Source organism: Antennarius striatus, chromosome 5 (genome assembly GCF_040054535.1).
Source record: "Antennarius striatus isolate MH-2024 chromosome 5, ASM4005453v1, whole genome shotgun sequence".
In the NCBI taxonomy this organism is placed as follows: Eukaryota; Metazoa; Chordata; class Actinopteri; order Lophiiformes; family Antennariidae; genus Antennarius; species Antennarius striatus.
Genome location: NC_090780.1, coordinates 3,291,604 through 3,562,948, shown reverse-complemented (window position 1 = coordinate 3,562,948; position 271,345 = coordinate 3,291,604). Strand labels below are relative to the sequence as shown.

The following is a 271,345-nucleotide window of genomic DNA, read 5'->3' as shown; positions in this document are numbered from 1 at the left end:
TGTCAGAATAAACACCAGATGTTGCGCAGAGACAGATGTTTATGAGATCACCTTCTTGAGATTCATTTCCAAGTGTGTTTTATTACGATGTATTGTTTCAGTTCAAGTTATACGCAGTACTAATGAACCTTTGAACTCTAATGCTGGAGTACAGACTTGTTTTAAAATTAGGCTTTTAACATTTTGCAGAAACTGAGAAGTTTTTCAGAATAGTCTTTGCATTATTCCCCCCAGATGTTTAATTGTTGAATTTGTTCAGCTATTTTTCTTTCATATTCAATTAGTGTAATTGCTGAAACCACTTCTAATAGAGGATAAAGAGCGCAGTTGTAAGTGAAGCATGTAGTGTATGTGTGTGCATGTGTGTGTGTGTGTGTGTGTGTGTGTGTGTGTGTGTGCATGCATGTGTGTGTCTGTGTGTGTAGTGAATAGTGAATAATGTTTCAATTTGAATTGTTTGTGTCGTAAAGCACCACAAACTGGAGTGTAAAAAAAGTACATATGTGGCCCTAAGTGGATTTTTACTGATCTGTGCTCTTTCTTGTGATCTCACCCACAAGCAGATTTAACACATTACTTGATGGATTGCCTTTTATTTTATTATGTAATTGTTAAAAAAAAAGGGCTTTTCATTATGTTCGTATTCATGTCTCTAACAACCTCATACATATGGATCATGACAGGAACATATGAAAGCCAAAGCTTTTTACAATACAACAAAGATTAGGCTCTGGCTTTCATTATCGCTCTCAATGGTCATGGCCATGTTGTGAGAAGTTAGTCTTTTCCATTTTTGGCTAAAGCAGTAGGACTAGCTCTATTTTATAATCCTCAGACACTTGTCATCTATCAGATTTACCTTACGTGAATCCAAGTAGAACCCAGTTACACCAGTGGTCCGTGGCCTCCTATTGATCCGCTGCTGAACTCATCTGCTCCATCCCATTTCGTCACTGAGGCCAGACCGGTCTCTTCTGCTGTGTATCAAAACATTTTGACATCTTTACACATGGCCAGGAATGAAAGTAACAGAGCATGAATCCTTACTCACTCCTGTTTTTACATTTTTGTGTTCTTTTAACTGACAGCTAACATGTGATCAGTGTTTCCATCGTTCAGGTGTAGCTCCACATTTATGTGAGGTTTCCTTGAGGGAAAGTAATTTTTTTGTTTTTATTTTTGTTTTGTATCATATTATATCATGGTTTTGAATTCCCAATTTAACAATAACACACAATAAATTCTTGACCTTGACCTTGTGTTGCATTTTACTCAACACTATGAGCCTTTCTAACTCAGTAAATGTTGTTTCCTGAAGGCCAAGGAGGATATACCTTACATTATTGTGTAATTGTACATTCAATGTGATTTAATCATCCAGATGATAAAATCAGATAAGATAGATCTTTATTTTCATTGTTATGAAATAACAAAACTTTCTCTAGCAACTCATTTACACAGTGCATTGAATATAGAGAGTACAAATGAAAAATAGACAATATTTACAGGACACAATATATAGAGTAAGCAACATTGATGCACACACATTAGCGTAGTTTGGCATGGAAGGGGTGTCTGTCTTCCTATATAATTGGATGCAGGCCCTGCACAACGTAACTCTTTCTTATTAGGGTGGATAAGCTCTTCATCTTTGACTGAAGTTTTTGGTAGCTCCAGAGGAGAAATAATGGGGGATTTGTGGCAAAATGGAAGTGATCGTTCTCTTATTTCATCCTTTAGTCCGATTTTAATATGTACATTGTGTACATGTACACGGTTCAGCACCATTTTTAACTTGGACTTAAGCTAAAGCATTGTATTTACTATTTCTGTTCCGGGAACAAAAGGCCTTTTTGTTTTTTTTAAAGTGTTATACAGTTGAAACACTTACATCTGTAGTCCTGACCATCACAAAGGGGTCTGACCAGCCTATGGTGAAGGCAACAACAATGATATTCATCTGCTAGAGAAATAAGAAGAAAAATAAACAAAAGTCTTCCAAATCAGAGTAAGCTGTGGAGTGATGTGGTTTGAGCTACCAGCACCATGAATGGCATTTCAACGGGTGTCACAGTTTGTTTTGTCTTGTAAAGCAACACTACAACTCTCAATTTCTAAAGGAAGATAATGTGTGTGTTGTGGCAATCCACATGTGGTCCTCATCACCCACATCAGCTCAGAGCCAGCGTTTCAAAAGACAGCTGACTTCATGGAACTAAGCAGGAAGTAAGGGCTTAATCTGCATCCAACAAAACATTCAGACTGGATTTTTATGAAGACACAGTAGAACAAGATGCAGCACAGGTCAGCCAGTTCCACCTTCACTGGTGACCAATTATAACCTATTACACGTTATTCAGGATGGTGGGTCACAAGCACAAGTCTTGACAAACGGATATGAAACCCATGACCGAATACAGTTTAAGCATTATACAGGCTCTTTCATTTCCACTGGTTGTTCTGTGTGCAAAAATGTATATGTTTTAAGGTTTTTATTTTATTAATTTCCATGGGTCACCACAATTAGGTACCAGGAAGAGCATCAAATCAACAGCAAAGGAGAAAAAAGAAGTCAGATTTTCATCAACATGTGAATTCCATGAGAATTTTATCAAATCAAAATTACTGCTGTCTTTAATTAAAGCACTAAACTTATTGGAAGCTTGCTTCATCTTTAATATGATGTCATAATTTCTTTGTTTAATTTTATTTCTGATAATCATCTAAATCTGAAAAGTAACAAGTAACCAACACTGTTGAACCACTGTTTTGCGGTGACATATTTGTCCAATATTTGAAGGAGTAAAACTTTTCGCAGGATAAAGTGTAAGCCTCTAAATAGCATAAAGTACAGTGTTTGAGTGAAAGTATTCCCTCTTCATTCCATTGCACAACTGATTAGACTCAATCGCTCTTACTGGAAAAAATAATAATAGAGATTTTCTTTCAGAATAAAAAAAACTGCTGGGAAAAAACTTTTGGATGTGTCATAAACTTTAACTGTAGGAAATATCAAAGTTATTTGGAAACAGTTTTTGACAAGTAGAACAAATTTAGTCAGAAATGTGGAGCATTTTTCAAGACCGCAAGGTTTTGAACTTGAATTTGTTGATTTTTATAAGGACCGCCTTTTATATTGTGAGTGTGTTTGTCAAGAGATTCAGTTTGATTCATTGAACATATCTGGTTTGTTCTGGTTGGAGTTCAGACACCAGCACTGGTATCGCAGCCAGTGGTCCACCACTTGTTCTGAATAAAGAAACAAACCCATGAAAGGTAAAGAAGCACTTTTGTCATATTATCTCCAGCAAATTGAGCACCTGACCTAACAAGGGGTCCTGGGGATCTTTGCTCAGACCACCAGTCAAAACCAGCCTAAGTATGTGCCCTATGACCTCCAACCAGCGTAGCCTAGTTTAGCCTGGGGCCACCAAGCAGATAGCCTTTCAGGAAAAAGCTTCCCTTCTCTGGAACACAATGGCTGTGTTGTCTTTGATAGAAAGGGCCATTTCTGCATCACATTCAATATCTTATAGAAGACAAGAATCTAAAAAATGTCACCATCATTTTGTAATTTCACGTCAGACTGTTGGGAGTCTTTTCTATCCAGATAGTTGTAATGTCTCCAACCAGCAAAGTGATTTGTATTATTTCCACTTTTATATCTGATTTTTACATGTTGGCTTTCATTATAAATGTACAGGGCTGCCAAACACTTCACTCTAGAAGAGGTTGAGGTGCAGTCAATAGTACATCTGAGATGGCATGAGGGGGATACCATCAGATAAAAGTCATTCCTCGAGTCACAGTGGTCAGTAGATCTGATGTTATGAGTGGAGCAACAGTGAAACAGATAAAAGATTTGTAGCTAAGAGCTTGTTTACAAATGTACATTATATAAATGCAGAAATAGTTTTTCAATAAGTTAAATTTATTTTCATCAACAGCAGTTTTTAGGCAATGAGAGCTGAAATCAACCTGCATAATAGCTAACTGTCCAGGTGGGAAACTTGCACCAGGTAAGACTTCTCAAGCTTCTTAAATGGCATTTAACAACTTTTGACAATTAATGGTTATTAATCAATAAGTGACTGACAAACTGACCAGAAGATATTGTAGTGACAGCAATCAGGATAAGAGATTAGGGGACGATTCCAGTCGAGGGGTGAAGTGATGGTAGAGGAGTAATGTAAAAATGAAAAGAAACACCCCTTTTCTTTAATGGGTCAAAAGCATTTGTATATTCATCGGTTAACTACAACAAAAATTAAGGATTACGCAAATATGCATATAATTCAAATATTACAAATCTACTGCAGTAGCTGACTGACATATTCGAGTTTGACTGGCTGCATGTATTTGTTGAGGCTCCACCAGCTCCTTAAATGTGAACATGAATAGTTGGCGATCTGACAACAGTTCCTGTTCGTCCTGATCTGTTTCTGTTACCTGACAGGATTCACAGCACATCTGTGTTCACAGCTGGGCTGATGACGATCAAAAGACGCAGGGATTTAACTTCCTGATGCTGGAAGATGGAAGCTCCGAGGTGGGACGCTTAGCGCGTGTCACACAGGAGGGACACGAGAATCGGACTGAACAGACAGAAAGGTATAATGTCTTCATTTAAAGTCCTTTTACATTGATGTCATTCTGTTGTTCTGAGTGTGTGTATATATATATATATATGTGTGTGTGTGTGTGTGTGTGTGTGTGTGTGTTAGTGTGTGTGTGTGTGTGTGTGTGTGTGTGTGTGTGTGTGTGTGTGTGTGTGTGTGTGTGTGTGTGTATATATATATATATATATATTATATTTTAAAATGAACGCTCTATCTCACAGGCCTGCTTTAAATATTATATTAAAATCCACTTGCAGCACTGCAAGTCTGTAGACACTAAATGTGACTTTTAAGTTTTGTGACTTTTAACTTTCTTAAATATAACTTTCAGGCATCTGAGAGAAACTGCACACATTTTCACGTGGGAAACAACCAATTTTTTGATCTATTTAAAACCATTCCTGTTTGATATTTCACTTTGATTTTTAAAGATAACGAATGGAGTGCTGAAATGTTGGATGAGGACATGAAAGGTTTTTAAGTGGCTTATTTAGCTATTTAACTTTATTTCACTGGCATGATAAATGATAATAGTTAAAGACCCAAAAGGAACACATGGTAGAAGTGAGGCAAAAATATGCTAAATAATCTTTTTTTTGATAATTGGCCAAAAGAGAACCATCATCATCTGCCAGCTCCATGTGTCTGAACATACGTTCATACTGTAAAGTCTGTGTGTGAGTAATTTCAAGACAGTAATTGATGATGATTGAGATCTCCATTCCAGAAGATGTATGTGGGCCAAAATGGCCTTCTGCCACAAGGAGGTTTTGTGACGGAGTCTGCCAGCATCTAAAAGGCGCTATGTCTTCAGGTTGGCCCTCCACTCACGCCATGCAGTGTTGATTCACTGCCACTGACCAGCAGTTATGTGCTGTGTGTGAGTGTGTGTGTGTGTGTGTGTGTGTGTGTGTGTGTGTGTGTGTGTGTGTGTGTGTGTGCGTGCGTGCGTGTGTGTGTGTGTGTGTGTGTGTGTGTGTGATAGAATCAGGAGTCTGCCATCACACATACCAGGATTTCTCGACCATTGTTGCTCATTCAGATGGAATGTTTCTCTCTACCATACTTTAAAATCCCATAATAGTCTGGAGTATATTCTCCTATCGCTACTTTGTGCTTTGCATTTAAAAAAATCTCTTAAGAACAAATCACGTTTGTTCATTTCATCTGATGAAGGAATGACTTTCCTTGACATCCAGGACAACAAAATGCTGCTGAATCAAACATGTTAGTTTTATTTATACATTATATGACATTATTACATGATAATATCTGATTATGAAACCAATAAACCCTAAAATGTAACATTTTAATCTTTTACAAACTCTTATATTTCCTTTATAAACTACAATATTAGTCTGTCAGTGAAAAGTGTGGAAAGGAATATTGCAGGAGTCCAACGCTCTCAAAGATTGGTCTTTGAAATTATATATCATTGAGGGAGGCGGGACACAGTTTCTAGGGCTGATGGGGTTTGACTCCTGGGAGTCAAATATTATAGTATCGCCCCAAGGTATTGTGCTACCTCCCCTCTCATAAACACACACACACACACACACACACACACACACACACACACACACACACACACACACACACACACACACACACACACACACACACACACACACACACACACACACACACACACACACACACACACAGTATCAGGTGACCCTCCTCCGTTTGAGATGAAACTTTGAGATGAAACTTTACTTCTCTGCTTAGAACACATTGAGTGAAACACAGACGTGCGTTTTAGGACAGGAAACTCTTCTCTCTTGTGCTGCAGCTACAGACACTTGGATGAACAACGTTCATCCTGCAGGTTCAATGCCAACAGAATGTCTTTGATTCTGTCTTTTTTACTTGGAAGCTTCAAACACAAGCAAAAAGTAATATAACCAAAACAAAGTCAAATTGGACCTAATTTCTCTGAAGTGCACACATATTTGCTTGTCTAGTTTGTTTTTATCTGCCTGTTCCTCTCCTCAACCTTTTTTTTTTGTTTTGTTCATTGTTCTGTCTTGGCTCTTAGCAGAGACTGTAATTGTCTTTTTCTGCTTCTCTCAATTTGATAACATGTGTTAGGTTAATTAGAAAATAATCACCTCCTCTGTGACAGTTTTACATAGTTCACTTAGTTTTTTAAGCTCTTTCTATTACTTTCCCTGTCAGACTGGTTTCCAACGAAAGATGTTAAAAATGGTTTGAATTCAAAACTCTCAACTAATATCCAGCACCAACATACAACAGCAAAAATGGAGCAAAAAAGTAATGTAAGCATGTGGAACAAAGGGATCAAATTCATGATGAAAGTATGTTATAATGAGGGAGCTCAAATTTAGATTATTTGACATATCTGCATGTAGTTGTCTTGTGCATAAATGTATGGTGATGGTCTCAAAAGCGGTGTGATGGTACGGATGTCACTATAAATCTGATGATGACATGCTAATTATAACTGGAAGCCTTTTTTTTATGTCATAAATGCTGGAGGCACTCTTGTAGACAGTGGCTTCCTGTCCCCTGGGCCGCCTGCTTTATATCATTCTGATTGGTTGAGCTGTAATTCAGATTCATAAGTGCTATACGAGTGTGGCGTGCATGTCGGATTCTTCCTCGTGCAGTGACACGAGGTGTTTTGCATAGATTTTAATATATTACTCCTAGAACTGCTTCGTACTTTGAAAACTAATCTAACAAGTATTCATTTTCTCTTTGAACTATGTACAATTCTGTCAAAAAAAATCCTTCCTATGGGACTTTCTGAGGAGTGGAAATTAATTCTACTACATTAATCTATTGCTAAAATTAATTAACATCATTGCATGACAACTGATAGGTGTCCCCACTGCCGTTGTGCCATTTGAATTAAAGATTCAGCTGGAAATAGAACTGGTGGTGGTGGTGTTCTACATATAGTCAGTATTTATCAAAATAACTGTGATTTCTTCTATATACACTAATATCCTTATTCGGAACCGTTCCTTTCAATCACAACCCCTTTTGCAAGCTAAAATGTAAGTCTCCCTTAATCACCTGACCTGGTCTTGAACCAATTAGACCCAAGTGTAGCATGAAAACCAACACGCAAACACTCAGCAATCTGGACTCCAGATGTGTGTGATCTATATCTGTGACTGTCAACAGCGCCGTGCTCACACAGTCTGGTTTATAATGTGTTCTCAAATCAATATGCTGTGAATGATTTATTGGAAACCATTGACAACTAATAACTTATACTTAATTTATAGCATCCCAGCGGTCATAAACGAATGTGTGTTTTTCCACAGCATAATCTGCCAGATTATAAATAAAACTCCAATAGGTGCAGCCACGCAGTGAATATTGATCAAATGTTAAAATGACACATGTTCACAGCACAATTTTTTTCCCTCAGGGAGAATTTAACTAAAAACATTTAGCTTTGATGAACCAAACATGTCCTTGGCTTCTGGTGACCCCGACTCTGAGGTTGCAGTGAGTGAATGATTCTCACTCTAAACATCTGTAGACAAACCAGTGGGTCATTTGAAGGGTTAAGGACAACACAATTATTAAGGTGTAGCTGTCACTTTCAATCATCCGATCAGGTACCTGCGTCAGTGCCACCAGTGTTGAATATTGTCCAGATTGAAACAAGATGAATTAAAACAAACCTCCACAGTCTGATGGGAACACGAACAGGAAAATGTATCTGCTGCCCTCCTGTGGAGCCACGGTAGCACAGCTCACAGTTTAACCAATAATTTATTTATTTTTAAAAAAAAAGCTGTCATGATTATATTGTTATGATGTCGCATTGTGGTCTTTGTAGTTTATTTCTCATGGATGATGCAAAACAATGCTGTAAGAAAGAAATAACACAGTAAATAATAATAATAATAATAATTAAAAAAAATAAAATAAAAAATAAAAAAATAATAATAATAATAATAATAGACCAGAAGTAGTGATGCTTCTAATGATAATAAAGAAATAATCTGGTAAAATTACAGATGTGTAGCACATAGATTTGTAGCCCAATATAAGTGTGGCCCTCGTCCCTAATTGAACCTTTTTGATTGTTTACCTGCTGGTTTGGAATCATAAACTTTGATGAGTCTCTATTTCTCATTGACTGATCCCTAAAGCAGTTCCATTATCATCTTATTCTCTCATGCGTGTCTCTCATCTGCACCCTGGATGTGCTGTATAGCACAACACATTTTGTTTTGATGCCTATATCCTCAAAGGAGCAGCGACAGGGCAGGTATGCCTGTCCAAATGCTCATTAGAAGCATTAGCAAATTAATCCTCTTAGGGATTTCTTCACTATGCGAGACCAACAACAACAGATGCACACATCGACTAATGGAAAATTCTAAATTATTGGTTAATTAAGCTTTATTTGTGATGACCTACAGAAGTAGACAAAATGTCAATAGGAAGCATCAGCAGTGTGGCAGAGAGAATGAACCCCCTAAGGCACAACTGACTTCATCTCTGTGACAGTCCAAGACAGAAAAAGCATTTAAGTTTGACTGGATGTTGACATGCTATAGGATTGTCTCTGATCACAGTGGATGATTGTTCAGGAATTGACAAATGCTTTTCAGAAAACCACTTGAGAAAGAATTCTTTATTCATGCTCATCCATAAGATATTCCTGCATAATAATGACAACTATATATAGACAGCAATGCATCTTCCATGGTGCAGCGCCTGAGAAAAGTGTAACGCAGTGTGGGATGGAGTGTGTAGGAAGCTGTGTTGTAAACATAAACGCTGACAGATCCCTTTTTATTCTGTCAGTTTGTTGTGTTATTTTGTGAGCTGCTTAAACAGTGCGATAGTACACAGGTGATGAATATTATCCTAGTGGGAAGGTGCAGAGCTGTAAATTATATGCTCATTTTATGTAATCCCAAAGGATAAAAAATAAATATATTAATCACTTTAAAGTTTTAAAAAAAAATTGTAAGTCACTGTGATCAGACTTGTTCAGTCTTCAAAGCAAACTTTGTTCTCACACCTAACTGAACATGAACTTTCCTGTAATTTAATTTTAACAGCCTCTGAACGTGCAGTAATGTCACTTATGCAAAGATGCAAAGTGAAAAGTAGGTGTAATCCACTATGTGGAGCGTCAGCCTCATGTCGGAACTGCTCCAGCTATCACTCACACCCAGCGACACCAACAGACCACCTGTCTTGAAGACATTGAAGGGTATGTGTGTTAATACATAAATAGTGGTAAAAATAAAATTCAGTAGTAAAATAAAATTCAGGATTGGTAGACTGTATATACGGTTGCAGCACTAACACAAAAGGATGCAAATGCGTTCTCCAGCCCCCCTGTGATGAGTCTTGAATTCCAGGGGGGATGTACCAACCTTTCATCTTTTACAAGTAACCACCATTTGTCTTTACAAGTATTGTGTGACACATTTACGTAGTCAATCCATATAGTTAGTTAGAGCAGGAAATACCAAATACATAGTTAGATGAGTAGATCTGATAGAAAAAACACCATTCCATATAAGCAGCTTGATCTATTATCCGGAGTTCCCGCTTTGTGATTGCGACTGAGTGTCACCAGAGCAGAAACCCAAGATCTCGTATTCTGTATTCAACTCTGACCACTCTACAATAAACCATTTGTTTAAACTCTGAGGTAAGTTCTACTAATTTTTGGTATGTAGTAACTCTATGTACTCTAACAACATGATGATGTGCACGTCTTACTGATCTGCCCAAAACAAAAGGAGAAATTATTGTCGTTGGCCCATCACACCTCAGACATAAATTATTGAATGGGGTAGACCATACTTCCCACTCCCCAGACACCTCTTCCACCTCCTCCGGGGGGGATCCCAAGTCGTTACCAGGCCAGCCGAGAGATATAGTCCCTCCTACCTCTTCCCCGAGGTCTCCTCTCCATAGGACATGCGTCCTAGGAGGCATCCAAGCCACGTCAGCTGGCTCCGCTCGAGGTGGAGGAACAGCAGCTCTACTCCGAGCTCCTGCCTGGTGACTGAGCTCCTCACCCTATCTCTAAGGGTGCGCCCAGCCATTCATTGCAGCCGCTTGTATCTGGGATCTTGTCCTTTCGGTCATGACCCAGAGCTCATGACCATAGGTGAGAGTAGGAACGTAGATTGACAGGCAAATCGAGAGCTTCGTCTTGTGACTCAGCTCCTTCTTCACCACGACAGACCTAAACAACGACCACATCACTGCAGAAGCTGCACCGATCCGTCTGTCAATCTCACGTTCCATCCTTCCCTCGCTCATGAATGAGACCCCAAGATACTTAAACTCCTCACTTGGGGCAAAGACTCTCCACCGACCTGAAGAGGACACAACACTCTTCCCCAGTGGAGAACCATGGCCATGGATTTAGAGGTGCTGATCCTCATCCCGCTCACGTCACATTCAGCTGCAAACCGTCCCAGTGCACGCTGAAGGTCCAGATCTGATGGGGCCAACAGGACAACATCGTCTGCAAAAAGCAGAGATGAAATCCTTTGTTCCCCAAACCAGACTCCCTCAAAATAATGTAGAATAATTCATTTATAGATTTCTCACTTCCATGTTTGACATTGGTAACCGCTTGTTGTCAGGTTGCATTAATACATCTACTGTATAAAGACCCACCAGCTTCTCCAAAATGCTGAAGCTTGTGTACTGACTGGAAAAGACGCGGTATTTCTCCTGTTTTAATTTTAAATTCAGAATAGAGCTGAAGGATCTTCTGCTCACATACAAAGCACTAAATGACCAGACACTTGAAAATCTGAAGGAGGCTTTAGTGCCTTATCATCCACCTAGATTGCTGCACCTCCCAAAAAACAGATCTATCGATAGTTCCCAAGATTTCAAGAAGTTACCTGGGAGGTAAAGCCTTCAGCCATCAAGCCCTTTTTTTTTTCCTTTGGAACAACCTCTTAGTTCAAGTCTGTGGGGCAGAAATCCTCCATGTTACAGCTTAAATCTGTCCTTTTCGATAAAGCTCACAGTTAGTGCTGCTCAGGCCAGTCTACAGTTACACTCTGGACTAGACTGCTGGGCGTCTTATCATGACACACTGTCTCTACTCCTCTACCTACTTGTCCCTCTGCTTCTACTCTACCATACATGTACTTAAACTCTGTTTCAGTGTCAGTAACTTCAACCTGGGGAATTTCCTCCTCATAGTTCCTCCGCTTCACAGTTGTCCTACTTCCTGGTGTCATGTGTGTAACGGTTCCTTGACAGACCTGCCATCCATTAGAGATGTGAAAATGTGTACCTGGGTAACATCTAAAGGAACAAGTGGCAATAAATGCTGACCAGGATTACCATTTACTGTAGTTCCTGGGCTGTGCCTGTGTACCCCTCTTCAGTGAAGAGTTTACTGGTTCTAGACAGAGGAACCCCTTTTCTGTGGTTCACCCAGATGTTTCTTCACCCTGTTAAGGGTTTTATGTTTTTTGGTTTTTTTGCAGTTTGAAGATCAAAAGGGTCGAGGTGTTACTCTGTACAGATTGTACAAATAAAATCAGATTGATTGATTGATTGATTGATTGATTGATTGATTGGTTGATTCATTCATTCATTCATTCATTCATTCAGATCATTTCCAGGTCTGAACATCTCCTGAGATCCAAGTCTTGTCTGAAGTAAGTCTGACTTTGCTGGATTTTAGCATTTCATGCCGTCGCCTCCCTTCAGCTTTGGAACAAGGACTGTTCCTGGGATCTTTTGATCCGTCACCATATCAAGTTCACGTCTCACTATTGATTTGAAGTGAAGGCAGAAACAAAATACATCAGTGACAAAGATGCTCTTTTCTCCAACATTGTCTGACTGAATGATTCATTGGGTATAACTTTCTGGCACATTTGTTCTTCCTTCTTCGGTCAATGTTTAACCCTGAAAGGCCCTTTTAAGACAAGACCCACCTTTTTTATCTTTAACAACTAATTAATGGTTTAATTACAGAGATCAAGGAAGCAGCTTAAATGACCAGGTAATGTTGAACCCACAGACTATCGTTGCATTAACTCACTTTTTTGTGCAGGTTCTAGTTGCTTAAATTCTCTACACCAATATGACATATGACAAGTTCAGTTGTATCATGCTATTCAATATATGAGGTGATGTTACATCACACAGGAAATGTTAATTCTCTGATTTTTTTAAAATCTATCCTGACTTTACTTAACCATAAACTCAATGTTATAATGACACAAGCATATTTTTTTTTCGTCACAGAAAATTGCCTCCTGTCCTCCAGGGGACCCTCAGAAGAAGAAATATGCACTGATGTGTTAACCTTGCTGACTGGATCAGGTGGCTGTATAATCAACTGTGGCTGTCCTGAGTGGCCACATATTAAATCCTATGCTAAGTAGGCTAAAAGGAAAAACATATGTTGTCTGCATTACTGAATAACACTATTTTACAATGTTCCAGTTAATGGTCTGAAGCAATAACACACAGACAACTCCATATTTGTTTTGTGTGTTTTTTGCACTTTATTCATCTACTTCTCAAAGCAGATTGATATCACAATCACCAGAAGCCGGACACACAGTAGCCTGGCATCCTTGTGACAGGTCAGAATAATTTTATGCTCATGCCATCTGTGCATAGATTGTTCTCCTTTTCATAAATCATTGAGCTGAGGCAATTACACAGGCAGAAAGGAGTGAGATCTCCCCCTGTTGTGACAAGAGCAGCCGCAGCGTCCAATAACTCTTGTTTGTTTAGCGTGTTGTGCTGAGAGAACAAATGTGAGCGCTATCAAACACAACACATTTATCTAAGCGGATGTTTGTGAATAAACGTGTCACTTTGTGCTGTCTTCATAGTGTGCATGAATTACCATACATGTGTGAGTGCTGTGTAAGTGCTGCTCGCTTCAATAAATGAGCACAGCATGCCTCATATTTTATCACATTTGCACAAATATGTTTGGTCAAGATAACAAATCCTTAGCTTTTGTAATTTTCTGTGTTTGAGTGTTTGTATGTGGCTTCAAAAAAGTTTGAAATCTTTTCAAGTTGATCAGAAAATGTATTTGTTCAAGTTTTGTTACAGGATCTTGGCTGTGTTGGTCTGATTACATTATTTTGAAAATGTGTCAAAATGATGTTTAAAAAATTGCTTTTGAATAGTTTGTAATAGTTTGTGGCTTGGTAGCTCGCAGATCAGTCAGTCATTCATAATAAAATAATGCTAAATATTTGTGACACCATAATATGGTTCTTTAGCACCAGCAACAAAGGTGAATTTGAATTTGAAATTTTTTAAAAACTTACAAAGGTTTATTACCAATAAGCATAGCACAACACATGCAAATATGCATAACATAGAGGCAGATAATACTGATTAAAAATGGCTACAATAAAATAAAATAAAAAATACAGACGGACAGACAGACAAGACAGACCAACAGACAGATAAACTACGGAAAATTACAAAATCCAACTAATGGAGTAATTGAAAGTCTATACAAAAAAAAAGACACAGGATAACGAACCACCCTGCATGACTGATAAATGACTGGTAAAATCATGTATATAAAACACAAGAAACTCAAATATAATGCATAGCAAAAAAAAAACAGACCAAAGAAATGCAGTCAGATAAATAAGGAAGGAACATTGCCAAAAATGAAACATGCCCCAGCTTGACAATTTGCCCCTTCTTTAAGACAGGTCTGCCTCTTACTACGCCGTGGTCTGCATAGTACTTGTGATTATCTTGAGAAGCCATCAGTTGGGGAATGGAAGCGGTGCTGGCAGCTCCATTGCTACTGCCACTGTGCCGTGAATGAGAACATCATCATCTGGAAGCGAAGATGACTGCTTGGTCTGTTACAACAGACCTATTCCTCTTGCTGCTGATGTTGGCTGTGATTCCTCAATGCCTCAAAAGCAAAGCTCAATACTTTTTGTTGCCGGTCTACCCAGCCTTGTAGGGAGTGGGGCCTCACTGCAGTCCATCAGTTAACAGGGAGTTTGGTATGACTCCCAAAAATAAAATACTGTGGACTTTTTGTCGCGCTGTGAACAGTGGTGTTATTATAGGATATGAGAAGGGCTGGCAGCCAGCTGGGCCGGTCTATCCAGGGAACTTAGCAGTCTGCAAAGCAGTCTCTCTATTGGTCAAGATTCAGGGCATCCAAAAGTCTGGCTGTGGTGTTGACAGACTGGACTTTAGTGCAATAACAGCATTTCAGTCATCACAATGATATAGGGGAATCGATCACCTGAACAACCCAAGAAGAAGTAATTGACTCCAACAATTTCAAATGAATGAGAGATAGAACCTCTTTCCAGCCATGGCGCACGCGCGCGCGCACACACACACACACACACACACACACACACACACACACACACACACACACACACACACACACACACACATACACACACACACACACCTTGAGCAGGCCTGTGTCCACTCTTTATGTCCAAGGTAAGATCCCTCTCATTGGAACAGGTGACACATTTTGGGTTGCAGCTTCAATCCATGCTGGTGGAGCCAGCTGAACACCTCTACCAGGTGGAGCACAAGACTGTGGAAAATCAGAGGAGGACACAACCGCATCACCAAAATAAATCAGCAATGACTCATTAATATGTTTTCCCAAGCAGGTTTGCATCAGCAGTTGGAATGTGATTGGAGCATTGCCCAGACCAAGTGGCATTTGCTCAAACCCACAGAGGTCAAACGGGGTGCTCATGGCAATGTGCTCTCTATCGGAGGGGTCCATTTCCACCTGCCAATAGCTACTTGGAAGATCCAGTGTGGGATACTATTTCACAGGTTTGAGATAAGGTAAGCCCTTGTTATGGTCAAACCATTTATTCTGACAATTATTATAGCCGGGGAAGGTCAGGAAGAGTAGGAAAAGCATGGAAAGATGTCCTGAAAAATGTCAATTCCACAGTTCAGTACTCGTTTTAGTTAGAAAAAAACTGTTGTGCTGTTTCATAGGAGGGACAAATGGTGATGGTCAATGTGGTGAACTGGGCCTGCTTTGGGTTGGTGTCCTTCTCAACCTCCCAACCAGGCCACATGGACCACTGGCCCTCCTCTTAATGCAGTTCTGAGGGGAATTCAGAAGGAAAGTCTATAAAAAAATAAAACAATATAAAATCAGACATGCAGAAAGTAACATAAACTGACTGAAAAAACATTTTTAAAATCTATAGGTGTTTCACCTTGACACACTGTTCAAGGCTATAGATGCATATCTAAAGATAGCACAAGTGGCATGTCAGATTTTGGAGAAATCTCTTTGATGTATTGCAAAGATCTCTAAAATAATTCAAATAAATTCAGTGGTGCATTCATAACAATGGGAAATCTCTGATCTGCATATTTCATTCTCTTTAGTGAAGAAAGTTGTGTTTTAAGGGACAATAGAATTAAGCTGATACAGAATTTATCAAGTGTCAGATCTTCATCTGAAAGGTGAAATGCTGGTGCATGAATATTAGGGTAGAAATATGTTAGTCAGACAGATCTGTCTGTCTAACGGGGGCAGGAAGGGACAGACAGACAGATAGGTAGGTAGACAGATACATGCATAGATACAGTCAACAGTCATAGACAGACAGATAATATTTGATATGTGATACGTAAAGGATTTTTACTGGAGTTTTACAAGGGACATAAAACGGGTAAAGATCCAAGGTTCTCTATGACCCTTTTAACCTAATAACATACAGTACATTTCAAACATGCACATGTTTGCTACCAACCACTCCTCTAAATGGTGTGTATAGTATTTGGCTGAAGCAATTGTACCAGAATCAGTTGAAGTACCAAACATCTTTAAAAAGCCAATAAACAAAGACATCAACAGGATTTATGAGTCCAATCGGACCTCGCAATGCCTGTCAGCAGCAAACTGTTAGCGACCAACCAGTGACAACATGTACATGTGTAACACTGGAACACTGCTTTGTTACAAATATGCAGTCCATCTAAAGCCAAAAACATTGCATTCAACCAATGTGTTCGAAATTATAAGATGCCTGGAGGAAGAAAAACGGGTTTTACTGAACTCATTCTGGTCACATGTATAATGAGAACTCACACTTTGAAGTTAGTCCTAATAAAAAGTTACTGCTTTGTTTACCTTGTTTGGATTATATGAAAAAGATTGAATGTTCGTCCATTAACATTAAAACAAAACAGGGGGATCTCATTGTTGGGTTTGATTGGTTTGGTCTGATTATGGTAATAACCCCTTAAAATTACACGGCATGGATAATGGTATTACCCTACACTTGCCTGCTCAATGAACTTGCTGTGCAGCACATTTAGATGAAACACAGTGAACAGCACACAGAGCAGATGCTAATGGGTGTTTCAATACGGCACTATTATATCATTGTTTTAGGCAGGCATTAATACCAACTAATGCAGATTATTATGACTTTATTTGCACTACAAACACTCTCTCCACTGTCATTCATAATATGAGCTAACACCACATGGGTTTTCTGCTGGATCTCTTCCATCAGCCATGCACACGCTCTCTCATCATATCCACTGACCTGTTTCATTACCTCAGTGAGGCCTCACAGCACTATCAGTAAATATTTTAATACAAACTGGGAGTAGAAATGGGTCCTCTAACACAGCAGAGCTGTGAGGATGTTGCCACAATCACCATTAATATGTGGTTGTGGTTCCATATCAGTCAACCCCTGTGAGTGGGCTGGAAATGAGATGTATTTGTGTACTTTTTGGAAATACTGTAGTCAGTACGGACAAAAATCATTTGACATGATTGTTTTAGATTTTGTCAGTGACCCATCCTGTCCCACCTGTCTGTAGTTAGTATCTGGTTGATGTTTTTTCTGCTGCATTTATCTGAGGGAAAACCATCCAGCCTTCACACTTGATAATTAAACCTCTTTATTAAGAAGTGACTCCATTTGGCAGCAATAATCCTTTAATTTAACAGAAGTATATAACTTGAAGCCACTGTGTTCATCTTCGTTCAAGTGTGACTTCAACAAATTTTTGATGAGAATGAAACTGTTATTAATATGAAAGAGTTGTATTTTTTTGACAACGTGCCCTTTTACACACACAGTGTGCTGCAGGGACCAGAGAGGAGAGGGCTCCATGGAATATTGGTGATTCAGTGCGTAATGTGCTGACGCCGAGACGGTGAAACACAAGTTGCAAGTTCTTTGTGCGTGTGTGTGTGTGGGCGTGTGTGTGTGCAGAAAGATCGAGTGAAATCACATAAACGCGATTTTTATTTTTCCATGTATTTTTTTGAAAAACGATGTATGATTGAGAACAACTCAAAACTTCCTGTACATATTTATTCTATTCATATCCCTGTATTTTATTTTATTATGTGTTGTTTATATGTGCTGTTATTGTTTGTGGTAAGTCTTAGGGAATAGTACTTTCATATTTAGAGTAGTAATGGAATTTAAATGACCTCTAACGGTAATTTTAAATTGAATTTAATGAAAAACAATTTACAAATAATTCAGCTTATGAAAAACCTCTCAGTCAACTGAGTTTGTACACTATGTCGAGGACTCCCTGCATATATAGAGTGAAATTTTTTCCCCACTGAGGGATTAATAATGGAAATCTTCTTAATGAGACCCTGCCGGAGACTGCACACCAGCATATTTTTTTCTAATTTAATTTATTTATTTTAATTAAAAATTAAAATTTAATTTTGATTGTAAATCTACATTGCTAATGCATGGACCTATCATATGTGTGAAATCTGGGCATTGTCTCTATTCTGCTTGTGTGTCTGTCGGTGCATGAAAGCATGTGGGCGCATGCAAATTTGCATTGATGCACGTGAACATGTATGTGTGCCGTATGTTTTCGCATGGCGCTGGGATTCCTCCTGCCAGGAAATGAGAGCCAAATAAGCAGGGTATCTGTAATCCTGATTTGCATATCTTCACATGAGGGAGCGTGGTCAATAATGTGTTCCTGTGCGCGTGTACACATGTGGGGGTTCAGCTGTGTTTAGTGGGCAGCAGTGTGTGAAATTTAATCTCAGAGTTAATTTCACAACCTGGAATGCTGAGGAGGAAATTTCCAGTTGCATCACTGAGGCGCTGGAATCCCCCTCTTTTTCCACGGTTACCATGGTTACCACCAGCATGCCAAATCTGTGTCCACACTGATAGTTTTGCTTGGCCTTATAAAGCAAAATGTACGCAGTAACAACTGGACAGGGCTGATAGTGTATGTCTTCAGCTGATATATTAACTTTTTTTCCCAGTCCTTGTCCTCTTATTTGTATGTTGATACTTTATCTGTCCAGCTAAATCAGCTGGACTCTGCAGTTCACTGCACAGCAGGAATGGATTTTTAGTCAAGTAAAATATCCCAGCAAACAGTCTCGGCAACACAGGATGTAAGCCAAGTTCATCCTGAGGTCACTGATAATACCAAAGTACACACTAGTATGGCTGCAGAATTTATTATTTGGATGATCACTGTGTCATATGTAGTATTTTGTTTAATAAATCATCCCCAACGAGACATTCAAATCTGTTTATTTATCCATAAGCAGAGTAAAATCATCTGTAATTTAAAAGTTATTAATTGTTTCAATGAAGTACCGGAAACCTCGGTTTCCGATGTTTGTTCCTGAAGGCTGTTTGAATACCGATTTGTTTGAACTCCAAATACATTTTTCCCCATTACAAATAATGCAAATGGTCTTAATCCGTTCCAAGACGCTAGAAAACTACCTTTTTTCAAACATAATATGTTATTTCATAATGTCATTTATGTATCAAATTGTGTAGGAATGAAACATGTCAAAGAAATATAAAAGAAGGAAGCAAACACGAGAGAGAAAGAAAAAAACACATCAACGTAATCAGGTTAGCCTAAGGTACGAGTTACCGTCGTCTTTTGGACAGAAGTTTACGGTACCGTAACTCGTACCATCGGCAATGGAACGCAAATTAAGTGAAAAATTACTGAATACAGTAAAGCACATTACAATTAAAGCATAAGAACAATAAAGATAAGAATTTTTACCTTTGTGGTCGTTCGAGTTGGCGTTCGACTTCCAAATTTTGTTAGACTTCTAAGACAAAAAATTTTCCGAATTTTTTGGTCGATTTCTGATTTGTTCGATGTCCAAAGCGTTCGAAAACCAAGGTTTGCAAATAATTCATTTATAATTTATACTCTAATTAGCATATTTTAAAATCAGGTTCCATAAACTGTGTGTGTGAATTTAGATGTTGAGTAGGCAGTAGCTCAGTCCATCGTGGACCAAAAATCTGGTGTATCACTGATCACTCCCGAGGTGCCCTTGAGCAAGGCACTGAACCCCATAACCTGCTCCTGGGGCTCTGATACGTGGCTGCCCTTCACTCGACCAACCCAGCACACACACAGTGCACACTGTTATCATAACTAATCTTTCTGAAGGGGTCAGACTGCCTCCAGTGACTTTTCCCTGTGATACATATTTTCTAGCTAAATGGCAGTTTGACAGGGTTTTCCAATGCATCAACTGTATTTCCATCAATATGCATTTCCTGACAATGTCAGCGTTTAAACTAGCACAGGGGGTCATACCGCCTCGCATACTCTAAATAATTATCTCTAAAGTGACTGAAACACCAGCATTAGTGCGCAGACATGGATGAGATCACCCAGGGAGAATGAAATGCTCATCGAAGAGGTGACAACATCAAACCGCCAGATAAACGAGAGGTGAATCAGCAGCTGAGAAGAAATAAACATATGTCTGACGTTGTTTATTGTGATAAGCCCTCGTGTTCCTCTCCATCCTGGTGAATCCTCTTGCAGCCGGCTTCATTCCCAAATGAGTCGTTCTGCCATCTCTCGCTGTGATTTGGCAGTGAGATGCACACAGCACCAGTCAGGAGTTCCATTAGTCAGCCCATCTGCTCCTTAAAAACTGGTTCACACTTCAAAGATGCCTTTCTCGCTGGCTTGTGCAGGGAGGTGTGAGCCCGACAATTTACTGAAAATAATGCGGAAGGGGTGTTATTTCTGAGACGCGAGAAAAACGTTGAGAGAGGAACATCTGTTTCAATTTTTTTTTTCTTCATTTATTCAGTTTACTTCATACATTAATTGTTGATTACTCACAATAATTGTTTCATTTAAATAAATATATTCCCACTTAATACTGACACTTTCAGTCCTTGTATTCTGATTCTATTTTGACCTGTAAAAAATGATTCAATAATTGAGCTGTGATATTTTTTGACTCGGCTCTTCCTTCCCTCCATCAACAAAATATATACAACTCGGCTCAGGTCACAATCAACTAAAGAGACTTCATTTGAACCCAAGCCCATGCTTGTGATCTTTCTGCTCCTGGTCCAATGCTCTGGGGGGTCCTTCTGTGCAGCCCCACCAATCTAATACTGTGACAGCATGGCATCCAAGGGCCAGGGAGCTTGTACTCCCCAGGGATCTCTAATCCAGGAGGCTGGATCTTTTCCTCCTTCCTCCTTGCCAACGACCTTCACATTTCCCTGCAGGGATACCATTCGGAATAGCAATGACATATGAACCACATCGCATGCCCTGTTTGGGGCTATAATTCTTGACTTACGTGGTTTCGCCCCCAAAGGAATGTACACCTCTTCCCTGAAACGTACCTCAAACGCCAATTTGGACCTACCTTCAGTTGAGAGATAAAAAAATTTAATTTGATGCTGTCAGTATTGCTAAAGGTCAGATAATGTTAATCGGAAATATGTATTATTCACCTGTGGGGGTCGGATTTGTGTGAAAAGGTTTATTCTTTTGTTTTCTGTGCACATTTCACATAAAAAATTGATTCCCTTTGAAAATCCATGACATCTGGCCTGTATGTGTGTGTGTGTGTGCTGTGTGTGTGTGTGTGTGTGTGTGTGTGTGTGTGTGTGTGTGTGTGTGTGTGTGTGTGTGTGTGTGTGTGTGTGTGTGTGTGTACAGACATGATAACACACTATATGAGAACGGCATGTCTGTCTTTTGTGTTTGTTTTCTGAAATGCAGTAATAACACGAAGGAGCAGAAGTTGATTCTCGGTTTAATTCCCTCGACACCCCCAGTGTGTGCCACACTTATTTTAGGCATCACTGTGGCAGCAGCTGCTCACTTTTCCTTGGCGGTCAGAGTAACTGAAGCATGCAACGTGCAAAATTCCAAATCTTAGGATTAAGTGAACAAATATTTTTTTGTTTGTCAGTGATGCAGCATGACTTCTACCAAATGGCTTGGTGCAAAATACTGTAAAAGTGAATGATAAGAGCTCTTACTTTAATGACACCATGAGGATAACCTTTCGATGGTTCTTTGTTTTCTTGTTTGTTTGTTTGTTTGTTTGTTTGTTTTTGTTGAGTAAAATAAATCCACAATGCTTGGTTGGATTGCTGCTAAATTTGGTCACATTAAATTCCCCCAAGATAACACTATATTCAAATGATTCAAAATAAATAAATAAATAAATAAAAAAAATAAAAAATAAAAATAAAAAAAAATATATATATATATACATATATATATATATATATAATGTATGATTTTAATAAACTTAGGATATCGACAGAAGCAGGCAGGATGGAGAACAAAAGATGTTTGAAGTAAGTTTTAACATTATAGTCTAACAAAGGATAATCCAATGAGAATAATCCAAAGAGAGAGACTTCAAGGGAAACCAGATTGAATACACAAAATCAGGAACCAGCACAACAGTTTCAAAGGAGGAAATAAATAAAAACTGACAGCGGACAGTGTGAAAACATTGACTGCCGACACACAGAGAGATAACAACACAAGAAAACAAAAAGCAGACGCTAAGGAGAAGGTGAAGAGCAGACATGGGGGTACGGCACTGACAAATGAAGAGGTGGGAACAAAGGCAACACAGGTAAAGCGAAGCATGACGTAAGACACGCGTGTGGCAACAACAGACAAGGAACAGGTAATGAACAGACAGAGAGAGGACAGACACCTAAAAATATAGAAGACTATATGGGAACAGGAAGTGTAAAGAAAGAAAAGCATGACTTTCAAAATAAAACAATTGAAACAATTACATTTCTTAGCCTCTCCTTTAGTGTCATAATTAATTTCTGTCTTCAAATTGATGACCACATACCTACAGAACAAATAGCAGATCCATCATCCCTCACTTTGGTTTTCTGCAACCTTGCAGTTAATCTTTGTTGTTAAATGTAGTGAATTATTTACAGCTAAACCGCATCAAGTTAGCATCGTTACACTGGACATCCTATAATCCTCATATTAGGGCTGAGTTCATGGAATCACTCATATTTTGCGCGGGTTGTTTTCTATTTCGGGATCGTACGCCCTTAGCAAAGAAAGATGCTGCACGATGCTTCTCACCAACGTAGAAATGTTGTCTGACAGATTTAGATTGAAATCCTTCTGGACCTGCACGGCTTTATCTTCATTTGAGCTCATCCTGAGTTCTAGTCCAACTCTGTCAATATCTCGATTGTAATGCATGTGGTCACGTCGGCCATGTATGCCCTGATGGGATGAGGAAACAGCCTGGTTTGATACACTTTCCTCCAACCACCAACCATCATTTTTGGACAGAACTTCCAACACACATAAGAAACATTTGTAATTTTGCAAAATACAGCACATAATTTGTTGGAGACAGGTTTTTAAAAAAAAAAAAAAAAATCAATAGATTAATTAGTGAGCCCTTAACTGCCTTAGTTGATTAATTTAAATGCCTTTTTTAAAAATATATTTACAGACTATTTGCGAAATCAGAAATCAACAGTTATAGTGGTTATATAACCACTCATCAGCAACTACAAATCATGGATAGAGATTGATTAGGTCAAGAGATTGATTAGAATATTTATTAATTGCCGTGACTTGATTGGGCTGGTCAGACTGAAAAGAGAGATCAATAGATAACTTCTCACCAGGCTGCTTCAGAGTGTGGCAAGAAATGCGTTAGCACCATTAATGACCTTGGCCTTCACCTTGAGTCACGATAGCGATGTGTGTAATGATTCCACGCTGGCAGGGATCACGTCCAATGCATGACCAATCAATAGACACTGGTTTCTGTCTCTCTGCCTGCATTGATCGGCGTGTGTGTGCCTCTGAGCAAGGCCGAAAACAGATAAAATGTTGGCTCTTCATGACTCAAAGGGCAGACCATGCTTTGCCATAAAATGATGGAAATCAGCCATCTTCGCCCCGGCGTGATTTAAATCAGAGAAGAATGAGGAACACAAGTCAGGATTATTAAATCAAATGCTTTACCCTCACCCCAACTTGACCATATATACACAAAGTTGTTTGTAATGCCCCTTAAAATGGAACCTCATACCAGAGCTAATACATCATGTTAAACTTCCCAGACTGACAAAAAAATATCTATGTTTAGCTGCTTTCAGCTCCAGGGATTTGAATCCAACAGAATGTGGAAGAAAATGTTAATGGTGTAGAAAATAGACTGGGTGACCTTGTAAAATAAATTTTAAAAAAAACAACAAACTCTTGCATTTGAGAAAACATGAGAAATAGCACATAAAAGCTCGCGTGCATCTCGGTCAGCATTCAGGGAATGTCCTTTTTTGCTCATGTTTACCGAAACGGTAAATCACTTGTAGCGCAGCGGCTGTTAAAAAAATAGACACGATGTCGAGTCTGACACCTCAGGTCTCACGCCGATGCTATTTGCTCGGGGGGAATTTCATTAAAACAGCGGCATTGCTGAGATTTATCCCTCTCTATCTGTCTGTTAATCCCACAGAGGAATGTATGCATTCAGTCTCACAACAATGTAATCAGGAAAACGCTTTAGAGGGTACGATGCTCCGGTGTTCCAATCATTACTTGTAATGCCACAACCTTATATCATTGAGAGCAAATCAGACAAATGTTCCTCTGATTCTGAATCACATCTTGTGTTATCAGCGTGTGTTTACCATCACTACTTATGTGAGACATATAAAGAGACATAAATGTAATTCATTTCCTATCCTCTGTGTGAAAGCGGAGCATGTGTTCGATAAAAATGAGAAAACGGGAGTCCCTACAACCAAATCTTTAAAATGAATGTTGTCATTGAATCAGAGTGTCTCCAGCCCAGTGTGTAGGCTTTATAATAATAATCATTTCTGTATTTTTATAAATCTGATGCTTCTGTGGTTTTTTCGACACACATTACAAAAAGAACCAAGAGCAACAAGTCTCTGTTTCATCCTGATATATAACTTATCTTTCCTCTGCAGGAATATGAAAATAGTCTGATATTCTCTCCTGCACGAGTTGGACCGGAAATTACATAACTTCTTAGACTTTACTCCTATTCTCTTAACAAAAACATTTTATGTTTTGTTGCCATGGAGATTGCAACCCAGACAAAACTTCCCATGCTTGCTGAGATGCAGCCACTGGGGTGGTTGTTAATAGCAGCGTGACTTTTTCCCTGCAGAGGACTAACTTTCCAATGCTTATTTACATGCTATCACTGAAAGAGGCTGCTGTGGCTGTGTGTTGATGCTGATGGAGAAATGCAAGAAACTGTCATCACCTAAAAAAACCATAACCAGACAAGCAGGAAATAGATTAAGCTACATGTCTCCTTTTCTGCATGGTGCACAGAGAAGACGATCGATGCTTATAGTGAGGAGTCTCTCTTTAACCCCAAGATTACCATTCCCAGCATTTATTGTCATGCATTTAAATTACCGACCCTGACTTACTGACACACATTATTTTAAAAGCTATGTAATATGGATCCACTCATCACATAGATGCTCCTGCTCAGGTGTGGTCACAATGGATTAACCACATTTTTTGTCATCATTTTGTGCATTTTTATCACAATTTAACCACTGATAATTTAAATTTAGCACTTTAACATCATAGGGCCTGTTTGCCCTACAGGTCAGCATCCCAGAGCTCATGACGACCGTATCCCAAAACACATCATTCATACACACTTTAACGTCTTTTGTATTCTGCTGTCTTGTTTTTATGCCTTCATGCATAAAGAATTGCCTTTTAAGGACAAATAAAGCTGAAGTTGAGTTGAAATTTCCACTGTTGCCTCACGCCTTTCCTGATGCAATGATCCCCAGGTTCACAACCGGAAACTAGTGCAGCCTGGTTTGTGCGCAGCTGTGTTGATTTAAGTATAAAAATACCTGATGAAAATGTAAAGGAAATGACATCATTTCTTTTCCAACTTGTAAAAGACTGTAATCATAATGCACATTTATAGTTCTTCACAATGAGTCGAGAAAGATGATGAGCTGCACCTGCAGTATTTGAATAAGATAGCAGCGGCAGTGTGTCCTTTGTGTGTGTGTGTGTGTGTGTGTGTGTGTATGTGTGTGTGTGTGTGTATGTGTGTGTACTGCAGATGCAGATTGGAAGAGTGCTCCACATAACAGCTTATTCATTCTCAGTCAGTCTACATGTTGTTTTCTCGATTTATCGCTTCATCACGTGGAAGAAAGCCAAAAGATTTTTTATTTTTTTTATTTTAAAAGAAACAAAAGAAAGAAAGATAACATTATCGAAGCTGTAGTCAGTGAATGGATGATATCTGAGGTTGGAAAAGAAATAAAGTGATTACAAGTCCATTAATCAAGTAATTGTTTCATGTCTAATGTGAAACCTTATTCAGGTCAAGAGTCTTTGAGGTGGGGTGGAAGCCAGACATCAAGTGCTCCTTGTGTGTGTGTTAGCGCGTGTGTGTGATCATTTCCTGATTAAATTATTAGAGTGCGCCCCAAGGAACAATCCATTAGATTATGATGGGGTGGGGTTAGTAGGTGGGGGCGTACAAGATTTTTTCTTGTCTAATTTCATGAATAACACCCAAACATGACCAACATATTTCTGACAGGCCTCGCGTTCAGTGATGAGAAACCTTTTCTCAGGTCGTAGGATCAAACAGGGAGCTGGTATAGGGTCCTTCATGATGAAGGAGTGGAATAAGATTGGATTTCCTTCTGTCTTTGATATTTTTAAATCTATATAGTTTATTCCAAACGTTTATTATCTTTAAAACTCCAATATTTTTCATAAATCATGGTAATGTTTCAACATGTTCCATTCCTACATGTCCAATTGTTTCACAAGAGATGCAAACCAGTATTATGGGTCTGCTTTGAAGTAGACGTGTTGAATTAAATCACATTCACAATTTAAATAAATAACGTGTTCATTGTGCTTTAGAGCTGCATCCAACCTGAACTGATTAGTGCTGAGACCTGAGAGACTCCTCTGATGAATCCGAGCGGCGTGAATTACAAACAATCACCGGTTTGAATTTCCCTCGTTAATCACGGAGCGAACAAAAGGGCAACGTTTGTGTGTGTGTGTAAGTGTGTGTGTGTGTGTGTGTGTGTGTGTGTGTGTGTGTGTGTGTGTGTGTGTGTGTGTGTGTGTGTGTGTGTGTGTGTGTGTGTGTGTGTGTGTGTGTGTGTGTCTGTGCCTGGATAAGAGTTGGTATCAAGAACATCTTCAGATTGAACCCTGAACCCTGAAGGAGGAGCGCACGTTGATTTCAGAACCTCGGAGAGCAACAACACCTCAGTCACACAAACAATGGGGACTCATTCATTTTCTGTTTCATCGTTTTAGAACATCAGATATCCTGAGAATCACGACGCAACAACAGATTGTTCAGCTCAGCCCGAAAACAACAACAACAACAACAACAACAAAACCACACGAACGCATCAGATCAGCTTCATTTCCAGTGTCCGGAGACATTATTCCATCACAGCGTCATAGATGGAAGACTCACTGTCAGTCTTTATTTACTCCAAATAATGAAGGACTGATCTTTTGACAACATTCATGTCTTTATTCAGGGAATTTACATCCAAATAATCCAACTTGGATGAAACATGCATGGACCTGATTCGTTGATGTGTTGCGCGCTTGGATCAAACTGTGTCCATCAGTGATTAACTTGACACTAAGTGTGAAGTTCATTTCCGACCGGACGGGTTGTGGACGTATGTCCGACATATGCGCGCCGTGGGCGGTGTCAACTATTTTTTTTAAATTTATTTATTAAGGAGGAATCAGAGTGGAGCGCGGCGCTTCAGTGCGTGGATATACCCACAGAGGAGCGATGGTTAAACGACATGTGAGTGGCGTCGACTCCAGCTCTCCAAAGCGGTAGGCTTTGGCTTTGGAGGAGGCGTGGCGCGCACACACACACCGCCGCTCCAGACTCGACAACCACCTGTATGGATGAGTCCACATACAGTGTGAACCACTCGCCCTCGTCCACCAGACACAGGGGCAGCAACTCCACAGACATCCGGGGGTATGTGGACGCAGAGACGGGCGTCATGACGGTGGAAAACATGCTGGAGGAGTCCGCCGTGCTGTCGGCGCCTCACCTGTCGGTGGATCGATACGAGCGCAGCCGCCAAGGATGCTGCGAGAGGGTGGTGATCAACATTTCGGGTTTGCGCTTTGAAACGCAACTAAAAACTTTCAACCAGTTCCCAGACACGCTGCTGGGGGACCCCAGGAAAAGGATGCGCTTCTTTGACCCGCTGAGGAACGAGTACTTCTTTGACAGGAACAGACCCAGCTTCGATGCCATCCTTTACTACTACCAATCAGGGGGACGAATACGGAGACCTGTTAATGTTCCCATTGATATTTTCTCAGAGGAGATCAGGTTTTACCAACTCGGCGAAGAGGCGATGGAGAAATTCCGTGACGATGAAGGTTTTATCAAAGAAGAGGAGCGCGTATTACCCAAATGTGATTTCCAAAAGCAGGTTTGGCTTTTGTTTGAGTATCCTGAAAGCTCCGGGCCAGCAAGGGGGATAGCCATCGTTTCGGTGCTTGTCATATTGATTTCAATCGTTATTTTCTGTATGGAGACCCTCCCGGAATTCCGGGATGAGAGAGACCAAGCCACGGTGGCGCCCACTCTTGTCAATGGCACTGCGCCCCATGCGCAAAGCCCATTCACTGACCCGTTCTTCGTGATAGAGACTCTGTGTATCATATGGTTCTCATTCGAGTTGCTGGTGAGGTTTTTCGCCTGCCCCAGCAAAGCCTCCTTCTCCAAAAACATCATGAACATCATCGACATCGTCGCCATCATCCCTTACTTCATCACTTTAGGGACCGAGCTGGCGGAGAAGGAGACCAACAGCGGCCAACAGGCGATGTCTCTCGCCATCCTGAGGGTGATTAGACTGGTTAGAGTGTTTCGCATTTTTAAACTGTCACGACATTCTAAGGGACTTCAGATTTTGGGGCAGACCCTCAAGGCGAGCATGCGGGAGCTCGGATTACTCATCTTTTTCCTTTTCATTGGAGTTATTCTCTTCTCCAGCGCGGTTTACTTTGCAGAAGCGGACGATCCATCGTCCAGTTTCACCAGCATCCCAGATGCGTTTTGGTGGGCTGTGGTCACCATGACCACGGTGGGATACGGGGACATGCATCCCGTGACCATTGGTGGGAAAATAGTGGGGTCGCTGTGCGCAATAGCAGGGGTGCTGACCATTGCCTTACCCGTGCCAGTGATTGTTTCCAATTTTAATTATTTTTACCACAGGGAGACTGACGGAGAGGAGCAGCCTCACTACATGAATGTAGGGAGCTGTGAGCACCTCCCCTCAGAGGAGCTGATGAGGTCGTGTAGCTCCTCATCCCTCAGCAAGTCTGAGTACATGGTGACGGAGGAGGGCATCACCAGTGCGTTCAAGCCCCCCAACTTCACCACGGAGAACAACCAGAATTGCGTGAACATCAAGAAAATCTTCACGGACGTGTAAAACCGGATCATGTGTGAAGCATGACGGGAAAAAAAGTAGCTATAATATATTATTTTTATAGTCTTAACGTGTCGGTCCATATCTGTGGGTGAAGGTCTGCATAGATGTTCGTTTAAACAAGTCGTTTTTGTCTCATTCAAACAGACGAGAATTTGTGATTTTTACTTATTTCCAATGTAGATTTTTCCACCTCTAAGTATTTCTCAGAGATCCAGAAGTATTATTATAGAGCACTGGCAATGGAAGGTGTATTTATTTTGACACCAGTGTGTTGTCAGAAGGAAACAGTTCATCTCAAATCAGTGGCTTGTTGAAACAGTTTTGTTGTGTGTTGTGCCACATTACGCCTACATATCTAGATGTTAAAGCCAAAGCTGTTGGTGTTGATGGCTGGAATACACGTGTAGAGTATAATCTACTTTATTGCATCTATCCGCCAATCCTAGAAAAAAAAAGAAAGAAAAAAAACACGTCTTGTGCTTCGTGGAAAGAAGATTTTCCTTGTCCAGTACGGTAATTTATATAGACAGATGTCTGTTTATGTTTTATTTAATATCATAACCCTTCAAGATGTTAGACTCTGAGTCTTGTTCGGATTATTATTCGGGTAGTAACACACAGAGTGGTGTTGATATTGAGGCTTATCAAAAGTTATGAGTTGGAATTCTTGTAGAATTGTATTTTTTATTATGTCTATACATCCTATATTAAATAAATACAGATGAAGTGACGACGACTCGACATGTCCTTGTCAGCTGTGACTAAAGGTGCAGTCCACTATGTGTGACTCGCTGTGTTGTGTTGGAGCACATATGATGGGATGACGGGATGAAAACAGCGTGGATTTAGAGAGGAAGCACGTGCAGAGCATCCCGCTTCGTGCTCGCCCAGCCCGCCTTGTGAGGCAGTCTCCATGACGACGATGGTTTCCAGGGTAACCCCCTGTAATGTTTTTCCACAAAGACTTTCTGTGGTTCGTCATCACCTTTGTGTCTTTGGGGAGTAGAAAAGGGGGCAACATTGAACCAATGCTAGAACCCGAGTAGAATCTTAACCTGTTATCTGATTTTTTTTTTTTTTTTGGGGGGGGGGGGGGTTGACAAACCTCCTGATAGAAGAAATAGACTGCTTTGTCCCGCCTCCATCTAGCGCCACCAACAGGCGCCAGTGCATCAAAAATAAAACGAATGCTCTTGTTTAGGAGACATTGAAAAATTTTGGAACCTTTAAACCAGAAACTTGTTTATGATGATCTTGTTTTGGTAGTTTTTAAAAAAAAAAAGTAGGTTAATAGGTTATTTCAAGATCAACGCAGTGAGAGAAATTAGTTATTAACTTTAGAAAATGAAGATTTCTTTTTAAATCAGATGCTGAATAGGTCATAACCTCAGGTGATATTGAATCAAGCTCAGTAATAAATACCTGTCCAATCAGCTCTTCTCTTTTTTATATTCGTGCACCCCATAATTCAACTGCTCTGTTGCTGCTCATTCTCTGATTTGGCGTGCCAACAAGGTCTGATGTTTACTACCTTTCATTCCCTCCAGTAAACATTTGAATGTGTGCCTTTAGTATTAAACGGCTTACAGCTCAAGGGACACATAGAAAGATCCAAACTCAAAGGAGCCCACTGAGAATTAATCACAGGTCTGCACGTCTGGTTCATCCACGTATCATGATGGTTTAAAACATGAGTGAGAATTTCTCAGAATAACATGTTAACAAATATATTTTTTCATCATTATCATGATCTGTTGATTTCTTTGTCAATGATTATGAATTGCATCTTGAATTTCACAAAATAATGATTAATTCCTGCTATAATGTAAATTCTGTATCCAAAATCTAAAGATCAGTAGCACTATAGAAAAAAGTAATCATTGTGCAAATTTTGCTCTTTTTATTAAACAAAAAAAAAAATCAACACCAAAAAAGTAATACTGTAATCATAAAAAAGTAACAATAATAATAATAATAATAATAATAATAATAATAATAATAATTTTATCTTAAATTCTGTTAGTTGATGAAATAATTAATGTGCTGTCATCACCAGATCATTACCAGTATAAATTAAGATTGTAACCAGCAGTTTCTTACCTGACGTTGAGATGTTCTGCTGCTCAGCTGCAGACGGAGTGATTGTTATTTCTAATATTCTTTAGGCAGCTCAGTACTGCCACCAAGTGGACGAATCGAGTTACCACAACGTGATGGATGTTAAAATTCAACCAGTTCTGATTGCATTTAGTCCTTCTTGAAGACTTGTGTCACTCTATTGATTTTATTTCTAAGGGTTTTATATGATGTCAAACTGTTTCTAATATAATAAGATTCTCTGCTTCTTTGTTAACAACTTGAAAATACACCATAATTGTTTTATTAGCCTATTACTCAGTTATTTGTTGATAAAAACAACAAGTCCACCGCAGTAAATCATGCATTGTGATTGTTGAAGCTTCATGTCACCAGTTGTGCAATAAGGTCAAGATAACAGATTTTAACATGCTGTGTGCGTGGCTGTTGTTTTCAGAGGAGCTTCAGCAGCACAGCACCTCATGAATCCCTAATTCTACCAGTTAGTTTTTCAGAGCTCTCTGAGGTGTGACTGCTCTTCAGAAACTCAGTAAATAAATTCACGATGTAGAATCATACGCTCTACACTCATTTGAGCCTTTGAAGAGTGTAAAACATTCTGTAAAATAATGGTTTCTTAGGAGGTGTGAGAACAATTTGTCGTGGTGGGATTCATATTTTTATCTCCATTGAATGTGTATAATGTGTAATTTACGTCATAGGGTAAGGTTACCACTTTAATCCACACGTGTAGTCTGCTGACATTTCACAGGGCAAAACCTGTACCATTATACTTACTATTTTTACACACTGCCTTGTGGAATTGGCCCTGTACCTGTCTGGGATTTGTCATGCATTTTAGGAAACTACCGTGAATTCCACCCAGAGGCTTTTAGTCTGACCCATAATTCTTGTGTATCCCAGGAGGCAAAGGCAATTACAGGTTGAGAGCTGGAGTGCTAAAAAAAACCTCACTTTACTTACAAATTGCATGACGTTGAGGAGGCATAGAAATGGACATGGCAGCTGTTTAAAATTTGCTTTGCAGCATACATGGCTGTTACGGGGGTGGGGGGGGTTGCTGTTGCAGAATCACGTTAAAGCTCAAATAATCTCTCTGAAGTGACTAAAAAAATGTGTGGATTTATTTTCTACAAAAAGAGAAGAAACCCAATAAGATTCCTCCGCCTCCCTAAAACAAAGTGTTTACATGATCTTTAGATAGATAGATAGATAGATAGATAGATAGATAGATAGATAGATAGATAGATAGATAGATAGATAGATAGATAGATAGATAGATAGATAGATAGATAGATAGATAGATAGATAGATAGATAGATAGATAGATAGATAGATAGATAGATAGATAGATAGATAGATAGATAGATAGATAGATAGATAGATAGATAGATAAGGTCCAATGCTCATATCTGGTCTTGATGCAATGACTTGAATGTCAAACGTCAAGAAACCCACAGGTTTAGGAAGAAAAGAAGATTTGAGACGACTAAAGCTGACACACAATACGACCATAAACGTGATTGTGATCAGTGCAGCGCTGATGTGACGACTTGTCCTTGCTGAATTGTTTGGTTCCGCAGAGCGGGTAAGAACCACAGCGCTGTAACCAGAGCCCGGCTCCAGGTGCTCTGGCTCAGAACTGCTGAGTGGTTTTGTTCCCTCTGTCACCCCAACTGGAATTCAAGTCCTTCTTCCATGTATTTTTAACCAGGGGAAATGAAAACATGTCTGCAATTTATCCACTACTGTTAATCATCTCCTGCAGAGAACAACGGCAGCGCTTGAAGGAGACACCTGCGGTTCAGTCTTTTTCAGGTGTGTGGAGAGCTCAGAGTATAATGTGGCCTCACGGGGAGATCCGCATTGTTGTTACTGTATTTACATATTTAGAAGATAATATCATCTCTTTTTGTGGGTCACACCAGGATTAAAGGAAGCATGACATCTAAAACATGATTCTATATTTATTCAAGATGAAGGATTTTATATCACAGGTAGTCCTCACATTACAAACACGTTGGTTCCGTGAGGCTGTTTGAAAGCGGAATTATTCATAGGTCATTATTTACAAATTTTCCATCTATAATTGTCATTTGAGTTCATTTTAATGCCATTAGTACTCTAAATATGAAAGTACTATTCCTTAAGACTCACCAGAAACATTTACAGGACATAAAAACAACACATAATGAAATAAAATACTGTAGTGCCATAATGTAACTTTTACATCTCTGTCTCTGCTTGGTTTGCATTGTCTGCAGTAAGTCAGACCTGTTCCAGGCGCATGTTGGGAAATCCTCAGGACTGCCCCCTATCACCGGTTCTGTTCATAATCTTTGTGGACAGAATTTCTAGGTGCAGCCAGGATCCGGAGAGACTCCGGTTTGGGGACCAAAGGATTTCATCTCTGCTTTTTGCAGACGATGTTGTCCTGTTGAGAACACATCGAGACACCCCCCAGAGGAGCTGGAGGAGGTGTCTGGGGAGAGGGAAGTACGATATAAGCAGTTGAAGATGGATGGATGGATACTCTATTTTATTTCATTTAGTTTAAAACACTATTGGTGGAGTTAGTCACTAAACTCGACCAATAGTGAACAACAAATAGCAAAACATTCAGCTTTCAGCGCTAGCATCAGTAAATGTTTCCTGGCAGAAACCTAACCGGGCCAGCATTGGTTCCCTCATCATTTAGGTCCCACAGGGGGACAACCCTGTTAATAATTTAAAAATAAATATGATATAACAGGCAGGTTGTGCCAAAGTCCAAATGATGCATATGGTTCAAACTGGACTCACTACGTAATGGGTTTCTAGAAAACACTTTATTAAGTGTTATTAAGTGTTATTAAGCCAAAACGTATCTAATGGAAGGATCAATCATTGTTTACTAATGGCTTTCAATAAACAGTTATTTACTTGTCAGCCAGGGTGATCATGCTGGTTATTATACTTACATTAAGTTATCCTTAGTCATCCTTATGTAAAAACCAAAAGGCTTGTTTGTAATTACAAATATTTTTTTAAAAATCAACATTTATAAGTATATTTATTTTTTCATAATATTAATGTGTCACACTCCCCATTTAGGACTGTGTCTGACTATGTGTGTGTATGTGTGTGTGTGTGTGTGTGTGTGTGTGTGTGTGTGTGTGTGTGTGTGTGTGTGTGTGTGTGTGTGTGTGTGTGTGTGTGTGTGTGTGTGTGTAAGAGCATGCAAGAGTGTTGCATAGCTGCAAGCTAGTCACAGCTGGTCTGCCTGAATGCACATCATTGTGGATCCTGGTTGTTACTGCAGAGGCTGTTCTTACACTGATGGACCTCACGCACAAAACGCAAAATAACTAAAGCTGCAGAAAACTGCATTCAGCTCAGCTGCTGGTTCTTCTCTCACTCCACACAGACGTGAGTCTGCAACGCTAGGATGATCGGTTGAGGATGGGGGGGCGGGGGGGCTAGAGGAGACCCTGGGCATCCTCTTCCCCTCATGCTTCCTCGCTGCCGACATTCGCCGCATGAGAGGAGCGAGGCCTCGCAGCAGTGAACCAACAGGGGAACTGTCGACCGAGAGAAGTGCTGCCTGTCGTCTTTGAACTTTACATCAAGGTCATCTCAACTCATCAATGAAGAGAAGAGAGAAACCGGCGTCGGCGCGATTATTCACAGTGCTGCACACACGTCTTTCCAATCCGATGATATTTTCATGCGGTACAGTATTTGCCCTAAAACTGTGACTCCATGTGGCCTAATTCAGAAACCATAAGACCATATAGCCATTATTTCTCAAGGTGCCATTCATTCATCTGCTCTTTCAGAACATGTAATGGCACTCTGGGCGCTTATTCATAAAGTTCAGTCTTCTGCATCAAGAATCAGAGCTTTCAGTGAGACAGAGAAAAGCCCAGAAAGCATGTGAGCGAAAGCATATATCCCCCCCCCCACCTCCCCTCCCCAGAGGGAAGATATATTTAAAGCTGACAGTGGATCCAGTTTGTGTTTGTTTCTTTGTGTTTTTTTACACTTGTTCTTATCACCCATTCGTCTTTAAGTATTGCAGCTGACTGCAGGAAAATTATAAGTGCTTTGTCATCTCGCTCCAAATTTACCTGAAATATCCCAGTGACATCAGAGGTACTGTAGGAGTGATGTCATCAGCCAGCCTCCTCCTGCTACCAGTTAGAGATCTAGGCCAGACGACCAAGGAAGAGCAAAATTTTGCACAAATTCTCGGGTTCTTTTCTGGCATCTTAAAGCTGAACAACCTAGAATGTTTGATGTGGAAATTAAAGTTTCATCGTAACGTCATGTGATTCTGGAAGTTGTGCAGCTCTGGCTCATCAGCGCACCAGACTGACTGACACAGAAAGCTGAATGTTCTCTGACTCAATGATGATCAAAACCCGAAGGATTGCATCATGGCTGTGACACAGGGGCTGTCACTGCAAATCCAACAATCTGCAGCCCCACTGCCACACAGACATATCACACTTTTTACCCTCAAATGGTGAAACACAGGCCTTATGTTTGAACTGCTAAAGGAAATTATATCCCAAAACCAGATTTACATATTCAGGGAAGAGCAAAATGATGCTACAAGTCACTGCAGTGAGTAATCTATAAAAGTATTCCCCTCCGTTGACAGATTTGTGCATTTTAAAAGCCTGTCAAAGAGTCAAAGTCATTTTTTTTAGTTCTCTCCCTCCAAACAAAAGGGATCTTATTCCTCGTGTCACCTTGGTGTAATATATCCAGGTGTTCCTAAAGTAAGCACCTTGACTTGGATTTCACTCACACATACAGACACATTGTATGAAACAGCAGACGTGCAGTTCAGTATATCCTGCTATGACTCCCCGACCTTCAGTTTAACACGGGGACAGCTCGCTGAAGTGAATAAAGTGCTGACAGCCGAACAGTTAAGCGTGCAGCGTTGTGTCCGTGGCAACTTCTGACTTGCAGATCAGCAGCATTAGTCATCATAATGTAAAGTCACTTTTATAAATTCAACCTATAGCTTCTTCATATTTCAGGACAGCAGAGCACTAAAAACATCAGTGAGGCCCTCTAGCTGCTCGTGGGTAACTGTCGTCCTCTCCACTCATCCCATTGGGCTTCAATCTGACCATTCTTGTCTTTTCTTACCCCCCCGCCTTTGAACAATGGACTCACTTCCTCACACTTTTAGTTTTACCTCTCTGCCTTAGATGTCCTTTTGCCTCCAGGGGGCAATCAGAAGGCCACAAGCAGCTGCCCTGCTGTACATTCTTGTGTACTTAAGCCACTTGTTTTACTTCCACTCTCTTAGCCTGAGTTTTTAGTTATATATATAACGTGGTCTCTTTTTTCTCCCCTAAGCAGTGACAGTACAATGACTCATCTCCTACAACATTCAATAAATAAAGTTTCAGAAGAGCTGCGTTGAGGAAAAAGTTTAACATTGAGGTTTTAGGACATCAGATACCCTGATGAGAAAACAGGAATGAAACGTGAAATTATCAGAAATGTTTGTTAGTTTTTGTGGCAAATTATTTGAGGTGAGATTTAAAAAAAGTTAAGGAGAAGGGAGTTTTAGGGCTAAAGATTAAAACCACAAGAGGACGAGGATGATGATGATGATGATGATGATGATGATGATGATGATGATGATGATGATGATGATGATGACGGTGTTCAGGCAGGAGGCTGCCTTGTTCATGACCTTCATTAAAACAAGTCGCCAGATGTTTTCCACTTACAGAACGATACGGTTCAAGTTGGAACAGTTTTCCGCTCAGGATCTGAAAGAAAAGATGAAGGCTGGAAACTCAAAAGCTGGAGCTGCTCCGATCTCGAGCAGCTGGAAGAGTATATAAAAAAAGAAAACATATGTTGGCCGTAATACAGTCTATGGGATGAGATTCTGACCGTATGATTTTCACCCAGTGGGCTGATGGGTGTGCATGAGATAATTCACTAATGAACAATGATGCAGAGCAAAGTGTTGCATCATCATATATTTAAGCAGGACATCTCTGTTACTGTAACAACGCATCAGAGTGAAGACAACATGTGGAACAAAGCTCATCTCCTTCATCTCAGTGCGTTACATCGGTCAGAAAAAGAGGAAGAGGAGTCCTTCATCCTGTTGACTCATGGGAGAACCTAGACCTTCTTTTCGCAGGACTTTCTATACAATGTGTGTGTGTGTGTGTGTTGTGTGTGTGTGTGTGTGTGTGTGTGTGTGTGTGTGTGTGTGTGTGTGTGTGTGTGTGTGTGTGTGTGTGTGTGTGTGTGTTTAAAAACCTGTGGCTGCTGCAATGCAGCATCAAGAAGCAAGAATGTACAATTGAATTCAATTTTCCATGGAATTTTCCAGGGAGCGAGCTACACTGTCATCCTGATGAACATAATGAACATGATCAGAACTATTTCTCTATTTGGTTAATTTTACATGGATTTTGTCAAGTATTTAGTAATATTTTTGTAAATATTGTTAGAATCATCAAAACAAAGTTATCACACTGATGCCATGGCTGGATTAATCTGTTAGGGATGCCTCATTGCATTAAGGTAGCCCCTACCCACAATTCTCTGTACTATGTAGCGTCCTGTATGTAACGTGTTCCCTCCTCCAGCTAAGCTCACTTCAGATTTGCTGCAACCAAGACTCTTATTCTGGAACAACATGGGACTTCCTTTAAATCAAACCTGTGCAAATATTATGAAAACAGTGTCCCTGTATCAGCGAAGCTGGGGTTCAGCATGAACGCTACACATCATTAGAAATGCTGGTCATTTGTAAGTTTAAATCAGCAGATGTAAAGCTGGTAATATATGAAAGTGCACTGTAAAATTTGGTGCAATTTGGAGCTGAGACATGTCAAATGCTAATAAATTGTAAATGATAAAGCAAGTGCTGTGTACAGCAGCTGAAACTTAATTTATTAAATTTAATTCAATTCAATTCAATTCAATTTTTTATTTTATTTTAATTTATTTAATTTAACTTATATAATTTATGATGCAGATACTCTGGGAAAAAATCAGCATGACACCTGATATTCACATAAATCAAGCAGTGTTTTATTTTAACATGGGAAACCGTTTGGAACTTCACATTGCATTGGCGATAACCCAAAATGTCCTTAATGTTACATTAAAGAAGCTTCCGTTTGTCACTCTGTACAGTCAGGTTGTTCACACTGGTGCTCAGTGATTATATCCACAGTCCTCAAGTTCATTTCCTCTTCTCCTCGTTCAGGAGCCAAACCAACATCCGATGGAGACGAGCCCTGAAATCAATACCTCTTGAAAACAAATTCATCACTGATACCCTCATTGGCCGAGTTGCGGAACCCATTTTCACCTCCCCATATGATTGAAACACACGGATCATTTAGAGCTCTGGGACCCTTCACGTTTAATTAAAGCAAGCCGGATAATGCAAAGTGAACTGAGCTTTGGAGCCCGCATTAACGGTCTTTGTAACGGCCCCCGCCTCATAAATAATGACTCCGCTGTCATGAGGAACCTGGGAAAGCCATTAAGAGATAGTGAGAGGTATTCAAATGTGTGGCAGCAGGCAGGCAGACTGACAGAAGGGATGGGCCCCACACAAATCACCCCCCCCCCCCACAACAACAACCAAGTGATTCCTGCTGACCTTTGGCTTCTCCGAGGGTTATTTCTGGCCACCATGCTTCTATTCCCAGCAAAGGAACTGATATTGAGAGGAGAGGATTGATTATTGATCAGTTTGTTCTTTCTTCTGAACATAGCGAAGCACAAAGATGAGGTTTTGTTCTATTTCAGTCACCCACCTATCTATAATTAATAAGGTGTGTTGCCAGGAAAGGTTACCAATATAACAGCTGGGAGAAAAATAACAAGGCAGAAAGTGACTTTAGAAATTAGGTTGATGTTGTAATTTAATCTAAGAAAACTCATTATGATAAGAATGACAAAGTTGTTTGCTCACACATGTATTTGAGGTTGAATGTTTGCAGGACAATTTCATTTTACCTGCTTTAAGAACACATCTGGACACTCAACTGTCTGATTCTTGTAAAAGGGGACAAAATGAGTTTAATGTCATGGTTAATCTCCTAAATGTGGCCTTTGCAGTCAAAAGATGAAGCCACCTGAGCATCAGCAGTGGTTTTTTTTAGCAGATCCCTTTAAACTGCCCACACTGCAGATAAAGTCAGGACTGGTGGAGTCCAGTGCGCATGGAGACACCGTCGCTTCTCCATCTCCAGCGCGTCTCTTAGTATGCATGGCAGTGCCCGAATGCAGGTTTGCCTACGCTTTATAAACCAGCCCAGCTGCCACTGCTGGCTGCAGAATTATCACACCCAAAAAAAAAATCTTTCTCCCACGAAAAAAACAAAACCAAACCCTTAAACCTCTCAACACCTGCGGATTTACGCGCCCAATTAAAGACCGCTCTCTTTGCGCGTGGGATTCGAGCTGTGGGTAATTGCGTAATCTACGTAGGGAGACTCTCTCATGCATGTCGTCTCAAGTCAGCGTCTGAAGCCGCTGCTCTGCTCACCATGTAGGCAATTAGGAGACTCGGAACTGTCTTCGCGCACTTGACTGTTCCCGAGCAGATCAACGGATTCCTGGCGCGATGATGTTTTACGCGACGAACGCGTCACCGAATCAGAAATAAACATATTAATTATCAGAGGACATTTTCAGGTTGGTCGCATGCTGAAATGAAAAAAAAAAAGGGGATTCGTTTATACCAGGAGGCGTCTCACTGTTAAAGCCTGTTCATAAGATTATTTTTGAAGCTTTCAGCCTCCTTTGCGCTCCGCCTTTGCCTCTTCCTTTTACAGATGTTGTCTCTCTGATCAGGATCACGATCAGGATCAGGATCTGGATCTGGATCTTCTACCTTTGCGGCTGTCATGCAGGGCAACAGTAGAGGCGGATCATTCTGCTGATCCCAGCACCTTTGCTTATTGAGGGAAGCACCGCCACCTCCTCGAATCGGTTCCCTCCTCCCTTTTTGTCCATCGCCATCCCACGACAGCTTACCCGAAAGAAAGGAGTCGGGGAGGAGAGAGGGAGGACACACCCGCACACACTGTACTGTACCCGGTGAACGCGGCAAGGATGCTGTGGACAACATGAAGTGAAGACCATCAGCTTCCCCCAAATTGGACATTATTTCCCTCCCCCACCCCCACCCCTACCCCGGTGATTGGAGACCTGATCGCCGCAGCTGGTTTGTTCACCATCCCGGTGCGACTGTCCAGCAGGAGCATCACCTCACAGCACAGCTGAAAAACATGTCTGCAGGTATGTGTGTTATCAAGATAGAGCATCCTGCCCACAGTGATCTCCATTATGTGTGTTTTAAAGTCCTGCTATCGTTACACTCAATGTCTGATTTGTACTTTAATGGAAAATGTGAAGAGTGAGCCTACCGTTAGATATTTGTTGGTTTCATAAAGATTCCATTTGTTGTAACTGTGCTCCTGTGAGTGGAGATGATGCAGACAAGAGAAACTGTTTTTTTTCTCTCTCTCTTGGAACCTATTTCCTTCTATGGATAAATTATTTATAGATGTTTTTGAATATTTCACAGACAGGCACCATTTGAAGTCTAAAAATGCTCCAATAAAACTAAACAGAAGTCAATTAATGGGAAGCATTTGTTGAGTTAGTTTGGGTGCAGCGGTAACTCTGAAAACCCCCCCGTACATTTGTGTTTTTAGACTGCAGTGGTTTGCTATGATATCCTGTCTGTATGAATTTGGAGCCTGCTGCATTGCCATATTCATGCATGGCTTCACCGCAATAGGTAGTCCCATTTATGTCCGTGTATGCTGTCCATTGCAGCAGATAAGTGCCTTTTATGAGCTTCTGAGTGTTATTTATGCCTGTCAGCCCCTGAGTTTACCTGCATTGAAGTATTTAAATACGCAATATGGTTTGTTTGCATATTAATTGGCTCCAGTCAGGAGCAGGAGTGTCAGTGTCACATTTCATCAGCTGATTCATTTTTGCATTTTCATCAAATAACTTGAAACCATCAAATGTTATGAAACTCTGTGTGACCACATTTTCATCCTCTGCCCTGCATGCTAGGGCAGATTCTTGACATCTGTGGACTGATTGGCAGAACAATCGAATGCTGAATCATGTTTCAGGTTACCTGACCTTGTTGTCCGTCTGTGCTTTATCTGTCCTACATGTAGTCGGATCCTAGGTGACATCCTGTGGCCGTCAGGTCTGTACAGTGTTGAGCCCCCTCCCTCTTCTGGCCCCTGCCTGCAGTTATCCAGGCTGCAGGACCTGGACTCACTGAAAAGTGCAGGCGTCCTCCCCCTGCAGAATGACTGTTGCCACAGGCGACCCCTCTGACGAGGCAGCCGCGCACCCGGGGAACCCGCAGGACTACGACCCGGAGGCTGACCATGAGTGTTGTGAGAGGGTGGTCATCAACATCTCAGGACTGCGCTTTGAGACGCAACTTAAAACCCTCTCTCAGTTCCCAGAAACTCTGCTTGGCGACCCCAAAAAGAGGATGAGGTACTTCGACCCGTTGAGGAACGAGTACTTTTTCGACAGGAACAGACCCAGCTTTGATGCCATACTGTATTATTACCAATCTGGGGGGCGGCTAAGAAGGCCGGTCAATGTCACCCTTGATATTTTCTCAGAGGAAATTCGCTTCTATGAGCTGGGAGAGGAAGCCATCGAGATGTTCAGAGAAGATGAGGGTTTTATCAAGGAGGAGGAGCGGCCCCTTCCTGATAACGAGTTTCAAAGACAGGTGTGGCTACTGTTCGAGTACCCAGAGAGCTCCGGTCCTGCTAGGATTATCGCTATCATCTCTGTCATGGTCATCCTGATATCCATTGTCAGCTTCTGCCTCGAGACTCTCCCCATTTTCCGTAACGACGAAGACGATATGCACAAGTCTCACGCAAAAGTTTTTTCACCTGAGACCAACACCACGATCATCAGCTATACATCGACTTACTTCACCGACCCCTTCTTTATCCTGGAGACTCTTTGCATCATATGGTTCTCCTTTGAGTTTTTAGTGCGTTTTTTTGCTTGCCCTAGCAAAGCAGGCTTTTTTGGTAACATAATGAACATTATCGATATTGTCGCTATCATCCCTTACTTCATCACTCTTGGTACGGAGCTAGCAGACAGTCCGGAGGATGGTCAAGCAGGTCAGCAAGCCATGTCTTTAGCCATTCTCAGGGTCATCCGCTTAGTGCGAGTCTTTAGAATTTTCAAGCTCTCACGTCACTCTAAAGGGCTTCAGATTTTGGGTCAGACCCTGAAAGCTAGCATGAGAGAGCTAGGCCTGCTCATCTTCTTCCTGTTCATTGGGGTCATCCTTTTCTCAAGCGCTGTCTACTTCGCCGAGGCGGACGAGCCAGAATCCCAGTTTGAGAGCATCCCAGATGCGTTTTGGTGGGCCGTAGTGTCCATGACGACGGTCGGTTACGGTGACATGGTCCCAACTACGATTGGTGGCAAGATCGTGGGCTCCCTCTGTGCCATTGCCGGTGTGCTGACCATTGCCTTGCCTGTGCCTGTGATTGTGTCCAACTTCAACTATTTCTACCACCGTGAAACTGAGGGTGAGGAACAGGCGCAGTACCTGCAGGTCAACGTGGCCAAAGCCGATTCGGCCGAGGAGCTGAAGAAGAGCCGGAGCGGCTCCACCATCAGTAAGTCAGACTATATGGAGATCCAGGAGGCTGTGAACAACAGCAACGAGGACTTCCAAGAAGAGAACCTTAAGACGGCCAACTGCACACTGGCAAACACAAACTATGTCAACATCACCAAAATGCTCACAGACGTGTAGTCCTCTGCTGGTTTGCAGGAAATGTGGAGTTGAGCACCTGGATGGGAAAGCCGTACAACCTCCCACCTCACATGTCCTGGAAAAATCAAGGCAATAGAATTCAGGATGTTTAGTGTAGAGGGGGAAGGGGGGCATTACAAAGACCACTAGCTCACTCTGCTTATTGTGTGTTTACACTTTACTGCTTGCCCTTAAATCTCCTGACAACTATCAGGGTAAAATTTAAAACTTTGCATTTCTGCATGGAGTTGATATCATGTGGTTGTTGGAAAAAAAAGAAAAGAAAAAATAAGAGTTTCCCTTCTCACAACTGAGTAGTGATAAAAAAAAGTATAGCAGGGTGAAACTCAACAAGCAGAAAAAAAACTGAAATTATGGCTTTCGAGAAAAAAAAACCGAACGAACAAAACTACAAGCACAGACTTTGTTTTATTCCCTTTCCCTTGGCCCTCATTTCTCATGGCACACCGCTCTGCCATGCGCTTTACGAACAGCCCCACTTGTGCGTTACATATGCTGCTTCCAGGAGCCAATGAAACTAAACAGTCTTATGCTTCACCATTTAGAAATAAGAGGATGTGTGAGCATAAGGCAAAGCCAACCCCCGCGCTGCTATGCCCAGTGGGTGATTTGTGACGAGGTTGGTGGTTAAGTACATCGCTTTATTTCAAGGATGAATGACAGCCATCGGCTAAGCTTGTGGTTTGACACCTTCCTTTCCTAGCGGGTATCAGTATCTGATGAATGACTGACAATGGCCTTGACTTTTCACTGCTTTGGTCTTACATGTACTGTATGTATTGCAATGCGAGCTTCCCCCCTTGCATTCACCCAAAACTGGTCTTACAGCGGAGAGTTGAGGACAGCTTGAATGTTTATTCTTGTTTGGTTTGTTTTACACAGTTCTCTCTCTCTTACACAGACACACACACAAACACAAACACACAGAGTACTTATTCACATAGATCGGTAGGTTAACTTTGGCTTAACCGTTACCCGGTATGTAGGTAAGTTAGTAGTAAACATAGGTGGTAGATTATTGCATGATATTTTTATCTGAATGAGAATTTCCACGTTTCTTGACTGACTGCCACTTGCTACATCACACCACTGTATATTTATGTCTACACTGCCTTCTGTGGGAGTCCATACTTTTTTAAGGATGCTTGCAGGTTGCTAAACAAAAGAACTTAATTGTGTTAATTGTGTTTGTCTTAAGGGGTTATTGTAAGGCCAAATCTGAAACATACAGAATTTGGTGTCCTAGTGAATTCTAACATTCCATGTAGAATCATTGCTGTTAAACTTTAAATGTATCACAGGCAATCAGTCACACTCTAGTTTTGACCAATAATTCCAGTTGCAGATGTTATAGACTTGCAATAATTTTATTTTATTATTATTATTTTTTACAATTTTGGTACATAATCACATCCGCAAGATCAAAATAGTTACTTTTAAGGAATAATGCTTCCCTCAAACTGCCTTCTATCTGGGTTCACACTACTTTCCTACTGTTGCATGTCCTGAAAAACATTCCTAGAAGCATGCATTTTATTCTCAAAGAAGCAGCGTCATAGACTGAAAGAGCATAATGATTATAGTACAGTAGACAAATTACTTTCTTATACATATTTATATATAAAAAGTACAGTACACATATACTTTTATTGGAGAAAATAGCTATGTTTAAGAGAAAGCAAAAACCTTTCCACACACAAACTTATTTTAATCATGAAGATAATTGTCCTTAGCAGTGTTTTCTTGTTATTTTGTTTTCGGACCCCGACCAGAGAAACAAAACCAAAAAAAAAAGCCTGAAAGTGTGTTTTTTGAAATAATTCACTTCACTTGTGACTTTTCCAGAAACATCAAACGTGTTGATTTAAAACAGCAAAGCTTTACCTTCTGTGAAATGGTTGTTAAAAGAAAAGACGTTTTCATTCGGGTTAAATTGCTCGGATTTGAAATTTAAAGTGTTGTTGAGAGGATCTCATTACATCTTTAAAAGTTGGGATTAAATGTGGTTTAGATTCTGGTTTTGGGATTGTGTCCAGCTGAGATTCATCACAGTTTGCTCATCACTGCCAAGGTAACGGTAAAAGGTAGAAACATCAATATGGGATGTGATAATTAGCAGCAGTGTATCAGATACTGTCTAACCAAGGGACTGATGTGATTGCATGTCTGGGTTTCTTGCACTATCCTTCTTTTTTATGTTACAATCAAAATGGTGAAAAGGTTCATAAGCACTGTAAATCTGTCTTAGTTATTTATAAGGCTTCATCATGCTTACTAGTCCTCAACCTGCAAAAAAAGGCTATTTTTTTTGCAATGCCTACCAATATGTTGTCAGAATTCCTCAAGTAAATGTCTGGTATCATGCTTCTGACATCAACTCCAGACGCATGTCTATTTTCATGTACTATTAAAGTTTTTTTAATATCTTTTTTAATTTATTTTTTTTAGCAATAAACTGGAGCTGTTGTATTTGGGGTCTAAAGTAGCATAAATGTGGAGGTAGGGCCAGATTAAACCATTTTCAGCAATATTCCATAATCATTTTGATAGAGCTGTCACAGTGGAGAACAGATATTTTCTTTTCTTTCTTTTTTTAGACATAATTTACTTTTATACAACCTTGTTATCTGTTGAGTACTGATGTAGAGCTATGGAGGTTTTGTCTGTGTTTGGGTGTATGTATATACCCAAGAAAGAGAGCAAACTGCTGAATGTTGGACTGGCCCACTTGTATAGCTGCATTTATGGGACATCCTTTTGCATACATGCATATGTGGAAAAAAAAAACCCACAGTCTTACCAAAAATAATTGTCTATGTATGTAAATGCAGTGCATCATACTGTCTTCATTACATTTTCCGGACAGCTATTTCTGATAAATGCTGCAGGCACTGCAACATTTATCTACCATGTGTGAAATTAGGAACACTGCTGTACCTCAGCTGAATTCACTGTGGCAACTCGTACTGGAGTACATCTGTCCACCTGCAGATTTAATCTGTAGAAAAAATTTATTTCATGGCAACAAATTCAATTTGAATGATCTCGTATTGTTTTATAAGAAGCACTGCAACTTCGAAAAATGTCACAGCTCACCTGCTGAGGGATCCACCAGCAAAGTTAATCCAGGAGAACGGTGCCCCAGTGACGACGCTGAGAAATCTATGCACAGAATGATAATTGTCCGCTAGTTAAGAAAATTTAAGTCGTTTTCTTGTGTTTCATCCGACTCATTAACGTTGATCCCGCGAGCTGGCTTGGCTTTTGATGTGACCCTTTAAGAAGAAGACAAGTTGGCTTTATTCTGCTGCTACCCACTCAGTTATATGTAAATAAGAGCTTTCTGATCTTTAGGGATTGTTATCACTCCATGGTGTCAGTTCTTTAAGGGAAGGCTTAGGCTGCTATTAAAAAAAACAAAAACAGTTACACACACAAAGGACACACAATGATCAATATGCAATCTGTATGCATGTTTGTGTTAGAGGATGGAAGTTTTGTCTTTCATTTGACCCCAGCATCTGATAGTGTGGTATCTAATGCAACTATATCTACAGATGTTGACCCCCCACCCATTTACCCCACGTATCATAGAGGCCTGAAGACATTCATCAACACTGGTGCAGTGGACAATGGATTTTCTTTCTATGAAATGAAATGTGACAGAATAATGTAAATAAATTCTAATGGATGATTGAGTAAGATCCATGTATTATATCTTGTGTGTCATTACTGTATTAATTTGTTAAAAATGAGGATGATCACATCATGTTCTTTATTGTGGCAATATATTTATTTAGCAAATGATTTAAGGAGCTTATTTTAGATTAACAACACCTGTACTGATAAAGAATGCCATAAATCGACGCGAGGCCTCTTTGTTGTTATTCTTAGGACATCCAGTCTTTGTAGCCGTGAGCAGCGTAGAAGACATTTTCAAATGTCTCCTGGTATATTCAGTTTCTTCTCTCCATTTAAGAGCACAGTATATGGTCCCTGCAGTTTAAAAGAGAGAGCAGTGTGTTCTATTAATAGCATTTTGTGGTGATGGAGAGAGGAGGAGGAGGAGGAGGAAGAGGAGGAGAAAACGTGAGCTGAGGAGGAGACAAAGAAAAGGGTAGAAAGGAGCTGGCAGAGGAGGGGAAAAGCAAAGTGTTTCACGGTTAACTTTTGATGGTAGTACAAACCTGACTTCCATGAATCACAAGCCATAATGACACTCTTTAATTACTATATATCCTATAGAATAAATTGATTTATTTTTGATGGTTATTTCACCAAATTTATAAATTCTGCTTCTGCAGTTTGAGGTATTCCAACACGAGGTGTGACCCTCAGGCGGTGTGTTCTTCTGAATAACCTTTCATCACCTCTCACTCTCACACCTGCTGTTATTCTAAAGGCGGCTGACTTTGGTTTTCTGCTATCTTTAGTCCACCCTGCCCAGCGAGCTGAAACACTCGGGGGCCTCGGTGCTGTAGCTACATCTACAGCCGTAGTTGTTCGTCTTGCTTTCATCTGGAGATGCTGCGCTGCACCCTGCAGCTCTCTCTGCTGAATCCAGGGCAAACAGCGAGAGGCAGGTGGCAGGAACACGGGCCTGCTGCAGGTTGCCAGCGCTTTCCACAACATCGTCCCTGTTGTTAGGGAGAAGCGTGTGTGGGTGTGTGTTGTTTGTCACAGTGCTGTGCCCACAGGAGCAAGAACGAGCAGTTGTACATGCTTGAACTGTGCATACCGGCTTGTAATAAGGAGACAATCGCCATGGGATGTAGTGCTAATCCAGCAGGACTGTCCTGGCACCAGACCTCACCCAGTAAAGACAAGGAGTTTGGCTTCTTCCACTCATTAACTCCCTGTCCTCACCTGACATGTTCTACAGTAACAGAGTTGCTCTTCATCATATGGCAGCAGTGACACCGTTTTAGTGTTCAGACTCTAAATTGAGATTTGAATAATGGAGATGGTTATTCACCTTTACTTGTTATCTTGGGTTTTTTTTTGGGGGGGGGGGGGGGGGGGGTTAAGTGTGAAGGGGAGGAAGGTAAAGGCAGAAACAAAGCAGAAGGCAGGAGTGCCCTCTAGGGGTGATGCTGTGGAAATCGCAGCAAGAGATACAAGAAAGATTGAAATCAGTGATTGAGGAGATTTCCTGAGAGTACACATTACGTAACTGATGAGTGCTGATGGTTTTTTTGGGGGGGGTTTATTTGTTTTCCTTTCTACTTAGGGTTTTCAATCATATTATTTCTTACTTGGAACTTAAATTATCTTCTCCCTTTCAGATATTTATGAAATTCTGATTCCAATTTTCTGGAAAGCAGACATTGCTCTTTATACGTTCAGTGGGATTCTTTCAAAAGCACTTTTTTTCATCCCATATTTTTAGCAATTTCTATATTTATTTATGTGTTTTATTTTATTATTATTCACCAATACGTTATATGATAACAGCAATTCATAGGTAATATCTAGTAAATTTACAAAATAAATCTAATTACAATAACTGACTCCATTGCACTGGTCATAATTATTAATGAACACTGAAATAGGCCATATATTCTGTTATGTCAAATAATCCTGTGAGCAACATTAGATTAATTAAAGTTGTTTAAATAAAGAATATCAGAATGAAAAAACGTTGATGGGCCATAAGAACACACAGGTTCAGAATTTCATTATACTGCATTTCTGTTATCCTGCATTATTTTTATCTTAATATGAAAGAAAATACCTGACAAAAGACTGCTTAACATACAGAACATCACTTTGAAATATGATGCGGTTTCAATGTAAAGTGACATGCATTGGAAATGCCACCCAAGGCTTAATTACTTTGTACTGCTGCAGACGTTCTGTGTAGATTTTCATTGGTCTAATCAGTAACTGAGTCTTTTCTGGTGGAGAGATAAGTAACAGTAGTGTTGGGTTTCCAGATACAATAGAACACATGTCCACATCCCATCCGTCCAGAGTCATATGGAGGGTCAATACACTCGTACTGTGTGATGGCCACATGAGGTTTGAAAACAAACATACTCACCAGTGCACAAGTACACCCTCATCTAGCCATGTGTGTGTGACAAATAGGAATAAGGTCAGTAAACTGTATACGCTATCACATGGAGCAGTGAACCTGTTAAAGAAAAAATGATGGACAGATGCGCCTGAGCTCATGGGACACATGGAATCATTTGAAAAAAAAAAAACATATTAGTATGGAAAGTAGAGAAAATCCGCTTTATCACAATGACAGTGTGGGCTAAATAAAAACAAATGTCACAGAGGTCACAGGAAACCAGTGATTATCAGGCTATAGGTCTCACTAAGCTTTAAGGTGGTGTTTGTGCAGGACATGATGGCCCTCTTACCTGACATGGGGAGGGAGTGATCAGTGCTGGGAGTCATCTTGGTGGTAGAAGGGTATGTGATCTACATAATGGACATGTGTTGGCCATTCTGTGTCATCTGACACAATGATATACGAAGTGTAAATGAAGCTAGGGTCATGTTTAAGAGCCCTACAGCTGTCAGTACCCCACAGAGAGCATTTTAGTGTGGTGACATTTATGAATGAAAGACACCAGTGCTGAGGATGCTGGGCTTACGGTGTTCAAGGTTTTTTTTTTACAGGTTAATAATTTATTTCTTAATTGTAAATAGATGTAAACTATTACTAATACCCACTTTTTCCTCTGATGGTGTTTTATACCTGACAAATGAGCATCTCTTCTTCTTTTCACTCCATGAGCTGCATATATAAGACAAGATCAATCCCCATGATGCTAATGGGAAAATGTGTAGCTATGCATAAAGAGTGGAAAAGGGCTAGCTGGCGAACTGTACCAGATGGTGACAGATGATCCACAGTTTTGCACATTTCTGTTCTGACTGGTCAATATAATTAAAGATCAGAGGAGCTGATAGGAAGATATATTTAATGGTTGGAGATAGCTAAGCTAGCTGTTTCTTCCTTTACCATGAAATTATTTCAGATGTAGTCCTAATTTTATTTACCCCAGCATTTGTATTTGAAGTCAGGCCTGGCCAAATGAGGAACACCTAAATGTCCTTTAACTCACCACAGATCACGAACATACAGGAACATGACAGACGCTGTTTAATGGGAGTTTCTAACGGGTGCAAAAGACTGAAATCAACAAAGAAATCACTCCACTCTCCATTGCATTTAAATTTACTGATACTCATGTGATGACAAAATGTATATGCAGCGTTGTCGGTTACCCAAACATTGAATTCCCTAACATAGGAAATCCTAACATTGGTCCACCAGACCTTTGATTTCTCGTGGTAACTTGACATAGCATGAAAACTGCACCCTTGCTGCCGGCTACATCTGTTGGAGGCAATTTCCAACATGTCGACGAAGGAAAGAATGTCAGAGGCTTTAAATATCCTGTTTGAGTTAATATTTTATCATCATCGCAGGCCCAGGCTCTCTCTTCCTCTATTCCACTGCCAACCCAGATATTGTGCACACAACAAGAACAACAGATCCATGATGCCTCCATTCCTGCGCATTCTATTCTGACCTGTAAACCGCCTTTTACCTTTCCTCCTCCCTCTTATAACTCTCCTTCTGCTCGCTCTGCTACAAATAATTCACCTCTTTTAATGCTTATCGGTTTATTAATGTATGTTCCCAGTGATTTTATCACAGCTGCTATGAAACACCATTTTATCTGGATGATTAAAACGATAGGTATTCATTTAAGACCATTAAATCTTGGTGAAACACGGGGGACACTCATATGTGCTTAACAAGCAGTCCAACATAGACACTGTGTTCAGCAGCAGAAGGAAGGCAAGGGCTCTATGTTCTGGTGAATGTGTCCCCTTGCACTCATTCATTATGTATGCAGTGATCTCTCGATGACGAGAGGACTCTCGCCTTGAACAAAGCATCACCATTGGTGTGCAAATGATGCTGCTTGGGTTCCTATAAAGATAGATGGTGAGCTCTGCATGTGTTTGTTTAATGAAGTGTATCCAGGTCCTTGAATGACCGTACCAAAATAGCACTGCCAAAATACTCCATTACAACCAAAAGGTAAATTATTACATAAGTATGGGCAACAAACATAGATCATGTACAAATATACAAGTCTGAAATAAAACCCTGTGAGATAAGGAAGAGCCGATAGTACATTAGTACATACTGCAGACATCTTAAATACGACAAACCAGATAAAGGAAGCCTCTAAACCACAAAAAGTAACCTGTGACTATACAAATGTCGGCTCATGTAACAATTCTCTGAGTGGAATTGTTTGACTGCACAAAAAAAAGAGAAAAATAATGAACTTTAGTAAATGTACTGTATGTCAGAAAATTCCACCACTGAGTGTCTCAAATTCATTGTGGGCTGTCAGGGTAATCTACATGAGCTGCCCTAGAGAGCTTCCTGCCTTATAGAATTTGTCTGATCCTTTACAGCATGGATGTTATCTCTGTTGTGTCTGTCAGTCATTTAGAGATGAGTGAAGCCTGCTCACTAGTTCGATGAGGAAGATGGTAAAAGAAACCAAACAGAACAAAAATCAATAAAAGATACATCATTACAAAAGACCAAACTGAACAAATTCAGAAGACCCAAGGTGAATGCTTTAAGTTATCATCCATTCCTTTTAAGAACAACTTCCTTGCAAAAGCTCTAACAGCGTACAGTATACTTGCTGTTATTGTGCATGTCGTTGTAATTTATGGATGCTCTACATATTGTTTTTTAGATTCACTCATCTTCTTGATGAGGATGATCATCTTCCTTTTCGCTCCGTAGTGAAAGACGGATATCTTCCATCCATCCGTCCGTCCATCCAGCCATCCATCCATCCATCCATTTTCTATAAGACAATGCAGCTTCTTATCCACCTCTGCCGGAGCCTATCTCAGCTGGCCATGGGCAAATGGGGTACACCCCTGATGAGATGCCAGTTCATTGTGGGTCCACACGAAAGACAAACAACCACTAACGCTCTCACCTATGAACAATTTGATGTGACCAATTCACCTAAGCCGCATGTTTTTGGAGGTGGGAGGATTCCAGAGAACCCTGACAGAGAACTCACACAAGCACAGGGAGAACATACAAACTCTATTATCATCCATCCATCCATCCATCCATCCATCCATCCATCCATCCATCCATCCATCCATTCATCCATCTTCTTCCGCTTATCCTTAGTCAGGTCGCAGGGGCAGCAGCTTCAACAGGGTGCCCCAAACTTCCCTTTCTCCAGGCACATTCACCAGCACTAGCTGAGGGATCCCAAGGCGTTATCAGGCCAGTGTTGAGATATAATCCCTCCACCTGGTCCTGGGTCTATCCCGAGGTCTCCTCCCTGCTGGACATGCCAGGAACACCTCTGTGTTCGCCCCGGAGGCATCAGCACCAGATGCCCAAACCCCCTCAGCTGACTCTTTTTGAAGAAGCAGCGACTCGAGTCTGAGCCCCTCGTGAATAGCAATGTTTCTCACCCTATCATTAAGGGAGACACCAGCTATCCGCTTGAGAAAGCTCATTTCTGCCACTTGTATCAGTGATCTCGTTCTCTCAGTCATGACCCATTGCTTATGACCATAGGTGAGGGTAGAAATGAAGACTGAACTGAAGATGGAGAGCTTTGCCTCTCGGCTTAGCTCTATCTTTGTGGCAACAGTGCAGTAAAGGGACTTCCCAAATTCTCCGTCCAATTTCACGTTCCATTGTTCCCTCACTAGTGAGCAGGACCCCAGGATACTTAAACTCCTTCAGTTGTGGAAGGACTTCATTCCCCACACGGAGAAGGCAGTCCACCGGCTTCGTGCTAAGGACCATGGTCTCATATTTGGAGGTGCTAATCCTGATCTCCTCTGCTTCACACTCGGCTGCAAACTGGACCAGCAAGTACTGCAGGTCACAGGTCGATGACGCAAACAGGACCACATCATCTGCAAAAAGTAGCGATGTAACCTTAGCCCACCAAACTGTAAATCCTCCTCACCACAACTACGTCTCAATATCATGTCCATGATAATCACAAACATAAGTGATGACGAAGCTAACCCAACTCCCCACCAGGTGAAACAGCTCTGCTCCTCTCTTCACCCGAATGTCCAAAACACATGTTCGAGGGTCAGATGATACAATCACAAGATTGATCATGGACCTCCGACCCAGGGTGCTCTGGTACCAGGTACACTTATGAGCATCCTTGTGTTTGAATATGGTGTCAGTTATAGACAATCCATGACTAGCACAGAAGTCCAACGACATAACACCGCTCTTGTTTAGATCAGGGAGGCTATTCCTCCCAATCACGCCCTTCCAGGTGTCTCTCTCATTGCCAACTTGTGCATTGAAGTCCCCCAGGAGAACAATGGCGTCCCCTACAGGGATCCCGAGAAGGACCCTATTTAGGGATCCCAAGAAGGTCAAATACTATGAGCTGCCTATGGACTTTTCTCTCCCACAGCCTTAAGGCATAGGGAGGTGACCCTCTCATCCACCGGGGTAAACTCCAACACAGCGGCGCTCAGCCGGGGGGGCTTGTGAGTATCCCCGCACTGCCCTGCATCTCATGCCTGATGCAACTCCAGAGTAAAACAAGGTCCAACCCGTGTCCAGGAGTTTGGATCCAGAACCGAGGCTATGCGTGGAGGTAAGCCCCACCAGACCCACCTCCAGCATAAGCTCCAGCTCCTTCCCCGCCAGTGAGGTGACATTCCATGTCCCCAAAGCCAGCTTCTGCCGCCTGGGTCTGGTCCGTTGTTACCCCCTGTCATCACTGCCCCCCATATGACAGCGCACCTGACCGAATTGATCTGCCGCGTGGGTGGTGGGTCCACAGTGGAGGGAAAAATCCACGTTGCCTTTTCGGGCTGAGCCCAGCTGGGCCCCATGACAGACCTGGCCACCAGGCACTCACTGACAGGCCCTCCGTCCAATCCTGGCTCCAGATGTGTGGCCTGGGCTTTCTCCAGGCAGGGTCACTTTTTTCCCTTCTTTGTTTTCCATAGGGTCTTCTGAACCATTCTTTGGCCCTTCACCTGAGCCCTGTTTGCCTTGGGTGACCCTACCAGGAGTACAGGACTCCAGATAACATAGCTCTCAGGATCCTCAGGGCATACAAACCTCTCCACCACAATAAGGTGATGGTTCCTTGGAGAGGACTGTTAACATTAGCATTTAAAATTCTACTAACTAAATGAACAATATTAATATTCACATCAGTCATCTGACATACAGTCCAACATGCTCTCTTTCTTTTCCTGACTATTAGGTCTTTGCCAAGTCATGACAGAAATGCCCAACACTTTAGTTGCTAACGACTCTACTGTGTTCAACAACTAGTTGCTAACGGTGATTTCCTGCTATTTGGTGCTGGGCAGGTAGTGGACTGACAATTTATCCTGTTGCCACTGGAAACACAAACACAGAGCTGAAGAATAAAATTACAGAGTAGCTTTAAATGTAATGAAATGAAATATTTTCTGTGCTACCTGAGACTGGAGTACAGTAATAAAAAGGAGATTTCTATAAGGAAGTGAAGTTGGTTGTTAGTCAGGGAGGTTCCTGGGTGGCTTATATCAGGACAAGGATGGCAAGAGTTGTGAAGCCGGATTCATTCATTATTAATGTTTGATTAAAAAAGTGACACAGCATGCTCTCTGTGGTTAACTATGCCTTAATGTAATGGAGGAAATTATGGGTTACCAGATATAACTACCTGAAACTTTTCACACAAGAGAGTGAAATATAATTTTAGTTCAGTGGTTTCTTTGTAGGAATGTAGAACTACCATTAAACTGCTTTAGTGGGGGAAGACAACATTGCTATTGCAATCTAAAAAATTTATTAATGCACTATTTTCCTGAGGCAACAACCCATGCTGCCACAGCACAACAGCAATGGCCGACAACGTTTCACTGCATAAAGAGATACCCAGTCCTCAGAGTTGAATACCAGCCTGTCTTCTGTCACCTGTAACGTGGCAGCAGCAGGGCTTTACGGCTCCTTTGTGACTCACATGCCAGGGTATCTAATTCCTATAATACTATAAGGCAACCAGAAACCTCACAGGGATTAACACAAGGGTTTGGTGCAGGAATATTTTATGAACCGGGAAGAAATGATGTTCCGTGAGAGCATATCGGCAGCAGGGAAGTACATGTTGTGGGTATTAGAGCTGCACTCTAGTGATAAGACATTCATTGCCCTCATATGTGAAGAGACAGCATTATACAGGAGTTAGAGCCTCAGTTTTAATTATCTTTTGGAGAAATGAAACAATTGTTGTTTACTATGTGCATTGTTTAATGGGTATTGGATATTGACCTGCCAGTGTCATCAATCACGAATACCAAGTTATGTTAGACATTTAATGTTATTAGTTTGCCTTTCCTGTTCACATTTGTTAATTGTTGGTTGCTTAAAGGAGGCGATGTGTTAGAACACTAGCTTGGTCTTCCTTTTAAAATTCTATACCTTGGCTTAGATAAAAATCTGTAGCTCTAACACGCAAATCCTCAGAGTTAAGTGCTAATGCCAATGTATAATGATGTTTTGCAGCTGTAATGTTTAATATGTTCAGTTTGAGTTTAACATAGCATGATGCTCATACTATTGGTAGTAAAAATACTTGTGAGGTCGAGTTAGTTGAGTGCATATTTTCTGTTGGATAAATTAAATTTGACCTGTTGGAGGTGCTAGAGAACAAGTCTCACTAAAGGAGCTGCCAATATTTCCCCTACAGGTGACAAATACAGTTAATAAAGTTGACTTCATTTCATGACAATATGGTCAAAACTCCTTGTTGATAGAAATAATAAATATGTATGATCATTCCCAAAATTATCCATGCATCAATGCATAGACAGGTGGTACATGTCAAAGTATCATCCACAAGGATGGCAGGACTCCAGGTTTTCCTGCAAGACATTGTCCAAAGCATCAAACCGCTGGCTTGGCTTCTTCCCATAGTGCATCCTGGTGACACGGGTTCCCCAGATAAGCAACACACACCCGGTTATCCACATGATGTGAAAGAAAGAATGGTTCATTAGACCAGGCCACCTATTCCCCTGGTCTGTGGTCCAGGTCTGATGCGTACCACCCATTGGTGGCTCTTTTGGCAGTGGACACGAGTCTATGTCTATGACATACACATACATACACAAAGACCCTACATACTGTATGTTTGGACTTTTACTATTGAATCTCTCCTTATCCATTTGAACTCATTGGGGCACTGATACTAAAATCCTAAATCTAAAATATCATGTTTAAATATTCACCAATTAATCTTTGCTTGTTTGAAAGTCCTGTAGATTTTTTATTCCCCAAGAATAACTATAGCATGAAAAAGAATAAGTATTTGCTTCCAAAAAGCTGGAATTAATTGATGTGAATAGAGAGCAGCATAATAAATTGCTCATGTTGGTGCTATTCAGACTCATTGATTCGAGTGAAACAAGTTGTTGGTCAGAACATCTGTCTTGTTTATGGGGTATTTAACTGTAAATTCCCAGCCTTCTGTCAAGACACTGAAGAGATTTACAACCACTGCTTGAGACTCTGCCATGGGATCAACGTAACAGGATGCGTGAGGAAATACAGGGGCGTCTTTAGCAGTTGGACAACAAGGTATATTTAATTCAATGATTGTATTTTATATATATTCAGTGAAACAGTATTAAAAAAATCAGATTGATGCATTGATTGCTGCTGTAATTCCCTTATTAGTGAAGCCTGTGATGATAATTTGACTTCTGTGCATTATTTCACACGTGTTTGTGTTATGTCATCATTACAGGGGACTGTGAAACAACAATAGCAAAGATGTATCCAATGGATGTCACAGGTAACTGCTCACTCTTACTGTTCTATCACTAAAGGCGTCCATATGGGAACATACAGTATGTGTACCTCAGGAGGCTTTAGATGAGCTCTGACCGACAGTTGCATTCACCCACCCTCTCTGTTCGACAGTGAGCCACACTGATGTCAAAGTATGGTTTGTGTATTGGTATTCATCTTCAAAGGAATTATTCATCTCATTGCATGTGATTTGAAGGGATTTGCAGAGGTATATGAATACTTAGCGCCCATTGGCTGAGGAAGAATGTTCCTGTACTCCAGCAGCAGAGGATGCACGGAGACAAGGGATGAATGTTTACACAAATAAGGTGTTTTGTAATCAGTGAGCACGATCCAGTGTAAATGTTGTGGCTGCTATCTGATTGGTTTGTTGTCTCCTCCCCCTAACTTGCTGGGTCTATAGAGTTATTCAAGATTAGCATTTGTCTTTTGATTAGTAGGGCTGGAAACGATCCAGAAATTTCAATTAAGTCTGTAGTATTTGGTCCACACTGTTCATCTCTGAGGTTGATTCTCTTGGCTGAGCTGCTGTGTTGTATAATCTCCTTAGCTGAGTCCTCAGAGTCAGCGTAGCCATCTCTTTAAATTACAAACCCTCAAGCTCAAATAATGATGCCGAATCTTTTTAGTTCTTTGTAGTTGTTATAACAATAACAAAAACAACAACAACAACAACAACAACAATAATAATAATAATAATAATAATAATAATAATAATAATAATAATAACAATAACAATAACAATAATAATAATAACAATAACAATAATAATAATAATAATAATAATTTTTATCTATTTCTTTTTAAATGCCCCGGGGGTTAGATTACACCGTACTGATAATAAGATACTAACATATCCCAGATTCCACTTCCAGTCCTTTTTATAATGACAGGTGAAGCAGCGTTATAGAATAACTGCCTGGAGAAAGACGTGTACTTATTAGCAGAATTTTGTGACATCACAACTTGTCTCAACGGAAGTCCTGGTCCAGTGTGTAACTGACACCAGTGTCGTGTGACGGACTGAAACCTTCTGTACAAATAGATGAGAGGATTTCTTACAGTGAAAGTTTTTAACTTAAAAAGAAAAAAAAATACTCTGAAGAGATTTTTTATGGTGAAAAAGATATGAATTTATACCTTATCACATGTGTTAAAAGACGCTTTAAGGACATTTAATATGTGATTAGCTATGATGCAATAAGGTTACTTACACTCATTCCACTTTAATGAAGTATTTACAGTCTTCGTATTATGTTCAGTTGCACCTTGTTAAAAGACTTTAACGCGAGGGGGGGTTTCAGTCAGTCACATGAATTTGAATGTTACAGTAAAAAACATGGTGAGACAGAAACCAGTAATGACATGTAAAAGATATGCGTGTGCCGCTTCAGCTTCCTTTTGCAGTTTTATGTTGGAAAAAAAAAATCTCTGTGTGATTGAACATTTATGATACATTGCTATCAATATTTGTGGTGTGTTTTAGAACCTTGATTTAGCAAATTTAATTGTTTTCATGTTAAGTATTTTCATAGATCTATGTTTTGTTTTGTTATTATTTTTCAACCGAACCCAATAAATTAAGTCAAAGTAGCTGGATAATAAAGGGGAAATGAATGTAATGTAATTCAGGGAAAGATAAGGCTGATGACAAAGGAGAGGAGAAGACAGAGGACGTTTTCAGGCGGGACTGGGCTTATGGTCATACGCTGGGGTCAAGAGGGTAGATGGATAAATAATGGAGCTGGCACTAAAAGTCAGAAAGTGAGAAGACAGCACCATCAATATTTATTAAATAGCATATTACTGTATTTAAAACATTTTCAATCACTATAAAGAATTATTAAGAAAAAAAAATCTTCCAGTGGTCTCTAAACCTTTTAAACCTGATCGTGTTTGTCATGTGAGCTCACAAGTCAAGTGATGCCAAACTCCTGACGAGTGCAAACGTTGTACGTGTGCGAAGGCCATAACTCTGAATCCACTTGAACTTGTGGCACTCTGAGGTTTTTGATTACAAGCCACATAACATAATCTAACAGTGCGTTGTGAGCTGTGCGGGGGTTAGCTGTCATGCCCTTGTATCCTCCTGACCCAACCTTGCATGTTATTTGCAACAAGGAGAACCTCTGCCACAATATATAGGATTACTAGACTGGAATAACCAGCTGCCTTTACAACAGATATACGATTACCAGGCTGGAATATCTAATCTGAACCACCTTACATGCACTTTGAAATCCTGTCACCCCTAATGGATGAGCATATGGTCTTTTGAGATGGAATTACTCAGATCATGTGCCCAGGATGAATAGCCCATAGATTTGGTTACTTTCATCTCTAAAGACAGAGTTGAGGTGCTTGATCAAATAACTATAAACTCAAGTTAGATGAACACCTTAAACAATGCACTGATAGTAAGTCAAATATAATGACATCAACAGTTACTGTACATTTTGATCCAAGAGTTCTTTGATGTCATCTTCTCTAGATGAGCTTTAAAGGTGATGAATCAGTCGGTCAGTCTTACATTTGCAGCTTGTTCCTCTAATCAGTCAGAGCAGATTAGAGTCATAAGAGCGAACATTGTTTTATCATGAAGTATCTGGAAAAATTCTACGTATTATATATCTGTTTTATATTTTTGCGGACTTGCACACTCACATAAATCCAAACCATTCCAACAACATCCATGCACCACGAGCCTGTGTGAGCATTCACACTTACTGATGTACTTTTGATAAAGGAAGATATGGGATAAGACAAAATCCTAGGCTGTCGAGAAAGATGCTGTCTTTGGAAGTCGAGGTTCGACAATGTTGGTTGTTTACAATAAAGACTACAATTGCAGTGATCTAATTGAGTGATGTAGCCTGGAAGAAAATACATCCTGATGTTTTAAGCAAAATTCTGAAACTAAACATCAAAAAAGCTTTGCAGCTTTAAGAGCCATTTAAAATATTCCAGAATAATTAAATTCACTCCATTCTGCTCTTTCTACGTTGCTAGATTCTACAGATAACACAAGATCCTAAATTGATTTGAAAATACATCATTTACACCTGTTTTAAAGTCAGAAATCCCCTGACTGCAATCTGTAAGTTACAAATGCATGTCCTCTGAAGACAAGCTGGATGCTGGCACATGCACCACCAGAAAAAAAATACACACAGTTACTTGTAAAATGCATAAACTATGTTGTTAGATCCTTTTGCGGCCAATACAGAGCGTTCTCAGTTGTAACATTTGGGTAAGAAGTAACTCTGAGTTGTGTCACTGTTGTGTAACAGAGAAATTCACTTTTTAATCCCCTCTTTTTTAAGTTTAGACGCTAATTTCAGTACAGATAAAGTTTCTATAAATATTGGTGCCTTTGAGAAGTTGACCTTGCAGAAAATATTTCCCATATATTCATATCAGTGCCTGTCCAGGGATTGCAGTCACATGGCATCCCTCATCTCCCCATCTCCCTCATTTCATCTCTGTTGCATCACAGCTCTGGGTTCTGAGATATTGAAAGTTTATTCCAGTTAAAAGTTTCATTTACACTCTTTGCTCTGTTTTCTCTCTATTTTGATTGCTAATATTTTTTTTCCCTGCGTCCTCTCAGCTCCAGTTTATCGGAATATTGTACATGCACAGTATATGTTTGTGTCTCTCTGGTCTGAGTTGTTAGCTCATTGAGTTGCTGTGAATGCTTTGCCACATATTTCAGCTTTTCCCTCACATCAAAATGTCATTGAAGAGAATATATACATGCAAACATCTGATAGGAGAAATAATGGAGGATGTAGCAAAATAAAACTTCTTAAGCAATCTGAATAGTTCAGTGTTACGGTTCAAATTTGTATTCCCTCAACAAATGTTTGTATTCCTGTCAGGAACCCACGGTTCAAAGTCAAGCTTTGTAAAGGTGTACAAAAGGTGCTTGTCCCCGTGCAGTGTCAGCATAGTTCACATATAAGCACGCTGATGGAGGAACTGCTTTGTCAACATAGTTAACGGGTAAGGTGACAATGTCATCAGGGGAGGGCTGGACCCATGGGAGGAGGGATGGATGATGGATGGAGGGTTGCATAGAAGGACAGAGGCAGGGATGTTATCCATCTGGTTCACTGAGAGTCATCTTGAGAGAAGAGGCACTGCAGTGGCTGTAGTCCATCGCATGGTTTACCTTCCCTTTCCCATTTTTCTGACACAAATCGTTTCATAGGGGGTGTATTGATTGCTTAGCCATTCAGTCGGAATCATCTAGACTGTGACTGCCCCCTGGCTGTCCATCTTCCTGTCTCTACATCAAGTTCTATTATGAGGAGGGTTACAGGTCATGGATCAACAGACTGTATTCTCACTGACAAGCTCTGAAAATTTGCAGGATAAGAAAAAAATAAAAATGAAAAAGGTCCCTGTGATATATAGAATATGTCCAATTAGCTGAGTGATGTTTGCTTCTGCACATACACATACTGACATATGTCCCATGCTGTGTGTGCATGTCGAACTGACTATAAATCTCGCAAACAAAAGCTCATTCTCAGTAAGGCACAGTGCATGATGTTCCTGTGATGAAGCGTAATGAGGTGCCGGGAGGTGATGGTGTGTGATGATGGATAGGAAAGTCTCAAAACAGTTTTCTGTGACCTTGAAGCCATGTGCCTGCAGTGGTGCTGCTCGTGCCGCAATGTGACAGCGACCAGCAGATAGCCGGCTCCCTGGCTGCAGCAGGAAGATGAGGGAATAGCTTCTGATGTCAGACAACCGCTTCTTTATCAGGTAACATAATATTCAACCCGTGATGCCAAAATTGGCAGCCCTAGTGAAAAAGTAAGAGACAAACTTTGATTAAAGTTTTTTTGCTCCTGGAAAGAGTAAAGATTCCCTTTTAAATAAAGGAAATTCCCCACTTTGAATTTGTTTGTCACATTTTGTCAAAGCCAGGGAGTTAAGCAAAATCCTGCACAGCTGGACTAAAAAAAATATTTTCCACTCTTCAGCTGAAGGGTGGAAAAAAATGTTTCGATTTTCTCTCAAACAAATAAACCTCTCACAAATATATACTCTACTCCTCAAGTACCCCCAATAGGGTAATAATCATTAAAACGTATGCTAGTGTCTAGCATATGGTAAGAAAAAGAAAAAAATATTTTGTTAGCATTTGTAAAAAATTAAAATGTCAATAAAATGTAATAGAATAGTGATGTCAAGTGAACAATCACTTCTTGTCGCTGTTTATTACTAAGCTTGTAAAGGAGACGGAGCTGAAGCCTCTGGACAGATGTGTGCTGCTGCGCGTATTGAGAGCTATGAGCAGCGCTTTAACAAGGGAAGAATAGAATATAATCCCAAAGGTGAGGGGGGATTGGATGGTCCAGCATGTGGTTGCTTACTCTGCAGGAAAGAGAAGGGAAAGAGTGGGTCCCACTCTGCCTTTGCTACATCAAACAGTGATTGGCTCCTGAAGAGTAAATCTCCTATCAGAGAGCCACCTATGCCGTCCTCACTTATCCCACTGAAGGAAGAGCGAGCAGGGGAAAACAAAAGCCAAGTGACCCCCCCACATTCAAGATACAGTGAGTTTGCCTGCATGTGTGGACGTTTGCCATGTGTTTGTGCGTGCTTGCGTACGTCTGTGAGGGCATGTGGGTAACTCTGGCATCTCTGGTTTCGCTTAGGGTATTAAATTACCCAATGGTAGCTTTAATAGAGCTGGGACACTCTTGATTGTGAGTCTGAATGAGGGAGAGATTGAAAGGAGGAAGGGGATCTCAAGCAGAGCTGGAAAGCAGGGTACAGAGGGCACAAAAACTCCTGCAGATCCAGGGATACGGGTGAGTGTTCGAGATCTCTGCACGCCCTCGGAAATTATTTCTTAATTAGATGTTTGTGTGCATGTATGTCCCAGTCTGACAAGGGCAGCAATGCTAGTGAATCTGCTGTGTCTTATAGTGTACTGTAGTCACTGTAGTGTAGGTCAGTGTGAGCTGAGGCTAAGTTAGTTTGGTGGAAGATTTTAGTCCCTTAAGAGCAGCATTTAGAAACAATTAAAAGTGTTTAAGATGCAAAGGTGTAGATATAATACCTCCCCTCTGCTGTCTACATCTTCATCTCTTCTTTCTTTTTATTCGACACTCCCCCTTCCCCCCTTGCTGACACTGCACAATCAATATTTGGGGTTTTTTTGTTTTCTTTTTTTGCATAAGCCTTATCATGATGTCCTTACATAAGACGAATCAATCTTACATCAGAATGTTACATTATCAGCGATAATGCAAGTGAAAATAACACCAGGTAAGTCTCTCCGAGAGCACAGGGCCCTCGGTGTCAAGTACGCACAGACGCAGCAGCTTAAGAAGTGTGTGTCGGGATTTGGTTACCTGTCTGAGCCGGATAAATGTAACAATAAACAGTCTTGTCGAGAATCCAAATCAAACAAGACACAAGTTTGAAAATGGATAACTTTTAGTAATTCAAATAAATAAATGTGTTTCCAATGAAGAACTTTGAAACACTCGATCAGCAATAATGCTATACCCCCACACTATGTAAGCATTTTCACATACAAATTTGCGCAGTTTGTGTTTTCGTTTAGATGAGGGAGTGATTTGGGTGAAAAAGTAACTGTACAAGCACAGTATCAGATGGCAGGTTCACTGCTGATGTAAACAGGAGCTGACAGAAAAAATCTCTTTAGCAACAAAACTGCTTTGCACTGTAAGATAAAATATAACACAACTTTTCTTTTCTACCCCTCCTCTACAGATTACACAGAGGACTGCCTACAAAACCTGCCAACGCTTGCCTGAATGATTACCAGGGTGGAGGAAGCCCTGCTGGGAACATCAGTGTGGCACTGGCTGTGGTGTCCCTTCTGTCTCCTGCATTCAAACCGGGCTGAGAGAAGGAGCTGTGGCTAAAACAAAGGGATGGAGGTGCCACTGGTTAATTTTGAGAGCATGGACGAGGTTGGCATCAACCTGGGGGACCCGAGTGACTCTGGATACCCAACTTCCCCAACATCAGAGGAACCTGATCAGAATCTTTTAGTCCGCCGTCTGACTTCTCCTCACCTATCACCACATAGAGGACAACTTGGGCAACAGTCAGGTCAAGAAGGCTTGTCAGCATCCTCTCCCCTCACACTGACCACTAAAGCAAACTCCAGCTCTGGCAGCTTGATGTCAAATCTGAAGCTCCTGATCAACAGCGAGTCTCCCACTGACAGCGTATTCAGTAAGATGGCAAAGGACTGCTATGAGAATGAAGATTTGTTTGAAAAGCACTACACGGAAGATAAAGATGAGAAAATTATCATCAATGTTTCCGGTCTGATGTTTGAGACGCAGGTCAGCACTCTGAATAAATTTCCAGAGACACTACTCGGCGACCCCATGAAGAGGATAAGCTACTTTGATCCAATGAGGAACGAGTACTTCTTTGACAGAAATCGCCCATCTTTTGACGGTATCCTGTACTACTACCAGTCAGGAGGGAGAATCCGCAGACCAGCCAATGTTCCATTAGATGTTTTTGCTAATGAGATTGTTTTCTATGAGTTGGGCAATGAAGCAATGGAGCAGTTCCGTGAAGATGAAGGGTTCATCAAAGAGCCGGATGTCCTTTTGCCTACCAATGAGCTCCAACGACAATTCTGGCTTCTCTTTGAATATCCAGAAAGTTCCAGCGCAGCCAAATCTGTAGCTCTTGTTTCTGTGTTTGTCATTGTGATTTCCATCTTCATCTTCTGCCTAGAAACTCTGCCCGAGTTTAGGATAGAAGATGAACTTGTAACAACTTTAACCCAAATCATCAATGGGACCCAAGACAGTCCTGCCTCTCCTCCCTCCACTAAAGACATCATCGCCTATTTCACAGATCCCTTTTTCATAGTGGAGACTATTTGCATCATTTGGTTCTGCTTTGAAGTTGGTGTCCGTTTTGTGGTGTGCCCGAGCAAAAGTGACTTCTTCAACAACATCATGAATATCATTGACATAGTCTCCATTATTCCCTACTTTGTTACCCTGGGGACAGAGCTAGCGACGACTCCTGATGATGCAAATTCTGGTCAGAACATGTCCCTGGCAATCCTACGTATCATTCGTCTAGTTCGAGTTTTCAGAATTTTTAAACTCTCTCGGCACTCGAAAGGACTTCAGATCTTGGGACAGACCTTGAAGGCCAGCATGAGAGAACTTGGACTGCTCATCTTCTTCCTTTTTATAGGAGTCATCCTTTTCTCAAGTGCCATCTACTTTGCAGAAGTGGATGAACCCCAGACACAATTTGTCAGCATCCCTGACGGCTTCTGGTGGGCGGTGGTGACAATGACCACTGTAGGCTATGGAGATATGTGCCCCATCACAATGGGAGGCAAAATGGTTGGCACCCTCTGTGCTATTGCTGGCGTCCTGACCATTGCCTTGCCCGTACCCGTCATTGTCTCCAACTTTAACTATTTTTACCACCGTGAAACTGAGCAGGAGGAGAAACAGATCATGGATGCAGCAGCAGAAGCCGCTCAGAAAACATCTGCTGCTAACAAGTATGGAAGCACACCTTCACTAAGCAAAAGTAACAGCACCTGGCAAAATGAGAAAAACGGTATGCACTGATTGAGAAACATATACTGATTATAAAGGCATGAAAAAAAAACGGACAAATCAAAAATGCTGATGCACCAGATAATATCACTTTATCTTCCTCTGTTTTATACTCCAGACTTGGCAGTATTTCTTCATATTGTTACAGTATTAAAAGGTGCTTTCTTGCAAAGCAGCCTTTACAAAAAAGCCTGTTGGTTTGTGAATGTGTTTAAGTGCAATTAACACAACTCAGCAACAATCAGGATGGTTAACCTCAATGAGAAGAACAGAAGTGTACAAAATGAGGAAAAATGTGATGGTAAACTTGTGCAATAAATTTTTCTCCTTAGATTATAGCGACAGTACAAGACACCAAAATATGCTTAAAATCATAATAAGTAAGTTTTATGAGAAGTCTAAAGTGTTTCTAACAAATGCATAATTAAATTAGAATTACACTCGAAGCTAGAAATTCATTCCAGTTTTGTGTTTTTCTTCCATTCATCCTGTTCAGCAAAATCTAGATAGAACTTGGCATGGTTTTCAAGGTCAGGCAGAATGTGTCCAGTGAAAGGCTAGAGGACATCACTGCAGACATCGTCTTATCAGCAGATCTGAAGATGTGACTGCTCAAACTGCAGCACTTCTTCATCTGACGCAGCGTAACAATATACAGTATGTCTGATAAATAGCCGAGAGGTGAGCTCGCCTTTGATTTGTCTCACGGTAAGACAGTTTAATATAAATTAAAATGTGTAACGTTCACTTTATTATCGTGCATGCATGAGTGGCATGACTCATTCCCATCATTTAAAACTGTAAGTTTTATCTCAATAACTGTCATTCTTCTTATTTGGTATTTTCCTCATACGAAATCAGTTTGTTGAACTGCATTTCTTTTTCACACATCTGTTACCTGCTTTTGAGCGACACACCATTGTGTGTTGGCAGGGGAAAAAAAGTGTATTCAAATGTCAGCTAACATATAATGTTGTTATTAAATAGAAAGAACCCATAAGAAGACAAAACTTAACAATTTTCCACTCTTGCATTGGGACAATTGTCTATTTACTTTTGTCCTCTCATTTGTATTGCATGACACAGTGTGCCGAAATGAGGTTAAACTATTTCTATCACAAACTCAAATCTTTATCTATTTATTATTGCTAACTGTATCAAAATATTCTGTATTATGAAAGTTCTATTCTATCTGAAGGGGGAACTTAAAGGTTCAACTGAATCTGTGAAAAAAACCCCAAAAACAGTATTTGTTCCTCACCTGGAATCATGAAATAGTATTTATATATGCATGCCATATTCCAATCATTTAAAATAATCAAGCTTATGTAGAAATAGTGATGGAGGGGATGGATGGAACGATGCCTTTCTAATAATTTTAAAATATGCAATAATGACATAATGTGTGGGTGGAAAAGGAACATGTTGTGCTTTTGACCCATGGAATGAGCAATAAATGAAATTGATATCAAATGCAATAAGATAACATCAGTTAGCACTTTACTATGCTATGTCGCACTGAATATTTGAGGACCGTTGCTGTATGTGTCAACATTGTACAGTATACAGTGTCATACTTTGCTATGTTTATTTATCCTGTAAAGAGTGCCTTTCATTAAACATGTATCCTAACTGTGAGACGTTTCCTTCCTGTGATGTAACGATGACATCAGACATCAAGATTCTTTCCTGTTTTTGTTCCTTTATTCAGGGGATGGCGGTGATAATGTAGATGTGAGCATCACACCATAAGTAGGGAAAAACTTTGTTCAGGTTTTTTTTTTGCTTTGGAGTCACTGACTGTGGGAGCGGATGTTTCTGGCAAACTCTTTAAAAAATGAGTCGAATAATGTTTGGTTAAAAATAGATCACAAGCTGCAATGCAACTGACTCAAAACATTTAAAATACATTCAAAAGGACTTATTTAACTACATTAGTTGTGATCATGAATGTCAGTCTAAAAACAAACCGTTCTTTCTGTTGGCTCAACTTGGTGCTGGATGAAGATGTAGTGCTCTGAGCTTTACAACGTCCTTGATGGGGACAAACAGCGCAAAACTAGATATGCAGACCAAATTAATCATTTATGGGATTAAAGGCTGTTTCACTCAGTGCTTTCTTGTCTCACGCAGTCACATCAAGCAAACGTTCTCTGCCAGCCTGTTAAAATAATATCTGCTTTAGATGTGGGCACATTTTGTACACTTAATTTTTCTGAGTTGATTCTTCATCTACAACACAGGCTTTTAAAATCCTCTCCTGCTAAAACCTACTGTATGTATTTTTGCATTCTGCTCTGAGGCCTTTTTGCCTCTGTCGCTAGTTAATGGCTGGGTCAGTGGGCTGCCCTTTTTGCTCCACTGATCACTAATGGCACAGTGATATACCAACGATGAGGCCTGATAGTGTTTAACAGACAGGTTGCCTTGGCAAGGTCAAAAACAATCAGAGGTAGTCATTTATAATTCATCAGGTGTCCATGAGGAGATCATATTCATCCTGCTTTTGATAAAGATTTGCTAGACATTCACTTAAAGACCACCAGATCTTCACATTACTGTGACACAGCAGACTGACCTCAAACAAACCACCTTTACCCTCCAACTCAGTTACCAGCTGTGTCACACTCTAAAAGAAACAATGCACAGATCTCACAAGAGAGCCCAGTCAGTCTCATATCAGTAGATTGGGTTACTGTTTTGTCAGCATGTGTGTAAAATCCAATTTCAGACCTGTATGCACAGACAGCAACCTGTCCACTGCCGTTAAAACCTTTACAAAAGGGAAAGAAACCAGCATTTTTGTTTTTACTGCATCTCTCCAAAGTCCTGAGCCGGTGCACCCCTCCTCAGTCGACAGCTGAGGAGGTGTGGTACCAGGCTCCTGAAGGAGCCCCATATTGAAACCCAGGTTAGTGATCACCTAGTCGGCCCCTTAGCCCATTCTATTAAATGAAATGAAATGATGTTGTATTATATTATATCATATTATATTAAATCTATTATATTGCATTATATTTTATTAAATTATTATATATATATTATTAAATTATATATTTATAATTATTATATAATACATTTTATTTGACTGGTACTGTGGCACATTCACAGGTGACAACACTTCTGATCTAAATTTAAAAAAAAAAAAAATCTCTTGAGAAAAGCTCCAAATGTTGATCTAAAGATGTCCTGGGATAGGAAATAATTCTGCTTTTTATATCTTCATAAAACATGGTATTAACTGTAATACTGTCTTCTGTCTCTGAAATAGAAATAGAAATAGAAATAGAAAGCCTTTGTCACTATACATGCAGTAGTATAATGAGATTTTGAAACATACTCTGCTGACTTTGTATAATGAAAGATGACTTAGCAGTTGTGACATGTCCACAGTGATGCTAGGCAGCCTCCAGTTTTTGACCAGCAGGCTGGCAGAGCGCTCTGGGAGGTTTAGACCTTTAACCTTCAAGAATCGAATAGTTGAAGCTGATTCTGTCGCCGCAGAGCTTCACTGGTTAACCGCTGGGGCAGCAGCGCCCCCGTGTGGCTGCAGCCAGGACTTCAAACTCATCTGATACAACACTGGTGTTCGAACTTCTCTCACTGACAACAGCTGGTCCACTTTTTCACATAACATGAACACGGTCAGTCCACTGTAGTTAAACTACATCTGATGACTCAACATTCTTAAATAAAACAGAACAGCCTACATCACAACGGTCACTCATGGATAATTTTGATTGATCTGTTTGCAAAAAGCTTAACAGCACATTTTTCTAACAAAAAATTGTCAAACAGGTTAATCTCCTGAACAGGCTCTTAAATAAATGAATAGGTAATGATGTCGAACGAAAGAAGATAACCGTTTTTCTGAAGATCATATGTTTATTTCATGAATAATAAATGTACTTACAGGTTATATAAAAAAATACAGCAAGCACTAAAGGCAAATCGCTGGAAGGAGGACACAATACTTGATCGGTCTTGTGGATATAGAGGGATTATCACCTAAAATATTTCTATACAACATACTCCAGAAAGGAAGACAAAATATGTTCAGTGAATCGGCAAACAAAAATGTATGCTTTGGCAGATCCACTGGATACGACCCTGTATCCAAGGGACGCATAAATATTAGCTGAAAAATAAACTGTATGACTTACGGCAACGTCAAATGTCTCTCCAGTCAGCTAACATGTGGACCTGCATACACTATTTGCCTTTTGTTATTAGAAATCTATGGAAATAATGGACACCCTTGAGGATTATCAGTTGTATTGTATAGAAGGAAATTAGTTGCTACATGAAAGTCAAGGGGTCCATTCAGAGGATCATCAACTGTGTGTGTGAAGACTGAAAGCAGGGAATGGCCCAAATGCTCACAGTATCACTAAAGGCAGTATTAGTTAAAAAAAAAAAAAAAAAATTCTTTGCAAATGGCGCACAGTTACACGACCCAACACCATTTTGAAAATGAAGGCACCCCTTGTAGTTCACAACAACGCTGTGAATCTCTGGAGACAAATAAAAACCTTAACAAATGTCTCTTCTGGAAGGACATAAAATAGTAGATATGCTGCATCACACGTTTGCGTGAACATCGACTCGTCTTCAATATGTCGTAACTCCAGCAGCCTCGGCCCATTAAGTACTCTGCATCTCCTTGCCAACCCTGTAGCTGAGAATCTTGTTCCAGTCGATCTTGGTGCGGGTGATTGGGAGTTGTCTGCGTAAAGCTTTGAACGTGGTTCCTGACATGGTCTGATAGTTCTCACCGATAGCCACCTGAAAACACAGAGACAGGCGTCAGGGCATGACAACAGGACATTTTATGAAAAAACAAATGTGTGACAAATGGAAAAAAAATAGCTCTACACACAACAAGAATTGTTTTGTTTTTATTTTGAAGACCGATATCAATCAAGGGATGCTGCTGGTTTGTGGTGGAGAAACCCCTGAGCTGAACTAGACGTCAATCTAGCTAACAACTACTGACAGTCACTGAAAATTATTTCATTGCTTCACGATTGATCAGAAAACATAAAATAAGGTGGAACTTCCAGACACTTTTCACGGAAAGACAACATATTTTATAATTCACTTGCAAAGCTTGTATAAGCATTCAAACACTTGCTAGCCAAAATCACCATTTAATGCAGTTTTATGTTCACGCTTAAGTGTTCAAAATGCACTCTGGGAAGTTGGTATAAAGATGAACAACAATGTAACTCTAATTTGCTAATGGGTTATAAACATGTTGCTTCACCTTGAACTATGGCCTAACGTTCCTCTGGATTGTCACCACTGTTGTGTTTTCAGTACAGTATTTTTCACACTGTAAGGCGCACTAAATTATAAGGCCCACCTTCCACTCTTTTTTTTATATGTTCATACACGTGGGGCCTGTAGGCATGCATAGGAGAAGATGTTGGTAGAGCGGTGGCAGCTGCTTCATAGTGCGCCCAAAAAGCAATTCATTATTTGGGACGGTGCCTTGCTCAAATGCACCTTGGCAGTGCTCAGGACGTAAACTAGGATCTCTCTAAATACCAGTTCACACTCTAAATTTTTGGTCCACAGGTGGATCTTGAATCAGCAGTCCCCAGCCCAAGACCTAGTGGGCTGAGCAACTGCTTCCCCAAGGAGGAGGGAAACGCAGCGAAATAATAGAAACTACTGAATCACGACTGGAGGCATCGCCTTAGAGTCACACATACCTGGTATCCAAGCTCCTCTTTCTCAATAATTTTCACAAGGTCCTTTGCAGTCTGACTCTCATCCTGCAAAAAACATGTTGTTTGGTTAATTAAGTTAATGTAAGACAATAGAATGTGAATGAAATTAAACAGACTACAACTAAATGAAACTGCATAGTTTCAGGAAACACTATAGTTAAAATAGTACAAGCATTTAAAGTACTTACAGTCACTTTCAGTGTTTCATTTACATCTTTATGACTGACAAGCTGCACATTTCCATCCTCGTAATAATGAACCTGGATTGAAGAAAGGACATGAAGACTACTGTGAAACAAACTTCACAGCTTCACAGCTAAGATGATAATCATTTAATGAACCTGTATTTTCATGACGCCGACCAACTCTGTTGTAGGCTGTGAAATGCTGAACTTCCATTCAGAGCGGTAGCAACCATTCCTGGTAAAAGGAGAAGAAGAAAAAAATTACGGAACCAAACTCTCTCAGCCCCTCTAAATTCAACATAACCGTCAGGGTCAATTTGAAAAAAAAGTTTAAAATTAGATCAGTATACTCCATGAACATACCAGAAGTTTACAGGCTGAAATTGATGGCCCTCGATGCAAGCTATAATGGTTTGCTGGCCATCGATTATTTTCCCATAAACCTGAAGCAAATAAAAAAAATTAGTGGTGGAGTCGTAGTGTCCAATCCAGTACACTGTGTGCACAGTAGGGCGCAATTTTACAGTGCAAACTCCACTGGGGTAGTAGTCTTTGACGTAGGCTCTCAGGGCAGAATCACAGGCATCTCTCCATGGCCTGAGGGCTGCGTCCGTCTCGTGGGGCTGGGGGTCGCTGGCTTGCTTTCTTAGGTGGTCAAACTTGAAAGAGATATTGTTTTGAGGGTCAAAGAAACAGCCATTACCCAGGTCTCCATGCTCCGTTATCAGGACCTGCAGAAGAAAAAGATCATTATCATTACAATGTAAAATAATCGCTACATTTTATGGTGTTAAAAGTAGAAAGGAAGTTATGGAGAACAAGCTTGCCTGATCCTCATATCCATCTATTTTGGCAAGGATGAACTGATCCATATTGTACTGAGCAAAAGCACTATATAAAGAAAGTACACACAATCAGAATGTACATTCATAATATCTTAAACACTAACGGAGGTTGAAAAAAAAAAAAACCCACTGAGCTGTCCCCTCTTTGAGAAGACTGTCATTTTCAAGCAGTACTCGCACATCTGAAAAGAAGAATCAACACAAGAAAAGCTTTAACAAATCGCTTCCATACATATTAAAACGCAGGTGGTCAACCAAATATAAAACCAAACCAAATATTAAACTCACCATTGAAGACTTCATTGAATTCTCCAGGAGGAGCATGCATCAAAAAATCAGCTGCAATGCGGACCTAGAAATAAATGAAATAATTTGTCATGTAATGTAAAATCAAAAATAGAAGAAGGCATCCCATAATCACCAGTTAGTAGCTTATGGTGAGTTCTCTTGTTGCTTACAGGAACTCCAGAGAAGTAGAATAACAAAAGCCAAAATCTAATGTTTGATTTTTTTTTAAAATCAGGTTTTTGTTGCCATTTGATATAACATGATGTCTTTGAGAAGTGAAAAGTCTGCAAGTAATCACAGTTTATTAATGAGCAGTCTGCTAACGGTCTTGGCAACAGACTTGTTAGCTCTATTTGGCCACTCCTTAGATGGCAGGCGGTGTAGGTGTTCGCTGCCCATGGGCTTTTTTTAGACGCACGTATGCAAGTGTGAATATGCATCAAACTCACAAGTGAAGAGGTGAGGTATCTTTTCATCCCTCTTTTGTGATCTCGATTACTCCTAACCCATCCTGCATCATAGTGTAACTGGTACATTTTAGTGCAACTGTGCCAAAGATGACATCAGTCAAGATTATTTAGCCTCAGGCAGTGACCTACAGATGAGTTATGAAGCTGAAAGGGCAAAGGGGCAAAATAAATTTGAACCAATTTGAAATGTGCCACTGAATAGTCACTCCATCACAGCCCATGCATTCTCATAAGAGTTTAAAGTTGGTTTCTCCACAACACAATTCAAACATTTTGAGTTTCTATCTAACATTAAATAAAAGGAGTTAACCTGCACGTTTGTTGCATGAACAGCATTAAAATGATCACTGTAATGGTGTCTAGAGGTAATAAACGTGTGGCCACACCATCAGCTTCAGGAATGCAAAGCATTATTTTAAACATGTAGCAGCAGGAGGAAGAGGGGCAGCAGTCTTCATACTGCAGGAACACCCTCTCCCGTGAACCCACTGCAGTTTCAGGGGCGTTAGATCTAAACATAAACGGCTTCCAAATGTGGAAGACACAGAACGCTACACTATGCGTGGGTATTACGGGTGTCCATATTGTTAAACTACAGTGACGTCATTATCCTTATCGTGACTGTAAAAGCAGGAAGTAGCTCGACACCCTTCCATATAGCATTAGCTAACCGTTTCCTTATATTTAAAAGTGGTGTTTATGCTAAATCAGGCTTCAAACTCAGTAATACTCATCTATTAACAACAGGCAGGAGAGCCAGACATTAGTTAGCTAACACAACACTAGACAATGCATATTCATGCATGAATGATACGCAAAGCACTTAACTGTCAAATACAGCACTACTTTAACTTAGCTAGCTCCACCTAAAATGGAACGCACCGCAACTCACTCTACATTTTAAGAATCCCATGAAGCCCGGCTGAATTTCATGACCGCTGTTAAAGGTATTGAAACACCCATAACAAAGATTTTCAGGGTAAATAAATACCTTCTCGTCGTCGCCGATAGCGTCATTGTCTGCCATGTTGGTTCAACGAAGCGTTAACAAAGCTGTTCTCCGTGTTGCCAGGTATGCGTGGCCCCGCCCCGCCCCGCCCCTCGTTGAGACGAGCTCAGCCAGCAACAGCGAGTGACGTCACTTTAAATGTCTTCCGAACAGACTGAACGCGACGAATAAGTATCAACGAAATAATGTGGGTTATTGAATCACAAGAATATTATCTTATGAAGGTTTTGTTTTTCAAATGACTCATTGTCTGATATTGTGCAGTGACATGCGATACATGTTATATGTGTACCTGTCAAAATTAACCAAAGGAATGTCACGTAGCTTACATTTTCAGCATGCAATTGAAACTGCAAAACATCCCAACCTGGCAACCGTATTGCTTATTTCCGCTGCCATGCATGGACGCAGAGAAGGTTCGTCTGCAGTAGAAGAAATCTATTTAATAACCTCCTTCAGAAAATTGAATTTTACACTCAAGGTCTATATGTGTTTCACACGCATATATATATATATATATATATATATATATATATATATATATATATATATATATATATATATATATATATATATGTGTGTGTGTGTGTGTGTGTGTGTGTGTGTGTGTGTGTGTGTGTGTGTGTGTGTGTGTGTGTGTGTAAGAGGGACAAAGTGAGAGAGAGAGAGAGAGAGAGATGCTACAACTGGTCAATAGGGGGCGATATGTGTTTATGTGTTTACCATACGCAGTGGCTGAAGAAGTAGAAGATGACGTCACCAGACGCCGCAAATGAAGAAGCGAAGAAGAAGTGGCTTTGTGCGAAAGCGACGCTAGAGAACCGAGTGGAACGTAGTATTGAAAAACAATAAACGGATATAAAGCTCATATTCGGGGTGAGTTACACGTAGTTCTATTATTTAATATGTAACCCATTGTGAATCAAAACCATGCACTACAGTGTAGTGTCAGTAGCTCCGAAGATATCAGGCATTATTAGCTGCCGTAGAACTAGCTAGCTAACATGTCCGACGCAAATGCATCATACTGTCAAGTGTAGCCATTGAGAGGTACAGCCATGTTAGCTTAGCGTCTGCTTGTGTATGATTCTAGCTGCCCATGTTAATTTTTTTTTAATTAAATGCTTTCATAAGTCGTTACTGGTACGTTAGAAAGCCATTTGTAGCTGGACATGGCAGTACTTTGCCCGGCCGACAGCTACATGCTCCCCGGTGCAGCGAGGCGGTTGGTTAGGATAATCTGCTTCACCGTCCGTCCTGTTAGAGTTTCGCATCAAATATTGACAGTTGAAGTTTTGTTGCTGTATTTTGTGAGGTCGTTTTGCGCTATGAACAAGTGAGAACGCTATTATTAGTGTGGTGTCGAGACAATTCACCGGTAATCACCGGAGGTTTACGATAAAGAAACGCCTCAGCACTCAGTTGTGTTTACACTGATTGTCTGGAATCTGTCAATCAAGTTATTCAGTGAGCTTCTCAAATTCGCAAATGGATTTTTGTCTGTCTGAACTTAATGTGCTTAATGTGTAAACGCCTGTTTTAAATTTTGTCAAGTCGAGTGTTTTACGAGTATGAATGAAAGAATATGAGCTTTTAAATTTTCTGCCCAACCTTATAAATAATAGACAGAAATTAGTTGAGTGGGACATCATCCTTCATGCTTTTGGATACAGTTGTGGTGTTTTGAACATAGTAAAGATATCTTGGATTATACGAAGCGATCCATTTCTTCCCCTGGGTAACGTGGTTACCTTTTTTTGTCTTTCTTTCAGACACTTGGAAGTTTTGAATTCTGAAGACACAGAATCCAGGGTGACCAGTTTTCAGTTAAGGTATGCAAGAATGCCCTCCCTAAAAAATAAACGAACAAAAAACACTTTCAGCTGTAAATGTTATGTAGCTATTAAATAGTAGAGAGCAATTAGTATATTTTTTTCAGTAAAGAAATATTATTTGGAATAAAGGAGACTAATAACCATTTTGTATTTAAATATTTGCATTAAAAATACAGATATAAGTGTCAATTCTGAATTAAATGTGATACACAGTATATAACATCGCACACCCTTGGACTGGTATCAGCTGTATGTCTGCTCTACCGCTTTTATTTTTTTATTTGGCAAACCTTAAACACCATAATTTAATGGTAGGGGGACAACATAATGTAAATTATGCCAAAGCTCTGAGCCTTTGTGACAACCAGCTGCACCAGGGTTTATCTAACTCTAAAGAAAAAAGCAAATGAGAGCAAAGCTTATTATCAGGTAGAGCTGGCACCACTAAGTGTCTAAAGTTTATTTAAAATCTGATCAAGTGCTGTAATTACATTTAGTGTTGAGATAGTCATACTTCGTTTTTGTGTTTATATCCTTTTCTATTTCATACTTTCACTACATTTTTTGAGGTAAACCTTTACCTTGGAACATTTGACTGCTTCTTTTCCTGGATTATTTGTCAATTCAGTTTATTCAATGTTGCTAAGCCGTTGCTTATGATAATCAACTGTTTAGATTGTCGTGGGTGGGATACTGGGTGAAACCAGAGAGTGGTGGCTACTGACAACATTGGATAAAGTTTAAAAATATGTTAAAAAAAAATAAAAAAAAGATAAATCACAAGTTTAATAAAAATGTAACTTAATAGTGGAAAAAGTAAGTTATTGTACAGTAATACCTCTGTACTCGACCATAATCCGTTCTGAGGTGGTGGTTTAGCAACGATTTGTTCGACCACCGAAACCAATTTTCCCATAAGAAATAATGGAAAGTATTTTAATCCGTTCTTACCATTTAGAAAAATACCTAAAATATTATAAGAACGTGTATCTAAACAACAATGAATACGTAAATGTGCACAAGCAGTACATGATAAAGATAAAGCATTATAAACCATTTTGTATAATTTACTTCCGTTTCGGAGAGTGGTTGATGGCACTAGCGTCATCATGGAAGGGGAATCCCTTCCATGATGACGCTAGGTAACGCGCCTTCAGGGGTTTTCTCCCTTCTCTCTCTCTTCCGTGGAGGTGAATCTGGCTGGGCAGTAGCCTTCCTCTTTTCTTCAAGAAGGACCCTGTCCATTGTCATTTGCTTCTGCTTCAAGATAGTGGAAATGGTTGACTTTGCCATTTCGTACTGCGACGCGAGGTCGGACACTCGTACACCACTTTCATATTTTGCTATAATTTCCGTACGTCTTTGCGTACGTAATTTAAGTACGTGTTACTCCGCTGGCGGTCTGAGTCGAACTGACGCTTACCCGCTGGCCGAGGAGCGCGTTCGGGTCTACTCAGCTAGTTGAGTACCGAAAATCTGTTCGGGGTCCGATACATTTTCTACTTGAATTTTTTGGTCGAGCACCGATTTGGCCGAGTATAGAGGCGGTCGAGTACAGAGGTATCACTGTATTCCCTAATCATTGAGTCCAATTGTTGGTCAGTTTATAGTAAAAATGTCAAGTAACTGAAAATATCAATATCTTGACATTGTTATATTGTTACACCTAAAAACGTTGATTGACCTTGAAGACATTAATGGACATTGGTTTCTTTGAGCGAAATAAATCATTTGAATTTGTTTTTCAAGACAACTTGAAGCCCATGATGTTGTCTTTTTCTTCAAGATTGAGAAAAATTTTATGAAATACAGCCGACGGATTGCTTTTTTTTTTTACTAAAAACTGCTAAAAATTATCAGCTTCGTCTAGCATAAAGGGCCCCACACTGGATGGGCTGGGTGTTACAAAATGTCTAAAATGGAACATCTTGGACATTTGAATCTGACGGTTTCTCACTTCTTGCCCAGAATCTATTTTAAATGTGTTGGCAGTTTCAAAATATATGATTGTTTCAGAGTTGATGCTTCACACACTGCAGTGGGTATTTGTGCTGTTGATCTACTTTACGCTGTTCAGAGTTTTGTATTTTGTAAACTGACTTTCAACCCATTTTTAAAAAGAACCTCCTTTTTAGGAGTTTATGATGACACTGGTCCATTTTGCTATAAAATAAAGATGTACAGTGCGCCCTCATTCTTTGCAGTTAAAATGTTCCAGGAACCACATGTGATTGAGCAGTCCGAGATTGTGATCTTTTTTTCTTATTATTTACGGTAATTTAAACATTTATGACCCTAAACAACCTTCTATCTCTATTACCTTTTTACACACTCTTATTGACCTTTTAAAGCACTTTTGTGTCTCGCGAAAGTCCGAGACTGATGGAACTGAAGGCACTTCTGAATGCCATCAGCCAATGGAATGTATACGGTATCACGTGACTGCCTACTAAAAATCCGCAATGAGATGGAGTTGCAATCGTTGATGCGTGAAATCGCGATGGCGCACCGTATGCTTCTGTTTATGATGCAGTGAATTTGTCATGTAACAAATCCGCATTCACTGAGGGAAAAAAAAATCATTCAGTTTATATCAAGGGAAGTCGTTAGTTGTACCATTGGATTTAAGCTATCCTGTTTTATTTCACATGACACAACACCTGTTACAAGGTTTTGGCTTAAGTGGGCAGCTAACCAACAAATTATTAAAAGTGACTGCATCTTTATCAAATCAGTTAATTTGAATGCTTTCCTTATTGGATGTGCTTAAGAGGTAGCTTCGAAAAGTCTACCACGTGTTCAGTCATGTGACTGAATGACAGTGAATACCCTCATGTTTTACAAGTCCTGTTTGACTCTTTGATACATTATGGATAAAATCTTTCATGAGCACTTGACACAGAATTCATAGTCGCAATCATGCTAACTAGATTATGTAGGCCAGTATTACATCAATTAATTATGTCATCAAGTACTGTACTTATGATAATCCATCTTTTTTAGAAAATGGACTGAAGCATGAACTTTCTTTCTTGATAAATTACTGTTTTTTACTATTCATGCAAAAGACTTTTGGAGTTAATGCAGCACACAAAACCAAAACTTTATTCATGTTAAAAAAGCCTGCATTACCAGCATGTGCCAATTAATGACCATTGTCCTAAAAGTGTGTGTGTGTGTGTGTGTGTGTGTGTGTGTGTGTATAATATATGTAAGTATAATATATACACAAGCACATATACATACATGGAAATTGTTAATAGTAAGTGAGGTTTGAGTTAGGGGAATAAAGCTGGTTGGTTTGAAGTAATATAATCGGCAATATTTTGCCGTACCTGTTCTTCAAACGATGAGACTGGCACAGATTTATATACCTCGGTTGTAGGCTAGCAGTCTTTGTTTTTAAAACAAGAGTCTGGGTGATGCTTACTAGGAGTTAATTCAATCCAGACAGACACATATGGCAGTGATCATATGGGAAGTATTCATTTGTCAAAATTTTACGATTCGTTGAAACTTTTGGACCCACTGAACAACTTAAATGAAAGATCTGCAAGTGATGTTTGTGTATAATGAAGGCGGGTCGGTTCATCTGCGCGACTACATGAAATAACATTTGCGTGAAGAGAGAGAGCCCTTCTAAACCACAATGAATGAAACAAATTGTGGGTTAATTATGCAAGGCTTTCACGTTTCTACAAATGAAGAAAATGGAATACAATTCCATCGAATCTGATTTTCATTTCATTTGCATTTGCGTCTACATCAGCACCGAAGAAGCGCAGGAACCATTTAATCGAGTTTTCGGCAGGTTGTGCGATTCAGCCAGCGTTATTTATTTCATCTTTGAATTGGACACAACATTTCCATTGTCTGATTTTATGTGACATTGACCTGCAACTTTTGTTCTACTAAAACATTTTATTCCTCCAAGGAACTTGATTTCTCTTAACTCACTGACATGTTTCAGGACCGTGGACGACAATTTACAGTTCTTTTAGCCAAATTTTTTTTCAATCGCTGGAGGCATACGGCGAAAGAACCCAGTAACCTCGGATTGAATTATGTCTCGTCGAAGAAGCCGCAGCCCATCACCAGGGCGTTTTTCACGCACCTGCAGCAGTAGTGATCCAAGAGATTTGGAGAGAAGGATTTTTGTTGGGAATTTGCCGACCTCCGACATGGCAACAAAGGATTTGGAAGAACTGTTCAGCCCATATGGGAAGATAACTGGTTAGTAAATGCAATATAAGCTATAACTTTCCACTGTACGACAATAATTTGAAATAAGCAGGCCATCCATAAATGTCAGTTCATTTTTTCCAAACAACTTTGCAAAAAGTGAACTTAGATGATTTTTAGCATTTGTTTGATCAATGTCAGTCATGATTTGTCATGATGCTTACAATGTAAAGATGTACTGAATGATCATTTTGTAAAATGCGGAAATGGGTAGGTATCGAAAATATGATCATTTGTACCACTTAAAATGTTCCTCTTCCAGGCGTATCCATGTTTCGTGGGTTTGGATTTGTACAATTTGAGCGCATTGAAGAAGCCGAAGCTGCAAAGGCGGCCCAAAAAGGTCGAATCTATAAAGGTTATAAAATAGGTAAGCCTCATCCACAATACTGTAGGCCAAAAAAGGATAGGACTTCTGTTCGGTGTCGATCCTGACAATCCTTTCTTGTAAACTGGCAAAAAAGAAAAATAAGCAATGTTTTTGTAAGGATTAATTTATCAGTGCCTTTTTGTGAATAAAGCTCATCTGTGAAAGTTAGATGTCTTTTATCATTGAATTAAATGTAATTGTCGGCCAAAAATAAACTCTTTTCAATGCCATTCGTCATGACGTGATATGATGCCTCTTATGAATTAAATTCCTGTAATTGTAACAGATGCTGCAGACAACATTACAAATTTAAGTATGTGATTTGTCTCCATTAACCAAGAGAAGGTGAGATTAATGCTACTTATTTTCATCTAATCCTTTATTTTACTGGACATTTAATGAACATACAGTGGCTAAATTTCAACTTGAAGATGTAACTACTGTATATTGATTAATGCAAAAGGTGATTACCAGATTATCAGAAAGTATTTACTGGTTCCAGCTTTTTTAATGTAAGGATTTACTTTAACATTTGTAATCTTAAATGATGAGTCATTGTTGAGGGCTAATCTAAAAAAATATACAAATTCAATATATCATTTTGGTTCTCCGGAATGACAGATTTTCATACTTTGCGGACATTTCAAAGGCTAATTTGTCGGTCAGTCGTCTGAATTGTCAACAAATGAATCGAGAAGGAAAAGGATTTCTATTGAAAGCCCAGCTTCAAAATCGTATCACACCTTCAAGCTCTGTTTGCGTTCGTCTAATTTTGAAAGGAAAAAGAATTTCTTCAGTTCCTGTTTATCTTGAACTGGGTTTCACAAATTTGACAACATGATTTGCTGCATTTTGTCTCGTCCAGTTTGGATTTTCAAGCGTGGATATTGGAGCTCATTTTCATTTGGATCGCAATCGTGGAAGTGTTTTCGTGGCCACGCCTGCGTGAACGTTTGAGCTGATTTAAATGTCACTATTATGTTCAACGTTTGGATTGATTTATTTTCAGATGTAAATATGGCAGTGGAGCGACGGCAAGCTAAACCTCAATCCCAGCAGAGCCCTCCTCGAAGGTAAAGTAACGCAAAATGGGTGTGAGGAACTACTATCGTCTTTCAGGTGCCGGTTTAAACGATTAAAATATTTTCCTCAACTTTCATTTCCACCAGTGCTGAGGTATACTTGATGGAAACTGGTGTACTGGTAGATGGTTCTGTGTTTATGGGATAGTCAACATTTCACCCAAAATTAAAACTTGCGGAACTGTTGAAATAAAGAGAGAAGCCACTTGACTTCAATTTGGAGTGTTTTTTCTCAAAGACTATTCTCTTATGGCTTTTCAATGCTTGTGTTCTTTTCACTATTCTGTTGTGGATATCAACTTGTGTCTCATTTAATCCTAATAATACGTCCAGGTTTCCAGCTAAAGTACTGTAATGCTAATCCATGACACATAACTCATCAGGTGTGAACATTAATACTGGTGTCTTGGTAACTGCTATCGTAAAGCAGTTGAAACAGTACCCAGTGAAGGATTATAACAAAGCTAATATTGCTTGTACTGTTTCTTACCAAACCATGCCTGTGGGTTCCACCCTGAACCATAGTAGCTTTAAAAGAAAATCCTTCTGTAAAAGCATCTGCTGAGCTGCTGCTTTCTTTACATGTTACCACCAACTAATGATCAGTGGAATAATGTAAAAAAGATTTTAAAGTTTGCTCAGAAACTACATGCATCTTTTGTCGGGCAGCTTCATGACACTGTTGAACATGCTATGCTGTTCCCTCTTGCATTTTTAAGTGTCCCAAAGGTGAGTCATGTCTTATGCGAGACCTGCGGATCTATTTCTATCTCTTGACTAAATCTGAACAACAACAAAAGTCATGGTACAACAAAAATCATGGTATTCCATTGAGCTAAAATGTGCAAAATAAAGTAAAATGTTCAAAATGTTGTAGTTTGCGTCAATGGACCTCGAATGATCGATGAATCCTCGTCTCGTAATGCGCGCACGGATCACTGGAAAAGATCGTTGAAAGGACATGCAACGGAATCTCCTGGAATGAACTTGCTCCATTTCCTTTTGCGACTATAATAGCATCAATCATCGCTCTGCTTCAGTTGTGAAAATAAACTCCATTTATTCATCTCGTCTGAATTAAATGCAAACTGATTTTGTTGCATTTTATATACCAACTCTGGACCTGTCCTCACCAGTCATGGACGAAAGTTCCTGTCATTCTTTGTAGTGTTTGACAACTGGCCTTCCTTGTAATAATCCATACTACTCTTCTTAGGGCCCCGTACAGCGGCTATGGAGACGGCAAAGATCCTCGGCCTCGATCACGCTCACCTCTTTATGGGCGTGAGGGACGAGAGCCTCGGGAAGGACGCGAGTCTCGGGATGGTCGTGATGGACGAGAGCCTCGGGACGGCCGAGATGGGAGGGACCCGAGCAGAGAGCCGAGGCCCGGTCCTCATTCGCGTGACCCCGATTACCGTTACCGTAGCTCAGAGAGCAGAGACAAAGACTCCAGAGCTGATGCACGGGACTCAACATTCAGGTGACTGCTGACGTCAGTCATTATTTTGGTACCTAGATGCATTCACGTTGTCTGAGCCTGATTTTGTTTTCATACAGCAGAGATGACTTTGAAAGATATTACCGCGGTGGCGCTGAAGACTATTACAGGAGAAAGGATGAATCCTTCAGGGACGCTTACAGAGATCCATGGAATGGACGCCGTGAGCCAGAGGGTGCGTACTCTGTACTTAACCACCGTGTGTGTGCATTGAAATGTCTTTTTTTCTCATAGAAATACTGGATTTTCATGATTATTTAAATAGCAAGACCTTATGCACTTTTTTTTTTCCCCAGTGTTCATTAAGATTGAGTAACACTAGGTGTAATCTATACTGCAGATTACAATTTTCATTTTGCATCTTTAGTATTAAAGTTTTCCACAGTGGTGTAACTGAACACAGCAGGCCTAAAAATTGCACTAAACTCTATACATTATTACATTAATTAGTTCTGATTTTGGAGCTAGGTCTGATTTAGTGGCTGAAACTTGAATCAGGTATTGTTTTTTATTTTTTTATTTTTTTTTTCTAATTTTATTTTTATCTAATATCTAATCACTAGATGATCGTGTTCGACCAGAAGAGCGTCGGCGAAATGAGTTGTATCGTCAGTATTACGAAGAACTTCAGCGCCGTTATGATGCCGACCGTCCTGTTGATTGTTCTGTTATTGTAGTCAATAAGGCCCAGAAGTAAGTCCCGTCTTTGTTTACTAAATTAAACGAAGACCCAGGTCCATTACTGGCTACAAATATTTGATCGATGCTTGGAATGTTGTTTCATATCGCTCCTGTGTGTGTGTGTGTGCGTGTGTGTGTGTATACTTGTTTTTGACAAACAATAGTCGGGAGTATGCGGAGACGGTTGGGCGTAAAGTCCGTGATCTAGGTATGGTGGTGGATCTGATTTTCCTCAACACTGAAGTGTCACTAACCCAGGCTCTGGAGGATGTAGGCCGAGCTCGAACTCCCTTTGCCATCATCATCACCCAGCAGCACCAGGTCCACCGGTCCTGCACTGTGAACATCTTGTTTGGAACACCGCAAGGTAATTTAAAAAGACAGGGGATGTGGCTTTAAATAACTGAAATGCAAAGGGGACAGGATTTCACAGGTCTTTTTTTTATTCTCCTAGAGCATCGAAACATGCCAATGCAGGATGCCATGATGTTGGTTGCTCACAACTACGATGCCTACAAAGTTGAAAACCGTGAAAAAGAACGTGAAGAGATCGCCAGAAAGGCTGCTAAAATGGCGGATGATGTGCTGCTCAGAGAATCGGACAGAGAGAGTCACCCTATTTCTGTGCTCACGTCCATCACACTGCTGTCTGAAAACAGGTACAACGTCTGGTTTAATATCATAAAATCTGAGTAGTGAATGTAAGACAACGTTTCAGTTGCACTGTGGTTACCACTTACATATTGCATAAATGTGATTTTAAGTCTGACCACACACACTTTTTTTTTTTCCTGTGGGATCTCTGGATAGGTTCGTAACCCCAGATGAGTTAGATGGTCTCATTGCTTACCTGAAGGACAAAAGAGCCCGACTGCTACGAAGTACTGCAGAGCCTCTTTCAGGTATGGGTGAAATTGAAAGTACTTTCATCTTATTTATCACATTTATTTTTTAAATGTTACAACATCCAACACGTTGTTTTGGCCTGTGTTGACATGGCTGTATGTCCATTATTTTCTTAAAAAGAAATCTATAGAGTCTATTTCTGAATGGTTTAGTTATTTTCGTTGAAAAAAAATACAGTGCTTTCTTTTCAGAATATGGACATTTCTGTGACCCCAAACTTTTGAACGGTAGTGTACTTTTCCTGATCATCTATAATTTCCTACTCCTCTCTTCTCTCACTTTTGAAAACACTGAGGGCAACAATCCATCAGTGGCCTGTAGAGAGTAATCCACCTTTTTCTGACTGAGACCCTTGACTTGAAGGGGATTAATTCCCCAGTTGTGGGGACTACAAGTTCACCCACACATGTTGCCTGTCAACACAGGAACTCCAGCCTGGAACATACAGTAGAACCTGAATGAGTTATTATTCAGAACGGCCTGCTAGCTATTGTATCCAGAAGAAAATAGTATGAAATTATCAGAGATATTTACAGGGAGAAACAATTACAGCAACCAGAAATTCCTTCAGTGTATGTCTGGAAACGTGTTTTACTAACAGACTCATACCTGTCCTTAAATGTTCTTATATTGAAACATTGCTTTAGTTTTCTGTGCTGTGAAGCAGAATGTTTTTTCTGTAACTGAGGTTTTTGATCTACAGCTGCAGTCCATGTTCCGGCTCCTTCATCAGGACACCCTGACATTCCATCCTCAACCGCTGGACTTCCTCAGCCGTCCCATTCTACCCTCATGCCCCCACAGTCCAGCCACCTCAGCCTAGCGACTGGTTCAAGTGCCTCAGCCAACCCCAACCACCAGCAGGAGCTGCAGGCTAAAATCCTCAGCATGTTCAACAGTGGCTCTGGGTTGTCAGCCGCCTCTGGAGCGTCTACTGGTCCCCAGTCACAGGGCTACGGCTCTCTAGGCCTGTCTCCCGCCCAGAATCCGCCACGCCAACCCATGCCAGGCCCTCCTGCGGCAGGATCCCAGGGTTACGCCCCCACGCCGGGCCGCATGCCAGTCACGTTCGCACAAGGTGGTCAGAGAGCCCCCAGCTCGACCGCAGGAATCAATTTTGACAACCCGAGTGTACAGAAAGCTCTTGACACCCTCATCCAGAGTGGAACGTCTCTTAACCCCCTGGTGGGCGTGGGGGTGGGAGTTGGTGTGGGCACTGGTGCCTCTCAGCAGCCACCTCCCAGACCAGCCCCAGGTATGAACCAGGTCCCATCTATGTCCATGTATTCCCAACATTACTGAGGTGTAGTAGTGAATTATGAACGAGTAGTGAGCGATTCCTCTTGATGTGAGACTCACCGCTCCTTCCGTCACAGATGGCCACATCTGTACTTTGTGCAGTGAAGTTAGCAGCTCTGTATAGGTAGTCTGTAGGGATGTTTTGTAAATGATTTTACATTTTCGTTTAATTCCCATTGAGTTAACTTATATAGCTCCTCCAGATAGTTATTCAGAGTTTGTACATGTGAGTTTAAACGTGTGTGAATCACCACTGAATGAACTGTTTTGCTTCATCATCATGGACTCTTGTTTAAATGGATTCCTTTGGTATTTTCCTTCCACAAAACTGTGTTTTTGTTACATTTTTTTTTAAATTGTAACATTTCCATTTTGAAAATGAGACATTATTAAAAACTCACAACACATTTACTTTAATAAAATGGTATTGGTTTATTGCATTTTGTGCTGACAAATCTATAAAATGGAACGGGTATCGCCAGAAGCCATAGAGATATAAGCATTTGAAATGTAAGATAAAACTACTTTTGTCTCTTTTTAAATGTACCATGAAACACAATAGAGAATAATACAGTTTTTTTTATTTTAGAATATTTAACTTACACTGACACAAAAGAAACACCTCCACACTAACTGTATTTGATTTATTTACACGTTGCCCCCTCCCACCCCTGCCCCCAGCAGTTACAAGTGCACATGAACACACATACACACTCCCACAAAACTGAAGGAAACACTACTGCTTTACCATGAAACTAAGTACAGTATCAAGGAAGAGCAATGAACGTTCTGAATGAGGAAAATGAAAAAAAAACAAACTGGTACTGAAATCTGACATTTGTGTCTGTTTATGTGTATATATCATCTACATCAAGCATACATACAAAATGGTTCCCACAGCTCCAGTGAATTAAAACAAACCTCTGTATTTCTAGGTGTTAAATTCTGTATTTCCAAAGGCCTTAACCTCCTCAAACCCAGTAAAAATTTTACGTCAAATATTTTTAGGCCTGAAAAAGCAGTTCTGTTTGTTCTGTGGTGGCAAAAATAAAGTGCTCCTATTTTATTTGGAGCCATAAAAAAAGAACTAGGTACTCTATACAGTTTCAGCTGGAGGCCGAATGGTGTATAACCTCATGCACAATATACTCTGTGATATATAAACCAAATCCAATATGAGAATTGCTTCAGAAATGTGTATTTTCCTTGACCTTAGGTTTGATGTTTTCAGCCTTCGTTGTGTTAGCAAGAAATTTTATGAATTTCTTGCTAAGAAATTTTTTTTTAGTACTTTTTTAAAATCAAGTAGCTTGACTGGAAATCTTTAAAACACAATACAGAAGCAGTTATTGACTAGAAAAAAATAAATAGTTATATCCTCAGTTATGACCAGTCAGATACAACAACACTACTGTAATCAAATTATAGACTCACAGGAATCTCCAAATTTAGTTTGAACCCACTGAACCTTAAAGTTACCACTGCGACCCCAGCTCTCTGATTAGCATGAGTGAGGTGCAAGAAGAAGAGATTTTGCCACCTAACTGATAACTCCTACAGTTTATTCAGAAGATACGGGATTGGCTGGTTAGAATTCACTGGAGAACACACTTCATCACTACCATGTATGTTTTTAACTGAACTATACTTTGGTAATCAGTTTATATGGAGATAATATTTGACACAATGAGACGACCTTGTCAACAAACCCACCATAAAAATAGAATCTTGTACTATAATATTCATCTAGAATACAATGATTGGCCAGTCCTAAGGAAAGAAAAAAACATTCTACTAGAAAGAAAACTTTCTGATATAAAGAAAATGCTTTTATACCACAAACACCCAATATATTTTCAATACACCTTGTTCAGGGTAATTGCATGCATGCACTGAGTTACACAACATAACTGGAATGTAGCTCTGCTTGCACTACAATGATAGACTTCAGTTTGTCATCTGACTCCCAAAAAAATGACTTTGAAATCAACGAAAACAGCTCGTTTCACTTCTAGCATCTCCTGATGCGCCTGTGAAAATAATATCTTAGACTGTCCTCTTTTATGGGATTTGGTTTTTTTTTATTTTCTCTGTTGGTATCCTAATGGGACAACCTCCTCAACCCGGTAACAGATGTGTTTCAGAGCCCTTAATATCCATTTAAGGATGGAGACTGGGTAATGATCACCGGCAACTTTGTCTCATGCTACAGTTGTGCAGGCAAAGGATCTGATCTCAGTCCTGGATCAGTTGTGGGGAGAGGGGGCGTGCTGGTTTTTTTCCTCAGCTATCTTGTGCCATGCAAGCAGAGCCAGTACCAGTATTGGAAGCGCGAGTTTTATATTCTTTGATCATTTTTCAGAATTATACTGCAGTCACATTTAAAATACAGAGCTGGGTGCATTTAGTTGCTGGGATGGGGGAGACCAGAGATTTGGGTTGGATGGGGTGAAGAGGAGGGGAGTGAAGTGCTGCAGGGTGGATGAGAGGTTCTGGGAAGGCTCACTTCACAGATAAAAGTGACAAGCACTATAAATTTAACAGTTACTATTATTTTTTTCTCAAGAAGTTTGGCAAAACAAGGAAATAAAGTGATACATGCTAAATGTCCAAATTAATAGATGCAGATGCAATCAGCATAAGTCTCTCATTTAATGCAGTTCAAAACTGCATTAAATTGAACATTTTATCTGAGGTGACAGATCATTACAGCTGACTGTAATACACCCATACGCCACTAGAGGTCATTGTGGAACAAAATGTCAGGAGCAGGTTGGTGCTGTTGCATCCCCCCCCCCCTTCACAGACTAATCGCGTTACAGAAGCCTCTCAGTGTAAAGTGCTTTGCAGTCTCAGCCACATTTGGGATGAACACTGTAGATCTTTATTGTCCACAACACCTGGTAACAAACGTTTTGATGAAATAAGCGACTGCTGACATCTCTGACTGTTTTTAGAGAAGAAAAAAACAAAACGAAACAGATCTGTTGAAAAATGCAACCAAAGTGAGAACAATATTGCACATAATTTTACAAAACTCTAAGACTTTGTCCACAGTGATAGAACAGTGTACAACAAAAGACAACACAAGTAGATTAGAGTGTCTCTGACTTAGTGATATATATTTACAATGGTGGAATGACCAATTCTGTGGCCCATTCATTCGCAAACTCAAAATCTCTTATTACGATACATTAGACTACTTTAGCAAGATTGAAATATAACAAGTAACAATACAGTCAACTCATACTTTATCTTATTTTTTTGCAAAAGACTTGTTTTCAAGGTCGAGCCGTGAGTTGCCGACTTGGTGGCAACTTCTGAGTTCTCAAAATGAGAACGTCTGACAATTTTTTACCCTACAGAGTACCTTGAATATGTAAGTCATCACTATAGAAACCACTAAAACAAATATTGCCACATAGTACCATGCAAACAATTATAAAACATTTAGAATTGCGTAAATAAATTCATCTCCAATAGACTTCTCCAATAAACATTAGATGTCTTCACTTTTGAATAAATTTTAAAGGCTCAGTTGATGCAGGCAATGTAGTGGAGACAATCCCAAAACATGTTCTTCAAAAACCGATTTGAGCATGAAAGAACCTCTCGGAGTTAAGTATGACAAGCATATTAAAGAAAGTCTTAATCACTTGGCACCCTAAAATCTTTGAAAACTAGGAGCAGAGTGTTACAGGTGTCATATACTGTATAGGTGTAATAAAAACTTACAAACAGGTAAATATATTTGATAAATTTTGGCAATTCCTTTAGTTATAGTATATATTAATTATTTGTTATATTAAAATTGGTTCAATTTTTGCGAGGTTTTAATATTGCATCATGGTATTCAGGAACAGTTTATAGTAAAGCAGAAAGCTCACCCTGTCCAGAAGCCACAGGCTTCTCTTGTTTGACACACTACCACTGATATGTATATCTATACCCTTTCTCGCTTGATCTTTAATGTTGCTTTAATTATCAATATTTACAGTACAAATACTAGCAGCATTCACAACATATGGTCAGACATTCAAGCAACACTAAAAACATTTAATACTGTCTTTAAATAGTTCTAGAAACTAATTTGTTTTGATTACTTAAAGTGTATACTCTGTGTGTGTGTGTATATGTATATATATATATATATATATATATATATATATATATATATATATATATATGGATTTTATTTTTATATTCATATTTCTACTATGAGTGCAAATGACGAAAAAAACGTATTCTTCAAACAGAAACCAAATCATATAAATTGTCGACCGTCCCTGGTCAGAATAATAATTCTTCTTTTCTTAAGACTTACGAAATCTACATATACAAAATATATGAGTAAAAAAATAAATAACATGATCACATGGGTCCAGATTTTCAACTATTGCACTGTCCTTCCAAGATGCACTTTTTGAATCATAATGTGATTTTGCTCATGTAGGTCAGGGACACGTGGCTCAAATCTTAATCAATCTAGATGATATAAAAATCACACTGTCTACTGCATAGAATTCAGTCTCGACGACAAAGTTTGTTTCCTAGCTACAGAAGCCACTGTCCTCTATTTGTTTGGACTAGTCCCTATAAACAATCAATTAATAGACAATCAATATACCTTTAAGCAGGTCTGAACATTATTTTATCATCTATAGGGTGATGGTGACATTCTCACCATCACCTCAGTTTCCTTTTTTGTTCTCTCTAACTTTAAGTAATATAATTTGATATTTCTCTTTGAAAAATACTTTGATATGGCACATTTAATGTCCCTAAACTAGACAAAACGACAACATATCTTTGAGTGACAAAAAAAAATAAAAAATGACACATTCGATATGTGTTGCTTTTGCTCATTAACATAAATATGTCTTTGTTCTCTGGATGAAAAAATAAAATTTACTATTTCTTAATATGAATGAAACCGATGACTTCATCAGAGTTGTTGCACAGTGGCGGACAGTTCAGGTGCAGTGCTTGTCGAGGTTCCGCTGACATTTACTAAGTGGCAGGAGCCTATGCCTTCCAATAAATACATAAATTAATCGATCATTTTGTTTTGTTTTTTCAAAAAAACAGCTTTTTCCAGCTGTCCCTCTGAGCAAAGGAATGTTTTCTCTCCACAAGAAGCATTTTTAGTAGGATGTCACAAAAATACTACACTCATACTGAACAACGCGTCAGAGCTTTTACATTATTTACAGTGATCCACATGTGAGTAGAGGGTGCTGGCAATGATTATCTCCTTGGGTTGGCGGGGATTTGTACTGCATCACCATTCTGCTGTCACACCAGCCTTCTGCTAGGACTTTTCACAGTTTAATTACGTGTCACTGTCTACAGACTAAGCTAGCCTTGTATTTTTTTGGCACGAACAGTGGCTAGAAAGGATAAACAGCCACTAAGAGATGGGGTTGAAATGAGGAATGAGTAGAAAGACAGTGATGGCAGTAGACTGACAGGTGAAATAAGAACACAGTGTTAATGATGTCATGCTAAAACTTGATCCAGTTAAAGATAATACTGCATGTTTGATCCACGTGCTTTTCCAGTCTTCTTCAGACATCATTGTGAATTTCACAGTTCGTCATTCCTCACCGTGAGTAGCAGTGTCTTTTTTTCCCCTCGACAAGAAATTGCATCAAAGACTGACAAGCCGGAACGCCGTGGGAAGAACCTGATCCCGACGAGAGTGCTAAACAGACAGTCCTACATTGAGCTCATTTCAGCTCGCTCTTCTTTCTTCGGAGAAGAAGCTGCTGATATGTGAAAAAAAAAATCTGCAGATATTTAGACTAAAACGGACACTTGCATGCATGTTAACACCTCAGCTAATAATCCACACACACCACCACCACCTCCTCTTCAGACTCAAGTACAACAGTAAACTATAGACGGGCAAAGTAAAAACCTCTCAAACAAATCTAGATAGCGTCTAAAGTATCCTAGAGCCTACGACAATTCTAGCTACTTGCTCGAACAGAGGATGTGGTAGCGGGGTGTGGGCTGCTCACTGGGCTGCTGAGGATGGAGCTCAGGGAGAAGAGCAGAAGCTGAGCTGGGCTATTAATTGTGTGTGAAAGGACTATCGTACAGAAGTGAACGCAAGGGCGACGCGATGATGAAGCAGCGCTGATGAGAGAGAGGGAGTACAGGGGACGAAGGAGCAGGGATGAGGGAGGGGAAGGGCTTGAGGAGGGGACAGCTCTTTCAGGAGTAGATAGTGATGACCTCACGGCCACCTCCACGAACCAGGAGGACCCGGTTGAGACCCTCGGTGAGGACCTCCAGGAACTCCATGTCTGAGGGAGGAGGGTTAAAGAAACTACAGGAAGCACATACATAAAAATCTGTTAAACAGCGCTAGTTAACTTCATAGATCTTCTTGTTTGATCTGAATTTACAAGTGGTGGTTATGTGCCGGACTATTATCTGTCAAGAGCAGTCACTTCCTGTTATGTTCCAGAAATTGATGTGTGGATTTTATCTAGCTGCTATCCTATATTTCATTTTATTACGCTAAGCTAACCAAGCAGCTTCATGTTAAATTGACACATAAGAGTTTGTGTCATCTGTCAAAAAACATTGGAATCAAAATATTTCCCAAAATGTTGAACTGTTATCGAAATAAGATTTTCCCCATCAGGATAAATAACAGCAGTAAATAAAATCTCTTTGTTTTGTCTCTTCCATTTTTATTATGACTAGGAGCATTTGTCTGACTTTGCCACTGGCAATTGATGGAATGTTTACTCTCCTTTAAGCTCTGTTTTTGTCTCCATATCTTCATGACATATCTGTCATTTCCTGCCTGTTGGCTGATCGGTGCTGAAAAACTCAAATACAGTCAGATTATCAGATGTTTTTTTGCTGAGATCATATGAACGCTGTTGGAAAAGCTACAATTGATAGAGAAGAGTCCAAATGACATCTGCCTGATCTTGTGATCACTCCCTTCTAATTTTACACTGATTAGTGCAGGCTTAAAGAGCTTTGCAGCTCTTAGAAACAATTTCCAATATCAACATTCTATAAACATTACGTACTGTAATTAGATTTCGGGGAAAAAAATGCCTATTTTGCTGAAATTAAAAAGTTTAGAAGTATTACCTGCAAAGGTAATGAGGTCACAGTTTATGTACAAATCCTGATATTTCCTGATAACAAACCACATTCCTATTCTTATTTAATAAAGAGAGCAAATTAACTTAAACTGTGTAATGTTTTAAATATAATATTCAGGTTAAATGCGATTCAAGGGCTTATTTTTAAAAATTTAATTCCCAGAGCCTCTAACTTATAAATTCTACTAAGAAAAGAAAAGTGACGCCATCTTCATCTATTGTGACTCCTCTCAGTGAAATCGGCTGAAGGATACAGTTCTCGTCACCTGTCCTGTTCTTGGGTGGACCGGGCATGTTGAGGAGGACCAGCTTGGCCTCTGAGGACTTCTTCATGATGACTCCATTCAGTCGCATCGCTGTGTGCATACGCCGCACGTTGGACTGGTTCCTGAGGTAAAGACAAAACAACAGAAAAATTAACTCTCAATACTTTGCGCCGAACAGGGTGTGGACGTGCGAAGCGTACGTGATTGTGAGCTTGGAAGTAACAGATGCTCATTCACACACAAGTATTTCATCCTCATCTGCTCATGTGGTCAACTTGATGGGATGTTAATGGACTGAACGAGGTTTACACAGACCGCAGTACTTACAGGTTCTCCCACTCACTGCGGCATGGCGGGAAGAGAAACACATGGTTGTCAGAACTAAACTATGACCTCCTAATTTTTTTTGGGGTGATCCTCAATTAAAATAGAACTCATGGCGGACCAGTGCTGGTGCTATTTCATACAGAAAGAGGATTGACTGTGGGGAAACAGAGGGTTGGGGTTCAACAGGTACTCAAAGCACTCACGGCTTCATGTTGAAGATATCTTTGATGCCCTCTGGTGTGGCGGCGCCCGGTGGCTTGGCCGGCTCCCCGTCACACTTCTCTGTCCAGGTCATCTGGACCTGCTCCCCGGGGCTCTGGGCCGCCTCTGGAGGGGTAAGTGGTGTGGCTGGTGTTGCTGGGCTGGCTGGGGTGGTGTTGTCATGTATGAGTTGGACCTGGGAAGGAGGGGACACAGGGGAAGAGGCTGACTTTGACTACAAGATGAGAGGAGAAGAGGACAGATGTGGGTTTACACAGAGAGTCACGATTGAGGTGGAAATGTAGGAATGCAGGTAAAGTCACAGAGAGTCATGGTGTTTGAGAAAGAGAGAGAGGGAGGAGAGAGAAGTGTGATCAAGAAGATTTACATTTATTATTAGGCCTATTATGTGGTTTGTGGGCTGTGAGTGAGGCAAGAAAAAAACAAACTATTTTACATTACCTTAAAAAAGTCACAGTTAGAGCACACGGTGCGCTCAGTTCAACAGAAATCTACAGATGTGAGACTTTCTTCTGCACAACAACATAATCAAAAGATTTAACCTTTTCAGGCTAACTGTAGGAAGTTATTTCACTTAGCTGAGAAATAATCCAACACAACCACCCCCAAAATGTCACATGCTATTTCATTCTTTTAGTATTTTCAGTTTGAAAAACACATGGACATAGAATTTTGCTGAACTTCCAGGTACCTTTAGATGTTTTAACCTTGAGTCAGAGCAATGCTAGCGCTTCCTGTCTGTTTCTAGTCCTTATAGGCCGAGTATGGATTCTCACAAAATTACATTAAATTATAGAGCTGTTGTATTTATAATAAACCATTGTTGTTTTTACTATGTTGTTTTTGTTTTTTTGAGAGTTTTTTTACTTCCTGTTTGCTTAGTGTTTAATCACTTACATGTGAGGAAATGCACTTTGTACGTCAAACTGAATCGGTCAGTCTGCCCTACCTCCTCCTCAGGCTTCTCCTCTTTGGTGGCTGCTGGCTGGTCCTCGGTCACGCTAAGCTGGGTGGTCACAGCGGCCGGGTTCTTACGACGAATGGACCCACGGGACGAATCGGTGATACTCTGGATCTGCAAATTGAAAAAAAGATGGAGCAAAGGACGGAGGAGAACCTTAGGATACAGAAGCTTTTTATGCTCGATGAATCAGGCATTATCTGGAGGAGATTTGTCAATTTCCATATTTATCAAGATTTCGTCCCATTGTCACACAGAAAAGTAAAGAAGTCACTCCTGCTGCTGCAGTTCATGCTGACATAGAGGGTAAATTTGCTGCCACACTGCTTTAATTTAACCATAGATACACTTTTGTCCAGGGGGGCTTATGTGTCACGTCCAGTCGACTCAAGTCAAACTATTCCATGCTGAATCAGCTCGTCAGGTCACGTCAACTTTACGTGCGCAGCATTTCAAAACATCAAAATTTTGCCACAAATAAACATTCCTACCTCTCTTTCGCGCTCATTCTTGGTCAGGTTGATCTGTTTGAGCATCTCCGACCGTTGCTCCATCACCAGGGTTTTCTCGTAGGTGTAGGCTGAGATGTCGCTGTCATGCTGCGGAGAAAGAAACAAGCGATCATCGTCATTATTCATTGTTTCTTGTCCACAAGTGGTCACATTCCTGTAATACTGAGGAAACTCACCATTTCTACAACTTCCACCATGGCATCGATTCGGAGGTGATAGAGGAATGTGGTCAGGTCTTTCTTCATTTGGATGCTATTGTCGTCCATCTGGGCCACAGTGAAAATGCGCATCTTGCACTTTCTCCAGACCTGAGCGATGAAAGCACCAATAGTGATGTATTAATGCAGTATTGCTTCATTGATAACGCAGGTATCAGGTACCAAAACATTTTTGTGGAATGTTTCCTTCATCTGCAAGACCTGATTAAAAATCAAAATATCCCGACTTGATTTGATTTTACACTTAATTTTTCGGAGTGACAACATTTTCATATTACCTTGTGCTGGCGGAGGAGGAAGGGCAGGAGCATCAGCATGCCTCCATCGTGGACGATCCACCAGACGTCAATGTGACCCTCTGTGAAGCGCTCTCCATTGGATGGGAAGGCAGAGATATTCTTGGGTACCAGCAAAGCTAGGTGTGCTGCAGTGGTTTCTCTGACTAGCTCTGCAAAACACACAATGTTGATTGATTGATTGCATAAGGCCCATCCAAAGCGACTGGAGTTAAGGGGACTGCTGGTTTATTTGCTGTCCAGGTGACCCACCGATGAAGTTCCTCCAGGTCTGGTGCTCATCTCCTTGCTTCCAGTTTCGTGGCCAGGATACCAGCACAGCATTATGTTTCAGGCCTCCTAGCCCACTGGCCTGCAGGAGGTGGGATGTGGCATCGCGGAGGTTTGAGGACACAGTCACTTGACAGAAACCCTTCACCTTCTCAGTCTCCATCAGTTTACGGAGTGCCTAGGAAGAGGAGACAGAATAACGTCTATTGGGATGCAGAAAACCAGCAATGGAATCTCAGTACATGAAACATGGAGTCTTCTACTGCCTGCTCATACCGGAACTCAAAACCAACATGCAGTTTAGTTTCGGCTGGAGATCAACAAACTCTCCTAACCACTCCCTCCTCAGGACAGACAGAAATGTGACATTTAACACATTATTTAAACCTGAACACATATACCTCATCTCAAAGGCAGTCTCGGTAAGATAACATCAGATTGAGATCAACCAAAATGAACATTTCATTACAACTGGAGACTAAGCCAAGCCAACCCTTTCAACAGAGCGGTTTGGACCCCCACAAAAGACAATCACATCAATGATAGCATCAATCAACCCTGTGTTCTCTAGCATTGTGAACTAACGGAAGCCGCCTTGGAGGATCAAATTTTACTGTCTATTCACAGGACAGACAGACAGAGTTAACTTAAGACAATGTTCTTGAACTCGTGGATTCTTGGAGTTTTCAGAAACAACAGCCAAAGTAAGGAACAATTTGGGATGTGAAAGTGATATCTTTACATTTAAAAATGACAAATAGAAATGTTTTCATTAAATCGGTTTTATTCCTGAATCCACACTGCCATCTGCTGGTCTACAAATGATATGGCATCCTTTAGAAATTCATTCATTCCTTCATCTTAATTATACGCTTCTTCTACTATCACGGGTTGCGGGGTTGCTGGAGCCTATCCCAGCAGACGTGGGGTGTGAAGCAGGTGCACTCCGGGCACAATGTCGATGCACTTCGGAGCCACAGGAAGGACAGACACACACAAAAGCACAAACTCACACCTACGGACAATTTGAAGCCAGCCAGTTCACCTGAAGCACATGTTTTTTGAAAGTGGGAAGAAGCCGGAGAACCCGGGGTGAACCCAAGCAGACACGGGGAGAACATGCAAACTCTGCACAGAGTGGGACTCGGACCGGGAACTGCCTAGCTGTTCGGTGACAGAAATACCCACCGTGCCACGGTGCAGCCTTTCCATTAGAAATGTTGTTATAAAATAATGTCCTCTTCATTGTTCCTAATTTCAGAATGATACATTTTATTGCTTTGATATATTTATGTTTTACAGGTAGTCGTCGACTTACGACCGCGATTGGTCCCGACAGATCGGTCGTAATTCGACTTGGTCGTAAATCGACTCATAAGTAAAAATTCAATCCAGCATCGCTGGTGCTTGGCTGTGGGTCGTCCGGATCATCAGCTGGGGCAGCGCGTGGGTTGGTGGGAGCGGGAGATAATCTTTTCATAATCATTGTGAGCTTTGTCTGAATTGTTCGTTTCTTTTTCTCCTCATAAATTTCACGATATGGACGGAAAGCGTCGTTTGCCATCCGTTCAATCCTAGCAAATGTTTCTATGTTCTATGTCCATTTCTTCAGTGTGCACGGAGTTTATTTAACAGGGAAAAGCCTTCTGACAAGCCTTTGGTGGTGAACATTTTTTCCGTTTCCTCCTCTTCTTTCTCTGCTTCTCTTCTCTCTTCTTCTTCCACTCTTTCTTCTTCCAGCGCGATCAGTTCTTCATACAGCGCGATCATTCGTAAGTTCTCCAAGGAGAGGTTTTTTGCCAGTTTCACTATTTTCTCCCGAATCTGATCAAGTTCTTCGTCACTTTCAAATCCAGCAGAAGAGTTCACATAACGCTTGACAGCTTTTCCATACGCCATTCACACATTTCTCCGTCACAGCCTCCTAAGCAGCCCAGCCCATCAGTAGTGGGCTGGGCTATTGATCTCACAGTGTGACTGAACAGCGTGTGTGCGCCGTGGGGACTGGAGAGAGCGCGGGAGTCTCAGAGCGTGAGTACTGTGGCTGGAGGGAATGCCCGCGTTACCCGGACATTGTGGTCGTAAAGTCGGTCAGTCGTAAGTTGCATAGGTCGTAAGTCGACGACTACCTGTAATTGGTTTTGTGACCTAAATGTCCGTAATATAGAAACTCCCAGCCTATGCGTAACTAGGCTGTTCAATGTTACTCACTTACGTACTTAGACTTAGTTCCTCTCGTTCCTCCTGGAACATTGGGCAACGAGTCCCCTCCATTTGTGCCGGTCACTGGCAGCCCTTCTTGCTCCATGCCATCTTACTCCCATCTCTCTTAGGTCTTCCTTGGCTGTATGTTTCCACGTCTTCTTTGGTCGTCCTCTCTTCCTCCTCTCCCCTTCTGGCACCCAGTCCATTGCCACACTTGCCGGTCTTTCTCTTGGCAGTCGGAGTACGTGTCCAGCCATTCTCCTTCTACTGTCCGTGACTATGTCAGACAGAGGTGCTACCCCTGCCCTTCTCATCAGCTCTTCATGTGGTCTCTCCAAGAGATCCTCAGGACGTATCTGAGGCACCGTCTGGAAGACATCCAGCTTTTTGGGGATGTTGGCTGTCTTCATCCACATTTCACAGGCGTAGGTCACTGTAGGGATCATTACTGACATATAGAGGCGCAGCTTTGTGGACATACTGATATATTTTGATAAGCAGATGTTCCGGAGGTGTTGAAAGACTCCTATGGCTTTTCCGATTGTGGTCTGTACATCTTTTTCTGCGTCTCCGGTGTTTGAGATGTTGCTACCAAGATGCGTGAAGTTTTCAACGTATTCAGTGCCTTGTTTGCGTATGAGTGGTAGAAGGTGCAACGGTCATTTTCTTGATCATCTCTTGGCTTATACTAAGGTGGCTTTTTCCCCTTGCTCATGCAGATTGTTGGTCAATTCTTAGAGTGCAGCGTGGGCATGGCTAAGTAGAGCTAAGTCGTCTGCAAAGTCAAGATCTGCCAGTCTGTCCCCTCCCCACTTGATGCTGAGGTTTGCCTCGACGACAGACTTCCTCATCACAAAGTCTATCAATGATGAACAGTAAGGGTGACAGGATGCAGCCCTGTCTTACCCCGGTCACGATGTCAAAGTCGTCGGTTGTGCTGTTAGTGGTTCTCACTCGACAGGTGGAGTTGTGGTACAGGGATCTGTAGATGTTGATGGTATACCAGATAAGTGGAGGATCTGCCACTGGGATTCTCGGTGGATGCTATCAAAAGCTTTTTGAAATTGATGTAATTAGTTGATGACGGGTGTCTGGAGATCTTGGCACTGTTCTATGATGTTGCATAGAGTGAAGATCTGTTCTACGCAGGACCTTCCCTTTCGGAAACCAGCTTGCTCTTCCGTTAGGATGATATCTACCTCGTCTTTTAGGCGTTGGAGCAGCATACTGCAGAATACCTTGCCAGGGATAGACAGCAATGTGATGCCCTGCCAGTTGTTACAGTCTCCAAGGTGTCCCTTTTTGGCAGCGTCACAATAAACTCACACCTCCAGTCAGCAGGAACCTCTTCAGCATGCCAGATCAGGTTGAACAGGTGCGTGAGACTCTCCACGACCACCTCTTGACCGTGCTTCAGTAATTCAGCAGATACCTCATTGAGTCCTGGTGCCTTGCTGTTCTTGAGGCTCTTGATTGCTTTGGCAACCTCGGTACTGGTTATCTCTTCTGAGGAAACTATCAGAGTTGGAGCTGGTGTTTCCCGGTCAAAATTAAAGAGGATGGAAGGTGTCGGCTGGTTGAGAACCTCCCTGAAGTGCTCCACCCACCTTGCCTGCTGTTTCTCGTAATATAAGAGTGCCCTGCCATCCCTGCTCCTGATGGGTACCCCGTAGATGCTCCTGGAGCTGGTTAGTTCCCGCACAATTCTGTAGAGTGCTTTACTGTTGTTTTTCTCTGCTGCCTCTTGTGCCTCTCTAGCTTTCTCCTCCAACCACTTCCATCTGTCTCTCCTGTAGTTCTTTTTTACTTCCCGGTCCTGGCACCTGTACTCCTCGTCTTTCATCTTCCAACATTGGAGCCTCCTCTTCTTTTCTCATTTCATCTTTGCCATCTTCCTTTCATCAATCAATTCCCAAGTCTTTTCCATTATCTACCTCTCCTTGTTGGAGCCCCTTCTTCTGCCTACAACTGTTTCCACAGTCTCAGTGAGGGCATGGGAGAACAGACTTCACTGCTCCTCGATGGAAGGATGTTGTGGTACCTCATGCTTCTTCCTCAACTTGTCACGGTAGCTACTCAACACGTTGGTGTTCTTAAGCTTTTCCACCGCGCAGGGTCTCTTGGGCTGCACTTTTTTCACCTTTTTCAGCTTCAGCCTGATTTTTCCCACCACAAGAAAGTCATAGCATATGAGCATATATATGCACCCCTGTATGAGCGAACATCCAGCAGTGACGAACGACACCTTGTGTTTATGCAGATGTAGTCCAGCTCATTTTGGATTTCGCCCCCAGGTGAAACCCAGGTCATCTTGTGGATCAGCTTGTGCATGAAAAACGTGTTGCCAATGCTGAGAACGTTGGTGCCAGCTAGCATCAGCAGTCTCTCCTCGTTGTCTCAGGTGGAGCTTGCAGACCAATGTGGTCCCACTGTGGCAATGAGGCCAATTCTGTCACCATCCACTTTTGCATGTAGGTCTCCAATCAGCATCTTGGTGTCATAGCTGAGGATCTCATCCAGCACAGCCTGCAGCTGGCTGTAGAGGGCGTCCTTGTCCTCCTCTGAGGCGACTTCGGTTGGGGCATAGACCTATACGATGGTGACTTCGGTATGTCTAGTGCAGAGCCTCGCTGTGATGATGCGATCGTTCACCAGTTACCAGTTGTATGGTTGTGAAATAAGCTTGATGTTGAATTGTATAATTAACCATAATGCCTAAAGTTGTATCTAATACCATCAAAGTCCCATTTATTTACTAACTAGATATTAAAACTAAAGGTCACCAAACCTCCTTAAATCAGAATTATAAATTAAATTCCAATATTGTACCAGCATTAGAATGTAGGAATGCGGCCGAACAACAAGGTTTATAACTATATGCAATAGCTATCCTTCTTACCATTAAACCAACATCAATGGAATATTGTAGCAATCTGCACAATGAACTCTGATTTCAAACTTTGTTACATGTTTATAATATGTAACAAAGTTTGAAAGAAAGAAAGAAAAAGCAAACTTATAAGGAAAATTAAAATCAGCATTTAGAGATTACTTATATCATTAGGTACAGGGAGCGACAGAGGGATGATGGACCTGGATCTGCATGTCTGCCCCTCATCCATCCCTTTGAACTAGAGATATGTGAATCTGATCAGGCTTAGATCTCCCACCGATAGCATATCACATTTTGCCCCTGTCTCTCTCTAAAGCCACTGCTGGGCTGTCAGAGGGGATGCATAATTTTTAAATACTTTTCAGACTTGACTAACTTGAGATTTTGCTTACTTACACAAGGAACTGTGAAAAATGTCTAATGATTTTGAATAATTATAAAGAGTGCTCCCCTTAGTTTCTCTGAGGGTCTCTACCTGCTCTGCACGCTGCGATTGTTCGTAGTTCTCCAGGTAGATTCCCTCCAGAGCCGTCCCAACAATGGTTAGACCTTTGCCTGCCTTCAGCTGGTTGGTCAACGACAGCAGACGAGGCTGCTCCACATTTTGCTCTGCATCTGTGCTAACTAGTACCAGCAGCTGGGGTCTGGAGAAAGGGGAGAACAGAGAGGGAAGAAAGTTGAATCACAGGATGTTGTGAAAGAAGGAAAGAGCGGAGAAAGCCACTGAAGACCTGGAAGATAGACCATAAAAAACAGCGTGAGAGGTTCATGTGTTAATATGAATACAACACTTATTATTATCTGACCGCTGTAGTGAGGAGAATCTCATCAATTGAGAACATGACTGAGCACGTGCAGAGAAGTAGTTAAAATGTTAATAATGACCAGGATAAAGCAGCACAGTGTGCGTTTTGGTTTACCTCCAGTTCTTGGTGTGTGGGGGACCCTCCTCCAGTCGCATGAGGGCGTAACGGGCAGCGCTCAGAGACAGACCTCGTATCCCATCACCCCACTCTTTCTCCGCACTGTGACACAGAGAAAAGATGGTCGGTTTTTTTTTTCTTCTGTTAAAACATGAACGATAGTTTCACAGCTTCTTTTTAAATAAAAACAAGTGGCAGGGGTATTGTCAGCACTCCGGAACAAAATGCATTTGGATGACAGTCTGAAAAACTGCAATGTGATTAAGGCTTCACTGGTAAATATCAAGTTAACATGATGCCACTCACCACAGGGAATCACAGTCAGTTTGCTCTGTGTCACTTCACTATAAGCATGAATAGATTAACATGGAGGCCCCACATGGACCGGACAGGTAGAGGTGCCCGTCGGCACTGAGGTGCAGTTTGAAGCAACTCATTAGTCGTTTGATATTAAGTATCTATTTATTTTTTAAAAAAAGTATAAAATATACAAAAGATTTTCCTGCAAGACGTAAACGAGCATTGGTCTCATAAAAAGGTTGACACCCTTTTATGGTGTTAAATTATGAGAATATATGCAGGCAAAAAGGAAAGTTTGGGTTCTTTGTTTTGTTTATTTTCCTCTTTGCATTGCAGTAGCAAAATAGTGACGCTATTTTAATTAAAAGTGCCAATGTGGATCTGCTTTGGTGGATGATTTGAGCTGCAGTCTCTCAACATCTCCAGTGTGAAATGATGCTATGATGCTAAGTTTAGTTTGTAAACCAACAGCAGACAATTCAAGTCAATAATCTACAGTGGCAATAAAAGCAAGAAAATCAAACACAACGAGATGCAAAAGATGATAAAATTAATTATTGAACCAACATCCTGGAAACAGATACAAAACAATATGGTAAGAATTTTGGAAAGCAGCACCTGAGATATCAGAAACAAAACAACAAGTAAAGAGTCGTCTTCCTTGCAGAAACGATGTGAGTCTTCTTGACATCTTTATCCGTTAAATGACAAAATCACATCGCATAACCCATGAGAATGTATATTATCTAATGTTTCACAGTTTTCAACAGTACGCTAAAAAGTTAATTAAGAAATCAACACGTCCGGAAACAAAAACGTACATTTTCTTTTCAACACAAAAAATGATTAATGTGTGGTGTGAAAGAAGCAGAAAACTGTTGACATAAACATAAAATAAACACACATGCATACATGGCGCGCATGTGCGCGCGCACACACACACACACACACACACACACACACATGCACGCACACACACGCGCACGCACGCACGCACGCACGCACGCACACACCTGCAAAAGTCAAAGGCACCCATTGAATCCAATCTCTCCTGGGGTTGCGCTTCACTCACCCTGCAAACTCAATATACTTGTAGATAGAGCCGGCAATCACCATGGCAACTATGGCGTAGTACCAGGAACAGAGGAACATGAGAGTGAGACACAAGCTCATACCCAGAAAAGACAGAGTCCTGCAGCAGGAGGAGATAGAAACAAAGACATTCAGACTGAGGCCTGCTGAAAGGGACAGACGTTGATGCTGGTTCCCATGGTGACGGCTGCACTGACCAATGGTAGAACTTGAAGCGAGGTCTCCAGTTTGGAGTTCTCAGCAGCGTCTGGAGAGCACAGGCCAAGTTCACAAACATGTAGCACATGAGGAAAAACCTGCGGGACACACACACACACACACACACACACACACACACACACACACACACACACACACACACACACACACACACACACACACACACAGGTTCGGTTTTAATCTGTGATGCAGCAGTGACTTCATCCTGAACGTGTTGTCTCAGTATCCGTCACGTTCGCTGGCTTTTTGTCTGCTTTACTGGAGCAGAAAAGCGTCCTGCCCTTTTGTGTGATGAGCTAAATCCTCAGCCCATAAAATCTGGCATTTGCGCCGTTTAAGGAATAGCAGGGAACTGGCAACTGTGAAATTTCCCACTGCTGGCTCTTTGAAAAATACCAGTAAATTAGAGTTTGTTTGAGTTCTCACATGGACAGGATGGGGGCCACCGCATCCAGAGAAGCAATGAGGATGCCGCTCTCGCAGATACACGCCGTCAGCAGCAGGGACCATGTGGGCTCTCCGTTGGCCTTCCCGTGACCAAACACCTGTGGGAACAACACAAAAAACAACTTGAAAGGTGTGTCGGCGGGAAGTGCTTTTTTTTTTTTTGCCCCCATGATGTAAAATAATTACTGAGTAAACAAAACAAAGACTGACCCGAAGAGCAGGCACAATGCTATCCTTGGCGATAGCCTGCATGAGACGTGGGGCACCCGTCAGGCTCTGCAGCCCCGCCCCACAGGTGGAAAAGAAGGAGCCAATCACAATCACCCACGGTGACGGCCAAGCCAACGTGCCAATCACCAGATTCCCGTGGACGCCCTCTCCAAACCTTAAGATGAATGGAAAAAAGTTAGGTGTATTATTTATTGATGACGAAGTAAAGGCAGAATGAATCGCTCGTGACACAGAACTTACTTATCCCTGAGGATCACACCCTCGATGCAGGCACCAAACAGAAACACACTGGACATGTCTGCACAGTTACGTTCAGGAAAGTATTTCACTCCATTTGGTGGAAATTTGATTATCCGTCATGAATGTTCCTGAGACGAGACGTTTTCAGGACGTCATAAACCTTTCCTTTTGATGAACCACTTAATGATCTGATAAAGCCAAACTGCATTCGCTGAGATAGGACATCAGACAATGTTGTTCAAGATAATACCTCAGAAATCAATGACATTGTAACTGATACACTTCTCCTTTATTAACTTGAGATCGGTCAGGTAGCGCAGTGATGCGATTAGACGTCCTAATTACATTTGTTTGGACCCCCAAGCTGATTACTCAGATACATGGAAGACATCCAAGGTGGTTTCTGGAGTTAGAAACCTGATATTACATTATCTTTTAAGTGTGTGTGTAGCAGCTGAAGAATGTTGTATTTTAATTTTATTAATGAGGATTTAAAAGTATTTAAAAGTATGCGGGGAGTATTTCTAACTTCTCAGGTCTTTTCAGGACTCAGCAGAAAGTTCTAAAATTCATACACTTCCACTTATTTAATTTAATCTGAATGAATAAATTTAAGGTGATTTCTACAAGCGAAAACTTTTTTTTTGTCATTTGTCTATGCTGTGACTGCTGTCATCCTGCAGGGGGCGGTAGCAAAAGGACACAGACGGTGGATGTGGTGGTGATGGCAGCAATGGTTCCAATGGGAATGGACTTCTGAGCATCACGCAGGTCTCCAGAGCGGTTGGAGCCAGCCATGATTCCTGAACAGATAGTTGGGAAGCAAACCTTATCAAGGTCAGTGAATTTTACATTTACATGAAACACAGAAGAATATATGAAAAATATGAAACCCAAATTGACAAATATAACCAAATAATAGTCATCATACAGCAAAAAATAAAAATAAAAAAACAAGTGAGAAGAACTAGAGATTTTCACCTGTCACAGAGGGGAAGTAGATGCCGACAAGCAATGTGAAGAAGCTGGTGATGTCGGCCAACACGTAACGATTTGAGTTGGTGAGAGGGTCATCCGGGTCTTCCACCGACTCCATGTCTTGTTTGGCAATCAGATCCCCTTTCTCATAGTAGGTCCCAAACATATTGTCTGTGTTGATGGGACAATGGAGAACATGGGTCAAAACTTAATGGAGATAAAACCAGATTAAAGAAAGGACATCAACATTCCAGACTGCAAACCTTTATGTATATTTTTATGGGAAGTTGACAAAATTTTAAATTAACTAGAAACTTGTTCAGGCGCTCAAAAAATACAGATATATTCCAGAAAAAGTATTTAATAAGGATTTTCAAAACTAATTATGACTGGATTAACCTGGATCTGTAATGCAAGGATCAGCATTTAGCCTTGGTGTTACTGGAGGAAGGTGAGGTCATGTTAGCTCTGAGTTTCCTGCTGGGTTCTTTTGGTCCATGACCAACAAAGTTCTGGGCATGTCAGTCAGAAACCGTTCACTTATTCTGCTCTGTCCTGGTGAAACATGGTGATTTCCAGGGACACAGCTTGATGCATAATGGGTGTTTCCCAAAGACCAGTCTTTGCATTGCACAATACACATTTATTTATCACCTACCATTAGAGTTAAAGTTATTCATGAATTAATCAATTAGTCAAATAAAATTTAATTATTTTGTTCAATCATTTAAATAATTTTTCAAACAAAAACAAAAATATTTTACTACTTAAATTTTGTCTTTTTAAAAAAAATTTTTTTTGCACTCTATGAAACAGATGAACCAACCTGACAGGATTCCGCTCATGATCCCTGGGATACCCTGCACCTCTGTCACATTATTGTTTTCGAAGTACTTGTCACAGGTAGCGTTGAGGAGCGATGAGTCACAGAACATGCGCCACAGCTGAGTGGTGACCGTCCCGTTCGCCGTCTCAATGGTCTTGGCACAAACGTCAAACGTCTTCCACACCAAAGTACGGTTGCCCAAAATACACGCACTGGAGAGACGACAAGCACATTTCTTGAAGCATGTTGAAGTTGATGGTGTCAGAAAATAGTTTTGATGTCTTGATTTAATTTATTCCGTTCGTCAACTTAGCACTATAACAGCCCTACAAATGTACGTAGTAACAATTGTATGCTTCAATGTAATTTCTGAATACAAAATAAATATAAAACCACAAGTGAAAAAAGTTTTTTTTCTGATTTCTTACTTCAAAAACTAGATAGACTAGATATTCATTATCAATCATTATTAATCATTATGAAACTTTTTTTTCAGGTTAAAAGAAATCCAAAATTCCAGGTTACACATGTGCTAGATGTGTTATCAATTTTTATTTTTTTATATTTTTTGTTGGAGGAAGACAGAGCATTCACAGAGAACCCAACCAAACACACACACACACACACACACACACACACACACACACACACACACACACACACACACACACACACACACACACACACACACACACACACACACACACACACTGGACTGGATTCAGTCATTCAGGAAAAAAAAAAATCAATCTTGGGCACATTAAGCTCAGGTGAACATACATGGAAATCTTTGGACCTGCAAACAGCAGCAGCATGTGTTGTTGTGTCGTATGTTTTTGTTCATATAATTGTCTATAAAGGTTTCTGTGTTTGTATGACATGCGTTGTCTCTATGCTGACGATCAGATTCTCGATCGTCGCCACTTACGGGAACACGGGAGGATCGACGGCGGTCTTGATGACTCCGGCGTAGACGGCCAGGATGGAGAGAATGACACATCCCAGAAACACCAGGGCCAACTTGTTGACGTACTTCACACCAACGAACACCACTGTGGCCATGGAGGTCAACAGGATGGTCCCGTACACACGCATGTTGTTCAGCAGGGCGGCCTCCGCCTCAGCACCCTCCAGACCTTCCAGGGGGAAGATGGCCGCTTTTGGCACGATGTAGATCTGAAGGCAGAGGGTTGTTATTATTATTATTATTATTATTATTATTATTATTATTATTATTATTATTATTATTATTATTATTATTATTATTATTATTATTATTATTATTATTATTATTATTATTATTATTATTGATGGGTTTTTCGTGTTTTTTTTTAATATAAAACATCCAGGGAACATACAGGAACAGCTTTCTCATAAGAGTTCAATACGATCTCATTGTAGCTCTGGGCAGTCGTCATTTAGGGATAGTTACTCATCCACTTTGCCTCCTCACCTCTTCCAAGAATGTCTTGGGAATTTAAACCGGCAGATTTCAGGTCACAAATATTCTCTACCTCACTGTTTACCTGCTGACTCTACTACATTTCACTCTGGGTAGAAAAAAAACAAAAACTTAAACACGATAGAGGAAAGGTGAGGAAAGCATGGGGTGTGGACATTAATGGCGCTCTGCTAGCGCTTGAAGCCACTCGCATAATTCCCCTGTGCCGTTTTAATTCAGCTTCATTAAGGAACTCAAGCATGGTATTAACGTTTGAAATTAACTGCTTTTACTACGGACCAATCCAAGAATAGCCTCATCATATATAAAACGGTAAACCCATAATTAGCCCATCAGTATCTGTCAGCCGTTGTAGATGATTCACAGCGAAGCCGTTACGTAAACGCAGGGAATTCCTCTTTTTTTTTTTTTCTTGCCAATCATTTAAAATTCCACCCGAAACAGTTCTATTATTAAGAACAGGAAGTAAAGCTGACAAGAAAAAGCTGGTATTCTCGACTGAGCGCCGTCATTTTGGCCGGAGAAACTGATCGTTGCTAATAACGCCGTATCACCAGGCAAACAAAATCACTTTTTTTCTTCAGCGTTGAACTGATCATGCTTCCTAAAATAGCAGCATGAGTTTGTGTTCTTGGCTCGGCTGGAAGGATGAAACATATTCAAATCATTTTCTTTCCGGATCCGCTCCATAACAATTCTGCAGGGATTGTTATTTTACAATGAAAACTAAGCCAGCGTTGACCCAGAAGACAGAATTAACCTCCAGGAATGATCAAACTCTGCATATCCATGAGAGACAGAAACAGAATAACAGAAGGAGAATAAAACACACTCTGGTGTTTTGATAACAGGAGATGAAGGTGATTAGAGCTGTTTCAAGGAATGGTCGGCCGGTGTCTTGATCTCTCATTAATGCAGTATTTGCATAATTACCCAACAGTCCTTGCAGCATGGAAGAAGTGGGATAAAGGGTTAGAGGAGGAGGAGGAGGAGGAATGAAACTCAATGATGAAGGACACCCTCATTTTATCAACTGACTCCACAGAGTTTGAGAAAGAAAAATCGCTCCAGAGCAAAGCAAGGATGAACTGAAGGAGGAGAGTTCTATCTTCACAAAGGCAGGAAGTGATGTTGTGTTTCATTCTAGTAGAAGTCTTCAAGAATTATTTTCTTGTTTAGAATTTAAGAGAAACAAAATCTGACCTTGTCATCGTGTTTTCTGCGAAGCAAAATAGGTCAGAAAAGAATATTTGTATACACATAACAATAGTAGTAAGATCGATTAATTTAATATCAGTAGGAAACATTTTGAAAAACGTATTTTTGATATGTTATGACTTTTCTCTTCCTGTAATTTAAATTTTTAATTTCAGTTCGTCTGAGCTCATTGAATGGAAATGAGAGGAAAAGACGAACAGCTCCAGTGAAATGAAATGAAAATGCAAATGAAGTCTGCAGCAATCCGAATGTTGCAATTAATTACTTAATTAATCGATCCAAGTGAACCGTTCTTCCATTTCCTGTCTTTGCGATGGGCTAAAACTAACTAACAGCTCACAGTAGCTTCATATTAAAAGTCCAGACACGAGGACGATCGACTGGTCGTCCAACGACGCCGCACCCAACATTTTTTATCTAACCTAACTTTAACCACACTGTGCCTGAAGAGTGTTACTTATGTTAGTTATGTGGGGAGCTTCTGCAGGCGCCGCTGATATGAAATATCTATTAATGTGAAGCAACGTAGAGAAAATAAAAGACTAGAGGACATGATTTACAAAGAAAATGCTCCAGCACACGTCACATTGTCTGTCAGTGATGTCCGGTCAGTTTCCACATACACTCTAGACACCTCACTCTACCCATACCTATCTAGGCCTGTTTATTTATGCCTTTTTATTCCTATGTCTATTTATGCCTTTCTATTTGTATATTCTTGAGGGGTTATTTATTACTCTTTCTGTTTGGTGTTGGTACTACTTTCTATGTGCTGGTGCTACTTTCCGTGTGCTTTTTCTGTGTTCTTGTGTACTCACCGTACTGTGTGTAGTGCGACGGAGAAGTTAATTTCCCTGACGGAACCTCCTTAAGGGATCAATAAAGTTCTACTCCACTCTACTCTCACATCCCAACCCCATAGAGAAAACTACATCAGCACAAGACAAGTCCTAAATGGTTGGCTATTCCTCTGAGGACAGTGACCAGAGAAGAAGAACGGCAAGGGAAAAGCCATCCCATAATAAAATGTACTGCGCTCTGCATACAGAATTTCATACTGTGCAACATTATCACTTATTTCACATGTATTTTTAGATAATATATTATTATATAATTTCATTATGTAAGCAAATATAATGAAGCCTGTTGCCTTTTAGAATGGGAGCCAAACCAGAAAGATGATTCATTCTGACTATATTATTAGAACAATGTGGACAGTGCTGCCTTGAAGACAGTGTCTAACATTAATCATGGTGTTTTCTGGTAGAATAAAAAAGAAACCCTGGTCGTAACCTCTGCAGACACCAGTGGCTTGTTTTTTTGGCTGCCTCTGCACTGCTGCTTCCGTTTGGCTCCTTGCCTCATCACACTGAACTATGTTCAATATTGGCACCAGTTTTACTTGGACCACAGCAAAATATCCAAAAATCTTTTATCTGTTACAATTAATCAAGAGGTCATATTTGGTGGTGAATTTGCCGAAGTCAGACATCACCTTTCTCGATAAAGTAGCTTTAATGTTATCAACCAAATATATGATAGTAAAAGTGTGATTACAGAGTTAACTGCAGGGGAGGAACGGCTGTGATGAAGGATGTCATCCTCTACTAACCTGGCAAATCCAGCCCATCTTTTCCCTTTTGATGCCATGAGTTAATGAGCTTGAAAATTTTCAAGTAGACTGAACAAAAGAAGACACTTAACACTTCTCCTCTCATGTCACACGATGGAAACCCTACTCAGCGTACCATCAAATCATTCCAGTTGATAAATGATGGCAGCTGTTTGAGCAATTTTCGATTTCCACTAATTACTAACTAGAATAAATCTGTGGTAAGGAAAAGACTCTGCACCTGCAGAATATCAGAGGGATTCAGGTCTACAATGCCTGATTTGTGTATTTGCTATCCAGTCTTAGCAATCTGCCGGTCTCCAAAGTGTCCTGTGCTCTGGATTTCTGATTAAAGTCCTTGACCAAACACACAAGAGTCAATAGAGTTGGTGGGCTTGGTCTATTAATATTGTCCATGGTGTATATGTTGAAACAGACCCCTGTAATGATGTCAGTATAACATGGAGGGGATAGAGAGGATCTTTCTCACCAAGAGGAGTTCAATGGCCCCCAGGATGTACATGGCTCCAGCGAAGGTGGTCCCCAGATAGAAGCAGATCCCCACTGCTCCCCCGAACTCAGGCCCCAGGGAACGGGATATCATGTAGTAGGAGCCTCCAGCTACACAGACACAACAGTGTTAAAGGAAACAGAATGTTCGTATATTTGTAAAAATACACGAGCATGCCGTTCTAATGCAGTGGATGTAATTTAACTTCATGTACAACAGTGTGAGTTTCATTGGTTTGAAATCCAGCTATTTTTACTGTCCTTCATATATTTTCAGTGTCAGCTCATACACAAATTATTGTTTTTATTTTTATTTTTGGTGGAATCAGTGCTGCAGTGAGATACAACAAACCAAAGAAATGCTAAAAAAACCCCCAAAAAAAACCAAATTTGAAAAATTGCTAATCAACTGTCAGACTTGGATTTTTTTTTTGTGATAGATTAATAACATTTTAAGAATTTCTTGTGCTTCTTTTACCAGGGCTTTAGCAAACAGTATAAGTGAATATAAACAAATAGACTAATCACTACTTTGCAGCAGCATAAAGATTATCACCAGTTATAATTTATAAAAAAATTTAAATTTCCTAGTTTGGGATAAATAAAGTATATCTATCTATCTAATAGGGAAACATAATTGTCATACATTTTCACACTTCTCTGCCACCAAAAATTCATGTTCAGTTGTACATGTATTTGGCTGATATTTTATTTTCTGTAAATAACAGTGAGTGAAAGAGCAGCAGATCCCAGACTGCAGCTTTAAATGTTTCAGGGGACATCAAGCTGTGCTGGGTGGAACGCGCCAAAAGCAGTCAGCGAGGAGGGGAAACGTGGAAGCAGACAGACTCAAAACAGCAGTGACCACTGTCTGCTCACCCACCTGGCACGACTCCATTGGTAGCAATGGCACTCATCGAGATGGCAGTCAGCATGGTCTGAGGAGGGGGGTGGGGGGTGGGGAAGAAAACAGGAAATGAAATCACATTTATCCACGTCTACACACAGGCTGTGAATGCATGGGTGATGATGGTGAATTCCACACCTTTTAAAATTATTTTATTTATTCTTTTCTTAAATAAAATAAATTTGTTTCCATCGATAGATGTAACTTTTTTTTGTGTTTTTTTTAATCAAACAAGCGACAGGGTAAATATTCCTGCTAACAGCTCTCTGATGTTGATCTGTCAGCGGACACCCACGGAATGCAAACGGTTTGTGTCTTACTGTAGCTGGTGTGTTATTCACCAAATTAGCGCTAACTATTCTGGTTCCGTACCATCCTAGTTCGTCTCTTTCCCATTCGAAAGTTAGTGCTGCACAACGGGCCGCTAAGGCTCATGGGATTTTTGACAAAGTACGTCCTGTATGAAACAAACATGGCCTTCTGAATGGACTGCTTTAGAGACAAATGCAAAATAAAATTTATTCTAAAAAGGAAAGCAATGCTTGCAGCTGACTTTACACATGACACACATGTTGTTGTGTTGTACTGCCTGTTGTACTGCCTGTGTTGTACTGCCTGTGTTGTACAGCTTGTGTTGTACTGCCTGTTCTACTGCCTGTTGTACTGCCTGCTGACTGTGGGTCTGAGAGGACTTCCATTTCATCTGCGCTGTATGTTGTGCATATATTTTGACAATAAAGCTGACTTTGACTTTTGATTCTGACATGCTGGGATATGTCCCTTCAAATTCTTCTTTTCCTTTCAGCTTTTCCCTTCACGCGTCGCCAAAGTGAATCAAATGTGAAATGTCAATCAAATCAAATGTCCCTTCAAATAAACCAAAAAAAAAAGAAGATCGAACTCATGCAAAATCTTTATAATCCATCCAGTTTGTAGGAAAGATAATTCCCTGGAAATATAAAAGCTTTGACTAGATGTTGGAACTGAAGAAGGAATATGACTTGTGCTAATTGCTGGGCTTTATTTAAAAATTAATATCAATCCATTGAGCAGTTATTGAGACTGTTTGACCTGTACCAGAATGGACCAGCTGACCACCAACAATACATTTAACACATCTTTTATATGAGTCCACTCTTAAGTGTCAGAAAGACACTTTAAGAGGTTAATCTAACAAATGTCCTTCTTGTAAACTCCTTCCTACCACGTGACGGAGATTTCATCAGGATTTCTCGACAATGTTAATTCCTATAGCTGAGTGGTTGTTGATTAGATAAAGAAAAACACCACCAGGCTTGTCAACAGCTGCGATATTACATTAATGACGACTCCCATGTAATTCCAGCACTGAGTGGGAGAAACGCAGCAGAAGAAATGTGAGGGCTTTGCTGGATTGGAGAGCGTTAGCTGCACGCAAACGTGGGACAGCCTTCACTGGCCTGCAGCGGAGGAGAGGGATGAAGGCACTGAGTGGAAGACTGGGCAGGAGAATTAAAACAAGAGACGTAAAGACAGGGAAAGAGAGGCAGTTCAGAAGGATTAAGATTTCAATATTCCTTCAAATGCATGTTGAGTGCAGTTTGGTATTATCTGCAGATGAAAGAGAACAACGAAGACAAGAGGAGAAGAAGCGTATCAGCGGTATCTCCTGGAACCGTCTCTCTGTCTGAAGCCTCTGTGAATACTGCCTCTTGTTTTTCTGTCTGATTGATCGATCAATATGTCTGTCTGTCTATCTATTGTTGTGTATTATGTGCTCATTGCATTTATCACTGTGGAAAATGTAATACTGTTCACAACATGTCAACATCATGTCTGTCGTACTTCGGCAATTAAAAGGTACTCTTGACTTTGCAGAGAGCAGCAGTGTAAAGTAGATTACAGTTATATTCTAGAATCTTTAATTTGGCTAAACTCTTAACATACTGTAGTATTGTCATTGTTTTCTGTTGCAACTTTAATTTCCATAGAATCCTAATATTAAAACTTCACATTCACTTTTCTATAAAATATCTATATATTTTCACATGCCTCAATATATAACACCAAAAAGTGGCTGATGCATTAGTTTCAAAATGCTGCACGCTAAAATAGTGACATTTGTAAAGCTGCTCTGGTAAATCTGGTAAATTCAGTTTAGTTATTGACATCCTCAGCGTTGTGTTCTTTGCTTAAAAATCTCACATTCATGAATGGATTAACAACATTATTAGTTACGCCGATTTGTTTCCACATGTTATAATTCAGTGGTGCTGTGTTGTCCTTGGATTAATTCACAATTTTCTCTCATCGCCATTATCATTCATAGATGTATAAAAGAAAAATACAAACAGAGAAAGTGAGACGTGTGATGGGATTCCGGTGAATCCCAGCTGACGATGTCGGACTATCATTACATCAGTGTCTGTGAAGACGGTAATGTGGTTAGTGTCACCTGAGGGCCCGATGGACTGACGATCAGGAGTGAGGAACAAGTGGCGCTGGGCTCTTTTCCTCGCTCTAATCTGGTCGTAATGAGGCCGCAAACTCTTCTCCCACCACAGCAGATAAGACAGTAATTGTTAAAGTGTTTTATCTGATGAGGGGAGCAGTCATGCAGAGGTAGCTTGTCACGTACCGAGCGACTGAGTTCGCTGCACGGCAGAGCAGCAACCTCCAGATTTACAGGATTTAGATTACACGTTATACTTTATAAACTATTCTATATTGCAAAATTTTAGAAAACAAAATCTTGAAACATGTTTGGAAAGGAATCACATATTCTTCTTCCCCAAATCCTTGATAGATATTAACAAGTGTGATTATGCTTTGCTGTCTATGGTGTTGGAGGGTTGCGAAGTATTTTTTAATCCTTTCCAAAACCAAAAATCATAATCATAAAATCTTATTACACAAAGAGTTACTTCTAGTTTTATAGTTGTGATTAAACACATGCACTCTCAAATAATGTCCCCTGGAAGACCAGATCTTAGTGTCTCAGCCCATGGGAGAGCTCCTAAGATCAAAACTGTTATGGGATATGGAGGGGACTTTTAAGAGGATTAAGAGTTTCTTCAGCAGGAGGATAAAATGGCACCGGGACAAAGAGGCGGTAGCAATATTCCCCCAGCACTCAATGACGGTGAGTTAATGAAACACCACAGATTAGATTTTGCGGGGATGATGTCCGTGGCCGAGTGATGTGATCACACCTCCCACTGTACAATAACATTAACGCTGGGGATGAAAGTGATTAGAACGCTTTAGCATTCAGCAGCTTGAAAACACAACACAGTAAATCAAGGACTTCCCAGTTTTCAGTCACATGTTTCACTCTGTAATCAACGCTAACACAAAACAGCACATCTCGCACACATCCCCGGTGGACACACCCAGAGGTTCAGGCATGTTCCATGCACTACATTCTCCAATGGCACCTCTTTTATTATTATTAATTATTATTATTATTATTATTATTATTATTATTATTATTATTATTATTATTATTATTATTATTATTATTATTATTATTATTATTATTGTTATTATTATTGTTATTATTATTATTATTATTATTATTAATAATAATAATAATAATAATAATAATAATAAATAAAATAATTATTTAAAAAATAATGTAATAAACCAATATATATTGTCAGGCAACAGTTAAGATCTGTAAACACATTTAAAAGGTATGAATTATTCCTATTTATAGGAATAATTCATATCTGACTGAAGTACTATGGAATTCACATCCATACATCTATTTATTACTTATTATTATTATTATTTATTATATGTACTCCTCAGAATCAGTGCTCATTTCTGACATTTTATCTCCTTTTTCCATTGCAGTAAATTGGTCTTTTATTCGTCTTTAACAATAAGAGGTGATGACGCTGATACACATTTTATCCTCAGTTTTTATCACATTGTAATTTCTATGGCCAAGTCCGTGTATGTAAGTCTCTTTATTCAGATGAGTGCGGACCTTTAAACCAACACTTGTGAGGCTAATGATAATTACAGACTGTAGCTGGGTTCTGTAGCTTGAGCTGATTGATTCTGGTGATTTCTGATGACGATCAGTGATTGTTGACCAGAGGCGCCTGAAATTGTCTCAAATAGAGAACTTTTTAAAGGATTAGGAAGAATTTGAAGAGGTGAGTCTCCCATCATTAACAATATAAACTACACGTGTCGATCGGCAGACATAGAGACAATAACTTAGGAGGCTACATGGTTATTTCATTCATCCATAAGGTAAATTATCTCTCATAGCGGTCTCCCTATTTTTGTCTGAGTGATCAGCCGTAAACTTGAAAAAGCATGGATGTCCTCTCTGGTGAAGTCCTCTACATTCCTTATAACTCGTCACTTATCTTCTTCTACTTGCTTAAAGGAAACCACACATTTGTCACCTTTACTTTTGACAGTGTCCTACTTTTGTTACACACAACCCTCGCTGCAGACAGGGACATCCATGAATGCCATCAATCACCCGTTGTCACAAAAGTAGAGGATGTTTGACCGTCCTCAAAAATTTGAATGACTGTAAAGTTCGATTTGCTTTGCCATCATTAACAGTCAAATGAAAATCTAAAATAAAAAGGATATAAAAAAAAAAATTATTTCATATGTTGTCAAGGTCGGATGAGCAACAAACACAACATCCAACACCTGTTGACCTTCTGTGTGAACCAGGACCTGATTGGTGGACAGGCAGTGGAGGCAGGGCTGTTCTGGAGGATGTAGATCATCTTTTTTCCCACTGACCCACAGCCTGCAGCTACTATCACCTCACCACCAGGCAGTGCAGGTAACCTAAAACTGTGGCAGCTTGATAGAGTACGTGCTGCCTCTGGTTGTCCAGCACTACCTTCCTCTGTAAAGATGGAGCTACTGTCTGCACCTCCGGTCTCCTCACGTGCTGTGACCTCCAAGGACGCCGGTCGATTATTCTGCCTTTGCCATCCGTCCTGATTACGAGATCCAACAGCAGAAAAGCTTACATGAGACACAAAAAGAATGATTTTTCTTTTGAGGCGGTGTGACGGTAGGGAAACTCAAATACTCCTAAATCATCATGATTACGGGCCGAGCTTGAAAAATGTGTTTGATGAAGGAGCTAATTTAAATTTTTAGAAACAGTCTGCTTTGCTGATACCGTGACACTGACTGCAAAGGACATTTCTGCTGTTTTTTCTTTTCTTTTTTTTGCCAAAGCTACAGACAAACTGTGATTTGGCCTCTAGTAGACCTCTACATTTGAGCAGAAATTGGTTTTGACTAGAATGAAGTTTTTGTGCTGCCCTGAGAGCATGCTTCATTAGCATGCTTCATTACACAACTGCGGAACACTTTTATCGAGTACAGCTTCATCAGCTCGCAGCAGAAATTATATTTTTCGGTGCTCTGCTTATCACTTCAAATTGCTGCGGATGGTAGGAGGCGAATGGGGCCGGGTTAAAGGGAATGGAAGGTACCCCCTCATTTTCAGGCTGACATCAGGAGGATGAGGTGTGTCCAAATTAGACGTCGAGAAAGCAAAAGAGGAGAAAGAGAGGAAATCATGACAATGTAATGTTAAAAGAGTGGTGGGGAGAAATTGAGAAAGCGAAAAAGAGATGAGAGCAAAAAAAAATGAAGGAGATTAAAGCATCTTTAGCATTTAGATGAGTCACGACAGTGAGCCCATCACCCCTTCTCCCTAGCAGCATTTGGATTCAAAAACCTGGAAGTAATGAGGAGGGCCAAACGGCAGATGACTTTCCATCTCAAATATTCAACCTAATTTTGTCTCGGTGACAAGCCTGTATTCATTATCTGCCTAACACACACACACACACACACACACACACACACACACACACACACACACACACACACACACACACACACACACACACACACACACACACACACACACACACACACACACACACACACACACAAGCACGTCTACGAACATGCAGACTTTGAGAACGCAGTCTTAAAATGCTTATGTGTATAATTTCATGGGTAATGGTGCGGCGTGTCAGAGCTGTTCCACATGGAGACACGTTCTTCAAACGCTAATGAGTCTCACAGTTTTGTCAGCTTGTTAATGTTCTTCTAAAAAAAAGTTGCATGATGGAGACGCGGTAGCTTCGGATGGACATCGGCTGCTGCGATTGATCATCACATGAAAAGTGTTCTGTGTGGGATATCCTCTCATGAACACCATGTGTAAATAAAACATGGGATCAAGCTTTACGGTAGGTATGATCTCTGCGCTGCTCGAGCCCTGTGGATCGTGCTGCACATATGTATGTGTATGTAAACACACACACACACACACACACACACACACACACACACACACACACACACAAACACACACACATACGCACACTGTAATGCTGGCATCCACTGCAGGGCTGGGGTGGTTATGTGTTATGTAAGGAGCTTGAAAGGAGAGAGGTGGGGGTTTCTAACACACCGTTCGTGCCCAGGCTTATCGCCCCGAGGGCAATGAGCACAATGTGACTGATAAGAAATAAGTGTGTCTGTGTGTGTGTGTGTGTGTGTGTGTGTGTGTGTGTGTGTGTGTGTGTGTGTGTGTGTGTGTGTGTGTGTGTGTGTGTGAGCAAGATAGAAATGTTGAGAAAAAAAAGAAAGAAATGGGAACAGGATGTAGGTATAAATGATGTGTGAAGAAATCTGGGTGCATGTTCCAGAGAATAAGACATTCAGTATTTGCGTTTGCATGACTTTCTTGAGAACTGAAGCAGCTTTTGATGTTGGAAGATTTTTTCTTTAACACTTCACTTCTTTAATGCTATTTCTTTTTTAAGCTGAGCAGCATATATTTCATCTATTTAAATCTAATAACAATTATAGAGGAGTGACAGAGGAGATTTTTAATTTAGCTCACATACACCAGACGATTGCACACCTTTGTTTTAATGAAGAATCATTTTTCGAACCAAATGCCAATGTTTTAGTTAATTATTTATTTCCCATTTGCTTCTCAATTCAGTTCATTTGAAAACAGAAAAAAAAAAAAAAAAAAGGCCAACAGCCCTCCATCAGTATGTTTAAAAGCCCTCTTCACAGTGTCACCGAGAAACATGATTGGGAAGCATATTGCTCGCATGTCTGTGCAGACAAGTTTGCTATGGTTGGGATTTGAGGGGGTTGTTCTATAAATACACTCGGTGCTAGAGGAGAATCTAGGCTGCCAACATACAGTCCTGTGACACTGCAAACCAGAGAAGAGACACACGAACGGCTGATAGACCACACAGTTTGAATTAAAGCTGCCATGTGTTGGAACATAAACACTCCAATGCCTCCATTTCTCCTGGATGGATGTTAGACAGTCGGGGTGTGTGTGTGTGTTGAATATTATCTCCTGACAATCAAATGCATGAAACAAGTCAAACACGATCACTTTGTAACCGATCCCTGACAGCATCCGATCCTGAAGGACGCCGTCTTTTCTAGTTCGACTCTCAAGGCCACAGAGTTGTCAGTCCAGCGCAGAAGTCAGACTGACAGCTCCTCCACGCTGACGAACCAGGGAATATCACAGCATGACATCATAAATTTAAAAAATCTGAATACACTTGAATAATTTTTTTTTTTTTTTCCAATTAACAAAAATACACGTGGATTCAATTTTAAACAATGAGACAGATTCCAAAACAATCCGTTATCTCTAGAAGGTCTGTAGCCGTCATAGCTAATGCCATGTGACTGCAGCTAAAGCAACATCCCTCCACTAAAGGGCAACACGATCAATCCAGCTAAAACAACTTTCTGACATAATAAATCTTGTTCTAGGATTTGACATAATATAACACTGCAGTACACTGAAATACTTATTTCCCAAAGGTAACGGGATAATAATACGAATACAAATGAGATGATGGCTGTTCAGTCCTACATTACACCATAAATACTGACAGCAAAATAGACTCCAACAAATGATCCGTTCACTCCATGTTCAAATGTGGGTTTTTTTTATTACAATTCCAAGTTATTTTAATATATTGTGTTTGTTTGTTTTTTTGAGAATTATGGCCTCATTGGGAATGAATGGAATTGAGCCGTTATCGTGCTCGAGATTTGTAATGGGATTTGCTGACAGCAACACAAAATACAAAGAAAAAAACACTTTAACATGATTTACATTGTTTGGAATTATGTTTACTCTTTATACCTTATCATCACAACAAGCAGACAAACCTAGAAGTTAAATACAGTGTTTGGATCTTCACATAACAAAAAAGTCGAGAATTATTACTGAAATGTTGAACCTCATCCCAGGTAGAACTCAAGGTCACAAATGAACAGGAAAATGTAATCTACCCAATGTTAACCTGTCATTAAACCATTTACAGATAAATTAACAAAGAAGGAAAAGACTTTTCTTTTAAAAAATCACAGTTTTGAACAAATCATTTAAAACTGCACTGATTGATTGGAGCATTACCCACAATGCCCACAGACAGTATTATTATGCTACTATTATATATTAGACACTTCTAGAGATTACTATGGAGGATTTTTCTTTTTTTTAAAAATGCATAGATTAACTTGTGAACCACAAACTGCCATTTGGCTTGTCCCACTTTGTTGAAGATTTCGCTTTCTGACATTTACGACCTTTGACAATGATGTCTTAATCCAAAAAATTATTATTTTTACAAAATGCAACTGACAAATCCCGCAAATATATACGTATATATACACTACATATATATATGGTGAACTAAATTTGAATGATACACCACCTCAAATCCTCTCCTAATCTAATCCCAGCCGCTCCATTGCTTCTTCAATCTCCACTAACCTCAGTCCCTTTAATAACGTGGGATCTTTTACTGCTGCACACTTCATTACCTGTGCACTCTCTGCAGCCACGTCTGCTATAATATGTTTCTCTTCAGTTTAATGTCCCTCTTTAATGACATCCACACCCACACTGCTCTGCATAATTAAAAAAATCAAAAAAAATCATTGGTAACACACTCACTGTGGTGCAGCACATGGTGACGATGATAAAAGTTCCGATGACTCCTCCGATTCCCACCAACCAGGTCATCCTGAGGAAGAGGATGACTCCAAAGATGTTCTGGATACACGGCATGTAGACGCCCATCAGAGTGCCCAGCTGAGGTGCCTGGAGGATGAAGAGGATGAGGAGGAAGAACGTTGGTCAAACTGATTTCACCGAAAAATAAACTAATAATCATTATTTAAATGGCGTAGCTGTGATGATTTTGTTTTCCATTTGTTTGGTTTGAACTACGACTTTACGAGCCTCAAACACCAGATGTGCAGCACAGGCTGAACGACCCCTGCTTCACTTTGTCATGAATCAATGAAAAAGTCAACACCAACCATCCATGCTGGGAATCACAGTGTGCAAATTTGTGTGTCTCATTATTTCACAGAAGGTCACATCCAAAGACAACACAACAGACTGTTACGCTGCCACAAAGGCAACAAGACATTTATGACTGCATAGATTGTTGCTGCGTGAGGTATTGTGATAATGTGATCTGGTGCTTTGGGTGAGGAACGCCCATTATCGGCACTTTACTGCTTTTGTTCATTCTTGTTCAATGTTAATGTTTTTCTTTATGTAAGTATTAACTGGATGCTTTTATTTTAATGTTCCAGGCTACTGTCGCAGAGATCCGAAAAGATAAAAGATCTAAATATCTGCAAAACTGTACCTTTTGACTATTTCTTTTTTAAAACGTATTATTAATTTAAAGATTTCCCATCAGGCTTTTATGCAAATCCTTTGCTGATCCCCACAACAATAATTAGTTTGAGTCCAGGAAACAAAAGAGAAACTTTGAGATCAGGAGACAGCCAGGGGAGCAATCTGTTCAACGGGGGGTGGGGGTGGAATAATTTTATTTCTTTATGGGGCTTTTGATGTAGGTTTGTTATTGTGGGTTTTGGTGCAGTGCTGTCCCCGGTGTGGATCTGTGGACAGAGAGCTGATCGGTTCACCGTTGCTGAGGATGTGAATCCTTTCAAGGCCTTTGCATTGCAGGTAATTACTTGCAGAATGAATTTGCATTTGTCGTACTTCAGATAGATTTAGAGCAGAACTGTTTGCTGGTGGTTTCAGGGATGTTCTGTGTGTACTTGTTTGTATGCACCTATTGGATTATGTGCTGTACTTCTGTGTGTGTGTGTGTGTGTGTGTGTGTGTGTGTGTGTGCGTGTGTGTGTGTGTGTGTGTGTGTGTGTGTGTGTGTGTGTGTGTGTGTGTGTGTGTGTGTGTGTGTGTGTTAATCAAAGTGATGGTATACGTATTACACCTGAAGGACGTGTCACCTGACCTGGGCCATAATGGAGAAATATTCATTTCCTGCTCAAGGACAGTTTAGCCAATGAAGGGTAATTATGCTGACATTCAGCCGTGACCTATATTTATAAGTGTGAGCACACACACCTCAACTGTCACATCATTACATCACACACAACACACACCTCTTATAAACTCGCATACAGACAAACAGAATGAATAGAAACCTGATCAGCTGTAGTTTCTGTAAAGAGGCTGTTGCAAGAGAGGATTTGTGGAAAAAAAAAACCAGAAACATATTCTCATTATTAAATTACTGAATTTACAGAATCGACACGACACAAGATGGAGGACTTAAAAAAAACAAAAAACAACAACAACAACCTTGCACTGAGAAGCAACAGCAGATGCTGAATTCATAAAGCAGACATTTAATCAAATCATCCTGACAAGTGGCTGACATCTGATGAATAATAGTGTGTCTGCCGCTACAGTATGTGATTTATTTGAAGAGCATTAATAATGCACTGTTTGCAGAGATGAACAGAGGGAGCATGTGGATGGAGAAACAGGGGAAGGGAGAGCGAGTCCAAACAGGTCCTACAAATATAATTATCTTCTAATTTCCTTTAGATAAACAATGGCGTGAGAGCTCACACTCAGAGCTGTAATTAACAACCTTATCTCAGAGACGCGGTGGTGGAGAGAAGCAAAAGTGAGAAGTCGTGTTGTGTTGTGTACATATGTGATGCATGTAATCTGAATCACCTGTGATTTCAAGAACAAACAGCCTTATAATGTTTCCGATTTTTGATTGTAATCTACAATTACACATCAAACATATTGTGCATATTCATGAATCACTATCTTTTTACTAAGATTTTACTGCATTCTAATTTTTGATGACAAATAAAATTGCTAAAAAAAACCCACGTTGAATGCATTTCCTTAATCATAAAATTGTTATTTATCTTAAAACCATGTTTAAATTGTTTTAAGCCTCCCTGTTTCTCACTGACGAAGAACATTCTCCCATCATATTACTGTTGGGCTTATTTGGCATCATTTTCATGTCTACAATTTTCCTTATGGACCTTTTTTATAGTGATTTACTGTGAAAATAATTCTCTGTTCTAAAACCATAGGCATGAACTAAACTCTGATGTTAAATAATGTTTGATATGTTTGTTAAAACAATAGATTTAACCTGATGATCCTTCTTTTGCGCATGTGCTCCGATTTTTTTCAAACTGACACGAGACCCACCATCTTTAGTGTGTTCCACTAGTTAATCCTCACAGCAGTAACTCTCTCTCCTTGTGAGCCTCAATGCGCCTCAATCAAGGGTCCACATTATGGCCTCAGCGGGAGAACAAGCCTCATCTATCTCTGTCACCTCCTCCGTTATACGGCGATAAGGATTTGCACTGTTTTCCTGTTGTCTAAGATATGCAAATCAGATTGTGACTCACGTTGAGTGTGTCCTGCAGTGTGTCGGAGGGGATTTTTCATCATATGCTTGTCAAGGGATTTCAATATTTTATGATGCATGGAATTCCTTAATGGGATTCAGCCCTTAAAACAACATTTGTATTCAATCTTTGCTTTAAATGGAGAATTTCTGGCGTCATTAAAAGCTGGTAGCCCAAGAGATGTATCACTGTCACTGTTTCCTTCATCAATATTCACATTAGTGCAAGGTTGAAAGTTCAAGAAAACTTTAATTGTCCAAAAGCAATACATTTATAGAATCCATTTATTTAAAGAAATCAGTAAGAGCGAAATAAGAAGATTTTGTTTTGCACGTATTTACAGTAAGCAACTACAGCTCATAATCATCCAGTAGCAATGCTGTAATTAAAAAAACAAACTGATTTTCCCCTGACACAGCCTTCAGGGACTCGGTGTGTAACACACATTAGCAGTCTGGGGATGCAGGTAGAAAGGATATCATCAGCACTTTGTTGTGAGACCAGAAATGTCTGCTGCTGCTGCAGAAAACAGCTCTGGTCAGTCTGTAAATATAAGTAATTAAGTGAAGCAAAAAATAAATGTCTTAATATAGAATAACTGCGAGGAAAATGAGGAACTTCTAGTCATTTCAAAGCCATGATTGCATTATTTGAGCCATGAACTGTTTAAATTCACTGAATCTGCATGACTTTGTGGCTTTTGGACTAAAATAGGTAAAGACATGGTTTCATTCTATTAATTTCAAACAGAAAAATAAATTTCTGAAAAATAAACACAGTTTTCCTAAAGTGTATATTTTATCAAAAGTAGATAAGAAATAAAAAAATGTAAAAAACAAAACAAAACATGGCTTTGTGAAATCAAATGGCTCACTGAGATTCCACTGAGGACAAAGGAGATACCATCGAGGCAGAATAAGGAGAGAAGTTACAGTTCTGTAAAAAAAAGAGGGACATTTTCTCTTCTAATAATTTTTAAATGATAACAGATCACACTAAACATCTCTACCAGGGAGACTGTTAACCCTTCACAGACTACAAAATATCCACATAATGCCAAAGTACGATCGAGCAGCCCCATATGTCCGATGCTGTATGAATATCTGCAGCTCACAGCTGAGTTATAAATTATAATCCAGATTTGACAACAAGCGGGCTTTGAAACAGTATTTGTCTGCTAGAAAATCCTGGCTGTTACATAAGATGTACAGACGGAGACAATAGATACAGACGGGGGCTTACAGCGAGCCGGAGAACCTGAACATGATGAAAACACCTCAGTGGGTTTGAAAAACAACCGCAGGAACAAAAACATCTGGTGAGCAAATGCATGCTCCCAACGACTCCATAAATAGCCTCAAACAGATGGAACACTTGTGTACGCATCCAATCAATGATTCCGATTGGAACAAAAGGAGGGTTCTTTATTGGAAGGGATGCATTTTTCTATTTTCATTCATTTGGTGTTTCATTTGTTCATTTGTGGACAGGGATTGCGGTCTCGTCCAGCATCTGCTCTGAAAACACACACACACACAAACACACACACACACGCTCTGAATAAGTGTCTGTTCAATGGGCTGGGAGCTGGCAGAATGATGATTTCCCTGGAGAGCGAGCCACCGAGAGAAAAGGCAACACTGACTGCTGCAGAACCACAGGTAGGCCAGCGTGGCACCACTGAATTAGGAAGGAACAGCTGCCCCCCAAACTCCACCACCACTACCACCACCCCCTGGGAAGTGCACTCAACCCACTGAATGCATGGCTCAGGTGTGTTAGATGCACAACAGGACCTTTAGCAGCATCCACTCCAGATCCACTGCCGCCTGCTGCCCTACCACTTACCACTAGCCTCTCACCAGGCCGTCTCCCTCTCCAGCCTCCACATCCATCAGGAGCACTTTATTCACACGAAACACCAAACTCTGCTGCTGCACACATTATTATTATTTTTTTCCTGACATGCAAAATCTTGTGGTTCTGAAAGGAACTATTGTCCTCTTGACGCTGTGAATTTGCTTGTTGTTGTGATGCAGGATCTCTTTGGGTACGAAAATCATCTGCCTATCATGTGACAGACTTAAGCCAATCACAATCTGTGAATTTTGGATAAAAACACTTGTGAAAATCCTTAGAATAAATAATAATACATTCAGATGTGAGCACCATTATTCTAAAATGTTACTTTGTTTATGATAAATAAAATTATAACAATAATAAGACTCATTATTATTTTACTTATATATATATAAATGTTTTGCGCCATAAGAACAGCTACATGATTCATGAATTAACCATATAGGTCACAAAATAGGTCACAAAAACATTTAATTAGTAATTCACTAAGTTAGTCAGTGGGATTGAACAAAAATATATCATATTTGCCAAAGTATTATTTTGTCATAAACTCAATATCAAAATGCAAAATCAACAAAACTCTGCACCTCATTTCAACAATTTCTCTCAAAACAAATCATTTAAGCCACATGAAATGTACCAAACCTCATTCAACATTTAAATAGTGCCAAGCACATTTTATTTTTATTTATTTATTTTTATTTGTCTTCTTCACCATTTTTCCACTTCAACCCTCCGATGGATAGATGCTGAACTGCTGAGGTTAGCATAAGTTCTACTTTCTCCCTCATGGAGACCGGAGTTTGAGGAGGAAGAGAGGAAGTAAAAACAGCAAAGTGAAAATGACTCTATATCATTGGCAGCAAGGGACCCACAATGAAAGAGGACAGAGGGATACTTGGAGGAATGTGAGTAGAAACCTGCTTAGACTGGCAAAGTCCTGTTCACTTTTAAATCAATTCTTTTGGGCATTAATCTAGTAGTGGATCGGTGAGACGAAGAAAGGAGTGGAGAGGAGAGAAAAGGACACTAACTTTTCTGAAAGTGGTGACAGAGACAGAGGTGGAGAGGGGGAGGGAGGGAGAGGAGGATAATGACAGAGAGGGAAGCCAACTGGGAGCTTGTGACACCATCTCCATGCTCTGCTGGACAAACAAGAGCTGATAGGGCAAATGTGTTTCTGCTCAGGTGTGCTGAATTATTAAACAGACAGGAAGAGGAAAGGCCAGTGAACATCGGCCTCCCCGACCGGCTGTGGATGAACCAGTCACTCAGCGGTCAACGCCGCATGTGTGTGAAAGCGTTATCCACAAGTTATCTGTGAAATGCCATCGTGCTCGGCGGCGCTGAAGGTTCACCGGCTCCAAATAGCTCCGAACGTGTTTTTCCTAGAACATTCTACACAAAGCCTTGTGCGTTTCCGTTCACATTAATGGCTGCAGGACTCATCCGCTCTCATGCATGTGTGTGTTGCTGAACAGCAGCTATGCTTAATCATTTCCTCTCTGAGATTCAGGTCAGTGTTAACCCCGTTTGGATGAAAGCGGGTCAGGTGAGCTGGAGTCGTACGCTACGCTGCTAACACAACTATATATAACGCAGGAAAGAAGGCAAAAAATCTACTGAATTTCACAACTGTGTGTGTGTGTGTGTGTGTGTGTGTGTGTGTGTGTGTGTGTGTGTGTGTGTGTGTGTGTGTGTTTTTGACTGCACTGTTCATCTTGGATGAGAAATATGTGTTGTTGTTCAGTGTCACTGGGCCTGAATACATTAGATAATTAATCTATGAGTTGATGGGCAGAAATAAAACACAAATCAAGCGCTGTAAAATATTTCCAAATCTGCTGTTTTTAGCTTGTCAGACTTTGTCACATATGGCCACAAATTAAATCAATTTAATTTTTAAATTAAGACATCATGTTTGTAAAATAAACCTCATATTTCATGTTCAACACTGAATAAAACTGTCCACTACGCTCACAGCGCTGGTGTCTAAATGTGAAATTGCTGTTTAGATCTGCCGCGAGCTGACGTAATATTAGCATTTAATCAATATTAATCAGGGTACATCCTTGAGATGGCTGCATATGGGAAAACCGATTCAACGCTTCGGTCTGCTGAGGAAGGGAGGGAGGGAGAGAAGACACTGAGGTCAAAGATAAAATTAGGGATCATAAAACACAGTGAGGAGAAACAATAATTATGTGAGGGAACATTAGGCTGTTCTCGGCAAAAGCACTCAGATAATTAATGGAAAAACACAGACGCAGTATTTTAGAGAGCAACAGATGCATCAGTATGAGACATACAGTATCATCCAGTCCTTAGATGAGGAGAGTCATTGATTTGGATTCATGGTGATAAGAAGACGACCAACCTGAACATCATCTTCACATGGAAGATTAAAAAAAACAAAATTAGCAAAGATTATTCTTTTCTTTCTTTTTTTTAATTACAGGTATATATAGTTTCTGAGGTATGTTATGGAAAAAAAAAAAAAAGAAAAAAAGAAAAAGAAAAGAAATACCAGAGGGATAAAAGGTTCACTTATTTTATGAAATATCAACACAAAAAAAATGAAAAAACAGATATGTTCAAATTTTAGTGCAATATGGTGCCTCTTCTTTAAATACAATAGACTGAGCACCCACACACTTTAAGCTCTTACACTGTACATAAAATTACTGTTCAGATACTGTATATATTTTACATATTTAACTTTTTTCTTTGATTTTCTTATCTTATTTATCTGCAGCATTATGGGGAATCTCTCTCTCTCACACCATCTTTTCCTTTTAATTGGGTTAAGGATGCCCTTGTTATATTCAGTCAGGATGCCACGATTTAAAAAAGAACAGATCATGAGTTTTTGGAATATTTTGAGTTAAATTCAGTCGGTAAAAAAAAAAAAAAAAAAAAAAATCAACTGTAAATCTGTAACTCGTGGATTCAGAGAGGGAAAGTGAAGCCGAATCTCAGACAGGAAAACTGGTGTCCAGGGGGAGCATCAAAGATTCCATTTGAAGGTGAGAGACAAGAGGAAAACTTGTCTGAGTGTAACAGACGGGGTCAAAGCTCAAACAACAGCTGTCAAGCCGTCACCGCTCTGGCCACGCACAAAGTCTAAACTACATGTTCGGAGACTCTGAGTGTAAAACACATTAAGATTCCATCATTCTGCAGTAACAGCTTTCAGTGTTTTCATCACCATCATCCTCATTCTTCTGATTCCAGCTTCGCCTCCGACTAAAGCCGTCTTTCCCTCAGCATTAATAATATATCTGTCCGTTTGCCTATCAAAGGTGGAAGCAAAAATAAAGAATAAATAAACTGCTTCCTGTTGGCGTCTCAACATCCAACAACCGAGAAACACTAGAGGATGATGGGAAGGGATCTCTTTGGTGAGAGGCATCTAAGACGCAATCCAGAAATAGGAAAAGGGGATTTAGAATATCAACATAGAGTGATTGACGGATTCAAACCTGGTTGAAGAGTTTCTGATGTGAAAACAGAAATATTTATATATTTAAATATAATTTCTGAGCATTAACCTTTTTTCTCCTGTGAACAGATTTCCCTGAGTGCAATAAACTGCACGGCAGCAACCAATGCAAATCTACAAAATAATCCTTGAAGAAATTATTTAAGCTGTCACTTCAACAATATTATTTTCATGAAATCAGAAGCCTGTGCTTCATCTGACTGGAATTACAGAAACAGGAAAATTCCCTTCCAGCCCTACAGTATTCATGTAATATCACATATCACTAGGATGCTCTTTAAACACATTATAAAGTTTGCTTTAAGATTTTTTTTTTTTTTTTGCAATAAGATGAGCAGTTATACATATAAAGGTAAAAATAAGTAATAAAACAAAAATTCCTGCATATTTGAAAGCGTCACACGTGAAATTGAAAAATTCTTTCACCATGAGATGATACACATTTTGAAAAAAAAGAAAAAGATCCTGCTTGAAGCCATTATTTATATCAACGGTCACACATTATGGATTGCTAAGGTTGAAGAATTCCACAGTATCAATGATGCCTCTTAGCAGTATGCATACCATTATACGTATATAGTAGATAACATTCATTTGTACACTGCATTGTGTGCACTACATATTTAGAATGGTACCTTGACGGGCTTCTTGCGTGATGACTCAGCCTCATTGTTCTCTGCCTCCTCGTGCTCCTTGCTCCCCTGGGGCAGGTTGGAGTAGTTGGCCAGGCTGCTGAGGAGAGACGACACCATGGGGCTGGTGTCCATCTCCTCCTGCAGATGCACAAGCACAAGAAAAGAAAAATCTGGCTCAGCATCATCACCATGTTGTATTTTACAGAGTAATATACACAGAGAAGAGTTAAATTTCCTCCTGCTAATTTTGACCTCACTGGAAGCAGAGCTTGATTCCACAGAATGCAGAATATAACGCCTGATTGTGTGCATTAATGCATTAAGGTGTGTAGAGTAGGACCACACCTCAAACAGGGCCATGTTCTTGCCGTCATACTGCTGGCTCTTCTCTGCAGCTGCATCACTGCTGTTGATGAAGGGGCTGCACTCCTTGGGGTTAGTGTCACCTGGAAAACACAAATAGACCTGCATTTTAAATAAGCCCAACGTTAGTCAGGGATGACCTTCTCTGGCTCAAAAACAACCTTTTTTCAGCAACAACAAGACGGAGCAGGTTTTATTCATTTATTCTATGCTTGAAAAGGCACACAGACAGGAAGCTCAAAGGAGAGCGTAACAAATGGAGTGTGCATTTACAATGTGTCTGACGCTATATATATTAGAGAAGGACACGGAGCAACACCTTCAAATGATTTTTTCACTCTGCTCACAGATGACCTCACAGTTTTGTACATCAACACACAGAAATGATGAGAAACGGAAGCACACCAGCAGTGTGACATCATTACTGCACAAAATCCTCAAAATCAAAGAAGTCTTGGAGGAAAGACAGCATCAGTTTCTTTGGAGATTTACTGATCTGACGGCCGACAGGATCGCTGTCAAAATTACTGACTGAGGTTTGAAAATAGATGAAAAACACCTCGAGATGATCGATCGACTGACTGTTCTACTCATAGCATGTAAGCTAAATAAGAACAGAACGTGTTCTTGCTCTTTTCCCTTTTCCTGAGATGTCCGTCATGTTTGAATATCTTTAACTTCATTCCGTTTCTACTCGTCAGAATAGTATTGTTGTGATAGAATGTTAATTCAAACAAAAAAGCCATTATGTGACAGAAATTCACCTGTAGGTCGAAAAAAAAAGTGATAATAATTTTCCTAATTTCTCTGTCTGGCTTGTTTTCTGTTTAATAAATTGTCATTTAGTCTTGAATGATTAGAGTGATATAAGAGAGAAACATATTTTTCCCACACTGAATAATAAAAGATTGTGAATCAACTGATGAACTAATTTAAAGCTGTTTGAACTGTGTCATGAAAGAAGAATATAAACGTTGATCTGAACCAAAGCCTATGCAATCATCAAATTTGTCTGTTTGTTCTCATTCGTGTATGAACAGAATTATGACAGTAAAATATTAACATTTTATGCAGGACTGTGCTTCACAACCCTTGACAAAGATGAGAAAGCTTATATAAAATATTGATGCTTTAACACACAACCCCTCACATTCGCAAACAGTTCGAGAAAAGAAGCACAAGAATGTAACCGAGAGTCTGACTGGATTTTATGTCTTTGAAAGCAGAGATTGGATCCATTTTGGGGTGTAATTTTTTTATGAGCACGGCGAAGGAACTGAGAGTTTGCTTTACAAAATTAATGAAAATCATAATCACGGTTTTATTTGCACCTTCCCCTTTCAGCATCTCTTGAGGGAGACAGCAGATTGCCCTCCCTCTCGGTCCTGTCTTGGACTGAGCGCCATGAGACCGGGTTATTTATAGACGGTTTGCTGCAGCCATGTGCCATGACGTCTGGGCACCGCTAACAGCCAACCACTGTTCTACAGAGATAGACCAATAGGACCACTGAAAAAAGGGGCCACGCATATGATTTAGGGCAAGACGAGAGAATAAAAAGGCAGGTGAAATGCTGATAGGAAAAGAATGAGGATGGATCATAGAAGATGGAAGGATGTATGAAAGAGAAAAAGTGAAAAAGAGAGGGACCAGTTACAGAAAAGGCAGACAGACCTGAATCGGGAATGTGAGAGCGAGCAATGAGACATACTTGATGAAATATAAACGCGTCTTCCGTTGGACTTAAAGTTTGTCTTGCTTTGACCTGCAGGTTAAAACTCACTCAGCCGCTGAAAACCGGACTGGATTATCCCGTTGAGATTTCTCAGAACATGTAGATTATTTACATGTTTGCTTGGAACTGATTTTGCCTCTTTAGTACGTTTATAAAATATTTATTACAGTGCCAATTATTCAAAGCAGAGATAAATGTCAATGGCACAATTGGACATACATTGACAAAATTTGCTTTATACCCAAATGAACTGGAGTGGCAATCTCATTTTCAAACCATATGATTTAATACGATGTTGGTTGACCACTTGCGGCTGTTCTATGAAGGTTTGTTGTGAGGTCAGAGTCTCAGCTCCAATCATCCCAAAGGTGTTCTATCAGGTTGAAGTCAAGTCTCTGTGAAAGCCAGTCAAAGTTTCAACACCAAACTCACTCATCAATGTCTTTATGTAGTTGTGTTCTACATTGGTGCGAAGTCTTGTTGGAACAAGAAAGGACCATTTTCAAACACTTCCAATAAAGTTGTGAGCATGAAATTGTCCAAAATGTGTTGGTATGCTGAAGCATTAAGAGTTCCTTTCACTGGAACTGAGGGGACAAACCCAACTCCTAAGAAACCAACCCCACACCATAACCCCCCCTCCACCAAACTTTACACTTGGCACAATGCATCCAACACATTAGTGATGTAAGGCTTGGATACAGCTGCTCTGTCATAGCAGTCCATTCCATGAAGCTCTCTGTGCATCATTGAGCCAGTCTGAGGGCCACATCAATCAATAAATCAATCAACCTTTATTTATATAGCGCTTAATCACATTAGCAGAGAATTCAAAGTGCTTTAACAGACAGAGAAACCCAACAGGACCATCCAGAGGAAGCATAAGCGACAGCGGCAAAGAAAAACTCCTCCATTGAGGAAGAAATTCCCGACAGGACCAAGACTCTGGAGGATGATCATCTACCTTGACACATGAAGTTTGGAGTTAGTAGCGAGAGAGACTCATCCTTTCACAAATATCAGTAGTCTGCATAGCAGGTGCTTGATTATACGTATATACTCCTGCCACCAGGAACTGATTGGAACACCTTAATTCAATGATTTAGATAGCTGTGCAAATACAATACTAACGTAATTTATGTTACTCTTTATGTGTTATGTTCTGTATTTATTTATATTTGAATTAATCAATCAATAAATAAATAAAACACTGAAACCTCTTCGTACTATATTATATTCGTATCGTATTTGTCTTGAGCAGCTGTCCTTATTCACGACTGTGTAAACTTTTCATGAGCTAAAGAACTCAAGTCAATAAATTGCTGACAGGCATGAAACGGACTTACTTCTGTATGTGGTTTCTGGTAATCAATGAACATACACTGTTTGGACTGCTGAACAAAACACCTCTGGAAAGTGTAGCTGCTGGTCTGGAATCAATTCACAGGTCAATCCATACTGAAAACAAATATTTCACTGCTTTTTTACTGTCCAGATATTCGGTAAACCAGAGGGAACAATCTTTGAACCCAAACCAGGTAAAACTGGTTTTTGAAACTGGGAACCATTGGTAACATGACCTGATCAGCATCATCAGTTATCTGAATAAAGTCAGATACACTTTAAGGAATTCATTATTCACGACAAACACTCAAACAGTTAACTCGATGTGATGAAAGCGGTACAGCAGACGTTATAAAGGCCATACTGCACTGATGCTAATGCCAACTAATTCAATGTTAATAGATAGCAGATGAATGTGTAACAATAACGGGGGGCTCCTCACATATAAATACTGGGTAACACTTTATTTTAAGGTACACCTATTCACCATTAATTAGTTGCTTATTAACATGCAAATTAGTAACATATTGGCTCTTAATTAGTCATTATTAAGTACTAATTAATGCCTTGTTCTGCATGGCCTTATTAAACAACCAGTAAGCGGTTTAATAAATGAGGTATTTGTACTTGTGCTGTCTTTGTTATTCTACCACTGAATGAGAGGGAACCTACTGTATAGATAGATCCATTTTTCAAAGATGTAACCCATCACTTGTTTATTGCAGTAGTTATGTGCTATAACATATTAACTAATTGTGAAAAGGAGGCAACTTTAGATTAGGGAACATGTGTTGGTTAATAAGTTTTCAACTATTAGTGAATTAGTAATGATCAAGATGTCACTTTAGTATGGGGAACATATTCTAAGTAACAAAAACTTAATTTAGAGTTATTTGGACACTTAATATTTGTAATTTTGTGTTTTGTTATGTTCATTAAGTGGTATTAAGGGAGAATAACTATTGTTGGGGTACTACCACCTTATTAAGTCCATACTAAGCAAAGCATATTGAGATCGTAATTCATATACAACAAATTCCTTACTTAATACTAATAAGCAAGAATTCTGAGGTTATTGAGGGAAGACTGTTAGTTAATGGCTTACTGGTTGTGTAATAAGGCCATGCAGAACAAGGCATTAATAAGTTCTTAATAATGAGTTATTAAGAGCCAATATGTTACTAATTTGCATGTTAATAAGCTACTAATTAATGGTGAATAGGTTTATCTTAAAATAAAGTGTTACCAAATACGGTACTATTTATGTACTTTTACATTTTCCTTATTATTCATTACTGGTGGGAATATATGACTTGGTTACAATGATTCTGACATCTTGCATAATAATCTGGTGTAGTCTTTTTTAATATAAGTTTTCTTTGTCTTTTTATTGTAACAGTGCTGAATTGATGTCATCCACTGTTTAACAAAAGCCCTACGGTGACCTTTACCAGCTATGTGGAACTACAGCAAACATTATTTGTGTTAAATGACTCAAGTGTCTGATATCTAAATTCACTATTTGCAATAGATATTTACATCCTGTCTGTAGTGTTCAAACACACACCAACATTCTCTGAAACACACAACTTAAAGGTCAAAGGGATAAATACACATGCATACACACAAGTTGTATACCTCTTCAAATACAACTGCTCTATCCCATGTCCTCTATCCCACATCCACTTATCTCCACAGCCCACTTGTCCTCATTGTCTAATAAGTTAAACTCAATCACCAAGTCAATGATTGATATCCTCTTTTGGATAAATGACGGCACCTAAAAGACTTCCGCTCCAACCGCATCCCCAAGCAGCTTATCCTCCTTCAATCTGATGGAATCCATCCAACAATGGCTCTCGTTATCAAAAACTCTCCCTATCTATGGTCAGAATCCAGAGCTTTACAGCTCACAGCGTGCAAACCTCCTCCAAATCCTCCACTAAACAAAAACACTGTAGCAGCACTACTCTCTCATCTTCTTTCAATTGCTTGTTGCATGGGGAGACAGCAGACATTTATTTTCACGGTTGTGTAACCGCAGCACTTTAGCATAGTCACCAGGTACGCTAACCTCAACAAAATTCCTCCACTGGAATTCTAACACTGAGTTGCACAGATTACTCTCAAATTAGTTGGAATCTAGAACGTGATAATGTGCTGATTTTTTTAAATTTAATTTAATTTGCCCAACACTATAAATCTGGACTCGAAACAGTACAGTTAAATATTTTACCATAAGCCTTTAACCATAGATGAGGAGAGACACGGTTTGCTTTTCACACCTCACAGACCTCTGAACAGATTCAGTGAGAGTCGATCAAATTTGCATCACTGAACCTGCAGGGGAGGCGGCAGCGGGTCAGACATCTTCCTCTGTCGGATTATTTTCTTTACAGTGTTTTTCTCTCTTTCTGTCTTCCTGCCACATCACAGGATCAACTGTGCCCCCACCCCCGACCCCCCAACCCCTTTGCAGACCAATGCTGAACAACAGCAGGAGTCACCCAGTAGAGACTTGTTGATTTAGTGTATGTTAACATGTCAGTGTGTCCATATGTAGGGGGGGTGCAGAAGCTTGGCTTGGACCCTACCAGCACTTTTGTGTGGCAGCAGAAAAACGCTCATGGCTAATTAATCTCTGTCCGAGGTGTGTGTGTGTGTGTGTGTGGGGGGGGGGGGACAGGAATTCAGCAGTTTCATTTGAAAACAGGGACATATTAAATATGATTACTCCGGTGCTGCTGATAAATGAGGCTTTTTATACGCATCCAAAATGTGTTCACAGCTACTTCACGTAAGAAAGTGAACACAGGCTATCATTCTGGCTGATGGACTCACTGCAGTGTAAACGATGAGTGCACATGCTTGTTTGGAGACATTTAATTTGCATCCAGAGAGAAATAGTTGATCGGGTGGAAGAGTGGGGAATTTCAATGGAATTAGTGGGATGGAAAGAAACAATTAAAAAAAGACAAGAGCTGGGTTTTCTGGCTTTATTCCCCACTATTGTTCCTTGGTGCATCGCCAAATCCAAGCAGGTCATGAGATCACTGGCTGATTCCCTCTGTCTAGTCCAGACGTCACCATAGTAACACATTAATTAATTCAACTTGAGGTCTCTCTGCATATCCATCACTCTCTCTATATATAGAGAGGGAGACGGACTATTGGATGGAGTCAGGTGAAGGATTAAGGTCACTTTAATCTAAATTCCAGTCCAATCAGGATTGACCCGAACATGTTCATGTGTAATTCTAAAAATAAGAGAAAGATTTGCTGAAAATTGACCCAAATCTAAGATGTGGAAGCAAAATAATGCATGTGTAGGTCACATTTCAAATCAGAGGAAACACATTTTCAAGTTTGGCAGCGAATAACCAGATTGTCCGAAAAACAGGAAGACAGGAAGCGGGTCAACCTGACATGGGATGGTTACCTAGGTTTGGACAGTTGCCGGGAACAATTGGTTTCCTGTTTTCTCATGAATAGGACACGAACAAAGCTCACGCACACACAAATGGAGGACTGTGACTATAAAAGTGTCAGGAGACATGCATCCAGGGGCTGTTCCCGATTGATCTGTACTGATGATCTGCGTATCAATAAAAGAATTCCCGTTTTGGCTGTAACATCATCCTCGTTGTACTTTGGTTTTATTTTGGTATTTTGCTGGACAAAACACTCTCACCACAAAACTGGCGTCACGAACAGGATACAGGATCAGGAGGATCTCTGAAAGGAAGGAGAGCGGTTGGTGCGGCTCTGAGGGGCATCCTCTCTGCGTGGTGTGACAGGCTAGCTAAAGGTAAGGTCATTTGAATCCCTTACACAAATTTGAATTGGCAAAGTTAAAATATCTAAAGTTTAAGTCACTAAGCGTAGTTGGATGCTCCAAATAGTTGTTCAGAGACCTCAGAGACGTGAGAGGTGTTGCAGCAGAGGGTGTGTTTCGCTAAAACTCCAGGTGCACATGGACGGCTGCTGCAAGGAGAGCTTCACTTAGAGAAGTGAAGCGACAATTGGACTGATTGGCATTACAACTAAAAGGGAACAGCCAGAAATTAAGACAGCAGCTGGGGAGAAGTTTGTGGAGCTTAGTGAAGCTCGTATGTCCAAGTGTGGACTTGTGTTACTGGTCTTGGGAGACCAGGGTGAGTCTAGAGAGACCACTGTGATGTCCAAGTGTGGACCATGTTGTGTTACTGGTCTTGGGAGACCAGGGTGAGTCTATGGGTAGACCACTTTGAGAATACGGTTTTGGGAAACCGGGGTCCAAGAGTGGACTTGTGTTGAGAATACGGTTTTGGGAAACCGGGGTCCAAGAGTGGACTTGTGTTGAGAATACGGTTTTGGGAAACCGGGGTCCAAGAGTGGACTTGTGCTGAGAATACGGTTTTGGGAAACCGGGGTCCAAGTGTGGACTTGCGTTATTACTGGTTTTGGGAAACCAGGGGGTCCCAGTGTGGACTTTGAGCTTTTTCCAGGGTTTTGAGTTGACAACCCTGGGCCCTTCTACTGCTTCCGGCGGTGAAGCAGCTGTTTTGTTTGTCCATTTGTGTGTCTTTGATCGAGCGCCGGCAGTAACCGATAGTGGCACAATTTGACTCTAATATTCAGAAAAGGTGCCAAGAAATAGCATAGTTAAGAGACTACGCCTATCGTGTCTCTATAATCCAGAAGATAGTTTGAAGAGATAACGATCATATACTGACATAATAATAAATTGTAATAACCGGCCGGTAAAAATAAGAAATTAAGAAAAATATATATAAGTGCACAATAAGTGAAGGTGATATAAAGATAATTTGGGAACCGTAATTTGTGAAATAGCGTAAAAAAAGGCTGCAGCTAAATATAGCAATCACTTCATGCGCATGAACTTAAAATTGAATCCAATCTAAATTGAAAACCCCCTCCACTACACACATGTCCCACTGAAATAAAATGGGCGTATGAATGCATAAACTGTATAAGTAATTGATATAAACTTGTGGTGAGTCTTTCAGTGTCTGCATACATCCGTGTATACATTGGGGTGCGTTTCTTAAGCGTCATCTGGCTGAAATAAGGTCACCCAGAGTTAGTGTGTGTTTGATAAGATCCAACCATACGTATGGGAAGATCAGAGTGAATGAGAATTTGTGTGACTGATAAGCCCATTGTAAATACAAGCATACAAATCAAATAATCTGAAGATACAAGCTTGGGATAAAAAGGTTTTTTCTTTTATGAGTGTGGAAAACTGTTTGTTTGGACGTCATAAGTGATACTGAGTGATTGAGTGAATGATCGCTGAGCTCAGATGTGAGTGTGTGTGTTGAAAAAACAAAAACAAACAAAAAAAAAAGAGTCGGTGGTTGACTGTTCGACTGAGATTGAACCGTATGTGCTGCAGATGGAGTAGTAGAAAGTGTGTTAAAGTGTGTTTAAAGCGTGTGTATTTATTTATTTGTGCATAAGTGAAGGAGAAAGTGCGTAGAGTTGGTTTGTGTGGAGAGATCTGCACGCTAGGAGGGTCAAGAAGAGACTGGAAGTTAAAATCAGGAAGCAGCCTAGAGGGGGAGGGATCAGTAGACACAGACTGGACTTGTCTAAAAATATATCTAGGTGCAGAAGCTGCAAAAGAAATCCCCGAACAGGCACTGCTAGCACTGCTAGGAAGGCTAGACACAGCAGGTCAGGCGTACTGGATCGCTACGAGGGGAGGAAAAAGTGCAGGAGGAGAACAACCTGTAGCTTCTGGATTGATCTGCCCAATAAAGGAATAGACTTGAGAAGGGAGGTTAAGCGGTACTAATGAGAATAAATCTCTACATGTCCCTGAGTCAGTTCAAATTATGATGGGGAACCAATGGGGGTAATCCTCTCACAGGCCCGGCTAGGAACAATGGGGTAAATAAATGTGGTTATAAATGTTTCACTTTGGCACCATATCACAAAGAGGGTTAACATTAATAGTTACGTTGAACAAGAATTGTTTAGAAAGTTTTGGCCACGTTGATAAGAGAAGGAGAAGAGGTAAAGAGAAAAGAGATGGACTGCTAAGTATGAAGAGAATGTTAATTTCCAAGAGGAGGGATTATGTAATTTCTAAGAGGTTTGCAGTTAAATGAAGTAATGAAGGAAAAAATATGTTTGAAGAGAAGGACAAACAGTTATGTAGGGGAAGCGATAGGATAGGGCTCTGTATCTGTCTTCACTGTCTTCACATCCTGTCTGCAACATTTTTTCTGATACCTAAAGACACTCAAACTGACTGTTTTTTCCCCCAAGATGTCCTGTTTCTTCCAGAGCAGCATTCTGGGATACTTTCACAAAGCAAAGGGAATTCAAAGGTGGCAACACCAGATACCAATGTTGATGTTCACTAAAGACTGGATGTGTGACACGAGTCATGTGTTCATCCAGCAACAAGGCCGTAAATGAAGTAATGAGGAGACAGGGGAGAAAGGCCAGAGCATTGAAGAAAACACACCTATGAACACTTTAGATACAAACACACACAACAACACCATTATGGTAAACATAGACAGACCCACAGGTTATGATTATGATTCTAATGACTGAAGAAGTAATGTTGTCAACAGTTCCTGGTTGTTCATTAGATTATAGGTTGACCTTAGGAACACAGGATTCAGCCCATGATGATGTTTATTTAGATCAGAAGCAAATCAGGATGTTTTATCTTTTCATTCAATCACTCATGAACCAACGTGCCTTTTGTTGAATGGCCTAAAATACCACAGAAAACCACATCTTGTCTGTTCAGAACCTATTGGGGGCTGGAAACCAGTGTCAGAGCTCAGAGCGGTAAAGAATCTGTACGTCATCCAGCCCCAGCTGAACTAAAAGGTGAAAAAGACTCCAGCAGACTCATATTGGTTAACTGATTAATTATTTAATTTGATAAATGCAAACCTTGACTCACACTTCTTCTTGTATTTTTAATGATAAACATTTTACTTTATATATATATATATATATGGACAAATGCCACGTTTCTTCTTTCTTGACAATGATATTTGTCTTTGCTCTTTCCGCTCGTGAAACAATCACGTGGGTTTTTTAGCTGAATTATTACTCTAGAGGTGTATACGTTTTGTCTGGACCTCGTACAAACGATCGTGAGTGAAACATGAACATAAATGATGTGCTTAAGTTTTTGGATCCATGATTTTACAGAGATCTCTCAACCCCAAATGACATCACACGTGGGGAAGACGTTTTGCCATGACTGACTATGACTTGGATGCCTGACTGAAACACTGCTTTACTGACTTAAAGCAGGTTTTAAAAGGTCTATTTTATTTTATTTATTTTTTTTTTTCATTTTTATAACTCTTGACATAATTTACTCTGGATTTTTTTATGTGTTTATTTAGTGAATGCTGTGTTGTCTAACTGTGACAGTTGGATTTTTGTGCATTCCTGTGTAACATATGATTGTACGTGTTCTTATCAGAGGGAAATAATTTCCCTTTAAGGTTATTAACATATTTTTCATTCATTCACGCCGTAAAGCAGCTTTTGAGAAAAGACTGAAATAAAAAAGATGATACAAGATGATTTGAAATTCACAAGGGATGTGGTCAAAAAGTGTATTTTCTTGAGACTGTGAGAAAATAGCAAACCACACCCCCATGTCCTGTCTTGGATTTTTGGCTGCCGGGGAAGGGCCCTCCTGCGACAGCCGGAATCCATGAACAAGGACAATAGTTTTACTGATGATAGGAGAGAATTTTTAATTTGAAAAAATTGGTAATAATCCATTCAGAAACATGTCAACTCAAGCAAGAGAGAGAAAGAGTGGAGCATGAGATGTCGAGACGATGATAAAGTCCAAAAGAAATTTGAGGATTTAGTAAAGAATTCACGAAAACTACAGTTGCACTTAACTAAAGCTCAACCACAAAACTAACAAGACTAACACCAAGACACAAATGATTTCTTGCCCCAACCTGGGCAGGGAGATGTGTGCTTGTGTGTCTCATTTCTCCCAATCAGATTTACGTGTTGGAGGCTGAGGTGATGACACGGTCACACCTGAGGTCATACACCACGACACCGGAGGACAGTCCAGTTTACACAGATGCTATTGGCATCCCAACTGGAGTTCCAGATGAGTATATAATGACTGATAAAATTGCAGGTGGTTTTGAGTCAGTCTCTGTTTGAATCACCTCCGGAAAAAAATAAATAAATGAATAAATAAAAACATTGACAGGATTAATTAGGTCCATCACAACATTCAATGTCTGACAAATTTCGCTAGAAACAGATTTGAAGCTGTATTTGATTAATTGTCTGCCACCACATTAGTTACTTATGAAAATAGAATTGCTGTTTGTTTTCTGTGGATGCTGTTAGTTTGCTTGCATTCAACAGTTGCTCCTAAGAAGCATCGGTCGGGCGGTGGGCAGACTGGAAACGCCCCCGTCATATCAGAAGGCAGAGCGGGAGGCCCTATTGGCGCCCGATTCCAACGAGAGAAACGCCGCAGACTTTGCCTGTCCAGACATCGTCCATCCCTCTGATGGAGAGGGGGGGCAGCTTAGTCAGGTTCTACAATTCACATTCACAATGTTGCTAATGCTAATGCTAACACATGATCACGCTGCTGCAGGGACAGTTTTGTTGGTAATTATGTGCTCATTGCTCATGTGAGGGCTGTGGAGGTAAAAGGGGGGGTAATATTGTCTTAGCTACCACAGACCCCGATAATGTAGCTTTGCTGAGTCCCTAGGGCTCATAGGGAAGGTTAGCTTCCATTGTTCCAGCTGAAAACACATGGCTATAGACATTTCCATATTGTTACATACACTCTCCACTGCCTGTGGAGCGGGGTGTACGCTAAATCCCTTTGGGGGGGGGAGCCAAGTCCTCAGCAGTTGGAGTGAACATATAGGATACATATAGGATCGCCACACTGAGGTGAGTTGTTGGGAATCTCCATTTAACAATGGAAATGACCACAAAATGCATCTGCTTACACAAATATAGGTAACACAACACGTAGTTCTTGTCTACCACATAATTTTCTGAACACAAAAGTGGCACGAGCCACGGAAAGAAGGGCCATACACCGTGGTGGGGGTGACCCCAACAGCGGTCCAAGTCGAGGGAAGCACCACATGGTATCAACTGAGCCACTGCACCAAAGAGACTTTGCCAGAGACAAAGGGGAGAATGAAACTGAGAAACAATGAGGAAGATGATGTGGTTGTTGACAGGAGTCAGGGGACTGTTCTGAGGAGCCCGACTCAGATTCTGAAGCTAAAGAGCAAGAGACATCCGCTGGAGTCACAGCCGCTCCAGGAAGCACCGCACAGCCATGATCAAGATGAGTATGATGCAACCACAAAATTCCCAATTCACACTGTGTTGAAGCCCATGCTGGCATTCTCATCTCATGTTCATGATGACACAAAACCAGTAAACCAGGAGCAAGATGACAGGAGAAGTAAGAGATCTTCACACTATGTGGAAGTGGACAGGAACAGTGATAATTTCCGAAGAGATTAGAGAAAAGGGGACAAAATGTGAAATAAGTGTTGAATTAAATAAAACCATTTTATGTAGGATGAAATCAGGGGAAGGGCAGATAAGTATGAACAACTTTTCATGCCACATAAAAATTACCATAGATCAAGAGCTCGAGATACAAGTAAAATTAGATAGGAGACCTTTTGATAATCTGGAGTGTGTAAAATGTTTGGAAAACTTTGTTGTACATTTATCTCAAATTACAATTTATCACAGAGATCTCTCTGTTGCCATGAGAAAACCTGAAGCTTTAAAGTTTGAAATGAATGACAATGCTGGTAGGGGTGGAAGCATTAAGTTGGATGGGCTAGAGGAAATTCTTGGAAAATGGGGAGCTGTTTTGGCTAAATCTGGAATAATTATACTGATAATACTGATACTATTCTCTTTATTGACATGTTGCATCGTGTCTATCCTGAGGAAATGGTGTGTGAGAACAATGGACGAAAGGATGAACCTCATTAAGGACACACAGGACGCACAAATGCTAAGTATGCTACCGGCTGATGCACTGGTGCGCAGAATTCTTCTGGCGCAGAGGAGGGAGAACATGCCAGATGTGTTCACAATCTCCAACTATGAGGAAGAACTGTTATAAGGAATGTTGGACAATGGCTGATATGGATATACATTACAACTACATATGGATATATCACCAGGATATCACTATGACATTATTCTTACTATTCTGTGTAACCATTGTTTAATCATCAATTTTATCAGTTAGATCATTCTGTTTATTCTATATTCAATGTTGTGTTCTATAAAAGAAGAGGTAATCTAATTCATACCATTCAGAATTATTAGAATGACTTCTGTGTTCCAGTAAATGATTTCAGTGTGTGATGTATTTGGTCAGTCTGTTAGGATGTATTGTTTAAGGTCGCCCAACGGGAAGGGGGCCAGGGGGGGCTTTTCCTGGTTAAAAAACAGCCGCCAGGTTTTTCACCCTCATCAGGGAAGTATTAACAGATGACCAGTTATGTTAGTATATTCATGTTAAGTTCATATATCAGTAAATGGAATGTTTTTGTCGCTTATCACTATGTTTAGAGTTCACACAACCATATATTTAACCCTAAACTTACAGCGCCACCAATCCTAGTCACACACATAGAGACATATAGGCTGATTCACCATACATTATTTCGACGTGTAGTTTATGATAATCTCATAAAGAGGAGGGATTATGTGGAAGCAAAATAATGCATGTGTAGGTCACATTTCAAATCAGAGGAAACACATTTTCAAGTTTGGCAGCGAATAACCAGATTGTCCGAAAAACAGGAAGACAGGAAGCGGGTCAACCTGACATGGGATGGTTACCTAGGTTTGGACAGTTGCCGGGAACAATTGGTTTCCTGTTTTCTCATGAATAGGACACGAACAAAGCTCACGCACACACAAATGGAGGACTGTGACTATAAAAGTGTCAGGAGACATGCATCCAGGGGCTGTTCCCGATTGATCTGTACTGATGATCTGCGTATCAATAAAAGAATTCCCGTTTTGGCTGTAACATCATCCTCGTTGTACTTTGGTTTTATTTTGGTATTTTGCTGGACAAAACACTCTCACCACAGCAGTTTAATATTATACAGATCCCAGAGGAGCACAAGAGAATGTTTTCACTTACACAAATAAAATATGTGAAGTCAGATTAAAAAAAAAATCTGAAGCAAAGTTTCTACTCATAATCTTGCCATATTCATTCAACGGAGTTTAATATCTGCAAGGATGCATAACATGGGTTCTTGTATTTCTTCTAGTAAATTCCATGTCTCTTCACTTAATTCCTGTCATGTGAAAACAATAATATACATAAGATAATATTTATATTATCTTATGTAAAATGGTATAAAGCTACAACCAACCATTATTTTCATCATTGGTTTTTCATAAATTTTCACATTTTTTTTCACTATGAAACAACAAAACCTGACAATGTACAAAAATGTCATGAAATGAATACATTATTTCAGAAAGTTGCTTTTATATTTAGATTATATCCCCCACCAAAATGAGTAACCTATAATAAAATACAGAGAAAGCATTAAAGTAGTCAAATTTGTATAGGCTAACTCAGGGAATATACAGTAAATGTCTGTAAAATGACAACATGATGAAAAGATGATAATTTATAAAATAGATTTGACCCCTTAGCAACAGACTGCAGCACCAAGTCAGACTGCACAATGTGTTTAAATCCAGTAGAAACAATCACCTTGCCAGATTATGCTCTCATTCAACAACTATTCACAAAAAAAGGTACACATGTAGGTGAGACTAAATGGGAAAATGCCTTTCTTTAAATACTGCAGTACAACTTATTTACAGGAAGCACAAACATATTGCACAGAGGAAAAAAAAAATAGCAACAGCATATGGTTGCATGCTTACATCTGCCTCCACACACGGTCATAAATAGATATTCTCTCCCTCTCTTCTTGCTATCATGGATTCAGCTCAACATCAGAGACCAAACAGCCTCGTATAACCAGATCTCACGCTTTGTGTTTTCTCCCACTCTCGTCTTTATAACTCAATTTATTCTTCTGCGCTGCTTTTTTAAACAACGATATGCTTCTATCATGATATGTAGGTAAGTACTGTGTAGTGTGGATTCTTATGTAGAAATGCACATTTTTCCAGAGCAGTGCTGCAGGATGGGATCTGATCAGTATTCAGGCTGGTGCTTCGGCGGTGTATGAATTTTAATACAGCCTTGTCTCACAGGGTACGACTTTGACACAGTCCTGTCTCTTCAGCCCCTCAACACATCCAGCAGAGATCCTTGCTCCTGATTGGCTCCCATGACAACAGCAGCTCATTGGCTGAAAACGGAGAGAGGAAGGAGGATGCCTTTGCATGGACACAAGAGTGTACTGCCGTCTTGACCGGGGCCCCCCCACGTCACCGTCTGATGCGTGGTGAGGAATGAGTAAGTTTGGCCTAATTTGGCCTCACAGTTGCTGCTTTTCCTCTAACCATGCATGTCAGGATTCATTTTTATTGGATGGAGGACCCGTGTTCTTCCTTCTTAGCAGATTACACGCAGGAGGAGGCATACAGAAAAATCAAATCAATAACTACTTTATCTTTTCAGATCGGTGAGTAACAGGAATGAGAAATGTATTTTTAAATGCGAAAGAGTGGAGAGGCCACCACACAAAACTACGACATGTAAAGAAAAGGCTGGCATATTTTTTTTAATCAACTCTAATTGTTCCACGACAGATTCAATTGATCCCTTTTCTGTTTTCTGTTTTTTTTTTTATTGTAGAACAGCGTTCAGTGATTTCTAGCAATAATATTTGACAGAGGCCACGTTATACAAAAACAGTGGGTACCAGTGTCTAATATTTCAGATCAGAAGTTTTAAATAGAATTACTACATTTAAGACTCAAGGTCCCATATGAATTGCAATGGCAGGGTTACAGGTGTAACTGCATCATGTCCGATGTATACTTAGGCTTTTTTTTTTTTTTTTGTTCAGTGGCTGGATGTTCAAAAATCCATTAAGGTCTTCAGGATGGTTTATGGATGGGAAAAGTGTGTGTCAAAAGGCTTCCAACACAAAGGCAGCGCCCCTGAAGCCCGATGAAGTCTGAATATCAGACTCCCTCGGGTGGGGGGGCCAACTTTGGGTCAGTGCCTTGTGTCTCTGCAGTCGGCTAGTGGCCCCCTGCTTGCTTGGACACGTCCCGCGGAGGTAACATTAGCTATCTGACGACTGCTGCTGTAATTGGCAACGGGGCTGCAGGGAAAAAAGGTAAGAGATGAAAAAAGCGTGTGGGTGGAGGCGAGGGAGCGAGAGCGGCAGGGAGGTGAAAGGATCGGGAGAGAAGAGAGGGGAGGCCGGGTAGGATTATTCACCGGTGAGGTAATTGGTTGAGGGGCAAAGGTTTCCCACACCTGCTATCTTACTTTTTTAAGAACAGCATAGCCAGGGCAAAATGACAGGGGCAGGTAGCGGGAGGAGAGAAAAGTGACAGGATGGAAGAAATGATAGCAGCTGGGAGATTGACGTATTTTCATAAGGTCATGGATTAAAAATGCATACCATGTTATCACATGCCAGGAAACCAATTTAAATCGGAAACTTTTTTTTTTTTCTTTCTCAGCTCTAGTGCATGTCCAGAAGTCAAACTTTTATTACATTTGGCTTTTTTTTTTAAGGGGTCTCCAATATAAGAGCTGAGCAGCTGGTTAGTGGATGAGAGAGAGATATCTCAGCTGGGTTACAATCTGAGAGAATGAGGAATAGAAGAGGAGGACATGTTGGGGATCCAATCACCTGTGGTCAACACTTTTTTTTTTACGATCTCGAGGTATGATCTGAGGTGACAGGGCTTTCGTATTGCCAGATCTGCAACTTTCTGACTCTCTGACGGAATGCTGGAGGTGAATCAAGGTCCAAATTAACACCTGAGCTTCCTCTATGCTGAACAAAGCCTGAGGTGATGTTCTCCATCCTTCCCCCGGCCCGACTACCATGTCAGACAGAAAGCAATCTGCCAAAGCCCAGAGGACCCTCTCCACACCTTTACTTATTTTTTTCTTTCTTCATTCAGGGTGTGATAACATATCCCCGTGGCGCCTCCTCTCCCACATCCATCTCCACATTCTCGTTTTCATTTCTGTTCCTCTTTTCCAAACACATTACAAAGCCACTGGTATAGTGGTGTCACAGAGAAACACTCCAACACATGAAGGCAAGACATAATCAATGAGTGGAAATACTCAGCAAGGAAAATTATGAGATACATAGTAGGATATGTGGTTATGAATAGATGAATAAAATATAATAATAGTCATGATGATGCCGCCGGGGATGTAGCTCAGTGGTAGAGCGCATGCTTCACGTCTATGCTGCCCCAGGTTTAATCCCCGGCATCTGCAGCCCTACGAGGGGGGGCACAAACCAGTGTCAACTGTAGGCCAGTCCCAATCCCGGATGAATACAGTGGGTTGTTCATAAAAAACTTCAAATATGAGCGTTTATCTAAAATGGAACAAAGGGCATGCTGTAGCGACCCCTAACAGGACAAGCTGAATAGCAGTGATGAGGGCATTTAGGTTCTAACTGTTTTTTTCTTTAAACATTATTGTGCATGTTTAAGTGTCTTTAAAGCAACATGATACTAATATCTCAAGTCTACTCTGTCTTTTTTTTATGCAGAAAAAAAAACATACAGATGATTGGGTGACCTGATGGACATCCACCAAACAGCTTGAGGTTTTTTTTATGAGTTTCCTGAACTCACTTATGGTTCTCAGATCAACATTCCTACATCCCCAGATGGTTGGTCTGCCTCTCGTGGGCCAGCAAATCTATTTCCAACCGCTCTAAAGTTAAAGCACCAAGATAATGCACCAGGGCTGTATCTCATAATGACAAGAGGCTTTAAATACTCTTAAGACTGACCGACAGCTCCTGGATGGAGCTGAAGCACCCACATGTACTGCATCTCTGTGATGTGCCACAATTCAGTGCTGTATGCCTGCCAAGCATCATACCATTTCATGTGAGGAGGCAAAAAAGAGAGTCTTATTATGTAACGTAGCCAAATATAACTTTCAGTGTAACATTTTAGAATCCTCTCTGAATGTCAAGGCGAGTTAGTACAATGGGGCCAAAAGGCTGAGGGAGATAAATCTACACCAAACTCATTTGAAAGGATCCAAGAGCATAGACGGATTTGAAGGAAACAAAATCTCTGATCAGAGAGTGTCATAAAACTCCTGTAAGAAGTTAAATAAAGACGCTGTTTAGATGTGTTATAAACATCACTTTCAACTAGTACTGGTTCTGAATGTCCTGGAGCTGACAGATGTTTTTTGGATTGGTTTAAAATCATCTAACATTACATGTCCAGACTATGACATCCTCTCCAACTGAAACCACTTAGTACTTACAAGACAGTCAAACCAAACCGGCGATGGCGTAGCCTGAGCTCCCCGGCTCTAACTTTTGATGATTGATATGAAGTTCCAAACAGTCCCTAAGTGTTTTCATGAATTGATGAAATCTTTTCTCGTTTTGTTGAAGACTGATTTGTTACCATTCATTCAGAATAATCTAAACAATAAAGCTACGTGTAGAAAAACCAAAACAAGGAGCTGAAAGATGCTAAAACACTATACATGTCCTGCTGCTCTGTCTATTCAAGTTTACTTTACTATAAATGTGTATAAGTGTCTGAATATGAGCATGTGACGTGTCTGTGCTCATTTTCACATTTATGTTTGTGTGTGTGTGTGTGTGTGTGTGTGTGTGTGTGTGTGTGTGTGTGTGTGTGTGTGTGTGTGTGTGTGTGTGTACAACCGAGCCAGTGACCACAGCGATTAGTGACAGTGACTGATGCTGTGGAGTCCTTCTCCAACTGCCTTACACGCCCAGCAGTGTGGGCCCACACACACACACACACACACACACACACACACACACACACACACACACACACACACACACACACACACACACACACACACACACACACACACACACACACACACACACACACACACACACACACACACACACACACACACACACAGGTCAACCCTTTCTATTTAAGCAAACAGTAACAACAGTCTATAGGGGGAATAGATACAGAAAAGAAAGTGAAGAAGAGGAAATGGTGGAGGGGGGGAGCGGATCATTTCTCAAACAGCCCCTTCACTTCCATCCTTTGCCTAGAGGCCTTCTTTTACAACTTCATGTGTCTTTTTTTTTTCCACTAAAGAAGTAATTCTGTCTCCACCACAAGAGACAGTAGAACAGATAAAGTCCCTGAGCTCCGTTGCTAATACTGTCTGCTTTATTTGCCCCACGCTTTCCTCTGTACATTTCCTCTGGCGTATAAGTAATGTGTGCTGGGAATTCAGAGTTTAAAATTTGTTTTATGGGGTTCATATCATGTTAAAACTTTGTAAAAATGCAGATGATTAAGACGCACAGAGGAAAAAATATGGCATTTACATCAAACTGTGACATTGTTCAATGATTCAACTTCATTGTGTTCCCCGTGGGCTTTAAAGAGGTAACCCTTTCCATAGGTCAAGGTGACACAGTCAAGTGTGTGTGTTGTGGGTTCATGCTACCACTTTGTCTGTCTTTGACTCTTTGATTCTCTCCGAGGGCAAAGCTGTAAAAAGTGGCGCTCTTAGTTTTCATCTCAGTCTAAATCCAAACCACAGCAACCATTTTTTATTTATCTTCCACAGACCAGGAATACCACTAAGAAGCGGGCTTCCACAGAATTAGCCTTGGCCTCGCTGTGGGTCTCTGAGCAGAGCCACTACACACACACACACACACACACACGCACACACACACACACACACACACACACACGCACACACACACACACACACACACACTCCACCACATTATTGCACACATGAAAACTTGGTTGCAGTGACTGATATCCATCCTTGTCTGCCCTAATCTCCCTCTTCTCTCATCGGCCCTCAGAAATTGCTGATTTTGACCTTTGCGAAGGTCAAAATCTGCGTGTGACAAGATGGAACGAGGCCGCATCACTCATTAAGGACAGGGCGTGGCCGGGTCTGTGTATCTCTGTCAAGGAGATTGTAGCACAATTTAAAGTAGACAAATTAAAAACCTTCAAATACGAGTAGAGCAAAACATAATGAGTAAGCAGAGCCAAAGTGCATTTCTTGTGTGACTAATGGCCCCAGATATTTTCCATCTGTAATGATATAAACAAGAAGAAAATGAGACTTCACTTTTCTCAAGAAATATTTATGAATTTCTGTCTCTAAGGTACTTTAGAGAGATGACATAAGATGGGACGAGTCCAGAGGGGATATTAATATACAGACAGTTAAGTCACAGATCCTGTGGTTAGAAATAATCTCTGAGTTGTCAGCTTGTTAGATGGAAATGGAGCTGCTTCATATAAAAACAATGCGAACCAAGACACAGCGCTCAAAAGCGTTTTTTAAAATCTATCAACCACAATGAGAGGCAACATTTCGAACACGTCTGTAATTTGATCATTTGGCATGAAGGGAAATTTCATGATGCAGAATCTCAACTGCGACTTCTCGGATTGGTGCCTAAAATGTTTTAAATTTTCTCCAATCGATTTCACTTTGATAAGCTGTTTGGATGCAGGGGATGATCGCTCCTTTCTTGAGTTACACTGTCCTTGTCTTGTTCGTGTTTAAAGTTAATGACTTGTGTGGCATTTCTGTTCTGGTTGATTGAAAAATTACAAGTCAGCACCGTGAAGTAAACAACATTAAACTACGTGCGGTTCGGCTACTTTGGATTCAAGAGCTCATCGTTCAAAGGAATCCACTTGGACATGATTGCAACTCTTGGAGGAGGTTCGTACAACATGGGAAGAAATGGGCTGCAGAAATCAATCAAGGGTCTTGCCGCTATCGTCACACAGACCACTGACACCGACCATGACATGCTCTTGACAGATTGATAAATAACACAATGGTCCAATGCCACGCTGCTATGTACGTCTCAGGAGCACATCTCCGCAGTTCGCCACAATGAACTCCAAACGACCACGGTGTTGACTTGCTGGGTATCCAAACTGAGGCGAGGCAAGCTGATGAGAAGTGATTCAGCAAAACACTGAACAATCTTGTTATTTTTGACACAGACCCTGAGAGATTCCGCCAGCATTCTGTAACCATGGAGACTAGGGTTCACCACTTGTAGAATAAAGAGTGAGTCTGGCTGATAAACATCCAGTCTCATATCGAGAGGAGAGGAGAGGAGAGGTCTGCAGGTAAGATAACAACAGCCTCTGGTTTCTGGGCTGCAGAGAGGATCCTGCTCATGAACATTGTGGCAAAGGATCAGACTATTACATGCAGCTACTATACTGACCTGTTGACGAAGCTACAGGCGAAAACAATAGGATTCAGGATGGGAAGCTGACAAAAGGAGTGTCATCCACCAGGACAACACTCTAGCACACAAATGCTACCATGCAGGAGCCACTTGGATTCACCCAACACTCCCACCCATTCCCCTGATCCGTCATCTTTTCTAACCCCGGAAGAAAAAAGAGTCAACAATCTGATCACTATTTTGGGGGAATCAATAGCTGACTTTGACAAAGAATGGATCCATATGTTAAATTTTCTCAACCTGATGCTAAAGCAGTTGAGCAAACAGAAGAGTTGTCAACATGCATCTGTAGTCTGCAAACATTAACTAGCATTAGATATTTTACTGACTGGTACTCAGAAGTAAATCTTTTATTGTGCTGAATGAGGTCTCATTGTTGTCATGTTTATATGTGTTCTTTCTTCTCAGAGGAACGACCTAGTCTCATTTCAATACAACATCAGCAAGACTTATCATTTATTTATACCTCTGAGTCAGACACAGAAGAGCAAGATTACACACAGTTGCCATTAGTCCACTTCATGGATCGTCTCCAGCCGGCCATGATGCGCCCCTGAGGATAAGCAGTTAGTGTTAAGAAACTCGACTCTTTAAATTTCTCCTGATGCAGGAAAAACCCACGGATGACCCAGCTCAGATGTTCTGACTTCGAAGATACTGCAACACCATGGTAAAACTGAACTTTTAAATACTGACCTTCTGTTGTCACACTTGTACCCTCACCTCTATCTATCACATATGTATCATAGTGTCTCCCCCAGGATCAATAGGATCATTCACTATTGACCAGGACAGCTGATGGAGTTTGGTGCAACCCAGCACTTACAGCTAAGGAAATCCCCTAAGGCTGCCTGTACTGTGCATACTGGCAAATGGGGAAGGCTAGGTGTTATGAAATATGCAATGGCTTACACTGCAGCTGTGTGGATGCAGCACAGTCATATGTCTCACTGTCAAGATAAGGGGTGATGAATCCACCCGGCTGTCTAACTCTGTGCCTTCCTCTTCTACAGTATCTCTGTGCCCACAGCAGGATAGCCAGAAGGTGAGAGCGAGAGGGAGAAAAATGCAAAAAAGAACAAAGAAGAGTGGGGATAAAGATAAAAAAGGACAGGAATGTTGGGAGAGATGTGGAAGAAAAATGGCTGTAGTAGAGAGGAGATGGAGTGTCGGATATGAGCTCAGGCAGAGAGACAGCGCAGTGATAGAAATTGAGGACACCGACAAAGGGAATCCATTCAGTCCAGACAGCGGTTTTTACTCTGATGTAGAGCTGCTATCAGGGTCCATCCATTGCAGACACAATTCACCATTCTCTTCAATTCACACCAAATGCACTAAATAAAAGATTCCATCTTGAAGATGCGGAGCGGATTTGTGGAGGACAGCAGTCTCAATATCAGTCCTCATTCTCGGCTATGACTTTGGACAATCTTCCATGTCTCTAACCTTCGTATGTCACCAACTCCTGTGGGTCACAATTCCTATTCTTGTCGGGAGACAAGGAAAACACGATTTTTGTGCAAATTTTCCACTCACACTGAAAAAAAAACCCCTAAAACATTTCATTTGAGAGATGAAATTGGTCTTTCAGCTCAACTTACCATATGGCACAGGGAACAAACAAACAAACCAATACTACCCCCCCCCCCCAGTATTTACAAATGCACAGACGGAATTAAATGAAGCACGAGCAGGGCTGCATATGTCGGCATCATCAGCGGGGAGGCAGAAGAGATTCAGTGAGCTAGGTGAGCAAAACTTTATTGCAGTTTCTCCACAATAATGCTGCCTCTGTGCAGAGCTGAAGATATGTCTTTACATAAACTCAAAGAGACAACACACTGAAAAACAGACCTAGAAGGAATGACTCATCCATCCAATCAGCTTTGGTATTTTTCTCTTTAGGATTAATAAGTTTCTTGTTTCGGAACATGATTTGCTCCCTCTCCTTTTCCTGCTCCTCCCGTTTTTCTCCATTTCAGAATCCGATCAATTGGCCAAATGTGTGCGAAAAACCAAGAAAATTAAGTTCAGTTTAACTAGCTCAACTAAAAGGTGTTGTGAATCTGAATTTAACAATAAATAAATAAAGATAAAAATAAATAATTAATTAGCGTATTAAACGATTATCCTTACTTCCTCTTACAGTTAGACTGCTTTCCCTTTCTTTTGTGCGCTAGTTTGTGATATTCATGACAACCAGTTTATTCTTAGTGTTTAGTTCGGTCTTGGCCTTGCCCCCACCAGTTTTTTGTTGTTTTTTTTGTGTGCCACCCCCGCCCCTCGCCGTTTTTTTTTTTTTTTACTCATTTTAACTCATATATCCTGTGTTGACAGTTTGGCTTTTGGGTCATAACTAATGTTTGCCGTGATTATTCATTCATCTTCTTGATGACTAAATGATGTTATTGACTTGCCTTATCGGGTCGTGAGTTTAAGATGGAGCCTATCTCAGCTAACGATGGGCCAGAGGCAGCATACACCCCAGATGAGTCTCATTGCAGAGCCACACATAGATAAATAAATAGTCACGCTCACATTGACACTTACAGACAAGTTAGCCTGTCCAGTTTTACTAGGTTGCATGCTTCTGGAGGAGGGTGGAAGCCAGACACGGGGAGAAATGGTGTATATCAGAGATAATAAAAATATATACATTTTCCTCTTAGTGATTTTGACAGTGAGTGAGTGCACCTCAGTGTTTTGTGGTCAATGGAGGAGAGATTCTCTTGACACCAGATCACAATCAAGGTCTAAACAAAGAATAAACTGGCTGATGTGTGTATTTCTAGTTTTCCCTTAGCATCTTGGTGGAACTGGCAGGCAGGTTCTTTGTCTGTCTGAGGGTTACAGGCAAATTTTCATTAGAGGAATGTGGAGTAGTCTACGTTTTTTTCAGACATGTTATAGGTGATATACATTTCTCAACCACCTACCATCGGCTTTGTTTAAAACGGCTTCGGTATGAGTGAATAATCTTAGCTTAATCTTGGTTTGTTGGTCAAGAGAAAAAGTTCAAACTTGTCAATTCTACTCCGGATTATCCTCAAAGTCGAGGAGGTGACCTCGGGTGAGAGGATCTTTTTTTTGGACGTCAGTCATCTCTCCACTTTGCCACATTCTTTGCCATCTGCAGGCCATGTGATGAATCTATCTCGTCAAAGATTTGTCAGAACTGCTGAGATCTTTCGCCACCCTCTGCTGCGTGACTTATGAATAGTGAGGATCCAACTGTGTGTGCGTATGTGTGTGTGGTGTGTGGTGGAAGCTTGAGTGCTGAGTGTGATGGTATGAGTGTGTGCATGCATGTGTGAGCTGTGTGTATGTGACTGTGTGTCCTTGAGTTTGAGCCGCGTGTGGATGAAGTGAGAAGGTGGAGGATTCCACGCCCATGCTCGGCTACCCACAGAGCTGTGTGAGCGATGGGAAGAAGACAAACTGCTCCGGCTGAATAAAAACGTGGTTTCAGACACGCCGTCAGCAGGAACAAACCTCAGCTGGATGAGAAGACAGTCGTGCATCTGCACAACAATAACAGCTCCATGACAAGTTTATATTGAAAGATGTATTGTAAACATGCATTCAGTAACACCGGTCTTAGACGACCACACATGGCAGTGAACAAAAAGTGGCCAGATTACATCACTGTTTTTTAATGCTTATACAAATTTGAAGATCACCTGGTTTCTAGTCAGGTGTTTCTCTTTTTCTGCTTGGAGAATCGTCGATCTTTGAAAAACCTCAACCCTCCCAAACAGCGTCAAGGTTTCCTTTCCAGCTATGGTTTGTCACTCATTTTATAGAGGTACTGGTACACAAGGTTTAATTGATTCTGGATTACTAAATTGGATTACTAGATAACTAAAACACTTCAAAACTGCATTTGTTTGAATTAAAAATCATTAAAAAAACTATTGTAGATTTTGTACAAACATCATTATCATGAGGATAAACTCATGGGACCGTAAAATCAGAGATCCAGAACATTTCTAGTTTAGTGATATTATAAATCTAAATGATCCATGGCCTTTATTTTTGACTAGATACAACTGAACTGGTGGCACTCCTATCATCTTTGTATGGGCGTGCTCATTGAACTATAAATTAAATCTATTTAGCACGTTGTGAGCTTTGCACACTGCAAGGAAATAGATTGTGTACAGGTATACAGAAAATGTTAAGATTCAATTCATTCATTTATTTCTTCAAACACATCTCCCCAGGTAAAGGAACATGCATATGTAGCTGAACCAAAAAAGAACCCCATGCAAACCCATAATTAGACAGAGCCGATCTTCTGTGTGTAAAAACAGTAAACATCCCACAAAGTACAGTTATTTATGACTAATGCATCCATACATAGTCATGTGTTCTGTCTGTCAACTCCACTAAACCTCACCACACCCAAGGACATCATCTTATTACATTCTAAGTTTGAGAGTCTAAATCTGACCTAATCCATTTCTTTTCCTGCTGTCTGATTTTCATCTTCAGTCCTGATCGATGTTCCTGTTCTCTTGTTCTTCCTTGTCGTCATTCATAAGCAGCTGGCGGTCTGCTCTTAACTGCCGCTGTCAGCGAATTCCCACGGAGGAGAGCCTATCTCTTTCCAGGCCTTGACAGATGTGCTGTTCGCATTAAGTATGTGCCTCTTAAATACATTTCAGATTTAAAGTGCATGTCTGAAAGAAGCTTTCAAAGTTCAGGTTGACCAACTGACAACCGCTGAGCAGGAAGACTTTGTCCCGTACATCTTGGTTAAGGAGCTGTTATACTGTATGTTTCTCTTACTGTCAACAAATCCCATTGACAGAATGCCAACAGTACATTATGGACGTTCTCCAAGGTTGTGGTACATTCTCTTTGTGTTTGGTCTCTTTGCTTTACTTGTGTTTGTGGTTAAAAGACAACAGCTTTGACTGCTGGTTACAAATGGACAACAGTGTCAAAGTCAGATACTTTGACCTCCTTGTGTAACTTAAGGAGTCCTCAACAATGTCACTGCCAGGCTGTAAACGATGCTCCTAGCTCTGAGTCACTTCACCAATGGCTGACATTGGTTTTCTTTGTGCGACTGTGTTAAATGATGGACACAAATGTCTCACTGCATTCACCAGACAGACTCAGTAATGCCTAAAAATATACATAAACTAATATACGAATTGTACTATCACGATGGTAGCTTTGACCATAGATCAAAGCTAGTGCACAGGTTGATCAAAGCACTAACTTTGATCTATGGTCTTACTCACACTGGCCTTCTCCCTTGTTTTTCTGTCCTATCCGGTTCCTGAGTGTACAAAAAGTTTAAATTTGACCTTGACCTAGTTATCTCAAGGTCAAGGTCATCGTGTCATTTCCATCCCCTTTGCCACCCAAGTAATCTGCTTTTTGTTTCATCTTTCTATCTGCAATGGTTGCGGAGATATTTGGTGGACATATGAACAAATGAACCAACGAACGGACAAACACAACAACACTGACAATTACAATACATCACCGCTCTGAAGCGGGACGTATTAAAAATCAAAACTGTTAGAAAATTACAATTTTATTGACTTAATTACGTGACTATTACTTATCGCTGCACACATGTCACTATGCTGAATGTCTTTCACCCTCGGGATTCCCTTGAATGTCCTGAGCACTCTGAACATTTAACTGCAGCAGCGTTCTAAAGTGGACATTAGACCTCTCAGTGGAAGGACAGGGGCCCCTTTTGATATGGACGTGTGTGTGTGTGCGATGCTCCTTGCTTCACCCGCTGCCTTTGAAGATAGATGCCGGTGAAATGCTAATTACCACAGGCCACAAGGCTGGACGTGTGCACAGTTCAAAGGCTGGGTGAGTGCAGCCAAACCTCAAAGCGGACTGAATCTGTTCTGCTCCGGGGTTCTTCAGCTACCAAAGGCAGATGCCTTAGCAGAGACACCCGCTCTACCTCTATTACCACATGCGTAGCAGAGACCCAACACACAAGCGTGTGCATATGCCTTTGAGAGGATAGTAAAATGGAAGGCTCTTTCCCATAGTGGCCTTATATTACAGATACATGTCTCTGTTGCAGATTCAGAAGGTACAGTCTTCTCTCATTCCTCTTTTAAAAGCAGCCCTCAGCTGATATTTCATAGTTGAAATTTCCTTCAGGATTGTTGTCTTCTCTCCCAGTTAATACATATTATATCTGGTCCCTAAATTTGGTTTCTTCCAGTCTTACCTCATCTTTGGTGTAATGTTGGACCAGCTGGAAAAAGAGCACACAACAGTAGTATAGCCACGGCGGCACTGCACTGCAGTAGCTACGTGTTGGTGGAGGTAACAGTGTATGACAGGTAAATAGAGGTCACTTCTAGAAGGATACCAGAGGAGGACACACAATCCTCACACACACATGCACACACACACACACCAACCCTCCTGCCTCAGGTGATTTATGAAACGTGTCGGCTTAGCAAGTGTTTGCATTTGAGGGAGGATTTTGATGTATCACCCATGAATGCCCAGTTCCAACAAGTTACTGCTGGATGCATTTTCATTGCTCTTGACAAAATGTGTGACTCTGTGTGTGTGTGTGTGTGTGTGTGTGTGTGTGTGTGTGTGTGTGTGTGTGTGTGTGTGTGTGTGTGTGTGTGTGTGTGTGTGTGTGTGTGTGTGAGTGTGTGTGTGTGTGTGTGTGTGTGTGTGTGTGTGAGTGTGTGTGTGTGTGTGTGTGTGTGTGTGTGTGTGTGTGTGTGTGTGTGTGTGTGTGCTGATGGCATGGCATAAGGGCCTGTAGTGCAGGAGACTTCCAACATCAGATGGAGCTCGCTGCGTCATCAATCAAAGCTGGAGAATAATTGCATCCGTTTGCTTCTTCTGGCATTTCACTGTCTAAACGTTTAGGAAAGTCATGGCACTGGAGGATGATGTGAGCACACAAAAACACACCAGCTATGGCGCCTACATGAGTCTTTGTGGGATGACCACGCAGTTTGTTTGAAAAGGTGACATGTCTGTGACCGAAAAAATACACAAGATAACTTTTAAGTGTGATGAGCAGAAGTTACAGAGCTGCTGGGATGATAAGTCATCATTTCTAGTTTCGTCTCCGTCCTTCCTTCCATTCGGCAGACAGGCTCTGTCCTCAACAGAGGCTTGAATGAATATTTGAACGGTTTACATTTTTTAGATACCTGTTCCAGAAATCACTCACTAATTAAAAAGAAATGCATCAACGTGTCATCTCTAGTTACATTTCCAAACTGGAGAGGTACATCGTGACTGAAAAAGTTTCCATCTGTGTCAGACATGGACAAAGAGTTGCCTTCATTGCCAAGCAAGTTTAAGTAACGTGTTTATCGTCCTGATGTTCCTCGCATCTGACTCTATAATCGTCTTCATCGTCTGCTGCCTTTGAATGGGAGGAAAACCAGAGGGTTCAAGCTGGGCAGAAGTCTCTTCACCATCCTTCAGTTTGACTTTTCGAGGAAACATATGGACCACATGAGGTACGCAAAAACAGCTCAAAGGCACACAACTATTTCCAAATGAATGTGATAGGAATGTAGTTTACATGAAAATGAGAGCGTAAGAGGATCTAAAGAGGTAGACATGCGTTTTCATCAGCATCTTCCTTTGCATCACTGACTGAACAGATGGGATGCATCATCTTCCTCTTACTCAGGGCGTGGTAAAGGTTGAGACACAGACACTTCGGACAGTGGGAAGACTTCACCTTTTGACTTCTGTTGAGGTGACAGGTTGCAGAAGTATGAAAGCCTGACTGAACATTAGATACACTAAATTCTTAAGGTTGGTCCACACCAAAAACTACTGATAATGATTCACATACTGTATCTGAGTCTGTCCAGACATAATTTACTAGAGGCCCTGTTTCAACATGAACAGGTACTGTTGATACTGCATGTGAGGAAAAATGAAATGATTAAGAATGGCAGGGTACTTTTACCTTTAAGAAGCTGGAATTTAAATGAAATTAACACACATGAGACTGAGACACACTATGAACACTATAAGAAGGGAGGAAGTAGTTGATCTCTGAATGCTAGCCTGCCAGGACCAACTTCTTGTACATTATCATCCACCAATCCTGCTGGTTGGGGCAATAAGAGAATGTGGATGTAGGTCCAGGGAGACAAGACCTTAAAGGTCTCAGACAGACCAGTTTATTCAAGAGCCATTTCATGCAATTTATCGTAAACAGTCAAACTGCACTGCCATGACGCCGTGGAAGTCGACACCTCTTCACTTGTTATCATTATTGGAGATTTAACAGACTCAAGGCCAGACGTGAATCAGATGGAATAAATACAGGAAGGCAGGGCACAGAGGAGAAGGAAGCAGCCGTTGCCATGACTTTTTTTTTTGCCTCCTGCAGTTGCTGAACTTGTTTATTTTTTGAAATGACAAATGTCAAAGTAGATGCACGATGAGAGATGGCGGTGGCTATGGTATGGAGTATGAAATCCACACTATTCCTACTAAATGACTCACAAGTGCGTGTCTCCTCTTCTCCTTCTCCTGATCCTCCCCCCTGCTGTTATCCATGCAGGGGGGCCGGGGGGCCGAACACCCTCTGCATGGCAAACAGCTCAAGGAGAGGGAGGAGGTGCGATGCTGATGTGATTCCATTAAAGGGTGTTGACACTAGCATTCCAGGCTATTGACACGGCCACAGGAATTAATAACATAATGAAGGTGTCAACTTGTCATGGTGTGCTTGATTAACATGGTGTATGTAGGTAAGTGTGTAAATTTATGTGTGCCTTCTGTTTGAGGCTGTGTCTTGTGTGAGACTGGGTTGTGAACACAGTGAAGATAGTCTGAACAGAAATGGTGTGAGTACAGGACAGGAGGGAGAGATGACCCAGTGCATTCTGGGTTGGTCCTGGGTTCTCCTTCGGTTGACCTTCAAAGGAAAGCTCACTGGAGTCAAAACAAATGAATTCAATGGAGTCTGTAGATACTGAGAACGAGGCCAAACGTTCCTTTTGACAGGTAGAGCTAAATGTTTGAGCAAGCGCCAAAAGCAAACATAACGAAACCAGGATCGCCATGTCTCCAACTTAACATTTATTTCTGTGCAATGTTGCAGACAAAACAATCATCGATTGTTACTTTGCATAATTTCAGAGTATTTGTGGCAGAAACACAATGCAGCATGGATATTTAAGTAATTTATTTATACAAAATGTTATTTTTATAGTAGAAACGTTTGATGGGCCAGACTGGGCTTTGTGGCAATTTTGACCTGAGGGCACCTCTTTTGGCAGTTCTGTCTTGGACTGTACAACAAAACCCCAGCAGTACAAAAGAGTGACCTTTAAGAAGGCTGTATAAAAGACAAGAACATTTGTCAGATTGTTTTGGCTGGGACAGTTTAGTACAAAGAGATGTTTGTTGAGAGGAATCAATGATGTCAGTTTTAAACAAAAAATGCAAAGTTGCAAACGTCCAGTCTAGTTTCAGTCTATTTGTTGGTTTTGTACACATTTTGTACCACAAAATATAGATTTTAAATGACAAGCCTGTTTTGGGGTAAAATGCTTCGAATGCTTTAATGTCACAGATGTATACAAAGGTTAAGACGACAAATTATAGAGGTACTTTATGTGAATGTTAAGTCTTTGGCGTGTGTCACACACTGAAAAGCCCGGTGCTCTCAGCTGAACGAACTGGTGCACATTGCCACAAAAAATGAAGCTCTATTAACACAAGTCGCAAAACACAAAGATCTCTTATCCTCACTTGATTTGCAAGATTAAATCCTGCATTTAGTTTTTTAGTGATGAACTTAATTAGCAGAGTCTTGATGCGCGTGTTCTCATTCAGTGGCTCAATTACACACAAGACACATTCTGCAACACTGCATAGTGGTGAATAAGTAAAAGTGGAATATAACAGAGCAGCAGCAATGAAGCCTTTTGGGATGAAATCATCATGCTGCACCGTGCATCTTCATGCCACTGCAGGTTGTGTGTACGTAAAAAGAAGTGTTATAGTCGTTTAAACCACTTCCATCCATGAACACAGTGTCCATAAACTCTTGCTGCTTGTTCTCCCTCAGCATTCTTTGATGCTGCAATCATGAATCACTGTTTTTATTTTTGTTTTGCTTTTTTTCTTAAAAACCCCCACATCATTTGTTTCGTGATTCCTCTGCTTTATTTCCAGCGAGCTGCCATCCCTCCAGTTTGTCCTCTAGGCTTTCATGTTTGATCACCAAACCTCCCAACCTCCCCTTTCCCTTTCTTTGTTTTTCTTTGCTCATCTCATTACTTTATCTACTGCAACATCCTCCCTTTAAAAACGTCCTCTGCTCCGTCTCCCTCTCCATCTCTTGTATATCATCTCTATCTCTCACCTCCTTCTCTAGCTGGGGAGTCAGAATGACTGCAGTGTGACCTACTTAGTGGTTTTGTTGCCGCTGCTGCTGACTGGCATGATTAAGAGGTGGCATAGTCATAAAGGGATGGGGGGAAGTTCCTATGATTGGCATCGCCAACAGAGAGTCACCAACACCATGAGACACATATGACCAAGGTGACATCTGGACCATTAACTGTGTGTATCTGTAATAATGTGTGTATGTGTTACAGTTACACAGTTACACACCAAGCTTTTGCACACTTGTCTAATTTTAGCAATAAGTAGATTAGATTATATTTAACTCGGTGAACAGAGTTTGGAAAATCAGGGTTGACAGAGATGTCAGAAATTCTTAACGTGTGTTTTTTGGATGAAATCCTTCAAACTATGTCAAGAGCTAGACTCGGACAGTTCATTTCAGACAGTCCAGAATTATTAAGACCTGAGTCTGAAACACTGTCCAACAACTTTTTGGCTTTACATGTTTAGTCTTCTCAGGCAACATGTCTGATAAAATAAATAATAATTTTGCTTTGACCCAGTTATATTATTTATTTCCCCCAGTGTGCAAAGCCCATAGAAGATGTGCCCCAGCTAAACACTTAAGACAGGGTTTCATCATTTCCCTGTAAAATGCAACACACATTGGCCTATATGTGTACATTGTCTTTACAAAAACCACTTACACGGTTCAATGATTAGTCCTTTATCCTAAATACAAAAAGTCACTGCAGTATTCTGTCTCATTTTGACAAACCCAGCTGTGGCGTAAATGACAGATTCTGTGTTCTCAGAGTTAAACCATATAAATCTGGCAGAAGCCACAGTTGCGGCTGACTTGTATTATATACAGTATTATAATATTTATTTCTGTGGAAACCCGTAAAAAAAATTGCTCACAGTATTGCTGCACAGGATGAGGTTGTCTGAGAGTCTCTGTGTTCATGTATATTGTGACTGCATGACTGTTCAAGACCGTACATGCATGTGGAAGCATCCACTGTCAGGATTTGTGGATTCTACTCTGTGCGGTACAGTTTCATGAAAAAACACAGTTAGTTGCTCTGTTATCCGCATCAACAAGACGTCAGAAATGTTCTCTGAAAACAAACACAGATAGTTCCTCCATAGTGTTCCCTAGCAATGATCAGCCGATCTGCAGAAACTCATGTGTGCATTAGATAAGAGGCACTTGCATGATTGGACTGCACACGCAGAGGAGGACGGGGCTGAGTGCACTTAATTTCATAAATGTGCACTTTGGTTCTCAGCTGATCTGTGCAACATATAGTAGAATAAAGACTGCGTGTTACAAACATGAGGAATTGAGATCTGACACATTAATTACTGAGGGCATGCTACTGTAACTTATTCTCATGTGGGTTTCTTTATATTTACATGAGTCAGTTTTTAGATATTTACATGACTAGCAGCTATCACTACAGGAGAAATGCATGTTTACGTGAGAATCAAGTCGTCATGCTTCGGTGCCTTCAGCTCAGGCTTGACTCCCTGAGCATGCCTGGTTTCCTCACGCAGAACCGACTGTCACTATCTATCAATATACAAATTATGTAGAACCCCACACCGCTCTGTCTTTGACTCGCCTGATGAAAACAGGCGAATTAACACCATTTCAGGAAAATAATGTTCAAACATGCAGCTATTTCAATGGCATGTGTGAAATAGAAGCAGTTGCGTCAAACCTCCAGCTATGCAATGCTTTTTTTTTTCATCCATCTCTTCCGGAAGAGTAAAGGTTGACCTACGACTATGATGAAAGTCTGGTTAGGTTCTGTTACTTTCAAAAATGGACTGAAAAGTTAAATGCGCTCCAGAGACTCCTGGTTCTTGATGACTCACCATCCAAGGACGTGGTGGACGGAGTCGGAGCGGTGTTGCCATGGAAGGAGACCTCTATGAATCTAAGGGGCATTTTTATAAGCAGCGGTCCTCTCCAACAGCGCGGGTAAGTCAGTAACAACGGTCTGGCATTTTAAGGACAAAGAGTGAAAATTGATCAAAAACGGCAGGTGAGAAAGAATGCAAAGTCATGTTGCTATAGTAACTAGTCATGCAGCAGAGGATAAAGGCTGGAGTTGCCTTATTCTATCTCCGTCTCCCTTTCACTCTCATTCCATATATATACAAGCAGAGCCTTTTCTGACCATCAGAGCAGCTTCCTTATGCTCTTGGTGAAAAGCTAACATGTCGAGTGTTTCGTCCATCTGAGTGTGTCACTTCGTATTTATTCAAAGAGGAGACGGGGGGGGGGTGCACTTTAATCCCGTTGTGAGGTTTTTCCTGTCGCAAAAACGAGAGAACACAAGTCAAACTAGAAGGGATCAGATGCCTGCTTTCATATTTGTATGTGTGAAACAATGTTGATGCAAAGTGCATCATTTCTATTGTAGAGGCAAGAGCCGGTGTCATTGGATAATAGAGCCAGGAAGTCATGAGCAATGATGCTTGGATAAATATTTTCCACCGCAGGAATTCAACCTGTTGGTTGAGTCATCTGAATGCTAACACCGACACTATAATCGTGACAGATAAGCAAAATGAAAATACCTTTCTGTGAGGACAAAACAAAGTGGGATGCATGTGGATTTGTCCGGTGAGCAAGCCTTGAGTGATTTTTTGAGGCCTACCAGAAGTCAAACCATTTATTTAGCAACCCCAGAGGCTGCAGCGATGATTGTGTAACCTTTTGTTTGATGCCATCTGTGTCCATATTTACAAGTTAAAAGAGGAGCAAATACATAAGCAGTGAGGCAGCAGTAATGACCGAGGCTGTGGGCTTCTTACTGAGCGCTGTATGTTCACAGACTCAACACATGCTGTCGCTGACCATCACCACAGAATGAAAGTGTTAATCTTTCGCCTCCTGGACTTACAATCTCAATTTTTTTGAGTAAGATGGCCTCATTCAGTCAGAGATGGTTTGGCCACCCATGTGCCATTGGGGGGGGGGGGCTGTCAGGCCTTCAAGTCCAAAAAAACATACGAAACACAGATGATTATTCCCTCCTGCTTCCTCCTCCTCAGAGGAAGGCAGCTGCCACACAGGCAAAAAAAAAAAAGGGGGGGGGGGGGGGCAACAAACAAAGGCCACAAGGCTCACATTTCCTTATCAGTCATTCTTTCACTGGTCCCTATGAACAAATATTTTAATTTCCTCACTTTTTAAACATGCGATTGCAAATTAACGCATCCCATCAAAATGCCTCTTGATCATCGAGGAAGAACATCCCACAGTAATAAAACCCCAGGGGGGGCACAGACCCCTTTTATAGGTTAATGGACTGAGCTGACCTGGTAGACGTCTTATTTGGAGATGACTGCTAAGGAATCTTTTAATGTGTCCGATTAGTCTTGACAGGTGCCCCCCTCCCATGAATCTCCTTGCTTACTTTTACATGCAGATGGTGTCTGCTAATATCAAAGCCCTATTCCCTCCTTCCTTTTGCATTATTGACAATAGAATGTAGGTGAAAATGAGGCAGGGTGAAACAACCACTTCCAAAAGAAAAGCCACACCCGGTACAATGAGGGAAGGTGATCAGTGTTTGAATGATCACAGCGTTTTTGTAAAGTTATTATTAACTCAAAAGATCCCAGGAAGTGGTCTTATAGGGGACTGGGAGACATTTGGGGGCCAGAAAACAGATTCTCAGCCAAGGTCCTAGGTTGAGCCAAGATTAAAGAAGTAGCGGTCTGATGACCAATCTGCTAGGCCAGCTGCGGAGTAGGAGGATGAGGGGATTAAGACGTGTTGAGTTGAATAATCCAGACATCCTGAATAAAGATGACGGAGTGGGAAAGGAAGTAGACGATAGATAGCAAATGCTGCGGGATCAGCAGAGTGTAAGTAGACGTCCGTGGATTACTGGATGGAGGTCACGGGTGGCTCTCGCTCACACAGAGGGGAGCATGTATGCAGAAATGGAGTAAGTAGCAAATGGACTGAGATGTGAGGACAAAGACTTGGCAGGTCTTTAAAAATGAAAGATAGTGAGTGTATGAAACCATTCAAGTGATGGATCATAAATTATAAGACAAAAAAAGAGAAGACAAGGACTTCTATTTTGAGGAGACTGAGGTTTGAGATCTAGAAATGCATTAATAATAAATAAAAACTGTGAATCCATAGGACCAGAATAAGTGCATTGGAGAGTGGAAACGATGGAAACTTTCATTACTATCATGTGAATAATGCAATGTATCAAGAAGTAAAAGTTAATATCTAAAATAAAGTTAAAATAAGGTGCTACTATAGTCAGTATGTGGCTAATCTATAATTTTCCAACTTCTTTGTTAGTGTGGAGAGAAAGGCTCAGGTTAGTATGCCACGTTAGCAGGATCCAGTGGGCCTTATTTGTGAAAAAAGTTTTGTAATAGGCCATTCATTAAAAGTGCACCTGATAATCAAATGCCCTTTATAATCCAGTGTGCCTTATATATGATAAAGGTTTAAAATAGGCCATTCATTGAAGGTGCGCCTTATAGTCCAGTGCGCCTTATAGTCCAGTGTGCCTTATAGTCCAGTGCGCCTTATAGTGCAGAAAAAATTTGTAATTTAGTGTAAATGCAGATTTCATGAGTTACATTTTTACAAAAGAAGTTGATTGTGATGAATGATCCAATAACCAATAATAATCCAATAATGCAATAACCGTCTCCAGACTGACGGCGTCTGTATTTTCGTCATCTCTGTGATCGGAGTTTCAGGAATTGTCACGATAAATTCATACACGGCTGCTTTTACAGCAATAAAACTATTGGGGGGTCGTGTGAAGTAGTGTCACACAATTTTATCATTTTCTGACCTCAAGCTGTAACGACAAACATGCTACCAAAGAACGCTAACAGTCGTTTTTAGTGATAACAGATACTAACGCCTGTAATACCTACAGACAGAACATACTCTGATCCTGCTGTCCTTGAGAAACCCTGTGTGTTTACGCGGCAGCACACACCACACCAATCCCTGAGCTCTCCACTTTAAGTTCCATTTTCTGACGTGACAATAGCTAAATGGGTTCCCATTGAGGCCCCGAGATGGGACACGGGGCAAGTGGCGTGGCTCGCCGCCGCTTGCGGAGGGTTCCAGCTGACAGATGGATTATTACCATTCGCTGAGGATGCTGATAGGCTCTGTGGGCCGTGGCGAAATGGGAAATACCATTCATACAGGCATATCAGCCCCAGACACTCGGCAGGGCTGAGAGTTATGCAGAAATGTCAGCTTAGCTGCTGGTGAAGAGCGAAAGGGGACAGATAGACCGACAGGAGGGGGGGGGAAGAGAGAGAAGGGCAGGAGCGTCATGAGTTACCTAAGTGTTTAGCCTCGCCAAAGGCGACATGATACTCAGGGGAATGATGCGTGAAAGTCATACCTACAGACATAAATATTTGATTGTGAGAACATACTTTCCATCGTACATCCACTTAGCTGTGTTTAAGAGGTGGGCTGAAAGCCAATGACGAAACCAGAACGTATGGAGCGGCTGCTGTTTGGGTGTGTGTGGGAAACACACGATACATGGGATTATGTAAATGTGTAGCGATGCAGCCGAATATGTGTGTAAAACGTCATAATGATTGAAAATCACTGAATTTGCTGATGTCATATTTACCACACTGAGATGCACCCGTGCTACCCTTTATGTGTGTGTGTGTGTGTGTGTGTGTGTGTGTGTGTGTGTGTGTGTGTGTGTGTGTGGTAAATTAAGCAATAATCGCAAAGGCTATTAGACAATAACATGAGTATCCATCAGCGGTGTGTGCGTGTGTGTGTGTGTGTGTGTGTGTGTGTGTGTGTGTGTGTGTGTGTGTGTGTGTGTGTGTGTGTGTGTGTGTGTGTGTGTGTGTCTCTTAACATCCTCTTCCATCTTCTCCATCATGGCTGTTTGATCCCTGACAAAAGACGCCGTCATCAAATGATGCTGCGACACGAAACACACGGCTGTGGAACACGCTCCGGCTGATCAGTCGTCACTAACACACACACACACACACACACACACACAGACACACACACACACACACACACACACACACACACACACACACACATAGACGGTTCACAAATGGGACCATTTAGTTAATGATAAGTAATCAGCTTTGTGTGTGTGTGTGTGTGTTATATAATATAGAATCCTCTTCCCTGTAAAACGTTCCTTTTTTTCCGACAGCGAATGACTGTTTTCCTAAACACCCCACTGATAGCCCCCCCCCCATTGAAAGTCCTCTAATTATAGTGTTGCTCTTTGTGTCCAGTCATCATGGCTCTAATCCAATAATGTTCATATACATTTATACGTCACTTCAAGCAATGTATTGAAGGGGAAACAGCATCGTGAGTATGCAAAGACTTCAAAACAGTTTAATTTAATGGATAATGATTAATATGTGGAGGCTGTACATGCCTTCTTTCTTGGCATGGAATTAAAAACAACTTTGTTGCCTCAAAAAGGCGGTTTCCAATCACCTCAATGTTGAAAATAAAGTCAAACAAGCTATCAGTTGATGACAGAACTGCCTGTGATGTTTCCCAGCCTTGAAAAGAGACATTTCGTTACGCATTTACCTGCAATACACTCCGAACCCCCGTCCAAACATTTCCACTAAAATACTGAAAAACTTTAACACCCTCTGATGATGCTTTAATGGTTGTGAACTGGAAATCCAGACAGAAAATGCTCAAACTTCACCACCAGGTACATCACTGAGGACAGAATTACATCTGGATCATTGGGTTAAACGTGATCTTATCAACATGGATTACCATGGTTAACAAGCTGTAAAGTACAATATATAATGTTATCATTTATCTGTTGTCATCATTCTACATTTGGATCTCCTAAACCTGAAGCGGGGTACAGACTATGAGCGGCTGATCAGGCTAAATCCTTACATGGCTGTGTAGATGCTTCTAAATGTGTACGAAGATAAATACAACAATGGAGGATTTATTAATGGATGAAATGACTGAAAGGATTTTTGAAAGAAAATAACTGTTGCCGTGTTTCTCCTCCTTAAAATATGATTTTAGGTGAAGTGTATCGACTGTGGGGTCAAGGAAACATTTAAAGAATCACTTTGACAAACCTCCCATTCCTGTTGTGCAGCTACTTTAAGGTAAATATGACCGGAATCAAACCTGAATATACCCACTGCCTCTACTCTCTGCTGTGAGGAAAGAAAAGTGGACTTAGTGTCTGAGTCTTTTGATAATGAGAAGAAAAAGTCATTTCTGTTCATTTTTTGTTTTATTTCTTTTTCTTAGAGTAAATCTTTCCTCTGATTTTTGTGTGATCTCATCTTCAATGTGTGCGTTGAAGGTTTCATGCAAAAGCATATTGATGTGGAGCCCATCTGCCTCATTAGCAATGTGTGTGTGTGTGTGTGTGTGTGTGTGTGTGTGTGTGTGTGTGTGTGTGTGTGTGTGTGTGTGTGTGTGTGTGTGTGTGCAGTGGGTGCACGGTTGTACTGGTGGACACAATTAGTCCTGGACATGGAGCAGCTTGTGAGGGACTGATCCCGCCCCCTCTCCCCCTCATCCAATCACATCACTGTGTGTCTCCTGTTCACCAGAAGGTGCCAGGCAGCGGTTGCTGGTTAGAAACCTCCACTGCTGACCTCGCAGCTCCATCGCAGTCCCTCTGCCCACTCAAACACTTCAATTCGACTTTATTGCTCGCGAAAAGATGCAACAATCCTGCAATGCCATGTTTTACAACAGTGGATCCTCCCACACACACACACACTCACACACACAGACACACACACACACACACACACAGACACTGGGATTTCCACAGTTATGTGCACCCACATCATCAACCCTCATTCCTTCTCAGAGCACAAACACATGAAAATGAGCCCCCCCCCCCCTCTCTGCTGCAGGACGGCTGCAACAGCAGACGTTTCCTCCAGTTCAGCCAATCAGAGCCCATCTCACTGATTTTAACAATATTAGCAGGCACACACACACACACACACACAAGGGGAGATCACACACTTATGTTTGAAGGTCACGTTATACAAACACACACTCAGGGCCCAAATGCACGCGTGATGACATGTGTGTACCGTGTAACAAATGCTCTGAATATAGAAGATCAAATAGCGTTTCTCACATGGTAATTAAAAGATGGAGCTGAGATTGTTTAAAACTTGTGGAGAGTGTCGTGATGCATACGGAACTGGTGAGTCTGAACACAGAAAAATGTGACTTCTCTCAGCGCTTTATGAAATGCTAATGATTTATCCACTAGGGAAATTCCCCTGACTTGTATACCGCATATTTTTGCAACAACACAAACACTCCACAGCACAGATTTCCATGTAGAAACCAAAGGAAAGGTGCTGGAGAGAAACTACTTGCTGTATTTAATTTGGATCCTATGTTTAGGGTTAGAAAATGCATACATTTTCCAACTACCCAGAGTGAAATCACGGAAATCCAGAGGAGGTAGTTGGTGATTTTTCTCTGCTGAGTCAAATAAACACAGTTTGACAAATTAAAACAGCGCAAAGTGAGATTGTAACTTAACATGGGGAATAAAGATAACAGGGATTATTTTGTCTCTGCACACGAAATAAGAGAAATGATTCTAAGGTGGTACAAAGGCTGATGACTATGCTACTAAGCTGAGTGGGCATTGTGGTTCTGAAGTCACACCAGAAAAAGAAGAAAAAAAACCCCCATGTAGGTATATGAGTCAGAACAAATCAATATATGGCTTTTCATTATGGTTCTATCTCCTACCGCAGGTTGGCTCACTCTAATGGTGGAATTTGAGAGACTCATCAAGGATTTAAGTCTCTTCAACAATGAGCCGGAGGGAAGCGAGGATGTGTCACTCGTCCACCGGTGTGTGTGTCTGTGTGTGTGTGTGTATGTGTGTGTGTGTGTATGTGTGTGTGTGTGTGTGTGTGTCAGCCACACTGGAATCCTTTTGTTTCACTCTATCAGTGCCGCACAGATTCACGCACCATGGTGCAATTTAACCAAATGGATTTCCTCTTATAAAAACAACAACAACCAAACATTCAGAGGTAGATGCTGCATCTGTGGGACCTTCAAAGGGAAAATCCACTGTGGTGAGACTATAAAACATATAATGCATTTTAAGGTGTTGTATTATAAAGTAATAGTTATATTTTAGTTTTATCTCTCCTCTACTTACCATTTTTCCCTTTATGTCTTTTGACAGTGTCAACAAAGCCCATCTAAACATATTACTTTCTTTAAGTGGAGCCAAATGAAGTAACAGCAATGATGTCTCTTCATTAAAAATTTAGATTTTTACTGTATTGCAAAATTCAGTTCAATGACCTTGAAATTTTTTTTTGAATCACAATAGTTTATGGTGTATTTTATAAAATGATGGCCACGGTGGTGCAGTGGGTGGCGTTCTCGCCCACAGAGTGGGTTCCCACCCCACTCTGTGTGGAGTTTGCATGTTCTCCCCCCGTGTCTGTGTGGGTTCTCTCCGGGTTCTCCATCCCAAATTGACCGTTAGGTGTGTGTGTGTGTGTGTGTGTGTTTGTCTGTGTCTTTGTGTGGCTCTGCGGTGCGCTGGCGTTGCACCCGGAGTTTTCCCCCGCCTTAAGCCCCAAGCCAGCTGGGATAGGCTCCAGCTCCCCATGACCCGCTAGGGTGGATAAAGCGGTAAAGAATGGATGGATGAGTGGATGAATGGTTTCTGTGTTTGGCTTTCGGCGTGATCCATCTTTACTCTTCCCCTTCCAAAACCTCTTTTTCTCTCCAAGGCGATCCGTCCTTTTCAAACCTTAATATCCACGCTTGTATTTTTCCACTAAGACTGTGCGAAAGTATTTTTACTGCTCTTGCACTTAAATCCTTCAAAGTTACACAATCCATATATTCGATCAAATGACAACGTTGCTTTTATCTTTTGTGTCTAAAATCTAACCAAATGGAACATAATGTTTCTAGACAAGGTGTACCACGGACGAAGAACAATTGCTGGTTTTTTTATGTGTGCACGCAGGAGCCCTCAGCTTTTGTGTGAGTTTTTCATTCGCTGCTGTATGACTCAACGGAAAAGCTTTAGGAAAGCAGAACCCTTCGCTGATGATTACACTCTCTTATTAATTTCCAAACCAGATGAATGAATACCCATCCATTATACGTGGACACCCACTACTAATGGTAGCCATACTCTAATTAGAAAGGAAACCAATTCAACAGCCCCTCATTGTTATAAAAGCCACAGTATCCATGACTCATTAATTCCTACCTTTATTAAATTCAATTATTGGATATATCATTATAATTTAAATTTAGACCTCAGGAACTATTCATACAAAGGAGAGGAGAAAAATGAAATAGACCTCTGGCTCGTAAACAGGTGAACTTTAAAGAAATCTTTACTAAAGTGAGACATGAAGAGAAAAAAATATGAATAACTGAAAGGAAATAGAAAAGTAAAATAAGCAAAAGAAATTTTCTGCATCCGTAAATTTGAATTTACTTTTTTATTTCTATTTTCCGCTCTCCAGAGATACTATTGTGTGGAATGAAGAAGACAGCAATTATCTTGGTTGACGCAAAAATATAAATATTGAACTGGACCTCTGCAGTGCGCGCCGCTACAGGCCTATGTGTGCGTCCACTCATGTGGAGATGAAACACTTGGCCCTAAGCCACTGAAAATGCATCTTTTGTGTGCAGCCACCTTTCCAAGTAACAAGTGCCTGTGGTTCTGTATTAGCCAGCAATCTCTCTCACTTACACTGCATTTTCCTCTCTCTCCCCCATTCAGAGCAGATAAGTTACAGAGTGGGTGGACAGAGAATAATGACATTGAGCATGCACAACAACTGCCTCCCTCAGGAAAAGCCCCCAGGGAGCGTTTCACAGTATTATTTGGTCAGCCATAACGAAAACATCATTACAGCCCAACTTACGGCTGAGTGAGAGAGTGGACACTGGATGGATGGATGGATGGATGGATGGATGGATGGATGGATGGATGGATGGATGGATGGGAGTTTTCAATTTTACTGTCAAATATTATGCTTAATTTACCTGAGTATCTTAATCATGTATTTTATGAAAAAAACTTTTTTAATACTACTGCCTCGTCAAGAATGCATCAGTGTTACCATCAGGTTTATTATAACATACAACAAAAAAAGGAACTTAAATTACCACAAATTATATTATCATTTAAAATTTTAAAACTTTATAATTTTATGAATCAGGCTTTTAAATTGGCTTTTAACTAAAAATGTATTGATTTATTGACTTTTTTCTTTAAAGTACTACTTTTAACCTTTTAGTCTAGCTTGTGTGTGTTGGGAATGAGGGGAGATTTTTCCTGTGTAAACTGTGTATTGTTTTTATGTAAAGCACTTTGGGCTACTCACTTTGTATGAAAAGCGCTTTATAAATAAAGTTTGATTGATTGATTGATTGATCGATGAGCCAGGCTGGATTTTGTGAGTGACATAAAAAGCTTCCTTATTTCAGGACAGGTGATCTTGTAGAATATTACAAGGCCTTATGGATTTCTCACTGTTCAGTTTGAGGGAATATTCATTTGAAATTCTAATCTAACTTAGTAATTGCTTTTGAAATCTTCCGGAGGCGGCTCGCATTACCAGCAGATGATGAAACTGTCACACCCACTCCCATCGTACTGCCTCTCTGGCTAAGTGAATTTATACAGATGTTAATATTGCTTTTCTTTTTGACCGTGCTTTCTACCACCCCCTCCCCTCAATTAAACCTCTGAAACATGTACTGTATATAGAACAGCGAGATGCAATAAAGCTGCAACAGGCTGTGTAAAGGGTGTGATGGTGAGGCTGAAACCTGACAAGATAACCAGCTTTTCTCTTGTCTGCCTTTAGAAAGTTATTTCCAACTGAATCATGGTTGTAATATAACCACATATCTACAAAAAGAAAATTACATTGAAGAACGCATTTAATCCTCCATGTGTGTTAAATGTTGTAATTCCTACTGATGTGACTCTTCACCTTCCCAATATGGGATCAATAAAATGTGTTTCATCTAACTGATGCAATAATGTTTGACATGTTTTGTATATAAGCCTCCAGGGAGCGATCTATCTATCTATCTATCTGCAGCCACTGGCTGTCAGCTGACCTTGCTGAGCCAAACTGTCCAAGCAGAATACATGGGTAACATTAAATTATGTATACATTCCACGCAGCATTCATTCATAAACAGAATAAACAGAAGCAGCACATTGATGACTGACTGAATAAAAAAAAAAAAACTACAAACAGTAAAACATCGGGAAATGGCACAATTTGACTATTGCTTTGTATAAAAAACCCAGAAAGTTGAATTCTGACATGTTTTCTTTTTTTAAACATAAATTGACTGACAAAAACTGTTTACATTACTGCGTATCAATGTTGTCATGATTCCGTAGATGTATTCTCCAGACTCTCCTGAAAAACAACATAATGTCAGACTTGCCGAGGAAACCGACACCCCATTATCTTCCTGTTTTGGGTATCCATCGCCCTGCGTCACTGCAGCTTTCAGACAGCAGTGGCTTCCACTCTTGCTCTTAAAAAATGTTTTAAAAGAAAACCCTTTTGTGCTTAAAAATGATCCATTAAACCTTAACTTTCCATCAACTCTCTAAACCTCATTTCCCTGCTGACTCAACCCATGACTCCAAATGTAAAGGACCTCTTGGAGAAGCCATCTGGATCCATCTCCAACCCTCTTCCCCATCCCTAAGAATTCTGCTGCATATCATAGCAACTGAATAAATAAAGATGTTATATAATGTAATCTCACGGGTAAATGTAAAATATTGAAGATGATAAACAATTTGGTTTGAAGTGCAAGAAAGAACAAAAACTGTGAATATCCAAATTATGAATATGTAACGGTGACTCAACGTGCAGCCACCTCTCCAACGTACATCAAAAACCTTCAATTCCCTTGTTTTCCTTTCATCTTTGCATTCTTATGCATAAAGTGCATAAGATACACGCACACATAAACACACACCTCCACCCTGATGCTGCATGTAACTGGTTGTGTTGTCCTCTCGGCGGCTGTGGCCCAGCGTGTAATGAAGGTTATAAATCAGCACCTCGGACAGCGCCAGGCAGCCCTGAGCTCCTGGTTATGCATCGCGCTGGAGTCAGGCGATGGAGCCGGGGGGGGGGGTCGCTCTCAGCACCAGAGGACAGTGGACAACGGCAGACTGACAGTCCTACTATGAAGAGGCTAAAAGTTCACAGAAAGGATGACTTAACACAGTCATTCAGTGTGTTGTTGCTCAGCTAGCTTAGAGAGAGAGAGAGAGAGAGAGAGAGAGAGAGAGAGAGAGAGAGAGAGAGAGAGAGAGAGAGAGAGAGAGAGAGAGAGAGACTGCAGAGTGACAGCAAGAGGGAAATAAGGAAAGTGTGACACAGAAGGAGAGACGGAATAAGATTGAGAGATCAGTTGGGAGGAGGTGATGGTGGCGTGTTTCCATGAGCACCATGAGATCTATCTACCCAGTATGAATCCATCCATCCATCCATCCATCCATCCATCCATCCACCCATCCATCCATCCGTCCTTCTTGTTGACCTGGCCTTGACGTTTCCAAAGCCTCACACCAAACAGGGTCACGTTTCAGACCCCACCTCTAAACTCTTACAAACCGCTCTGAGCCTCTTAGCACACACAGTTGTAATCCCCGATTTATAAAGATGTCTGCATTAAGTTAAATATTCATGTTCCCAGCGCCGGTCTATTTTTATCGTTTAGCCCTCACAGGTAGAAGATGCTGCATAGTGACTGTTCTCTCTTCCGCAACCTGTCTCTCCAGAGCGTCCCTCAGAGTCGAGGAATGATGACAGATGTGTGCAAAGATGCAAAATGGAAGACAAGGACGAGAAAATCTTTTTTTTTTTTGGAGATGCATGGGACAAAAAAAGGTAGATGAGGGCCGCAAGGGGCGGAACTGGGCCTTGAGAGAGAGAGAGAGAGAGAGAGAGAGAGAGAGAGAGAGATGTGTGCTGGGTAACAATTCTTCACTCGGAGCAAAGAGGGAAAAGGAGACAGTTCCAATCTTCAGCTTCACATCGACAACTTTCACTGCATTCGTGACTTAAATGTGTTCACAAACACGAAATAATTCATCAACAGCATTTATGTAGGGATTGGTTTCAGTACTGTTGAAGTCTGAGAGGGTGTCTGAGGCGCTGTTCTGAGAGCGTTCAAACCCACAACCTACAGGTTCCCTCTGGAGACTGAGATGAGCACCGTGGGGATTGGATGTGTGTGTGTGTGTGTGTGTGTGTGTGTGTGTGTGTGTGTGTGTGTGTGTGTGTGTGTGTATGTGTGTGTCTGGGCCCACACTGCTGGACCACGGAGTGCCATATGTGGTGGGAGGATTTTTGTCGCCACGAAAAAGTAAATGAACAACTGACAGAACCAGAGGAATGTTCTGGGTTCAGCTGTGTTTCCATGTGTGCGTGTATGTCTGGTTGTGTGTAACATGTGTGTGTGTGTGTGTGTCTGTGTGTGTGTGCGTGGACATGCCGGACAGAGCTGTAATCCGCGGCATGGAGTGAGCACATTACTATTCCTGTCACAACAGCCTTGCAGTAAGAGCAGCAGCAGAGGAGGCGCGCACGCCGATCACTGTACAGTGATGTACCACGCACACACACACACACACACACACACACACACACACACATACACACACACACACACACACACACACACACACACACACTCAAACAGAGACGACTTATTCCTCCGTCCCATCACTCTCATCAGCTGTGTGTGTGTGTGTGTGTGTGTGTGTGTGTGTGTGTGTGTGTGTGTGTGTGTGTGTGTGTGTGTGTGTGTGTGTGTGTGTACACCCAGATTATGCATTGATGTGTCTTGTGTTGCATCTCATGATTCTCCTATGTGTTTCTGTTTCCATGGGAATGATGTACAGTATGTGTGTGTGTGTGTGTCTGCAGTAATAATGTCTGTGTTCAGATGGATCAGATCATATCTGCATGTGTGTGTGTGTGTGTGTGTGTGTGTGTGTGTGTGTGTGTGTGTGAGAGAGACACATCCCATCACTCACCCTGGCTTTGCGCTCCCCCGTCCCCCTCCTCTGTGTCGGTCAGGTTGTTAAGCATCCCGGGTCGTCGACGCCACTCTTCTTCTTCTTCTTCTGCCGAGCGATGTCACCGATGGAGCTCTGAGCGGCTCTTCTTGCGCTCCACCCACTGTTACTCAGCCTCAGAAAAATTTGCCGGGGATGTGGTGCAGAAAATATGCCAGATGGATCCTCCGTGCTCCTCGCTGCCCGTAGGATGCACGAAGAGAGGCGGCAGAAAAGAGCGAGGGATTTTTTTTTTTTCCCTTTGTAGGTCCTCCTCTTGACGTCCCCTTCTCTCTGCTAGCGTGGCTCTCTCACCATCTCTCTGTTGCTCCCTCTCTCTCTCTCTATCGCTCTCCTCTCTCGGAAAAGGAGGAGGAGGAGGGAAGAGAGAGAAGCTGCAGGAGTTTGGTAGATGATGGAACACCTCAAAGCTGAACACTTGCTCTTTCCCTCCTTCCTTTTTGTTTTTTTTTTAGTCTCCCTCTCACTGCTGATCTTGATCTCTCCCACTCACAGACACAAAAAAAAACAAAAAAACCACTCGTTCTCCCTGCTCAGATGATGATGCTCAGTCACTGCAGCTGCCAAAATGAATGCATATTCTAGTACCAACGTGATTTTTTTTTTTTTTCAATATCTCTCCCCTTCCTTCCCTGCATCGCTCTTCTCATCGAAGGCCGCCGGACGGGGAGATGATTGGGGGAAGTGGAATGGAGGTTGTTATCCTCGCCGCCCTCATGTTTCTGTCCAAAGAGGTGCATTATGTGTCTGCTTTCCTTGTCGGCTTTGTAATAAGCCGCCACGCTTGCTCTCTGCTTTAATGTCACATGCAAATACACCCTATTTCTTCTTCAGGGGTTGAACAAGCCTTCTAAACATCATCTGTGATGATGCACATGGAATGCCATCTACATGGAGAGGTGCACTGCAACATCAATAGGATGCAATAGGCAACTGCTCGGTTTGCATATGCAGAATTTCATATAGACATCGTTTCTGAGATGTTGCACGATTCTTCATCTTTTTTTAAATTTTTTTCTTTTTAATCCTGTTCAGAGTGCGGAGATGTTCGGTTCCAGCTGAGAGGGTCCCTGAACGCTGCACGCCATCTGCACAGCATTTGAAGCATCATTGTCAATTAAACCAGTCTCCTTTTGATCCATGCAGATTCATTTTGATCTGGTACACGGTGTACCGGGTGCACAAATGTGTGTAGTTTTGAAGATAGTTTGTGATTTTGCGTGCGTGTGTGTGTGTGTGTGTGTGTGTCCGTGTGTTTCAGTAGTTGTGATACCACACCAGAGATATGAAAGCGATTAATCTTGGTATTAGTCACGGTGGCGTTGATGTCCAGGATAGATTCCAACAAAAGACATGAGAGGAAATAAAATGTATTTGCAAGCTAGACTGGAGTGGAGACATTTATTACCGGTGTCTTGAGCATAACAGTTTGGTTAAGGTATAATTACATTGACAAAGAACTAATACCTTGAAGCATGGCGACAGATTGACCGAGATGTGTGTGAAGATACTTTTCAATCTCTTTGTTAATCAAAACTTAAACCACAGTCAGAAGTTTGCAACAACACGCACAAGTTAAATTAGATTATGAGTGGAGAACATTTCCATTTCTAACATTCATTCGGTTCCAGTGTGTCCTGAATACACCTGATTGCATAGTGGAGATTATGCGTGGAACATTCCACAGAAGCAACGTGATTGGTTAAATTAATTTGAACACGGTGTGAAATTGTGCTGATTATTTCCTAGTTAGGCAAGAACATTTTTATTTTCTCATTTTTTTCAATACTTGAAGGAAAAGTGCTTTGATGGGAACAGAACGAGGTCAACATTATAACACAAAAAACCTCTTTTGGACACAATAAATTTACCTGACGTGAATAAACTGGTTGAATCTGAGCAATCATAACAGGACTTCCTCATCTATTACATGCGGTTCTGCTTTTGAAGCCCCATCTGATTGAGGTAGATGCGGTGATCCATCCTGGATGTGTGGTGTTAATGAGCACACACACACACACACACAGACACACACACACACACACACACACACACACACACACACACACACACACACACACACACACACACACACACACACACACACACACAATATCCACTGGTCGGCTGGTCATTTACTCTAAAACAACCGGTCATTACCGCTAACGCTGGGATGGATGGAAATCATGTGAAAGCTAAGCTGCAGTTAAAAAAAAAAAAAAAAAAGTTATTCTATTTTTTTTTTTATTTAAACTTTGATCTAAACTGTTTTACTTATGTCTTCATCTTCAAAGTATTTTTTGTGAATTTATAAAATAAAACCATGTACTTCACAAATGAATGCTGTGTATGTGGTACTAGCCACACGTTAACGTGTCTTATGAAAAAATAAAAGTATTATAAATCATATCTGTAAGATGGATGGATGGATGGAAGGATGGATGGGGAGATAGATATACTTTATCCATCCCAAACTGGAGAATTTGAAACTATTTTAAAAAATACACAGTAATCCCTCGCGCATTTGCGCATCAACACGCACAGCTTCACCTCATTGGTGATTTTTAGTAGGTAGTCACATGACACCATACATGCATTCTATTGGCTGACGGCATCCAGACGTGCACTTTCCATTAGTCTCGGACTTCTGTGAGACACAAAAGTGCTTTAAACAGTCTATCAGAGTGTGGGAAAAGGTAATACAGATGGTGGTTTCATATCAGTATGGGGGGAGGGTTCATTAATGTATAAATTATTATAAATAATAAAATAAATAGTTTGTCGCTAAATCGCGGAATTTCGTGTTTGCTGGTGTTTCCTGGAACGCATTAACCGCGAGTAACGAGGGACCACTGTATAAATATGGGATATAGTGTGAAATATTAGCTTATTTACCATATTTACTTGAAATAAATTTCACACAGGAAGCCCTGCTCATATCTGAACTGCTAACATGGTTGGACAGCCTCCTATAGGACCTAGAAACCAGTTTAAGTTTTACGGATCTGTGTGACAGTTGTTACATAAATGATGACCAAATCAGAAGATAAGAACGGAGCAGATCATGCAGTTCATAATGGATAGCTGTGGAGCAGCTTTAATGCGCTGAAGTCAGCACGCATCCATCACAGCCTCCTGAATAAGTTTGTGTTCTTGATGCTCTGCTCATGCCCAGCACCTAAGGTCCTGAACAGCCCACATCCACTCCACTCTTCTTCTGAAGAGTCATAAGTTGCCCCAGAGAGAGGTAGAGGGGGCTGATGATCTCTTTGTGGCCAGGCTCCAATGTCACAGCCTGGATACCTTGAACTCACACTGAGAGAATAGCCCCAAATCTTACTTTAGTGCACTTTGTGCACAACTAAACAGGTTTATGTCAGCTGATAGTGGTCATTATTTTAGCAATATTACAAGAGAACTATATGTGCAAAAAGAAGACTGTGAGTTTTTGCTTTACATTATATAGCAATGAAATTACTTCTTTATAGCAGCGTCTGAAATAACAATTATTATAGACCAAGATGCATTTAATGAGCAACATCAAATGGGATTTTTTTTAAAATATATGACCAAATCATCTATCATATGATCTGTTGTCAATGAGCTTCAGCTTGTCAAGTATGATGGAGTTGGGACAGGAAGAGAATTCTTCTCTTTTGTTATGGAAGAAAAAACTAAACAGGTGAGACAGTATTCAGCTACGACATTGCAATGTACCCATGTGTAATAGTCACAGTGCTTGATATTCAATGTCAAGTAAGGCAAATGATCTCAAAGACTTTATGATACAATATTTACTGCAAAAGCACTTTCACTCCCTTTATGCTCATCAATCTTCCATCGTGTAGTTCAGTTGTAGGTTTTAAATGATAGATTACTCGTGACACACGCATCCATTTATTTAGATTTTCAATACATGCGTTCTGTAAAACCAGGATTTTGTGGATTAAAATTAACTGTGCATCTGCACAACAGCAACACACTGCAGGAGTTGGGTGACCTTCATGTGCGGTAAAGCAGATGGTGTGATGTCACAGACATGCAGTCTGTACAGGATATCTGATAGGAACTGATCTATTCCTATCACATTCATCTGCATCTCAATGTATTTCATTATATATTTGCTGCACATGCTATTTTAATGTGACTCTCTCTGTATTATAACAGTTTTTTTAATAGATTTTTATAGATCAGTGTAAAGATGTTTTATTTTGAAAAGTTACTGTGCGTAATGACGCACAGACAAATGCATGTGCCTGTGCCGCTTCGCAGGTCTCCATCATGTGACAGATTACCAACCGTTACCCCACAATTGTGCCAGTGTTCTGGATTATAGCCAAGGCAGATTATCCTGAGATCGCCCAAAAAGTATCAAAAACCCTGTTTCCATTTCCAACCTCCTGTCTCTATGAAGTGGGATTTTCTGCACAGACCGCAAAGAAAACCAAACTGCGGAGAAGACCGGACTTCCGGGGGTCATTGCATCCTGGTTCACCTGGATGGGACCAGCTTGTTGCAGAGAAATAAGCTCAGGGCTCCCATTACTTCATATGATTAATATTATTTTTTTGGCTTGTTCACTCTTTTATATAAAACTGATCAGTATTTCTCCTTCGTTGAATACACTGATTGTAAGTCCCTATAATACATTTCTAAATAAACCTCATCAGCGCAGTCACATGAATCAAATTTTTTAGCATAATTTTTCATTAAAAAGGATGTTTGTTCTGAAACAAATTATTTCATTTACAAATATGTTAATAATTCATTTATCAAAAAAAGGTTGCTTATAGTCTTTTGATGTATCATTTGACATCAGACCACTGCAGTGATTTATTACGAGACTACAGCCGTCCTGGCGTCATCAACGATGATCGAGCAAATGTTAAAAAATGTTACAATTAAATGTTAAAACCAGATAATCATTTCCCCATATACTAATCTTAGCTTTGTTATATCGCTTTCACAAACACTGGAAACTAAAATCTTAATTTCCAAATAAAGTTCCCGTCTTCAGACTGCAACACTTATCATGCCGTCACTTTTATTTTATATTTTCATCCATCCTCAGATCAGCTCAGACCAATGTTATAATGTATTTATAATTACATTTTCTTTTGATGTTCAATTCAAGCTGTCAGGAGCTCTAATCAATACAGGTCAAATTTAATGTGGGCAGTATTTTGTGCATTTGCTGCTGACTCAGGCATCTTGGGGCTCTCATTGCTTGCTGACAACTAAACTGTCTTGTCTACGATTACTGCCTTGTTATTGGATTATCTCAAGCCTTACAAACAATCACATACAGCCAGAAGTCTTTATGATGGGGAGGAGGAGGCAGACGAAGCTACATCCACGGTAAATGAATACAGTACCATGATGGTACTTAAATTAGGACACTTCCTCTGAGTGCCTGGATGCCTGAGGGAGAGTAAAAATATGTGTACTCGAGCCTACGGTCATTCAAGTCAACAGGCAGAGTCGGTGACAATTTACAAATAAATTGTGGAGCTGCTACCAGGAGTTTGGGTGTGCATGAGTGATGAGGAGACGGAGAAGAAAGGAGCTGACTGGGGTGCTGACAAATAAGAGGCATTTATGTCGAAATGCAGACATGAGTCACGTATTTTCCTGAGGTTGTACTTGTTATCTCTGCCTGGTAACGTGTGTGTTCAGTATCCACGTGTTAGCCCACTGCATTTGCATTGTTTTTTTGTTTTTTTCATGTCACGCTCTCCTCAGAGAATCCACCCCCACCACTTGATCACCTCGGAAAGAACACTCTGAAAAGGCTACATTAACATTTTCGATGCTTCGATTGCGGCTCATTTAAATGTCATGAACTCAGAGAAGCGCTCAAAAAACGGGGAGCCAGAATGGGACAATCTTGTGGTGAGTGATGTTTTACTAAATAGAACGGAGCTGAGGTTATATTGACCTGGTCCACTCCACTCAAGAGCTCACTAATGACGCAGAGGAACTAACACACTCCATGTTCTTTTAATGATGGCAGACCATGGTCAAAAGAAATTACATTATGTTTCTGAGCAGAGCTGTCTGACCCCTCGTGACTCCATGTGATGGAGACGCAGGAAATTACTCAACAGTGAGGTGGCGTCTACTTTTGGAGCAAATTCTAGCCTGACTCTGACCAAAAACTAAATCTTTCTAGCTGCTGAAGTTAGTTAGCATGTGAGTCTTTTACTAAACCATGAAAAAAAAAAGTAATTAAATTGACCTAACCATTAACAATTAGTGTTCACAGTGTAAGAAATGTTAAATACAGATATTACTACTACATCATGATTAACACTGACATTTTTCTGTGTCACAAAGACAAAACTTCACACAGAAACAGACCCTTGCATGAATCTCAAAAAGGCTGTTCTTTACTCCCCCAGTCTCCAAATGTACAGCTGGAGGAGCGTCAAAAGTTTTGAAAATGAAACAGCATCCAGAATATTCCTTCTGAATTCCCACGGTGTCTGGAATCAAAAAAAATTTTTATTTATTTATTTTTTGAGAGAGAGAGAGAGAGAGAAGGCCCCTGAATAATTCAATACATAGTCTTTCTTCCATCTGTCAGAAACTCTCAGCCAGTAAAGGCTCCGTCAGCGTTAATGTCAGACACATCGACAGAATCAGTTTCATCCCATGAAACACGACACTCACCATAGACCTGTCTTCACTTCAAACTAACATGATCTGGATTCATTATGCTCCAAATTTTAATCAGTAATATTAAAAATAAAAAAAAATCTTCCCAAACCAATGTAATGATGAGTGCAACACCTTTAACGACGCTCCCTTGTCATTAATATTTCATTCTGATTTTACTTCTCATTTTTTATGTCCCATTTTGGGAATGAAATATGCAAACATTGCGAAAATTTCTATAAAGATTTCTATAAATACACTGATCTTGTTGTGCTCACAGTATTACAACGGAGCCATAGTGAAACAATTGGTGAGTGTGTCGTGTTAACACGATACTCCAGCACTTATGCTGATGAGCTTAACTCAACTAGATTTCCCATGTGTCTTATTCACTTTCTCGACCGCGCATCTGATCAAGCTCTGCTCTACACAACTGCATAATATTCTCCTGCGGCGTGCCTGAGGACAAATACAAATACACTTATGTAAAAACAGGAAAGCAGATATACTATGAATTATGTTGGGATGGACAAAGTTAGGCATGTTTTTCAAAAGGGGGACTTTACAGTCAACTGTTGGGTGGTTTTATCAGCGTATTTGTTGTAGGCAAAGTGAATAAGAATGCATGAATAAGAATGTTAACTTTGTTGAATCTACCTCCTTTTTTAAAATGTGCCCTTGATAATCCAAGAAAGGCTAATTTTACTTTATTTAATAAGAGAGAACCATGTCAGCTGAAGAGACAGACAGGACAGAAATAAACTCTGTACAGCCTAAAGTAACTTTTGAAAGCCCAAAATGAGTCCTTGTGCTAGAGGAGGGGATGTGGTTACATAACAACTTAACAGAGCGTTCATCAGAGTAGAGAATCTACAACATGTGTCTGGTGTCAGGAGCTGGAAGTGCTGAAACCTGCAGGTCTGGCAGAACCTTCCTGCTCCTCAGAGGGGTTGTCAAATAATTAATCTAAAAATAGCCGAGGCAGTCCTGAGAAATAAGCCCCCCACCCCCACCCCCACCCCCACCCCCACCCCACGCATCTGACAAGGGAGACAAGCATCTCGAGATGCGAGAGCGATTCCTGTAGCATCGGCAGGAATAGTGAGGAGATCAAAGCGGTTCTGGTGACGTCCCAACGCAGCAGCGCCGGGCATTTGCTTGCTCTAAACAGGTTTTATCTGATGAAGCCTGCTGGCCAATCTCAGAGCGTTGTCTTTATAATCGCCTAATCCTTCCACAGCAGCCTCTGGCTCCAAAAAAAAAAAAAAAAAAAAAAAGAAGAAGAGAGGGGTCATCTACCCTCTCTTCATCCTGAGAGCGTTAGTTGGAGTCCACCGTCAGAAGCGGGTACTGTACCTGCATGTATGTGCGTGCAAACATGAGATTCAGACCAGCTCTGTGTAAATGCTTAGGTTGGTTTTATGAATTTAACCCATTCCTCTAAAGTAGATGGTCGCGTTTAATCCAAAAACATCTGGCAGCGGCAGCAGGAGCAGTGGATTGATGTGGTTGTGGATGATGATGTAGGAGACTACATGCACAAATAAAAATAATCAGCAAGGTCCAAATACATACCCGGAAATACTTTTTTATTTAATTCATAGTGATTAAAATAATGTATTTTCAATAATAAGGCTCATTTATGGCAATTATTTTCTTATGTTGGGTTGAGCTTAAAGTCTCAATATATATTTCTATTTGCTAGAATCTAAATTCTACTGTAGCACTGTTACTGTACATTAAAGGTGACCTCTCCTACACTTTGCAAGGCAATCTGAGACATTTGGGAAATAAAGCAGGCAAACATCGAGCATGAGTGGGGGTTTTTTTCATTTCAGTACCATCAGCATGCTAACATGGGTCATTTACAACCCTGTCTATCTGCTCAACACTAAAACCAGAGCAACCAGAAGAAGCCAGAAGCAGCAGCAGATGTTCGGTGCTCTGAACTATTGGTCATTAGCTCAGTAAATTGGAAACTGCATTATGGACAGATTTGTTTTTAAATACCCTTGGACAGAAGAGCAGCTGGGAGTTTTGGGTATCATCATTTCAACAATAGCCAACAGATTGTACCCCTTTGAAAAAATATCAAGGATGAAATTTAACAAAAATAGTGATAACATCCGTTTGAAAAGATGAACATTTTTCCATTTTTTGTGACTTTGGTTACATCTTGCACTCCTATTGCATTCCTAGTTGCAGCCCAGACCAGATATGATCAGCACAGGTAACCAAACCCTTGTCCAATGCCAATTAAATAAGTATCCAGTGTCTCTTTATTTAATTTCACCTTGGTATTCCAGAGAAGGAAAGAAATGAGTGAAATAGCAGCTTCACCAAGTAGGAGGTAATCCTAAAAAAAAACATATTTGAATCATTATCAAAACTTCAGCATCAGTCAGGCAAAAGTATATAGTATATCGTGTTCAGCACTGAGTATTGTATTGTTAGTTATCTTCTATCTCCTCCATGTTGGAGATGTTGTGTCATACGTGTGCTGCTTATCTGTGAGTGTGTGTGAAGGAAGTGGGCCTGAAATCGTTCCCACATTAAAAAGGTGAACCTGACAGAACTGTTGAGCTGTGGCGGCAGGCAGCCCATGCCAAAACCCCTGAAATGTCAGATAAAGACGTAGCAGGAAGAAAAGCTGCGGTGAGATGCACTTTGTGTGGGAAAGAAAAAAAAGGAACACAATGGTGGATAAGATGCACTGAGAGAGAAGAGATATGTTTCAAGTGCAAAACTATAGTCGATGACCATGCCTGTACAGCCATCCACAAGTCTCTATATTCCCCCTATGTTCTCTAGCACTGCATTTATTCACCCTTTTTTCTTTTTATTCCATTTAAGTCACTGGAGAGGAGGAGGAAGAGATGACCCAGTTTTATTTCCACCAAGAAAACAAGCTGAAAAGACAGAAGAGCAACGCAGAACGTCGGAATAGAAAGTAACAAGGGCTAATTTTTCATCAATTGCCCCGCATCTCCAGGCCTACATTTAACCAAATCAACAGTCCAGTTTGGACAAACAAGAATATTGAGGCACAAAATGTTCTTCTCTTCCCAGTTTTAACAAAGCTCTGGTGCTTTTTTTTTTCCAGGCGGTCGTGTGGTGCCTAAAACATGTGCTATATTTAGTGTCATTTGTGCGGATGTCTGCAAGGTGCGCCTCTCTCCTCATCACATATGCATATGAAGGGAATAATAATTGGTTAGTTATGTATTCCGCTGGATTTACTGACATCACTCTAATTGCAGCTGTCCATTTTTGTGGAAGATTCCGTGCTTGAACGCAACACAGAGGGGATTAACAAGAGAAACATGAAAACTTCAACAGGCAAAGAAATGTGCACCGAAGATCAGCTTGTACGTTGCACAAAAATATTATTGAGAGCAAGTTTAGCATTTAAATGTCAATTATCAGGACTGATTATGAGTGCATGCTCTAAGAAAAACTGAGCACAGAATCATCACAGTGTTCAAAAATGTCTTCATAAATTTAGGTTGGAGAACATGGAAATGGTCGTATGCTGCATGACAGTTTTAAGATGTGAAATATCCCGTAACGTAGTGCATCAACAACCTGGTAAAGGATTTCAAGAACACCGAGGTACTGCAGACTGTTCCTTCCTTGGAACGACATACTAAAGGTTTTTGGAGGCTGTCCATGTAAGCTGCTTTAGAGCACAGAACATCTGTTTATAGATGGAAAGGTAGCTTTCATCGCATGTAACAAAAATCAGTGTTTGGTTCCGTTTTCAAAGCAACACAAACAGAAAGATCGTCTTATTCAGGATAGAGAGAAATATTTGATATACTAAAATCAAAGTCAGCGAATGTGTTCCAGATAACAAAGAAAAGTGTCATCTGGTCATTTCATCCACTTTCCAGAAGAAACATTGAGATAGAAAGAGTAATGATGCTAGATTTAGTTTCATAAATCTACTTTTGTTGTCCGTATTAATTATTAACAATGCTCTGCCTGCAGTAGTGAACTAGGAAGGTTTTTAAAGGTTGTGAAATCTGTGTAGGCTTTAAGATATTTTTAGATTGTTCTACTTGTCATTAATTTTGTATACACACAGCTACAAACATAAACTAAACTAACCTCTCTGAGTCGCTGGATGTGCTGGCTGCTAACATAATGCTGCTAAAAGTTTATTGTTTCATGTTCTGAATCTTATGTAACTTATGAACAATTATAAAGTATGAAAAGAAACATGACTTTACTCCACCAAAGGGAACAAATCCGGTCTCATCTAATGTTGTATCCATTCACCGTCTTCCGCTGGTGTCCCAAAGCATGGCTCATATCTCGGATTTTTAACAAAAATTTGGATAGAGAGATGGCTCATACAGCGGTACCTCTACTAACGAATGTCTCTACATACGAAATTTTCTACTTACGAAACGCATCAACAGGAAAATATTGCCTCTATTTACGATTGAAATTTCGAGTTACGAAAGGTAAAAATACAGTATGGGCTGATACTCGCAGCTCCCACAGGTCCCTGAACGCAACATTCAAATAGCTCCTCTGCCATTGGCTATTACCTAGCATCCTGGCATCCCATTGGCTCAGAGGGACCTCTGTGTGGAGCTAGATAGGTGTCTATGCAGCGTCCTCGTCATTCGGCCCTCGCCCCATGAGGTGTTCTGATAGTTTTACGTAAATATATTAACTTTTAGAGTATTCACTATGGACCCCAAGAAAGTGACGGAGAAAAGAGGAAAAGAAAAGACGAAGAAAAGAGTTTTTTTGTCCGTACAAACAAAGCAAGAGATCATAGAAAAGCGTGAACAAGGGATGCGTTTGGTTGATCTCTCCAAAGAATATGGCCGTAATGCATCTATAATCACCACGTTATTAAAACAAAAGGGTAAGGAGTTTAAGGCATGGCGTGGGTGGTTGGAGAAGTTCAGAAGGAGGACTGGAATTCACTCTGTTGTTCATGGTGGGGCAAGAGGGCATGAACCAAAGAGGGCAAAAAACAATGAGGACAGCAGTTAAAAGGTAAATGACCATCATTTTTATTCTTTATTCTTTGTTTTTTACATTGTGCACAACTCTCATTTATTGTGTAATAGTCTAATCATAACATGTATTTGTTACATGTTTTGATGCAATTTTATGTTTTATAAAACATTTATGTCTGAATTTTGGGAGGCTTGGAAAAGATTAGGGCATTTGCAAATTTACAAATTTTTCTACTTACGAAATTTCTTCCAGAACCAATTACTTTCGTAAGTAGAGGTACCACCATATCTTAAAAACTCTTATGTTAACCAGCTCCTCTCTCAAGGTACTACCGTACAACGGAGTTTGATTTTACACGAGGCCATTATAGTGTCTGAGAAGAGGGTTTTTTTTAATGCAATATCAATTCTAAAGCGCTTAAAACCAAGGATATGAAAATAGGGGCATCCATACATACATATTTAGCAGCCAGGTGCGATCTCTGCCTGCTTTACAATGCACTATTTCTCCTGAAGGGACTCTGCTCATGCGCAGCCGTACTAACTTACGGAGCATAACACAAACAGGTCGGCCATTACGACAGGAAATGATTTTGACAAGAGCTAAAGCAAAGTGGCAAATACAAGCTAAAATACATTTCATTTCAAAAGAGGGGAAATGTTCCCTCGTTACTGTTTTACACATTAAGCGATCTGCTGTCAGGTTTGTGCCACATTGACCTTTGCTTCTATTCCTGTCTGCTCTGCAACAGCTCACCAACAAGCAATACTCTGACATTTTCAGCAAAAAATACTGCAGGATGGAATTGAACGGATAGTTAGCATCATGTTCCATGTTCTGCCTTTCAACCAGCAGGATCTTTTTCCTCCATCAATCGGCAGACCTTCAGGTCTAGTTTGACCACATATAATCATGATATTGATCATTTCCCAGGCAATCAGGAACTATTGTAACTGCTTCGGGGGAGGGGGGCTACAGACGTGTTTACATATTTGTCCTCTGCTTGCAGCTTTTTCAGCTATTGCTGAATGTTTTGGTTTTTGGCTTTCATCTCCTATAACCAGTTTCAAAGAAAGCATTCACATCAGAATAGATCAGTACAAGCCAAGTTTGTGTTATGGGCTTTCTCAGGTATCTTTTGCATGACAAGCCTTAACTAAAATAGTCAAATGCTTTTATTCCCGATTTACCAAAACAGAACTCTTAGATTAGACATTCATTGTTTCTGTTTACATCAGAAACTGATTATAGCTTTGCTTCGTCATCACAAGAATAAGGAGAAAAAGAGCCAAGAAGAAGAAAATGATCAGAAATTAGCTAAAATCAATGTTTTTATGATACAATATATCAAATAAACCAAACAAAATGGACAGTATTAACATCTGATGATGAAATCAGACTCACTATCTGCTGCATTAACCAAAGCAGACACAGTTGAGGATTATATTCCTCCTTTTACTTTGGTCATCTCCGCTGTGGAGATATGACACCCGCAAAAAAACATTATAGCAAGCAACACAACCCGTCTAACGAAATAAAAGTTCTGTGTGCACATGGAATTGAGAAGTCAAATGCACAGAGACATAACTACTACTTGAATTATCTTTCTTCCTAATTCAACTGATATCCAGTAGATCCGTTGGATCGATTCAAACCCGCTGAAGAAAACACCTTGTTAGCATCAGTAGCTCACATGAAGCTGTCGCTGTGGGCGTGGCTGAGACACCACTCGACCTTCACAGAGGTCAAGCTGAGCTGACGGCAGGAGACCAGCAGGTCGTACGAGCTCTGCCCCCTGAGGTGAAATGTCTCATCTTCTCTACAAATGAACTGGTGATGGGAGTGGCCCGCACTACTAGAGGACTGTCTGATTGGATCAATTGCCACCTCTGGCTTGTGATAGGTGATAATATCCCATCCTGAGTGGATAATGCTGAGGTAATCTGCCCTGTGGAGATCCCCATCACTGCCAAGCAGCCACCCAACTCCAACTCTGTCAACAACAGATAATAAGATTACAGTCCAGCCATTGGCCGACAGAATTACCACTATATCAGTGTTAGACCTTTACAGGTCACCACATCCAATGAAGTCAAGACACACACACATGGACATAACTGGTTAGTCTACATGACAACACACGTGTTTTGTTTTGGGAGCGTCCTTTCCCCCCGAATGTCACAATGTCACAACATTTTGGTTACTATTCCATTAAAAACATATGATCTCTGATCATGGTGGTGATAGTTGTCTTCTAACTTTTGCCGATGTGAGAATGAATGACCTTGACCTTGAAAAAACTAGGTCAAGGTCAAAGTTCAATTTTTGTACATTTTTTGCACATATCTCGGGAACCGGATGAGATAGAAAGACGAAACAAATGTGTGATATTCAGGGAGGCAAGGGGATGAAAATTGGATCACAACCTTGACCTCGAAAAACCAGGTCAAGGTCAAAGTTTGACTTTTATACCTTTTTAGGTACACATCTCTGAAACCTGATGAGATACAATCACAAAACAAAAGTAACCTTTACAGGGATGTTTCCATCTCTGACTGCCTTGCTCAGAATGTTTTATGGCCACGACATTAAAATTGCCTCCCCTGCTGACTGCAATTCAAACAAACCTCAGGTATGTGTATCATGTCTGAGGCACATAGGAGATGCACAAAGGAGTTTTTTAAATTATCTGAAACCGATACTGCAGACAGTGACTACGTAAGGTAAGCTGCAGCTGCTCAAACAGAAGCATAGACACTGAAGAAATGTGTGGTCTACTGCGCTTCTGGCCTGGTCTCACACACTCACAGATTAAAGGGAAAAGTTTGACCAGATGTAGATCTAATGTGGTCAAATTGGAAAATGCCTGCCTCTGAATCTAAATGCTATAATCTCGTCTACCCGCTGGAGCAGGAAGCAGAGATGCAATGAATTCTTAGCTGGAGATTGGTTCTGGCATCACACACACACACACACACACACACACACACACACACACACACACACACACACACACACACACACACACACACACACACACACACACACACACACACACACACACACACACACACACACACACACACACTACAGCTCAGTATGCATGTAAAACAAAATGAAAGATAGGAGTGTTATATCTTTGGCAACATCTGCCTGGAAAGGTTGATTTGCTGGTGGGATAAATTAACTAATCTAGTTACAGAACGTTGGCAAATGGTTTTACACACTTAAATCAAGTTAATTCAGTGCTACAACAAAACAGTGCCCTTTTAAGAGAGTCAGCTGAACTCTCAGCACAATCTGTTCTAGTTAGAGGGAGCGTGGGGCGGGGGGGTTGCCTTCCTGACGATGGAGGCACCAGATCAGGAAACATTATAGAGACAATTACATTCAAATTATTTGGTCTTTTTTATTGAGGAAATTACTTTTCTAACTTTACTAAGGGGGTTAGAGTGGTATCTGATATCAACAAAACGCTGTACCACCTTTAATGTCGTACACCGTGCTATTACACAACATGCAACCTTCTTTCAACAAGTAATTACTGGACAAATATCCAAACTAAAAAAGGCCATGTTACACATTTGACAGCTTCGATTTCACATCTAACATCCTGTCGTTGTTCTTCTTCGATCTGCAGGTCATCTCATTTATGCGCCACATGTTTTCACAAGGTTTTCCTGAAGCTTACACGCTGGATAAGCCGGGCTTAGAATGAGATTCTCACACTGTTGTGACCTTTACCCAGAGACACAAAGCCAAATGGGGAAGACAAGGAGTGTCAGGGACAGGAGGAAGACAATGTTTTTCTGTCTCCTATCACAAAGCTGATAAAGGTGGCGGTAAGAAGGAGACCAGGGCCTTTGAAGGATCCATTGTGTAAGAGGAGATGAAGACAACATTTGGCCCAAGTCAAGCAAAAACAAGAATTTGTAGTTTGCATTGCTAGAAAAGCCTTGCACAGTCGTGTCCACTAATCCCCTGCACATATGTGCACATGTCATGTACTGCAGTAGTTTATTACAAAGTGTATTCTCTCTACTGGAATGTGTGGCAAAGCTTTTAATCTTATGAGCTAATGTCTCTCCAAAATGAAAACAGGGTAACCAAGCAGGGATTAAATATTTATAGGAGGTTGATGTATCAAACAAAATTTCACAACATATGCAATATTTAGAGAAGATGAATGTTTCATGAGAGGAGGTGAATATAATGTATCTGAAATGTGAATGTCTGTGGCGCACTGTTTTACATTAGACACTGATACTCAGGAGGAAGAATTGAACTCTCCCCCTGTCTCGCTTTGCTTGTTAGCACTTACCCTGTCACGTTGTGTTATCTACGTGTGCGTATGAATGTACGCGTGCGTATATTTGTGTCCTCGTGATAGCGCTATTAAACGTATTTCAGGGGGTTCAGAAGGTAGAAAGGAGTGGTTAAGGGACAAAACGCTGCCGCTGCCGTCATGTCCTCTCAGCTGAGGAGTCGTGACCCGAGGTGTTGGATTGTTTTTGTCTCTCTCGCTGTTCAGCTTCTACCGATGACTCCTAGCTTTGATAACAGATGGCACAATAGGATGCTTGATAAGTAGAGTTTGAGTTTGTAGCTGTCGGTGGGACTGTGGCGCAGCGGTTACAGCTGTACAAAGTTTTCCCAGTCTTCTTTCCAGGTTCTCCGACTTCAATCCCACCTCCAAAAACATGCAGCTCAGGTGAATTCGGGTGTCTTTTGTGGGGTTCGGAAATGTGCTGGCGACGCATTCAGAGTGTACCCCGCCTGTAGGTGGCTGGGATGGATTCCACAAGACACGTGACTGCAAGGCGATTAATCGGATGCAGATTAGACAACAGTCTTCTTGTCTACAAAAAATGAATGGATGGATTTTGTAGTTAAGAATGTGTTTATATTTTATACATCAATATGACCTGAAAATGTGATTTTTCTGCGTGGAATTTGCATGCTCTGCCGTGTTTGCGTGGGTCCCCCCCCCCCTCCAGGGGTTCTCTGGCTTACTCCTTCCACTAAAAAAAAAAGAATTAATACAGTGTGCCCTCGTTCTTTGCAGTTAATGCGTTCCAGGAACCACACGCGATTAACAAATTCCGCGATAGAACAATGAACTACTTATCTTATTATTTACGCTAATTTAAACAATTATGACTCTTCCCATGCTAACTTTTCCCACAGTCTTATCGACTATTTAATTAAAGCACTTTTGTTTCTCACGTAAGTCCGAGACTCACGAAACCTAGCGCACTTCTGGATGCCGTCAGCCAATAGAATGCGCGTACGGTATCACGTGACTGCTTACTAAAAATCCGCTAGCGTTGATGCGCGAATGCGTGACGGCACACTGTACAGGCAAATTTGTAATTCTCAGCTGGCCTTACGCATTAATGTGAGCATCAGTGGTGGTCTATCTTTGATGGACAGGTGACTTATTGCGGGTGAACCCTTTCTCCTGTCCAAAGTCGGTACCCCCAAAAGCCCAAGAAGTATAACTGACTACAATATCAAAATATCAAAAGCCACAACTACTTATTAGTTGGTGTTGGTGAGTTGGTGTGTATTGTTTGCAAGATAAGATCCAGAAAATGAAATACCAGTGGATATGTCTCCCTGTCATGGTTCTGGGCAGGTTAATAAAACCTACCTGAGCATTTCATAGTCATAAATGTTAATCAAACAGAATCTCACACAAAAACCTTACAGGAATTACAGGGTATAAACCTGAGTGCCAGGATAAGCTGCCTCCAGTTAATTCTTTTGCATTTTCCCATGCGGTACTCAGAAGTTGGAGCCCCAGGCAGCGTTTTTCAACAAACTTTGTGAGTCGGAGCGAAAGTGACACAGTGAGGTCAACCTGCACCCTGCAGTGTCACCTGTTCCTACCTGACACGCAAACTGGCTCGGAAAGCACCTGTTGAGTCAGCGGGTGGGGGTTGTAGGAACATGCAGAGGTGACAGCACGAGGGAAAAAGCAAAATGAAAGGGAAGAGAAGCCGATGTGAAGTGTGTTTGGTGAAAAGGACATCAAAAAGTATAAAGAAGAGAGAATGACATTGAGGAAGGAAGGCAGAAATAATGACATAAAACTGGAAGTGTTGAGAGCAAAATCAGCCCTGACAGCTCTCACATAGTACTTAGAATCTGTCAGTTACCATAGTCCTCATTAAAGAAAACTTTCAAGGGTGTGATGTTGTTAAATTAATCAATGGTATTGTTATCCCTGAGTACAGCCTCACAGGCAAACCTTTATCTAACGCAGCACTGCATCTTCACCATGGTTTGTAGAGTAAATATCCTCCTTTGTACTGATCTTAAGTAAAGCAACAATGAATTCTTTCGAAATAATATTTCTTAACTTTTAATTGTAGAGTAGCACCTTGAGATAAGAGCTGATGGACATACCAGTTAATCTGTCCATTCTGTTCAACATTAGAGTGAAAATCTGAGACACGAGTCGTGCTTCAGGACACCATCGCTAGTCGTCAATTTAGAGTAAAGACGTAGCTCATGTGTTCTCGTGGCTCTTGCCTTTCTTTTCATAATTTATATTATTACATTAAATTTTTGGCTTCAACAGGGCACACCCTGGATGAGTCGCCAGCACATCGTAGGGCAAATATTTTGTTCTTTTTCTGCAAACATGATTCCTCTGCATCCAGAGGAATCTTCCTGATTCCCGAAACAATCCAGAATCGAGATAGATTCCCGATTGTTTCGGGAATCTCTCGTGTCCCGAAACAATCACTTGTTTCGGGACACGAGAGATTTAGGCTCATGCCTTTATCTTGATAAAGTTGTAGTTCTCTTGTTCTCAAGAGAATACACATTATAATTGAGATCAATAAAGATTACAGTTACAATTTATTTTGTTCCCTAAACAGAGGAAGTTCAGATGCCATTCATCAGCTCAGGATTATATAGTGACCGCAGATTCTTTTTAGGTGATGAGCTCGAGTATCTGAATACAATCACCATGAGAAGAAAGTCAAGTTGGCAAAACGCTATGTCCTGCAGTGGCTCAGAAACAGCACAACAATGTACCAGATATTGTTTGGAGCTTTAACGGACACAGACTACCCAGAGATGATGTCATCTTATGAGTCTTATAAAATATTAACTTTACCACCTTGCAGGGAAATGGGAGATGAAAAAAAAAAGATGCAGTAGTGAAGGACTCTGCAGAAGGAGCACCTCATTGTCTTTTTAAGTGTTTTTGAGACTGGAGCCTAACCACCAGTGTCATGAATAGGAACTGGATGTCAGAGGAGGCTGTGTTTATTGGATGGGGGGCAGTGCTCATTGAAAATAAAATGACATTGTTCCCTCAGATTGCTTTTATGTAAAAAATGTGCTATAGGATGGTTTCTCGGGCTGCACATACCCGCTATTTCTGAAACTGCATTCAGTTTTCAACTTAAAAAAAAAAAAAAGCTTAAGAAGAAGGACAAACCGCTTCACTATCTACAATCTACATGTACACTGTATGCTGTCAGCATCCAGCAAATAAACAAGTCACTCTCATAACTCTAATTATAAACAGTGGAAGCACGTTCATTAGTCACACAGTAAACAAGAGCAGGAGGAGAGGAGAGGAGAGGAGAGGAGAGGAGAGGAGAGGAGAGGAGAGGAGAGGAGAGGAGAGGAGAGGAGAGGAGAGGTTTGGTTTCAAAGAAACATTTATTTACATTTAACTAAACATCATAAGTCACCACATCAAAAAATCAAAACGACCAGAAAACAATAACATCAAAGAGATTAATCAAAAATTAATAACCAAAGAGTTTTCTTCACCTACAGAACATAAAACCTCCCCAACACCCCATGTTTGGTTAAAAACCATCAAGTTGTCCGTCATTTTGTAGTAGGAGTGTTCAACCCTTAGTCTGGTTTTTAACAGTCCCACCATCACAGGCACAACTTCTGTGCTACCAGCTCCCCGAGTCCGGTTCCTGCGTGTAATCCAAATCGCAAGTTTGGCAGTTGCAGACAGAAAATTTAGCAACACAATAACAGGCTTACTTACCTTCGAGTATTTTGGTCCAAAGATAAACAGATCAAACGTAAAATAATTTCCAAAACCCCGAAACCACCTTTTTAGTAAGTCAAATAGTGCCACCAACCGGGCACACTGAACAAACAAATGTTCCAGGGTTTCGCAATTTCCACAAAAAATACACCCCTCCCCCAGCTCAGGATCAAGGTGCGCCCTGTATCTGTTCGTGGCTATAGCCCCGTGTACAACCCTCCACTGGAGGTCTGCTGCCCGTTTCTCAACAGGCAGCTTGTACAGGCTCCGCCAACTGCCCTTCGGGGAAGAATCTGGGCCAAAAAACCGGGCCCACCTCGACTCCCCTACACCTCCCAATGTCCTAATGTGCGTGATCTTTACACAAATCACATAGAGGTCCTTCTTCTTAGCCTCTTTAAAACTGCCAAGTATGGGTGTCGACAAGGTCAGGAGTTGGCCTTCTCCTTCCGTCCACTCCCCAACGGCTGGGGTTATTGTCACCAAAGGAAAAATGTAAATGCCTTCCTCGCTCCACTGATTACAGAGGTCCCGGTCCCTTGCAGATCTTCTTAATGAAGGGGGTAGGGCGGCACAGACTTCATCCACCACTCTCTCAACCAGTCTGATGGAGTTGATGCCACACTTCTCCCTTAGGGCATCGACCGTCGTCCCCATCAGATGCCCCAGTTTAGTGCAGCCAGCTCCCCTCAGCTTAACCCTCAAGCTAACTGACTGCAAAATGTCAGTTCTTAAAAAATCATTAAAAAATAAAGGTTCATCAAATAGCCACAGTCCTGGTATTTCAGGCTTAGTGCGGGCTATGTCAAACATCCTCCAGGCTTGCATAACAGTTGCGTAAAAAGAAGACGGCCAAGAAAGGTCCAGCTCCTCTGAACGAAGCAGGAACAGCTGTTTGTCGTAGGCCAACCTCCCCGCTCTCCTCAGCAGCAGACGAGCAGAATCCAGCCAGCTAGGGCCACAGCCGTAAAGGAATCTCTGAGCTGTCTGCAGTCGGAATGAGGCAAGTTTAGATATGACATCCACAAGTCCTTGGCCTCCTTCACTAACCGACAGGTAGAGCACTGGTGCTTTGACCCAATGCCGGCCAGACCAGAAGAAGTCCACAATAGTCTTTTGGATCTCATCCAATAGACCGGACGGTGGAGTCAAAGGAACCAGCTTGTGCCACAGAGTCGAGGCAACCAAGTTATTAGCAACCAGAACTCTTCCCCTATATGACAGCTGGGGCAGCAACCATTTCCATCTAGACAACTTAGCGCACACTTTCTCCTTCACTCCCTCCCAGTTCCTCCTCTTGAAGCCCTCAGTGCCCAAAAAAACACCCAAAACTTTTAGCCCCTCATTCCCCCACTTAAGCCCTCCAGGCAATGTAGGTACCACTTGATCCCTCCACTGCCCTATCAACAATGCCTCACTCTTTCCCCAATTCACCCGTGCAGATGAGGCACTTTCATATAAGGACAGAGTATCCCTCAAATTCTGAACATCCCCCTGTGTTGACACAAAAACACAAACATCATCAGCATAAGCGGATAAAACAGGAGGACGCTCAAAATCAAGGGATCCAGGTATTGAAAAACCACCGAGCCGCCCTCGCAATCTGCACAGCAAGGGCTCTATGGCAAGGCCGTAGAGTTGTCCTGAAATAGGACAGCCCTGCCTGATCCCTCGCTGCACAGGAATCGGCCGACTCAGCCCTGCCCCCATCTTCAACATACACTGTGCACCATTATACAATAAACTAACCCAAGACATAAACCCATCACCAAAACCAAAAGCTTTAAGTGCAGCAAACAAATATGAATGGTCTACCCTATCAAAAGCTTTTTCTTGGTCTAGTGACACAATACCAACATTAACACCATATTCCCGACACAAATCAAAAATGTCTCTCACAAGGAAAATATTGTCCATGATGCTCCTATCAGGGACACAGTAAGTCTGGTCACGGTCCACCATTAAAGCTAAAACATCTTTTAACCGATTGGACAGCGCTCTGGAGAGCACCTTGTAATCCGTACACAACAGAGCAACCGGTCTCCAGTTCTTGATTAAAGTCAGGTCCCCCTTCTTCGGCAGTAGAGAGAGCACTGCTCTCTGGCAGGACACAGGAAGAGACCCAGTTCTAAAACTGTCAAGGATGACCCCGTGCAGATCCGGCCCAAGGATATTCCAAAAATGTTTATAGAATTCAGATGAGAGGCCATCAATTCCTGGCGCCTTACCTTGCGCCATTTGATTAACAGCTGCAGTAAGTTCCTCCATAGACAAGTCTAGATCCAGAACAGCTTTCTCTTCCTGACTAAGTTGAGGAAGACCATCCAAGAGCTCCTCACGACTCTCAATGCCGCAATCTTCTGCCCCGAAGAGGTCCGCATAAAAGTCCATTACGTGCTGCCTCATCTCTGCTGGATCACTAGATAGAACTCCTCCTGGAAGCTGCAGGCAGGTAATGCTCTTCCTCTGCGCTACTGATCTCTCCAGGTTGAAGAAGAAAGAGCTGGGAGCATCCATATCCTTCAGTTGAAGGAAGCGGGACCGGACCAGCGCCCCTTTCACTCTTTCTTGGAGGAAAGAGCTGAGCTCCTGCCTCTTTTCCTGCAGTAAGCGACCTGCGTTTGGTCTTGAGTCCTGAAGTAATCCCTTCTCTAAGGAAGTAATGTCCGCTTCAAGCTCTTTTACAATTGTCTTAAGTTTGAAAGTCGATAAAGCTGTATATTGTTGGCAGAACACCCGGATCTGCGTCTTTCCAACCTCCCACCACAACTTTATCGAATTGAAGTCGACCCGTCTCTCCCTCCATCTCTGCCAGAAAACCCGAAAACTCCTACAGAAACTCCTATCCTGCAGTAGTTTGTTGTTAAAACACCAGTAGGAATTTACCCTCCCACCTGGTGAAAGGATCAAATCGGTACAAACAAAATGATGGTCCGTGAAGCCAACGGGGGTTACCTTGCTGTCAGCTAGTGAGGAGGTCAGAAACTGTGAAATGTACAGCCGATCTAGTCTAGCTGCACATATCTTGCTGTTTATTACTTTTAACCATGTGTATTGTTTGGATTTTGGATGTTTAACCCTCCACGTATCCACTAGATCTGCCTGGCAGATGATGCTCTTCAGTTTCCTTGAGGATAGTGGATGAGGCTCTTCGCCAGTTCTATCCAGCGTAAAATCCAAAGTACAGTTAAAATCCCCCCCTAAAATTATCTGTTCATGATGGAGCTTCCTCAGTTCTTCTTCCAGAATGTTAAAAAAGTCTATCCTGTCGGTTCCCTGGTTTGGAGCGTAAATGTTCAGAAAACAAAAGACACAATTATTAATTTCTGCTCTAACCAGGAGGAGCCGACCCTTCACCACCTCAGAAGAGGATAAAACCTTCATGTTGTCCTTTAGTCTAAAAAGAACAGCCACACCTGCACTAAAATTACTACCGTGGCTGAGGACAAGGGACCCCTCCCACCATAAAGTCCAATCTGTGTCGTCAGCAGGAGTGGTATGAGTCTCCTGGAGAAACATCACGTCCACTCCCTTCTGGGTAATGACTTCAGACACCAAAGCTCTCTTCTGCTTATCCCTCCCTCCGTTGATGTTTAAAGATCCGATTTTTAATTTTTCCATACGAAAAGATAGGAATGAGAAGCAGACAAAAACCAACATCCAATGCTCAGAAGATCCCAAAGTTCAGCATGAAACACCGTGTTGTACATGGTCATGTAGAATTTTTAACTTTCTTGACAATTTTACCCGATTTTTTTTCCTTTCGCAGAGTTGTGATATGTTTCTTTAAACGAAATCGCTTTCGTTCATCCAACTGGTCAAAACCAACCCTCCTTTTAATAATGTTAACCGAACGAATGAATTTATCGGCATCATCAAAATAATCATTAATGTCAGTTGATCTTTTGTATGTTTCATCCAGAAAATGAACAATGTCCTCTAAAGAATACAGATCTGTAGGCTTGCTGGCAGACTCTCCCACAGAAACTGTATCCGACTCAGAGTCGTAGTCCATGTCATTCACAATTGATTCCTGGCTATAAGACGCAATCTGTCCTTCATTCCCATTTTCACTGTCATTCTCATTCACATCCTTTGGAGCGGCAGCAGCAACATCACCCGTCTGAGAAGAAGTCTCAATGACCTCAGTCAGAGAGCAGGTGCTGCCGCTGCTGGTCTCCATAGCTCCGGAGACCAGCTTCTGATCAGCCTGAACCTCAGCCTGGTTCTGTCCCTCCAAGGATCTCTTATTAGATCTCTTTCTAGATCTCTTACTTTGCATAAATACGGAAACACTTTCGGTATCCACGGAATCGCGTGCCGTCAACGATTCAACTGCATTGGTTCTTTCTTCTACTACATCAATACGTCTGTCCGTTTCATTAGAGACCGCTGCATTCGAAGACACAAGCATACACACATCTGGAGCGGCCTTCGCCGCCGCCTTAACACGACCGGCCGCAACCTCGGAAAAGAGCGCATCAGCAACGGGAGCGGCTCCGACCGCTACCTCGTCACCACGCGCCGCTTCAGAGGACACGTGCCGACCGACACCCGGAGCGGCTTCTGCCGCTACCTGGCTTACTACGCTCCGCAACCGCGGACGCGATCCCCTCCGCCCCTACAGCATCATCAGCCTCCACCGCAGCAGAGGCGGCGCCGCCCTCCGCGGGTAACGCGGAAGCGGACTCCCGCTGCCTGCGCGGACACAGTGCACGTTTATGTCCAACATCACCACATTCAAAACATTTCATCTGCCCTGAATTAGCGTAAACCATGAAGGACATGTGACCGTGTTTCACTGTGAAGGACACCTCCAGAGACTGATCGGGTGTGTCCAGAAACATGAACACCTGCCTGCGCAGGGACTTCACGTTCTTCAGTTTAGGGCTTTTGCAACCCAATTTTATTTCAGTAAAACCACTGGCAAATTTACCGAACCGACGGAGCCCATTTTCCAACAACTCGTTTGGAATAAACGGCGGGACACCTGACACGGTGATCCGCGTGGATGGTGCAGACAGTGGGGACACCTGAACAAACAGCTGATTGATGATCACACCACGCTCAATCAGCTGATAGACGTTCTGGTCTTCCTTTAGGAAGACAACGACGCCTTTGTTCATCCTTGAAGCATATAAAACATTTTCATGACCCACCTGGTCTCCTACCGCCAGCAGAACATCTTCCACCGACACGGTGTTATCCGGAGGGACGATCCGTACTCCCTGCTGGAGTGACGGAGGTGGCGGCTCGGCGGGCGCCATTGCGCCCTGAGAGTCCTCACAACACCAGCAAATACACAATAACGATTCCCACACCAAAAATAAATAAATAATAAAGCACTTACCTGACCATGTACATAGTACAGAAGAAAAAGAAAAGAAGGTGCAATTTGTCCAACCACAAGGACAGAAAACCATTCAAAACACTCGCGCCACTCAATCCGCCACTCGATCCACCACTCACACTCACGCTCACCGGAAACCGGAAAGAGAGGAGAGGAGAGGAGAGGAGAGGAGAGGAGAGGAGAGGAGAGGAGAGGAGAGGAGAGGAGAGGAGAGGAGAGGAGAGGAGAGGAGAGGAGAGGAGAGGTGAGGTGTAACAAATAACTATTGATAAAAGATTTAATATGCTAACTAGGGATTCTCTAGTGTCCCATCAGATGCCAAAAACAACATCATCCGGCTAGATGTAGAATTGATTCCTAGGAGTCTTAAAAGTAAAACTATTCAAAATATATTCTGAACCAATGTTTGCATCTTGCTCAGGACTCACTGGGCAGGGATAGATAAAAGAACTGCTTCTGTCTGGTTCAGGGTGGAGGCCTGTGATTCCCAGGTGGGAACCTTAACATTGTTTTTTAAAGCCCATACTTGTGAATCATTTTCTAAAAAGAAGACATCCATTGAATGTCTACTTTTTACTCATAAATTTACGCCTTTTAAACTGTCTGCTGTGCAATATATGCTTTATAACGTATTAAATAACAATCATAAGCCAGCCTACACATTGAACCTACTACAGCTTGCCTCTTTGATTAGGTGTCAGTGGATTCATTTGAAGGAGTTTATGACATTATCTATTTGTAGGCGCATCAAGAGTAAATAATATTTAGAATGATATAGCAATAAAGGACATCAAATCTATAAATGTGATTCCATAAACTACATTAAAAAACAGAGTGAAAATGTGACCTTGACTTAGATTTTCAAGGTCAAGGTTGTGATCTAATTTTCTTCCCCTTTGCCTCCCTGAATATAACGCCTTTTGTTTTGTCTTTCTATCTTATTCTGTTCCTGAGATGCATGCAAAAATAAGTCAGGATAGTCAGGATCTCAGACCATAGATCACAGCTTGCGCTTTGATCTATGGTCTTGCACTGGCCTTCTCCCTCATTTTTCCATCTTATCCGGTTCCTGAGTGTACAAAAGTTTAAATTTGACCTTGATCTCGTTTTCTCATGGTCAAGGTCATCATCTCATTTTCACCCCCTTTGCTGCCCGAGTGATGTGCTTTTTGGTTCGTCTTTCTATCTGCAACGGTTGCGAAGATATTTGGTGGACGAACGGATGGACGAACTGACGGACGGACGCTCACATAAAAACACTGACAATTACAATACATCACCACTTTGCGGGATGTAATTAACACAAATAACCAAAATTAAGCTTTGTTGACGGAATTTGAATGATTTAATGCCTTTGACTATTTCAGAAACATTTGTGATGAATACCTTCTTATTCTTTATTGGGAAAAAACATGTCTGAATGGGCAGTGAGCAGTCTGCTTTTTCCTTTAGAATTTAATGATTTAACATACAATTATCAAAACACAGATTTCCGCTTTACAATAAATTCACTTTTTGGTTGCATCAAGTCACCCTTAACAATACACTGATCCACACTTTTCATTTTCATGTTTCATGCTTCTCATTCTTGTATAACCTAGTTCTGTTTACAGCTGAATCAATCTTTAAAATCTCATAGGTGCATTAGAACATTTAAACATGTTCCTGTTGGTTCTGCTGTTATTGTTACTGTGGAATATACAATACAAATTCACTGGCTCAACCAACAATGCAAACGAGTCCTCTAAAATCAAAATGTTTTGACTATTCCCCCTGAGAAGAACAGAATTATTTGCAGAATAACTTCATCATCCAAAATGGTTTCAAATCACCTGAAACCTTATTAGGGTTCAGTAAAAAGGCAGCCAAGTTTAAGAAAATACTGTATATAAGAAACTGAGGTTTGGGAACCATCATGGTTATCATAATGAACATGTGGTTAAAATAATGTCACTGTTAACATGTGTTAACTGTTGGTTGTCTCTCAATGAAAACTTCATCTTACTTGCTGCTAGGAATCAAATGAAAGTTCACACTTTTGAAAAGTCCCTAAAATATTCCTGGGTCAAAAGTGCTGATGTCTGGTTATTAATGAGAAACATTGCAAAAAGTGTAATTTCATTTTTACACTATTCAGACCAGGTCAGCCTCGGATCAATATCTGCATTGATGAGATGTCAGATATGTCCCTAATTTACAATCTAATAAATCAAAGACCACATACAGTCACTGGAAATATGTTTCCACATTATAACAATACTTCCTGTACTATACCAGCAGACAATACAGGACTTTACTATAAACAGCATGACTGTGTGGTGGATATTAGGACTGATATTTGCAGAAGGGAGTATCAGCCATGCTCCTACAACAGCTCAGCGGGCAATAACAGTGCTCTGAAAAGATGAGTAGTGAGTATTCTCAGGGGCATGTAAGACCAATATGAATGATGGAAAGACAGACAAAAGAAGGAGGACAGCAGTGGAGAGCAGGAGGGTTAGTGGAATGGCAAAAGAAGCAAAAGTGGGGATAAAAAGAGAGATAGAGGAATGTAAAAGTAGATGGGGTCTCAGAGGTACTGGGAGTGGGAGACGAGGGCAGAAAAAGAGGGATGTAATCCATGATCCAGATGGAAGGAGGCTCACGGTTGGAAGCAGCAGGGGATTGGGGCTCACAGTTAATGTGATGGGCATGCTGGGTAAAAATAGCCTAGGGAAGCAGGGCAGGAGTCCTCGATGATGAATAATACACAGAGGAGGAGGAAGGAGGAGCAGAATGTAGAGAAGAGAGGGCAAACATGCTCTTAGATAATAATATCATTAATTACAGTGATTCTGCTCTCTCATTACCCATCTAGTCTCTATGAGACAATGGCGTGTCGTCACTTTTTATCTACAGATGTTTATATTAAAATGTCTATATTTAAAGGTTGAGGATATGAAGTGATTCATGTGAGACCACAGAAGAAGTCTTACAAACCGTTTGGGTTTCAGACAATTGAGAAAAGAAGTGCAGCACTCTCATCCCCACTATTTCCACAGAGAACAGGGATTTGCACCAAGCTCACTCTCATCCCTATCAAAATTCACACCAGGGAGAAATGCATCGTGTAAGGTGTCTCTCCACAGATCTATTTAAGAAGCTTCGTCCTGTGAATCAATACACAGGTACATTTCTTTTTCTAAATTCTCCAGTTGAGATTTTTATAAAATATCACCTGTAATTGAAATCTTTGCCAGGATATCAGTATTTTTGTGAACACAGAAGAAAAATCCCATTTATATGTCAGTTACATTGAGAGGCAAATTAATTCTGCTATTTCAAATGAAGAATCTTACAGGGGTTTTTTTAACCTTTTTTTAAAAATCAATCTCAGAGGTTAACCTTCAATGAATCAATGTGAAATCTCTTCTTCTAGACAGTAGAAAAATATCACTGGAAAAATGTGACACCTAATCCATGTCCGATTGAACAACCACATTGTGTTTCTTTTTGAATGCTAATAGCGGCCGCACATTGTCTGGGCTTTACTTGTGTAAAATTGATTGCCATGAGTATTATGCTGCTGAATGAGTTTGTTTATCCTGCTCAGTTTACAAAAATGATGGGGGGGATGCTGCCGCCACTCAGCTCTAAACTAATTACCCCATCACTTGACAACACAACAAAAAATGAACTTGTCTCAGTAAAAAGTGGACAAATCACACTGTCCGCTGTTCTTCTTGTAATCTGACTGTCACATATAATATAGACGTATTATATAAAGCTAAGTGGAATCAATATTTAACACATGCATATTATAAAACAAATTCTTTAAAGCTCATTAGAGGCAATAATACAGGTAGTCCTCAACCTACGTTCACAATTGGTTCTGAGAGGTTGTCCGTAAACTGAGTTCTCACCAGAAACAATTACAAGATATTAAAACAACAGATAAACTTTTTTTTTAAAATTCAGTCGTTCTCAATTATTTGTCGGATTTCTAACAAAGAAACACAGAAAAATTCAGGCTTACGTTCTTGTTTATGTCCCTTTACTAGACTTTATGTTTGTCTTTCACAATATTGGACTCTTAAAACCACTAGAAAACCTAAAAGTACATAATATTACGTTACTGTTACAATAAATAAGATTAAAATATGTCGGTATTGTTCCAAAATCTTCCGTTACGTGTCACTTGTGAGTCATGTGATTGTTTGGAATTCAGATTAGTTAATGGTAAACATTTGCTCCTCATAATTTAATTTGTAAATTTAGATTTTTTCTGTAAGTTGTAATAAAAAATTTAATGTATTTGTTTGTTGGCTTAAAATAGATTCATATTAGCAGCATATTATTGAAAATGCATTCATTAATAAAGTACAGTGCAGAACTGGGAATAAATATTTTTGGATAAGATAAGTTAATACGACATTCATCGTTTTTTCGACTTTGGCTGTGACTCCTGGAACCGATTAATGATGAAGGTCGAGTTATATCTGTACTGTTGAACCGTAACATAGCTTACCTTTAGAGCAAAGGAGGGAGGCAGAGTTGTCATCAAAGAAATCATCACTACGACCATCATAATCACTAGCCTTAAGCTTTTTGCCAATACCACAATCACTTTGGCCTTTGTTTTATCAGCCGTGATAAATGGTACAGTATCCACGGGAGTACGAAGCCTGATGCTCTGGGATGCTCACAGAGACACTTTCAAGATCAATACGGGGGAGTGGAGTGTTGGACACTTGGTGGGGGGGTCGTGGCAGAAAGGGGAACTACCTTAGTCGGTTGTTTGTATCTACGAATGTTCGTAAGTCAGATGTTTGTATCTTGAGGACTATCTATAAAGCGAAAATACTGCTAATTTAATTTCTGATATAATTTGTTTTCTAATGCATTATGGGTGGTCGCTGCAGAAAAAAAAAACGAAATCACGTGGCCGTAATTTGTTCATTATAAAAATAACAAAAGAAGCAACACAGAAGATTACAACCTTTAGTATCAGATGATACTGAGGGTGAAATCTTTTAAATCCAATTTTTAATTCATAAAAACAGAAGGTTAAAGCCATTGTGGGCAATGCCACAATGGTTGACTGATGACCCTGCGAAGCAAGTACTCTAATCTAGAATGAATGTGGAATACAGCTAGGTTACTCCTCCTGCATAACACAACATATTGGACATTTTCGCCTTCTCCATCATATGATCCTGAAACCGACATAGTTTAAAAATATGCTGACTCTACATCTTACATTCAGAACAGGTGGATGAATCTTATTCTGGCTCTTTCATTTCTGAACCCATAGAAAATCCAGGCAGACGTGGGGAGAACAATGAAAATTCAAAACAGAACAGGTAGATTTGAACCCAAGGACTTTAAGCTGTGAGGCAACAAAGCAACCCCATCGACACCGTGTTCCTACTTTCTTATTCTTAATAATTTTCTCTGACATTTTGTGGTTTGTAAATTGTAAACATTTGGTTATGGTCTTGTCTGTGTGGTGACTGTATATGTATGTGTGTGCGTGTGTGTGTGTGTGTGTGTGTGTGTGTGTGTGTGTACAGTGAGATTCAAGGGGAGCTATAACCAGAGGCTAAAAATGGACTCAAAGTGCTCGCCATCCTCTTTTCCTGCAAAGTGTAACCAACATTCAAATATTTAAATGACAATACTGGTGTGAGATTGAAGCCTTTTAACAGATTTATCAAGTCAAGTAGAAAGAATGAAGGCGGCGCAAGTGAAAAGTTTAAACCAGTGAATAAAGGAGGGAGAAAGAGGGATGGAAGGGATCTTGCTTTGAAATTTAAACAGCTATTTATTTGAAGTTCTGTTTAGTGGAGCACACCCTGCACAGAAAAACATCATTACACAAATATATGCAGCTTGTTTATCAATTCGCAGAGAAGATCGAGCTTCTTTTGTGGGAAGACTGCACAGCGGGAAGTATGTGATTTGAAAATACTTTCTTTCTTTTTTCAAAGCGGGTGTTGTTACTTAACTAAGCCTGCATTGGTTACTCTCAACATAAAATGTTATTTGGTCGGGTTCACTCAAAGAAGAATGAGGTTTGGCCCTGTCCTGTAGCAATGAACTGTTAGACACTGAATGAATGGCATTATTTGTATCTGATATTACAGCATGGGCTGGTGCTGCTCAAAAATAATACTGTTTTTGGCCAAAACAAATGAGCCACTAGAGCTAAAAAAAAAAAAAAAAGGCCGGTCTCAATAGACAGTATCAAATGCTCCACCTTCAGGGACTATGTTCAGCTGTGGATTATTGCAAATCTGTTCTACAATAAAAACAGACACAGTAGTGTTATTGATTAAAAAACAACTGTACAGCACATAGTCACTGCAATAAAGAAACATGTCAAACAATGTTATCCAAAGCAACCCAGAAATAAGAAATTGTAAGAGTTCTGCCACGTTAATTGATGGGAAATTTAAAAAAAGAAATATTGCGATTGTTATTCTCTTTGAAATACCTTTCATTTTTTTATTTAGATAAAACGTAGGGTGGTGCACGCTCTCAATAATGAAATGAAGGTCTAGAAATGACTCGTCCTTTTGTTATGAAATCAATGGGTATTCTACACTGTACATCATATTGTGTGTGGGCGTCCCATGTGGATAAAAATATTCAATTATGGGTAGCAGAGTATAAAAGCTAACTGCATATCGACAATAATAATGTCCTGTAATTCAATTATAAGAGTACTAATTCCAATAATTTGCTATAAAACAGTTAATGAAGAAAAAACTAGCTGTGCCACTCTTCCATATTTTTCATTCATTCAACTTTTAAATTAGCTGTAAAACGGTTATGCAAAACTAAAAACACGCAATTTAACAAGGTCACAACAACGTGTGCTAACTGGAGTAACATAGAAATATGCACTGTTTACATCCGCTGATCCAGCAGCACATGCCGGGACAAAGCAAACTCAGTTAATCTGGCGTTGGGAGAGAGATTCCACGCCGGTGGCTCCGGCGCCAGCCGCCATCTCAAACCGGGCATTTCAAGTGCAGCGTGGAGCGAGCAGAGGAGTAGCTGACTATAGCGTCATATTAGCTGACCCTAGATGTGTACTGAACATCAAATCCTCTGCAGTAATTCTACTTGCTGCTCCAAATACCAATTGAGGGAAACTGGTTGCCATGGCAACGGCACTCCTGTCTCATATAGCGAGCAGCGGGAACTGGCGGTCTCTCTCTTTCTCTATTACATTTTCTTATTCTCCTGTTTTTCACTCTGCACATCTTCCTCGTTTCTTTGTGCTGCATGTCTGAATTCAACAGTCCGGATGTGCGTCAGTATTTTTCTCGTCACCCACACCTCGAATAAACCGTAAATAGGGGGCTGAGGGATTTTCTCTGTGCAGACGTTGGTGAGGCCAACTGTCTGATCACTGATCCTGCTTGATGTGGTCACACAAGATGAAACGCACGCATTTGAATTTCAATCCCAAACTTTGAGGCCAAATGTGAGAGTAATTGGATTTTCTTTTCTTTTTTTTTAGGCCTTTGCAGTGAGCACGATTCGCTTTTCATCTGGGGAGCAATGCAGGATCTGCTGCACTAATGGCCAAATTCAAAATATTCTAAATGTGTTATATATTCACACAGGGTTAGTGTTGCTAACGGTGTAGCTCAGCATGGAAACTCCACGCTTTACATTTGTTTAATTATAAGGAACAAACAGTAATTTTCCAAATGGTGCTGACCTATTTGGCTGGTGCCTTGTTAAATCCACCATGTGTCACTGCTCAGTCCCAGACTCACCAGACTGCCCCTTTCTGTTTGACTGCCCGGCTGCTCATATGTCATGCTGTGGTGCCCACTGCCAGAGTTTTGCCCTCACCCACTCAGCTGCTCCTCCCCAGCTGACCCAGCTCTCACACGACACACTCCTCTCACCTCATCCGTCTGACTGTCAGGCATCCAGAAATCTATGATCAAAACCACAACTGATAAAACTGCAAATGTTTGTAAGATGAGAGGTTAATTTTTCTTGTTTTACTTAAATTTTTATATAACAAATTGCACTGTAATTTCCCTGATTATACAGTATCACTGCCAAGTAATGAAGTGAAAGTAATTAGCAGCTACAATAGGAACTACATGTTTACGGGTGCATCGTGACCCATGACTCAAGGATATCCAGTACTTGAATTTGAGGCTGAATTTATTACATGACAGACATTTGATGGTGTTTCTTTTCATGGTTAAATTTGTAATTCTTAACAACAATAAACATAAAATAAACTGAAACTTTCTTCAGCGTAAATACGATACATACTGGGCTCACCGAACAGAGTAGCTCCATGTGAGTAATTGCTGCAGGAAATGGGTAATACCGGTAATTATATGCATGGTAATTGCCCCTCACCAACATGTGTGATAGACACAATATAATGCACTCAACTCCGATGCCTCAGAAAACAGATTTTATGATTTATTTTGTTAATTTTAATAGAAAATCTTCTGCATCTTGTTCGAGATCATGTGAAAATAAATGTGGATTATCAGAAGATGTGATAATATTGAGTTATTGCACACAATGCTGGCTTATGCAGAATTATACCTTGTTTTGAGGACAGCCCATGAGTGAATGCAGCTAACCAACATGAATAAAATCAATTTGTAAGATGATCTATATTTCTGTTACCTAATATTTTTTGACAATTGCCCAAATATAACGTTGTGATAAGTAAATGTATAAACACACTTTGAGACCTCAACAAAGCTAACATGCCACAATAGTGTAAATCATGACACACATGTGACCTCAGTTATCCTCATAGGAGGTCAAATCCCAGGAAACCTCCACTACTCAGCTGATGAAGTCATTTAAATGGGCAATGAAACATTAAACCTCAGTGTCCAGTGGCTTTATGTTCAACCCAGTAGGTTCAGCATGGCTGGGATTAAATTTAAGCTCTACAAAATTAAGATGGGCAACTTTAATATATAATGGAATGCCTGAATGTAATAACATTACTCAGATTTGGTGCACCAGTGGAAATAATAATTGTAACATTAAGTGTGTATTAATCAAAAAAACAGCCGTCAGATTTTGATGATGACGATAATGAATATTCATATTGTTGCAACATCTCATTTTAAATATAATATTTTTAGTTTGTTAATAAATCCAAAATTTTTGGCTGTATTTTGTTAATTTATAAATGATTTTGAAAATTAGTTGCATGTAAACATAATTTATAAAAGACTTGGCGCTGATAGATCTATTTTTATTACTGATAAATGAGTAATGTATAAAAAAAAAACCACATGGTATTAGAATTCTGGTACTATGGGAGCCTCCATGCTACATTGATTGAGCATCGGCCCTGAGGTTATGCTGTAGACACAACACTGGACAGATGTTCCAGCTGAGCTTAGATCACTGGGGCCACTGGGAATATCTGGCCAAGAAAACACAGCCATGTCTTAATCTGCTTTCACAGCTAAGCATATTTAGCCAACAGGATTACAAGCATGACCATCAGAGCACACACGTGTCAGCACAGAATATGAAATCAATGTTTGGTGAACACATAAGCCTCTTACTGATCCTGAGGGAAAAGTACAAACCAAATTATTTTGAGGTGTGAAGATTGGTGTCCGAGTTAGACGTACGTTGAGAGATTTAAACAGCTCGGTTATTAGTGATAGTAATTATTCTTTCATTAATTAACTTGTGTTTGTTTAGGGGTGATAAAAAACCTATGGAGGCGCTGGGGAAAGCTCTGATAATAATAGTTACTGTACTATATATCTGAGGCACTAATAACAGACCGCTTTCAAGTACCAAGCAAATCATGGACATTGATTGAGATTATTGGTTTTAACTCTGACGTAGAACTGCATAATCCCAGATTAATACTGATATAATATTTCATTAAAGCAGTTGAACAGATGACCCACAGTAATCATGTGTTTTGAAAAAAGGAGTGGTCTGACAAGTGGCCCCTGTGGGACTCCACACGGCAGTATGATTACTGATCCACATGATAAAACGTCAGTCAGTCAAAGATGAATGACACCAGTCTGAGGCTGCAGGACAAATGCTGACACACACGTGTGTAATCTATCAAGGACAACCGTTTGAATGGTTGTCCCAGAACACACACACACACACACACACACACACACATAGCCGAAATGCAGTCGCATCAATATGTTTGTGAACATCATGTAAGATTTAGGTTTAGAATGTTAGCTTGAATGTTAAACTTTACTTCACAGATTGATTTAAAATACTCAGAAACAGTCAGATGTGAGAAAAAAAAAATCAAAGTCTGGGATCAAGGAATGAAGGCATTGACGTCGGAATTTTTGGTTGGATTATATCACTAGGACTACAAGAGAGATTCTTGTAGGTTTTAAGTATTGGAAACACAGGAGTAAATTGAGACAACGCATATGAATATAAGCAGGACAGTGAATGGTACAACAGATATGGAGAAATCAGTCCATGAATCATTGATCGTGGCACAAAATAACAGGTAGCTGTCATAGTTGGAGAAGAAGAAGAACTGAATAGAGAAATATTTACCAGTTAGGCAATAATACTGAACATTTATTTTGCATTTGGAATAACTGGCAAAAGCCCAGTTGATCAATGACATATAATATATAACATGATAAATAAATAATTCAATGTTGATATTTTTGATGTGTTGATAATACACTTAAAGAAATAAGGTGTTGTGAGACTTTAATTCAGTTAATCTGGCTACTATTTCAATGGTCAGTTGGGTCTGATATTTTTAAGTTTTAGGACATTTTTTAGGAGACTCATACTTCACTTCCCTGTACAGTATCTGAATTTGACTTAAACTATTTAACAAATAGGACACATAAATAATAACATTAAAGAATTTGACAATAAAAAATTCCAATTATTTCCTTATAAGTCCTTTTTTCCACAGGCATCATGCAGTGAAATACCACAAACTCCTGAAGCGAATGCTGCTCCACTCGTTCTAAGGGGGGCAGTGTGACGATGGAGCCGGGATCCTACACACAGGATGAGAATAGGCTAGCTTGCATGTTGCTGCTCCGTGTTTGAGCCAGATATTACAGTAGTGAGATGAATCACTCTGTAATTCTCCCACATCTCATTTGCTGCCAAGGAGAAACCAAAACCAGACCTGCAAAAAATCAGAGAGAAAAGGAACTCCACAGAAGCCTATTAACTCATCAGGCACCCATGAAAACTTCAGGAGCATTTTAAATATGAAGACGACTCTGTTTATCAGGTTTGTTTTTTACGTAACACTCAGTCCCACTTAGTGCATATAAACCTTCCTCTGTATAAAAGAAAAGCATCTATTTTAAATGGTTTCCTTGACTACAAGGCATCCTTGGCACATCCATAAATAGCACACTGTGACGTTGATGCTGGTTTACTTCCCTGCATATTGGGTGAGAGAAGCAGATAGAAAGAAAGCTGAATCTCTCAGACAGGGATTTTTTTTTTCCTCTTCTGTTCCCAAGTCTCTCTCGGGAACAATGAACTCAATTGTGTGACCGCCGTGACGACTTTTGGGACGGTGAAAGCATGGGGTCATGTAAGAGATTAGAGTAGACACACAAAACACTTTTACATGCGAACAAAGACAAGCACACTCAGGCATCTTGGAGGAAACCATCAATAGAATGCCACTTCGGTGTCTGTAACTAGAGTACAGTTATTGTTGATCTGCCTCAGGGAGCTTAACACTGGGTATGAGAAAGAACAAGTGGCCCTCTTTTCGGTATGGCAGGAAAAGTGATAAATACATCACCTCCACGCTTGACTCAATAGAAAGCAGTTTGGGGTTTCAATTGGTCTCTTTCAATTGGATTAAAGGTGCACACATACAGCCCAAACAATTGCACTTGGTCAGTCCAAGCCTAATGCTAAAGGACAGGCCTCCACACACTTCAATACCTCACCATTATTTTCCCACAAAGGGAAAAAACAAGCAATTTTCCACTGACACACACACCTACACAGACGATGAATAGTCACACTAAAAAAAGAGGGATATGAGGGATATGGAGAAATAGAGGTAATAAAATGAGAGAGGTGTGAAAGAACAGTAAATTACAAAAATAATGCCCTGATTAGATCTTAAACACAGGCTAATAAGCAACTTAATGTGCTTCGACACAGATGGTGTATTTGGTGCTTGGTCATACTTCTGTGTAGATTTTTTCTGGCTGGATCTTTGTCATATAGGTAGATTAACAGGAGAGGCATTGTCCCACGCAATTCTAGACATGCGAGTTTTCAAGAACCATTAAGACACAATGGGAGATTTGTAGGCAGTTACTTGGCATTGCCTATTACAGAAGCTTCTTTTGCTGGGAACAAAATCAATTTTAATTAAAACCAGCCGGAGTAGATCAGGAATGCAGGAGAGACAAGTGGAGATAGTAAATGACAGTTCAACATGAGCTGCTGACAAGCAGTCAAAGAAGGGATTCATTTGATGCAGAGGTTGGGAGCACATGAGCCCGGCCGTGGAAGAAGCTTTGGCAATTCATTGATCAAAACTTACATAATTCCTTACCTGATGGGGGACATTTGGAGTCCTATCTTCAATTCATTTTTTCATTATATAATTCTTTATTGTTTCGTCTCAGTCGGTTTGTATGTAAAAGCTGTGTAGGTAAATGGCAGAGCAGGAGATGATTGCAGTATTTTTCTCTAACTTGATACATCTTACTAAAAATATAAAACATATCAAGCTCCACTCCACAAAGCATTACAGAACAATTATATCACAAGACGGGGATGCACGGGGACGCATCGTCAGTGATGTATCCTGGGGTCATAATGTGTTTTGGGTTTCGCAACTCCCTATACCCTCGCCCAGATGACCCACCCAGGGTTGATCAAGCCATACTTGTATCCCAGTAGCAGCCCCCGATCATCCATCTTCTTCTTCTTCTTTTCCTTTCGGCTTTTCCCTTCAGGGGTTGCCACAGCGAATCAATTTCCTCCATCTAGCCCTGTCCTTTGAATCCTCTTCTCTCACACCAACTACCTTCATGTCTTCCCTCATTACATCCATAAACCTCCTCTTTGGTCTTCCTCTAGGCCTCCTGCCTGGCAGTTCAAAACTCAGCATCCTTCTACCAATCAGACCCCCGATCATCCATATTAATCCAAAACCACTGTGTGTCCTTCTCTGCAGCTGCACTTGTGGCTTTAAAGGCACCTCTTTTCTGCTTTCCCTATAATGCCCAAATGGCTCAGTATCCTGCAAATCCTTCTATAGAAACTTCTATAAGTTAATAGAATGTTCTCCAGCCTTATCTCCTGCTGTCTTCCACCAGTTCCTGGTAGTTAGCATGCTTCGTCTCTTTGGTTTCTTCATTAACCTCTTCCCAGTACACCGTAAGTTCGTATGACCAGGTGTTTTGAAGCCTCAGAGGTAATGATGGATCAGAGTTGTTGTTGCAACGTGTCGGGGGGAACCTTAGCTACTTTCCCAAGTCGACCTGCAACCAGTCACATGTTGTGTGGAGGAAGCCTGTTGTTAGTATGCATAGGGTTTCTCTCCAGCTTTGATGATGGGGACTGCCTTCTTTGATGGTCTTTTCTGGTGCTAATGGCTGACACTAAGCTCTCGTCAAATGCACTGAGCATGAAGTCATGGTGCCAACGATAGCAACCATCAGCAAGGGCCTTTGGGCAGCAGCTGAGGAGATGTTCTAAAGAGCCTCATTCAGAGCAAAAAAGACTGAAACATTTTTCTTTCCCCAAACATGGAGGTTCGCTGGGCTTGGCAGGGCACCATAGACTGCTTCTACCAGTAAATCTCGAAGCTTCTGGTGAGACTACATGGAAACCCCAGACATTTTGAAGGAAGCTGCTGATCTTCCTTTCTAGGGACTCAACTACTGTCCCCAGAAAGGAAGTTGTTGCTTGTCTATGCAGTCTCAATGAACTACTGTCATTGAGACTGAATAGACATAGACAAGGATTTGGGGCAGGATAGAATGCTGGTAGATCCAGGTTTTAAATCTAACCAGGAGACCAGAATTTTCAACCTATTTAAGTCATGTCCCAAGTTCTTTGTTGAACTTTTGGACTGCAACCAAGTCTTTCAGGCTGGAGTCAGAGTTTCCCCCAAACTCTTGACAGGTTGCTCTGTGACAGTTGGTATGACAGTTCATGGAATGGAAAACTAGAACTTGTCAATCACTTTCCCCATATTCAGCACCTTGGATCTTGATTTGGAGGGCTTAAACATCATCCTTGCCCAGGTGATGAGTTTCTCAACTCCTTGTAGGAACTGACTGCACCCTGGGCCCGATGTTGTACCCATGAGATCTTCCATGTAGGCTCTTATAGGAGGCTGTTGTACACCTGGCTTGGTCAGAGGCCCCATGCCTTCCACCTCATCGGACTTGACCACCATGCTCATGGCTAAAGGGAAAAGAATATCTGAAATGGTACAGCTTGTTATTATTGCTTTCCCAATGCGATGCCAGTCTGATGGTTCTGAACCAGAAGTGACCCTCATCTTGAAACTATTGCAATAATCCGGGCTGAGGTCCTTGATCTTGATGGAAAAATGATGGAGATATAACGCAAGCTGGACCAGTTTGTGCGGTATCGACCCATAGACATTGGCCAGATACAACGCCTGCCTCTGCGTGTATGTGTGTGTGTTATGTCCGGTGTGTCCTCGGCATCATAGCAAGCCATAGCGATACATCAAGCATAAACATTAGCCCATGCTACCTTTAGCTATATACTCTGTGAGAGGGCAGCGTAACATGTGAGGTGAGCATTGACACACTGAGCTCAATTGCATTTAACAGTGGAGGCCAGAAACTGCCTGTTATCAGTAGAGCTCATTTGACCAACTTTTAGACAACTGATAATCAGGACCATAGATCAGTTTGGGGTTATACATTTCAAATACAGCGTAGTTGGACATCTGACAGCTGTGTGAAATTGATTAAAGAATATAATATGGGACCTTTAACTAATGCAAGGGTTTAGAGTTATAATTTGATTAAAAAAGCATTACAAGAAGAATGTTGAGAACAGTGTTGCTTTAAGTGATCTCAAAGGTTTAACTGTTATTTACAGAGGTCATTTTCAAACATGTTTCGATGGAAACTACACAATTAAAAAAAACACTTAAAATCAAAATATCAAATAATACAACAAAGTGCTAACTTGAAGTGTAAACTTCACTGAAGCTAGAATGTTTAGTCTTTAAAATATACCATGCATACAAGATGACCACCCTAAGACTCACCTCAAAATAAATCACCCCATATTTCTATTTGTCAGTGGAATAATATATTGCAGATTCCTTTTGCAATTTGTCTGCATTAAATGCACGTTCACTTCACTCTACTCTTTGGTGCGTTTGTCAGCAAATTTCTTGGGGAACCACCAAAAGAGTGTGATCCATCGTGTGCATCCATGTGCATCTTCACTTCATGTTAGCAACCCATGTATAATAACTGTGCCATAGCACTGTGAGAGGACAGAAGCTGTATACAATGAACAAATGGAACTAAATTGCTGAGGTACACAACGATGGCCAAATATAACACATTTAATATTACTTTTTTGACAGTAACAGTAACAGTAATAATGAGCTTTCTTGGGGATTTCAAACTGCTCTTGAGTCAGCAGAACAACAGAGTCATTATCCCTTGTAGGGTCACCTGAGGATCACACCAATGAAAAGTTCATCCCATGGCCACATAGAAAGACAAAGATTCACACTTACATTCACATCTATTGTCCATTTAGTCATCAGAACACCTGAATTGTATTGTAGTTATTGTGTGTTGCTTTTTGGTGAAAGGAAGCCTGAGAACCCCCAAGGGAACCAATGCAAACAGGGAAAATATAATTATTTTTTAAATTATTTCCTTAATGCTACTAGTCGAATGGGATTTTAATTCCTTTGATTGCAAATGCACAGTATATTATTACACCTACAAAAAGCAGACAGTTTTGCTTTATAAACCATAAAACACAAATGATGTCATATTTCACTTTTACAATTTTGAATGAATTTTAAATTTCAATAAAGCAGGGTGACTGAATAAGGGAGAAACAATACAGCACTGTTATATTTTAGTCACTGGGCATAGTACTCGTGGTTATCCTATACTTCACTATAATTTGCAAGCCTTTCCATAAATGCTTGTAACACATCTCATATGTCATTTGACATAAGCGGTTAATCCATGCAAACTGTGACAGGTCATTATACAATCTTCAGGGAAGACGGACCCTGACCTTCAATGATCGTGGGTGGCCATGTTGTCATGCTCCTCATTCCAATGTGCAGGAATCCCCTACAATCTCCTCCCACTCACTCGCACACGTGAGCAGATGCAGACACACACATAACCACACATACACACACACACTACACTACACTACCCTCCCTGCATGCACAGGCTTATATGCACGCATGAATCGGGCATGTCAGTGTTCACTGATGCAAATACACACACATCTATAAAGCCATAAACCCAACCCCCAATTGAAGCATGAAAGACAAAAGCATTACGTAACGCTCACACGGAATTCTAAATGACAGACTCGGCTTTGGTTTTTCACACGTGGGAAAGCTTTCCTTAAATAGATGGGATCATAATGAGAGATGATTTTCATCTGGCCTCAACTTATACAATTCTAAATGCCTCTCTGTGGTAGTGGAGCACTAATGTGCTATTAACTGCCTTCAGAAAGATGAAACTAAATACATTCTTGACCATACATTAGTATACATCTGTTTCATTCTTAACATTGCAAATTGTTAGATTTTAGATTTGATAAAAACCAAAAAATAAATCCTCCTGACTAACAAATGTAACTGATTTCTCCATGTGACACACATCCATTGCTGTCCAGAAACTAGTCAAAGCAAATCAGGGACAAACACTGTTACACTGGATGGCATCTGGTACCAAATGTGTTTTTTTTTCTGACAATAAAAAATTGCACCAGCGTATACACTATCCTTTGTTAACTGTACATTACTCCAGGGGACACCAACTGAAGCCTGAAGCTTTTTGACATAGTAAGAAAAAAAAAAGATTGTCTTCACAAATCAAAAAAGATCAGTTTTGTCAAGTATTATATAGTGTCCTGCAATAAACTGCCAACTTGTCCAGTGTGTATCCTGCCTCTACCCATAGTCAGCTCTATCAGTATTTGGATAAGCGGCTAAAGACAAGACAATTACAATTGATGAAGATGATGAATGAATAAACTATATATTGTGCCAAAAACCTATTTAATTTGATACTTCTGTCACATGTGAACTAAACTAAACTTTTTTTCAGTTTGACAAGAATCACCTACTGAACCTCTGTGCTTCCTACCATGGTAACATTTTTTAAACTGCTTTCTTAGAGGAAAATCCAGTATTTAATGATTGAAGGTAGTCGTCCCCAACCTTTTTTGCACCACAGACCAGTTTAACGTGTGGCAATATTTTCACGGACCGGCCGTTCAAAGGTGTGGCGGATAAATACAACAAAATAAAATGATAAGACTGAAATTTTTTTTTTTCAAAATGTAAAAATAAACGCGAATTGAATGTGTACGTTACTGTATTAGTATCTACACTTCACTCAAAACTTCACTGTTATGTACAAATTATTCAGTAACAAATAAGAAACGCAGGAGAGGCTAAGGCGTTAGCTGTGTTACTGGCAGTGTAAAACTGTTAAGAAAATAAATTACCATTTGTAATGGCAATTTATAAAGTTTGTACAATATGTAATGATTTGTTTTATCACTTCATTCTCTAATATGCTTTACCTTATGTAACTGATATATAACCACTTAACAGCTTCTGTAGGCTTGGCAGCTGAACACTTTTTATATTTACGACCTTGATCAGCCAACCTTGACAGTGGCAAAGTGTTCTGCCTCATACAGTGGGCTCCATGGTATCTCTTCCACTATTGCTTAAGGAAAATACAAAGGGTATATGAGAAACACAATGAACATAAAAATCTCAGTTCTGAGGAAATCCTTTGTGTTTGACCTGATGGATAATTTTTTTTTTTGTTTGAGCTCCTTTCATAAAACTCACAAATGTCTCCTTGGTCTCAATCTTCATTTAAATTCTTTTTATACCTCTGTTGAAAGTATTTTACCACCACGCTATTAAAGAAATACAGAAATCTTAACGTAATATAGCATAAAAGTGTGTTGAGAAAAAAAGACACAAATATGAATGTGGTGACACAGTATTCAGAGACAAAGCAGATGAATGTCATGTTTTGCAGGTCAAAACACCAGAGACAGACATATGAAGACCTGTTCTGACACCATGTGACAATGTTTTCTTTCGTTTAGAACAGAAAATCTGTTAATTCTCTACTAACACATGAAAAACTCCTTGTACTGTACTTTAAAAGTAATACTGGATAGCTTTTGTAGGGCTGTTAGTCTACCCAGCTGAGAAACACAATACAGGAAAAAGAATCCCTCATCAAATATATGTTTAATTAGTGCTGGCAGATTCAGACCTGCACAGGGCACACACACACACTCACATACACACAGACACACACACACACACAAACACCTGACAGTCTATTCAGGTGTGATAGATCACAAAAACAGCAACTTTTCCACAGTCTTTGTGCTCTGAGGATCTATGAAGTGTCTTTATTCCTGAGACGTCAGAACGCGATCCATCATGAAAATAGAAGTGGTTGCCTTGCAACCGTTGCAATGAGAGGCATGGAGCTTCAGAAAGGCTGTAGTGTGTGTGCATATGGAAATCTGCGAGTCTTCCTGGCAAGAATGAGGGCAAAGGATTGAGTGTGCGCCTTTTATTTTGAATCTTTGTGATGTGAAAATGGTGGATGTTTGGCTCGTTCTCAGGGCTTTTGTCTCTCACTGTCAATAAGCCTTGAGAGAGTAAGAAAGTGAAAGAGATGGGGAAATTGGGGCTAAAACAAGAATAGAAAAAAATAATAGAAGGCTGTATGTGTGTGTGTGTGTGTGTGTGTGTGTGTGTGTGTGTGTGTGTGTGTGTGTGTGTGTGTGTGTGTGTGTGTGTGTGTGCTTGCGTGCATATGTGTGTGTGTGTGCAGTTGTGAGAGAGAACTAGACAGTGATAGTGACAGAAAAACAGTGTTTGCCAAGGCTGTTGTGTTTCCAATGTGATGGTGGAGCCACTGCAATGCACCAAAACCAAGGGGAGAGAGAATGTAAGAGTGCAGGGATGAGTAGAGGGAAAAAGAAAGAATGATAGGGAGAGATGGAGAGAAAAACAGAGGGGGTAAAGGCAGTGGTGAAAAGAGACGAGAAAAGAGAGTAAGAGCAAGAAGAGGAGTCTAATAGAGAAGGCAAGAGAACCTGATGTGTGACGGAGAGCGTACACATGTGAACGAGAGGCACAAAAACCTATTTGCCATCTATCTAGCTTTAGCTCATGCTGCTAACAACTGCGCCGGGAGGTGGGAAGAGAGGGGGGGGGTAGTGATAGCTGGAACCCAAGATGTCAGTATTTCTCTTTTCCTTTCACCTTGTTATTCACAGACAATCCTGCTCCCTGCTGCTACAGGCAACACACACCTGTGATGAAACACACAACATACTGTACAGCAGGGCAGCCTTCCTATCATCCCCCCTCCACACAGCGTTTACAAGGCAAAGCCGGCCATACACACATCCACACACTAGTGATTTTAGTCATCCATTCAGTGAGCCAGAGAGACAAAGTGGCAGAGAGCTGAATGAACAGAGAGAGAGATGGTTTTCGAAAAAGACGATTTGTGAAAAATGGCAGCTAACAGGTGTTAAATACCCATCAGGTGGACATATGACAAAGATCACAAACACGGCAGAGCGGTACTGATGAGACTGACAACTAGCACATGGTGAGAAAACAAAACGATTGTACAGACAGGGCATCATAATGCGCCTTCCACAAAATGCTCAACGCAACAGCGGCTCCAGAAGCACTCTGTGTTTGGCAGGTAGATAAAGAGAAGGTCATAGAGACATAAAAAGGGAAGGTGAAAAGAGAGCAAGCCAGAGAGCAGAGGAAAGAGGGAGGATTAATGGGATGTCATGACTCAATCCACTCTGAGAGTGTAGGTCTGATCCCCCAAACGGATAGCCGCCACGTGTCTCAATAAAGTTGTAGAAAAGAGTTGGATGAACGGATTAATTGGAGGTGAAATAAAGATCTTACAGAACTCTTTCACAACCTGCTTTTCCACTAAAGGTAAATTGTGCGTCATGGTGACGGTGAATAATTTGACGATTTTCTACTAAAATGTGTATTTCTTGTATTTCTTCATTTGTCACAAGTCCAGCGACAGGTTAGTCTCGCTCTCGTGTCATTCCATTTGCCAGTCGCTCTTTCAGGTTGTTGGATGGACAGACAGTCGGTTTGTCAGTCGGTCAGACGGTTGATTGGTCAGTCAGTGGAATACACTCCAAAAAATGACTTTAAAGAAATACTGTACATTCATTAGTTGTGCTGTCGTAACGCTGTGGTGGAATCAGGGAAAATAATGTATTTATAGTTTTATTCAACATTAACATTTTTTGTTGTTATTTATTGATCAACGGCGACTGAACCAGTTTCCACATCAGGACAAAACTTATTAGAGTGTGTACCAGCATACAACCAATAATTTATCACTGCAGAAAATTAATGGATGTTATAAAATATGTTTTGATGATCAGACATGAAAAATATACAAATGACTTTACAGATCCATCCATCCATCCATTTATCCATTTATCCATTTATCCATTTATCCATTTATCCATCCATCCATCCATCCATCCATCCATCCATCCATCCATCCATCCATCCATCCATCCATCCATCATCCTTCTATCCATTCATTATCCATCCATCCATCTATCCATCCATCCATCAAACAATCATCCTTCCATCCATCATCCATCCATCCATCATCCATCCATCCATCCATCACCATCCATCCATCATCCATCCATCCATCCATCCATCCAACCATCATCCATCCATCCATCCATCCATCATCCATCTATCATCCATCATCCATTTATCCATCTATCCATCCATCATCCATCCATCCATCATCCATCTATCCATCCATCATCCATTTATCCATCTATCCATCCATCCCTCCAACCATCATCCATCCATCATCCATCTATCCATCCATCATCCATTTATCCATCCATCCATCCATCATCCATCCATCCATCATCCATCATCCATCTATCCATCCATCATCCATTTATCCATCCATCCATCCATCCATCATCTATCCATCCATCATCCATTTATCCATCCATCCATCATCCATCCATCCATCCATCATCCATATATCCATCCATCATCCATTTATCCATCCATCCATCCTCCATCATCCATCCATCCATCATCCATCCATCCATCCCTCCAACCATCATCCATCTATCCATCCATCATCCATTTATCCATCCATCCATCCATCATCCATCCATCATCCATCTATCCATCCATCATCCATTTATCCATCCATCCATCATCCATCCATCCATCCATCATCCATCATCCATCATCCATCATCCATCCATCCATCATCCATTTATCCATCCATCCATCATCCATCCATCATCCATCTATCCATCCATAATCCATTTATCCATCCATCCATCCATCCATCCACCATCCATCCATTCATTATCCATCCATCCATCATCCATCCATCCATCCATCCATCTGTCCATCCATCATCCATCCTTCATCCATCTATCCATCCATCCATCATCCTTCCATCCATTCATTATCCATCCATCATCCATCTATCCATCCATCTATCCATCCATCCATCCATCCATCATCCTTCCATCCATTCATTATCCATCCATCATCCATCCATCTATCCATCCATCTATCCATCCATCCATCCATCCATCATCTTCCATCCATCCATCATCCATCCATCCATCATCCATCTATCCATCCATCCATCCATCCATCCATCATCTTCCATCCATCCATCATCCATCCATCCACCCATTCATCCAGATGATCACTACCATTTTGTCGATAACCACGTTTCCACCTTGTGGATCACAGGTCTTTTAGAGCCTCAGCTGACTACAGGCGAGAGGCAGGGTACACCCCAGATGAGACGCCAGGTCACCACGATGACCAGTTCTCAATGTTGTTGTTTAATAATCTGTAACTGGGTCTAAATAAGTAGAGTTACAAAGAGTACTTTTGTCACTCAAACTCAGAAGCACATTATTAATTGATTAATAAAATCATCCTTATTATTTACATTTAAATACATGAAAAACAATTAATTGCGTTAGTGTTGAACTCTAATAAAAGCTTTTATATCTAATGCTTTGATGATTTAAATGATTAATCAATCATTCAGTTTGTTGCTAGTTCTGATTTATTAACATCACCCAGACTCTGACAGGAACACAACCGATTTCTTTGGTTGACCCCTGACCTAACTCTAAACCTGAGATTCTTAACAACAAATGTGCATATTGAAGGTTTTCTAAACCGTCAGATCAGCCCAGCTTGAAAGCCTTTAGTCTTTCTCACCTAAAAAATGAAATTACACATATTTTGCATGATCCATATGTTCTTAAAAAAAGTGACACACAGATGGAGGAAACTGTAAAAATGGTTAATACACAGATGAAGTGAGTCACAGCTTAAATCCTAAAATATGATCTATTATTTTTTGCTAACTAAACCCTAACTCTTGACATTCTTGATGTTGTCATACGTGCATATCGTGACATGAAGTGTATTTAAATAGTCATTTAAAGCAACAATCACAGCACAATGTTCTATTCTGTCCTCTTAACTGAAACACAGTGGAGCAGCTGACTGGAGTGCTGCTGAAGTCGAAGTGAAAAACAACCTCATTGTAATCCAAAAGCACAATGCACGTCAAGTCACATTAACATCTTTTTAGCTGTAGTGCTTGAATGAAGTTTGCAGAGCAGTCGCAGACAGCATCAGACAGAGACTGCCAAGTAAAAAAAAAAAAAAAAAACACTTCATGTGTTAACAAAGGAAAAGGCTTGCAAGATGTCAAAGACAATGTTGTTTTGTTTTTCCTACAAATAGATAGTTCATCTTAAAATATCTAAAACCAAGGTTTGCTTTATTAATTTCCCCCACAGGTTTTGTGCTGCTGCTGCTTGGATTCCAAAATAATGATAAAATATTCAAAAACATCATTTGATGGACTGTTTATTCTTTGGTATCCAAGGATCTTTAGTTGTATGTTCACTTTGGTTAACTTGTATAAGTACAGTATTTTAATATACATTATAAATAATAATACATGTAAGATAATTGAAGGTAAGATACTGTTTAATACTACAGATGCTGTTTAATACTTCTATTTACATAATTTTATTTCTCTGTCAATCTCAAGAACTGGCCAGGAGCTATAAGACTACATGTTCATTATCTGTGGTGATTTATTGATATACATTGATTTTTTTTTTTACATTCATTCCTGACTTTATTGTCATGGTGCTCATGAAAAAAGAAAGCCTTCATTTTCAAATACTGGTGGAATAAATGCATTAGCATAATAGCATAACAGCATAAGACATGACGTGACAAAAGAACAATAACTATATACCTGACGTGGGAGAATTACATGGTGGCAGCTGTACTCTCGACTGTATTGACCTGGACGTTGGTGTAATTACTGTCCTTACTAAGAAGTGTCTCATGCTGACACGACTGGAACCCCAGGACACAAACAGCTGTGGCTTCAGGTGACAGAACTGACAAAGTCTCAGCAGCATATTCATGTAAACTTAATGCGTGTAATCAATTTGATTTGATAAATGGGTTAAAAATGAAAAGGAAAAAAAAAAAAAAGACTCCCATAAGTACTTCTACTTTATCTAAGATGATCAATCAGTGAATGTATTGTGTGAAAATGAGAAGAACTTTGGAATCATTGATGACACAAGCAGCTCAGACACCGGTCAGTCGGGAGTTTGGTTTCAGGAAGATGTGAAATCCGATCAACAAACATGGATGGAAAAAAAAATCCATCACGGCAAAACCATGGTGGAAAAAAGAGGAAATAGTAGTCTTGATGTAAAATGACACAAAAATGTTCTGCCTCACCTTCTCGAAGTTACAGCCCTCCCTGTCTTCCTGCAACACCATACTAGTCTTAGATCGTAAGTCAGACAAAAACAATCACATAAAATTCAGGGCACACAATTCAAATTAAGAAATACATCATTTAAATTAATTTATATTGTAGCACAACTCCTATAATAAATGTTCTGCTATCAGAACCCAAACTACACTCACAGTCCCACACCCAGATTCCCAGAGGGGGCATGAACAGCTCAGAGGTCCTGAGGGGCAGGAAGGCCTGGTCTAGTTCCTGAATACCAGCCCGACCCCGTGGGGATCCGGGACCTGCATCTCTGGCCTGCTGCTCTCCACCTCCATACCGCCTCTTTCTGCAAATAGACTCAAACAAACACATTCCTCTGATGGCAGTGATTTATTCTGGCAACCTTTGTCTGATAAATTACATTACTGGCCAATTAAAAATAATCCGCTCCCCAGTTGTTGCTCTATTTGTTCTCTGCTGAAACAGTTTGGTGGAGACTCGTACGCCGTACCTTCAGGGTCAGCTGATAAATCTGGGAAGAGGAGTTCTGAGACTCAGCTGCCCACGGGTCCCAGCGCGTTGAGTTACCAGTAGGGTGGATCCCACAGGATGAAAAAACACGCAGAGTGACGAAACCAACTGCAACGCCGTGATATTCCAACTGTGACGGATGCATCGCAAAAATCAGCCACACACTATCAACAATTCACTGAGAGCTGCAGCAGAGACAGGATTCAGGATCTTCATGCATTTAACTTTAACTTTACAGATCGACTTCACACGTCTGCATTATTTTTATATGTAATCTACCATTTCATATAAGAACCATCCATTCTGTATAACACACACACCACTTATTCTCAGTCTGCAACCATTCATTCATTCATTTTATGACCGTTTCAGTGCTTTTATTCTGCATTTTCAGAAATTATAATCAATTTATAAACCATTAATTATTCCAGCACTATTATAATTGATTTCAAAAAATGCAAAGCAGGCACTCGGAAAATTGCAACATCTACATACTGTATGTTTCAGGAAAAAATCAAAATCAAATCAAAAGCAAGAGAAAAAGCTGGATCTGCTTTATTCTACCGATCATCTGCACGCCAGTTCTTGCAGACGCTTTAAACGAGCTGGAAGTGAATCTTCTGCGTGGGATCCCGCTGGTGGGGACCTATGAGAACACAGAAACCTCCACAGTGAAGGTTGCAGATCGGGCAGGAAGCCACGGAGGGAGTTGGATGTGTGGAGCCGTGGAGGATGCGTCATCGTCAGAGTCTCCTGTTGGAGGAGAAGAGGTCTTCCTCCTCTCCTCCTCCTCCTCCTCCTCCTCTCTCCTCCCTTCATCTCATAGCGGATCACGCAGGTCTGTCCTGCCTGCATGCGAGGTGAACCAAACACATTTGGGTGTCTGCAGCCTTCAGAATTATATATACAACCACAGAAAATGTATTTAAATAATACATGACTGCTTTAGCTGAAGGTTTTTTTTTTATTTTATTTTTTATTTTTATTATTTTTATTTTTATATATCTAGATGTTAAACTTCTGATGAAAATACTGTACATCTATTATGAACGTCATGCATTAAAACCATTAAAAACGTGACTCTGCCGCCCTCTGCTGTCGGGGACGCGTCACTACGTGTCCCTCCACTGAGGAAGCATCTAATCAATCTGACGCAATTTAAATAGCTTTTTGTAAAATTAGATACGGGCTGGGTATCCATAGGTTATGGTGTATGAGTAGTATTGATCCTCTCTATATTGATGGCCAACCTTTTGACAGGAAATGAATTAAAGGGTTGAATGATAGCAGAGGAGCTATAGGGTATGAAACAATGTGCTAGATTAAAAATCAATGGCTCTTGTGAGGGACAGGGATTCAACCATTTAATGGTATTACAGTAAGAGGAGAACAGACAGGAAGGTAAGTGGGAGACTTGTCTCTTGAGTCCCCAGCATACGATACGAGCAGAAAGACCCCCCCGGATTTTCTGGAGCTTAAGTAAAAGAAAATGGAGTACGTACTGGAAATGTCTCCATACTTAGATCATCAGGCTGCGGCTGCTTTAAATGATCCAGTCCTTTAATGAGTTTTTGTCAGGATGTTTGTAGACCTGCTTCTCTTGCTGTATTCATTCATTTATGTTTATTCGAGCTGAGCAAACCTCTCATTTTCCTTCTTTGCTGAAATGTACTAATTTTCTAATGTGAAATGCAAAAAAAAAGGACGTATACAATATTCTGTTTACACAGTATGACATCATACTGAAGTTTAGCTTTGCCATTACTTAGCACTCATGACAGCTATAAGAAGAACTCATTTAAAAACCCTGTTTGCGTCGATCCGGTCCTGCTGTGCAGTCAGAGGAGGTCAGACCCACAGAGCAGTCATGACGATCTGTCTGGATCCCTCCTCTCTGCCCGCATCTCAACCATGAGATGCCTCCAGGCACAGATTTGTTATTTGATTTTAAAAAATTCAGCTGAGTTTGCATGTTTATTAAACTAGGTGATGAGCCACAAAAAGTCCTCCAAAGTGCTTTGTAAATAAATTCATTCAGGTCCATAAAGTTATAACGTCCTCAAGAGGAGAACTAAATTAATTCTCTTGGCTGCACGGAGCTTATCACTTAAAGATGGAGGCACAAAAATCTTTAAGAATAAATTTAAATGTCAGGACTCAGTTTGAAGTGTTGCCTTTCAAAGTAAAAGCACGCAAACGTAAAAAATAAAGTGTCTTCTTCACTTCCTTTCGGCTTTTCCCTTTTCGCCACAGCGAATCAGTTGCCTCCATCAAACCCTGTCTTCTACATCCTCTTCTCTCACACCAACTAAAAAAAAAAAAAAAATTGAATAAAGTAAAAAAATAAAAATAAAAATAAAAATAAAATAAAAAAAATAATAATAATTTTACTTATACATAATACATAAAAATAAATAAAGTGTTTATGTTGCACAAATACATGATTAATATTTTTTTTTAAAAGTCTCTCTATTTGATTTGTCCTTGAATTCTATTCCGTGAGAGACGAGCCCTTTTTGTGAGTCCATTTTCATTTCCGTGTTGACTCCTCTCTACATCTTTTTTGTGGAAAGGTACCCCACCACCACTACCCCACCCCCCCCACCCCCCAGTGTGTATTTTACTTTTATGACATCCATAATGTCCTTGCAGAAATCTCTGTTGAAATCTGTCGGCCGGTCATTGTCGGTGATGTCAGATGATTCATTGATTTGATGCGAAACACTCTCTGAATAGCAGCATCAGAATGTGTCTGTACATCCTGTACGGTTACCTCAGGTCTGCTTGTGACAAACTAGAGCCTTGATGGCGGTAAAGCTCACAGTCTGGACGGACGCATGAATAATAAATGTGAACTGTTCTGTCTAGTCATCTAGAAGACTTTCCACATTCATCCCTTTTTTGTTTTTTAATTTTACAAATAAATTGTGCCTAAAATGTGAAAACTAAGCAAACTGGGGGGGGGGGGGGGGGGGGGGCACAACATGAGAAGCACACCAGTGAAATCTGTAAGCAAAACTAGTGCTGGGAAGAAAAGCCACCAGCAAACCAACCTGCGACCCATGACTAATCGCGTCTGATCCATTTGTTTACAATAATCAATAATCAAAAATAACGTTTATGTGTTTGTACCCTGAAACTGTTTGTTTCTGCTTGCACAATAACAACAGCTGTGAGCCAAACCAAACCACACATCACAACCCAAATCTCTTCCTGTGCAAACAGATGGGCCGACAAACAACAGCATGCAATGTGCAGATCACAATACCACGGCAACGCATCCCATTCTCCCTTCACGACAGGCAGAGCTGTGACAGCACAGGCCCCGTCCAACGGCCGGTAGGACCTCCGTCAAAATACCAATCAGACGCCTACACACTCATCCGGGTGGGGGGGGCTAGAGGAGAAACACACTACTTTAATCCCACAATAGGACAATGGGCCTTTGAGTCTAAATGTCTGTTTACCAGGAGACTATCAAAGAGTGTATGCATTATTTATATTCATTACAGCACAGGAAGAAAGTGGGGCAGAGTGCCTGAACAAACACACACCATTATTATAAGAGCTGCTACCGGATAGGAATTTAAATCAACAATAAAGACAAGAAGAAGAAGAAGGAACGTAGTAGTGATAGTAGTTCAGGTCTGCTGCTGGAGAAAAGCCAACATGACCCACGGTGTCTGAATTACTTTGAAAGTGAATGGGAAATTGCACATTCCTGTTATGCTTCAATTTTATTTGTTGTTTCAAACACACACACACACACACACACACACATACACACACACACACACACACACACATCTAGGGTTCAACACTCAGCACACGTACGAATGCCTTTGCTCCTGCAAGACAAGCGACTGGGAGGAAACCCACAAGCATCTATTAATACAGCTGTAATGATGTTTCTGCTGCTGTGATTACGCTTGTTGTTGTTGTTGTTGATGTCAGTCTGGCCCCACTCTGTGTTTTTGTCTCCAGGACTGCATTTTTTTTCCAAAAAGCAAACAGAATATCTCTGAGAATATCCACAGATTAAACCTTCAGCCAGGTCAGCCTCTCGGCATGTGAAGCAAATAGCTGACGATTGAGTTATTATTAATGTCAAATGCCCTCATGTTTAGACCCAAATCCCTTCTACAACAAAAGTTCATATTGATAGAGTAACAAAGAAAATCGGAATCGCAGTTACTACACACACACACACACACACACACACACACACACACACACACACACACAATTGCACTGTGGCTAAAAGTGCATCAATAATAGGAAGAAAAGAGACCCGACAAATTCATCGGGAATATTAATGAAGCTCTGATAACTTGAATAAAAGCAGCATTTATAAATAAATATAAATATGTCTGAGCAGCTTAAACTCTCAACTTAAAGCTGCTCATGTTAATACGTTTCTGATAATGGATCAAATATGACGTATAGGGTTATATTATAGCAGATTATCAGTACTTTATTTTTGCTCTGCTTTACAGTAGTTTGAATCTTCTCTCAGCTCATGGCTCTGGCTCAAACTGCCAGTCATCATCCTCATCCTCATCCTCATCCTCATCCTCACTTGTTCCACCACTAATTGAAACCAGAACAACTGTCGACGACACACGACACCGAGACATTTTAATGCTTTGCTTCGCCATTAGCAGTATGACAGACATGCAGTCCATCTGAGCCTCCTTATCTCCTTACATCACCACCAGGTCAAGGGCAGAGGGGGTATTTGGCAGCCAGATGGGGGATCTTCGTCTCTGCTGCAGCCCGCCATCATCACCATCATCATCATCATCATCGACACAAGCCGGCTAAACCTCCTGGGCTCACACCACCCTCAAGATCAACAGGATCACAGTTTGAGCCGAAGGGAGAAGATTTTTAAATTGCTTTTTGGTCCAAGGCAGATAAACACTGTTAGTAGAAACCGGGATTACGGTTTCATAGGAAAAGGCTAAAAATCACATCATCATATTAATAGATGTGTGACCATGTACACAAATAAAACAACTATTCATTCAAAAAGAACAGGATGTCATCCGTGTTGCTTTTATCTACCATAGCGCCGTCTTTCCGTGAACTGACAAAGATCGTTAGACTGATAAAGGATTAAAGGATGCGTATATAAGATCATTAAGATTAAAATCTAAACATTCTCTAGTTTCACCTTCTCATGTGAATCGGGTTTAAATTATAATTATTTTGTGTGGCACTTAGCTGAATATTTACATTTTGAACAAGAAATTAAATGTTTCCCTTTCATTCTGGGAGCTTCTGATGGACATTTACTCTATCTGTTCTATATTATTTCACAAAACAACATCAATAGGCCAAATGACTGTAATTTGTAGTTTTTGCAAATGAGATATTAGTGATTATTAGTCAGCATTAAGCACAAGTTTCCTTTGCTTCATGCAGGTGAGAAACATCAGCAGCAGAAAACACTCTGATCTTCATTTAAAGGTTTTCTGTCGCTTTGTTTCATGAACAAGAGACGTCCCACCGCATGATTTTTTTCCATAATGTCCTCGCTGCATCTGAAAAAGAATCTACGGTGTGTGAAAAAGAATGTACTGCGTATCTATGGCAACCAGCAAGGTGGATGCAGAGACATCAGTCTCCACAAGGCTGCAGCTCAGCCATAGAGAAAGAGAGAGAGAGAGCGTGTGTGTGTGTGTGTGTGTGTGTGTGTGTGTGTGTGTGTGTGTGTGTGTGTGTGTGTGTGTGTGTGTGTGTGTGTGTATTACAATACTATTTTAAATATCTTAAGGGGAACACAAGGAGATGTTTAGATGTGTTCCTACCCAACAGCCATCCCTCACATCAGGAGGAGTGACTGATCCTGATGCATCTGACCTACGGTTGGGCATTTCCGCTGAGAAATGCTGAGCAGACATATTTTAAGTTACGGTTGACATGCTTCTACTTTTTGGGGCTCATTGCAGCCAAAAGGCAGCGATGTGGGGAAGCCACAGCCAGGCAGTGAAATGCTTTCAGTCCTCCTCTCCTGGTTCTTCTAGCAGCAGAAATCTCTCAGCACCAGGAAACGAATCTGCAGCAGGAACGATGTCAGGACGACGGAAGGAAACTGTATATGAGAAAGAGTGAGTCTGCTAAAGGCAGTGATATAACCACGGAAAAGAACCCGAGGAAAACAATTTGTGTTGTGCCGCAAAATACGACTGTAAGGTTCTTTTACTCCAATAAGACCGACGTGGGCTTTGAACTGAATTCTTCACTAAAGCTGTGTATTAGACGTCAGAGCAAAGCACGGAAACTGGACAGCAGTTAATCCAGACCTGCAGTAACAAAATTTATGAGAACCTACTCAACCTGGTCAAGTCATCTGAAAACGCATTAATGTAGCAGCCTTCAGCCACATGGAGCGTATTGATTTATTCCTCAAATAAATTTTCATTCGCACTTGACTGGACCTAAATGATTGCACCTTTTTTCAAATGCTAATCATTACTAATGGTAGAAGCTTCCGCTTCTGGCCCGGTGAGAATATCTGCCAACATTTGCTCTGCACTGCTGCACTCAATTCACAGAACGACTGATAGGACCTTGCTGCTTCAGTCACGTGAGTGTGTGATGGGACCTCACTACAATGGTGCTGGTCCCACCAGACAGAGCTGGGGGAAAGGGACATCATTTAACCGTGCAGATGAAGGTCTTCCAACTATGCTTTAATTCACCATCAATCAAATTCTAAGTTGGAATACAACTCATCTGCAAAGGAGAGCACAGAAAAGCACTTTGGAAGTTGTTGTTCTTTTTTTTTTTAATCATATATATAAACTCTTCAGTGCTCTTGATGCTTTGCTCTCATGGTTTGCTTTCAGGTCGTCTCAAATCATGTAGAGATGAAATGTCTACAGATTCAATTTAATTATTCACAACCTTCTAAACCAGCAAAAAAAAAAAAAAAAGCTCCACAGATGTCAGAATGATGTCATGGAATAAACAGATGTCCTTCAGAGGATCACTGCTGACATGTGGCCCCACAAAAAGATGAGCACATCTCAGCTCCATGTCTGGATCACACAGGTCAAACCACCAGAATCACCAACATGCAACTTAAATATGTTTTAAAAAAATATAAATAAATAAATAAAATCTGGAATAATGTGGAAGCAAAGACATATTTGTGTTTTTTGGGGGGGGTTTTTTTGTCATGGTCATGTGTTAATTATAAATTCAAGTCACAGCGCGTCAGTCCCGTCAGTGTGTTTGCAGCATGTTAGCATGTAGCTTAGCTGCCGGTGAGGTGCGCCTACCTTTCAGCACCACCACCTCCTCGGTACCGGGCGCGTCCTGCGCCTCCGCGCCGCCGCCGCCGCCGCCCCTGCCGCCGCTGCCGCCGCCGCTGCTCGGGGGCTCGTCCCCCTCAAACAGCTGGTTCACCTCCCCCTGGATGTCCGAGGGGCTCCGGTCGCCGTCGCTCTTGGAGACGGTGAACCTCTGGCTCATGGTTGTCACCAGTGAGACAAGCGAGGGGTGCTCTTATCGCGGTGCGGTGCGGGGTTAATGCGGGAAGGGGGGAGCGGTGGTGGGGAGGAGGGAGGGGGAGAAAGACGTTCTCGATCTGCTGGTTCCTGCGCCCAGGTCTCCTCCTGGGGGGGTGGGTTCAGCTCCGATCACTGTCCGGGAGAACAGCCACTATTGTCAGATGTGTGAAGACAAGTGGTCCAGCACATCAACCGGTGTCTGGTGGATGTCCGCCGGTACCCGGGTCCTAGAGCCGGTGGGCGGCGCGCTCGGTGCCGCTTACCGGAAAAAATCACAACACTTCAAAAAAAAAAGAATTTTTTTGATATTTTTTTTTTTATGTATATACATTTACAACAGATGCGGCCTTTTGTTTTGCGTAGTTTTACATTTTCATGATGCCATGCAAATTGTAGTCCATCCTTTTGGCGTTGCTAGGCAACCACGGAATTACTGTACACCGTCAGTCAGACACGCTGATGTGATTGGTTTCCTGTTGTTAGATTTTTCAGTCAAGTTCATTATGGTGTGTTTCTTCGTTTTCAAGCAAAATGATGCAAAAACATACCAGATACATTTTTATTGAGCAAAGTGAGTCGTTTTGTTCAGTAATCATACTTATTCTCAATAAACACAAGGTGGTAATGAAAAAAAGCTATAGAACATCTGACCAGGGGTGGTTCTAGGCTGGGACATTAGGGGGTCTCGACACCTGACAATATTCCGATGCATAACACATTAATTTTACCATTTCGTCATCCTCATCATTTGTGTAAACGTCAGAGAAAACGAAGACCAAATGTATGGAGTCATGTAAGGAGTTATAATTAAACACATGAGTCAAAGACCACAGACCAATGGGTGGACATGAACTGCTGGTGCGTTGATATATCTAGGCTGGAAGTACACAATACGACATAAATGTAGATATAAGAAAGTTAAATTCTTAATAAAGATTCAACTCAACTTTATTAATCCCCTGCAGGGAAATTGTTTCTACACTCAGGCTGTACATATATATATTAAACAGTCATACAATGTTATGTACAGGCCCCTGAAACAAACAGACAGCACACTAGGGGCCTGTAAGCATGCGATTAGTATAGAGGGAGGTAGAGTGACAGGCAGCGACTTTGTGGTGCGCCCAAATTGAGCAGTTTGTAAGGAACTGCCAAGGCACTGCCGAGTCGCCCCTGAGCAAGGTATATATATATACATATATAAACTCTTTGATCCTGTGTTTGGCTCAATCCTATATGATGCTATTTATGTTTCAAAACTTTATTCTTTTATAGGATTCTTCGTATCTAATTTCAGTTCTTGTATTTTATCTGATCAATGGTCAAAGTCTTTTTATTTTCTATTAGACATGTTCAAGTTTATATATCCTCTCTTAGTTTGAAGTCCTCAAAGATAGATCAGTCCGTAGTCTCCACTGTGCTGTCATATCAGTCCGTAGTCTCCAGTGTGCTGTCATACGCCATTGTGTGTTGGGGTGGGGGGGCCAGGAAAAGAGATATGGACCGTCTGAACAGACTCATCCGCAGAGCGGGCTCAGTGGTCGGGCTGAGCCTGGACTCTGTGGATACGCTTCTGGAGAGCAGGACCATGTCTAAAATTAAGGCTATCATGAACAACACCAGCCTCCACAGAGAGGCTGGGGTCCTCCTTTGTGCCCCGTGCCATCAGGGGGTACAATGACTCTCTCAGGAGGAGCGGGGGGGAGGTGGCGAGGTCAGCACGGGGTTGAATGGATTTAATTTAATTTAATTTTATACTGTTTATATTTTTATACTGTTTTATACTGTTTTATATTGTAATTAAATTCTATACTGTTTATATTTTAATTTTATACTGTTTATATTTTAATACTGTAATATTTTTTACATTTTATAATGTTTATATTTTAATTTTATACTGTTTATATTTTAGTTATAGTTTAATATATAAGTCCTGTTAGTGCTGCATGTGTCTGTTAGTTTAGTGTATGTCTTGTGGTATGTCCTGTGATGTCAGCGTTTCTTTTTCTCCTGGTGTTTAATCCAGTATTTATTCGTTATGTAATGCCTGAGCAGTGGATATATGCAATTTCCTCCGGGATTAATAAAGTATCTATCTATCTATCTATCTATCTATCTATCTATCTATCTATCTATCTATCTATCTATCTATCTATCTATCTATCTATCTATCTATCTATCTATCTATCTATCTATCTATCTATCTATCTATCTATCTATCTATCTATCTATCTATCTATCTATCTATCTATCTATCTATCTATCTATCTATCTATCTATCTATCTATCTATCTATGTATCTATGTATCTATCTATCTATACTGCAGTAATTCATCATTAGCATTAGTAAAAATACAAAATCAGACTGGTATACGATCACTTGAAGGCGATACCACAGATTTAACTGATTCTGAGAAGGTTTGATTGGATGTTCCTGTAAAGAGAACAGAAAAGAACAAATGTTATTTTACAACACTTGTTCTAATCCACACCAATCAAGTACAAGCCTGCGATACATGTTTCCAATCATGTTAGAGTGCTGCACTGTAAGCTGTGAATGCATGTCACTCTAAATAAGTGTGTCCTTAAGTCTGAGTGGGATTTAAACTGAAACCTGCAATCAGGATCAAGTTGAGACAGTTTTTGCTTGTCCAACCGCGTCAGCTCTGCAGAGGTCAAAGGTCAAAGCCAATCGCTTGTTTTCTACCACCTGGACTCCAGGTCATCATCAGTGTAGCTTCATCCCTGCGAGGACTTTTATTGTGTTCATCAGTCAAAGTCACTGCCATTCCTAAATATGACTTCACAGTCTATCATCACAGACGTGTGTGTTGTTAATGACAGTCTTATGGATGTAACTCTAAATAGAAACCATGAATTCTGAATATTCCAAAGGATATTAGAGTCCCAAAGAGTCAATAAGTAGATTTCCTGTTTATTGATTTATATCTCCATTATTGGATATATGTTAACACTTACTTCCCTATCGTCTGGTGTGTGTTTCATTACCGACACAGCTGATGACATCATATTCACGCTGATGCAGTCGGTTTGACAGCACTCGTGCACGCAGAGTATGAAACAAGACGATGGAGCAAGGTGTTTTGGTTCGGTTCCATTTGTTGGTCTCCTTTCTGCCAAAACACTCAACACAGAGTGACTCATAGAAAAACAGGACATAACACTTTCACACAGAGACTAATGAATGCTTCCGCTGATCGACCATATTAAAAACTTAACAACATGGCGCGATGATTGCACACAGTCCAGCCATAGCGTGGGCTTGTGCTTATTCCCGTTTCTGTTTTATTCGACGGTGACAAGCTGTTATTTTTATGCTTTGATTTTTAAGTCTGAACAAAATCTCTGCCTGCAGCGTTTCCTACCATAACCATAATCCTGCTTTGTCAGGCAGGCTGCAGGAAAAGAGGTTAGTGTTTAGAATCTTTCCACCACCAAGCTGACACCATTGTCCTCATGTTTACTGAGGACGTGGAAGATAAACACTTGGTGTACTTGAACATTTCTGGACCTTCCCCTGAACAAATGGACCCTTCACATTGTCTTTAATGATGCTGTAACAAGGCCAAATATATGGTGGGAGAGTCTAGATTTATTTTAAATCACTTTAGTGTATACATTTCTGTGACTTTGCCCATGCTGATTCCACTCTGCTGTGTAGAACCTTTTAAGAGTTAACTGTGAAGAATTTCCAGATTAAGCTCTAGTCATGCCATTTATTTCTCAAACCTCATGTAAACATTTTCAATTTTGGTTTCTTGACATCAGTCTGGACCTGGTCATTCCTATTCACACAGTTACACACTGTCATTGTCAGCCTCTCATCTGACTGATGCCCCTCTGTAGCTCTACTTCATTCCAGCTGCTGTTAAACTCACCCTGCACCTTCTAATTTCATTATTTCATCAGCCTTGTGAGTCTCAGCAGAGTCATCGGCCACCACCTCCTCCACTAGCGATTTCCAGATTCTGGGCATGGTGGGGGGAGGGAAGAGGAGGGTGCGTAGGGTTTAGGGGCAGATGCACCACAAATTCATATCACATATCATCCTCTTATATGTCATTGGTTTGACTGATTAAAAATTATTCTGGTTACGGTGCGCCCTGCTGATCACTTTTTTTTTTCAAGAGAATTAGTGGTCAAAGAGTCGGGTTGTACAGTTCTTCATACATTATCAAGACATTAACAATGGGCCCCCCCCTAGCCAGAAGAAAACAATTCCGCACACCGGTCTGTAGTCACAGTGAAGCTCAGTTTAGTTCAGTTCATTTAGCGCACCCCACTATTTGAGAAGTGCTGCCTTAAGGCAACACTACCAATACCTTTGAATGCTGACTGCTGACTGATCTCGCATTGGCCACAAGAGGATAGCATCAACCAGAACTTGCCACCTACCACCTGCGCAAATGTAACACTGGTCACAAAAGGTGCAGCCTGCTGGCTTCCTCTGATTAGAAGATATTGTGTTTTAGTTTTCATACAAACCGGCGCATCTATCAGTGCTTAGGTTGTTCCATCACACGTGTGTCTCTACAGTTACATTAAAGAAAAAAATGCTGGTGAAAGGATTTGACTTCCTCAAAGGTTTCTAGAGAACTCGCTAAACTCTGTGACGGCCGCCAGGCCATCATAACTCTGTCACACAGTCGGAAGGACAATGAAAGTGGGAGAAATCATCTACACTCTGCTGGAGGTGCTCATTGCTGTTGGCTGCTGTCTTGGTAATATGTTGGTTATTTTGGCGCTGTGGACCAGTAGGAGCATTCAGCAGCCCACTTTCTGTCTGATCGTCTGCCTGGCTGTGGCTGACTTCATGGTCGGATGCGTCGCCATACCGATGGCCGTGCTGGTGGACGGACGAGTGGAGACTTCATTCCACGGATGCGTCTTCATCAGCTGTGTGGTCATCTTGTTGACCCTCGTCTCAGTTCTGTCTCTTGCAGCTATTGCAGTGGACAGATACCTGCGGGTGGTTATCCCTCTCAGGTGAGCTTGATCAGACAGATATATCAGATATATATATATATATATATATATATATATATATATATATATATATATATATATATTTATATTTATATTTATATTTATATTTATATTTATATTTATATTTATATTTATATTTATATTTATATTTATATTTATATTTATATTTGGTACCAGATAATATCACATAATAATAAAATGTTTGTTTTTTACTTTGGTCAGAACACAAAAATAAATCAGAAAGTATTGATCATAATGATCACGTTGTTTTCCCTTTAGGTACAAAATGACTGTAACACAGAGGCATTCTTGGCTTGTGGTGGCAGCGTGTTGGCTGGTTGCAGCAACTCTGAGTTTTGCCCCCATGCTGGGATGGAATAACCATGACCCCCTGTCCAACTCTACTATCGTCTGCCGCTTTATAACAGTGATCCCTTTGTCTTACCTGGTTTACTTATTGTTTTTTATATGCAACCTCATCCCTCTGCTGGTGATGACTGTTTTGTACGGCTATATTTTCTGCACTATCAGAGCAAACCTGCGCAAGAAACCAGGCAGTGCTTTCCAATCCCAGTGTCAAAGCTACTTGAGGAAAGAGAAAGAGCTGGCAGCATCTCTGTCTCTGGTCTTGGCTCTGTTCGCCCTGTCATGGCTCCCTCTTCACATAATGAACTGCATTGCTTACTTCGGTGGACCGAACGTCGTACCGGTGACAGCTTTCTATGTCGGCATCCTGCTGTCCCATGCTAACTCAGCTGTAAACCCAGTTGTATATGCATTCAAAATACCAAAGATCAGGAAAGCATATGTGAAGATACAGAGACGGTTTATCACATGTAGAAAAGAACAGGAAGCTTTACAGTCGAGCCAGACGACAGACAACAACATCAGTTCCATCAAAACTGTGGCCAAACAATAGAATAGAAAAAAATATCATCTCTTGTGTGTTTTCTTTATGATTATACGACTAAACAGAGAGACTCTAAATACAAACATCTTTCTGGGCTTATTCAAATGTATTTTATGAGCATGCTGTCTTTTGTAATGAATGGGGTTTTTTTTAAATTCAATATTCTATTTTTATTCGGCAGTCCTTTCTCTATACTGTACTCTCAAAGTACTCCAAAGTAAAATAGGAAATGGTTGTACTTCCTAAAATACAGTTTCCTTTTAAAACATTGTTTTCAAGACAACCAGGAAGTGAGAATTTCTGGAAAATGCATGTGACTGATGAAATACTTCCTCTGCTGCTCCGACACAGAAAGGGTGCTGTTTTGTTCCAAAATGCCAAAATATTTGTCACTGAATTCTTATTGTTTTCAACCCATTCAACAGTAAAACAGTAATGTAAGAATAGTCACATTGACTATATCACACAACTCTCTCTCTAACTTTATAATACACAGCACTGGATTAATATAACCATTGGATTTATTTCTTCCATTTCCTTTTTTTTTTCATGATGGCAGGTGAGGCACTGATCGCACATCACTGGTGTAAAGCATGAAGTGCTGTTTCTCATTGTCAAGGCACATCTTGACGACTTTCTTAGTTCAGTTGTTGTTTTCTGCCACTAGGGGGTGCCAACGATTGGAAATTCTAAAGCCAAGGCACAAAATCCATTTTGGGTGACATGCCTCTTTCCAGTTATAACTGATGGTATTTTTTAGTCTTTTTTGTTCATTTTTTGCAAGAGTTGGACTGAAAATTGCATAATGACATGTTTTGTTTTTTATGGTGTATGGTGGGTCCCATCCATGAGGCTGGGTACCAGAACTTGGATCACATGGAGAAAAGATGCTGCTGGGGAAATAAAAGGCAGATTGTAGATACATGTCGAAGACTAAATAATGTTAGATTTTAAAACTGTTCAGTTTTTAATGCATATTTACTCATCTTAAATATGTCCAGAGTTGGAAAAGAAGTGCACTGTCTCTTACTAAAAAAGCACTTTTTTCAAGGGGTGTCTAAACTATCTCAGTCAAGGGGGTTGGCTATGAGTGAATGATAATGATGATATTGATACCATCTATTGATGAATAGATGGATCTGAGGAAGAATTCAATAAAACTTGAGAAAGTCCGTGGATTAATGTGACTCTAAACTACATATTCACTTTGTCCAGAGCCACAGTAGGGTCCAGTCCTCTAGCACCTCATCCTTGTCTTCAGCTGCTCTCTGCCTTGTGAGTCACGGTTCTGCTGGAGCCTATTTCAGCTGGATATGGGTGAGAGGCGGGGTACACCCTGGATGAGATGCCAGCTGTCGGTGACTGTACGCCGCAGGAAAGAGTTGATCCTTTGCTGTGAGGCAACAGCGCTACCCCCGGCCGCATCCTGCCTCTAAAACCTCTAGAACCTTAATGGAGTGATTTTATGCTGAAACTACTTTTACTTCTTCAATCAATATATGCACAATACTGTATCAGTTGGAAAAAACTAATTCAAAAGCAGTTAACTTTAACAGTTTGTAATCTTTGTTATATACAGGTTCACATATAGGTTTCAGCTGATATTTTCAAGTCTTCCTATTCTGTAAGAAGTAACTCAGTATATTTTCTAAAATATTGGACAATTTTCTACTAAATGAGTTTCATTAAGCTTATTTATTCTTTAATTCTTATATATTTCTGAAATATTTTTTCCTCCATGAAGTTCATTTCATACCTTAGCGGCCTTGTTACATTCAGGGAAGTAATTAATCCTTTATATCTTTGAGGTTTTACTTGAATTAACCACTGAATTATAAAATTTCCCATCAAACAAGACCTTTAATGAATGCTTTAAGAGTAGAGATTGAGAAAAAAAAACCTTCCCACAAATTTTGTATGGATTTGCAGACCACAATCACCAAAAGAATTATTAAATAATAGTTTCAATGATGGATTTTTGGGTAAACAAGCAACCTAACACTCAAAATGTCCATTGTATTCTAACTATGAAAAACACAAACACTAACACACACACACACACACACACACACACACACACACGGACACACACACACACACAGCTATGCTGTGAGTGTTTTTGTGTTGATGGTCTCGATCAGCGGTCAACTACCCGATGTGTTGACTCCCAGGTCTGTCTGGGGCAGAACTAACTTTATTTATTTATTTATCCATCCATTGCCTTGCAGGTGAGACCACCATAATCATCTCATGCGGTGTTGTCTCACAATATTAATTTGTTTGTTTGTTTGTTTGTTTGTTTGTTTGTTTGTTTGTTTGTTTCCCCTCATGGTCCGCTGGTTTCCCTCAGGAGTCGTAGGAGACAAAGCAAAGAGCTGAAAGAGAATTAAAATTAAAAGGATGGGGAACAGAAAACGGCATAACATTATAGAAAATCATATCTTTGCTGCTCTACTACTGATGATAAAGACACAATTCCAAGATTTCCAGGGTGAAGTAGAAGTGGTAGTTTGACAAGCGGCAAAGAGGTTTTTACTTTAGGAATCTTCAAATTTAGAGGATTCTCCTTTCAAAATGTTACTTTAACTTTTGTATTTGTTTACCATGTAAATAAATTTAAATGTCAAAAAATCTCTCTTTTTTTGTATTTTTTTAGTCATTGGCGATGGGAATTGTTGTGGGACTGTGTTGTGATAGCTGTTTCTGCTTGAATGGATTCTTCATAAAGATTTAATGACTTCCATGTTTTGTCTCCTTGTTGGCACCCAGTCAGAAATCTTGAACTCCATTCAAGTTCAAGTCTCTTGAAGTCTGTCTGATAAGATTTTTTTTCTTTCTCTTGATCTTCCAAACCCCCATTTATTCACAGCCCTGAACCCACAAACCAACACATGACACGGGTTCTGAGTTCATTTCTACACACATTTCAGGTAAACGACACTTGGCAGGACTCCAAAGCAAAGAGAATTATTGGGAAAGCAGAGGTAAAGTTACTGCTGGCTGTGTTATAACACTTGGCAGTGTTTTTGTGTGCTCTATCTGTCCGTCAAAGGCTTTGAGTTCAACACTAGTGGAGAAAGCTAAACAAGATGGGAATATTGGATGTGTGTCAGCTGTTGAACAGGCTGAAGGGACAAACATATCAAGGTTTGTACTGTTAAAGTACACGCATGACAGTCAGCAAACAGAAAGTGTACACTGTGTGATATTATCCAAAGGGAGTAAAACTGATTTTACAACATAGATGAACGGATGCAGAGAAGAAATATCTATCTCAATTATTTATGATGTCAATGGATACTAAATTTAAATTACAAAATGAGGGGAACAGTAGAATGACAAAGAAAATTAAAATAATTGAAGGAATATATGAATATATATATATATATATATATATATATATATATGTGTGTGTGTGTGTGTGTGTGTGTGTGTGTATATATATATATATATATACACACACACACACACACACACACACATATATATATATATATATATATATATATATATATATATATATATATATATATACACACACACACACACACACACACACATATATATATATATATATATATATATATATATATATATATATATATATATCGGTTGCCTCCATCTAACCTTTTCTTCTGTGTCCTCTTCTCTCACACCAACTACCTTCATGTCCTCTTTCATTACATCCATAAACCTCCTCTTTGGTCTTCCTCTAGGCCTCCTGCCTGGCAGTTCAAAACTCAGCATCCTTCTACCAATATATTCACTATCTCTCCTCTGGACATGTCCAAACCATCTCAGTCTGGCCTCTCTGACTTTATCTCCACAACCTCTAACATGTGCTGTCCCTTGATGTACTCATTCCTGATCCTATCCATCCTGGTCACTCCCAGAGAGAACCTCAGCATCTTCATCTCTGCTACCTCCAGCTCTGTCTCCTGTCTTTTCCTCAGTGACACTGTCTCTAGACCAAACAACATCGCTGGTCTCACCACAGTTTTGTACACCTTTCCTTTCATTTTAGCTGAAACTCTTCTATCACACATCACACCTGACACTTTCCTCCACCCGTTCCATCCTGCCTGGACACGCTTCTTCACCTCTTTTCCACACTCTCCATTGCTCTGGACTGTTGACCCTAAATACTTAAAATCCTCCACCTTCTTGATCTCTTCTCCCTGTAACCTCACTCTTCCACTTGGGTCCCTCTCATTCACACACATGTACTCTGTCTTACTGCAGCTAACCTTCATTCCTCTCCTTTCCAGGACAAACCTCCACCTCTCTAGCTTCTCCTCCACCTGTTTCCTGCTCTCACTGCAGATCACAATGTCATCTGTAAACATCATAGTCCATGGAGATTCCTGTCTAACCTCGTCTGTCAGCCTGTCCATCACCATAGCAACAAGAAGGGGCTCAGAGCTGATCCCTGATGCAGTCCCACCTCCACCTTGAACTCCTCTGTCACACCTACAGCACACCTCACCACTGTCTTACAGTCCTCATACATGTCCTGCACCGCTCTAACATACTTCTCTGCCACTCCAGACTTCCTCATACAATACCACAGTTCCTCTCTGGGTACCCTGTCATCAGCTTTCTCCAGATCTACAAAAACACAATGCAGCTCCGTTTGGCCTTCTCTGTACTTCTCTATCAACATCCTCAAAGCAAATATTGCAAATGTAGTACTCTGTTTCGGCATGAAACCATACTGCTGCTCACAAATGTTCACTTCTGCCCTTAGTCTAGCTTCCACTACTCTCTCCCATAACTTCATTGTATGGCTCATCAGCTTTATTCCTCTGTAGTTGCCACAACTCTGCACATCTCCCTTGTTCTTAAAGATGGGCACCAGCACACTTCTCCTCCACTCCTCAGGCATCTTCTCACAATCTAAGATCCTGTTGAACAACCCAGTCAGAAACTCTACCGCCACCTCTCCTAGACACTTCCAAACCTCTACAGGTATATCATCAGGACCGACTGCCTTTACACTCTTCATCCTCTTCAATGCCCTCCTCACTTCATCTTGACTAATCTTTGCTACTTCCTGGTCCACAGCAGTCACCTCTTCTAGTCTTTGTTGTCTCTCATTTTCCACGTTCATCAACTCTTCAAATTACTCTTTCCATCTTCCCATCACACTACTGGCACCTGTCAATAGACTTCCATCCTATCCTTAATCACCCTAACCTGCTGCACATCCTTCCCATCTCTGTCTCTCTGTCTTGCCAACCTGTATAGATTAGTCTCTCCCTCCTTACTGTCCAACCTAGCATACAAGTCATCATAAGCTTCTTGTTTGGCCTTTGCTGCCTCTACCTTCACCTTACGCTTCATCTCCCTGTACTCCTGTCTACTCTCCTCAGTCCTCTCAGTGTCCCACTTCTTCTTAGCTAACCTCTTTCTCTGTATACACTCCTGTACCTCCTCATTCCACCACCAAGTCTCCTTATCTACTTTCCTTCCAGATGACACACCAAGTACTCTCCTACCTGTCTCCCTGATCACATTAGCTGTAGTTTTCCAGTCATCTGGAAGCACCTCATGGCCACCCAGAGCCTGTCTTAACTCCTTCCTAAAAGTCATGCAACACTCTTCCTTTTTTAGCTTCCACCATTTCGTCTTCTGCTCTGCCTTTGCCCTCTTCATCTTCCTCACCACCAGGGTCATCCTACACATCACCATCTTATGCTGTTTGGCTACACTCTGCCTACCACTACTTTGCAGTCACTGATCTCCTTCAGATTACACCGTCTACACAGCATGTAGTCTACCTATGTGCTCCTACCTCTGCTCTTATAGGTCACCCTATGTTCCTGTCTCTTCTGGAAGAAAGTATTCACTACAGCCATTTCCATCCTTTTTGCAAAGTCAACTACCATCTGTCCTTCTGCATTCCTCTCCTGGATACCAAACCTGCCCATCACCTCCTCATCACCTCTGTTTCATGCACCAACATGTCCATTGAAGTCTGCACCAATGACAACTCTCTCACTTCTAGGCATGCTCTGCATCACTTCATCAAAGTCCAGCCAGAATTTCTCCTTCTCCTCCAGCTCACATCTTAACTGTGGAGCATACCCACTAACAACATTGAACATCACACCTTCTATTTCTAGCTTCAGACTCATCACTCTATCCGACACTCTTTTGACCTCCAGGACATTCCTAACAAACTCCTCCTACAAGATAACTCCTACTCCATTTCTTTTCCTATCTACACCATGATAGAACAACTTGAACCCTGCTCCTAAACTTCTAGCCTTGCTACCTTTCCACCTGGTCTCCTGGACACACATTACGTCTATTTTCCTCCTCTGCATCATGTCAACCAATTCTCTACCTTTTCCTGTCATAGTTCCTACATTCAACATCCCTACTCTCAGTCCTATACTCTTCGTTCCTCTTCTCTCTCTATCTACGAACGCACTTTCCTCCTCTCCTTCTTCGACCAACAGTAGTCCAATTTCCACCGGTCGTTGTTAACCCAGGCCATGACCGATCCGGTATGGAAGTCATAGGTTTGATTCACATCTTTGATTTGGCAAAACGTTAACGCCGGATGCCCTTCCTGACGCAATCCTCTGTATTTATCCGGGCTTGGGACTGGCACAATAAGACACTGGCTTGTGTCCTCTTGTGGCTACATTTGTCCTCTTGTGGCTACATTTATCCTCTTGTGGCTATACATATATATAAATAATAAATTATAATTTATACAGTGAGCCCTCGTTACTCGCAATTAATGCATTCCAGGAACCACCCGCAACACCGGAATTCCACAAAATTCCAGACGGCTGGACCAGATCAGGTCTCCCCAAGACTCCTTCGAGCTTGTGCTTCGGAACTAGGGGACCCCTGCACTGATTGTTCGACCTCAGTCTGCAGCTGGGGAGGGTCTCGTTACTGTGGAAGACCTCCTGCATCGATCCTGTAACCAAGAAAGGGCGCCCTATTGAGCTCAATGACCACCGACCGGTCGCTCTTACCACCCACATAATGAAGACCCTAGAGTGACTGGTCCTGGAGCTCATGCATCCACAGGTGCAGGGTGCGATCTACCCTCTCCAGTTCACCTATCAGGCCCCGGTTGAGGTGGACGATGCCGTCTTGTACCTCCTCCACCGGGTGCTCTCCCACCTGCACGTCGGGGGCTGTGCTGTCAGGGTGCTCTTCTTTGAGTCCTCGAGCGCCTTTAACACCATTCTGCCCAGGCTTCTGCAAGACAACCTGGCTTCGATGGCTGTGTATCCCTACCTAGTGAGCTGGATCACTGATTATCTAACAGACAGACCCCAGTATGTCCATATGGGGGACTGTATGTCTTCTATAGTGACCAGCAGCACGGGGGCTCCAAAGGTGACCATAGTCTGCCCCCTTCTCTTCACCCTCTACACATCGAACTTCAAATACAACTCGGATACATACCGCGTACAGAAGTACTCCCATGACACCGTGATTGTGACATGTATGAAGAAGGGTGATGAGGGGAGTACAAGGCATTGATGGCAGACTGGAGTGGTGCCAACACAACAAGCTCCAGCTCAACGTCTCTAAGACGAAGGAGATGGTGCTGGATTACCGGTAGACACCGCCCTCTTCACAGCTAGTGGTCATTGAGGGCAGTGAGGTGGAGGTGGTTAGAAATTACAAATATCTGGGGCTGCATTTAGACAGCAGACTGGACTGGTCACTCAACACGGACTGTGTGTACATGAAGGAGCAGAGCAGGATGTACTTCCTGAGGAGGCTGGCCTCCTTCAACATCTGTCCTGAGCTCCTTCTATCAGTCTGTCGTTTCCAGTGTACTATCATACTGCATTGTGTGTTGGGGTGGCGGGGGCAGGAAAAAAGACATGTACCGTCTTAACAGACTCATCCGCAGAGCCGGGTCAGTGGTCCAGAGTCCAGACTCTGTGGGGATGCTTCTGGAGAGCAGGACCATGTCCAAATACAGGGCTATCATGAACAACACCAGCCACCACCTTCTCCCAGCAGAGAAGCACCTGCTGTCACACAGCGCCTCCACAGAGAGGCTGAGGTCCTCCTTCATGTCCTGTGCCATCAGGGGGTACAATGTCTCTCTCAGGAGAATGGGAGGGGGGGCGTCAACACGCGATATAATGGAGGGGAGGAGATGGGATGTCAGCCTGTGCTGCAGTGTAGTGTGGCCAAGGTGATGTGGTGCAGTGACATTGGGATAATGACGTGTCTCACCATGTAAGAAGGATGTACCTTACCCACCAGGTGGGCCTCCTGCTGTCTATCACTGTTATTCTATTTTATACTCTTTGTTCTTTAGTTTAGTAGTGTATGTCCTGTTAGTGTCGTATATGTCTGTTAATGTAGTGTATGTCTTGTGGTATGTCCTGTGATGTCAGTGTTCCTTTTTATGTCTTGAGCAATTTCCTCCGGGATTAATAAAGTGTCTGTGTCTGTCTGTCTTTTTCATGCTTTTGCTACTCACTACGCTTCTTTCAATAATTTTAATTTTCTTTGTCATTCTAGTGTTCCCTTCATTTGGTAATTTAAATTTAGTTTCTGTTTACGTTCACAGAAATTTCTAATACTGTATGTGGAAATAAAACTTACAGAGGGTTGTACTGTATATCTTTACTGACTCTGGTGATTGGAGTAAAAATCACGCTGATCAAACATTAATAAAGAAGGTCAAGGCTGGAGGGTGTCAACTTTAAATATTTACATTTAAGGGCAAACACCGCCTCAGATTATCGAGCTACTTGTATTTTAAAATATTTTTTTCATGAGTTATTTCCCTTTAAATGGTGTTACATACACCTTTTGGTGACTCCTTATTATAGAAAATGTATTCAAAAATATCCTGAGACACGTGAGAAACAAATTTCAGAACAGTGTTGCTCTTACAGGACCATTTTAATAGAATAGGATTAATCTGGGTTCAGGCTGGAAGGGACTCATTTGAGGTCTGACAGCATGACAACGGAGAAATGAAATCTGTTATGTGAGACTTATTCTGTAGAGGAGAATTAATGGATATAGAATTAATCTAACAGAAAGGAAAGTTCTGATTCCTGATTCACTTAGTTCAACACCCCAAAATTTATATCGCATGCTTCACACACTATCCACTTGCAATCTGTGGATCTAAAGTATCAGCACATACTTCAAATACCGTACACCAAATCAAGCCTGTCTGGATTTACAAATACTGAAGTATTTCCAGACATTTAAATTTCGTTTTGTTTTTTTGCAAACTTTTGCAAAATATGTTACGTTAACTACAGAAAGAAGAAAAAAAAAGTTTCTCATATTAACACAACAGGTAAAAGCAACTCGGAAACGATACAAAATTGGTGAAACAGAGAAAAAAAACCAAAATTGATTTGTGGTTAGCTGTAGTGTAGATCAATAACGATGGACTTTGCTCGTGACCATCCCAGTTTTATGACGTTTTGTTTCAAAGATACTCAGTGTCTGTGTTGCTGTCTTTGAGATGTTTGTGAAGGGGTTATGTAAGTGGTTGACCTTTTGAAGTTGTTGAATTGTTGAAACACCTCTGCTGACTATGGATGACCTGTAAGGATGCAGCTCAAGAAAAGTAATTGTGACAAACTTTCTGAGGATAAGATGATCCCGACGTGTCATACGACCTCAATGCCAGACAACCTGGGGAACTGCCTACAACAAATACACCTAAACCTAATTATTCACAAATGATTTAACCTATAATTAGAAATGCAGTATCTTCTACCTCTACGTCATACACTTTGAACAGTGTTCAAAAAACTTTTTTCACATTATTACTTGATGATTTAAGTTTTTATTTCACTATTTAAAGAAGAGTTGAACAGAAGCTGCTCTGAAGGAGGACGTCATGCAGACTGATGAAGACAAATTGACAGTGAGGCAAACGAGGACGAGTACTATTTGTAGGAAAATAGGAGAGACCAATCAGAGAGAGACCTAACATTTATCATGACAGACAGGGAAATGGGAAATTCCTCAATTCCTGATAACAATAGGATAAACATGTCAATTGTTTAAAGAATTTCAGTTCAGTTGTGTAAATATTACTACTCTGTCAATGACTATAAAACTGAATAATTATTACTAGTAATTCACCGTGCATTGGTGCCGCGCCTGGAGTTTCCCCTGCTTGACGCTCTCAGTCAACTGGGGTAGGCTCCAGCTCCCTGCAACCCGTGACAGCAGATAAAGCAATGTGAAAATGAATGAATAAATGAATGAATGAATGAATAATTCACACTAATTATTTTTCTCTCACTCACTAGCGCTAAATCTTTTACCACAACTGATGGAAGTGCATTTATTACCACTTTCTGTGGCCTCAGTTTTAACTCATGTCTGCATGTTTGAGTGCACAACATCTCCAATGGATCAGGGATTTTAATTTACCAGATTATTCTAAATACAAATCAATAATTTATGAGCTGGTATTTTTCGTCAGAGTGTGGTGTAGTAATACAGAAACTCATGTCCTGGAGGATGTTGCACCTGTTAGTTTATTTTACATCCAAGAACAGAACTAACACCATTACTTCTTCTTTATTTCATAGTCAAAAATGGGAGGTTTTCTAAGTAAAAAAAAAGTGAAAAACAACGTTTACACATAACAATAAGCTGTTTTTGTCAATGTAACACAAATTCAGAATTTTCTTACCCAATCATATGCACAGTTTGAAAAACATTTTTTAATTTTGTAAAAGGGTTTTCGTTATCCTGGCAGAAACTCTCCAATTGCACAAAGCAAGCAAACACACACACACACACACACACACACACACACACACACACACACACACACACACACACACACACACACACACACACACACACACACACACACACACACACACCTTGCCAAAATGTGTAATAGTTATTTGATCAGGTCATGTTGACAGAATGACTCTATAACGATAAACAGACGGACATCTTTGTTCTCCAGGAGGCGTCAGGCCACAGAACTCTGACTTCCTCTGAGGGTCGTTAATGAAGAACACAGCTCAGGTCAAACAAATAAACATGTTTCTGGCAGCACACAGACAACCCACACAATCAAGTTAATGTTTCTTACCATGAGCGGACGGCATGAACGATGTTTTTCAGACTCTGTGACCCTCTAAGCCTCTGAGCCAAATGTTTGATAAGGCTTTCATCTGTTTAAATAACGGCCACTTTTACTCAATTTCATGTCACACACTAGTCCAGGTCAAAATGATAATACACACATTGTCATTTATTCAGAGGGACTGGGAACACAACATGTATTAAAATGTAGTGCATACATTCATACAAATGAACAATGTATATACTGTGTGTGTGTGTGTGTGTGTGTGTGTGTGTGTGTGTATACATATACAGTATATATATATATATATATATATATATATATATATATACTGTATATATACTGTATATATACTGTATATATACTGTATATACTGTATATACTGTATATACTGTATATACTGTATACAGTATGTACAATATACAGGATATATTGTTTTAAATACTTTTAAATACTCATTAAAAAGATTAATGGACGGGGTTTTTTTTATTTCTGGAACATAAAGTAATCCAGTGTAGCAGGCCAAAATTCACTTTTAATTGAAACTTATTCTAAAATAATTGTACAACAAACCTCCACAAAGGTAACTAATAGTAATTATAACAATATTAGTAACATAATTGTATTATTAAATTATTTTATTTAATTACAAATTAATTCAGTTTATTTTATTGAACCTTCTGACAAACTTGTCAAAAAAGAAAGATAATATTATATAATGGGAGATGTAATTGTATATGTGCTACAACTTGTATATTTTTTGTATAACTTTAATTACATTAATTTTTGGGCTTGTGTCTGATTATGTGTCCCAGGTTTTTATGAAAAAAACAACAAAATTCTGATGTTGAGGTGTCTACAATCGTGTCAAGCCAGTTGTATCAAATATGATATAGGTACAGTACAGTATAGATTACATACAGTAGCATGTATGTCATGTCATTCTATTGTTAACAGTACTGTGACATTAAAATTTTCAGGAAAGACTCCAGCGTTATGTTTATTTTTTAAATAATTATCAATTCATGTTATTAATTTCTATACATTATAGCTTACAACTGCAATTCAATGTGGTGATCAAAATAACACACACACACATGCACGCACACACACACACACACATGCACACACACACACACACACACACACACACACACACACACACACACACACACACACACACAGATATACCATGAGTGTCTCATAGCCATGAGCGAAGTGAACCCCAACTTACACAACATTGACTTTTCAATGCATCCTTTAAAAGAATTTAGCATAAATAAATCATTGATTCGAACTGAAGTATTAATGCTCTTGGATAAAGCGGTAAATGCAGGTCTTATTATCTTACTTTCCACAGGCGTGTATAATTTGTCTTGGCTTGTTTAGATAATGAGTCGGCACGCTATCCCCAAACTTTATACTTTGACTTCTTTGATTCCTGGATTCTTCTAACCACGTGTGTAAAAACTGAACTTTTAGCACCGTCACACACCGAGTTTCATACAATCAACAGCTGTGAAATCGGGCCCTGCAGAGCCTTAACTTAATTCTGAACAGAGGCAATTAAAGTTTTACTGTGCTCTTTTGGAGAAAATGACTTCCGCTACGGTGAAATGATATTTACCACCCAATAAACTGTCACCGATGCATCATTAAGAGTAACTACACTCAACAACTTTTACAAGAATCCTTTACCAGCAATTTGATGTGAGCGTTTTTCTGATTATAGAAAACTAGGCCACGGCATCATGAAAAGTCTCCTTTCCCTGACCGACTTGTTTTTGACAACTTTCTGTACGCAGTTCAAAAAACAGCATGAGCTGACAGCCACAAAGAGCAGATCAGAGTCCCCTGTGGGAGACCTTGAGGAGCTGGTTCAGAGAGAAATCGATGCGCTTTTAAATTAAATACAGTAGCAGCAACAGAGTTTGGAAAGAACGAAAGAAATGGGGAAAGACGGGTAAACACACACACACACACACATTTCTGTGATTACGCAGCGAGGGGTTAATGATCAGAGGGGGCCTCATCGAGGTGTAATAACATCTCTTTGGAGGTCAGTCACTCAGTGGTCATGCTGGTCCCCAATAATCATTGTTGCAGTGCACGCTGGACACATGAGGCGCTTCTCCTCACCATTAGTTTTATTTTTCTGTTCCTGGACTCAACAATTAAATAGCATAATAATAATAATAATAATAATAATAATAATAATAATAATAATAAAAATAATAATAAAATAATACAAAATTTAATAGGAAATCAACAAATGATTTTGATGTGTTACTCTGGGTTTAGTTGAGAAAAGACATTACTGAACTCAGCTGGGTAAATTCAGGAGGAAGATGATTATTATTATTGAATTGGGACTGGTTTTTGATTCATGTGGACTCTTCCATAGACTCATTGAAGTATTTTTTTTAAAATCTTTTCTTGCCCTTGATTTGTCTGCGTTTATGATCTACATTTGTTATGTTTTACTCCAACAAACAGTTCAGAAAGATGATCAGTGTGTCATCAGAGTGAATCATTTTGACTGCAAATTCCATCTGGCTTATCTTTCCTTCTCTATGCCTCTCTCTCTTCTCTTTGCCCTGTCTCTATCATCATTGTATTTCCTTTTCCACCCAACCGGTCAAGGCGGAGGACCGCCCTCCAGAGTCTGGGTCCTGCCCGCAGTTTCTTCCTCAATTAGGGAGCTTTTCCCCAACGCTGTCGCTAATGCTTGTTCTGAAAGGTCCTGTTGGGTTTCTCTGTTGAAGCGCTTTGAAATGTCTGCCGGTTTGATTAAGCGCTATACAAATAAATGTTGATTGATTGATTGATTGATATTAATAAGCTGCAACAGATGTGATGTGTAACAATGCACCACAATGTACCATGAGTTGAATTGATAATGCTACAGTGGGACACAGGTAACAGCTGCTCAGAAATCGGGTTCAGCTGTTGACCCACATGTGTTATCCCCTATGATTAGTAAGAAATAGAAGAGAACACTAAGAAACGTTAACTTATTTTCATACAAACGGTCTGTTTGTACTATATGCTATTAATGCTAATATACCTATAATTCAACAAGCTTTATTTCAAGTTTTTATTTTATTTATTTCAAGTTTCAAGTTTATTTATTTTTATATAGCCCAGATTCACAAACAATGTCTCAAAGGGCTTTACAATCTGCACATGGACGATATCCCTCTGACCTTTGTGCACTGCAAGCAGTGCGACCCTCGCATCGGATAAGGAACAACTCCCCCCAAAACCCTTTTAACAGGGGAAAAAATGGATGGGAGAAACCTCAGGAAGACTGCAGAGGAGGGACCCCTCTTCCAGGAGTGGACAGACGAAGCAATAGATACCGCATGTACAGATTAACAACACAATAATAATAACAGTAACAATAACAGTAACAATAAATGTATAACAAAGGCATGCCGATCCATCCAGTAGAGCAAGTCACCACCAGCCGATGAAGCACACAGAGGTCACCGATTGCCGAGGATCCACCACTCTGAGGACAGACCAGACAGTGCCTAAGTCATTGAGCTCAAAAAAGTTAAAGTCAAGGTTACTCTGGCAAAACCCCAAAACCACAGCAGAACCAAATGACGCAGAACCAGTACTCCCCTAGTGGATGGTGAAACAGGACCACTGTACAGCTTGTGCTATCGCCAGCCATGGAAGCAGACAGAGGTAGCCGATTGCCGATGATCCACCACACAGAGGCCTGTGAGAGAGAACAGCAGAAGAAGGGAGAGAGACAGAGATAGCAGAGATAGCAGGGGCAAGAGTGGTGCTAGAGGGACCAGAATAGCAGAGAATTAATGGGAGGCAGGGGCCTAACTAAGAAATCCTATGACTCGTCGGCAGGACTAGGCTAAACCTAAACATTGAGACCGCCACCCCCGATATTACTTATATGTTAGGTCGAACAGATATGTTTTGAGTCTAGATTTAAAGACATTTACAGATTCAGACTGTCTAATATTTATAGGGAGGTTATTCCACAAGAAAGGGGCCCGATAGGAGAAGGCCCTCTGGCCAGCTGACTTCTTTTTAAATCTAGGAACACACAAGAGACCTGTATTCTGAGAGCGGAGAGCCCTAGTCGGCGTGTAAGGTTTAACAAGATCAGACAGATAGGTTGGAGCAAGCCCATTAAGGCTTTTGTATGTTAATAAGAGTACCTTAAAATCGGATCTAACATGAATCGGGAGCCAGTGTAATGCACCCAAAACTGGGGTGATATGGTCAAATTTCCTAGTTTTAGTTAATATTCTTGCTGCTGTGTTCTGAACCATCTGAAGGCCCCTAGTTCTAGACCGAGGCAACCCTGATAACAGAACATTACAATAGTCAAGTCTAGAGGACACAAAGGCATGAATCAAAATTTCTGCATCAGCCATGGCTAGAGAGGACCTAATTTTGGAAATATTACGTAGATGAAAGAAGGCGATCTTTGTCACCTCTTTAATATGCTTGTCAAAGGCAAGAGTTGAATCTAACGTTACTCCAAGGTTCTTGACTGTTGAACTATGGACAGTTATCTACAGATATTGTTAGGTGTTGAAATTGGTTTCTATGTCGCGCAGGGCCACTTAACTAATCACTGGCTAACATACATGGTTGATAAGAAACCAGTCGGAGCAGTGCTTTTGTATTTCACTACCTTTTGACCACTGTATTTAATGGCTTTTCCTGAATGTAAAATTTTCTCTTTCATTCTATCAAGACATTCGGCTGTTTTTCTGGAAGCTAAACCGTATGATGTGGGGTTCCACAGGGGAGTTTCCTGGGCCCATTCTTATTTTCACTATTTATAAATAACTGACTGTATTCAGAGGTGGCACGGTGATGCAGTGGGTAGCGCTGTCGCCGCGCAGTAAGGCGGTTTCAGGTTTGCGTCCCGCTCTGTGTGGAGTTTGCATGTTCGCCCCGTGTCTGCGTGTGTTCTCTCCGGGTTATCCGGCTTCCTCTTCTTCTTCTTCTTCTTTTCCTTTCGGCTTTTCCCTTCAGGGGTCGCCACAGCGAATCAATTTCCTCCATCTAGCCCTGTCCTTTGAATCCTCTTCTCTCACACCAACTACCTTCATGTCTTCCCTCATTACATCCATAAACCTCCTCTTTGGTCTTCCTCTAGGCCTCCTGCCTGGCAGTTCAAAACTCAGCATCCTTCTACCAATATATTCACTATCTCTCCTCTGAACATGTCCAAACCATCTCAGTCTGGCCTCTCTGACTTTATCTCCAAGACCCCTAACATGTGCTGTCCCTCTGATGTACTCATTCCTGATCCTATCCTTCCTGGTCACTCCCAGAGAGAACCTCAGCATCTTCATCTCTGCTACCTCTAGCTCTGTCTCCTGTCTTTTCTTCAGTGACACTGTCTCTAGACCAAACAACATCGCTGGTCTCACCACAGTTTTGTACACCTTTCCCTTCATTTTAGCTGAAACTCTTCTATCACACATCACACCTGACACTTTCCTCCATCCGTTCCATCCTGCCTGGACACGCTTCTTCACCTCTTTTCCACACTCTCCATTGCTCTGGACTGTTGAGCCTAAGTACTTAAAATCCTCCACCTTCTTGATCTCTTCTCCCTCTAACCTCACTATTCCACTTGGGTCCCTCTGATTCACACACATGTACTCTGTCTTACTGCGGCTAACCTTCATTCCTCTCCTTTCCAGGACAAACCTCCACTTCTCTAGCTTCTCCTCCACCTGTTCCCTGCTCTCACTACAGATCACAATGTCATCTGCAAACATCATAGTCCATGGAGATTCCTGTCTAACCTCGTCTGTCAGCCTGTCCATCACCATGGCAAACAAGAAGGGGCTCAGAGCTGATCCCTGATGCAGTCCCACCTCCACCTTGAACTCCTCTGTCACACCTACAGCACACCTCACCACTGTCTTACAGTCTTCATACATGTCCTGCACCGTTCTAACATACTTCTCTGCCACTCCAGACTTCCTCATACAATACCAAAGTTCCTCTCTGGGCACCCTGTCGTAAGCTTTTTCCAGATCTACAAAAACACAATGCAGCTCCCTCTGGCCTTCTCTGTACTTCTCTATCAACATCCTCAAAGCAAATACTGCATCTGTAGTACTCTTTTTTGGCATGAAACCATACTGCTGCTCACAAATGTTCACTTCTGCCCTTAGTCTAGCTTCCACTACTCTCTCCCATAACTTCATTGTATGGCTCATCAGCTTTATTCCTCTGTAGTTGCCACAACTCTGCACATCTCCCTTGTTCTTAAAAATGGGCACCAGCACACTTCTCCATTCCTCAGGCATCTTCTCACTATCTAAGATCCTGTTGAACAGCCCAGTCAGAAACTCTACTGCCACCTCTCCTAGACCCTTCCATACCTCTACAGGTATATCATCAGGACCGACTGCCTTTCCACTCTTCATCCTCTTCAATGCCCTCCTCACTTCATCCTGACTAATCTTTGCTACATCCTGGTCCACAACAGTCACCTCTTCTAGTCTTTGTTCTCTCTTATTTTCCACGTTCATCAACTCTTCAAAGTACTCTTTCCATCTTCCCATCACACTACTGGCACCTGTCAATAGACTTCCATCCCTATCCTTAATCACCCTAACCTGCTGCACGTCCTTCCCATCTCTATCTCTCTGTCTTGCCAACCGGTATAGATCAGTCTCTCCCTCCTTACTGTCCAACCTAGCATACAAGTCATCATAAGCTTCTTGTTTGGCCTTTGCTACCTCTACCTTCACCTTACGCTGCATCTCCCTGTACTCCTGTCTACTCTCCTCAGTCCTCTCAGTGTCCCACTTCCTCTTGGCTAACCTCTTTCTCTGTATACACTCCTGTACCTCCTCATTCCACCACCAAGTCTCCTTATCTACTTTCCTTCCAGATGACACACCAAGTACTCTCCTACCTGTCTCCCAGATCACATTAGCTGTAGTTGTCCAGTCATCTGGAAGCACCTCCTGACCACCCAGAGCCTGTCTTAACTCCTTCCTAAAAGTCATGCAACACTCTTCCTTTTTTAGCTTCCACCATTTCGTCTTCTGCTCTGCCTTTGCCCTCTTCATCTTCCTCACCACCAGAGTCATCCTACACACCACCATCCTATGCTGTTTGGCTACACTCTCACCTACCACTACTTTACAGTCACTGATCTCCTTCAGGTTACACCGTCTACACAAGATGTAGTCTACCTGTGTGCTCCTACCGCCACTCTTATAAGTCACTCTATGTTCCTGCCTCTTCTGGAAGAAAGTATTCACTACAGCCATTTCCATCCTTTTTGCAAAGTCAACTACCATCTGTCCTTCTGCGTTCCTCTCCTGGATACCAAACCTGCCCATCACCTCCTCATCACCTCTGTTTCCTGCACCAACATGTCCATTGAAGTCTGCTCCAATGACAACTCTCTCACTTCTAGGCATGCTCTGCATCACTTCATCAAAGTCCGACCAGAATTTCTCCTTCTCCTCCAGCTCACATCCTACCTGTGGAGCATACCCGCTAACAACATTGAACATCACACCTTCTATTTCTAGCTTCAGACTCATCACTCTATCTGACACTCTTTTTACCTCCAGGACATTCCTAACAAACTCCTCCTTCAAGATAACTCCTACTCCATTTCTCTTCCCATCTACACCATGATAGAACAACTTGAACCCTGCTCCTAAACTTCTAGCCTTGCTACCTTTCCACCTGGTCTCCTGTACACACAGTATGTCTACCTTCCTCCTCTGCATCATGTCAACCAACTCTCTACCTTTTCCTGTCATAGTTCCAACATTCAACGTCCCTACTCTCAGTCCTATACTCTTGGTGTTCCTCTTCTCTTTCTTCGTGCGAACGCACTTTCCTCCTCTCCTTCTTCGACCAACAGTAGTCCAATTTCCACCGGCGCCCTGTAGGTCAACAGCGCCGATGGCGGTCGTTGTTAACCCGGGCCTCGACCGATCCGGTATGGAAGTCATAGGTTTGATTCGCATATTTGATTTGGCAAAAGTTTTACGCCGGATGCCCTTCCTGACGCAACCCTCTGTATTTATCCGGGCTTGGGACCGGCACAATAAGACACTGGCTTGTGTCCTCTTGCGGCTACATTTTATCCGGCTTCCTCCCACCTCCAAAAACATGCGCTTCAGGTTAATTGGCTGGTCCCAAATTGCCCGTAGATGTGTGTATGTGTGTGTGTGTGTGTGTGTACATCTAAAGTTATTAAATATGTATCTATATCTAAAGTTAAAAGTTGAAAATGTCATTTCTAACTTTACTGAACGCTAATATGTCTGTTCATGGAATACCAGATGAGCAGGTGACCAAAACCAAATTACCGGTAGACAAATAAGGTCTTTGGCTCTTTATGCAGAATATAATATATTCATTTGGTATATTTTTGTCATGTTTATCAAAATTTTGGGGAAGTACACCCAGTCATCCACTTGATGTAAAAGAAAGCATGGTTCATTAGACCAGGCCACCTATTCTCTGGGTCTGTGGTCCAGGTCTGATGCTCACCACCCATTGTTGGCTCTTTTGGCAGTGTTCACTGTGAAAAAGAGACAATCAGTTGTCAGTGGTCATAGTGACTGATCAGGTGTACATCAACATTTAAGAAAATCATTCAAATGAAATAATCCATCTTTGTATCATTAGGTATTTGTATTCTCTCAGAATGAATCTGCCAACGGTGGCAGAGAGGAGAACTCTGGACAAACTGCTGGACATCATGGACGAAGTCAGCTACCCTCTGCACACTCTTCCCAACAACCAAAGAAGCCTGACCAGCCAGAGACTGCCCCTCCCAACATGAAGGACCAACAGTCTGAAGAGCTCCTTCATCTGCCGAGCCATTAAACTGGGGGGAGGAGAAGAAGAGCAACAACACAAGTGCTGAGGGATAACTGACTGACACGCACAATAAACCATAAACACTATAAAAACTATGACACTTAACTTTTATGCCTAATTATGCTTTTTTATTTGTATATTTTATGGTGTGTTATTTTTATTCTTTTTAGGTGTTGGTACTTCTTTCTGTGTGCTTTTGTGTGCTCACTGTGCTGTGTGTAGTGAGACGGAGATGTAAATCTCATTGACGAAACCTCCATAAGGGATCAATAAAGTTACTACTACTACTTCTACTACTACTACTACTACTACTACTACTACTACTACTACTACTACTAGTACTACTACTACTGCTACTACTGGTACTACTGCTACTACTACTTAAATTCATGAGGAGAAAGCACAGCTCTGAATGGTTCAGCATAAATACCCATTAACACACAATTGTACCTCCTCCTCATCCATAAACAATATTTATTTAAGTAATATTTGTGTTGTCATTAGATATTATTTAGTGCTCTGTGTAAGATACACACCCATGCAATGTGACCATGACCAGCACGGCTCGAGACCACATGCTGCCAGTCGTAACTACCCACCAGAGGCCAGTTTTCTGTTGCAGAGAAAATAAAGTTGATGATGGTATTTCTCTACAACATTGAACACATATTTTTTAGATGGTTTTCTACAGTATGATCTAATCAACTTAATGATATTTAATGGAAAACAGACTAACAGAGAGACAGACACACACACACACACATACCCACAGACCCAGTTACATTCCACTCATCTGGGTCTATCATTATCTGCTGCTATGACTACTATTACTACTACTTGGTACAACAAGCAGCAGTAATACATCTATTACTACTACAACATCAAATACATCTTTAGAAATTAAATAAGCACTACTCATGTTTGATTATGTAGACTGGAGAGCAGGAACAATCTCTGCTCCTCTTCTTATACTGTACATAAACTTTCTTCCCAGCAGTATTGTTGTTTAAACACAGATATTACCAGTGACACCAGTTCATGTTCTGTCACATTAAGGTCCAACAGAAACACAGTGCTCCTATCATGTTGGCGTTCTCGTAACAAATGGGGAGGTGGTGTCTGTGTCATCCTAAAGCTCGAGTCTTCTGTCTGAGGATGGAGTTTGACACCTCTATGCAGTATCTATGCACTTCTATGCAGCATCTATGCACTTCTATGCAGCATCTATGCAGTATCTATGCACTTCTATGCAGCATCTATGCACTTCTATGCAGCATCTATGCAGTATCTATGCACTTCTATGCAGCATCTATGCACTTCTATGCAGTATCTATGCACTTCTATTTAGTATCTTGGTTATTCTGAGGTTTGGACGGAGGGTTCAGATGCTGTTCCTGGAATCTGCTGCGGCCATTCTCCCAGTTTGGGGGTCACTGCCTAGTGTGCAGTTACCACCATGGGGACCGCGTTGACTTTGACCTTCCACATCTGTTCCTGCTGTTCTTTCAACCCTTGGTACTTGTCAATCTACACACACACACACACACACACACACACACACACACACACACACACACACACACACACACACATAAACACACACACACACACACACACACACACACACACAGCATACACACATACATACTGTGTGTGTGTGTGTGTGTGTGTGTGTGTGTGTGTGTGTGTGTGTGTGTGTGTGTGTGTGTGTGTGTGTGTGTGTGTGTGTGTGTGTGTGTGTGTGTGTGTGTGTGTGTGTGTGTGTGGCTGTGTGATTTGTGCTGTCAGTAATACAGAAGGGAAAAGTGATTCATTTGAATCTAATTCAGCAGTTGTTCTTCAATCCATCATGTTCACACATCACATTTAAGGGCTTTCAGATCTTCTGTTAAAAAACACACAAATTCTATTGTTATATACACTGTATACGTTAGTGGTTGAACCATTCAGTTTAGTCAATTACAGTAATTGTCCACAATTGATCATAAACTTAAAATAACTACAATTGTTTCCTTGTCCCTTTTCAGAAAAGTCTACCCAACAGATACAGTCTTAGAATACATTTTTATTAACTTTTTATAATTAATATTTGTAACTTTACAGCTGTTCCTCTTGATAGTTTCCTCATTAGACATTGAAGTGCTTCAGTTACAGTATAAAGTCTCATCCAGTACTTTATATTAGCTTTATTTGTCAAACAATAAGGGACACACTGCACCTGCAGGGCTGACTTTGTCTCATTCATCTGAGGTTACCGAGTTAAAGTATTCTTCTGCTGTGCTCGAGTCGCCTTTGGTGGATTGAAAGTTGAATTCTAACACCCTGCTCTCTTTTGGGGAAATGTGTTTGAAATATCCAACTCTGCTCCAGAACTGTGTAAAAGTTGATATAATATCCTCCATATGACGTTCATTACTTTTGCTCCAAAGTCTTTGCTGCCGCTGATGATCATATTATGAACACTGTTGAATTCTTTGCTCCTGGTTCATCTGCAGTTTTTATACATTTGCATCAATAAAATCCCTGTTGGTGAGCTTGAGGTAATTTGGGTACAAAGTAATAAAATACAAATTTTCGTATGTGTTTTATGTATTTTACCATGAATCATCTGATCATTGTTCATTAAGTGATAAAAACTGAATTTTTGTGATCAAAATTTGTATTTTACAAGTTATTTTTTACGCTTTTGCGGAGAAAATAGCCTCAGTGACTACTTGGCATTATCTCAAGCTGCATAGTTGTCTTGGATCCACCTTCTTCACATAAATGTCAAATATGCATGTCTGAACTTTTGTCATTAGATTGTGTGGATAGGGGATCATTTTCCACCCTGTTGGCACAAGCGAGGTCGACCAGTGCATGTTTTTCAGCTCATTCACTCATTTACTTACCACCACCAACCCTTTCACCCCTTATACACACATTCATGCACACACACACACACACACACACACACACACACTCACACACATGCACTGAGGTTGTAAGAGTTCAGAGCAGGGTACATAAGGACCCCTCTGAACCCAAAATGTTGGCTCCTTTCCAATGAATATCTCACCTTAGTTGCACGGCTCATAACAGAGCAGAGCCTTTGTGCCCTCCTTACCTCGCACACACATCACAGACCCACACACACACACACACACACACACACACACACACACACATACACACACATTAAAATTACACCTTAATACATCGCAGCGTTTCCAAAACAAGTGGGCTAGCCCTGCCCACGCGCGCACACTCAACGGTACTTTAAATCTCTTTTGATCAGGCTACATGACCTTGGGGTTTCTTTTCTCTTTGACACCAACACAGAGCATTGGCAAGGCCTGCAGCCTGGCAGGCAGACAGATGTTGCAACAACACATTTGAGTGATGAGCTGGTCAAAACCACATCAGACTTTGAAAACATGCAAGAAGATGATCGAATAACATGAAAATGGAGAAAACAACCTAAGGAAGCCTGGGAATTGTGCAGGGTTGCTCACGCTGTCACGCATAGATCACCTGAGCACATGTTAAAACGCAACAGTGTGGTTCTTCTGACACACACAGCACAAGCACACCCTCAGGGTGTTAAAAAATATATTCATTTATTTTCTAGTGCACACAGACAAGAGACGTAAGGTCCTTTACTGTGCAGGGGAAGAGCAATAAAAAGAAGTATGGGATAGTATGAGAGGAAGTCAGTAAACACACACACACACACACACACACATAAACTAACAAACAAGAATGATGATAATGGTCAAATAAGAATATAACAAACACAAAGCATCATCGTGAGGCCAAAAGAGGGAAAACAAGGTCATCTATTAAAAACTTGAACATTTCCACTGAATTGAATATTTTATTATAACATTAAATTAGACCGTTGAAACTTTTATCATAGAACAGAATGGTAATGATCTTTTGATTTAACTTGTTGAAAGACAGCCCACAGCTTTATTTATTGAAGTTAGACATCCTCAGAATGTCTAACAAATGAAACAAACTGAGTTGATAATGGAGTAGCTGCGAGGGGACGATGCAGGAATTTATTGAGGACGCTGGATTGACTGATTCTGCTTTCCACTCATTCCATTAATTCCTGTAAAAGGACACATTAAAGAATCATTTTCTTAAACTGAAGTCACTAAAATAAACATTGTATGCACTAAACACAGCATTCTCACACAATGGAAATAGTTTTTATTACTACATTCGATAAGACACCTGCTAAATGTCCTTGCTAATCCCAGACATCTGTAAATCATATATCTCATAATACATTTTGTCTTTGCTATAAGACAGAAAGCTACTGCTTTGTTAACAAGACTGAAATTCAGCGACTCTGCTTTTAGTTGATAAGGTTAGTGGTGTGAGCTCCGGTCATTCAGTCTACCTGCCATGAGAAAGATACTTCAACCCAATTTGGTAGATGGGCGCCATAAGGGCTGCCCACTGGAGTGCAGAATGTCCCCTCTCTGTCCCCCCTTAAGACATGATGAGTGATGACATCATGATGACATCATGTTTGATCAACTAAATATAAACATAATATATAACAACTACAACGAAAGAAGCAAACATGCCGACAGCAGACAGAACGCAAGTTAAAGCAGGAGCAAACACAGTGCTCCCAATCAGAAATGAGCGCATCTAGACCGTGTCATGAAGAAATTCTTTCATAAATTAAATTCAGGTATATCAAAGTCAAAGTCAAAGTCAGCTTTATTGTCAAATTTACCATATATGCACGACATACAGCACAAATGAAATTGCAGTCCTCTCAGACCAACAGGTAGTACAACAACCAGTACAAGAGGCAGTACAACGTAGGCAGTACAATAGGCAGCACAACATAGGCAGTACAGCAAGCAGGACAACACAGGCAGTACAACACAGGCAGGACAACACAGGCAGTACAACAGGCAGTACGACACAGGCAGTACAACAGGCAGTACAGCACAAAGTATAAGACGAAACACAAAGGGATGGTAAACATCTCTATACACTCTCTAATCCCGTAGGGGAAGTGACGTATGTATCATCTGAAGAACAGGAATGAACCCAATTTAATGGCAACCAGTCCAGTGATTGTAGAGAGGCTTTGTCCAACAAATCAGGATGACAGTTGTATTCCCATGACTACCATTACTTTAAATCATAACTGTCAGTCCTGGCTCTTGGTTTCCCTCAAAGATAATCAGGAAATTGAAATATAACAAACACATTCCTGTTGCTGATAGTTAAATATGCTGGAAGCACAACTATCTTTAAATACTGTACTTACAGAGAAATGTTTTCAACATAATTAGAAATAATAAGACAGAGTGAATTGGAAAACTGAAAGGATAATGTTTATTTGGTAATTACGTGTCATGACAACCTCAGTTTTCATGACTCTTTGTTTTGAACACATCGTCTACTTACAACATTGACGACACAAATTCCTCGCAGTTAACAAGTAAGGCTATGTTAAAGGGGTTGTTTGTTTGTTTTTAACTTCAAATATATTCCATAGCAATTACAACTGCATGAGGAGTGATCAAACTTGTTCGGCACCATTTAATTCTACTGCAATAAAAGCAGTTGTAATAACATGTTTGGATTTATTTACTGGCCCACATGTGAATATTTCCCACACACAAAGACACAAACTCACGTTTCCTTTCAAAAGAGTTTAGCTTGAACTGCTGCAGTGTCTCAACATGCTTGTTTTGATAGTTTCCCCCCCTTTCCAGGTTCCTCACCCTCTCCTTACTACACCATTGAGCAATGCGGCCCTTTTTTTCCAAATGAAACCTGATCTTGTTACTGTACGCTCAAGAATGTTTTTCACCTGGTGATTGGCAGGGTGTGTTAACATCTCCCTGCGTGTTCCTCAACAGCATCCGTTTGAAGCTCCACTGTGTGACTGCTCTCTCTTCATGAATGAGCAGGAGCACATTATGAATGCACACCTATTCCTGGAAGTGTGAGGAGTTTTCTCTGCAACATGGCAGATGATGTTGCAACGTATATTAAATGGAGCAGTTCTGTCACTTCCCTTCAACATGTCGTCATGTTTTTATCTTTGACAAGAAGATATGATATGAAGGAATGAAGATGGTTCAGAAAACTTTCTCTCCGAAAACAACATCAGAGCTGGTCATGTCAAAGGAAAATTTATGTGTCCCTGTACCTCCACCTAAATCAATTGTCTTTGTGACAGCTCACTATAAACTAAGACCCAGACCCGAATGTGGAGCAAAAGAGATCGTAAAAAGAGAGAAACACTGTTTGAAATGTGGGTCAGACTTACATAAACTGTTTTCATTGTCAGCTAGGGGTTTTTTATTATCAGTACCGGGAAACTTCAATTACTCAAATAGAACATTTAATTCAGAAAATGCTTTTGCATATCTGTGTACATCTGTGTACATCATATTAGACTGCTACGCCAACTAAGAGGGGAAGTGACCTCATAACATCGACCGGAGGCAACAAACCACAAGGCAAACAAATGATGGGAGGGGGGGGGCTGGATTCCATACTTAACATTTTGTTCAGCTTTAAAAACATAAGGGCCCCCGTGAACTTAATCAGATTTCCCTGCTGATGTTGTCGAGATGGTTGACAAGACAGTGGGAGGAGCGTCACACTGCACGGCTTCCTCTGAATGCCCACCAGCAGGCTGGTTGACAGGATATCAGTGCAGGATGACGTCCACCCAGATCTTCTGTTTATAGTGCTAAGATAACAGGCAGGGTAGTGAGTTGATGGGGCCACTGGGGTACACTTTATCTGGGGGTCAAAACTTTAACAAATTGACCTGTGAGGTTCAAGTATGTACTGTATAGCGGTCAAAGTGTACCAGAGTGGGCCAATGACATCGTCAGCGAGTTGATTTGGGGCCATGCAGCCATGGTGATATAACCAATGCAGAGTATTCATAATGTAAGATCTATTAATGATCACTTAAGAATTATATCCTTTACAATTTTATCATTTTAAAGATAAAGATCACAAACTGGACAAAGGTGATTACATTTCTCTATGATGTCAGTGCACCTAAAAGCAACATATTTTGATCCTCATAATATGATTACGTGATCATGAAAGCCTACTCTCAGTGTTTGCAACATTATTTAATTTAGATCAGGAAAAAAAAATCTGTCCTTCATGGTGTTTTTCTTCATGATCAAGATCAATAACTTACAAACACACATCACATTTTACACCAAGCAGAATCAACACAGTTTCAACTACAGTTGGTTCTAAGTTTCAAATTTCCGTCATTAGTAGTATATAATCTTTATTTGTATCTCACTTAAGTGAATTATCAGAACAAAACTCCACATGATTGTTACTTTAGCCACAACTTTTCTCTCCAAAAAGTTTAATCCATATCGATTCATAATATTTTCGAGTGTGTTTGCTGACTGATGGACAAACAGACAATTGTGCACACATTTAAAAAAACTAAACAGTAAAACCAGCAACAACAACAACAAATTCCGTAGGTAATCATAGAAATGACCTCAAATACTACTGCACTTCATACCCTTCTTGAAATGAAATTAACTTTATTAATCCCCATTAGGGGAAATTATTTGTCCACTCTAGTACATTAGTTGTCAGTCACACACGTATATACAGTATGTGGGTACAGGCTCGTAACACACACACACACACACGCACGCATGCACGCACACACACACACACACACAGGGCATGGGGGCAGCTTCATCATAGTGCGCTTCAATGAGCAACTTATAAAGACGGCGATGCCTTGCTCAAGGGTACCTCGGCAGTGCTCAGGAGGTGAACTGGCACCTCCCACTGCCACTTCACACTCCAAATGTTTTAGTCCACATGGGTATTGAACTGGTCCCCAGCCCAAGACCCAGTGGACTGATCACTGCCGCCCCGGTCAGTTCTTCACTAACTGGCCTTTAAATTCCACAGATAGGAGAACCTGTTAACCTATCGGCTCCTGTTGCAAAATGTAGGACAGCACATGCAGTAAGTCAGCGTATTTAACTGCATATCTGCAGACAGCCTGTTCTCTCTAGGTGCTTCTGAAAAATCTGCCAATACTGTAGGCGCTTAACCCACTTACCCTGTGAATCAGCAATCCATAAACATGCATTAGATTTTAATGAGGAAATTAAAAGAAAAATTCTTTCAAAACTAATCCAACTATTTTAAAAAATGACAAAGAAACTACACCAATACCTGATATTCTGAAATAGTGCACCTTAGCACAACAGTCACCATCAAATTTAGAGAATGCTGCTCTTTATCAGATTTAGTGTTTGCCATGTGCAATATCTACATGTTGTACACAAGCACAATTTAGAACTTTCACCAGGGAGACCTACGTGAAGCCAGAAATCACTGCTTTCAAGAGAAACATTTTGCCGCAGAAATAATTTTCCTTTTACTTGAAAAAAATACTTTTTACCGTCTTTGTCAGAATTAGACATAGAGAGATTTATCAAAGTGCTGGAAACATTTTCTGCATGATCCTATATTGCAGAATTTTGAATTGATTTCATTTTCTTGTATCCTGGTTTTATTGATCTTTCACCTCATGCTTTTATTTTGAAATGAATATGATGCATTTTTTTCTTGTTCTCTGAAGAGGAAAATGTAAAAAAAAATGACACTAATGACTTATATTTATGAAACAAATTGCAAGGAAACATTTTTGTCCGACAATTTTACATATATAGTCAACGCAAATGGATGACAAGGTGAAAAATAATTTATGCAACAAATCATTTGGACATTGAGCGAAAGTTAGAGAGCAATAAAGAGAAAATACACTCATCATACAAGATGAAAAATCCCAACTCAAGTAACATTCTGTACGACGGGTGAGTATTAGGGTGACTGCCATTATAGACAACAACAGACGAGTCATTCACGCCGGACACATGGCCTAGCAATCTGCAGATGGGATGGAGTGTCTGTAGTTGGTATCCAACTGGGTGATCCTGCCCCAGATCCAGGCCAACACCTCATCAGACAGCCCATAGTCAGCCATGTGTACTGCTGAAAAAAGCCAAAACATGCCAAAACATGCGATAGAAAGGCAAACAGCAAGATGGCATGCATGGAGAAATAATGGCTGTAGCCCAGCAATGAAGCCAAGCCCAGAATGTTTAAACTCAAAACGCGGCCGGTGACCCGGCTTGCTCCTATATGCCCCTTGTTGGACAGAGAAGACGAAGTAACACTCAGTCAGCCTGGTCCTGAAAAGAGTTTTTTAGATTCTGGATTTTGTGCATTTTATTGCTGGATTGCTTTTAGCCAAACATTTTAAATACCGGGGCTACTTATGGTTTATGATCACTTTGCTTTGCTTTTAACTTAAATATTTATTTTAGTGGTAATAGGTAATGTAGACTTATTAATGAGAAATGGTAATAATCATCGCTTGAGCTGCTTTGTGTACTCTGGGTAACTCAGACCTGGTCATCAGATTTTGTAACTTCACGGCACTTTTATCAAAAATAACAAGGCAGAATATGATGCAGTATCTATATCTGTACTTTTTTCTAAACTAAATCTAAAAAGCTGCTAGTCAGCATTGGTGACAGGTTCCAGAAGATCCAGAAACATCCTAATTAATTAATTAGTCTGATTTTTCAAAAAGGAAGCTAGAGGTTGCTTTATGCTATCAGGATTGGGTGATCAATCAACTCGTGCATTAGCCAAAAAGTCACTGAGGGAGAATGCAGCCCAGTGGAAAAGGAGTTTCACATTGAACGGGTGGTCAACGTCCTGCAAAATTACCTGCTGAGTAGACGCTCTCAACTGTGTGTCCCCAGCCTAAGTTGGGCGGTGCAGACACAATAAGGGAGAGTTGGGGTTTTGGTGTCAGGTCAGACAGGTTGTAGATGTGATTCAGGTAAGCATGGTGAGAGAGAGACAGAGAGCTGGACATCTGGGGTCACGGGTGTAACTAACTGTATTCTCTCTTGTTCTGTAGGATTTTGTGAAATGTATGTGAGACTTTATGAACATGAAGTTCATGTCAGTACGAGGAAATTGTACAAGTTTACTGGAGGTGTAACTTGAGAGGTTATGAATGCAGACTATTGCAAAAGCATTTTCTGAGAACCAACTGAGGGAGCAGAGGCACTTGTTATATAAAGTGTTGTCTTTATTTTATGGTCTGTTTTCTTCTAACACATTTTTGTATGAGATACAAACACAACAAGTACAACTAAAGGGTGAGTATCTATACTTTTTAGCTCACTGATGACATTTAGGTATCAGTAAGTACTTTTTGAGATATTTTTTAGAGTCACATGTTCTGTCCTAATCCATACGGTAAGGTACCATGAATTTTTGAGGACACGTAGTTCATGTAGTTCACAGACTTGCGTTAACTGTACTCTCTGTGACCTCCTCGTCTCTGTATCTGTGCTCCACAGCGGTTCACCTCAATCACCCCTGCCTCAGCCAACTAACTCCTTCAGATTTAGCTTATATGAATCGCTGATCCACAAAGTTTCCATGAACTATATAAGGATAAGGCAAACACTTGATGTGCCTATGTACATATGCTCTCATATTTTCTTATCTA

General features: G+C 40.7%; 7 protein-coding genes across 11 annotated transcripts; 5 read left to right on the top strand and 2 right to left on the bottom strand.

Moving 5' to 3' along the window:
- The first annotated feature begins 27,711 nt into the window (after window positions 1-27,711).
- On the top strand, window positions 27,712-30,181 carry LOC137595301 (potassium voltage-gated channel subfamily A member 3-like). Its single transcript, XM_068315298.1, has one exon. The coding sequence runs from the start codon at window positions 27,857-27,859 to the stop codon at window positions 29,411-29,413; it is 1,557 nt and encodes a 518-aa protein (XP_068171399.1). The 5' UTR covers window positions 27,712-27,856; the 3' UTR covers window positions 29,414-30,181.
- Window positions 30,182-41,840: 11,659 nt separating this feature from the next.
- LOC137595452 (potassium voltage-gated channel subfamily A member 2) lies at window positions 41,841-43,337 on the top strand. Its single transcript, XM_068315579.1, has one exon. It carries the CDS (start codon window positions 41,841-41,843, stop codon window positions 43,335-43,337), a length of 1,497 nt encoding a protein of 498 aa, XP_068171680.1.
- Window positions 43,338-64,160: 20,823 nt separating this feature from the next.
- LOC137594969 (potassium voltage-gated channel subfamily A member 10) lies at window positions 64,161-65,849 on the top strand. Its single transcript, XM_068314702.1, has one exon. The coding sequence runs from the start codon at window positions 64,161-64,163 to the stop codon at window positions 65,847-65,849; it is 1,689 nt and encodes a 562-aa protein (XP_068170803.1).
- Window positions 65,850-69,711: 3,862 nt separating this feature from the next.
- LOC137594970 (F-actin-capping protein subunit alpha-1-like) lies at window positions 69,712-74,449 on the bottom strand. The gene is made up of 10 exons (XM_068314703.1): window positions 74,352-74,449; window positions 72,891-72,954; window positions 72,733-72,784; window positions 72,585-72,648; window positions 72,282-72,488; window positions 72,121-72,200; window positions 71,914-71,992; window positions 71,761-71,832; window positions 71,555-71,617; window positions 69,712-70,622 (listed from the first exon to the last, which is right to left on the bottom strand). The coding sequence occupies exons 1-10, from the start codon at window positions 74,385-74,387 to the stop codon at window positions 70,482-70,484; spliced, it is 858 nt and encodes a 285-aa protein (XP_068170804.1). The 5' UTR covers window positions 74,388-74,449; the 3' UTR covers window positions 69,712-70,481.
- A 90-nt stretch (window positions 74,450-74,539) lies between these two features.
- Window positions 74,540-86,727, top strand: ncoa5 (nuclear receptor coactivator 5). 5 transcript variants are annotated; one of them, XM_068314696.1, is made up of 14 exons: window positions 74,540-74,785; window positions 75,102-75,245; window positions 76,142-76,201; window positions 80,175-80,437; window positions 80,709-80,816; window positions 81,826-81,889; window positions 83,115-83,381; window positions 83,459-83,574; window positions 83,963-84,092; window positions 84,245-84,447; window positions 84,535-84,739; window positions 84,891-84,982; window positions 85,178-85,213; window positions 85,690-86,727. In XM_068314696.1, the coding sequence occupies exons 4-14, from the start codon at window positions 80,269-80,271 to the stop codon at window positions 86,286-86,288; spliced, it is 1,989 nt and encodes a 662-aa protein (XP_068170797.1). In that variant the 5' UTR covers window positions 74,540-74,785; window positions 75,102-75,245; window positions 76,142-76,201; window positions 80,175-80,268; the 3' UTR covers window positions 86,289-86,727. The 5 variants fall into 5 exon arrangements, with proteins under 5 accessions (XP_068170797.1, XP_068170798.1, XP_068170801.1 ...); XM_068314697.1 differs by having other exon boundaries at window positions 74,542-74,785; window positions 83,462-83,574; window positions 85,690-86,726; XM_068314700.1 differs by lacking the exon at window positions 80,709-80,816 and having other exon boundaries at window positions 74,543-74,785; window positions 85,690-86,726.
- Window positions 86,728-92,416: 5,689 nt separating this feature from the next.
- Window positions 92,417-234,881, bottom strand: slc12a5a (solute carrier family 12 member 5a). The gene is made up of 26 exons (XM_068314695.1): window positions 234,689-234,881; window positions 130,665-130,765; window positions 130,320-130,457; window positions 121,558-121,704; window positions 112,530-112,584; window positions 111,627-111,757; window positions 107,773-108,020; window positions 106,845-107,056; window positions 106,022-106,189; window positions 105,745-105,843; window positions 105,041-105,098; window positions 104,780-104,954; window positions 104,549-104,667; window positions 104,101-104,199; window positions 103,884-104,003; window positions 102,509-102,613; window positions 102,064-102,232; window positions 96,473-96,668; window positions 96,203-96,372; window positions 95,883-96,014; window positions 95,686-95,793; window positions 95,183-95,308; window positions 94,215-94,447; window positions 94,012-94,026; window positions 93,673-93,806; window positions 92,417-92,596 (listed from the first exon to the last, which is right to left on the bottom strand). The coding sequence occupies exons 1-26, from the start codon at window positions 234,879-234,881 to the stop codon at window positions 92,505-92,507; spliced, it is 3,543 nt and encodes a 1,180-aa protein (XP_068170796.1). The 3' UTR covers window positions 92,417-92,504.
- A 4,716-nt stretch (window positions 234,882-239,597) lies between these two features.
- LOC137594937 (adenosine receptor A1-like) lies at window positions 239,598-240,845 on the top strand. Its single transcript, XM_068314638.1, has 2 exons — window positions 239,598-239,926; window positions 240,206-240,845. The coding sequence occupies exons 1-2, from the start codon at window positions 239,598-239,600 to the stop codon at window positions 240,843-240,845; spliced, it is 969 nt and encodes a 322-aa protein (XP_068170739.1).
- The last annotated feature ends 30,500 nt before the right edge of the window (window positions 240,846-271,345 follow it).

Coding starts and splice junctions, on each gene's coding strand:
- LOC137594970 (XM_068314703.1), bottom strand. CDS start 74,387: ATGGCAGACAATGACGCTATCGGCGACGACGAGAAG. Junction 72,785..72,890: donor ATTCAATGAAGTCTTCAATG/GTGAGTTTAATA, acceptor TCTTCTTTTCAG/ATGTGCGAGTACTGCTTGAA. Junction 71,993..72,120: donor TTTCAGCCTGTAAACTTCTG/GTATGTTCATGG, acceptor TCCTTTTACCAG/GAATGGTTGCTACCGCTCTG.
- ncoa5 (XM_068314696.1), top strand. CDS start 80,269: ATGTCTCGTCGAAGAAGCCGCAGCCCATCACCAGGGCGTTTTTCACGC. Junction 83,382..83,458: donor GCACGGGACTCAACATTCAG/GTGACTGCTGAC, acceptor GTTTTCATACAG/CAGAGATGACTTTGAAAGAT. Junction 85,214..85,689: donor TGACCCCAAACTTTTGAACG/GTAGTGTACTTT, acceptor TTTGATCTACAG/CTGCAGTCCATGTTCCGGCT.
- LOC137594937 (XM_068314638.1), top strand. CDS start 239,598: ATGAAAGTGGGAGAAATCATCTACACTCTGCTGGAGGTGCTCATTGCT. Junction 239,927..240,205: donor CGGGTGGTTATCCCTCTCAG/GTGAGCTTGATC, acceptor TTTTCCCTTTAG/GTACAAAATGACTGTAACAC.
- LOC137595301 (XM_068315298.1), top strand. CDS start 27,857: ATGGATGAGTCCACATACAGTGTGAACCACTCGCCCTCGTCCACCAGA.
- LOC137595452 (XM_068315579.1), top strand. CDS start 41,841: ATGACTGTTGCCACAGGCGACCCCTCTGACGAGGCAGCCGCGCACCCG.
- slc12a5a (XM_068314695.1), bottom strand. CDS start 234,881: ATGAGCCAGAGGTTCACCGTCTCCAAGAGCGACGGCGACCGGAGCCCC. Junction 105,844..106,021: donor CTACTTCCCCTCTGTGACAG/GTGAAAATCTCT, acceptor CTATCTGTTCAG/GAATCATGGCTGGCTCCAAC. Junction 102,233..102,508: donor CCACACACCAAGAACTGGAG/GTAAACCAAAAC, acceptor CCCTTTCTCCAG/ACCCCAGCTGCTGGTACTAG.
- LOC137594969 (XM_068314702.1), top strand. CDS start 64,161: ATGGAGGTGCCACTGGTTAATTTTGAGAGCATGGACGAGGTTGGCATC.